Genomic DNA, 288,358 nt, shown 5'->3' on the forward strand with positions numbered 1-288,358 from the left:
CTAGAACAATCTGTGCCTGGGGTCAATAAAGATGACAGTGCTGTCTGAAGCTGAAGAAGGACACCTAGCAGGTGGGTGGAGACTGTGTGTACTCAGAAACTACTATTTATGCAAAGGAGAAGTGTGCATCCTGGCCCACGACTTCTTTTTCTGGTCAGAAATGACTACAACATGGTAAACCACTTAGATCTCCCAAGGGTATGCTTCCTGGCACTCAGAGCAAAAAATTCATCTGAGCATTTCACTAGAGGTGGGTCAGGGTAGGCTGGAGCCTTCCTGGAAGGGGCAGGGCTCCTTTATATGGGGAGGTGGAGAGGTGGGATGGGAGCAGGGGGAGACCCAACAATGGATCGGCAGAGGGTGGCCAAATGTCACTGGCAGGAGTATCCTGTCCAGAAGCACCTATCAACCTTAGGAGTTGCCTTGGATGATCCTAAATGCATAGTCCAGAGCCCCATTCCTAGAGATATTTTCTTTACTCTTTTCTTCTCTTTTCTTTTCTTTGTAGGTTTGGAGTGGATTCCAAGAATCTGCATTTTTCATAAGTACTCTGGATGATTCTGGTGCAGAATGTCCAGCATTACTTTTCGGGTAATGTATTAGTGTGGGCTGTCATAAAATACCACAGGCTGGGTGGCTTAAACAACCGAAATTTATTTTCTTGTAGTTCTGGAGACTGGAAAGTCCCATATTAAGTCTGGCAGGGTTGGGCTGCTGTAGAGACCTCTCTTCCAGGCTTGTCAACAGCCACCTTGTCACAATGTCCTTACATGGCCTTTCCACTCTGCCCACAATCTCTGATGTCTTGTGCTCTTTACTTATAAGGACACAGTCCTATCAGGTGAGGGCCCCATCCTGATGATCTCATTTAACTTTAATTATCTTCTTAATTACCTTCTATCTCTAAACACAGTCACATGGGGAGTCAGAGTTTCAACCTATGAATTGGGGGGTGGGGTGGGGCACAATTCAGTCCATAGCAGATGCCACTCCATAGAATAACGGGGCCTGACTGTCTGGTAGAAGATGGTGGAGAACACTCAGTGACAGGGGCCAAGACTCTGGCGAAGGATCTTGTGCAAGCAGGAGGCTGATGCCAAGGCTACCTGTCTCAGATCATGGGAGAATCATGCTCACATGCTCAGGGACAAGTAATGCTACATTACTTTAGTTTTCTAAAATTAAATGCCCTGTGTCTATGAGCCCCCATCCATCCAGGAAATGAGAACCCCATCTTAGTCATCCCTGGGGCTCTTCCTCTCTACATCCTCCCAGGACTGAGTGAAGTCCTCCAGGCTTCCTTACAAGGTCCGAAACACCTGGGGAAGGTGCTCTGGCCTTGGTGACACATCTGTCACAGCGGCCATGCTTATCATCTAAACCTGCATGGTCTCTCAGAGGTGCTAGGTGGCTGCTTGGTGCCCTGCCTGATGGGACATCTTCTGCCAGGGCTGAGGCACCCAGGGCCTGGAATGCAGCTTCCCTGTGGTATCCTGAGGCTATTTTGCTCTGGTTCTGCCATCTTTCCTGGACGCCACCACTACTCCTAGCTCAAAATTTCTCCCTAGCCAAAGTGAATTAAAGTGCACAAAGTGTTGAGGTTTCTGGCATGCAAGAAAATCCTCTTCCTAGTTCCAGGCAGTGCCTACTTCATCCCTAGACCCAGGCAGTGGATGCACCGCCCCATGCCTTCCTGCTGTGGGAGAGGCCCAGTAGGCCTGTGATGGAACAAAGCTGACCCTCCTTTTGGGATTGGGCTTGGGGAAGAACAGGGGAAAGCTGATGATTTGGTGCCCTACAGTGTTTAATGGCCTATCCCTAGCAGATTCCTTGGAGAGTTCAGGCCCCTGGAATCTGGAGCACAATATGCAGAATCACCCAGGCCTAGAGGGCAGGGAATACCAGGGGGCATATCTCCTGTCTGAAAAGTAATGTGGCCAAAAGAGATCCACAAGAATGAGCAGACCATAGAACATCAGTGTTGAGAGAGAACTGAGAGCTCACCTCATCAGTCTCCTTGTTTTGCAAATGAGGAACAGAGACCCAAAGACCTGCCTAAGGTTACACAGATGGCTAGTTCCAGGGAGGGAGCAGATCCCTGAGACCCCCTTCACTCTGGCCCTGCTCTTCTCCTTCTCATCTGGTGTGGGCCTGATTCCTCTGCTACAACTAAGTCTTATAATTTACCTAGTTTTGCTGACCATAACATTGCCAGGTGCTTTATCAGAAAACCTGCAGTACTTCTAGAAGCCCTAGGGACACGTGCACTCATGTCCACGCAGGCACACATGTAACATGCACACTCATATATACATACACTCCCCTGCTCCAAGGTAATCCCTGTTAGCACAAGAACACTTGTTTTTCCAGAACATGAGCCGAACACCCAGCTCAGAACTCTGGCGTGCTGCTAGGGGAGAGAGCTTTCACATTGGCTCCCCACACTAATGAAGAGTGTGGATGCTGCAGCCAGCTTTCACCAAGCTCGGAATGGGAATGGATGTCCATAGAGGGACCACCACCAGACCACAGAGTCAGGGAGAAGATCCAGAGACTCCCTTTGAGGAGTCCTAAACCCACTCTGCTTGGCAGAGAGTCCATGAACCATCAGGAAAGTGGGGAGGCCCTTATTGCATTTGAGATCTGGCGGCCCTGCATCCTGATCTGGGCATGCTGCCACTGAGGCAGAGTGGGGAGGGGACCTGGGTGCAGCTCCAGATTCCTTAATCAGCACTGACCCTCTGCAGCGAGCTGTTCTGGCCACGAAGGATGGTGAGAGCCAGGGAGGACAGCACTAATGCTAACAATGGCACCAGCTGACCCTTACCGGTGCTTATGATGGGCCAAGGGCCTCACACGGATCATCTCATTTCAGTCCCAGAATGAGTGTGGACAAGGTAGGGGAGCAGCAGGTGACGAGAGGGGACTTGATGAGTGCCTTTGGGAAGGCTGGGGTTGCCAGGGCTCACTGCTGGAGCAACGTGGAGCACAAGGGAGAGGGAGGAGCTAGGATGACTGCCAAGCTCTTCTGATAAAATATGCTAAGTGAGTTCTAGGTCTTCCCCTGAACTTAGCCCTGAACTCTTCAGCCACTAGCTGGGAGCGACCCAGGTAGTGAAAGCAAGAGTGTCTGTGTCCTGCTGGCCACAGCTCCAAGGCAAGGGTGGGAAGGGAGCAAGCGAAGGAGGCTGCTCTCGGGACCCCTGCCCTGTCTAATTTCTGGACCCTGGAACCATGTTCTCCCTCCTCCTGGGATCCACTGGCTTCTTCCTGACCTGCTGCTCCCAGGCGAGGCAGCCAGGGGGAGGCGGGAGACAGGAGGATGCAGCTCTCAGAGAAGAGGGGAAGAAAGGCTCACTTAGTCCAGTTGTTTCTCTGGAGTGCAGCTCGGGTTAGTCAGACAGACCTCGGAGAGTCAGAGGCAGCTGCTGCTTTCACTGCCTTGCAGAGCACGTGACTCCCTTAGTGGGTAAGTGTCCGTTTGCGTAAGTACTTAGGCAGCTCCCCTCCTCATGCTCCCCCAGGCTCAGCACCAGGGGGCCTACTCCGGTTCTGCATGGTCAGCCCTCAGGGAAGCAGCGGGTGGGGCTGGCAGGCAGACCCTTCAGCCAGAGGAGTAGAGAAGGAGATCCGAGTGGGGCCAGACTCAGTGGAGGGAGGACGGACAGAGACCGTCACCTTAGGTGACAGGCAGCATGCCCAACCTCCTCACCTACAAGTCTCATGGAGCTCTGACAGTAGCCCTGAGAGCCTAGAGGCTTTATCTTTACCATTTTAATGCCACTCACTCAACCTGAGTGAGTTGGCGCAAATTTTTCCAAGTCACAAAGAGAGAGTCCAGGTGGGATGCTGAGGTGGCCAGTTCCTTGAAGATCTCTGCACTGTTGGGGGCAGCTGAGAAGCCCATTTGGACTCACCCTTCAGAGTCCCTGGGAACCCTTGGCTACAGAATTCTGGAAGTCTGGGAGGCCTGGGGGACTGGGCGCCAGGATACAGGCTCCCCCACAAGGTCACTTCTTTGGCAGCATCCGAATGATTTCCTAACAGTCAAAGGCATGCAACAATTCTCTTCAAGGAATGAGATTGGGAATTCCTTGAGGGAAATAGGACTACCCTTTTGTCACCCTTGTAGCCCCATTCTGACTCTTCAAAATCTAGCAAATATACATGCAATAAATATTGAGTATGTAGCAATAATAATACAAATTGAGCCATATCTCATCTAAGGATCACGATTATCTCATTAAGTAGGTATTGTCATTATCAGCTCCATTTTTTTAGATGATTAGAGCCTCAGAGAGATTGTGGAGTGGATCCGAGGTCACCCCAGCTATTTGGTGCATGGATGTGAGACCCAAGCGGCCTCCATTGTCTGCCATGTTTTGGGCCCAGAGAAAACAGAGTCCTTGCAATGAGGATGGTGTAGGGTTGGGGGCAGACTGCACTCACAGACCCAGTGGCACCCTCTCCAGATCACTCCACCTAAATTTATCCATTTCTGGTCATTTTATTTTTTTAAGTTTTTGTTCTAATTCCAGTTAGTTAACATACAGTGTTATATTAGTTTCAGGAGTATAATATAGTGATTTGACAATTCTATATAGCACCCGGTGCTCATCACAAGTGCACTCCCTAGTCCCCATCACCTATTTCCCCCACCCCTCATGTTCCCCCCACCTCTGGTAAGTTTGTTCTCTATAATTAAGAGTCTATTTCTTGATTTGTCTCTCTCTATTTTTTTCCTTTGCTTGTTTGTTTTGTTTCTTAAATTCCACATATGAGTGAGATCATATGGTATTTGTCTTTCTCTGACTGGCATTTTGCTCAGCATTATACTCTCTAGCTCCATCCATGTCATCGCAAATGGCAAGATTTCATTCTTTTTTATAGCTGAGTAATACTCCATTGTATATATATACCACATCTTTATCCATTCATCTATCAATGGACACTTGAGCTGCTTCCATATCTTGGTTATTGTACATAATGCTGCTCTAAACAGAGGGATATGTGTATCCCTTTGAATTAGTGTTCTTGTATTCTTTGGGTAACTACTTAGTAGTGTCACTGCTGGATCATAAGGTAGTTCTATTTTTAACTTTTTGAGAAACCTCCCTATTGTTTTCCACAATGGTTGCACCAGTTTGCTTTCCCACCAACAGTACAAGAGGGTTCCTTTTTCTCCACATCCCTGCCAACACTTGTTATTTCTTGTGTTGTTGACTTTAGCTATTCTGACAGGTGTGAGGTGATATCTCATTGTAGTTTTGATTTTCATTTCCCTGATGATGAGTAATGTTGAGCATCTTTTCATGTATCTGTTGACCATCTGGATGTATTCTTTGGAGAAATGTCTATTCATGTCTTCTGACCATTTTTTAATTGCAATACTTCTTTTTTGGGTATTGAGTTTTGGAAGCTCTTTGTATATTTTAGATATCAACCCTTTGTCAGATATGTCATTTGCAAATATCTTCTCCCATTCTGTAGGTTGCCTTTTAGTTTTGTTGATTGTTTCCTTCACTGTGCAGAAGTTTTTATTTTGATGTAGTCCCAATAGTTTATTTTTCCTTTTGTTTCCCTTGCCTCAGGATCTGGTCATTTTAAATCCAATTTAAACTCCATTATTTTGTTCTGGGAATGGAATACATAGGAAATGTTGTATTACCCTTCAAGGTTGATGACAGAACCATTGTATCAGTTAGAAAATCCCCACAATTGCTTGAAACAGAGATTCACTAAAGAGCAGCTTGAAGAATATGTGGATCTTTTTCTCTAACGTAAGGTAATGTGCAGAAGTAGGTGATTCTGAGCCAGTACAGCAGATGCATGAGTCCATTGGGTCTCACACTTTTTGCATCTTTCTGCTCTGCCATCCTAGGGTGTAACTTCCATTCTTTAGCATGCCTCAAGGTCACAAGATGGCTATTAAGCCATACCAGCACATCTGTATTCCAGGCAGGAAGAAGGAGGAGGTGGGAAAGGACAAAAAAGCACATATCAACTGAATTAGCCCCCTTTTTAAAGGAGCTTTTCTAAAAGCCTCATCCAGTGATGGTCACTTATACCTCAGTGGCAAATCCACTCTTAGATTAAGGGTGGGTTGGAACTGTATTTGTTTTAAGCTGGGCACTTTGGTGCCACTAATAAAATCTGATTTCTTTTACTGAGAAAAGAGGAGAGTGGATATTGGATGAGCCCCTTACACCGTCTGTTATAACTTTAATTTGTCTTGGCCTGACTCAGGTCACGATGGTCAAGGACAGCCCCGAGAAGCATTTTTATAGAGACTAAGCTTTAAGTGACTTGAGCATCAGAAACTTTGAGACGAAGCTGGCCAGCTCTAAATTCTTTCTAGCAGCATCCTCAATAGCACAGCCTGTCTCTGAGTTGGCCTCAGGTAGGAAAGCACTTATGTATGGAGAAAAAATACATTTGGGGGGTGCCTGGGTGGCTCAGTTGGTTAAGCGTCTGCCTTCAGCTTGGGTCGTGATCCTGGAGTCCCAGGATTGAGCCCCGCATTGGGCTTCCTGCTCAGCAGAGTCTGCTTCTCCCTCTGCTCCTCCTCCCAGCTCATGTTCTCTCTCTCTCTCTCTCAAATAAATAAATAAATAAAAATCCTAAAAAAAATACGTTTGGTTTGACTATGCCCTGTGGCTGCTATGAGCCTCGGGGGAGCTAATGCACGTAACAGCACCTCATACAGTGCTGCACTAGACACATATAGGTGTCTAGGACTGCACTACTAAATGGGGTCTAAGAACCAACAGCATTGGCACCACGTGGGAGCTTGCCAGAATTGAACATTCTCAGCCCCACTCTAGCCCTAATGAGCCAGAATCTTCATTTTAACAAGGTCCCGGGTGATCCAGGTGCATATTTAAGCTTAAGAAGCACTGCTCTGAAGAGTTGAGGGCTTGTCTCCTGAGGGAGGCCAGGTGACAGGAGACAAGTCAGCTCACCCAGGATACTTCCTCAAGCCTGATTAAGTATCTTGGGAGAGTCATTCTCTCCATCTGGGCTCAGTCTTCCTGCTTGTTATAGCAGCGGTATGCATCAGACCCTTGCTCCGTGAAGTGTGGTCTTGGACCAACAGCATCACCATCACTGCTAGGAATACAGAATCTCTGGCCCCACCGCAGGGCGATGGAATAAGTCGTCTGCATTTTGGCACCCTCCCTAGATACTGCATCTGTCCATTCAAGTTTGAGAAACCCTGCACTAGGTGCTCTATGGGCCTTGAAGTGAGAGAAATCAAAGTAATGTAGGCAAGTGTCTCCAGGGGCCTGGACTGATGTGGATGATGAGAGACCACTGATTCCTGCTGCTGCACAGGTTGGGCTGAGTGCAGATAAACTCCCTCTGAAAGCTCAGTGACTGGCAGACCACAGGGTCAGGGAGTGTAGGGAGCCCCACCGCTGGTACTGCAGATAGATGCCTGGACTAGGTCTGGAGCAGGACCAGCTGGGGCTTCCTCATCTGGCACTTCTCCTCTGGAGCTGGATGGGTACATGGAGATTGAGGCAGGAGCTGCAGGTAGGGCTCTGGGGATGGCTCTGAACCATGCCTCCCTCTTCCCCTTGTCTCTCTCCAGGGTAGGTGGGCACAGCTGAGGTGCGGGGGTGGGCAGTGTGCACATCATTGGGTCGATGACACTGGCTTTCAGCAGCAGAAGGAAGCGGAGCCTACCTTGCCCGTCTGCTTGCCACTCTACACTTGGTTACTAAAAAGAATCCTTTAAGGCTGTTTGCTGTTTGGGACTAAATAAAGCTGTGCTCCCACTCCAGCTGGGCTTATAATGGAGTCTAATTTTATAAAGAAGCCGATTAATGGCTTTGTAAATATAAAAGAAAGGATCCCTGCTTTTTTTCTTGACCAGAAGGCCCCAGAAGTTAGTCCTGTAAAAATGTCAAATCTTGCTTTAAAGAATGGCAGGACTTCTCTGAGGAGAATAACAGGAAATGACTCACAGAGGGCACCCCGAGGCAGCTCCGCTCTACAAAGGGCCCCCCTGCGCAGTAATGTGAGGCAGCTGCAGGAGGAAGGTGCCCCGCCCGCCCACGTGTGTGTGTGTGTGTGCGTGTGTGTGTGTTTGCGCACACCCTTGCCCATGCTGTCTTCTCGAAGCTGGGTCTGTTTGTGGGGCCTGGGAACTGCCGGCATGCTGGTCCACAGAGACAGCAGCGTGTGAGGCTGAGAGCCCACACAAGCAGCATTTGTTGCCTCAAGAAAACTCACCTAGAAATAATAATAAACTAACCACACCAAACTGCCAGCCCACACTCTTCCCTGTGGTCAACTCTCTTTGGATCTCACCTTGATGCTATTTGATGAGCAGGTGGAGACAGGGAGATGGCTCTCCTGGTTTCTTGTGGACTAACTCGGGCTTGAATCTTCTAGTCTGTCATCCACCCCTCCCCCACCATCCTTTCTCCCCCTTGTCCCATTCCTGCCTCAGTCCCTAGGCTTGCCTTGTCCAAGGTCCTTACTGAGGGCAGCGGCTCTACCCCAGACTTCCAGATCTCAGGTGATGGATGGAGAGGAAGATATTCAGATGGAACACACTGGTAGAACCACAGCATTGTTAAGATATTGAATTTTTTCCATGCCAGTTGTTAAGTGGCTACTGCCTTGAGCCTCTGTATTAGTCAGAAAGCAGAATCCACCTCAGATGGTTCAGGAAACCTGAATGGAGTGACCGTTTACAGAGGTATGGATATGCAGTTGTACTAGTTATCTGCTGCTGTGTAACAAATTACCCCAACATTTCACAGCTTAAGCCAATGAACATTTATGATCTCACAGAGTTTCTGAAGGATGAGAACCTGGGAGTGGCTTAGGTGGGTGGTTCTGGCTCAGGGTGTCTCATGAGGTGGCAGCCAAACTGTTTGCAAGGCCTGCAGTCAACTCAACACTTGCCTGGGGCTGCAGGGTCCACGGCTGGGCTCACTCAGGGGATTGTCTGTTGGCAAGTCACAGTTCCTTGCCGGCTATTAGTTAGACCATGTGGGCCTCTCCCTAGGGTTGCTCATGACCTGGTGGCCTGCCTCTCCCAGAATGAGTGACCAAGAGAGTGCAAGCAAGAGGGTACCCAAGACAGAAGGCTGCAGTCTTTCCTAGCCTATTCCCAACAGAGGCATATCATCACTTCTGCTTATTCCATTGCCCATACAACACAAATCTGGCATGGTGTGTGGGGGAGGGGCACTCAAGGCAATGAGTACCAGAAGGGAGAGATCACTGGGACCATCCTGGAGGCTGGCCCCCGTAGGCGTTAAGGATGTTGAAGCACTCAGAGCCCAGCAATGGTAGGAAGCTTTTCCACCCCCAGACCCAAAGGGGTAAAGTGGAGCTAGACCTGTGGAAGAGGAGCACAGAGCAGGACAGAACCACTGCTGGAAACACAGGAGCAAGCAGGGAGCAGGGGATATAGCCTGACTTCTTCTTCCTTCCCTTCCGTCTCCTCCTGGTGCCTCCGATGAAGTGAACCCAACTGAAAATCAGGCGGCAAGTGAGTCCAACTGATGCAGCCTGAAAGGATCAAAGAAGGATGGCAGAGAATGGTCTAAGGTGAGCATGTGAATAAATGGATTCTAACCAGCACCCCCAAATGTTCTCTGGCACCCCAGCTACCCTGGCTTCTTCCCTGTGACCCCCAACCCCAATTATATCCTGTGATCCAACAGTTCAAGGGCTACACTGGCCATACCTCTAATCCCCACACTCACTGCCTGCACACTGACCACTCTCAAGGACCCTCCAGTACTTAGTGACCTCCATTCTGTCTGGTCAGTGCCCAAGACTTACCAGTGTAAATATTTTGAATACCACCTCTGATCAGAACAGACAGCAAGGGAAATAATTGGAACCAAAGCAGAGAATGATAGCCCAAGGAGAGTTCAATGAGGGAGTTCCATCTAGAAAAGGGGGAGCCTCACTGTCTCACATTTCTGAAGCAGCCTGAACCCAGAGCAGCATCGGGCTCTTGGGTCCCTGGGGAAGGGCTTCCCTGGCTCAAAAGAGCTGCCTTTTAGCACATGGAATGAATCTCTCAGGGTCACCAGGGCATTTTACCCATTGTTTGTCGTGCAGTGTGGGGCCCCAGTGGTGTGATGGGAGAGCAGACAAACCCCATGTTTCCAGACAGAGCCTCCTCCACACTGTGTCCGAGCTGTTCCCTGCATAGTGATGGCATATGTAGAGTTTAAGGCTAGGAATCTTCTAAGGCGTCTCGGAGTGAAGTTAGGCTGAGAAGTTTTCTGAGGTGGAGCCCAGAGCTGCTTTGGAAGGGAACAAGAAGAGGAGGGCATTCCAGTGCAGGGAATTAAGGGCAAGAGGATGTGGGGGGCAGGAACCACCAGGATTACACAAAGGCCAGCTAAGGGATGGCAGGACACGAATAGAAAGTAATGAGTGGGTAGATTAGAGGTAAATTCCTCATCACGGCCTGCACAGGAAGACCCAGGCCCTGGGGCCTGCCTGAGACATGGAGCCCATGCCTGAAGCCAGCTGTGGCACATCTGGGGCCAGCTGATGAGATGCCTGGAATGGCACAGGAAGTTGAATGCCATACAGGAAAGGTGGCCAGGTCACTGTAACCTGGACTGTGCTTTGCATAAATCTCTGCGTGTTAATTGTAATGTATTTACCCTCAAAAAGAACAGAAATCCATCTAGAATTTCTCCCCCTTTCCCAGCACTTCTATTTTGTGGCATTTCTGCCTCTGGCCATTCCCTTCCAGATCTCTAACCTGATGTGTCTTCCTGTTCTTGCTCTGCTCACCCCGCGAGGGCAGACTGTGAGAATGACCCGGTGAGCACGCAGCCTTTCCTTTTTACTCACGTCAAAGTTAGGCCCACAGAGGGGAGGCGCCTTGCTCAAAGTCGCATAGCAAGTTGGTGGCAAAGCAGAGGTCAGGACCCTGCTGCACTGTGAACAAGGGCAGGGAGGTTTTCTCAGCATCATGTAGAGGGAGCGGGAAAGCAGTTACAGGCCCCAGTGGCTCTGAGAAAAGGCTGCTGTGGGGCTCGTCAGAGCATTCTTAAGTGTAATTGACTTTTAGGCATTAAATTTTTACCGGAATGAGCTCACAAGGTCTTCAGGGAGAAGGAAAGTGCCTGGCATTTCCTGCCTCTTGGGGCAGCGTCTGGGGTGCAGAAAAGCTCATCCTCGGGGCTGCAGTATGGAGCCCTCCCCTGGGAGGGAGAAGAGGGGTGAGGCCCCTGAAGAGAATGCAGAGCAGGATACAGAGTTCAGCGGCCAACTGGTTCTCATTAACTCTAGGGGAGGAAGGGAGGATGGGAGCTAAGTACCCACCCAACAGCCCTTGAGCAGTCATGCCTATGCAGTGAGTGCCTACAGCAGGGGGAGGGGAGAAGAGACAGGTAACTCAGTTCCTGCTCATAGAGAGCATCCCTCCCTCCCCTGACCATGCTCACCCACCATTTCATCCCTAAACCTGTCCCACCATCAATCATGGACCTCGGGTTGGATCACTACCAATCTCAGGGCAACGGCTTTCTTATCTACACACAGTAATGACCAGTTAGTTGGTCAAGACGATGTGTGGACATCTTTTGAGCTTTGTCATTCCTTAATGAGGGAGTTACTCCAGCTCTTATCCCAAGAGCTTCTTTCCAAATACTGAGGCAGCCGCTCCTTTCCCCCAGGCAGGGTGTCACTTTTGATGCACAGGCCATCCCTGGAACAACAGGATTTCCATTTAGATCTGAAAAACTCAAGAGCTGCGCTTTTTTTTTTTTTTTTTAAAGCAGACTTATTGATGTATAATTGACATACCATGAATTGCACATTTTTAAAGTGTACAATTTGATAGATTTTGATATGTATTATTCGCTTATAAAACCATCACCACAATCAAGATAGTGAACATATCTATTATCCCCAAAAGTTTCCTCATGCCCCTTTATCCACCCTTTTACCAACCCTTCCTTCCCCTAGTCCCAGGTCACCACTGATTTGCTTTCTGTCACCACAGTTCAGTTTACATTTCTTAGAGTTTTAAATAATGGAAACATACAGTGCATATCTGCTTCCATCCAGTTTATTTCACCTAGAATAATTCTTTTGAGCATCATTCATGTCATCACTTGTACCTAGTAGTATAGCCTTGGATGGAGATACCTCAATTTACTTATCCATTCACCTCTTAATGGATATTTGACTTGTTTGCAGTTTGGGGCTATTAAAAATAAAGCCACTATTAATATTTCTAAATAAGTCTTTGTGTAGACATATGCCTTAATTCCTATTAGGTAAATTTCCAAGACTGGAATGCCTGGTTGTGTAATAGGTTTATGTTTAACTTCATAAGAAATAATCAAGCTATTTTCCAAAGTGTGTGTCCTGATTTCCACTCCTACCAGTAATATATGACAGTTCCAGTTACTCCACATCCTCGCCAAAGCTTGGTGCAGACTTTCCCCCCTTCTTTTCTCTTTTCTAATAAATGTGAGGTGGTATCTCACTGAGATTTTAATTTGCATTTGGCTGTTGACTAATGATGTTGAGCATCTCTTCATGTGCTTTCTTATCAGTTCTTCAAAATTGTTTAGCAATTTTTTTTATTAGATTGTTTTTCTTATTATTATTGAGTTGCAAGGATCCTTTGTATATTCTAGATATAAGTCCTTTGTCTGGTATATGTTTTTCAAATACTTTCTCCCAGTCTGTGACTTGCCTTTTCATTTTCTTAACAGTGTCTTTTAAGAACAAATGTGTTTAAGTCTGAAGTCCAGGAATAATATATCCAGCAAAACTGTTTTTCAGAAATGAAAGAGAGATAAAGGCATAAACAAAAGCTAGAGGAGTTCATCCCTAGACCTGCCATAAGAAATGCTAAATGGGGGCACCTGGGTGGCTCAGTTGGTTAAGTGACTGCCTTCGGCTCAGGTCATGATCCTGGAGTCCCAGGATCGAGTCCTGCATCGGGCTCCCTGCTCGGCAGGGAGTCTGCTTCTCCCTCTGACCCTCCTCCCTCTCATGCTCTCTGTCTCTCATTCTCTCTCTCTCAAATAAATAAAATAAAATCTTAAAAAAAAAAGAAATGCTAAATGGAGTTCTCAGGTTGAAATGGAGGGATGCTAAGGGCCAACAGGAAAACATATGAAAGTATAAAATTCACTGGTAAAGGTAAACATATAGTCAAACTCAGAATAGTCTAACACTATAATGGCGGTGCATAAATCACTTTTATCTCTAATATAAAGGTTAAAAGTCTGCAGTGGCTTTCTGCCCAAGGGTCCTATCCCCATGCTTTAATAAGATCACCTTTTTTTTTTGCACCAAAAAAATATTAAAAAAGTTAAAAATCAGTAGTGTTAAAGGTAATGTAGTGAGGTGTCTGGAAGGCTCAGTCATTAAGCGTCTGCCTTCAGCTCAGGTCATGATCCCAGGGTCCTGGGATCTAGCCCCACATTGGGCTTACTGCTCAGTGGGAAGCCTGCTTCTCCCTCTGCCACTCCCCCTGCTTGTGTTCCTTTTCTCGCTGTCTCTCTCTGTCAAATAAATAAATGAAATCTTTAAAAAATAAATAAATTTTAAAAAGTAATGTAGCTACACTACTGGGTATTTACCCCAAAGATAACAAATGTAGTGATCTGAAGGGGCACCTGCACCCCAATGTTTATAGCCACAATATCCACAATAACCAAATGATGGAAAGAGCCCAGATGTCCACTGACAGATGAGTGGATAAAGAAGATGTGGTATATATATACAATGAAATATTACTTAGCCATCAAAAAAAAAAAAAAGAAATCTTGCCATTTGCAACGATGGGAATGGAACTAGACGGTATTATGCTAAGTGAAATGAGTCAATAAGGGAAAGACAATTATCATATGATCTCACTGATATGTGGAATTTAAGAAACAGAACAGGGAATCTTAGGGGAAGAGAGGAAAAAATCAAACAAGATGAAACCTGGGAGAGAGGGATGCCTGGGTGGCTCAGTCAGTTAAGCGTCTGCCTTTGGCTCAGGTCATGATCCCAGGGTCCTGGGATCAAGTCCCACATCGGGCTCCTTGCTCAGCGGGGAGCCTGCTTCTCCCTCTGCCTGCCGCTCCCCCAGCTTGTGCTCTCTCTCTTTCTCTGACAAATAAATAAATTTTAAAAAAGAGAAGAAGAAAAAGAAACCAGAGAGGGAGACAAACCATAAGAGACTCATAATCATAGGAAACAAACTGAGGGTTGCTGGAAGGGAGAGGAGTGGAGGAATGGGGTAACTGGGTAATGGGCTTTGAGGAGGGTATGTGTTCTAATGAGCACTGGGTATTATATAAGACTGACGAATCACAGACCTGTACCTCTGAAACCAATAATACATTATATGTTAATTAATTGAATTAAAATTTTAAAAATGTTAAAACAAAAACAAATAATACCTTGGACGTGTACTCAGATACAGTGAGTCAGAGATTAGTGTGGTATTTTGTCATTTATTTAATAATCATGTTTACTCAATTCACTTTATTGTGATGAACAACTTAATAAACATCCTTCAAGTTATAAAAAATGTAGCTACAATAATTTGTTAATGGATGCACCATAAAAAAAGACGTAAAGTATGGCATCAGTATCATGAAATGTAGAGAGAGGGGAAGTAAAGGTATAGAGTTTTTGTATGTGATTGAATGTAAGTTTTTTTTTTTTTAAAAGATTTTATTTATTTATTTGAGACAGAGAGGATAAGAGACAGAGAGCATGAGAGGGAGGAGGGTCAGAGGGAGAAGCAGACTCCCCACCGAGCAGGGAGCCCGATGCGGGACTCGATCCCGGGACTCCAGGATCATGACCTGAGCCGAAGGCAGTCGCCTAACCAACTGAGCCACCCAGGCGCCCAAGAATGTAAGTTTTTAAAATTAGTTTTAAATAGACTGTTACGCTATAGGATGTTTTATGTAAGCCTTATGGTAATAACCACACACACACACACACACACACACGCACACACACAATACCTCCAGTAGATACACAAAAGATAGAAAGAAAGGGGCGCCTGGGTGGCTCAGTTGGTTAAGCGACTGCCCTCGGCTCAGGTCATGATCCTGGAGTCCCTGGATCGAGTCCCGCATCGGGCTCCCTGCTCGGCAGGGAGTCTGCTTCTCCCTCTGACCCTCACCCTCTCATGCTCTCTCTCTCTCTCATTCTCTCTCTCAAATAAAATAAATAAAATCTTTAAAAAAAAAAAGATAGAAAGAAAGGAATTAAAGTATACCACTATGAAAAATAAATAATAAAGGAAGAAAACAAGAGAGGAGGAAAGGAACTACAAAGAGGCAGAAAACAATTAACAAAATGGTAATAGTAAGTCCTTACTTAGCAATAATTACTTTAAGTGCAAATGGATTAAATTCTCCAATCCAAAGATGTAAGAACTGACACCATAAAAATTTTAGAAGAAAACATAAGGGAAAAGCTCTTTGACATTGGTCTTGACAATGATTTTTTGGATATGACACCAAAAGCACAACAAAGCAAAAATAAACAGGTGGGACCACATCAAACTAAAAAGCTTCTGTACAGCAAAGGAAACTCCATCAACAAAAGGAAAAAGCAACCTACGGAATGGAAGAAAATATTTGCAAAGCATATATCAGATACAGGGTTAATATCTAAAATATATAAGGGACTCAAACAACTCAATAGCAAAAAACCAAACAACCCAATTAAAAAAATGCACAAAGGACCTGAGTAGGCATTTTTCCAAAGAAGATATACAAATAGCCGACAGGTACATTAAAAGGTACTCAATATCACTAATAATCAGGGAACTGAAAATCAAAACAATAAATATCACCTCACACCTGTTAGAATGGCTATTGTCAAAAAGATAAAATATAACAAGTGTCAATTAAGGTGTGGCATAAGGGGAACCCTTGTATACTGTTGGTGGGAATGTAAATTGGTATAGCTGTTGTGGAAAATAGTATGGAAGTTCCTCAAAAAATTCAAAATAAAACTAACCATACAATCCAGCAAACCCATTACTGGATATTTATCCAAAGGAAATGAAATTACTATCTCGAAGAGGTATCTGCCTTTCAATTATCATTGCAGCCTTATTCATAACCACCAAGATGTGAAAACAACCTGTGTCCATCAACAGATAAACAGGTTTTTAAAATGTGATTGGAATATCATTTGGAATGCTAATGGAATACCATTTAGCCATGAAGAAGAAGGAAATCTTGCCATTTGTGACAACACAGAAGAAACCGGAGGGCATTACGCTAACTGAAATAAGCCAGACACAGAAAGACAAATACTGCATGACCTCACTTATATATGAAATCTAAAATATGTCAAACTCATAGAACCAGAATGTAGAAAGATGGTTACCAGGAGCTGGGGTGTGGGGGGTAGTGAGGGAAACAGATATACTGGTTAAAGTGTACAAGATGGTATATAAAGGTATAAGATGAATACGTTCTGGGAATTGAATGTACAGCAAGGTGACTATAGTTAATAATACTATATTGTATACTAGGAATTTGCTAAGAGAGTAGATCTTATGTTTTCTCAGCATGCCAAAAAAAAAAAAAAAAAAGAAAGGAAACGGAGGTGATGGATGTGTGAATTAGCTTGATTGTGGCTATCATTTCACAGTGTATACATATATCAAACCATCATGTTGTACACCTTAAATATATATAATTTTTATACCTCAGTAAAGCTGGGGGGAGAATAGAGTATGCGCCATCAGTGTGACTTGTATCCAGAAGTGATTTTTAAATATAGAAAGAGCTTAGAGGAGGTAAAGGCACTTGAAGTTGCAACGGCTGAACAGACACAGTGGTTTTCATTGGACTGTACGCTCCTTCCAGGTGGCTTGGGTGGGGGACTGACGGAGATTAAGACAGACGAAATCCGCATGGCCACCATACCTCTTGTACCACCCCACTATTACATTAGCACACTTGAAGCCTGCATCAATAGCTGTACATATATTGTCCAAAAAGCGGGAGAGATTTTGCTCCTGCCCCCTGCTAGAGGGGACCAGTGTTGTGCTCTCTTTCCACCAGCTGCTAGAGGAGTTTGCCTGGAGGAGGGAGAGAATGATAAAAGGATGGAAACTAGGTCAAAATATTAGGGAACTGAGTACATTGACAGAACTGAGGATGCAGAATTTGCAGAGGGGGCACAGCATCTGCATCTCCCCATGTAGTGGATGCTTCCAGAATGGAAGAACTTCAAAAACATGCATCATCTCCAGAGGAGAGGAGATGAATGGTGAGAGGTTCACAGAACGTTACCAGGGAAACTCTGTGTCCTCCTTCAATTGCAGTCACACTACCCCTTGGTGTCTGGCCAGTGTGGTGCAGTGGTTGATAGCTTGAGCTCTGTAGCCAGACTGCTTGGGTTTGAACTAGCCTCTTACTTCCTCCACATGCCTCAGTATTCTCTTCAGAACAACGAAGATTAAAAATAGTCTATGTCTAATAAAGCTGTCGTGCAGATTAAGCGGCGTAATCCTGCTAAAGTGGCAGCCGAGTCCAGAGTAAGTGCTCAATAAATGTTAGCCCCTGTTTTCTCACCACCTCTATGATCACTCCTTGCGCAGCGATGGACAGGATTGCCCAGCGAATGACCCTGGAGCTTCTCTCTGGGTTGCCAGGCAACAAGCTATCTGGGACCAGTGGCTCCCCCTCCTCGAGCAGGAGGAGCTGTACAGGATTTCAACTTTCCCAAGGGCACTGAGCACTAGTAGCTGACATTCCAAGACAGCTCCCCAGGACAGCTGGCTCCTGAGCCTGGATTGTTTATAAGGCAAGCTCTCATGCTTGCTCCATAAAAAGGTGGAAGAATAGGCACTTCCTCACACAGGGAGTGGGATCCTTCCCTGGAACACAACTATGCTATGTCCTGGCTCCTTGCTTGCTTCTTGGTGGAAGGGATGAAAAGGTGGGACCAGGTCACTCATCTTGTTGGCTGGGTATTTCTCATAAAGCCTGCTCCATGCCCAAACTGCATGTCATGGTGTTTACCTTCACCTACCTTCCCACACCCGTCCCTGAACTGTCTCTCCTCCTCGTCTTTGCTCTCTGAAAGTATGCCCCCAGGACGAGTCCTCTGCCTCGTCCTAGATCTGGGTATGCTCCACTGCCCCATGATTTCATCTGCTCCTGCGGTTTCAAATGTCATCCCTGTGCTGAGGACTCCTGTTCATATCGTATCCTCAAGTTCCCGGCTGGATACTGTCACTTGCACTGGGCAGAGGACTCCTGTTCATATCGTATCCTCAGGTTCCTGGCTGGATACTGTCACTTGCACTGGGCATCTTAAACCTTCAAAATACTCCAAACTGAATTAATTTTAAAATTTTCCTCTGCCATAGCCATGAAACCAAACAAACCCTTGCCCTTCTATACTCATTAACTTGGTAACTTGTACTGCTATCTATCTTGTCACCCTGACAAAAATCCTAAGGTTTCCCCTAGACCCTTCTGCCGTGGCCAGTTAGTTGGCACAAATGTTGGTCACACTCTATTGCCCCGCCTCTCTCCTCACTCAGTGCCTCTTCCCCTCCAGGACCAGTATTCTGCTCTCTTTCCACCTCATTCCACCCTGCATGCTCTGTCTGATTAATTTTTCTCCCTCTTTCAAACACTTTCAATGCCTCCCTATTACCTAAATATGTTATAACTCCTCACTCTGGCATTTAAGGCTCTCCACAAAACAGCCCATTTCTAAGATTCTGTTGGGGCTGCTCCACTAACTATATTCTTAAGTCCCAATCGGTCAGTTGGATAGCTGGTACTTCCTTACAGTTTCTACACTTTCTCCTTTTTTTTTTTTTTAAAGATTTTATTTATTTATTTGAGAGAGAGAGAATGAGAGACAGAGAGCACAAGAGGGAAGAGGGCAGAGGGACAAGCAGACCCCCTGCTCAGCAGGGAGCCCGATGCGGGACTCAATCCTGGGACTCCAGGATCATGACCTGAGCCGAAGGCAGTCGCTTAACCAACTGAGCCACCCAGGCGCCCTACACTTTCTCCTTATATTCCTTACACTCTGCTGTCCCTTCCACTTCAAACACCCTCCCGAACAAACCTCTCCCCGACCCCCGTCACAATCCTGTACATCTATCAATCTCATCTCAGGTGCCCCACTCTATTTCATGAAGCCTTCCCGGGAGCCCGCCTGCAGTGACACGCTCAGAGCAGAAGGGTGTCCTTGGTTTACTGCACCTGTTCTGTTGCATTGTATTATCATCACATGAATGCTTGTCTAATACTCTTCCCAATCAGCATATATGCTCTTGAGGTTAAGGGCCATTGGTTGTGAGCAGTTTACACAGGATGGTACTGTACTGACCCTCAGGAACATGTTTGTTGATTGAATTAAACAGGGGCTGATTTGCCTGAATATAAGACTCAGAAGACAAGACAGCTAGCTTCTTGTGCCTGTAGGGCCGTTTGCCCTGGACATTCAGCATGGCCCCAGGAGGACGGAGCTCAGACTATCATCTCTGTCTTGGGGGGTATCCTGGATCCTCGAAGAGTGAGAGCTTTCTCAGGGGGGGAGAGCTTTCTAGCACCCATCCATGATTTAGATAATTCACCACTTCCTGCCTTGACTTTCCTCCCTTAGCCCTCTGGCTCTTTGAGGGCCAGGCTCACACACAGATGCTGTGCAGTGCTCAGAAAAGAGCATGTTGGGCATTTGCTGCCATCTAGTGAAGGAAGTGTGGCTCAGTTTCTTGCTAAAGCTAAGCAGATCTTGTGCTCTCCCTGAGAGCTGGCTTCAGGAACCCAGCCTTGGCAAAAGGGGACCATCTGGGGATGGACAGGTATGTATGGGAAAGGCGAAGTTTCTGCACAGAACAGATCACACCCAGGCCCTTAAACTGTAATCTGGGATGGGCAAGACCACATCCTTCCAGAGCCTCCTCTACCTCCAGCCAGAAGGTGTTCCTGCTGGAATGATGGTCAGCCACCTTGTTCAGAAAACTTGGTAGGCATCAGTAAAACACCCAGTGTTCATAATCAGAGGCATCTTTTAGGGAAGTCATCAGTCATCCATGGTGCCTCAGGTGGAACTGGCCATGACTTTGGAACTGGTGATTTCTATGAGGCCCTTGCAGCCCTGCAGCCTTGCAGCCAACCCCTGTGGCCCTGTCTCAAAGGTTTCCTGGCTCTGGCACCACCCACTGCCCTTCCCCAGCATGGCACAAAGGCTCAGGCACCACCAGGTGAGTGACCGCACACTCATCGGGTTACTGTGAGGTACAACTGAGATTATTCATGACAAATGCTCAGCCAGTGCCTGATGCACAGCAACCACAAGTAAAAATTAGGTATTGATAATGATTAGATAATGATAGTATTGCTATTTTGCCAATGCTCCAGAGCGTAAGGCTGCCTACAAAACTCATAAAATTCAAGTCCTGGATGTGAATACACACTGAAAATAATCACTGGCTCAGTGCACCAGAGCACCCAGTGCTGGGCAGGGAGGAGCCGGTCAGAGGCTCAGAGGCTCAGACCTCAGACGTTGGGCTGCTGATGGCATGCCAGCCCCTCTAGCCTATCTGCGGGACTGCTTTGCACAGGGTTTTACTCCACAATTCAATTATCACAATGTAGGTTCTCTACTCCCAGGGCAGCTTCTTGCCAGGCCTGATGTCTTGTTTGGTCTCTGGGCATCTCCAGTTTTTAGGGAAGTCCTGGGCCTTTTGATAGGCCTGGGTTGTTCTCTGGACTGCATTTCATGCAGACATTCAGCCAGAACTGAATACAGGGGTCATCAAGCTAAGATCACTGGCGAACCAGTGCCTTCTCTGGCCCTCCAACACCAAGGTCCAGGTGTGGCTAAGAAGGTGCTCTCTCAGTCCAAGGTGGTCACCACAGATTTTTTAAATGAGGCTTTCTTATTGGTTCCAGCCAGTGCTGTGCTGGAGCCAACTAGGGCCAGCTCATAAGAACTGATTGGGCATCTCTTCCTAACTTCACATTCAGGAATATCATGGTGGTAGACTGAAGTCAGTCCTGATGGGTGTATTCACCACAGAAATCAATACATGTTACAAATCGTGGCACTTTTTTTTCCTGAAGAGCTAATTGTTACACACTTATCAGCATATGATGGGCTCCCATCTTAATTCCAAACAAAGCACCACTTTTGAATGGCTACTTACGTAGCCACCAAAGAAGATTTTTTTGAATGAAATGTACCATCTGAATGAAATACATCTAAATGAATATACCATCTGAATGAAAATACAAACTGAGAGTCTCATTTATTTATTTTTTTTCCCAAATGTATATAACGGAGATTGGAGCTGGTGAAAGATAGGGTGGTAAATGACAAGTCAAGATCACACCTTTTGTTCAAAATAAACCCAAAATACTAATGTTGGTAAAAATATCTGTAATAAGCTATTTATTTATTGGCAGGTTTTGAATTTTTACTCTGCATACAAGAGAGTTATATGTGATGAGCCACATACTTGCATTGGGGAAAACACTGAACAAAGGTATTGAGCAATGTACTTAGAAACAATATGGGGAAAAACACTATCTAAATTTTTAACATGTTTTTGTTTCTTATTCTTTTTTTTTTTTTTACGTGATTTGAACTGTGTTTCAATCCCGACATTGGTGTGTCCTTTATAGTCCTTCTAGTGTCTTTTTCCTTGCTAAAACAGTACCAGTGATTCATAGACAGCCTTATCTTCTATCCCTGTAAGACCTGTTTGAAATAAACATTGAAATATCACTTCTTTTAGGTAGAAAAAAATGGGATGGCTAGTTCAGGGAGTCAACTGCTTGTTCACACACTGAGCTGTGGACCCCTGGAGCTCAGATGCCAGAGGCCAGGTTGTGAGGCTGTGAGGTAGGAGTGGAAGTAAGGGCTCAGTCGTAGTGGACTTTGCCCTCGGCCACCCCAGAGCTGGACAGGTCTCCATTGCAGAGTGTGTGGAGTGGTGAACGGGGCCTGTCTTCCAAGGCACATGTGGACATCTTCAGCCTGTATTTTCGAAAAGCCTTTTGAATAACAGCAGCACATCTTTCCTCTTCCTTCCTCTTGGTGGTGGTGACTATGGGTTCATATAACTTCTTGGAAGGGTTGGCTTCCATGAACTTCTCCTCCATCATCATTTTCATGCTGTCCAGGCCACCGGAGTCACCGAGTACCCTAGTGGTGAATGCGAAGAGAATATCCAGGCAGTGGAGACGATCTCCACTCACCATGGGCAAGTCCATCACGAGAAATTGAAATTTATTGGGCTTTGCCACACGCAAAGGCTCAGGAAGGGCATCAGCAAAGTCAGAAAGGGCAGAATATTTGATGAACTGTGTTGCTTCTGGGTCAAACTTTTCCCAGACTTCATAGAATATCTCAAAGTCATCTTCACCCAAAGGGTCCTCACTTTCTTCAGTGGCTGTGTTAAAATTCTCTAAAATCACAGCAATGTACATGTTGACAACAATGAGAAAGGAGATGATGATGTAACTGACGAAGTAGGTGATGGCTATGGCAGGGAGGTGACGGCTGTCTAAGTTGGGGTTGCATGAATCCTTTGATTGCAGCATGGGCTTGAGGAGGGCATCCCAGCCTGCTGAGGTGGTGATCTGGAAGAGACAGAGTATGCTGCCGACAAAAGTTTTGAAGTTGAATATGTCATCAATTCCATGCTCCTCTTTCACTTTGCAAAAACAGCTCATACCAAAAATGGCATAAATAAACATAACCAGAAAAAGTAGAAGACCGATGTTGAATAGAGAGGGAAGAGACATCATCAGAGCGAAAAGGAGAGTCCTAATTCCTCGTGCTGCCCGAACAAGTCTCAGGATCCGACCAATCCGAGCCAAGCGGACAACCCTGAAGAGTGTTGGAGGGAAGGGAATGTGCTGCTGGTTCTCCAAGGCAGAAACCATTGTACCTTAGGAGAAGGAGATAAGGAAATTAATTTCCAACAGGCACCCTGCTTTCAGATCCAGCCTCTCTCTCCTGCCTTGGAATCTTAGTGGGACCAACTTTAATCAGTACTGTGTAATTTGTGCACTGCACAAATTAAGAACTTTCTTTATCAATATTGGGAAAATATCTATCTGTGTCTTAACTTGGAGAATAATTTCCAAGCACTGTCTGACTTTAGATGGGACTTTAGATGAAATAGGATGTCTATAATATTGAAGACACCCAAGGAAAAGAAAGAGAATGCAGCTTATGAAAGCCTATATTGTGACTTATCTCAAACACTTGAAGTGCATTATCTATATTGGGTTTTGAAAGTCACTCATGAGATAACAAATATAATAGTTTTCCATATTTATTTTCCATATATCCATATTTATTGGATATATAGAATGGAAAGCAGATAAACTATGGATGGAGTCCTTCAGATTAGCATAAGGAGAAACTTCTGATACTGATTGATGGTTGACTTAAGCCTGAGCTTTCAGTGGAAATTGTGGAACTTCTAACCCCAAAGCTCCTTAAAAAGGCAGGGTTTTATTTGCATAGGGGAATTTGAACACAGCCTCCTACAGGTGAGGACAGGACAGGGCTGGAGGGAGATGGTGGTGTTGGGATGCTCAACTCTGGGTGGAACTTGCCATGGAGCTCTCATATTTGTCAATATGCTCATCCCAAGGAAGGACTCCCGAGATCCACTCAAAAAGCTTAAGGGATTAAGTTGGAGATACTTTCCTTATTGTTATAGATGCCTCCAAAAATAGCATCTCGAGCAAAGTTTTCTGCAAACAGCTGATTATTTGGCCTAAAATGTCATCCTGTTCTCTCATTGCCTATTCTGTAAGCAACTGATACAAGATTTGAAATAATTCACATTTTGGTCCAAATATTATAGAATGGCTGGAACATGCTTGCCTTGTGTAGACATGGCCTTGCTCTTGCTCTGGGTGGGGGGGTCCTCAAAGGCATTAGGGGTGATGGGCAGCCAAAATTGTCTGCTATCCCCTAATGACTAAAGAGAACTAGTTCATAATATATTTCACCAACTGCCCAATTGCGCCAACGAAGTTGAATTCATATGTTAATTGGACAGCCAAATCTAGTGAGATGTAGATTTATTAAGTTCCAACTTAACAACAACTGGAGGAGGTCCACCCTTTAAGGCTACCTCCTTCACAAATATTTCTTTGACTAATAGGAGCCCACAGTAATCTGTCCTTTATTTGAGCTCAGTTCTTTTGCGTACCATGGGATTTGGTGTACAGTTTCCTCTTTTTCTGACTCTCTAAGGTAAGTAAGTCTTAATACTTAAACCGCATTGTTAACTCCTAGAGAAGGATTCACTTTGACTCATACTCATTTTGTATTTCTCTAAAAGCTTAGGAAAGACCTTGGGAAAGTGTAGAGGCTTAGTGTTGGGTGGCAGATCTACTGGCAAAGGTGTATAAAATGCTGCCCACGTTGGTGAGTAGGATTTGGCTCAATGTGTGGATTTTCTCATCCACTGGAGCAAAATGCTATCCAGTGCTCTGCTGTATAACTGCAATTGCCTAGCAGTTGTTCAAAAGACAGAAGTAAGAGATATTTCCACAACCTGCATGCTGGCTAGCACTGCCTGGAAGGAGTTCAGTAAGTAGTGGAAAAATGAGCTGCTCTCTGCATATTGGAGGAAGGGGTTCTTCAAGTTCTCAGAGGGCTGTGCCAGAGTCATTCTACCATCATTTTCCTGACCTTATTGCTGCTGTCAATTTCACCAGGACTTGGAATTGGAATTGACCGATAAAGATTAGCAGTCTATTTCACTGGAGGTGTGTGGAAGGATCTATTTCTAAACTTTATCTACATAAACTTCATGGCTTAGAAACCAGAACAGACTATGAACTGTACCATTTTCTTGTTCTTGGAAACATCTGCATTGCTGCTGTAGTGACAGGAACCAAAATATTTTGATCTCACATATCTGTTTAACACATTCTTTCTGAAATAGTACAAAATCTTCCACTTGTGAAATCAGTTTTCATTGTCTTCATTGTTTTTTGAACTATGGGAATGGCCCCTGGGTGGTTGCACACAATTGTAAAAAGTCAAATTATCGGTTTAGTTAAAAGCAAACTGCAAAAACCCAGAGTGTAAACTCTTATGGTTTAGCCATGAAGAATTTAATTTCAAAGTTGATGTGTGTGTGTGTTATAAAAAAGGTATATGGCAACAACCCTTTTTTTCTCTATTCTTCTTCCACAAATCTTATAGTTAATCCTGCCTATGTTAAGAAAAATATACTGATTATAGAGCAAGACTGGTTGGTGAATGGGGTCCAAGCAGTTGAGACAAGCATAGTTCATGCTGTGGTTTAAGTTAACATGGGATACAGAATAGAGAGAAAGCATTGCTTGCCCTCATGACACACTCTTGGAAACCCAGTCTAGGCTGGGCCATGGAGGTCCTATATAGGAGGTGAGAGAAGACCTAGCAATGTCACAGGGGCGCAATAATTGTGATCTGATATCCACATGGATTTCTGAACTAAAGAAAACCATGGGAACTAAGTACCAAATCCTTAAGACTAAAAGATGCTCATGAGAGTTTATAGTTGCCCATGAAAGGTAGACCTTTGACTCAGTTACCTGGATATACCAGGTATCCCCACAAACACTTTAAGGTCATCTTAGTTTTGTCTATCTCCATTGAATAAATGGATCCACACAATTGTTTAACTCTATTTCAGTAGTGTAAACAGTCAAGGGGATGAAAATTGCTCTGTATCTCCTAGCAACTTCCCAGTAGAGAATGGCATCAATACACCTGTTTATTTTTTCAGAAACCACATTAAGCCTAATTTGTTGCTTTGTGGATAGTTTGGACATACTTCCAAATGGTAAGATTTACTTCTAGCTCTCAGATTAAAGCCCCTTGGGTTTCTGATATTACTTACTAACGATAGAAAGAACCACAATCACACAGTCAAATAAATTCCAGCCAATGGTGAAGTAGTATTGCCTCAAAGCAAAGATTTTGGTGAGACACTCAATTGTAAAGATGACCACAAAGGCCAGGTTGAGACGCTCAAGGATGAGTTTCGTGGCTTCAGACTGGTCATCTGATTCAGCCATCATGCTAACCATGTTGAGGAAAATGAGGATGATGATGATGATGTCAAAGACCTGGCTTGTGACTAGGTCAAACACGAGACCTTGGCATTTATTCTGAGACGGAAAAGAAAAAAGGAATCTTAGATCATTTTCCATTGTAAGAATGAAATCACATACACAAAAAAGGCACATACAACAGAATTTGTCCTCTCTTACAATTGAAGCAGTTTCTTAAAAAATGCACACCCGTTTTAAATAACAAGAAATTCTTGCATTTACATTTTCATTTAAATTTAATTATGTAACTGTTTTTGAAGTTGTAAGCTTATAGCTTTAATTCCATTTTAAAACGAAAAAAATGTTTGGTAATGACATAACTTTAATGTGATGGATGATGTTTTGCTGAAATAAAACAGCTCCTGTTGGATTTAATAATAAAAAGATGAACTTCAGTTTCTATATTTCATCTGTTTCTTTATATGGGCTTCAATAATATTAATGCAGAGAATACCTACTCACATAATTATGTTGGACGAAATGGAATTAACATCTCCAAGCCTCCACTTGTTAATTCAGAATGATCAGACCTAAGTATACTTAACCAAAACTCTGTATTCAAGCAGTTCTTGAACGCCAATTTTCTAAATATGGTTCACTTGAAAATAAGCCTAGATAAATGGGATTGTGATGTAATGATTACTAAAAACAGAAATAGAAAAATTGATTATTTCATTTTATTATTGATGGTGAACTTACATATTGGTTGGTACATAGATGGTCATACTACTCACAAAGTAAGTATATGTTAATTACTCTGGTTCAGGTTCTAGCTCAAGTTTGCATGCCTAATCCACCACGTACAGTGAAATGACTCAATTGTCTCACTATATTTTCTGTAATCTAACAGCTGTGAAGCACTACTTCTCTTTACTTAGTGGAAAACTATTCTTAAACACAAACTCAGACATGAATATTGTATGGTATTCTTGACTATACATGGGTTGTTTTACAATATATGTATACATTAAGGTATTTTATATCATATTATCATCTAATTGAAATATACATACACTAGTCTATTTAGAAAACTCATAAACTCCTGAGAATCATTTTTAGAACCCTAGGTATCTCTTACGGAAATCAGACAAAAGATGATGTTGGTTTGTGGTGGTAATAGTGGAGAGAGATATAAGCATTTAGGTTTAAGAGCTAATATGGAAGTAGATGCAGAAGGAGTAAGAGTTTGAATGGAGGTGACTATGGGGAAATGATAGGTTGAGGCTATCGTTCTGGTTGGTGGAGCCATTCAAGAGAACAGAGAATGAGGCACTTTGGAGGGAAATGATAAGATCTGTCCTGAGAACACTGAATTCGAGGGGCCAGTGGGGAATCTGAGGACCTTGGGCAGGTAAAGGTATGGGTTTGGAGCTCAGGTGCAGAGCTGGAATGCAGATGTGGAGTTCAATGGCACCAATACTGACATTAATTAAAACCATGAGAGTGGACGATATTGGTCAGGGAGAGCAAGGACCATGAGAAGAAAGAGGATAGGGACAGCACTGGAGGGATACTACATTTAAGTTGGTGTCTTTGAAATTTTGTCCCAGAATCATTAAAACTTTTATCAAGGAGTCTGGAGAAGAAACTTGAAAGTCAATTGCATTTGCTGTGTGAGAACACTTCTAGGAAGTCAGAAAGGACCTGGAAAAAGATACTTTTAAGAGTGCTCTCCAGGGAATCACAGTGATTGGCAAGAACAACAGTGAGGGAGAGTAAGCCTAGGCCTAATAGTTTAACTCCAGTATTTAGAGAAACAGAGATCAAGAATACAAGTTACCTAAACTGGTAGATATCAAAAAGCATTCGATATCACTTTAGAATGTACAGTGAATCCTTCACCTCAGTATCATCTGTGTGGATGGTTCAGAAAGAATCAGAAATGATTCCAGATCCCTTCCTCTACTGTTAAAAATAAAATGCATCACTGCTCAGGTTAAAACAGCTAGACTCCCCCGCAACCCCATGCAATTGCTATTTATTTGTTCCAAAGGTCAAAAATAGTATTTAGATTTTAGAGATTAAAAAAAGTCTGTGGGGAGATAAAGTTAAGGGTTAACAGCTGATTTGAAAATCTTAACTCAAACTAGGGACATCTGGAATATGTATTTATCTCATGCAACAGTGCTCTCTGGAATATAGCTGTTAAGGTAAATGTGATACATAACTGGGGAGATGATACCTGCTTGTTGGAGTTACTCCTTGTGAAGCCCTGACTGGTAAGCTGTAGCTACACAGGGAGGGCTATGGCATGACACCTATTTCCAAATGAACCATGTGATGAACATGCCAGAAGACAAAGTTAAAGCATGGAGGTAGAAGCTTGCCTTGGATAAAGTAGTCCTTGCCCACCTGAAACTCATCCCTTGCAGCTTAACATGCCCAGGGCAGGGGAGAGGCCTCGAAGCTGCAGCTGTGTCATTGCAACTTCTGTTTGGCTATGTGCTGCCTTTTGATTCATATTCTTTATGAAATAAATGGCTAAATATGTGGGAACCTATTGTGTCTCATGACTCTTTTAGTTAATTTCAAATCTAGGACCAACTGGTATTGAGTCAGTGGTTGCACAGCATGCACATGTAAATAAAAATTCTCTTTGTCTTTTTTGTTGGCTCAAGTTCAAATAAGAACCTCTCCAGATACAATTGTCTTATTAACCTCTCAGTAAAAAATTCTTCATTGTATAAATTCTAAACACTTTGCCCTAACATTCCCAGATATTTTTAGTGCAACACAAATATTTAATCCTAGTGGGATAGACTCTGTGTGTACCCTAAAACATACTCTTTCATTCAAATAATAATTACTGAGAATACACTTTAAGCCAGGCTCTTTTCTGAGTCATGGGAATAGCAGTAAACTAAACATACCTTTGATAATTTGGGGTCTCGTGTTCAAATGAAAATCTCTAAATCCTATACATGCTTCGGATATCAAGCCCTTCTCCCATACTACTTTCCTGAACTTTCCCATTGACCCTCCCTGCCTTGAAAACCTTCAAACTTACTTGTCAGACCTACCAACTATGCCTAGCATATTACTTTATAATCTGATGCGTTCAGGTTCCAGCTCCTCAGTTAGACAGCTCTGGAGTACCTGATAAAGCAAGATTCATCAAGAGCAAAGGTCAGCAAACTATATCCTGTAGGCCAGATCTGGCCCACTACTGGTTTTTGTATAGCCTATGATTTTACATTTTTTAATGTTGGGGAAAGAACTGAAAAGGAAAATAAAATTTTGACATGTGAAAATTATAGAAATCCAAGTTTTAGTGTCTATAAATCAAGTTGCACTAGAGCACAGCTATGCACATTGTTCTATACTATCTATGGCTGCTTTTGTGTTATATGGCAGAGCTGAATAGTGGTGGCAGAGACCATGTGGCCTGCAAAGCCTACAATATTTACTATCTGTCCCTTTTTTTGTCAAGTCCTGATATAGAAATTTTATGATAAATATTGATGAAGTGGAAGCCAGTTTGCATGACCTAGACTTCACACCAGAAAAGGCTGGAAAAAGATATTATAAATGCATTTTAAATTGGTCAATATTTAGTCAAAACTATAATGAGATATCACCTCACACCTGTCAGAATGGCTAAAATTAACAACATAAGAAACAATGGGTGTAGGTGAGGATGTGGGGAAAAAGGACCACTCATGTACTGTTGGTGGGAATACAAACTGGTGGAAAACAGTATGGGGTTTCCTCAAAAACCCAAAAATAGAACTACCTAAGATCCAGCCATCACACTACTGGGTATTTACCCAAATAATACAAAAATACTAATTCAGAGGGATACATTCCCCCCGATACTTATAGCAGCATTATCTACAATAGCCAAATTATGGAAACAGCCCAAGTGTCCATCAACTGATGAATGGGTAAAGAAGATGTGGTATATATACAAAGGAATATTATTCAGCCATAAAAAGTATGCTATCTTGCCATTTGCAATGACCTGGATGGAGCTAGAGAGAATAATGCTAAGTGAAATAAGTCAGAGAAAGGCAAATGGCATATGATTTCACTCATATGTGGAATTTAAGAAACAAAACAAATGAACAACGGGGCAAAAAAGAGAGAGGCAAACCAAGAGACAGACTCTTAACTATAGAGAAGTGATGGTTACCAGAGGGGACGTGGTTGGGGAGGATTAAGGAGTGCACCTGTCATGATGAGCCCTGGGTTACGTATGGAAGTGCTGAATCACTACATTGTACACCTGGAACTAATATAACACTGTATGTTAACTATACTGGACTTTAAATTTTAAAAAAAGATTTAGTTAAAACTATTAAGTTTACATCATTGCAATGAGTATATACTAAGCACCTATTTTGTGCTCACTAAAAAGCAAATGAAAGTTGTTGCTCAAGTTCTTATTATTGAATTTGAATGTCTAATTTTCCTAAAGACTTGAACCAGACACCAGTGTATCTGGGTCTTTGTTGAGTTCTTAGATAATGTCTGTAAACTTAAAAAATAAAGAACAGCACTGCAGACATCTGAGCTCAAGACCACTTAATGGATCTATGTATTTAGAATGAATCAGTTGCTCTCACCAGAGGTCTTGGAATGGGCTTTTGAGGTTTTTTGGATCCTAATTTTTTCATTGCATTATAGTATTTCTTCTGTTCTTCTGTCATAAAAATGTCTTCATCACCTAAGTATTTGGAGAAGATGAGAGCTAATTATCATTAACAGGTTTTTTTGGAAACAAGTTCTGAATTTTCAGAAATAGTTTCAAAGTTATATTACATTCTATCAACAATTCCTAAAATTCCACTGGGAAGCAAAAGAGGCTGGACTCTATAGGAGGGCTGAAACAAGATTTAAATTAAGGAAAGGAAAAAATGCTACTTTTATAAGCTATATCTTACTTTTTAGAATATGAACAAAGATTACATACTCTTTGCAAACATCCACATCTTTAAAAAATTGAGTATATTTTAGGTTGCATAAATCAAATCACAATGCAAGAAAAGTAGATATTAGTAACAAAAATTTAAACAAAAATCTCACCAAATGGCAATTAAAATTCTCTTAAATAAATGAATGAATGCATATATTGCTATTAATAAAAATTTCCAGACCCATTCTCAGAGAAAAAAGAACTAGAGAGCTTTAAATGTTTTCACTTTTGAGCAAGAACAAATAGAAATATGAACAAGAATTTTCATTTCTGGAAACTTTAGGAGGAAGTAAAATATCTAGAAATGCTGGGTAAATTATGACAGAATTCTTTTAAAATGTATAGCTAAACTTGCACAAAAGTAAGGAAAATCTCTGGGGTCTGAAAATCAACAATGATCAAAGAGTAGCAAATTAGCCTGAAGCCACTGCTGGCCTAAGAGCATTTGCTAATCTCTGTAAAAACTAGAATCTTGGGCCTTAATAACTACAAGGGAGTCATGGGGAAAAGGTTTATGCCAAGGTCCCTGCATGAATCCAAGATTCCTTAAGTGCTGCCGATGAAAGGGTGAAAAAAAAAACAGAATCTGTCAATAGGCAGTGGAATACAAGTAGGAAACTGTCTTAGTCTGGACTATGGGTAAAAACCCAGTCTTCCCTGAGAATCTGGGAATCTGGGCCTGCCTTGATGATGGTGTGGGATTTAAATTTTCACCACTACCAGTATGGACCAAAAATATACATCCCTAGGATCATCTTTTCAACAACGGTCCTAGGGAAACTGGATATCCACATGCAAAAGAATAAAGTTAAATTCTTACTTAACACCATACATAAAAATAGCTCAAAATACATCAAAGACATAAATGTAAGATCTAAAACAACAAAACTCTTTGAAGAAAACATAGGGCAAAAGCTTCATAAGACTAGATCTGGCAATGATTTCTTGCATAGGATACCAAAGGCACAGATAACAAAAGAAAAAATAGACAAATTGGACTTCATAAAAAATTTTAAATTATGTGCATCAAAAGATACTATCAATGGAGTAAAAATGCAACCCACAGAATGGGGAAAAATATTTATATATCATATATCTGATAAGGGATTAATCAGAATATATGGAAAACTCCTAAAATTTAACAACAACAACAACAAAAACAGCCAATGTCAGAGAAATTATTATCTGTGTTCTCTTCTAGAATGTTCATGGTTTCAGGTTTCACATTTAGGTCTTTAATCCATTTTGAGTTTATTTTTGTATATGGTGTTAGAAAGTGATTCAGTTTCATTCTTTTACATGTAGTTGTCCAGTTTCCCAGCACCATTTATTGAAGAGAATGCTCTTTACCCATTTTACATTCTTGCCTCCTTTGTCATAGATTAATTCACTATGTAAGTATGAGTTTATTTCTGTCCTCTCTATTCTGTTCCATTGATCTATGTGTCTATTTTTGTGCCAGTACCATACTGTTTTGATTATTACGGCCTTGTAGTATATCTTAAAATCTGGAACTGTGATACCTCCAGCTTTGTTCTTCTTTTCTCAAGATTGCTTTGATTATTCAGGGTCTTTTGTGGTTCCATACAAATTTTAGTGTTATTTGTTCTAGCTCTGTGAAAAATGCTGCTGGTATTTTGATAGGGATTGCATTGAATCTGTAGATTGCTTTGGGTAGTATGGACATTTAAACAATATCAATTCTTCTAATCCACGAGCATGGAATATCTTTCCATTTGTTTGTGTCATCTTCAATTTCTTTCATCAGTGTTTTAGTTTTCAGAGTATAGGTCTTTCACCTCTTTGGTTAAATTTATTCCTAGGTATTTTATTCTTTTAAGTACAATTCTAAATGGAATTGTTTTCTTAGTTTCTCTTTCTGCTACTTCATTATTAGTGTATAGAAATGCTACCAATTTCTGGGTATTAATTTTGTGTCTTGCAGCTTTACTTAACTCATTTATTACTTCTAGTAGTTTTTTGGTGGAGTCTTTAGGATTTTGTATGTATAGTATCATGTCATCTGCAAATAGTGATGGTGTAACTTCTTTAGCAATATGGATGACTCATTTATTTTTCTCGTCTGATTGTTGTGGCTAGGACCTCCAGTACTATGTTGAATAAAAGTGCCAAGAGTGGACATCCTTGTCTTGTTCCTGATCTTAGAGGAAAGGCTCTCAGTTTTTTCCCACTGAGTATGATGTCAGCCATGGGTTTTTCATATATGGCCTTTATTATGTTGAGGTATGTTCCCCCTACACCCACTTTGTTAAGAGTTTTATCATGAATGACTGTTGAATTTTGTCAACATTTTTCTAGAGATGTCTCCCGAGGCAAAGGAAACAAAAGCAAAAACAAGTTATCAGGACTACATCAAAATAAAAAGCTTTTTCACAGTGAATGAAATGATCAACAAAACAAAAAGGCAACTTACTAAATGGGAGAAGATATTTGTAAATGATATATCCAATAAGGGGTAAATATCCAAAATATATAACTTATACAACTCAACAATCCAATTAAAAAATGGGCAGAGGTCCTAATATGTCTTTTTCCAAAGAAGACATATAAATGGCCAATCGATACATGAAAAAGTGCTCAACATCACTAATCATCAGGGAAATACAAATGAAAACTACAATAAGATGTCACCTCACACCTGCCAGAATGGCTAAAATCAAAAACACAGAAAACAACAAGTGTTGCCAAGAATGTGGAGAAAAAGAACCCCTCACGCACTACTGGTGGGAATGCAAAATGATTTAGTCACTGTGGAAAACAGTATGGAGGTTCCTCAAAAAATTAAAAATAGAAATATCATACAATCCAGTAATTCTACTACTGGGTATTTACCCAAAGAAAATGAAAACACTAATTTGAAAAGATATATGCACCCCTATATTTATTGTTAGCCTTATTTATTATAGCCAATACATGAAAGAAACCTAAGTGTCCACTGATGGCTGAATGGATAAGGAAGATGTGGTACACATGTGTGTGTGCACATGCATGTGAACTCCTGTACACACACACACACACAGGAATATTATGCAACCATAAAAAAGGATGAGTTCATGCCATTTGAGACATGGATGGACCTAAAGGGTATTATGCTAAGTGAAATAAGTCAGACTGAGAAAGACAAATACCATATGATTTCACTCATATGTGGAATCTAAAAAACAAATAAATAAACAGACAAAAAGCAGAACCAGGCCTACAAATACAGAGAACAACAGATGGTTGTCAGAGGGGACGGAGATGGGGGATGGGTAAAATGGTTGAGCAGAGTTGGAAGTACAGTCTTCCAGTTATGGAATGAATAAATCATGGGAACAAAAGGCACAATATAAGGATACAGTCAGTGATATTGTTAATAGTGTTGTATGGTGACAGATGATAGCAACACTTGTGATGATCATGGCATAACATATAAACTTGTCAAATAACTATGTGGTACACCTTAAAGTAATATAATATCATGTGTCAATTACACTCAAAATAAATAAATAAATAAAACAATCCAATTCAAAAACTGGCAAAGGACTTGAATAGACATCTCTCTAAAGAAGATATACAAATAGCCAATAAGCATATGAAAAAACACTCAATATCACTAGTCATTACGGAAATGCAAACAAAAACCAAAATGAGGTACCACCTCACACCCATTAGGATGGCTACTATCACAAAAAGAGAAGACAAGCATTGGTGAGCATGAAGAGAAATCAGAATTACACTGTTGGTGGGAATGTAAAATGGTAGCTTCTGTGGAAAACAATACAGTGGTTCCTCAAAAAATTAAAAAATAGAATTACCATATGATCCAGCAATTCCACTTCTGGATGTATACCCAAAAGAATTGAAAGCAGGGTTCCAAAGAGATATTTGAACACTCATATTCATAGCAGCTTTATTCACAATAGCTAAAATGTGGAAGCAACCCAAGTGTCCATCAACAGATGAATGTATGAGCAAAATGTGGTATATACATACAATGGAATATTATTCAGCCTTAAAAAGGAAGGGAATTCAGAAATATGCTACAACATGGATGAACCTTGAAAACATTATGCTAAGTGAAATAATCACAAAAAGACAAATACTGTATGATTCCATTTATATGAGATACTTAGAAGAGTCAAATTCATAGCAACAGTAGAATGGTGGCTGCCAAGGGCTAGGGGGAAGGAGAATGGGGAGTTACTGTCTAATTAGGTATAGAGTTTCAGTTTTACAAGATGAAAAGAGTTATGGGGATGGATAGTGGTGATGGTTATACAACATTATGAATGTATTTAATACCACTGAAATGTACACGAAAAATGGTTAAGGTGGTAAATTTCATGTTATATATATTGTACCACAGTAAAAAAATTTTGTGAAAAAAAAAAATGCAGCCCTAGAAGTTAACCAGGTTGTTCCAGGATGCCTGGCAGATACAAGTGTCTTCAGTAATTACATTCATCACAGCAATGTGTATTAATACTATTATTCTGAGACTGTCCTATGTGTGTTTTAGGGGATAAAACAAAAATGAGTAATTATGGAAAATTTTAATTCTATTATTTCCTGTGCCCATGAGAATCAATTTTTTCAGTGTGGAAAAGAGGAGATACAGATTATTATTAGAGAAGAAGTTAAGTGAAAACCTTGTAGTTCTGAACTTGAATGAACAGTATTCATATTTCCACATACATTCCCTTGAAGTCCTAAATTTGAAGCAGCTCTGTCCACTGAAAAAGCATTGAAGCAATGACAATGTGCATTTCGGGTTGTGATCTCAGAATACCACCTCCCCCCCCACCAAAAAAACAGAACTCCTTAGAGAAATGGTTGATTCTTGATCTGGCACAAAAGTATGATTTAGTCCTGGAATATCTTGTCATTCTAGAGAGCAAGGAATCTGTCAGATGGGAGGACCTGATTTTAATCCTGACCTCAAAAGAGTATCAATTGATCAGATAATTAGTTAATGAATAAATATTTTAAGAAAATAAAGAATCAAGGAAATTTGAATGTTGACTGGATATTTGACAGATTTAGAGAATTCATGTTAAACTTCTTAGGTGTGGTAATGGAATTGTGGTTATCTTTTTTTTTTTCAATTAAAAAAAATTTTTTTTTTTAGATTTTTATTTATTTTTTGACAGAGAGAGAGACAGCGAGAGAGGGAACACAAGCAGGGGGAGTGGGAGAGGGAGAAGCAGGCTTCCCTGCTGAGCAAGGAGCCCGATGCAGGGCTCGATCCCAGGACCCTGGGATCATGACCTGAGCCGAAGGCAGACACTAAACGGCTGAGCCACCCAGGCGCCCAAGGAATTGTGGTTATCTTTAAAAAGAGATATGTTTTGAAATATATGTGGGTGAAACAGTGTGATGTCACCTGCCCTATTAAAAAATCTGGTGACAGGATTGGATAAGGGCATAGATGCCATAAATATGTTCTTAAGTCAATAAACGTGTTGGGTGATGGGTCTTGTAGGTTCATTTTAGTATACTCTTGTGCATGGTGGAAATTTTCTGTAATAAAAAGTAAAGCAAAACAAAACAAAATACTATGGCCTGATCAAAACAGTGATTTCAAATGTAAGCTTCCATCTAAAATCACAAGGCCTAACATCCAAATTGCAGGGATTGATTGCAATCAAGCTGCATATTACAAAGGTGACTCTACACAGCACACTTCCAAATAACAGCAGCAATGTAGTTACAGAAAGACAATGAGTGACTCTCCCAGCAGACACTAAGAAGGCTGATCAGTATCAGGATACATCTTGGATAGATTGCAAGAGTTCAAAAAAAATTAAAAAGAGCCATAAAAACAACTAGGAAAACCAAAGGTGAATTTTTAGTTATCCTATTTTAGGATTTGGGGATTCAGTTCCTACATGCAAGAGAAGAAGCCAAAAAGGACAAGATTGGGAATCTGACTCCATAAAAACACTAAATGTCTATAAATAAAAATTGTCATTATAGAAATATAAGAAGTCACAAATTAGACTTACTACTTAAAAACATAAGAAAAAGATAACAATCTCAACTTTAAAAAAGAGACAAAGGGAGAAATACTTACAGCCATCAATCTGTGAAAAAGTGTATAATCTCACAAATGACCAAATAAATGAATATAAAACAATGAGATAACACTTTTACCAACAAGCTGGAAAAGATAATAAAAATTATAAAAATAAGAATGGTGAGAACAGAGCAAATAGGCATATTTACATCTTGCAAAAGAAGAGTACCTAGCACAGCAGTTCTGAAAGGTTATTTGACAATATATCTTTAATGCCTTAAATTCTAGAAACTTATCTTGAAGAAATAATTGCTGATACACAGAGAATTTCAGGAATGTTCATGATTGTTTTAAAAGAGCAAGAAATTTGGAAATGATCTAAATGTCCAAAAAATAAGGGAATAATTAAGATAAATTATTATTTATCCATAATAATGGGATGCAATTTAGCTCTGAAAAATTCTTATAACAAAGATGATTTCATCACATGGGCTCATAACCCATGGGGAGGAGGGGAAGCTACAAAATTAAAAGTATCATGTAATCTCAACCATGTACAAGGAATACATACATATTCAGTGAGAAAGTAACTGGAAGAGATTATGTCAAAATGATAAAGCTTAATCTAAAATTGTTATCATTTGATGGTCACCTTATGAGTGGTTTAAATTTTTTTTAATCTTTATTTTCCACATTTACTACAGATCCCCTGTGAATTAAAGAATCAGAAAAAAATAAACATCTGTTTATTATAATGCATGAAGAAAAAAATCTCACTAAAAAAACCTGCTGCTTCCCCAAACATCTTTCCAAGTTCAATAAATCTGCTTAGACTTACGTGCTGGAAGCCAGGACACAAGTTTGCTGGAAGAGAAGAGTTTTTCTTTTTATCCTGGATAACAAGGTACACTTGAAAGGTTACTAAAATATTACTATAGTGTCATAAATACTAATCCTGGTACTTGTTTTTCTGTTGGGGTTTAACAATGCCCTCCATTTAAGAAGGTAGAATGGAAAGTAAAAACAATGATTTAATAAAACCCAGCTGTTCTCAGTCTCTTTTCAGCCATATCTTCAAGAATCTTCTCCAGGTGTCTTTGTTCCCATACAGATGATAAACGTTACTTTGCACAGCAATCTAGATTAGAACTGTGTTCCATCCAAGCCCTTTGGAAAAGAGAGGTGAAAATACCAAATCAGGACAACCCCCATACTTATCTTTTTCTGCTGTTGGTTGAAGTTGTCAATAATAACACCAATAAAAAGATTCAGCGTAAAGAATGAACCAAAGATGATAAAAACCACGAAGAAAAGGTAGTTTTCTGGTTTCTCCTCAAACCCTGGCTGTAGATCTTTCTGTTAGGGATTTTTTAAACAAGAAAAGAAAACAATTACTGGAGAAAATTATAAGCCATCTTAACTGGCTTATCTAGAAGACCAAAGTGTTTCTCAGCAGTAACATTAACTACTCGGGTTCCTGAACAGCCATGGCCCCTGCAAGGAAACCCTCTTTTAGTTTCCCCTAGAGGAGCCTGACTAGTACCATGCAATGGGAGGGCATGTGACAAGAGGGTTAGACTTTTTCTTCCAAGCAATGGAGAATCATGAAAGGATTGTAAGAGAGGGGAGTGGCATGATCACATGTGTCCTTTGAGAGGGTGTCTAGGATGTCTATATGGACACATAACTGGAAGGAGCCAGACTGGAGATAAGGCCACTGGAGAAGGGGCACAGTCCCATCAGGCACGGTGACTAACTACCAACTCTTGATGAATGATAACATCCTTCATATTAGAGCCCACTGTTGTATTTGGTCTGTGTTTGTGTCCTGTCACTCTTGAATTCCTAGGTCCTAGAATACTTTGTGACATGTAGATTCTCAGTACACATTGAATGAATGTTTGGATGGATGGATGGATGAGTGAATGAATAGTCAAGCTATAGAACAGACACAAAAATGGACTACAACCAAGTTCCCCCAACTCAAAGTATGACCAAAAGCATCCAAAATCTCTTTCATACAAGTTCTTTACATTGTCATTGGCTTTATACACTTTGGGCATAGGTGGCAGGACAATTTCTCTTTTCTTTCTCCAGATCACATTCAAAGATATAGGTATGAGTGTTGATAGCTCTGTCACCTGTTGAATGTTTTTATGATATTTGTTATTCAACACCCACCATATAGACTAATGTAATGAAGGTAATATTTGAAAACATTTTTGTCTTTTGTCTTGAAGAGTACATGACCTTAGTCCCAGTTGGCTTGAGATGTCCGTTTGTTTGAACTAGGGGTAGGAATTAGTACAGAAATGATACAATGGAAAGAAAGAATCACTATCAGCATCTGATATTTAAAATAAGATTATAGGGGCACCTGGATGGCTCAGTTGTTAAGCGTCTGCCTTCGGCTCAGGTCATGATCTCAGGGTCCTGGGATCGAGCCCCACATCAGGCTCCCTGCTCCACGGAAAGCCTGCTTCTCCCTCACCCACTCCCCCTGCTTGTGTTCCCTCTCTCACTGTGTCTCCCTCTGTCAAATAAATAAATAAAATCTTAAAAAAAATATAAAAAATAAAATAAGATTATATAGCAGGCTAACAGTCCTGCAAAGAGAGGTTCAGATAAGAAGAGGAAGAGGAAAGGACAAAAGATCACCCCTGTTGTACCTAGGGAATTGTCAGAAAAAGAGAGAGAGAGAGAACATCAGAGCCTTGAGATGTGTGTCCTGACTCACCCTCTTTGGGTTTGGAGAAGGGACTTGGGATTCAGTAAATTGAAGAGAACATGGGGGTACAAAGAGGATATTCTTGCTCAAATTCTGTATTTTTCTAAGAGGAAGCTGCTGCTGGGAAGGCCTTGGATACACTGCACAGGCAGGATGAGTTAAGAGGTTAGAGTAGCATAATTAGACAGAGAGAGTCTCAAATTTTTCGGTTTTCATGAGGCTTGGACATGGAATCGATAGCCATAGGCCTGCCATGATGGGCTTTTGGCAAGAGATGGGAGTAGACTGCTGGGTCAGGGGACCATGTAGAGGACATGGCATAGAGTCAGTGTTTGAGACCAGGAGGAATTAAATGGGGAGAAAGGCCCATGGTTTCACCAATATTTGAGACCAGCAAGATTGTCTGTGACTACACAGACAAGGGCATCATCATGCTAGAAGCCAGTACATACACACCAGCCATAATGTTCCAGGACCAGCATCAGGATGGGCATCCCTCCACACACCTCCACCCATCTATCATTCATTCAGGGAACATGTAAGCCACACACCTCTTCCTGCATAAGATTTCCTCCCCATCTCCCATCTCCACTTCAAGGCACAAGGATGTCTAAGTTAAACCAAAATGAAGGGCATATATTCAAAAGACAAAAAAAAAAAAAAGCACATTAAAATTTTAAAATACTGTCTTTGTTATAAATTGCCTCTACTACTACTACTACATTTCTTGGCATGCATGGGTAGCTCGGTCAGTTAAGCATCTGACTCTTGATCTCAGCTCAAGTCTTGATCTCAGGGTCATGAGTTCAAGCCCCACATTTGGCTCCACAGTGGGCATGGAGCCTACATTAAAAAAAAATAACCCACTTCTCATACCACCTCCACTGCCCTACCAGCTCACATACCTACTATGTGCCAGGCTCTGCAGACTCTCAAACAGAACAACATGTGTGTGATTATAGGAAAAAAATAAACAATGCTGATTCCATTCTTGATTCAATCATTTGCTTACTCCATGGTTTTGGGCAACACTCTTCCTTTCCAATTCTCGATTTTCCCAACTGGGACATAGAAATGGACTAGATGGCTGAGTACTCTTCCAACTTTCAGAATCCATGATTACTTTTTACTTAACTAGAATTTTACAGTTGGCAATCACCAGAAACCCATTTAGTCTCTGAGCCTGGAGCCATGGGAAGGTCTCTCTTATCAGACGCTAGTCCAGCTGTAAGGTTTTCCCACAGTTCAGGGCTATTACCTTTTGAAATTTGGTTTCTGCCTGAATACCCATTTGGAAAAGAAGTAAGAGAGGAAAATCAAGGCATCCTGTGATTCTATTGTTTCTGGCTCCATCTACTCCTTGAAAGGTTTCTCCCTGGTCACTATGGGGAAACAGAACTGGACTTTGGAGCAAGATAGGATGTAATAATCATGGAAGGATGAATAAGAACTTCTTTTGTCCCTATTTCATAGTCATTGTCCCAAGAAAACAAGGCAAAGAACGCTGGCTGGTGGAACTATGATGTGGGAAGTTCTAGACTGTCTATGCAGTCATGATATCCCTGATTTAACCCTAGCACTCTAGAACATGGTAGAACAAAAGCTCACCCCTCTGGAATCGACAGCTGCATACATAATATCCATCCAGCCCTTAAATGTTGCCTGTAACAAAAGCAAATAAACATGAACATAATTATAGGCTTGCTATCAACAGACAAGTGCCATACAATAGCAAGCAAGACCCACTGGGCAGATGTATATAAGATAGACAGGAATGAACGTCCAGGACAAAATGTCCGGTTAAAAGAACAGAAGGGAATTAAAAAATGGGTGTCTTGGGGTTTTTTTTCTTCTTCATTTCTACAAGATAAAAAGTTTTTTTTAAAAGGAAATTTCTGCCTTAAAAGTTTCTAGAGAGGCTGTGTAACAACTACTGGAAAGAGCCTGGCTGAGGCTTTCCTGATGCTACATGTTTGCACTATCTGCCTAAGACCTGGCAACTGTGGTTTGACCAGCGGACTGACTTCCAACAGAGAACTGCTGCTAATGGTGTGGTTTTGCATCTGAGGCTCCAGTCCTCCTTGGCTGGAGCTCTGGAGAGTAAGGCACCATACAAGATAGGGTGAGATGTAAAGGGGCATTGCTGGGAGGTTGAGGCTCAGTAGACAGCAAAGTTGGAGATGCTCAATGGGGAACAATTCCAGAGGGCATTGGCTTCCACATGGGGAATTGGGATTTGATTCTATATCTTAATGGACTCACTGTGTTTTTATTAAACTGAGAAATGATTTATGTTTCTTTTAAGGTTTCTCTCCTCACAGTAAAAAACATACCAACAGCACTTACCACTTGCAGCAGGGCAAGGTAAGCCATTCCCACATTGTCAAAGTTGACTGGAAGGGTGACCCAAGTTAAATTTCCACCTTCACATTCAGTTTTGCTTGCAACAGTGCTGTAATTTATAACTGAGTTTATATCTGTTCTATTAATGCATCTTCCAAAATTTCCAGAGAAGAAGTTTACTCCCAGGATACAAAATATCAACCAGAAAATGAGGCAGACAAGCAAAACATTCAGAATGGCAGGTATGGCACCTATGAGAGCATTGACTACCACCTTAAAAAAAAACAAAACAGAAGAAAAACATAAAAGATGCATGGGATTCACCAAGCTCTGGATCTCAGGATGGGAGGGACTGGACCTCTTGGAGCTCTGTCTTTACTTTCTACTTCCAAACCCCCAACCCTGCATCCTACGACAAGCCCTGCTTTCAGCTCCGTAGATAATGGGTCCTTTCTGTTGTCATTGAGGATCACTTGAGAAATGTCATTTTATGACAGTGTTACAGACTTATGGGACACCTGCCCTAGGATTGAAAGGAAACCAGAGCCCATCTTGGCTACCACAGAATGGATGCTATATCTTAAATTTTTCTCCATCTCTCAAATTCTAAGCAGTGGATTGGATGGGAAGGAGCCCAGGAAAAGCTTGGCAATTTAAGGGAAGCCCAGCCCAAGAAGAGCAGTTGGCTTTTCCACCTCTCCCTGACAGCTTGATCTTCCTCCCATCTGCCTGAAGAATATACCTTCATTCCTTCGAACTGAGACAATGCTCGCAGGGGCCTCAGGGCTCTTAGGGTCCGGAAGGACTTCAAGCTCTTTAAGTCAATGAGACTGGTCACAGAGACCTGGTGGGAAGAGAAGCCACAGGTAGTGTACCTGACTTGGTTTCCAGGGAAGCCAGTGGGGGACTGGCAGCCCTCGTTCTGAGTGGCAGACACATGGTGCCTTCAGTGGATTATCCAGAAACAGAAAGCAGCCAGCCCCTGCAGGAAGTGGGAGGGCAAGTGAAGAGACTATTTTTCTCCTTGTTTGCCAGAACTACAGCCCATACAGGTGAGGACAATGCATTTACATTATTTGTTTAATGAAAGACAAAGAAAAGCTGAGAAATTGCTGTGAGTTAAAGGAAACCAAAGGGACATGACAATGATGTGTCACTTGGGGTCCTGAATTGGATCCTGGATTGGGGTTGGTGAGGGGAGGCCACGGTGGATGGATAGAAAGAATTAACCATAAAAGACCTTGTTGAAACAATTGACAAAATTTGAAAATGGATATGGGTTTTGTTACTGAGTCATGTTAAATTTCCTAACTTTGATAACTGTGCTGTGTGAGACAGTATCCTTTTTCTTAGGAAATACACACTGGAATGTTTAGGGGTAAAGGGCTGTGGTGCCTGCAACCTAATCTCAAGCAATTTAGAATGAAAAATGGAGAGAAAATGACAAAGCAGATGGGGTGAAATGTTAATAATTGGTAAACTTGGGGAAACACTATAAGAGGTTCTTTACACTATTTCTTGCAACTTTTCTATAAGTTTGAAACGATATAATAAAAAGTTACTACAAAATAATAAACTGTTAGCTAATATTTCCCCTCACTCAGATGCCTCCTTTTGGGGGAATTAAATCCAATTCTTTCTCCCAACATAGTTCTTCCCAGTGGGTAAGGACTAAGGACTGGAAAGCTCTGCAAATACACTAAATTGAAACTTAAATTTAATGAGCTTGAGTTGAAGACCACTATTTGCAGATTCTAGTCATTCTTACTGATTATGCAGAGCCTTCAGAGGTTCAACTTGAAAGAAGGTTGCTCAGCAGGACAGGAAGTGAATTATCCTATGACTGACTATGCTGATATCAGAGTTCACTATTATCTAAAATCATTCCCCTGCCAATCTCATTGTAGTAGTAAAATACTAGCAAATTGAGAAAAATTAAGTGAGCTAATATGGCAGAATAACAAAATTTTAAAATGTATAATCAATTTTTTTTTAAATCACCATCAATTCAAAATGCTTTTATTTATAAAGGTTTTCCAGGGGTGCCTGGGTGGCTCAGTAAGTTAAGTGTCTGTCTTTGGCTCAGGTCATGGTCCCAGGGTCCTGGGATCGAGCCCCACATCGGGGCTTTCAGCGGGGAGCCTACTTCTCCCTCTGCCTGCCACTCCCCCTGCTTGTGCTCTTTCTCTCTCTCTCTGTCAAACAAACAAACAAACAAACAAACAAACTATAAAGGTTTCTAAAATAGGCTTTTTGTTTGTTCTCTTGTTTGTAATAGCATTGCCTGTTGGGAGAGTTATTTCAGCAGCTTTTCCACAAATACCTCCTTCTACCTTGTTCCTAGCCAGAGGGAAAAGGATGGCACAGTTTAGCAGTTCTTCTGGCTTTACCAAGTAACTCTTATCACAGGTGGGGAAGAAGGGTCCCTAGAGGGACATTGTACACCTTTCACCTGATAAGGTTATCCCCAGTCTCCTATTCCACCAAATTGGGGCGCATTGATGATACATGCAGACATAAAAATACCCACATTCTTTCCCACTCTACAGTACTTTTAAGGTGGGAAGTCTTCTGCTGGTTTTATCTTTTTTTCTATCTAAATTGCATTTATTACTCTGTACTGTTTTGACATTCACCATTTTGATATACATATTCTTGTGGTTTCTTCCTTTAACTGTTATAAAATATTACAGCATAGAAATATTCATATTTTATGGATCCATTCCCCCTTGGTGAATATCTAGGTTATTTCCAATTCTTTGCTATTATGAACAATAAACTGGACAGATGTGTGCATTTTTCCTGCATACATACACAAGAGTTTTCCATAGATGTATAACTAGAAGTGGTATTTATGGATAATAAATTGGGCTCATTTGTAATTATACTTGATGTGCAAAATTTTCCCTAAAATAACCGTTACCAATTAAGTTGTTAGCAGTGATTAGAGATTCCATTTTCTTATATCTTTCTCAATATTAGAAATTATCCAACTTTAAAATTTTTGTCAGTCTGATGAATAACACAAAGTCTCTCATTTTAATATGCACTTCTATGCTAACTGGTAATAAAGCTAGTGTGTATTTCTTCATATATTCATTAGTAACTTGTGTTCCTTGTGTGAATTGCCTGTTTGCATCCTTCTCCCATTCTTACACTAAGTTGTCTTTTTCTTGTTGATCTGTAGAGAGTTTTTATATACTGTGGATAATAATTTTCTGTTATGCATATGGCAAGAATTGTCTCCAGCTCTAGCCTGTCTTTATAATTACAATTCTATTGAATAAAAAACCAAAAGTTTTACATTTTGATATAGTTGAATTTAGATACATATTTTTTGTGGCTCTGTTTATATTTTTCTACTTCAAAACTATAAAGATCATTTTATATAATGTTGATTAACAAGCAACATAAAAGGATTATTCACGGGGTGCCTGGGTGGTTCAGTTGGTTGAGCATCTGACTCTTGCTTTGGCTCAGGTCATGATCTCAGGGTTGTAAGATCAGGATCCATGACAGGCTCTATGCTGAGAATGGAGTCTGCTTAGGATTCTCTTTCTCCTGTCCCTCCTCCACCCCCCACTCACATACTGTCTCTAAAAATTTTTTTTAATTAAAAAAAAAAGGATTATTTACATACATTCTCTTATTTAATCTGCATAATAATGTTCTGAATTAAGTAGCATTATATATCACTTATGTTATAGACAAAGAAAGCTGAAGCTCAGAGGATTAGCAACTTGTTTCAGGTGGAACTGGGATTCACACCTTGGTCTATATGATACTAATGCTAATAATAGTAATATTGGACCATACTTATCAAGTGCTTTCTCTGGGATTTATAAAAATAAATAATTACAAGATTATTTCTTTTCATGTTGTACTCATTTTTGTTCCCTTCATTTTGTTACCAAGATTATACTTGTCTCATCAGATAAAGTATGCAAACTTCCTCTTTTTTTATTCTTTATAACAATCTGAATAAGGTTGGGGTTAACTGTTTATCTTAGTTCAGGCTGCTATAACAGAATATCAAAGCCTGGGTTGCTTATAAATAACAGAAATTATTTCTCACAGTCTAGAGCCTGGGTAGTCCAAGATCAAGGTGCCAGCAGAATCAGTGTCTGGTGAGAGATCACATCCTGACTCATAGATAGTTTTCTTCTCTCTATGTCTTCACTGACAGAAGGGGCGAGGAAGCCCTGTGGGGTCTCTTTTATACATTGCTAGCCCCATTCATGAGGGCTCTGCCCTCATAACCTAATCACCTCCCAAAGGTACCACCTCCAAATACAAACACATTGGCGGTTAGGTTTCAACATATGAATTTTAGGGGATGCAAACATTCAGTATATAGCACTATTTCTTGAAAGTTTGGTAAAACTTGCCTATAAAACCATCTGGGCCTGGTGCCCTTTTTTGAAAGTGTGGTGTTGAACTACTGTTTTGATATTTTAAATGGTTATTGTTAGATTTATGTTTTCCATTTGTGTCTGGTATAATTTGGGCAATTTGTAGTCTATACTCTCATTTTTATTAAGGTGAAGACTTATTAATAGGGGGAAGTACTTTGCCTAAGGTTACACAGAAAGAGAGCAGACAAGATAACTTTAGGATCAGTTTCCTGAGTTTAAGGTCAGTAGACCACAGGTCTCTAGAATGGAGATACCAATCATCTGTCCACTGTCTTATGGGTTCTTCACTATACTATAAGATAATGGGTTCAAAGTGATTTGCATGCTGATAACTGATAGGGTTTACAGACATGTGGATATTTTTATTCTTTTTTATTATTCCTGTTGGAGCTCCCATGGCACTGATGCCTTTCTAAAATGCCTGAACAACATGCCTATTTGTGTCCACCAACAACATTAACAACATTATGGTTTTCCAGTTGCTATGTTGACCACATGGCTTATGCTTATGCATTTGTCATGTCTACTTCTTTAAATAGCAGGGACAAAGTCTAACTAATTAGCACATGGTAGAAAGAATATAGATATTAAAATCAAGGATTTTGGAGTAAGGCTTACTGGGTTTGAATTTCATCTCCACCACTTCTAGCTGGCCAATTTTTGACATGTTTCTTAACTTATCTATTACTCAGTTTCTCCCTGTGTATATGAGAAAAAATAATAGTATCTACCATATGGAGTGGTTGTGATAACTAAAAGAAAGAATGCTTATGAAGCATATGGCAGAATACCTGGCATAGAGAAAGCACTCAATAAATGTGATGTACTATTATTAGCCTTAGCATCACACAGACCAAGGTGTGAATTCCAGTTTCATCTGAAACAAGTTGCTGACCATCTGAGCTTCAAGTTTCCTTATATGTAATATGGTAGGTAATGTATAACTCTGCTTAACTCAGAACATTGTTGTGCAGATTAAATGAAAGAATGTATGTGAATAATCCTCTTATGTTGCTTGACAATTAAGATGGAGACCAGCTTAGTCTGTTGGCTGCTGACCTTCTTTGAGAAGTCTTGAGAGAAAATAGAAAGTTGGAAGGAGACGGGTGGGATACTCAAAGTTATTCTAGGTATACATCAGACATAAGCAGTGCTTATGGAGAGAAGTGGATGAGTGCCATCATGGAAAGTATTGGGGTAGTGAGAATATGAAGTGCAGTGTGAGGAATGGGACCCAGGACAAGCAGGACTGCTGATGGATAAATGACAACTACTTACAAGTACTGTGAAGAAAAATATTTTGGAGAGGCACCCAAATAAGGCACACAGGAAAAGCAGCTTCCTTATGATATCTTCCCCTCCCCTACCCCAACCCCTGCCTACATGGAACACAGAGATGGTAAACTTACAATCACAATGATGAAATCAAGCCAGCACCAGACACTGGTGAAATACTTCCCAAATCCAAAGGCCACCCATTTTAGACCCATCTCCAGGATAAAAATGTATGTGAAAATATGGTCAGTACAATTAAGTAATGCTTGGATATTGGGTCGTTTCTCAAGGTGAACATCTTCAAATACCTGAAATGATAAAGCATAGCCATAGGCCAGGTTGAGTATTTGCTTAGAACTACTTGCTGACCTTACTTTTTAATTTTTCTTCCTTATTTGAATAAACTAGCATCTCTTTTGGTGACAAGGTTTTGCTCAAAAGGTATTAAGAATGAAATTTCGCAGTAGAATAAATTCCTTGAGTAAGTAAAACTGGAAGAAGGAAAATCCTATTTCTAGACTTCTATTGCCACAATATCTCCCTAGGTTCTCATCAATGATCCCTGAAATATGAAAATATCTTCCTAACAGATCACCACACAATTTCCTGGTCTTCCTGATCCTTCCAATTCATGCTAACAATATCCTGCCAACTTTTCCAGAACCACCCAGCAGCAAATTCCATCTCTTTCATCCTCCTAGTTACCTTAGTGGCTCTATTCAGTGGCTCTCCATTGCTCATAACATCCTAGTTCCAAACACCTTGGTCTACACTCTAGATTTTGCCAACCCTGAGGCTAACAATCTATAACAAACAGCCTTACGACTTACCCCAGTGCTTCCAGTGTATGTGCCCATTTTTTGTGTACCAAGACATGCAAAACTTGGGGAAGCTCTGGGCTAGAGCTTCCAGTGTAAATTACTTTGAATATTAAACATTCGTTGAGTGTGATCATGAAAGTGAGACATCCTAGCTTCTGGAGAGACCCTTTTTCATGCTACATCCAAACATCCCCCTCATCTGAAGTTTGTATGTGATTCTTCGGGGTCTATATAACTCAGGTAGAAGCTGTCCTTTTGGCCTTTACAGAGTTACTGAGAATGAAAAAAAAAAAAAAAAGAAGAAGAAGAAGATAAGGGTCCCTGGTACTGAACCTGTCAAGACATTTAGGCAAACACTGAAGACAAGAAAGAAATAGGTCCTGCTGTTGGGTACTAAGGTAATCCCATAGCCCCATGGTCCTGGGGGAAAAAAGAATGCAAAAGAATAAAACAGTCTGACTTCCAACTCCTAAGTGGGCTTTTGATTGGAGAAGGCTCTCCATCTCCTCCTGTCCCCTGCTGGCTCCTCATCATTATTAAAGTCTCATTTCAGTTGATATTTTCTTTGGAAACTGTCTTTCTTCCTCGAAGGCAATTAGGTGCCTGTTCTGCATGGACCCATGTCATCCATTGCTTCTCTGAGTGTATCACTATGGCCCTGGTCTATAATTGCTTGAACCCCATCTGCTTCCCTAATAGACTCCACGCTCCTGGAAGTCAAGGACTTGTCTTTGTGCCTCTTGAAGAGAGACAAATCTGAATGGTATTGGAAGCTCATATCCTCTCATTTTGGAAGATGAGCAACAACCTGGTTCAGCAGATCTGACTTCGTTCAATTGAAGAATAGGTCAATATCGGCAACTGAACTTTGGAGGCTCCCACATTATAATGAGACCATTTCCTTGTCCAGAAAGCTCTCATTATTACCCAGTTGCTCAGATCAGAGCTTCTCAAACTCTAATGAGTCCCAAAGCACTTAGGTTCTGATTCAGCGGGTCTGGGGTGGGCCCAAGACTACATTTGTAACAAGCTTCCAAGTGATACTGAGACTGCTGATCCATATACCACATACAGTGGCAAGGGACTAGATGTTTCTTATCTCCATTTGTCTACAAATATGTAAAGTGAAATAGGACCTGAGTCCTTCTCACTCTGCATTGTGTGCTCAGTCTTCCTCTGCCCAACCTACACTTGCCTCATCAGAAGGCGGATGAGAACTAGGAGGATGGTATCATGTGTCCCTGACCTGATAACACCATGCTTTCCCACTGACTAGCACAGGGCTTGGTAAACACCAATTATCATTTGTGGAATAAATTAAAGAATCCTATTACTTGAATTAGAGTAAACATCCAGTGAAAATGTAAGCACCAGAGGCTACAGGGAATCCTAGACCAAGGATTAGCAATAAAAATTAATTAAGAGAGTTCTCTGGCATGGTTTAGAGAAATTTACTTTTTTTTTTTTTTGCTTGAGAAATAATTTACACTGCAGTAAGTAGATAAATGGAGATGTGTGCTGATCATAGGCTCTGATGGGCCTCAGTGTGTGCTCCTCTCCTTTCACCTAGAGATCACACAAATGTACAGCACTAACCAGGGAGGCAATGGTGAAGAAGCAAGACATTTCCTTGTCACTTCTAATTGCTGGTGACTTGAGTCTGTGAAATGCTCTGTGATTCTAAATCAATAATGGGGAACCTAAGGGGAACCTAAGACTCCATTCACTTATACAACAAATAGTAAGAGAGTTTAGTTCTATATTATGGCTATTTTAAGGGAAAATACAAGATAGAAGGGGAGGGAGGAAAAAAGAGAGACATGTAGGTGGTAAGAGAGAAGATACTATCACTCAAGTAAGGGAGGCAAGAAGGACCAAAAGGTGAGGAGAGAGAGCAGGAAGGAGTTTACGACTATAAGCTATGGAGGCATGGATTTAGAGTTATTTCCAAACCTCACTGGGACCACTACACTTCAATCTGGAAGGATCTGCTCTGTGAATAAAGCAGTATCTGTTTGTTTCTCCTCTCAAAGGACCATGACTGATGGACAATACCAAGACAACTTATTATATATCCAAATCTGGTCCCTGTAGGCTTCTCCTCCTAATGTTCTACCTTTAGGAAAGCAGCATTATGGTTTTCCAGAAAAGAGAGGTAGGAACATTGCTGTCTAGAGGAAGAAACATGTAGGATACAGTGAAAATGTCTAGAAATTCTCCAAGAATGAGGGACAGGCATGGAGCTCAGGGCCAGACTCCAGTAGCCACTTTAAAGTGCTGATTTATATCATGCTTCCCCATAAGTAAAGTGTTTTTGGCTTGGGACTTCCCAGCTGGAGCAGGACTCCAGAAGTTGTGCAAAATCCTGCCCTCAAGGGGAACCAGCAGCAAAGATCCCACTTCTGCCTGGTCTCCCCATATTCACAGCCCCATGTCAGAATGTAGCCTGGCCACCTGATGCCCAATGTCCCCACAAGACTGTGATAATTTACCAGTGCCCCACTGCTCAGCAGAATCACAAAGATAATAAAGCTCTCAAACAAGCTGTGTTTCACTATTTGGTAGCAAGTTTTTCGCAGGTTCCACCAAATGATCCAGGGGGACTTTCTCTTGTCCATGGCACAGCATGGGAAGCAGTGACCCAGGCCTGCAAGGAATGAGCAGTAGCATTATTCTTAGTGTCTGTAATGAGCTGTATTAATAACCCTAACTCTTCACCCTCCCTTTATGCACCTCCCTTACCTCTGCAATTCTTCCCACTGAAGAGGTGGAGTCATTTTCCAACCCCTGAATCTGGGCTCAGCCATATGACTTGATTTGGCCAATAGAGCAGAGTGGGAATCACACACACCAGTTCTGAGCTTCAGCCTTGAGAGGCCTTGCATGTTTCCCCTTGCTCTCTGGCACCATCTCCATAAAGAAAGGAATATTTGGGCCAGCCCACTGGTTTCAGGAGAAGGATGGACATGTGGTACAGAGCCAAGGGACCCAGGTAAGCCAAGGGGCCCAGTTAAGCCCAGACCAGATTGGCCGACTCCCAGTCATTATCACTCATATGAATAAAGCCAGCCAAAATCAGCAGAAATAACCAGCCTGGATGAGTGGAGTCATGCAGACACATGTTTATTATTGTGTGCCACTGAGGCTTCATGGCTGTTTGTCATGCAGCAATTTCTTTTGGCAACAGTAAACAGTGTCCTAAGGACTGAGGGGAATGAGGTAAAGATGGGCACAGGCTCTGTGAACCACCCAAACCACACAATCTGATCAATTGTCAAGGTACACATAGCTAAGCATTTGACCTCAACACACACCAACCTTCAGCATGAATCACATCACCCTTCTACCTTGTCTCCTCCACCCATCCTCCAAGTTCCATGGAGGTTAATTTCATGGTGATTTTAACATTCCACTCCTTTCCTCATCATCTTCTTAAGCTACTGTGAGGTCTCCTCAGTCTGCCCCTGCCCTCCTCCATCATTCAGAACATCAATAGGTTAATCTCCCTAAAAGGCTTTTTTTCTGTCTTTTATGCCATTCCTCCCTTCTTCTAGAAACCAACCTTTCTTCTCCAACTTCATTGTTGACATCCTGTACACACCTCAAGCACTAGTCCAAATGTAAGTCAGGATAATTAACAGTAATCTATCCCTAGACTGACCTCTGACCCCATGGGCAGTTTGGGGGTTGTCAAATAACCTGCAAAAAGTTTGAAACTCATTCTTGGTGTCCATTCTGAGACCAGACTAGTGTCAAACTTATGAAGAAATTTTTAATTTTAGATTCATTCGTTTAAGTCTCTATTGATCTATCCATCTAAATTTGTTGAGCCCACAATCTGGGCAAGAGTCCATTCTTACACTAGAGATACAATATTGATTAAGTCACTGCCTATGTTTTTAAGGACCTCACAAGAGAGACAGATACAAATAAATTTCCCACAATGAATATAGGAAATAATAAAGGCACATAAGAAGGAACCACTATATCCACTCAAGGAATCAGGAAAGACTGCATTTATTGATTGCCTATTATGTGCCAGATATTCTTCTAGGTGATTTACATTCACTCATTTAGGACCAACAATAATCCTTTGCAGTAGATATTATTATAGCCATTTTATAAAGGAGGCACTAGAGAAGCTAAGCAAATTGATCAAGTCATACAGCTAGTAAATGAAGAGGCCAGAATTGAGCTCAGGCAGTCTAGCTCCAGAGCCAAAGCTCCTAACTACAATATTATCCTTCTTCCAGAGAAAAATCTTGAGGGATGTGTTGAGGATCTGGCAGGGCCCCATTCAACCCTGGACTTATGGTCAGCTTCCCTTGGTCTACCACCTCAACTACATCTTAACAATGGAGGTACTGGGGACTGTAGAAAGTGGTAGACATATTGGCCCAGTGGGAAAAGTTTTCTAGAGGGAAGTTTTCTAGAGTTTCTACCCTGGTTGTTGGGCTGTGTTAGTTGAGCCCACCTAAATCAGGAATTTCCTGCAATCTCCTTTACCTGGATCTGATAATGGCCCCAAGAATCTATGGATGCCCTCTCTTCACTTCTGTCTCCAGTAGAAGTAGAAAGAAGGTATCTATCAAAATCACAGAGCTTCAAAGAATAACAGAATCTCATCCAATATTCTGTGAACTGGATGCAGGAATACTGCCACTTACCTTTGGGAAAACATCTCTCTGGTTCTTTTTTGGGAATCATCTCAGGCACCCACCCAAAGGGATTCTGTGGATCGACGGTGCTACATTCTGAGAGCACACTGGTAGTATCACACTTCTACACAACAGAACAAAGGAAAAGGGGAATCATTTACCAAGAATGACTCTCACAATGGTAGCACCTAATACCTTCGTGTATGACTTTTTAGGAATGAAGCTAGCTAGGCAAAAGATTCTAGGTATAGGTGTATCTAGAAAGTGTCCCTCTTATTGGGTGCTTTTTAAAATGCTATGACTAGCTCTGACTTCAGGAGAGAATTCTCTAACTGCTCTCCCCTGGCTTAAAGAAGGTGAAGTATATAAAGACACAGTATCTCAACCTTTTCCTCCCTACAAATCATATCTCTGATACTACCTAACTCCAAATAGGGAGGCTGGGTGATGTGGTGAAGGCTATTTTACTGAGACTAATTTTTAGCTCTTTCAGTTCCTGGAATAATAGGTCTAGACTAGTGGTTCTCATTGATTTTGCCCTCTAGGAGACATGCTGACAATGTCTAAAGACACTTTTAATTTCACAACTGGGGGATACTATTGACATCCGGTGGGTAGATGCCATGGATGCTGCTAAACATCCTACAACAAACAGAACAGCCCAGCACAAGGAGGAATTATCATGCCCCAAATGTCATAGTGGAGAGTTTAAGAAACCCTGGCCTTTGCTTAAGATCCGATTCTGGCAGTTTGCGCTGCATTAATCCTGATATTTTAATCTCGATAGCCATAATGGCTATGTTGGAAAATGTGTATGGATAAGCTACATGTTCCTTCTGGAACACCCTGGGAAAATTACCTTTTGGGGATCCTTTTCTGACAAACATATGTCATCTTCAGGGAACACATCAATTTCCACACTTTGAGCTCCTGGGCTTATGGACTTCTTGGTCACCTGATGGAGTTCAAAGGCCTGACACCAAAAAGCCCAGAGTAGAATTAATATTCTCCTGGGCATTTCACTTGAGATAAAACAAGTTTGAGTTGTGACATTATTACTTTTTTTCTTTTTACTTTTTAAAACTGCTCCTGGAGAAACTCAACATAAAATAATTCTGGGAAAGCTACTATAGGAAACAGGTAATGAAACTTACTCAAAAGTCATATAATCAAACAATATGGTTTTGGTACAAAATTCACCAAATAATTCAGAGGTGAAACTTACTGTATCCTTTCACTTCAATGGCTAAATAATACATTATTTAATAAGTGGTATAATTAGTTATCCCTGAAAATATAATATAATGCCAGAATATAGTAAAAATAAAATCCATAATGATTTGATATACTGATATAAAAATACATGAGTTAAAATGTTAGAAGAATAATTTGGAAAATAATTTTTTGATTCTTTGGGGTATAGAGGGTTGGCTTAGTGAAATAGAAAAGGGCATAAAGAGAAAAATAAAAATGTATTACTATATAAAAATAAAAAATAAATTTTGTCTGATGACCTGCAGGTATATCCAAGAAAGATGTGCAAAGTCATGCCTTAGCTGAGGGTTTCATCCTAAAATCTATGTGAGTGTTCCTGTGACTCTCACACTATAAGGTCATAATTTAAGAACACTTCTCTCATTTGAACACATGCATTGATATATTACAAACACAGACAAACACACACACACACACGAGAAACAAGTAAATATAGCTGTGGACCAGACACAGAACAAAAATATGAAGTAGTGACAATTTAAAGCATGTAGCAGGTAATGATGACTAAAAATGCCCCATGTGAGGAAGGGAAACAGCTATGTTCAAGGCTTGAAACTATGGACTGGGCTGAAGTTCTTGCACGTAAGAGAGAAAGCCAAAACAAGTTGTGGCCAATGTTTGGAATTATAATTATACACAGCTGCATGGAAGCAGAAGGAAGTACAGCCTCAGAAATAGGATCTGAGTAAAGGTACCCACTGGATCTGAAATACACCTAGTATCACTATTAAACAAGAATCCTAAATTGTCAATGTAAAACTTGGTTCTGTAGTGGCTGCCTTAGGAAGGTCTATTAAAGACATCATAGAATCTAGACTGCAAAGAGAGTAACAGATCTTCTCACTAAAGAGAAATTTAAACTAACACTCCAAAATATAGGAGGAGACAAACAAAATCAGTAGCCCTAAAAATTAACTACTAGGAGGTGAATTTACTTGAGAAAGAAAAATGAAATTAGTATAATAATCTGAAAGTGTCATTAAAATGAATAAGTTTAGGATTTAATGAAAAAGATATATAGAATTTCACTTCCTGGAGGGCAACTTAAAGGAAGCTCCATGGACATGATCTCCAGAGAAATAAGCATAAGTGGTGAAAAATATTTTTAAAAAATCATTTAAAGTCTCTGGAAATTGTCCTAAGGCATATAGCAAATGAAGAAATGTATTCAAAAAAAATCTGGAAGCCCTACTCTAGGCAGCTGTGACCAAGAAGATGGGGCTCCCTTTATCCTCAGCCCCCAATCAAGAGATATGTATCTTATGATATGTACATATGTACATATGTATCAGGAGGTGTAGATCACCAACTTTTCTTGTCCTCTCCAACTCTGAGTTGAAGAGGCTACATTCTTCATGAATATGGCCAAGAAATTGGGTTCTGTTTTTCCATCCAGCCTCTACTCATAGGACAGAGACTCTATTCCAGATTCAGCAGCTTGAGAATACTGGGGTCTTGACCACCCTCACCCCAGCTAGTTTATAAGGAAGAGGTTCCATGCAGAAAGAAGGAAGCTGAGAAGATGAGAGGCTACTGCCCCTTCAAGTACTTGGATCAGTAACTAAGAGATTTTGCCTATGGTAGAAGGCACTCCATAAGAAACAAGAACTCTGAAGCTCTCCCCAAAAGAACTGACTTTATCTGGAACAATGGGGGGGGGCGAGGAGGGGGCTCAAGCCTAAGGGTATTCTTGAAAACAATGGAGACTTTGATGGTAAGCAAATAAGAAAAGACTAGTAGCTCTTCTTCATTAAAAGCAACAAATTAAACCACAGGTCAGCAAGTTCACTACAGAGAACCATGGAAAGAGACAGCTAAGAAGAATCTCCCTGGGGTCAGAAGAAATCTCAAAGACTGGCCTTATAAGTATCCCTCCCTGAAATTAATTAGATCAGACTGGAGGAATTAATGTCCTGTGGTATTGTCAAAGACAATAGAGCAATTAGCCAGCAATTAGTTCAGCCCAAAATCTGGGTGTGATACCAAATAAAGCAGACGGATTAACAGAGAGAGCATGGAAAGATAGTCAAAGAGAGCCCTGCTAAAATAACTGTGATCCTGCAGTGACTGTCTGCAAACCCAAGGGTGTGCCCTCTGAGGAGTGACACCAAAGACTTCACCTTTGTGTGTGTGTGGTGAGAGGAGGTAGGGGAATAGACTTCATTAGAATAGTCTAGCCAAGTCACCAAACAAGCCCCAGAGAGGAGAAAAGGGAATCAGTTCCAGATCTGCTACAATATATTACTTAAAATGCCCAATTTTAAACAATAATGATAAAACATGGGAAAAACCCAGGGAAGTATGACCCACACATAGGAAGAAAGCAGGTAACATAAACTGCCTGTGAGAGGCCTGGATGCCAGAGTTAATAAACAAAGAATGCAAAGCAGTCATTATAAATATGTTAAAGAATTAAAAAATATATTTAATAAATAACGGATGCTATGATAACAATGTATAATCAAATACAGAATATCAGTGTAGAGATAGAAGTTACTTAAAAAACAAATAAAAATTCTAGAGTTGAAATGTGTGATAATTGAAATGAAAAATTCACTAGGTGGAGCAACAATATATCTGAACTGGCAAAAGAAATAATCAGTGAACTTGAAGAGGGATCAGGAAAGATTATGCAATCCAAAGAGCACAGGAAAGAAGGAAGAATGAAAACTTAAAGGAAGCTCAAAGGAATGTAGAACACCATGAAGCATATCAACCAGAAAGAAAAGAGAAAGGAGAGCAGAATAATGGCTGAAAACGTCCCAATTTTGACTGAAAGTATTAATCCACACCTCTAAGAAGCTCATAAAACTCAAAGTAGGATAAACACAAAGGGATCCAAACCTAGATATATCATAGTAAAAATGCTGAAAGCCAAAGACAGAGGAAATATTGAAAGTAACAAGAACAAAGTTGCTCATTGCATACAAGGGGATCCCAAGAAAATTAATAGCTGACTTCTTCTTTTTTTTTTTTTTGTAGGCTCTGTGCCCAATGTGGGACTTGAACTCATGACCCTGAGATTACAAGCCATGTATTCTACCAACTGAGCCAGTCAGGTACCCCAACAACAGAGACTAGAAAGCAGTGGAATGAGATACCATGAGTGCTGAAATTAAAAAACAAATGTGAACCAAGATTTTATTATCCAGCAAAACTATTTTTCAAAAATGAAGGTGAAATAAAATAGCACATAAACAAAAACGGAAAATCCTTTGCTAGCTGACCCACCTTACAAAAAATACTGAAGAAGATCCTTCAGGCTGAAAGTAAGTGATCCTAAATGGTAATAAAAGTCCACACAAAAGAGCAAAGAGCACAGGTAAAGGTAAGTCTGTAATTATAAAAGATGAGAAAAATTCATATTTATTTTCCTTTCTTCTCTAAAGCTGACTTCAAAAGAAGTTGTCTAAAACAGTTTAAAATTAATGTATTACTGGACATGTGACATATAAAAATAAAATATATGTGGTAATAACAGCATCAAAGAGGTGAATGGGAGCAAAGTTGTAGTAAGGAAATGACACCTGAAGATACCTCAAATTCACAGAAACAAATGAAGAAAGCTGGAAATGGTAAATAAGAAGATTAATAAAATAAACTCTATAAATATATACTTGCTTTCTTTTCTAATCTTCATTAGTAAACATATAATTATATGAAGCAATGACAAAAATGTATTGTTGGCTTCTTAACATATATGGATATAATATGTATAATAAATAATAGTACAAAAATGTGGTAGAGGGAATAGAGCTCTACATGAGTAATGTTTCTATATCTCACTAGAATTAAGTTAACTTACCAGACATCAATTCTGATAAGTTAGATGTACGTGGCAGCCCCTAGAGCAATTAATAAGAAAATAACTAAAAAAATATTGTGAAAAATCATTAAAGGAATTAAGATGTTACATTAGAAAATATTCAAATAATGCAAAGTAAGGCAATAAAAGAAGAAAAGAGGAATAAAAATAAAAAGCAAAATACTAGAAATAGATAAACTAGATCAATAATAATATTAAAAGTGAATGGGTTAAACAATCTAACAAAAAGGCAGAAACTGTCAGGCTGGATAAGAAAACAAGATCCAATTATGTACTGTCTATAGGAAACACATTTTAGATTCAAAGATACAAACAGTTTGAAAGTAAAAGAATGGAAGAAGCTATCATACAAGCAGAAACCATAAGAAAGCTGGAGTGACTATATTAATGTCAGAAAAAATAGACTTTGTGTTTTCTTGTTTGTTTTTTTGTTTTTTAGAGAGAAAGAGCACACGAGTGCAGGAATATTAAGGAGGCTCCATGCCCAGGGCAGATCCTGAGACGGGGCTCAATCTCATGACCCAGAGGTCATGACCTGAGCCGAAATCAAGAGTTGGATGCTTAACCAACTGAGCCACCCAGGTGTCCCAGACAAAATAGACTTTGAAACAAAAAAATTTACTAGAAATAAAGAGGGACATTTCACAATGACAAAAACATCACATATCACAAAGATAACATTTATAAACATATATGCACCTAACATAAGAGCCACAAAATATATGAAGCAAAAACTGACAGAATTGAAAGGAGAAATAGACAATTCAACAATAATAGTTGGAGGCTTCAATAATGCATTTTCAAAAATGAATGTAACAACTAAGTAGAAGATACAAATAGAAGGCTTGAACATTACCTATCAATTAAACTAAAAGACACCTACAGAACCCTCAACTCCAAACAGCAGAATACACATACATGGATTGAAACTGTACAAAGTGTGTTGTCTGATCATAATGAAATAAAATTAGAAGTACAAAAAGATATTTGAAGAACTCACAAATAGGTGGAAATTAAACAAAACATTCTTAAATGACCAACAAGTCAAAGAATAAATCACAAAAGAAATTAGAAAAGACTTTAAGATAAATGGAAATAAAAATACAATATGCCAAAATTTGTTGGAGGCATGTAGATAAAGTAGTACTTAGAGGGAAATTTATAGCTATAAATATCTACAATAAAAAAAAGTCTCAAATCAATAACCTAACCTTCCATGTTAAGGCACTAGGAGAGGAAGAGAAAATGAAACTCAGAACAAGCAGAAATAAGGATACAGTAAGTATATGAACACAGATAATATAATAGGATCAACAAAATCAAAAGCTGATTATTTTAAAAGAGCAACAAAATTGACAAAACTTTAACAGGACTGACCAAGAGAAAATGAAAGATCAAATTACTAAAATCAGGAAAGAGGGAACATTGCTATCAATCTTGCAGAAAATCAAAAGAATTCTAAAGAAATACTATGAACAACTGTATGTCAACAAATTAGACAGCTTTAGTAAAATGGACCTATTCCTAGAAATACAAAAACTGCCAAAACAGACTCAAGAAGAAAGAGAAAATCTGAATAGCCCTGTAATCCCTATAACAAGTAAACAGATTGAATTTGTAATTTAAAAACTTCCCACGGAAACTTCCAGTTTCTGGTCTGACATGTAAGAAGCCTGGAGGTCTCCACTCCATCCCAACATGTACAATGCTAAACAAACTGGAAAACCAATAACTCTTCTTAGAGCCATAAGAGAAGTGAGGTCCAGGGCAAACTGCTGCCCCTCCAAATTGGAGAGAAAGACAGGCTGATACAGAGAATTACAACTTAGCAAAGCAGAAACCCAGGAGCAAAAACATCTGTGGGAACCAATTCCAGAGTAAGGAAACCTGAATTATAATTGACAAACTCCTGGAGGCTCAGTGTGGACAAGTCTAAGAGATAAAAGCTTGGGGGGACCCAGTCAACAGGGGCCCCCACACTTTTGTGAGTTTTACCTCTTGGAGCTTTACCAGGTTCTCACCATGAGTATGGGAGGAAAATCCCCACTTGCTTCCAGCAGGGGGAGAATAAAAGGAACCATTTTGAAACATGCACATACATTCTGTTCTTCACAAGGCCTTCTCTCAAGAGAAACTAATTAACCAGAGCCTAACCTGGTGGGGTTTTATCAGGACCTGACTGACCTGTGGGGTGGGAAATACCCAGTTCCAGCCAGCTCTAGATTTCTACCTGGAGGGAGGCAGATCTCCAACTCCAGTTCACACTAGCCATACTGACAAGCACTGTTCACACTCCAGAAGCACAGGCTCACTAAAAACCTGAGACCTACTCATAGGACCACAGGGCTTCTTCATTCCCCTCACACCTTACCAACACATTAATGAAGACCTATTTAGAGCATTTCCATCTACCCAGTACATCATGTCTGACTCTAAAGAAAAAATTAGAAGGCATACTAAAAGGCAAAAAATATAGTTTGAAGAGACAGAGCAAGCGTCAGAACCACATTCAATACGGTAAAGTTGTTGAAAATGTCAGACCAGGAATTTAAAATAACTATGATTAAAATACTCATGGCTCTGGGGCGCCTGGGTGGCTCAGTCGTTAAGCATCTGCCTTCGGCTCAGGTCATGATCCAGGGTCCTGTGATTGAGCCCCGCATCGGGCTCCCTGTTCTGCAGGAAGACTGCTTCTCCCTCTCCCATTCCCCCTGCTTGTATTCCCTCTCTCGCTGTGTCTCTCTCTCTGTGTCAAATAAATAAATAAAATCTTAAAAAAAAAATATTCATGGCTCTAATGGATAAAGTAGACAGCATGCGAGAACACAAAGGCAATGTGAGCAGAGAGATAGAAATTCTAAGAAAGGACAAAAAAATGCTAGAGATCTAACACATTGTAACAGAAATGAAGAATGCCATTGATGGGCTTATTAGTAGACAAGAAAGAATCTCTGCTTGAGGCTATCTCAATAGAAACCTCCAAAACTGAAAACAAAGAGAAAAAAGTATGGATAAAAAGAAACAGAATAGAATACTCAAGACCTGGAATACCAGAAGGAGAAGAGAAAAAAGAACTGAACAAATATTTGAAACAATAATTACTGAGAATTTTCCATATAATATTTTAGGTCAATTATAATTGATAATATTTGGATGGACCCTGAGGACATTGTGGTCAAGTGAAACAAGTCAGAGAAAGACAAATACAGTGTGATACACTTATGTGTGAAATCTGAAAAAGCCAAATTTGCAGGGACAGAGAGTAGAATGGTAGTTAACAGGGGCTGGCGGGTGGGAGGAGTAGGGAGATGTTAGTCAAAAAGTACAAACTTTCAGTAAGAAGAGTAAATTCATAGGATATAATGTACAGCATTGTGATATAGCTAATAATACTGTGTTATATAGTTGAAAGTTGCTAAGAGAGTAAACCTTAAATATTCTTACCACAATGAAGAAATAATTATGTGACATGCTGGAGGTGTTAGCTAATGCTATGGTGGTAATCATATTGTAATATATAAAAATATCAAATCAACGTGTTGTATACCTTAAACTTACACAATGTTATATGTCAATTATATCTCATAAAGCTAGGGATAAAAAAATAGAAATAGAAGAGGAGGAATGCTCCACTCATTTAATGAGGCCCATATTAACCTGATACCAAAACAAGGCAGACACATTATAAGGGAAAAACCTAGGGGTGCGAAATCTTTAATGAAATATTAGCAAGTTGGATCCAAATATATATAAAAGGATAATATACCATGACCAAATAGGGATAATCCAAGGAATGCATAAGTGATTTAACATTCAAAATAAATGATATGATTATCCCAATAAATTTAGGAGATGCATTTCAGAAAAATCAATATATATTCATAATTTAGAAGAAAAATAAAATGTCCTGGGGCGCCTGGGTGGCTCGGTCGTTAAGCGTCTGCCTTCGGCTCAGGTCATGATCCCAGGGTCCTGGGATGGAGTCCCACATGGGGCTCCCTGCTCCATGGGAAGCCTGCTTCTCCCTCTCCCATTCCCCCTGCTTGTGTTCACTCTCTCGCTGTGTCTCTCTCTGTCAAATAATATAATCTTAAAAAAAAATTATTAAAAAAAAAGAAAAAGAAACTTCCTAGCAAACTGGGAATAAAGGGAACTTCCTCAACTAAGTTCTTACTTAATGGGGAAAGGTTTTATGTTTCCTCCTAAGATAAAGAGCAAGGCAAAGATTACACTCTCATGATTCCTATTCAACATTATATGAAAGGTCCTAACCAATGTAAGAAAAAAAAAAAAACCATACAAATTTAAAAAAAAAGCTGTTTTTATTTACAGATGAAATAATTACGTGTGTAGAAAATTCTAAGGAATCTACAAAAAAGCTATTGGAATTAATAAGTCGGTTTACCAACATTGCAGGATACAAAGTTAAAATACAAAAGCCCATTCATTTCTATGTACTAATAATGAACATTTGGAAACTGAAAATTTTAAAATTACATTTACAATAGCACAAAAATATTAACTTCTTAGGGATAAATGTAACCAAATATGTCAACACTTATACACTGAAAACTACAAAACACTGCTAAGAAAAATTAAAGAAGATCTAAATAGGGGGAGAAAAATACGTGTTTATGAATCAGAAGACTCAATGCTGTGAAGATACCAATTATTTACAAAATAGTCAGTGCAACACGAAACAAAATCCTAACAATCTTTTTTATGGAAAGGAACACACTGATTCTAAAATGCATAAAGAAATGTAAAGGGCCTAAAATAGCCAAAACAAGTTTGATAAAGAACAAAATTATACAACATGCTTTCAAAACTTATTATAAAGCTACAGTAATCAAGACAGTGTGGTATTGGTATAAAATAGATATACAGATCAATGAAACAGAATTAAGAATCCAGAAAAAGTCCTGATAGATAGATGATAGATAGATAGATATAGATGATAGGTATAGATAGATAATATAGATAGATATAGATATAGCTAATTTGATTCTGACAAAGATATCAAGTTGATTCAGTGGCATAAGAACAGTCTTTTCAATATATAATACTAGAATCACTTAGCTATATATACAAGGGAAAAAATGACACAACTCATTGAATTAAATTGAAATGGATCATGGACTTGATCCTGAGAGGTAAACCTATAAAATTCTCAAAGAAAACATATGAGAAAACCTTTGCAGTTTTGGATTATACAAAGACTTCTTAGAATGGAAACAAAACACATGAACCATAGGAATAATATTGATAAATTATACTTCACCAAAATTAAAAAGTTCTGTTCGTTAAGATACCATTAAGAAAGTAAAAGATAAGCCACAGTTAGAAAATGTGCAGTGCACATACCAAAGGACATGTATCAAAATATGTAATAAACTCTTACACCTCAATCATAAGAAATCTCTCAATAAAAATGGGCAATGGACCAAGGAAGATACATTAGGCAACATCATTATTTATCAGTGAAATAAAACTTGAAACCACAACAAGGCACCACAACAAACCCATTAGAATGATTAAAATTATTGCTGGGGGAATGCAATATGTTACAACCATTGTAGAAAACGCAGGAGTATACAGACAGAATGAAGTCTGTAGTTGTTAATTTGGGGTGTCTATCACACCACCACTTCCTGACAGCTCTCACCTCCCACCACTCCTCATCCACTGGTCCCTTCAGAGCTGAGTTTGTTCCCACCACTGTCTCCTTTTCTGTGCTGCTCCGTTCACTTTCCTCGCCTTTCAGCTAGTCTAAACTTTATACTTCTTTTAGGGCTCAAACAAAGTCACTGGATTCCCCTGTTGCCCTGGCCCACTCTGATCTCGCTCCCCTCTGAACTCCTCTGCCATCTCCCACCTCCATATGTGCAGGACCATGATTAGAACCAGCACTGGGAGATGCACGTGAGTACTAAAGGGCAGCCTCCACATTTTATACCCTTATTTTCCCTACGTGATACTCAGAACAGGGCAGGCAACCAGTATCTCGTGGTAGCTCTAGCTTCGTATGACCTCCATGTCTATGTATGAACCTTCATACCTGTTTTCCAGCCTCAGGTTGTGTGACACGCTGTGCATTATTTTCACCAGGAGATTCAAAACCATCCTCTTCCTCTGCAAGTGGGGCCAACCAAGTCCGGTCATGCTGCTCCCTCATCTCTGGGACCTTTTTCACCTCTGTGACCAGTGGAATGATGTCTTTGCTTTTGGCAGCAGGGCCTCCTGTCACCTCTTTTTGCCTTGGTAAGTTTTGACTCCTGCACCACTTGTGACAAAAATGCTGAAGAGTATGTATTACAAAGCAAAAAGCCCGGCAGAACCGATCCAAGGCTAACTGGACTTTGGTTTTTTTGGACTCTCCATCCAAGTTTCCATCTCTCTCCTCATTGCTGAAGGAATTGAGCAGCAAGGCAATGAAGAGGTTGAGTACCTGGGGTGGAATGGAGGGGGAACACACAAGGAGAATGAAAAGTTTAGCAGAGGGAAAGATACAGTAGGTTTCCAGAACAAATTTTCCCCAAGACCCAAAACTAAGTCACATGAGATACTATGTCCTTCAGTCTCCTCAGAAAGTTCATTTATAAAATGAATAAAAGGAGATAAGATTGAGGAAGGCAGCAAGATCAGATGAAAGAAAAATTGAAGTGAAAGAGTGCCAAGAGCCAAGACCAGTTTGTCTACATACAAGCAACACATGTTGTAAACTCTGGCCAGGGTAAAGCAGAACTGTGTGACCACTGGCAAAATAAAAAATGTATATTCCTTGAGGATCAGGTGAATAGTGAGCTTGGCTTTGCTGGAATGGGCTATGGGTCTGATGTCTAATACTGCCATGGGGTCCTCCCCTGTTGGCACAGTTTGAGAGATGATGTGCTTTGTGCAGGCTCTTTAGGTGCTGTTGCCCGAACCACAACCAATATTGGAGCTGAACTGGAGGGGTTTGGATAGAATCTGCAGCTCTTCTGTTGAAGCATGGATCACTTTAAATTCAGATCATCTCATCAGCTTCCTACGTGGGTTTTTTTGCTTACATTTACACACCCTCCAATTCATCATCTTCATCTCCTCAAACTCCTTTGTGGCTGTCACCAGCTCAAAAATATACAGCTTCGGGGAGGAGTGTCCTATGAGTGTGAATGGGTCTAGTCACTCTCCCACAGCTTCACCACAAGAATTCCAGCTGTGGACCTCTGCTCAAGCTTTCCTCTGTTTGCCAAGTCCTCCTTGCCTCTTTAGTGCCCTTCTCAAGTACTGTTATCTTCCACGCATCCTTTGTTAACATTTTCTTCCCACTCCCATTGGTTATATTCTGCTCTTCTGAACTTTTGTACCACTTACTATCTATCTAACATTGCTGATCAGGCACATAGGATAAAGCCATTGTGTGCGTGTGGATGGTTCAGTATATTTGCATGATAGCCCCAACTTGATTCTTAAGACCTTGTGCTCAGGTATCCTGTGTGTCTTCTGTCTTTTCATACCCTTACTGGGTACCCAATTAGCTAATAATATCTATGTTTCCAGCTGCAAGTGACAGACTCAAAGCAACTTACACAATAAGAAAATGTAACTTCAGAAGTTTGAAAATAAAACAGAAGGACCAATTATGACATGAAGATTGGTCTGTTCCCCCTTTTTCCTCTACCTTCCTCAGTGCTGGCTTTGTCTTAGGCTAGTTCTTCTCATGCTTGCATAATGTTTGCAGTTCTACCAGGAATCATGGTCATAAAAAGGCCCAGAGAAAATAAAAGGACCATTTTTTTTTTTTAGCTCATCCCTTCTTTTTTCTTTTAAGAACAAGAAACCTTCTCACTAGATGCCCCTTTACAACTTACTGACCAAATTAAGTCACAAACCCCTACCTCAACCATTCGCCAACAAAGAGAATACAATTATCTTAGAATAATCACCTGGTATAAAATAGATATTGGGTCATCAGTTAATATGAGCACTATGTGACAAGGATGTTTTGTTTCATGCTTTTTATAATTTCCTCAAGTCAAATTCAAATGCAGATTTTTAATATCATAAAACATTAAATGTATAATTTTATATTTAGAATAATAATTACCAGTGAAGTATTGCAAAAGAAGCTAATACATTTGTGCAGTCCATATATTTAAAAAAAAATCTAAGACACTCACCACAAGTTTTCCTATCACCATGATCGACAGAAAGACGACAATGCACAGTGCTTGATTTGTTTCTTGCATACATTCCCACATGTTTTCAATCCATTCCCCACAGAGGATGCGGAATACCACCAGAAAGGAATGGTAGAAATCCCCCATGTGCCACCGTCGTAAACATGGGGCTGTAGGGCCACAGGATGTTTTATTGCTCTTTATAGAATTGAATTTAGAGCCAAAGACCTGCATGCCAACCACTGAGAAAATAAAGACCACAATAGCCAGGACCACGGTCAGGTTTCCCAGGGCTCCAACGGAGTGGCCAATTATTTTTATCAGTGTGTTTAAAGTTGGCCAGGATTTGGCTAACTTGAAGACTCTCAGCTGTAAAAACAGACAATAAGCAAAAGTGGAAGAAAAGCCAGTTAAAGACAAATTCCATCTGCTCAGCTATATAGTAAATGACATGCTCCCAAACCACAGCATTTATGATTTTCAAAAATCTTTTCAAAGTCAAATCCATCCTAAACATAGTCATCAACTCCCTGGCCCATGATAATAACTATATCTACCTTTTTGTTTTAAAAATGGAAATATTTTGTTCTAATTTTTGTTAAATGATAAAGACTTTGGAGTCATGATGATGGAATTAAGCATATATGTTTATTGCATAAAGTGAATGTTTTGGAATCCTATATAATATACCAAGGGTCAAAAAACTATGGCCCAAGAGCCAAATCCAGCCCATTGCCTGTTTTTGTATGTCCTGAGGGGTAAGAATGTTTTACATTTTTAAATGGTTGAAAAATAATCAAAAGAAGGGTATTTCATCACACGTGAAAATTGTATGAAGTTCAAATTTTTGCATCCGTAAATAAAGTTCTATTGGAACACAGCCACACCCATTTGTTCTCAAATGTCTATGGCTACTTCCGTGCTACAACAGCAGAGTTAAGTGATTTCAACAGAGACCATACAGCTTGTAAGACTGCAAATATTTACCATCTGACCTTTTATAGAAAAAAATTGCTAATTCCTGCATTATATAATTCAGGTCACAAGTTTGAATCTGAACTTTCTAACAATGATAAGAGGAATATAGTGTTTTATACCCAGGAGAGAAAAAGCAATCAGCTACTCAAAACACACACACATACTTTTTTCAAAAAGAAGTTTTTTCCATGGAATTTTACAGACCCTATGTAAGACAGCACAACTAGTTTCATAGGTTCTTATATTAGCTTCCAGCGTAAACCAATGGTTTCACTCCAAAGTACAATGGTGTTAAGTATCAACTCTTTGGGGGAAATACTGCAGGTCAGTAAGACTTATGGCCCAAGAGAAGGAACAGCATTGTGTCCTCAGAAGGGAGCTTGGGGCACCTCAGGGAGAAATCACGGTTCTGTTATACACAGGCAATGCCACAGGGTTCCTCCCCTCAGGGCATGGCTGCAATAAGCCTAAACAATCATGAAGCAAATGTAATTTTGCTTACCTGAGTGCCAATGAAACTTTAGGAGAGCAACTTAATAATGTCTGACTTTGAGCAGTGTGATTGCCTAACATATCCCAAGTATAAAATGTATGTTTAGGTAACTGAAACAAATGTTTTACTCTGTAGTCTTAGAAATCTTATCCCTGCCAAAAGAAAAAGTAAATCTCTGAAAGGACGCCAAAGGTCATCTTTTATGGCTTCCCAATCCCCCTGTCAGATGTGGTTTCCCTGTAGCTTTCTATCTATACCTCTCATGGAGTTTGTCACACACTCTACTTTGCCTCATTTCTGGCCCTGTCTTGTCTCATCTCTAGATGGCAAACTTCTTGAAGACAGTACTTTCCTCGTCTTTGAGTGCTCCTTCAGGTCAGTTCCTCTCAAGTGCCTCTGCAAAGGTCACCAGAATTCCTCCATGGTCAGTGGGTGGAGGGCAAAGATGACAGGACAGGAATGCGGCACTGGAAGCAGTGAGGAGGAACCTATTGAGACAGCACCTGCCAGCAGTGCCCGGGCCCCTCCTGGACTCTGCAGTTTTCACTGCTTTGGCAAGCCCAGATGTGAGGGTGCCTGGCTCAGAGCTCAGGGGTGAGTGGTGGGGAAGAGATCATGGGAGGGGGCTACACTAAGCAAGGAGAAGAATCCTGACACCAGAAGATACCATGTTGAGTCAGGTTGCCTAAGGGGTCATCTTGGGATGGGGGAGGCAGGGGTTCAGCTGGGAGGAGACCTCCTGGGACTCCCAAGAGTATGCAAAACCTGGGTGGGAGGAGGAGTGCAGTTTTGATTCTCAGATTAAGGTAAGATGAGTTAAAGTTTGATGCAAAATAGCCACTGAACTCAGTCAAGACTCTTGTCAATCCTGGAAGCTAAGGTATTCAGTAAAATAAAACAGTAAGTGCCTTACCACTCTTAAGGGACGGAAAAACAGCAGGCTTTTTTTTTTCCCTGCAACTGTACTGTTCATCACATCTGCAAAACTCAGAAGAGCAACAATGCTGTCAAAAATGTTCCAGCCTCGGCGAAAGTAGTTGTAGGGATCAAGCGCAATAATTTTTAGGCACATTTCTGCCATGAAAATGCCAGCAAAAACCTACAGTGAGACAGGGAAGAATGAGAAAAGGAAGCTACTCCTCCTTGAAGATACACTTCTAAGAATGGTCCAAGGGAATTGCAGAGGTTACAAAGAAATAAAATGCATTTTTATTTACTTTGTTGCTCTCCCCCCTCCCCATCATAGTGCCCATTACAATATTACCAAGCTCACAGACATCAGGGTGGAGAATAAATATTATTTCCCAAGGCACAATTGGCTTCTTGATAGAGGGCAGAGTGATAGAAAGTGTCAAGCAATTCTTCCTCTAAGTTCCCTTTAAAATGCCAATAAACATTCCCAAATGAGGGGAGGGGCAGGATATATAACAGCTCTGAAAACTGACGATAAATATCCTCCATAAAGCAGAATCAGAAGGAGTTCACCTAACCACTCAATCTCAACACCTTGATCAGAAAAAAAACCCAAAACATTTAAAGGGGGCCCAGAGCAAAGAATTGAAAAACACTGCTAGGAACAGGAAAACATCTTTAAGCAACTCAATATATAGGCTTACCCTACATGATGAAAATCTTGGGATAAACCCTAGGTTGGTTATGGTTGAAAGGAGGGTTAGTGAGTTGGAATATAATCCTAAATCCTATAATTCACCCACAGAATGCAGGGTTCATTATTCCAGAACAAAATACCAAAGAATTAAAAGGAAGGGCAAGAGTTAAGAAAGTGCTAAACTATGTGATTTCCATAGTCACAAATAAGTGTTTTTGTTTTTGTCTTTGAAACTTAGATAAACACAGGCTTAAAAACATTGCAGAATGTTGAATAAGTGGTAGCCAAATTCAAAACTAAATCTATCATCTACATCTTTGTAGAAGATAAAACAAAGCATTTCTTCATAGCAAATAGCACATTCTGACACAGACACAACTAAATAGATATGAGAAAACAACAGTGTGAAAATAATAAGGTAATACAAGAAGGTTGTCAGTAATAAGACTCTCCTCTATAGTTCTGGAAAAGAAAAACAGCTCAGAAATGATTTTTAAATCTCCATAATAAAAAAAAATCTCCTTATTAAAAGTAACAGATGATCCATTTTTATAAATAATTTGATGACTTACTATTTATTTTAAAAATCCCTAAAATAAAGTGACACAAATTTAAAAAGGATAGGCAAAGACAAATCCAAGATAGACAAAAAGAAAAGAAATCAAGGTGGCAAAGAAAACCCAAAGCTTGTATTAGGTAGATAGCAATTAAATATTGCTATCTACCTCTGCCCAGAGCCACGACCAGTGCCTAAAAGCACACAGTGTTACCTATTGTAGTTAATTGTGCTGGACTGATCCCTGTCCCCTTTTGAGCTCCTCCTCCGCCTCCTGTCTCCTTCAGGCTTTAGGTGTCTAGCCTTACAGCAAAACCCTACATGTCTTGGAACCATTGGTTTGCCATCCAATTCAACCGCTATTCATGGCTTCTTGGGAGCTCAGTGTACTCCCCTGATTCAAGCAATACCATAGCCTAGAGAGTTCATTTCCAAGTCCAGTCCCACAGAACTGCACAGGCCAGTTGAATCCTGGTCCACCTGTCAGAGGAGGCAGGTTTGGATGTGTTCTTTGGTACCCAAGGCTCCAAAGCCTCCCTCTACCACTGCTATGGGGGTACAGTAGATGAGGTGGCTACCACCTTTGTATTGTGTGTTAATTTATTTTTTAAAGATTTTACTTATTTATTTGAGAGAGAGAGAGAGAATGAGCTGGAGGAGGGGCAGAGTGAGACGGAGAAGCAGACTCCCTGCTGAGCAGGGAGCCCCATGTGGGGCTCTATCCCAGGACTCTGGGATCACTACCTGAGCCGAAGGCAGCCGCTTAACCAACTGAGCCACCCAGGCATCCCAAGGTATTGTGTGTTTAGGGAATGGGGTACATGGAATGGAAGCACAGGCTACAAGGCCAGTTCTGCCTGTTTCTCATCAGTTTTTAGGGGCTGGGGTACAGCTGCTGCCTGTGAACTCAGACACCAACAATGTCCCTGTGCCTCCTTCTGTACCACTTCTGGGGAGAGTGAAGAAGAATGTCACTTAATTATCCAGCTTCTGACTGCAAAATGCAGCTTCACCTCAACACCCAGAACAACTAGTCAGTGGGAAATCTGAGAGGGTGGCTTTTGTCATTTCCCACTGTTGGATCAGCAAATGAAGGGACGGACAGACCACTTTTGCAAACTGGGAAGCCCTGCCTAGGAGCATGACTCTGGGTTCTTTGGGTATTCTCTGGAACTTATCTAATAACTCCATCTACCAGGAGGTGCTGAAAGATAGGTCTGCTGACTCTGCTGAGGCAGGAACCTGCAGGCACAGCTTTCTGTCTTCAAGGGAAACAACACTGTCAACCCATTTCTGGGATACATCATCAGGAGACAGCTGAATACCATGGCCTGGAGCCCAGAAGATACCAGCCTGTTAGAAGGTACCATGTGTGTTAGGTTCATCATGCAGCATGAAATATAATCTGATCCACACACACCTACAGAGCACTTCTTCCCAAGGGCAGTTTGGGGAAAGAAACTTAAATGCAGACTGTCTGTAAGGAGAACCACTCTGGCCTTGCACTGTGGTCCCGCTATATCCCTGTACCTCCTGAGAGGGACATGGAACTGAGGGTAACCTCAACATGATGCATAGAAGCAGCTCTGTGAACCAGTTTCTGATTCAATAAGTATAGTGGATTCTGATCAGTGTAAAATAACTAATTAAAAAATACATGCATATACATTGACTAGAGATCCTCTGCAATGCTAAAAATGATCATCTTTGCTAATAGGACCATAGGAAATGAGTTCTTCTTTGTATCTCCCTTATTTGTACTTTTCCTTATTTTTAAAATTAAAAAAAAGCGTGTATTGCTTCTTAAGTTGGAAAAATAAAATAAAACCTTAAGAATAAATGGTTAGATATTCTGGTAAGATTAACTCATTGGCTAATTAAGGTAGAACATTCAGTGGGTAATTTTTTGTTATTTCTGATATTTGGGAGACTAATTAATCCTTGGAGGGGGGAAATGCCTTCTCCAGGAACAATAAATAGAACAGCTCATGGGAAGTCTGCTCTCCTATCTAAGTTTTCCCAATTTAACTGGGACTAGATCCATCCAATGAGAAACATACTGAAGCAGGCTGAAGTCTGGAGGCCCCACTACCACTCCATAAGCTCTGTACAACTCCTCCTGGGAAAGTATGCCTCCCACAGCTGCCAGGCCCTGACCCATCTTTCCAGGGGGAATAACAGCTAGTAATAGCAGTCACATTATTTTGTGACAAATGATGTCATCCATATCACCAGGGATCATGGGACACATTACCAGGGTCTCTGGATATGGTTAACGTTTTCTTGATCATCCCAAATGGCTGAACTTTTAAGATGTCTGCTGGCTTCCTGCTTCCCACTGGATGACTAAAGAGATGCCTTAGCATACCAGAGAGCCCACACAGGGCCCATGGAAAATTACTGAACTGGGTAAAAACAAAATCCTAACAGTCATCTTCTCCCTCAACTCTACTTAATGGGACCAAAGACCTAGGCTAGGTTAGGCCATTCGCAACATGTTTAGACTTTGAAAGAATTTTAATTCACAGTTTGAAGTATTTTTATATTTTAAAAAGCCTGAAGTTACCAAATTCCCTATATGCAACATAGAATCAAAACTCCGGCGCATGTTGTAATGATCCATGGCCAAGAAGATAGTGTTGATGATGATACAGATGGTGATGGCCAGCTCAGTAAATGGGTCAGTCATCACGGTTCTCAGGGCCTTCTTAATGCACACCCACTGGGGGCTACAGTTCCACACGAGGTATTTGGATGCCAGGTTTCCCCCACATGGCAGGCAAGGCTCCTGTGATTTTTCTTGTTCTGGAGAAGGAGAATGTGAAAGAGCAGTGAGTAGTTAGCTCTGAATCCATCTGACTGCTATTGGCCTGAGTGCATTCCTTCCTCCCACTTCCCTAGGGTCTCCTATGAACAACCTGATCAGCCAAGAAGGGCACTGATGGGTGCAGCTGGAAAGTTTTCCCATATGCAACTTCCATGTGGTATAACCATGTACATCTAGTCTTTATACTTGTATTTAGCATCTGGGAGCTGGGCTGCATGGATAGAGATACAGATATGGAAGCCAATACTGGATGTGAACCCATGAGAGAGAGAAATATAAGCTCAAGTTATGTTCATTCAAGGCAGACCATGGTGACAGCTGTAACAGAGGCACATAGAGCTACCAGGGCTCAAGGGAAGGAGAGGTATTCAGGCAGGGGTATCTACATGCATTGAAAGAAAATGTCCTCTCCAGCTGGTTGAGTTCAGGCTGCTGGACCCCTGATTTCCCTGGCACCATTTCAGGGACTCATGCCAGCCAAATGAGTTGATACAACAGGCTCAAAAGTGTTAAGGATCAATCTGACCCCACCCTTGTAAGGACTTGAGTCCTGCCTTTGAACCCAACCCCTTAGTTGGGTCCTGGTTACCTGTTGTTAATAAGGTCCATCAGATGGTTCCAGCCTATCTACATAGATCTTCCATCGTCCATGCCAGATTCCTAACTCTAACCTCAAATACAACTGTCAACTACTGGAAACTTCTGTGTCTTCTCTTCTTTGGTCACTATCATTGTCACTGCAACCTCATGTGACTGCCTGGCCTGATTGGGAGGTTCTGTCTGTACTCTTGGTCCCAAGTCCCATCACAAGGCTAGCCAGTTCGCACCACTACCCAAGGGCCAACTCAGGGTGGGCCCACTTCTTCCGAGTCACTTAGCTCACATGTTCCAATGAGGCACAGGAAGTGACTCTGCAGGAAATACAGGGGGCTTCAGAGGGCTTCTGGGGGAGGAGAGGAGAATGGAGGGACATAACTGCAGTTTGGCTCTCCCTGGGGCTGGGAGGCAGAGCTTACCCTGCACGGTGATGGTGAGGATGCTGACCGCGCTCAGGGCCCTCTGTCTTTGGAAGGGGTCCCTGTGCTCATCGAAGTAATCCACTGACAGATTCTGGGATAGTCGTTTGGTTTGCTCTAGGATGTGTGGCTGTAAGAGAAGGCAGGCATGACAGACCTTCAAAGCAAAGAGGCTGCCTCTCCTCAAAACTTCACAAGCTACTTTGTTTCAATGCCACATGCCTCAAAGACACTTCATATCTTATATAGGTCCACTCACTCCCATTTCATGGCACACTGAAGGTTCAGTTTTTGTATTTCATATTTAGTAGATAAGTGCAATATAGTTTGACCATTCATATTTCTTATGCATGCACATTTCCAGGGTCCCAGCTACAGAAAATTTTCTTCCTCTGTGATTTATTCATTGTCAACAAAGAGCAAGCAAAATTTTATAAAAATGAATGAGCAACAGTTCAGGGTACAAAAGCAATAAAAAATTGAATTTAGAAACAATGTTTTTGGGTGGCAGAAGTGGGGGATACATTTAGAAGGGTGGATTGGGGCCAGATGGTGAAGTGTCCTGAATGGCTGCCTAAATTGATTTGAAACAGTCAGTAACTTAAAAAGAACAGCCAAAATACATACAACAACTTCTATATACTAAACCTCAAGCACTTCTTCAGGCTGTGCCCAGGAGCTTGACTCTCACTTTACCTCCAATTCTACAGTCTCTGGAGGTGAAAAGACATAAATCTCCAGATACCTAGAAAACTATCCATAATGACTTATTTCCCCAGAGTTCTGACCAACCAGGGCCCCAGAGGGAACTATCCCTTGTGATAAGCTATTTTAGAGGCAATCTATAGTCTTTCCATAGCTAGTTCTCTTTCGGTTTAGGGAAAAGACTTCTTATTAGCTGTCTGTTCTTGGTCTATTGTTTTGTGAAATGAGGAAAAACCCTCAAAATACTAAAAGATACTTGCAGTCTCTTCAATATGCTATCACCTGACATTAAAGAAGGCTCTAAACCGAGAGATCTGTCCCTGTCATTTCATCAGAGAGCTGCTCACAGCAGTGAATGAGGTTTGTCCACCTACTTCTGCAAAGACTCCCAGACCCCCTTTCCCCACCCCACCCTCAGGTGTGCACAGCCCCCTTCTGACCACTTCACCTCTTCCTTCCATCTCAGGAAAGTGGCTCTAGCCATTATTCCATGGTCTGTATCTTCAACATTTTCCTCTCCTCTGAAGTTTCTCTCCACAATTAAAACATGTTTGAACATCCCCCACCTCACTGATTAAAAAAGGGGGGGGGGGCTTTTTTCCTACCGCACATCTCCCCATAGCTTCATTTCTGCATATCCTGTGGCCTACTCAATATCCCTGCTAGGATGCCCCACGGGCATTTCAAACTTGCCACGTTCAAAACTGAACTTTCCTTCTTCCCCACTGCCAAGACATGTTTCTTTCCTGTCTCAGTAAACTACCCTCTATCAAGTTGGCTACCCAAGCCATCAACCGGGCATCTTCCCCACCTTGTACATCTAGTCGACTGCTGAATCTTATCTTCTGGAGATCACTGCACCCTGTTATTCTCTCTTCATCATCCCGCCCTAACCACAGTTTAAGCCCCTGTCGCCTCTTGGATTACTGCCACAGCTTTTTTGTTTTGTTTTGTTTTCATGTAGAAAGCATATTTATTTATTTAATTATGTTCATTTAGCCAATATATAGTACATCTTTAGTTTTTGATGTAGTGTTCAACAATTCATTATTTGCATATAACACTCAGTGCTCATCACATGTGCCCTCCTTAATACCCATTACCCATTTACCCCATCCCCCCACCCCCCTCCCTTCTGTAACCCTCAGTTTGGTTCCTGGAGTCCAGAGTCTCTCATGGTTTGTCTCCCTCTCTGATTTCTTCCCATTCAGTTTTCCTTCTCTTCCGCTATGGTCCTCCATGCTATTCCTTATGTTCCACATATGATGAAACCATATGATAACTGTCTTTCTCTGATTGACTTATTTCACGTAGCATAATCCCCTCCAGTTCCATCCATGTCAATGCAAATTGTAGGTATTTATCCTTTCTGATGGCTGAGTAGTATTCCATTGTATATATGGACCACGTCTTCTTTATCCATTCATCTGTTGAAGGGCATCTCGGCTCCTTCCACAGTTTGGCTATTGTGGACATTGCTGCTATGAACATTGGGGTGCAGGTGCCCCTTCTTTTCACTTCATCTGTGTCTTTGGGGTAAATTCCCAGTAGTGCAATTGTTGGGTAGTAGGGTAGTTCTATTTTTAAAATCTTGAGGAACCTAAATACTGTTTTCCAGGGTGGCTGTACCAGCTTGCATTCCCACCAACAGTGTAAAGAGGGTTCCTCTTTCTCCACATCCTCGCCAACATCTGTCATTTCCTGATTTGTTAATTTTAGCCATTCTGACTGGCGTGAGATGGTATCTCATTGTGGTTTTGATTTGAATTTCCGTGATAGCTAGTGATGTTAAACGTTAGTCATTTGCATGTCTTTTTTGGAGAAATGTCTGTTCATGTCTTCTGCCCATTTCTTGATTGGATGATGATGATGATGATGATGATGATGATGATGATGATGATGATGATTATTTTGGGTATTGAGTTTGAGAAATTTTTTTTCCAGAATATTTCTTTTATTTATTTATTTATTATTTATTTATTTATTTTTAATTTTATTATGTTATGTTAGTCACCATACAATACATCATTGGTTTTTGATGTGGTGATCCACGATCCATTGTTTTCGTATAACACCCAGTGCTCCATGCAGTACGTGCCCTCCTTAATACCCATCAGCAGGCTAACCAATACCCCCTCCCCCCTCCCCTCTAAAACCCTGTTTGTTTCTCAGAGTCCATAGTCTCTCACACCCAAAAAACAAATAATCAAGTCAAAAAGTGGGCAGAAGATATGAAAAGACACTTCTCTGAAGAAGATATACAAATGGCTAACAGACACATGAAAAAATGTTCATCATCATTAGCCATCAGGGAAATCCAAATCAAAACCACATTGAGATACCACCTTACACCAGTTAGAATGGCAAAAATGGACAGGGAAAGAAACTGCCACAGCTTCTTAACTGGCTGCCTCCAATTCTGTCCTACTCCCGTCCCGTCTCTTCAATACATCTAGGATTTCAAAACTGTCAATCTAGTTGTCACTCTTTTGCTTAAAACCTTTCAAAACTGCTTAGCCCTTGCTCTCTGAGTAAAGGGTGAACCCCTGACCTGGCTTCAAGGCCTTTTGTGATGACCCCATCTTACTGCTATAGTCTCTCACCACCCACCCTCCAGCTTCATCACATACACACATGTGCATGTGCACCCACACTCCCAAGTGTTCCACTGGATCATGTTCTCCTGCTCTCCTTTGCCTCCAGGCCTTTGTATGTGCTGTTCCCTCTACCTGTGGTACTCCATTCACTTTTTACCAAAGGATGAAACATTAATTCATCCTCTTGGCACAGACACTGCTTCCAATCCATGGCTCTTTTCCCACTCCCACAAGTCTGGGTTGGTTGTCTGAAGCAGATGCTGCTGTTGGCTGAATCTGTATGTCCCTGGGTCCTACCTGAGGCTTTCCCTGGTGACTTGATCACCCTCTTCCCTAATGCATGCCAAGTCAAAAACCCAGGAAAATGATTATGTCCGGAACCCAGCAGTCTGGAACCAATGAGGGACCAAAGTTGGTGTATAAATACTCTAGTGCCCTCACTCCATGGAGATTAAACTCCAACCACCTTCAGTGGTCACAGGCTTGATAATGAACCTTAATTGGCCACCTGCTCTTCCATGTATCCATTCTTCCCTCTCCTCTTGGTGCTTCCTGGGATCATTTCCTGAATAATCTACTTGTGCTCTAATGTCTCCGTGTTTCCTTTGGAGGGAACACCCACTAAGACACTGCCTCTCCTCTGCTCTCCCATAGCGATCATCATGTCAGTAATCACATTGAACGGTAACTGCCTCCTTGTCAGTGTGTCTTCATCATTAGTTGTCTGTTTCATACATCTCATGTATCCCCAGTAGCTACCCCAGTGCCAAGCAGATAGTAAACATGGTCAACACCTCAAATAGATGCTTGTAAATAAATGGGTCATTGACTAGATACATGGATGTGGGGAAGTAGGCACAAATGGATAAATGGATAAATGAGTAAATGAATGAATGAATCCTTTCAATTAGACCAACAACTTGACCTGTTCCCCTAACAGTACTATAGTATCATTAATTTCTGGGCCAAGACTTGCCTTTTTTGTGGAATCTTCATCAGAATCTGATCCTGGAGGCTGGTCTTTCCCAGAGTCTCTCAAAAAAAAGGACTTTCTTTTCCTTTTACCAAAAAGCTTTCTCTTCTTTGGGGAAAAAGATGATGCTTCAAGGGAATTAAGTGAACTTCTGTCAATTCCCATGGCAACCAGAGCCTTAGAAAGTGAACAAAAGCAATTAATAAACAGATTATACCTCCCCATAAAATGCTGCAAATGACCCAAACTTCGCAAGTGTTCTCTCCTCTCTTCTGGAAGCATCATACCATTTAGATTGTTCATCATGTACTTGGAATACACTAGCTTTGTTATTATTTATCAGAGGCACATATCCTGTTTGTTTACCCACAGAAATTGCAGCCTCAAAGGCAAGGTTAACTCTTTCATATCTCTATCACTAACTCTGAGCACAGAGTCCAGTATGTGCTAGGCACTCAATAAATATTAATGCCTGATGATGCAGGTATTAGGCAGGATGGGCTCCCCACTGACGAATCTCTGTGGAGCATGAGAAAGAACATGTTCCTGAAATATTAGAATGGGAAAATGATACCAAGGAAACAATGAGAATGGGCTATAAATATGACAGGAATTTCAAGAAGGGAGAGGTGATCTCAGCTATTGTCTTTAATGGTAGAACACCATTACTGCTTTCCCAAACCCTGCCAAGCAAAGGCCCTGAACACATACATCTCCAGATTCCCATAAGAAATCCTGGACCAGAGCCTTAGTTTACATATATGTACATTTTATCCTCTAGCCAGCAGTCTGGGGTCTGTCCTAGAAGGCTTGGATTTCAGAAAATCTAGGGTTCCTGGTTCTTAAGAGCTCTGTGCCTGGACTTCATAGTGAGACAGCAGCAGAGCCAGTGTTCACAGGGCTTCAGTTCCCAGAAAAGCACCAGTAGAGAAAGCTCTGAGACCAGGTCTCATGGCCTCTGCAGTACGCCCCCACCCAAGCAGACCCCACTATCTGACACTGCGTGACCTTACCTCCTTCTCCTCCTTCAGCAGCCGCTGGGCTTCCTGGAACATCTTCTCCTTGGCCTCTGTCTCAGCAGCTACATTTCTGTTCTGTTCCTCATAAGCCATGGTGACAACAGCCAGGGTTAAGTTAATCAGGTAGAAAGAGCCCAGGAAGATGACCACCACAAAGAAGAAAACTGAGTAGAGCCCTGAGGCACGCAAGGTCTGCAAAGGACAGAGCACACACTTGCCTCTAAAACCTTTTTCTACAGAGGGGGGACCGTCACCTCAAGCAGACATCATACAGTTGCAATCTGTCCTCCTCCTCGTCTATAACCTCCCATCACCCAGGGACTCTTGATGCCCATCAGTGAGCAGATGCCATCCTTATATTCCCACTTAAGGCATGGTACTTTGTTATGACTTTCTCAAGGGTAGTTGCATTTTAGAATTTAAAAGGCAGGAGAGAAAGGAATGCTTCATGAAAACTGAAGCGCTGGTGGTGGAATCCGGAGAGGGCTAACGTTTCTAGGAAGAGGAGATGGTTTTTTATGTTTCTAACAGAATATCTAAGGTAGAATTTAACAGTACAACTATTGAGGATGATAAACAGATGACAAAGGAGGAGGGTAGATGGTAAGTTATGAATAAATGACAGAAAGATGAGTGATAGAGAGGTAGGAAGGAGTGGAGGGGGGAGGGTGGAAGGAGAGAGGGGGAAGGAGAACGAGAGAGAATAGATAACCTGTTGATAAAGCTTCTCCCAGGAATCTTGGGTCATAAGCCGAAACATGGCAAGAAAAGACCAGCCAAAGTTGTCAAAATTGGTATAATTATAGTCAGGATTCCTTTTGGTGTGTGTGCATTGAAAATTTTCAGAACAGGCACTAGATGGAAACAACGGAACAGAGGAGGAATTACGTTCCCTGCAGGCCAGTTTCCCTCCCACCCCCCACCCATCCCAGCCAAGGCACCAGCTCTTCTGAGGGCCATGGGCTCATAAGGGAAAGTCCTGGGTGCAGACTATTTATAGAGGGGCCATGCCCCACCTGCCAAGCCTTCCAGCCTATCCCTTACTGAGGGCACTCACTGACTCTTTTCAGATGGATTGATTAGTAAGCTCATATCAGCAGGTTTTCATTAAAAATTAAGTGCAGTGATACAGTGAACAATTAGTGGTAATAAAGGGCAAGAGAAACACATATGCACCAGTACACATCTTTTACAATACATATATGAGATTGTTCTTTGACTATTCTCTTGCGCCTTGCTTTTTTCATGGAACAATATAGCTTGGAGGTCTTTCCACACAAGCTATACAAGGAAATATTTCTTTTCATGTCTTATAGTTCTATGATTTATTTAATTGCTCTGCTAGTGGTGAAGATTTAGGGTTTCAGTTGTTAACAGTCTTTTGTTCTCATTACCATTTGGGTCTTATTTTACAAACAGTAGATCTCTTGCACATAGGTCTTTGCCCATATCACCAAAGCACACATCATTAAGTGCATCTATCAGATAATACTAAGGGTAGATACTTTCTTCATTTTTAATAAATATACTATTTTGATCAAAGTAATACATGCATGTGGTTTAAAAATCATGTGGCACCAAGTGGCTTGTAATGAAAACCATTCCATCATTCTTTAATTATCATTTACACACTGCCAAGTCAACAACTTTCAACTTTTTATGTCCATATCTTTAAAGATAACATTTATGCTGATATATACCAATTTTAGTCCTTGGTGATTAAGTTCCTGCTAAGATGAGAGTTAGCTCCTCAATATCCCATCCCACTTATCACTACTTATAACCCTCGTTTCAAAAAATACTGTGGCCTGTGTCAATGGCTCTCTGGGATTGGATATGTTTTTCCTTGGCTCTTGTGTGTTGCTTTTTCCAAGTTTTACTTTCTCATTTTTCTGGAACAAATTTCAAGTGGCTTCTTAAGAAGACTGGGTGATCTTTGCATATGTGAGTATATCTTTATTCTACCTTCACAGCTGATTGATTGTTTGGCCAGAAGTAGAAATCTGATTTGAAAGTAATTTTTCCTTAGAAATATGAAGGCACTGTGCAGTTATTATCCTGTGTGGCTGTTGAGAATTCTGATGCCATTTTGATTTTTGTTCCTTTGTGGGTGACCTTTTTCTCTTTGATTTTAGAATCTTTTCCCTGAAAGTCCACAATAATGCACTTGGCATGGACCTTCTTCACTCATTGTGTTGGGCACCTTGTGGGATGCTGAGGGACTTGCATCCTTAAGCTCAGGAATATTCTCTGTATTGTGGCATTGCTAATTTTCTCCCTTTTGTTTTTTCTGTGCCCTATTTCAGGAATTTCTATTTAGTCAAAAGTTGGAACTTCTGATTTGATATTTATTCTCATATTCTCTGTCTCTGTCTTTTGTTGCTACTTTCTGGACCATTTCCTCTACTTGACCTTTTAATTCTATTACTGATATTTTGTAATCATGTTACCAAAAAAAAAAAAAATCTTTCTTGCTTAGTGACTATTCCTTTTTCATAATGAGCTATTTTTGTTTTTATGCATATAATATCTCTCTTAATTCACTGAGGACCCTATTTAAAGTTTTAAAAGTCCTTTTTTGTTCTCTCTGAACTGTTGCTTTGTCCACAGTTCTTATGGCCTGAATGTTTGGGTCCTCCTGAAATTTTTGAGTTGCAGTCCTAATCTCCAATGTGATGCTGTTAGGAGGTGGGGCCTGTGGGTGGTGATTAGGGTGGGAGGGTGGAGCCCTCATAATGGAATTCGCACCCTCATAAAAGAGACCCCAGAGAGCTTCCTTTCTGCCATGGGAGGACACAACAGAGAAGACTGCCACCTACAGCCAAAAAGAGGGCCCTCATTAGAACCCAACCAAGCTGGTGCCCTGATATTGGATATCCAGCCTCCGGAACTGTGAGAAATAAGTTTCTGTTGTTTATAAGTCACCCAGTCTACAGTATTTTGTATAGCTGCCTGAACTATGACAATGTTCATTTTTCCTGTTTCTTTATCTCGGCCCCCTTTATGCCAAAGACTTTCTTCAGCTATCTGGTGAGCCTGGGCTGTTCAGTCACATTTAATCAGAGGTCCTGACAAGTTGATTGGGAGTTTGCTTGGTGGGCAGAGTAGGACTCAGTGAGTGGTAGGCTTTGCGTTAGGGTGACTCAGAAGGAAGACATCCATTGTGCCTTCTTCCCCACCAGACCTCAGTGAAACCTTGTGAAGTCCCAGCACCCTTATTTTCCAGGAACCTATTGGGGCTGAACCTAACATACTTGATTTATCTTACTTCTTGGTCACCATTCAAGATATTAGCTTGTTTTGTCCAATATCCCCCTGTCTAGATATGCCTTCCTGTCAACATATACAGGTAATTAAGTCTCTCCTCCAGTGGTCCCATCTTGGCAAAAACTTCACCAGTCATTCACCCCAGAAGCAAGAGAAACACCTCTAACAGTTTTCTCCCCTCAACACATCCACCACCCTCCCACACATACACTCGTGCACAGTGTACATGCCAACCCCCTTCTTCAAGTCACTATCTTGTTCTGTCTCCTAAATGTCTTTGGAATTCATCCATCCATTTCTCATCATCTCCACTGCACTGCTTCGTGACTTTCATCTGTATCAACCTAGTCTTCTAAGTGGCTGCCTTATCTGCTCTATGCATCCATTCTCCACATAGCAGCTGTAGTGACTTTTACAAAAAACTAATCTGCTCAGGTCTTGTTTCCTTTGTGATCAATGTAAAAATCCTTGGCACTGATGGGCTACCAGGTCTTGCAGTGTTAGTTCTAGTCTCCTGCCTCTGCTTAATAAGCTGCTGGGCTTCTTACTGCCCCTGAGCTCATGCCATCAGGCCCAAAGCCTCCCCCCTTACTAGTCTATGGACTGAAATTGTTCACTCTATATCCTCACCTACCAGAACCTCCTACTCATGCTTTAGATCCACATTGTGGTCACCAGTCAGTTGGTTCTCAGGGAAGGAGGCAGCAAGTAAAGGCTGAAAACCAGGCCTGGGCCCTGGACAGACAGAGAACTGCCTATGAAGGTGACCTTAGACCTGCCATCTCCTTGGAAACTACTGTGTTATGATCAATGGGGAAGGTCATGTACTAGGAGTTGGTCTTCTATAAAACTCCTGAGCTTTGAGACTACACCTAGACTAGAGAGCTATGATTGGTACACAAGCTTAGAGAGATGAGGACACGATAAGGACCAGTTAGAAGCCAAGGCTACTGTGTCTATGTGTCCAAGTGGCCGACCCCACCTTGGATTTTGCCTACAGTAACTGTACTTACCCTGTGTGGGGTAAAGGAAGCATTGTATGTGACAGCTGTTGGTCCCCTCATTAAATGAAAGCACTGTGGATGCAGTGTGTTCTGTTGCAGATCATTTTAGAGAACTCAGTAAACCTTTTATTAGAATAAAGTCTATGATGTCTTGTGAGTTTGACTGAATCTGAACCTATGACGACCCAGGTGGCATTAGAGGACACTTCCCTCATTTTACAGACAGGGTTATACCCTCTGTTCAATTTCTCTCAGTACCTACATGTCTCTCTTAAAACACTCATCACACTTTCAAGGAGTCAAACACACTTTCTCTCCTTCCTGTGAGATGCCAGATTCAAGAGGAAAGTGATCTCTAGCTCATATTTGCATTCGTTGGGGCTACCACAGAATTTGGTATGCTATTAGCCTTTGATACATATTTGTTATTGAGGAACAAATTTAGCCTATTTTATCAGAGTGACTAGCATATTATCTTAATTTGAAATACACTAATTAAATCATCCTGAATTGAATTTCTCACCACAGAGAGCACTGATACTCTGGAAGAAAGAAGGGTATCCCTAAAGGGCCAGAGAGCTATGAGCCTCTAGGGTGAATGTGTATGAACACACATACAACTGTATATGAAATTAGAGGCAGTGGTGATCAACACATGAGCAAACAGAGGAAGATGTTCAGATAGTCTTGCATCAGGTCCATGCCACTGGACAGAAAATAAGGACTCCACGGGGCTCTCAGTCATAATGTTCTTCCTACCCTTTGAAAGTCTTGAATACCCATTTCACAAAGTCAAAATATCACATTTTCAGTAGGTTTCTTCAGCTATAAATTCAACATGACTTGGAGAAAGCTACTCTAAACACTTGGAAATAATTATTATAATATTAATTATAATTAAGTGTATAATTTTACTATTAATTTTTAAATTAATGAATTAATTTTATTATTAATAATTATAATAATGAATTATTAATAACTTAATAATGCATGTCTAAACTTGCCTAGACACATGAAATAATCAGTACTGTTTGCCACATTATCCCAAAAGGTCCACCGGTACTGTGCTTGGGAGAAAAATGGAGATATGAACCTCTTACCTGTTACCCATCCAGATGCCACACATTCTGAATTCAGAGGAATTTTTCTTTTCAAAGCAATTGTCTGAGAAGGAAAGAATCATAAATTCAGATTAAAAAAACAAACCTGAAAGGAAAGACAATAGGAAATATGCCAGATTTGCTTGAAATGAAGGGTTTGGAATCCTCTGAAATGATCAAAGTGGATGGCCAGAGAGGAACCAGAGCCTAACCCCTCAGGAAGGAGTAAGAGAAAAGGAGGGAAAGGAAGAAGGAAGAAGGAGGAGGAGGAGCAAGCAGCGACACCACCATGCCCCTGAGGCCCCTCAGTGCATAGAACTGCAGCAGAGGCCATGCCCTGGGGGAAGTTGGACACAGACTCAGCCCAAGACAGTAATGGAGAGGGCTTAGCCACATGAGATCCCGGACACATGAAATTGCTGTAGGGTTGACTTCAGTGTGGAGAGGATGCAACAGGAAAAGAAGTGATATCATTGGAGAAAATACCCAAGGAGGAGGGCTGGGAAGTTGCTGGACAAATGCAGGCATTCTGAAGACTTCTGCAAAACATGACAAAGAATCAGGCAGATCCATAGGGGAAGAGATAGGAGCTGACACCACTTGTGTGGATGTGGCTGCAGGCTTTGCCTTCTCCATGGAAACCCAAAGAACGAGGCAGTGCTCTAAGAATGCATCTGTCTGCATGAGAACTCTGGATGGATGAAGTCATCCTTACTCCTAAGAGACTCTGTAATGCAGATCTATAGATAGTATGAGTGATGACAATAAAAGTTAACCATGCACAGACCAAGATGTGAAAGGTGGAATATTTACCATCAGGGTTATCGATATTCCTACAGTCATTATGGAGACATCTCTGGTTCAGACTTCCCATGAAGAGCTGCTGACCTACCAGGGCGAAGATGCTGAGGCAAAAGAGAGTCAGGATCATCACGTCAACAAGCTTCTTCACAGAGCGCAGCAAGGCCCCAACAATGACCTTCAGACCTGGGGAGGAGAAGGACTGGTGTGGGGAGAAGCCCCCACTTGCACACACAGCAGACAAGGGCAAGCGTCAGGAAGGGAACAGCCAAGGCCTCAAATATCACCCGGCTGCAGGCTGGAATCAGAAACTGGCCTGGCCTAGGATTCTGATGCCATGGGTTCTGGTTCTAACTCTGCCTGAGAAGTTGTATGGCATTGAGTAGTCCAGCAGTCTAGAGCTCAGCCTCTTCATCCTGCCCTGTGTGCCACAGGGCTGCTCTGAAGAATTAGTGAGAAGACTTTGAGTAGAAACATCCCATACAGACAACTTGGTTACAGTTGTACAGACACCTCACAGCTGAGGATTTCATGCAGCACCAAGGCCAAAATGAGGCCAGCCTAGAGGAGACAGACCTGTATTTAACATTCAGTAGTCATCACCTACTACAAGGTATGCAAGGTGCCATGAGACAGTGCTAAATTGGGGGGCAGGGAGCTAGAAGGAGGAGCTTTGTCTGGACCCAGATAATGAGAATATTCTAGGGAAAAAAACCTCAGATTACTACTTATAATAGGTTTTTTTAAAAAATTCAAGAAATATTTACTAAGCTCCTACTGTGTCCATTGCACACTGCTAGGCTGCCAAGATACAAAATAAGAAAGACATAACCTGGGCGCCTGGGTGGCTCAGTTGGTTAAGCGACTGCCTTCGGCTCAGGTCATGATCCTGGAGTCCCAGGATCGAGTCCCGCATCGGGCTCCTTGCTCAGCAAGGAGTCTGCTTCTCCCTCTGACCCTCTCCCCCTCATGCTCTCTCTCTCTCTCATTCTCTCTCAAAAAAAAAAAAAAAGACATAACCTTGTGGTACAATGGTAAATGTTTAAAATCAGCTTTCTGGGGGTGCCGGGGTGGTGCAGTCAGTTAAGCCTCTGACTCTTAATTTCTGCTCAGGTCATGATCTGAGGGTCATGAGATCAAGCCACATGTCGGGCTCTATACTCAGCACGGAGTCTGCTTGGGATTCTCTCTCTCTCTCCCTCTGCTCCTCCCCACCCCTGCTCTTTCTCTCTCTCTAAAATAAATAAGTCTTAAAAAAATAAATCAGCTTTTTGTGTGGGGGAGGAGTGTGTGTGCAGAGAAAGTCCTATCTATAGCATTTACAGACTTCTTTGCTGAATTATGTAGTGTAGATCCCTTTTCTCCCTCCAGAGAGCCCTCTCACCCTGCTGGTTTCAAGCTAAAATACATGACATCCCTGGATGCAGAGCTGGAAAAGGACATGCACAATCTGCTGCTGAGGAGCCAGAACAAGTCAGCTCCAGTACACCACTGAGTCAGGGGCTCTGCTCTCAGCACAGCTGGAGAGATAAACAACCAGACATGTCTTACAATGTGTGAGATGGCACAAAGTGGCAACGTTTCAACTAATTGGTGTAAACCATGACTGGTAGACTTGAGAACAGAAAGCAACACCTAATGGGAGGCCATGCAGCAAATGACCCTTCCACAGTGTGATGCCACATAAGGAGGAGGCTTCAGGACAAGCTGGGACATTCACTGTATCCCCAGCTGCAGCCAAACAAGCAGATGCTTCAACCTCATCTACACCGGACTCTTATCTATAACAGCATGCTTGAGTCTTCTCCAAAGCAAGAGCATCTGGATGAAAGATGGCTCTGATTCCTGAATAATTTTTACAAAGTCCCTTAAATGATCCTACCTCACATCCTTACTTCCAAAAAGTATCCAAGGATCTCATGAGTTTCATGGGTCAAAATGGAGACTATGTTCACCCGCTTAGAGATGAAGAAGGAAACACAAGAGCTGCTAAGTGACTGCCTGATATATATATTACCCATTGGAAACACAAGGCAAAAAGGCCCTAAATTTACCTGGAAAACCAAGGTCCACCTTGCAAAAGAGGAAGGAAAGGAGGAAAGGGACAAATTCTACATAAAGTGTCCTTGGCTGCCAGTTTATCACTATGTAGTTTTTTTTCTGAGGTTTCAAAAAATAACCCACTTCCTCTGTTTGAAAGGATCCAAATTATAAGATACCTAGGAATAAATCTAACCAAAGAGACAAAGGATCTGTACTCAGAAAACTATAAAATACTCATGAAAGAAATTGAGGAAGACACAAAGAAATGGAAAAACGTTCCATGCTCATGGATTGGAAGAACAAATATTGTGAAGATGTCAATGCTACCTAGAGCAATCTACACATGCAATGCAATCCCCATCAAAATACCGTCCACTTTTTTCAAAGAAATGGAACAAATAATCCTAAAATTTGTATGGAACCAGAAAAGACCCCGCATAGCCAGAGGAATGTTGAAAAAGAAAAGCAAAGCCAGCGGCATCACAATTCCGGACTTCCAGCTCTATTACAAAGCTGTCATCATCAAGACAGCATGGTACTGGCACAAAAACAGACACATAGATCAATGGAACAGAATAGAGAGCCCAGAAATGGACCCTCAACTCTATGGTCAACTCATCTTCGACAAAGCAGGAAAGAATGTCCAATGGAACAAAGACAGTCTCTTCAACAAATGGTGTTGGGAAAATTGGATAGCCACATGCAGAAGAATGAAACTGGACCATTTCCTTACACCACACACAAAAATAGACTCCAAGTGGTTGAAAGACCTCAATGTGAGACTGGAGTCCATCAAAATCCTAAAGGAGAACACAGGCAGCAACCTCTTTGACCTCAGCCGCAGCAACTTCTTCCTAGAAACATCGCCAAAGGCAAGGGAAGCAAGGGCAAAAATGAACTATTGGGACTTCATCAAGATAAAAAGCTTTTGCAAAGCAAAGGAAACAGTCAACAAAACCAAAAGACAACCGACAGAATGGGAGAAGATATTTGCAAATGACATATCAGATAAAGGGCTAGTATCCAAAATCTATAAAGAACTCATCAAACTCAACACCCAAAGAACAAAGAATCCAATCAAGAAATGGGCAGAAGACATGAACAGACATTTTTCCAAAGAAGACATCCAAATGGCCAACAGACACATGAAAAAGTGCTCAATATCGCTCAGCATCAGGGAAATCCAAATCAAAACCTCAATGAGATACCACCTCACACCAGTGAGAATGGCTAAAATTAACAAGTCAGGAAACAACAGATGTTGGTGGGGATGTGGAGAAAGGGGAACCCTCCTACACTGTTGGTGGGAATGCAAGCTGGTGCAGCCACTCTGGAAAACTGTATGGAGGTTCCTCAAAAAGTTGAAAATAGAGCTACCATATGATCCAGCAATTGCACTACTGGGTATTTACCCCAAAGATACAAAAGTAGGGATCCGAAGGGGTACGTGCACCCCGATGTTTATAGCAGCAATGTCCACAATAGCCAAACTGTGGAAAGAGCCAAGATGTCCATCGACAGATGAATGGATAAAGAAGAAGTGGTATATATATACAATGGAATATTATGCAGCCATCAAAAGGAATGAGATCTTGCCATTTGCAACGACGTGGATGGAACTGGAGGGTATTATGTTGAGTGAAATAAGTCAAACAGAGAAAGACATGTATCATATGATCTCACTGATATGAGGAATTCTTAATCGCAGGAAACAAACTGAGTGTTGTTGGAGTGGGGGGTGGGGTGGGAGGGATGGGGTGACTGAGTGATAGACACTAGGGAGGGTATGTGCTCGGTAAGCGCTGTGAATTGTGCAAGACTGTTGAATCTCAGATCTGTACCTCTGAAACAAATAATGCAATATATGTTAAGAAAAAAAAAAAGAAGAAGAAGAGGTAGCGGGAGGGGAAGAATGAAGCGGGGAAATCGGAGGGGTGGACGAACCATGAGAGACGATGAACTCTGAAAAACAAACTGAGGGTTCTGGAGGGGAAGGGGGTGGGAGGATGGGTTAGCCTGGTGGTGGGTATTGAGGAGGGCACATTCTGCATGGAGCACTGGGTGTTATGCACAAACAATGAATCATGGAACACTTCATCTAGAACTAATGATGTAATGTATGGGGATTAACATAAGAATAAAAAAGTAAATATAAAAAAAAAAAAGAAAGGATCCAAATTGCTTAGAGTTTTGGTAGTGGAGCTAAGCATTGATAGAAGAGATTAGAAGGGAAGGGAAGAAGAAGGGGAGAGTGAAGGACTCCAGAGAGGGAATATCTTTTAGTAAAGATTTTTTAATGTAAAGGAAAAAGGAAGGAGAGGAGAAGGGTATGCCATAATAACCTCATTTTTTATAAACTCTGGTTCATATTCACAACCCATCCTTAGCTTCATCCTGATTCATAGAACACCTTCCTTACATAGCTTCCAGGATCCATCTTTCCCTCTTACTTTCTGGTGGCTCCTGCTCATCCCCTTTGCTGGTTTCTCCCCTTCTCCCTTCACCTTTAAGGTAGTGCCCTGGGACTCAGTCCTTGGCCCTCTTCTATTTTTCATCTAGGCTCAGTCTCTTGGTGATCTTATCAGATTTCATGGCTCCAAGTATCATCTATAGGCTCATGATTTCCAAAATGATATCTCCAGCCCAAGCTGCTGCCTGGACCTCCAGACTTGTATACCTCATTACCTACTTGATACTTCCATTTGATGTCTCACAGCTATCTCAAACAGAGCACATCCAAAGCTAACTCCTCATCTGACCCCTAGACCTGCTCCTCTCACAGCCTTCCCTGTGTCAGTCTACGATGACTCCACCCTTCCAGTCACTCAGGCCAAAAACCTTGACTTATCCTTGACTCTTTTCTTTTGCTCACATCACACATACAATCAGCCTATCAGGAAATCCTATTGTTTCTACCTTCAAATTCATAGAGTCGGACAACTGTCTACCAATTCTTCTACCACCATCTGATCTGAGAGCACAACCATCTCTTTTCTTGGATTATGACAGTGGCCTCTTGTGTCATTTTGGGTTCTCTGAGAAGCAGATCCACTGGAACCAGAAGTGCAAGAGATCTGTTGGATGACCTGCCTGTGAAGAAGAAGGGGAAGCGAGTACAGCTGGCTGGGAGAGCATCAGACTATGACACAGGGCTGACACCTGGGAAAGGAGAGTGGTAAGGAAGGAGGACCGGACAAGAAGAGCCTCAGACTGTAGTGCCACTGTGAGAGAGTCTCAACCAGGTTCCTGAGGAGCCCCTGAGCTAAAGTCCTTTAGGACTTTATCCTTTAGGAATGGGCCTGCACTAGTCCCCCTGACATGCAGGGAAAGTGTGATCTTGGCATGAACATGAATGCAGTTGTGAATCCAAAGATGCGGCAGCTGGGATCATCAGTCAGCTATGCTCCCTGCAGCAGGAGATCTGAGTGGCACATTTCCATGATGATCACCATGCCTCCTATCTGATCTTTCTGCTTCCACCTTTGCTCCCCCACATTCTATTCTCCATGCAACAGCCAGAGTAGTCCATTTAAAACCTGTCAGATTAGATGAATGGATAAAGAAGATGTGGTGTATGTATAAAAACGTGTGTATATATATATTTATACACACACACACACACAGTGGAATATTACTCAGCCATAAAAAAGAATGAGATATTGCCATTTGCGACAACATGGATAGACCTAGAGGGTATTATGCTTAAGTGAAATAAGTCAGACAGAGAAAGACAAATACTGCATAATTTCGCTTACATGTGGAATCTCAAAAACAAAACAAATGAACAAACAAAACAAAATGGAAACTCATAAATACAGAGAACAAACCGGTGGTTGCCAGGGGGATGGGAGGAGGGACATGAACAAAAGAGTGAAGGGGAGTTGGAGGCACAGGCTTCCAGTTTTGGAATTAATAAGTCATGGGGATGAAAGGTACAGCATAGGGAACATAGTCAATGGTATTGTAATAGCATCATATGGTGACAGATGGGAGCTACAGTTGTGGTGAGCACAGCATAATTTATAGAATTGTGGAATCACTATGTTGTACACCTGAAACTAATGTAACATTGTGTGTCACCTCTACTTCCATAAAAACAAATCAAAACAAAACCCCTGCCAGATCATGTGACTCCTCTGCTCAAAGCCCTCACATGGCCCCCATTTTCTCAGAGCAAAGCCCTAGTCCTCCTAGTGGTTATGTGCCTCCCCTTCACTTATGCGGTCCCACTTCTACCACGCAGCCCCTCACTCTGTCTACTCAGCCCCACCTATATCCTTTCTATTCCTCAGCCTGCACTACTGGCTGTCACCTGTGCGCAGAACACTCTCTCCCATATATCTGCTTATGAAACTCCCTCACTGCCTTCAAATCCTCTCCTGTCTCCCATCCCCCAATGACACCTATTCTGAGTACTCTATTGAAAACTGCATCCTGCATCCCTGAACCCCTGTGACTTCCAATAGCCCTCATGTTGTTTACTTTTCCTTTTTATTTTTCCATGGCACATATCACCTTCTAAACAGGATAGATAATTACCTCTTAATTACTGTTATTGCTTAGTGTCTGTCTCCCCACCCTGACCCAGAATGTGAACTCCATGAGGGCAGAGACCTCTGTCTGTTCACTCACTGTTATGATATACCCCAAGCAGCTAGCATGGTGTCTAGACATATGCTCAAATACACATTTATTGAATGATCAAACAAATGAGTAAAGCAGAATTTGTTTGGTTTTGGTTTACATGACATCTTGAGAAATTTTTTTTTAAAGATTTTATTTATTTATTTGACAGAGAGAGACACAGAGAGAGAGTGAACGCAAGCAGGGGGAGTGCGAGAGGGAGAAGCAGGCTCCCGGCAGAGCAGAGAGCCCAATGCGGGGCTCGATCCCAGGACCCTGGGATCATGACCTGAGCCGAAGGCAGACGCTTAACGACTGAGCCACCCAGGCGCCCCATCTTGAGAAATTTTATATATAGAAGAACATTCCTCCTGCTAAGAGGCAATGTTGAAAATCAGAGTGACTTACCTGAAACCACTGAAATTGCTTTCAAAGCTCTGAACACTCGGAAGGTACGCAGGGATGACAGACTGAAGATGCTTTCCCTGGCTTCTGGTATGTATGTTGCAAACCTATAAGACAAAGCATAGGAAAAGTCTGGGCCTACTCAGTCCTATAGCCACACTGTATATCTCCACAAAGGCCACAAATAAACATGGGCCCTGTGTCTATCATGGTGAAATCTGGGGCCTCACCTTCTCAGCCTCACCTTCATCTTGGGGTCTGGTAATATTCTCTATTGCTGTGGACTACAGATTGCACAGGAGGCTGTGCTCATTTTTATATATATATATTTTTTAAAGATTTTATTTATTTGACAGAGAGAAACACAGCAAGAGAGGGAACACAAGCAGGGGTAATGGGAGAGGAAGAAGCAGGCTTCCCACTGAGCAGGGAGCCCAACACGGGGCTCGATCCCAGGACCCTGGGACCATGACCTGAGCCGAAGGCAGATGCTTAACGACTGAGAAACCCAGGCGCCCCCTCATTTTTATATTTGGACATAGATGAGGATTCCTTGAAATAGTATGCAGTTGTGGCTACATCCATTGATAACAGAAATCAATTGAAACACTTATTGACTACCCAGTTCCAGGCCCAGTGCACTTCCCTAAGGTCTCACTATGTGGCCAAGCCCGGAAGAAACCCAGGCAGTCTGACTCCAGAGCCCTCAACACGGCACTACACCACTTTTCAATAGCTAGGAGCACCCAATCATTGAATTTCAAGTATAAAACCCTGCTATTAATAGCATCTACTTCAAAGGGCTTTCGTGAATATTAAATAGGAAAACATATGCAAAGTGCTTAAAACAATGACTGGCACAAAGTAAGTAATGTGAGGTTTATTATTATTGTGCTGGCAGTGGACCATTACTCTTCTTGTTCTTTATTTTGCTGACTCTGTTTCATCCAACTAAGGCCAAACTGATGTCCTTTCCTTCAAGAAGAACTTCAGCTCTCACCTCATGTCATATACAATATACATAATAATTAACTCGAAATGGACCATGGACTTAACCTTAAGAGCCAAATCTATAAAATTCCTAGGAGAAAATGAAAAAAAAAAAAAAAAAACCTCCTTGAGAGCTTGCAGTAGCCAAAGATTTTTAAGACTGTGGTTCCTCCTACACATTCTGACAGCCCAATATATGCCCAATTCCTGTCCTAACACTCACCCTACCAGATTGTGATGGTTGTTAATTTTCTCTCTTCCCATCTGGACTGTGAGTTTCAAGAGGGTGAGAACCATGTCTGTTTGTTTTGTTTTGTTTTCATTATCACAACCCCTGTATCTTGCACAGAACTTGGCCCATAATAGGCCAGTGTTTGGGAAGTGAATGGCTGAAAGAATGAGAGCATGAATGTGGCCTAGAAATGAATTCATGCTGGAGGTCTCTGGCCAATCAGCTGCATGGTGCTGTTCAGGGCCAACCAACACTGTACTCAGAGCTCTAGGCATTATTAGGACACAGTTACTCACGTAGCCCCACACAAAGCCCTGGTGGAAGCCAAGGAGCTTCTTTCCCACCCTGAGTTTCCTCAATAAACATCTTTGACATTCTTACGCTGTTACAATGACAACGGAGTCCAGCCAGTTCCATGGATCTCGAAGAAAAGAAAACTCATCCAGAATAAAACCTCTTGCCAATATTTTTATCAAAGCTTCAAAAATATAAATCCCAGTGAAGACATACCTATAAAGCAAATCATTCAGAACAAGAAGGAACATGATAAGTGATGTGAAAAGCAGGGAGCCCATCTGTCTTATCTGGCCTTTATGCAGTTTTATTCCATTTAACATTCTGATTTTCAGCAAACCAAAGTTCAGAGTGGTAGGTTCCTTAAGCAAGTTCTAGTAGTTAGAATTTCTGAGAAACAGGCCCAAAGATAAAATTGTAAAGCTGCTCTTCAATGCCTAGCTCTACAACCATATTCTTGAGAGTTGTTTTAGCCAACATGGGACCTTAGGACTGGGGGCTATCAGCGCTATTTTGTCACCACTATTCTAGAATTGTCACTTTGATGTACAGAAGTGGATGATGGCAAAGGAACAAAGAGAATAAATGACAAGGCTAAAAACTGGATCTTTCCATATCCCATGTTCATGGATAGGAAGACATAATACTAGTAAGATGTTTGTACTATTCAAAGTCATCTACAGATTCAGTGCAATCCCTATTAAAATCCCAGTGATATTCTTTGCAGAAATAAAAACATCTATCCTGAAATTCATATGGAATTTCAAGGGACCCTGAATAGCTAAAACAATCTTGAAAAAGAAAAAGTTGGAGGTCTCATACTTTCTTATACCAAAACTTACCATAAAGCTAAAGTAATCAAAACAGTGTGGAGCTGGTATAAAGAAAGACATATAGACCACTGGACTAGAACAGAAAGCCCAGAAATAAGTCCTAACATATATGGCTAAATGATTTTCAAAAAAGATGCCAAGACTATTCAGTGGAAAAAGGACAGTCTTTTCAACAAATGGTAGTGGGAAAGCTCAATATCCACATGCAAAAAAATAAAGTTGGACCCCTACCTTTACCATGTACAAAAATTAACTCAAAATGGATTAAATAGCTAAGTGCAAGAGCAGAAACTATACAACTTCTAGAAGAAAATATTTGCAAATCATGTAAATACCCAGAATATACAACTTAACAGCAACAACAAAAATTACACTGTATACAAAAATAAACTTAAAATGGATTAAAGACTTAAATGTAAGAACCAAAACCATAAAATTCCTAGATGAAAACTTAGGCAGTAAGCTCTTTGACATTGGTCTTAGCAGTATTTGTTTGGATCTGTCTCCCCAGACAAGGACAACAAAAGCAAAAATAAACAAATGGAACTACATCAAAGTGAAAAGCTTTTGCACAGCAAAGGAAACCATCAACAAAATGAAAAGGCAACCTACTAAACGGAGAAAATATTTGCAAATGCTATATCCCATAGCCCCCTATGGGATAATACCCAAAATATATAAAAAACTCATACAACTCAATATCAAGCAAACAATCTTATTAAAAATGAGCAGAAGACCCAAATAGATGGTTTTCCAGAGAAGACATACAGATGGCCAACAGGCATATGAAAAGACACTTAAGGTCACTAATAATGAAGAAAATGCAAATCAAGACCACAGTGAGATATCACCTCACATTTATCACAATGAATATTATCAAAAAGACAAGAAGCAAATGTTGGCAAGGATGCAAAGAAAAGGGAACCCTTGTGCACTGTTAATGGGAATGTAAATTGCTTCAGCCACAATGGAAAACAGTATAGAGGTTCCTTTAAAAATTAAAATAGAAGTACCATATGATCCAGCAATTCCACTTCTGGAAACGTTTTCCAAAGAAAACGAAAGCATTAATTTGAAAAGACACACATACTGCTATGTTAATGCAGCATTATTTACAATAGCCAACATATGGAAGCAATCTAAGTGTCCATCAATAGATAAATGGATAAGAAGATGTGGTATATATGCACAATGGAATATTACTCCACCATAAAAAAGAATGAAATCTTGCCATTCATGACAACAAAGATAGACCAGAGGGTATTATGCTAAGTAAAATTAGTCAGACAGAGAAAGACAAATACTGTATGATTTCACTTATATGTGGAATCTAAAAGGCAAAACAAACAAAACAAAACAGACGCCTAGAAACAGAGAACAAACTGATGGTTGCCAGAGGGGAGGGGGATGGGAGATGGGGGATGGATGAAATAGGTGAAGGGGATTAAGAGGTGCAATCCTTCAGTTATAAAATAAATAAGACATGGGGATGTAATGTACAGCATAGGGAATACAGTCAATAATATTGTAAGAATTTGGGGGCGCCTGGGTGGCTCAGCTGGTTAAGTGACTGCCTTCGGCTCAGGTCATGATCCTGGAGTCCCAGGATTGAGTCCCACATCTGGCTCCCTGCTCAGCGGGGGGTCTGCTTCTCCCTCTGACCCTCTTCCCTCTCGTGCTCTCTGTCTCTCATTCTCTCTCTCTCAAATAAATAAATAAAATCTTTAAAAAAATATATTGTAAGAATTTTGTATGGTAACTAGACTTACTCAGCCTTAAAAAGGAAGGAAATCCTGACACATGCTACAACATAGATGAACCTTGAAGTCATTCTGCTAAGGGATGTCACAAAAAGACAAATACTGTATGATTCCACTTAAATGAGGCACCTAGAGCAATCAAATACATAGCAACCCAACGTAGAATGGTGGTTGCCAGGGATTGGAGGGGCATTAGTGTCCAATGGGCACAGAGTTTCAGTTTTGCAAAATGGAAAGAGTTCTGGAGATGGATGGTGGTTAATTGGTTGCACAACTCTGTGAATATACTTAATATCACTTAAAAATGGTTAAGATGGTAAATTTTTTGTAACCTGTATTTTACCACAATTAAAAAGAAAAACCTATTTCCATTCTCTTCCTTGAGTCTTTCATCATGATCTATCCTCTAATTTATTTCCCTTCTGCCCCTTCCTCCTTCAAAAACAAACAAAATAAGCAAATAAACAACAACAACAAAACCCCACAATATTCCATCTCTCTTGTTATAATCCCAAGCTGTCAAAAATGCTGGTTCTGTACACACAAACACACACACACACACACACACAGGTTCCCCTTTAGGGACAGAAACAATCAGTTCAAACAATCTTAACAATTTGTCATTTCACAGTAAAAGAAGTGGACCTTTTCTGATGGAATATCCAGCCACTGTCAGCCCACAAGCCTAAAGAACTAAGGTCTTGGGAACTTGAAAAATCCAAAGTAACCAAATCCAAGGGAGAAATGGTTATGAGTGGCTCTCTGCTTCAGTCTTTTTGTTAAAGCTGATCACCTTTTAGGTGACAAATGAACACAGCAGATTAATTAATTCATGTCGGCCCTGAAACTCAGGTATAATTTACAAAGTTAAGGGTATTTTGGAAAAAGGCTGTAATTGCAGATTTGTGGGATTTTGCAAGTCTCCATCTAGATCTCAGACAATTAAGGCAACAGCCTCTGGCTGCCATTTCTGCCTGACCACCCGGCCTCCCACCTCCTACCCCCCTCATTCTCTCTTTTCCAGCAGAAGCCTGGCCAATAGAGGGACAGGCAGTCCAACATGACATATGATATGGAGTAGAGCCATGCCCACCACCGGGAACAGGGCTTGGGAGCTTCATGATGGGGAAACCCCAACCCACCAGGCAAATAAGGCCCTCTGGAGTGTGTCACTGTCAGTTCAAGCATGGTTAGGGTATCCAGTCAGGGCCATGGGTGGTGTCCAGGTAGGTTAACAGAACACCATGACCTGATCCTAGGGCACTTTGGCATTCATTCTCTGAAAACTATCAGCTTAGAATCAATTTCCCATTTAAAAGTTTTCTAACCAAAGGACACTGACAAAACTAAAGAAACTCTCCCCCCATGGGCCTAACAACTCTGCTACATGCCTTCTTTTATAAAACCATTTTCAACAGCCTTCTCCCACCCCCACTTTCATGAATCCATTGCCAGTCCAAATGCCACCACAGGACAGCAGCATCTTCCCTACAGCCTAGACATGGGTCCTTCCATATCTCTGCCTTATGGGTCTTTTAGTAATGAAAATGGCCTTTGAGCAGATTAGCATCCAATTGGGCTACTGCTTTCCATTAATAGAAAAAGAAAACTCATTGCATCTTACCAGAAGTGCTGGCCAGGCAGACCACTGCTATGGGAGCAATCCCCATTCCTGGATCTGCCTCCTCCATAGATCTCACTTGGTTGACTACAAAGGCTTCCAGAGACACTGCAGTAAACAATGAGCAGCAGCCCCTGTACTATCAGTTAGCTCCTTACGTGGAATAGCCAACTCTCTAGAGGGGAGACCATTTTCCCCAGTGATATTGCCAGGATGGTTTCTATTCCTGGGGGTGTCCATGCCCCTTGTTCCAAGGCACAGCCCTGAACTCACTGGCCTTAACTAGATCCCAAGTCCCACTTAGCAACAGAGAAGAAGCAATCACCTAAAAGTAATGCAAAGAAGGAAAGCTAAAAATAAAACAAAACAAAACAAAAAACACAGCAGGGAATTAAAATGAAGTACTACACATACCTGATTAACAAAAAAGAAGGCAGGAATGAAAGAACAGCAGAAGAGCAAAGGAACAAAAAACAGATGAGATCAACAGAAAATGGATAGAAAAACAGCAGACCTGAATTCAAGCATATTCATAATTATATTAAATGCAAATGAAATAAATATTCCATCAAAAGGCAGAGATTGAAAAATAGACCACATAATAAACAAGAACCAACTATGTGCTCTTTATAAAAGATACACTATTAATACAAAAGATACACTATTACTACAAAAACACTAACATACAAAAATACAATACACTATTAATACAAAAAAGTGTTGAGAGTAAAAGGATGGAAAAAGATATGCCACACAAACAATGAGCCTAAGAAAGCTGGAGTAGCTATGGTAATCTCAGACAAAACAAATACTAAAAGGAATGATACTAGAGATAAAGAAAGACATTTCATAATGATAAAAGAATGCATACATCAGGAAGATATAATAACCATAAATCTGTACATGCCTAATAATAGTGCTGCAAAAATACACGAAGCAAAACTTGCCAAAAAGAAAGGGGTAATAGACAAATTCACAATCATAGATGGAGACTTCAAGCCTCTCAGTAATTCATAGAAGTACTAACAGAAATGATAAAAGGATAAAATCTAAATGACAGTATCAACCATCTTAACCTAACTGACCATTTTCAGAATATCATACCAAACAACTGCAGAACCCACATTCTTTCAAGTGCATGTGAAACATTTCCCAGGGTAGAACCATAAAATAAGTTTCTCCTAATTTCAAAAGATTGAAATCTTACAGAGTATATTCTCTACAACTAAATTAAATTGGAAATCATTAACAATAAGACAACTAGAAAAATATAAAATATTTGGAAATAAAAAACAACACTTCTGAATAACACATGGGACAAAGAAGAAATCACAAGAAGAAGTAGGGAATATGTTTAACCAAAAGGGAATAAAAACACAATGTATCAATATCTGTGAGATGAAGCTTTAGCAGTGCATGGATGGAAATTTGTACAAGGAAAGAAGAAAGATCTCAAACCAATTAAGTTTCTACCTTAAGAAGCTAGAAATAGAAGAGCAAATTAAACTCAAAGTAAATTGAAGGATGATATTAATAAAGACTTTGAAACCTTCATATATTGCTGGCAGAAATATGAAACAGTACAGCCGCTTTGGAAAAGTTTGGCAGTTTCTTACAAAGTTACTCATATACTTATCATATAACACACAGCAATTCCACTCCTAGGTATTTATCCAAGGGAAATGCAAACATATATCCACAAAAAGACTTTTATACAGAAATGTTCATAGCAAGTTTGTTCATAATAACCAAAACCTAGAAACAACCCATATGTCCATCAACAGGTGAATGGGTAAACAAATTGTGGTATACTCATACAAAGGAATACAACTCCACAACAAAGAGAGGAAAAGCTAGTGATATAGACAAGAGCATGGATGCATCTCAAAACATGCTAAGTGGAAGAAACCAGACATGAAAGTATGGTATATACACCATATGAGTCCATTATATGAAATTCTAGAAAAGGCAAGACTAGCCTAGGGTGACAGAAAGCAGATCAAGCCTTGCGTTGGGAGTTGGGGTGAGGGGATTTACATGCCAAGAGGCATGAGGAAACTTCTAGGGTGTCTGGAATGTTCTGTAATGTTGATTGTGGTGGTTTCTATCACATAGTTAAATATGTGATCAAAATAAGAGATCTCTTATTATTCTGTCAATTTATTATTCAATATATTCCTGAAAGACTAAAGCAGTAAATACGTTAAATTAGAAAAACTAAGACAATATATAAGAGAATATTTATTAAAATACAGAACTTTCTAAGTTGAAAAATTAACTTGTATGTCTGAATAGCCAACTAAAAATTACAAAAAGTTAATATTTTAATTATACAAAGAACTCACTCAAATTTACCAGGATAAAAGCAAAAATGATACATGGGCAAAAATGGGAATACACAAGTCACAAACTAAAACAAAAAAGTCCAACCCATCCAGAAATTAAGGAAATGTAAATATTTTCAACTCTATAAATTAATAACTTTTCCAAACATTTTGGAAAATATTTTGTCAACATATATTTTTCAAGCATTAAATGTACCTTCTAATCCAGCAAACCCATTTCTAAGACTATCCTAAGGAAATAGTAATTTTTGAAAAGTAGTTATATGCAAAAATGTTGCTTGTTGTAATATTTATAGTAGTAAAATACTAGAATGGTTAAGTAAATTATTGTTTATTCACCTGATAAAATATTATATAACCATAAAAGTAGATTCCTATAAAGACTATGTAAACACAAAGAAAACCACTTAAAAGCTAAACATAAAATTTGTATGTGTGCTGTTTATTATTTTAAAATTTTAAAAACAATTATAAAAAATATGCCAGCATTTGTGTTGGGGAATTGGGATTATGGGTGAGTTTGTCTTTCTCTATATATCTGAATTCTGATGTAATTATAAGTCTTTTAGGTGTATTTGTTTAAAACCTTAGGACAGACGTGTGCAGGACACACACTTACTCAGCATTGTCGGTATCTATATTGCTGTTTTCCTTCCCGTAGGCAGTGGCCATGAACACGCAGTTGATGATGACAGTGCAGATGATGAACATGCTGAACACTGTGACCGCTGTCCGTTAAGGCAGGTACACTACAGGGTGGCACATATCATCAGTCATAGTAAAGGCTGTGGGCATACCTCCAGGTCTCCTTTTCTGCAGGTGCACCTGTCTGCTTACCGTGAGTGTTGGCGAAGAACAACTCATAGCTGTCCCCTCCTCTGAAGAACTGTCCTCAGCTGAATGGCAGCCTCCTCACCTGGAGGGCTACAACGCCCTTCCTCATGTCTGACTGCCTGAGACTTAGAAAAAGCTGGCCCCTTGCTTCCAGGGGGGCAGCTCTGTGACATAATTAGTGCTCCAGAGCTCCCAGTGGGCTCAAGCTGATGTGGGATCAGCTGAGACCCCGTTCTTACTAGCCTCCTCTTTCTGCTCCATCCTGCTTCCCTCTTTCCTTCTCCAGAGAGCACTCCTCAACTAAATCACTTAAATAAGAATCCCCATCTCAGGCTCTACTTCTAGGGAATACAACCTGAATGGTTATTCCTTCCCATGCCCCCAGTACTTCATTATGTCTACCAGTCTATATGTCTTTCTCACCTGTCCCAGTCTAAAACTGCCTGGTGTCACCACTCCCTGCTGCACACATCAGGAATGCTGCCTGTCTTTACTCTTTAAGACTGAGTTTGGAAACTCAAAGTCTTAAGAGTTTGGGGAGTCATTTAAATGGGTGAAATGGGCAGATGCTGGGTCACAGAGAGGGGTGGAGATGTGGTGAAGCAGAGCTGAAAGAGACAGTGGTTCCTTACTACACCGATTTTTGCCAGGTAGGAATGCAGGCCTAGACTTTATAGAGGTTCCATCTTCAAAAGATGTTGGAAATCTGGACTTTTAACATTACAGGGTGTTTCCATAAAGTTTTAAACACTGTTAGGTCCAACACAACACATTTAGCGGCTAAATAAAGAGCACAGGTTGACAGTTTGCAACTTTGTTTGGGTCTCAACTTAGATGATCCTTTCTCCAGGAAGTCATCCTGGATGCCTCCAAAGCACAACTACCACTCCCAAACTGCCCATCTCACTAACGAAATCGCCTGCCTTTTGGGCCTGTCTCCTTCTGGGGCCACAGGATCCTAGAGCGGGGGCTAAGTCTTGTTCACACACAGCATCAGCACAGCCCCCGCCATGCAGCAGTCGGCACTCAGCCAGTATTTGATCCAAGAATGAGCTACTTCCACTCAACCAGCATGTGAACAATCTGGGGCTCTTGCACTTTTCACATGACCTGGACTTAGTAAAAGATGCAATGAAAAGATATGAATGGACCGAGATTTTGATGGCTAAACTTCGGATTGGATTGAAAGGCCCAAAAATGAACAAGGCACGCTTGGCACTGAAGCGGTAGATTGTTCTCTTTTTGTTCAACACCATAAATGTCTGCAAAAACAAACAAACACAACAAGAATTACATGTAGTGACAAAACAATATTTCTCATGAGTTCATTTAGAGAAAATTCAGTGGAACCACAGATTGAGGTGTGGCTTGTTTTATTATGATCATGCCAGTTTCTAATTGGAGTGCTGTCATTCTGAAGTCTGATACTTTCTGACCAGCCTACACTGTGACTCTGGACACCAACAGATCTACCATGTGGCCTAGGTCTCAGAGTCCCAAGATAAGTACTGGGCTGTGGACTGTTTACCCAGTGTAATACTCTGGAGGCTCCAGAAATGGAGCATATAGACCCTGCAGATAAACAAGGGTGGAGACTAGTAACCGGGGCAAGCAAAACCCTTCATATTGTACTCCATGGTATGTATCTATGGCGATAAGAACTAGAAGGGAACTTGGAGAGATGGAAGTAGTACTGAACATTCACATTCAGCAGATTATTTTAAATTATTTTGGTTACAAATGAAAACTTCGTAACAAATCTTAGAAAAGTCAGGGACCTAGAGAGTCCATATTGTTGTACCTGAGCAGTTCTACATGAGATAGTCTATCAATCAATTCTAACCTTGAGGATCATCAACAAAAAAGTCATCAAACTATCAATCAATTCTAACCTTGAGGATCATCAACAAAAAAGTCATCAAATTTCCCAAACTTGTTCTCCCATTCCCACAGACATTCAGGCAAATCTGCCTGTGGTTCCCAGCTGGTGGGAGAGGCCCTACAGAAGGCATCTGGAAATGCATGTGGGTGTTTTTGATTGTCTGTCACAATTACTGGAGGCTCTACTGGCCTTTATTGAGTAGTTCTAGGGATGCCAAACCCGGGACAGATCTGCTAAATGGTATCCTGCCCCATCCAAAATGCCCACCCTGCTCCACTGAAGAATACCATACCTGCACCCATTTCTTCCTAGTAGGTCTTCCTGGGCTTTGGGAAGGAAGCGGCCCCTGGACAACAACCCATCACTCACAGGCTTCTAACATCAACTCCCAGACCTCCTTTTTTCCATTTAGCTGTAATCTGGCTGTCCCCTTATATGTCCCTAAGGTTTTAGTTACAAAAGCCTTCACAGAATGAGGGTCATTCCTGTTTCCCCATGTCTCTGCTCCTTTAAGATTTGCAAAAGTACTACTTGACATATAATACAGTATGTTCTTATACAGAAAAGACAGGCCTTATCACCCAGGCCCAATATAGCAGGGTGGATGCCGCCTTGGCTGAGGTACCAGAACTTCAGTCACTGCCAACCATCAACCATCCTTCATTGAGTTGCTGGAACTTACTTGTCTGCTGGCCATCTGGCTGCAGGAAAAAATGGAGTAGGATATTTTCTGTTGCCTCTATAACAAAAGGAAATGGGCCACAGAGTTCTTTGAAAGCTATGAGCTCAGGAGCCCAAGACCCACTTTAGGGATTCTGGGCCTTTCCTTTGGATAGAAAGACAATTTTAGGGCAGAAAGCAAATCTCTCCTTGAGGTGGATCACCCAGATTAATAGGTGGCATGATATGGCTCTGCCTCTGTGCCCCTTGATATTTTATTAATGCTATCTCTGACTTCTTTAAATATTTCAACTAATGGTGTATTTAACTATACTCACCAGGGTTTTAATTATTAAAATGATAGGTACCAGCTCCTTCTATCTGTTTGCTGAATCCACCCCTTTCTCTGTAGCTCTTCAAAATGGAAATTTCTAAAGATAGGAAGTAGCCTTAGACTACAGAAGGAGCCCGTGGGTTTGAGTCACAACTCCATTCCTTACTGGTTGTTTGGCCTGGCCCAATCCACTTCCCCATCTAGTCATTGGATTCCTCATCTGTGGGGTGGAGTGGTAACTACCACATATATCTCACATGACTACTGAGAGTACCAGCCACATGGGGTCATGAGTGTGCAGAACTCTAAAAGAGTATCATGTCTTCTGATTTAAAGGGAGAGCCCAAGCTAAGAAGAGATGATTCTAGAACAGAACCTATCCTCCCAGGACTGTCTGCAGCACACCAAGCTGCTGCCTGCTCCAGCCTTGAGGCAGAAGACCTCCAGCAGTTAACTCACAGTTAACAACTCTGCCTCCAAGAAGGCCCTGGAATTCTGGGGCATAAGAAGGAGAAATACTGGACTGTTTTTGTTCCCTCATCTCTCACCCCTTTCTTGTTTTTCCCACTCACACTCCACTTTCCTTTATACACATAGTTCCCATTTGGCCTGGTAATCCTAGGTCTGTCCTAATACAAGAACATACCAGGCAACATTTCTCTGGAGAGATCAATTTCTTATGGTTGCCAGCAGAAAATGGTCTCAGTAGCTCATATTTCTGCCCAAATTTCCTTCCTTCTGAACTCAGTCTGGTGAGGTAAGTTTTCCATTCTCTGCTGGATCACATAGTGAAATGATGATGGTAAGGTCTTCTGAGATTTCCTGAAAGGGAAGTACTGTCCTCACTGCCCCAGGCTTTCAAAAAGCCATCAGAAGAGCCCAGAGCTCACATTTCCTCACTCAAGAGCCCCTTTAAGGAACTTTCACTAGAATTTCCCTACAAGAACTATATTCAAGTAGGTTAAACAGTGGTAGCAAAGGAGAAGGACAGACATCCCTGCAAACTCCAAGATCAGTGTTTGGAGAGTCTTATAATAGCCATTATAACTGCATGGTTAGAACACCCCAGACCTCATTCAACTACCTTATGATTTTTGTAGAATGGGTCCAAGTCTTCCAGGGGCCTTGCTATCAGCTCATGGGGAATGTCACCATAGAGTTTAGGCAACTTCCTGGAGACCTTTAGGTCAAGCTGAGGTCGAGGCTGGGGTTCTGCTGCTGTCTGGTCTTTGCACTTCTTTTTCTCCTTTTGGATGGCAATCCTCTTCTCAATTGTAGCCAGAGTGTCAGAAGTGAAGGGACGGAAATTCCGCTCATCTGGAAAGATCACTGGGTAGCACCTGTCATCCATTTTCATCCTCGAGACAGAGATAAGCAGCAGATCCTTAGAGAGCTCTGAAAGGTAGAAATCACACAGTCTGCCCTGGAATTCCACTTTCCAAGGATGAGGTCATGGGGGACTATAAGAATTAAGTGAAGTGAGGGGGCTTGGAAGCTCATTGGCTGTGGAGCAGGTCAGAAAAGGTGACCACCATTGTAAATACAGCAGGAATTTGGGGCACAGGGAAAACCAAAGGAGGCCATCATTCTTGGAGGACCTGGGTGTAAATGGTAAGTTAAGTTCAGGAAAAATGGGCAGAAGAAGCCCAGTCTCTAAAACTGAGACCCAAGCATTGAGCAAGACAGTAAGACTGAACCCACCGAACTACTGAAGTGGGGCCTGCAGATGGTGGCCCAGTGGCTGTAGTGTGAACAGGAGCAGAAAGAATAGGGAATTACTTGGGACATAGCTATGGGTTGCAAAATCAAAACTGTAAGTGCATGCGTCTTCTCACTGTTTGGTCAGCAAAGTTCTTACAATGTGATGGAATGGAAACAAAAAGGCTATACACACAGGCACAAACATTTACACTAATACCTATGATTCTATGCCAACTTTCTTACTTCTGAGACCCTGATCTGGCAGAAATGAGACCCCAAGGAAGCAGAAAGGATTTGCCAAAGCTAACAGGGTCATTCTGCCATGGGCTAATAGCTGTACTGGCCCCTATCCCTGACAGCCCTTTCTACAAGGACTTCCTCTACAACCTCAAGTTTAAAAGTAGGCTCTGAGAAAATGCAGTAGTGCTCAGGGTAAATGCCTTTACTCCCCATGCCAAGCATCCTCTTCCTTTCTTATATACCTGAATGCCAATCTAATATTGATTCCCAAGGCACTCCAGAGAATTACAATGGGTAATCCAACATAGCATTGGTTTGTTCATTCAGCAACACATGTGCTCAGTGTCTGTTCTAGGAACACTGCTAGGCACTAATGGAGAAGAAACAACAGCCCCTCCTCCTGGTCCTACAAGTTATGCTGCCCTGGTGTCGTAGGGGTGAAGACAGATAAAAGACAGGAAATTACAACAGAGTAAGACAGATGCTAATATAGAGAGAAGTAGAGGGTGCTATGTTTGTGCATGGGATAGGTGTCTAACCAGTCTTGGGGAATCAGGGATGATCTGCCAAAGCTTTAATGTCCCAGTTGAGACCTGAAGGGGATGTAAGACATAGACAAGAAAAAGGGAGGACATTAGAATGTGGTAGGAGAAACAAACAGCATGTACAGGGACCCATGGGTGAAAAAGAACATGGTGTCTGTCAACAGGTTCTGTCTGCCACGGATGGAGATTCTGTGGGATGGATGGCCAGATAAGGCTCCAGTCAACACTGAGAGAGCATGTGGGGCCCTATAATCCTTAGTAAATATCATGGATCTCACCCTGCGGGTGATGGGGAGTTGCTAAAGAGTGGGTTGTTGCTGTTGTTGTTGTTGTTGTTGTTGTTACAGAGGAGTAACACTATCAGGTTTTTAAAAAATATCCCTCTTCCTGATGAGAATGGATAGGACTTGGGACGAGGGGCTGAAAGAGGTGAGGAGCTGGAACTACAGAGATTGTTGCAACAATCATAACCACTAAGGATGACCTAATGGAGTGGGTAGATCTGATAGTCACTTAAGAAATAGCCCTGACCAGTGCTTTATGGGGAGGGAGAGATTTGAGGGACAGGAAGGAGCTGAAGTTCCTGGCTTGGGCAGCTGGGTCAACACAGTGCCGCTCACTCAGACAGTGAGCACTAGAGAAGGAAGAAGTTTTGGGGGAATAAACTGAATTTAAAACAGATGGAATTGAAGCTGTTTGTGGAACCTGCAAGTGAAGAGAACCAAGAGGCATTTGAATACAGAGCAATCATAGCTTACATGTTAGCCTCTGAAAAAAGCATATTAAAAAAAACAACAACATAAACTTCTCTTGAAAATCCCTCAGGAAGGCACCATACTGATGAGGCACCCCAACTCAGTGGTCAACAAGGTCAATACAGCCAATTCTTCTTCTGGTGCTAGAACCGGTTACCCTTTCTTCAGTTAATCCACAAATTGGTCAGACTGTGTTTAAGGGCCATGATAAAGGCAACATATGTGTCTTTAACATACTAAGGGTAATGTGATGCCCATAGTGTGAGTCATATGTCAACTGAAATGACATAGGGAATCTAGATTCTGTTCCATTCATTCAGGGTCAAGCTCTTTATGAATGTGCTGGGTGATGGAATTGGCCACACTACTTAAATTACTCTCTCTCTCTTCCCACCCCTCCACTCCTCCTCCCTTCCATTCCACTCCCCTCTCTCTCATAAACATATATGATTGAATTGGTATTAATGAAGTGGAAATATAATGAGACTCTACTGTATTTGGTTCTAGAGCTCATGAAAGACATTTGAGACAGGGATGGAGTCCTCTGCAGTCAACAGTATATGAATGTTAGGTGATCCTAGAAAATAGATGAGCCGAGAAAGACCCTGGATGGCAAAAACCAGACCTTATGCTAAGTTATAGCAAGGAATCCGGTACAGGGCTGCTATCATAATAAGGAGACTATTAAAGAAGAAACTGGACACTCTGCCCCTGTTGTTCTGACCCTGGGGATATTTTGCTCAGTCTCTAGTAGAAAAGAGGCTTGATGAAATAAGTAACACAAAATAAAATTGAGAACCCCAGAAACTGTGCACATTAAAATTTGTTATAAATGCTGAAATAACTAAAGAACCACGTGTTAAAGTTGACATTGAAAACTACAAAAATTGACCCGGGAATAAGAGGACTTTATAAAAATATCAACTCAACTAAATCTGACAAAATAAAATCACATGCAGTAAAATTTTCTTAATAACTGAAAAAATTGATGAAAGAATCAAATATTTTTAATAAAAGCAGACTCAGGATAACTGGACTATAGAAATACAGGCTGTGCATGCAAAATTAATTAAATTAATAAAAATCAATATGGTATAATTGGTAAAAATTTGGAATGATTCAAATCATCATTGTGAAATTTATACCTCAAATATTTAATTCTGAAAAATTTTTCTGCACAGAAAATGGATTGCATTGCATGGAAAATTGGTTGAAGAATTAAATTGGCTAACGTACAATTCTTTCCCAACCTTCACTAATAATCAAGTATGATGGCAAATTTTTCAGACACTGAATGACTTTTTACAACAAAATTATTTGAGTATATGCTCCCAAACAATGAAAAGAGAAGCCAAAAAATGGTGGATGCTTGAAATCCAAAACATAGTGTACCTACCCAAGAGTGCAATAAAAAAATTCCAGGTAACTGCACTACAATCAGCTTAAAAAAGCAATTGATCCAACTAGAATTAGAAGTCAGAGAGCCCTAAGAAAAACCCTTCGAGAGTAGAGTAAATTCTCTGTAACAAAGAATATGATTAAGCAACTGGTTTCTTAATAAGTAAAAAAGAAAGGCAATTAGAAGTTCCATCAAAACAATAGCTCCTCGAAAAGTCAGGTTTTACGTATGAAGCCAACTAAATGGCTCGAGCAGCTGATAGAGGAGGAAAAAAAGAAAGTCCACTTGACCTTGACACTTAGGACATTCTTTTTCATGCAACAGAAGGTCAGTGACATCAGAGTCCATTCCCTTCTCTATGGGTCCAAATATGGTACTTGGTTTTAGAGACTAGAAGCTACAAAATCATTGTATCATAAAAGTTACATACCAGTTTTTAATTTTAACAATCATCCTATAGATAAAGCAGAATTAATTACAATTACAGAATAGAATTCAAATTATATAAATGTTATAAAATGTTATTGCAAGCTAGAGTTGGAAAGCAAAGACTAAGGGAGACTCCGAGCTACCAATTTCCTCATCTTAAACACCTAGAGAATCGGGGCGCCTGGGTGGCTCAGTCGTTGGGCATCTGCCTTCGGCTCAGGTCATGATCCCAGGGTCCTGGGATGGAGCCCCGCATTGGGCTCCCTGCTCGGCGGGAAGCCTGCTTCTCCCTCTCCTGCTCCCCCTGCTTGTGTTCCCTCTCTCGCTGTGTCTCTCTCTGTCAAATAAATAAATAAAATCTTTAAAAAAACAAAACAAAACAAAAAACACCTAGAGAATCAAGACATTCTATGGAAGGTTGATGGATCAAGCAATCCAGTATAAGTCTAACCCTTAAAATTATGCAGGTACTCAAGGGCAAGACAAAATGAAAAATATACTAAGTAGCAGAAACTGGAGGAACCACGGGGACAGCAGAAGGATTACTGTCAGTACACTAAATTCCTCATCTTGCACAGAGGCAATTCGATAACTGCTACTTAACCTTGATGAATCAAACAAATAGAAGAATAAGAGAATCAATTAGAGTTAGCCAGACAATGACCGGAACACTGAAACACTGAAAGCGTTAGAAGTGGAACTGAGGACACAGGCGAAGGTGGGGACATTTTATTTTTTGTGTGATACCCTTCCCAGCATTTCTTCCTTCTGAGTTGTTTGAATTATGTGCATTTAAGTGTTACTTTTATAGATTTGCAAAAGGACTGTAAAAATCCTCCCAGGGCTCCAAACATCCTCAGATTTAACACAGAGAGTCAAAATATCGGGTACAATGATGGGCTCTAAATCTCCTTGAGTCATAAAGGAAGGAGGCATAATCTCAATTTGCCGTCCAAACCAGGAGGCCAGCGACATGTGAACTATGATTTCACACAGGAAACCACAGAGACTGGGAGGCCCATGCAGAGGCCCTGCCAGGCCTCCCTGAGGTGATGCACTAGACTTGCAGGGGAGGTGGGGAGTTGCCCATCAGAGAGGGCTCTGCTCCTCCTCCTCTGAGGACTGGCCCTCAGCAGGCTCACAGGCCCACTCCTGCTGAATAGACAGAAGATAAGCACTCATCCAGGAAAGAGGGCTGAGGCTTCACATCCTTAAGCAGAGACCATAAATTCCTCGAGAATTCACTTGCAGTTAAGATTAGGTAGCTCCAGGCTCTACTTCCAATCTACAAGCCTTATAGAGGCATTAGATCTGAACTCCAGTCGCTCACTCATTCATGCACTGGGCGCTGGAAATGCAAAATGATTTAAAACACCATCCCAGCCCTCGAGGTTCTTACAAAGATGTGGGGAATTAGGTGAGTCAAGATGGAGGATGAAACCACACAGTGAGTGTGGCTGCACTAGGGGGGATCTTTAGGTGCTGTGGGAGCCCAGAGGACACAGTGGTAATGAAGAATCAGGAATCATTGAGCTGGTAGGACAACAGGAGGTGTGCGCATGTGTGAAAACACTGAGGGCAGCAAAGGGCTTTTGTTTCTTATTTATGACTCTACCAGCTGTTATAAAAGTTGCATAACTTCACTGTGCCACACATCGGCAGTTTGCCCACCAGACCTCTCCCCTTCCTTCTCCTCTTCCTTCTCCTCCCTGCTCAGTGCCTATGCGGCTAATTCACATGGACCCTCAGTTGGATCCCCTGAACTCTGACTTCTAGTTGGGTTTGGCCGATGCAAGGTACCAGCAAGAGACCCAGGGAATGGTGGAAAGTGAGGTCAGGGTTTTCCTCCCCACCTCTCTGCCCAATGGCTGCCATGCCCCACAGCTCCTGCCAGCTGGCCCATCCACAGGGCTCTCTCTGGTTCTGTAGAACCGCCTTCTCCTGGCCCCTTCAGATGTGAGTGTAATGGCACCCCATTCTCACCACTCCTGAAAACTGCCTCCTCACGGGTTCCTGTTACTGAACTCTGCCTGCTTTTAAAAAATATCCCTTTAATAAAATACCTTCAAAATGCCCAGTTTGAATGTACCATCTGTTTCCTGCCAGGGCTCTGGCTGATGGAATCATCCAGTAAATAAAATTTAGAAAACAAGAAAAGGAAATGATCACCCACAAACCAAAGTCATCTAGCACATGCAAGTTTTAACATTTTGGTATATTTCTTTTCAGCAGTCTTTATGTCCATATGTTTACATAGCTGGCATTGTTATGCATATGCAATTTTACCTCATAATATCACATTAATTTTCAATTAATTTTCAATTAATGTGATATTACAAACATTTTTACAATGCTAGTTATCATTTAATGGCTTCTACCCTGTTTCAGGTAAAATTCTAAGTGTGTTAATATTACATTATCTCATTTAATCCTCAGAACAATCTCATGAGATAAATATTATCCTTGGGGGCTTTCTGAAAGGAAATACTCATCTGGAATGAAAGTGAATTATTAGTGGCCTTCTCTTAAAAGGCAGGGGTTTTAACTTTATATCTTCTTAGACTAGTGTCTCTCTCCAATTTTCTCTGTCAGTAAGAAGCCAAACTGGAGGGCGCCTGGGTGGCTCAGTTGGTTAAGCGACTGCCTTCGGCTCAGGTCATGATCCTGGAGTCCCGGGATCGAGTCCCGCATCGGGCTCCCTGCTCGGCAGGGAGTCTGCTTCTCCCTCTCCCACTCCCCGTTTGTGTTCCCTCTCTCACTGTGTCTTTCTCTGTCAAATAAATAAATAAAATCTTAAAAAAAAAAAAAAAAGAAGAAGCCAAACTGGACAACCTGATCCTCACACTTTACCCTAACCAGTAAGGGAAGTCACTGGGAAAGTCACCAGAGGTTTGTAACTGCATGACCAAAACATTTCGATGTGGATCTGTTCCATACAACCTGAAACACCACACTGAGGTTAATAAGAGCTATAAACTATGGGCTAAGCACTGGGTCAAATGCTTTAAATGGATTATCTCTCATAATCTCTCTTAACTTCCCAGGAAATCTACAAGGTGGATATTGTTTTATCATCCACATTCTACAGAAGAAAACATAAGGGCTCAAAGAAATTGAGATACTTGCCTATGGTCACATAAGGAAGTGCTAGAGAATCTCAATCCCAAGTAATCACCACCATGTAATACACCTACCTGCCTAAGCTAAGACATCTCACGGAGGTGAGAGAAGGGAGTCAGGATGAGAAAACCACACAGCTCCCAGCTGGGCTGGGCGGCATCTATGACACCCTCACTGTGTGATGTACTTCCCAGAACATCAGCCTCACTGCCACCTCTTCATTCACCTGTCACTCCCACAGGCATTCCACTGCCCCCACCATGACACCCTCCCATCCACCCAACCCAGACAGCCCAACGGTACCATATGCTGTTAGATGCCCCTTTGTCCACTTTGGGTGGTGGTCTAAACAACAAGATCTTAATTTTGGTGACACAGAAGCCATGTCCATTAATGCCGGTTACAAAAAAATAATACCCATATGAAAATCAGAAAACAAATGAACATTAACAGATTTTGACACAATCGATCTCAATCCAAAATTCAATCCCAGGTTGATTAGCTCTTCAGAAAAAAAGAATTTTTTTTTTAAGTGTACATTAATTTCTGATTAAGTTTAATTGGCCACAGTGAACTCAGAAACTATTTGGAGGATTTGCATGATAGTCTCAGGATATAAGACTTGAACATATCTTTTCTAGAAAAACCCAATTCCTGACATGAAGTCCAGTGTTATGAGCACCTGTCAGGCCAGGTAGCCATCTCCTGTCCCCATGGCCCCAGGCCTTCTCAGAGCACTTGAAAGGAGGAGAACTACCCCCATGGACCCCATCACCTGAGCCATGCATCTTGTGACTGGTTCCTGACTCTGATTTGAGCAGGAATGATACAAAAGGCCTGTACCCCATCCTGATGGAAAAAAACAGAGCAAGTTCCATAATGACAGGTCTAGCCTTGAAAGCACAGAAGAATAGGGCTGCCCCCAGCCCAGAGGACTTACCTGCTTTGGTAAGCTGGCTCCGACAGCAGTCCCAGTGGCACCTCTCAAAGCTCTCCACAGAGCAAGTCTCTCAGAGTCTGAGCTCCTGCTCCTGGCAGTTGCAGGCCTTCTGGGAGGGGCGGCTCGGAAGCTGGGTGGAGAGCGTGAGGAAGGCAAATGGGAACACAGCCAAAGTGATTTTAAAGAATCGTGTAGGAAACCCTGTAACCAGAGAAGTGACTGAGATGGTACTTACATTTATATTTTGGAAGCATCTGCCTTTAATCAGTGCTTAATCTAACTCTGTAGAAAGCATCATTAATAAAGAAACAGGTTGGTTTTTTTTTTCTTTGGCCTCATCCAAGTGGGTGAGAGAACAGCGAAGAGTCTATCTGAAAAGCCATGCTGGGCTTCTGCAAGCAGCTTAGCCTGTAGGCCACCTAACCCAGGCGCACTGAGGTTTCACCCCCCAGGACATACTAAGGCCCACAATGTGAAATTGTTCATAAGGCACCCAGTCAGCTGCTCTTCCTTTCTTTTTTCTTGTGCCATCAACACTGGGGGTTCCCACCTATGAAAACACATGCTTGCTTATGTGATTGTCATAAAGGACACCAAGAAAATCCTTTGGCCGCCAAAGCAACTCCATAAAGGATCTGTCCTCAAGCCCTGAACTCCCCCAAGTTAGTTTTTGTTTTGTTAATTCTCGAGAACAATTTAGATCTCTTTGGAAAGTGTCACACCATAAGCTATTTTCAACCATTGTCACCTTCCAGAGGCTAGCTGACAGCCAACAGGGATAAACAATGCAAGATGGGTGTTTACATGGGGGCAGGAGGTAGGAAGTAGGTTTAAAGGAATGTTGGAGTAGAATTACAGGCAGATTTGGATCCTGCCAGAAGTGGCACTGAACACTAGTCAAAAGAACTGGGCATAAATCCCAGCTCTACCACTAAAGCTGCATGGTATTGGATGAAGCACGCACTTTCTCTGAGCCTTAATTTTCTTTGCATAAAATGGGATAATTCTTTCAAACCTCCTTAGTCTTAAGAAGCAAATGTGATGATAGCTATAAAAACATTCTGCAAATACTGGATATAAGTATCTTCATTTTTAAGAGGGAAAAGGCCTGGTTGCTTTTCTCCCCCAACTGACTCAACACCTAGATCCCACGCAGAGAAACTGAAATCACAGGCATGGGATTAGTACCAGGCTTGGCACAATGAATATGCCCTGACTTTTTAAAGCAGTGATCAGAAATTCTAAACCCCTGTCTGATTTCAGAGTGATTCTCAGAATAACGGAAGACCAAAGAATAGGAGAAGTACTTAGAGTTAATAAATAAGCATTTTTTATATGGATAAAAATGTGTATGTCTGAAGAGGTAAAAGAGGCCTCTACATCCATAACCTTAAAAGGTCCTGGCCTTTTTACGACTTCTTTTTTTTTTTCCTAAAGATTTTATTTATTTATTTGAGAGAGAGAATGAGACAGAGAGAGAGAGCATGAGATGGGGGAGGATCAGAGGGAGAAGCAGACTCCCTGCCGAGCAGGGAGCCCGATGTGGGACTCAATCCCGGGACTCCAGGATCATGACCTGAGCCGAAGGCAGTTGCTTAACTAACTGAGCCACCCAGGCGCCCGGTCCTGGCCTTTTTAAATATAAACTCTTTGCAAATATTATTTTCCTCAGCTCTATTAAGTTATTTTCTGACTTCCCACTCCGAAGGTTCAGAGAACATCCTAGCTTCATCTTCAAGGTAAATGCAAATGATTCCAAATGTAAGGACTTGTAAAGAGTAACACACCAACACAGGCCACCCGAGCAGTATGGGGTTTGCATTCAGGACTTTCCCCAGACTCACCTCTCCTGTGGAGAACTTGCGGAAGGCAAATGTGCATTTGAAAGCTGGAGCAGAATCCCTCATAATAAGAGGATGTTAACATCAGCACAGGGTCAGGATGGCCCACATTTGCATTCCTGAAGCCATTCAGCATTGTCACCTCTCTTGGGTGCTAGCAGGCAGCAAGACCCTGGTGGTCTCAGTCTTGCCATCTGATAAGCTGACCAGCTTCGACATCAGTGGCCAAGTCAGAATCATCAGCTTTAGCAGCAGCCACACATCCGTTTATTTAGCAAAGATGACATTGAACCTCCACTATTCAGAACATCTGAAAATACCAAAACAAGACCTGAGTCCTTAAGGAGCATGCAGTCTGCTGCATGAGAAAGATGTACAAAGAACTATAAGCAAGAAAGAGGGCATCAAGGAGCTGCAAGCAAGATGCAAACAGAGGTCTCCACAGAAGGGATCAGGGAGCAACTCATTTTGGGAAGGCTTCCAAGAGGAGGTAGGATTTGAGCTGAGGCTGAGATAATGAATGAGAACTCAATACGCAGAGCAAGTAGGGATGGACTTTCCAGAAAAAGCCTGAGCAAGGACACACAGGCCTGGAAGGACAGGACATGTGTAGAGAATCTCAAGTGGTTCTATGAGGATGGACAGGTGACAAAGAGAGGAACACAAAAGAAGAGGAGGTTTTGCATGGCCTTGCATACCACTTGAACACAACTATGCAGTTTGAATTTGAACTTGTATTGAGTCACAGGCATGGTACTGGCATAATCTTAAGCTTCTGATAATATATAACCACCAACTCTTCTGTTTCCCTGAAGTGCACTACCACTGGTGTCTCACTGACATGCAAGTAAACAATGTTCATGGATAATGCCAAGGGTAGTGACATACACCATAGCAGGTGTGGCAGCCAAAGTGAATGGAACATTTGTGGGAAAATCTGGAGGGAGCAAACCAAGGGGAACTAACTGGCTGTGACTGATTTAACTGAAGTCAGAGATGGCCTGAGGAAATGTAGCAGTGGTACCAAAAGCAGCTGCTCTACTCAGAAACCTCCTAAAAGCTGGTTCCTGTATATTCTGCCCTCCCCTGATGCCACAGGGTCAGCCAAAGGCTTGCACATACATGTAGAGACTGAGCAAAGGTTTCAACGTCCAGCTCCTGAGGCCTCTTGCAACACAGGAGTGAAGACTGCTCCATCCTCTAACTTCCACAGTTCTTTCCTGGCACCTGCATTTAGCATTTAGTTCACTGTGATTCCACTTTCTGATATGTATGCTGATATGATGTGTATTTCTGATATGTAATATTGAGGAGTCTTTTGGTTGCAAGTAACAAAATCCTAACCCTAGTATACAGTATAAGCAGAAAAGAGACTTTATTGGCAAGGATCACAGGTGTCACACGGAATCCAAGGGAAGAAATGCTATGGACCCTCATGGAATAGAACCCAAAACTGAAGACCTGAAGGAAACTCAGGAAGCTCTGTCTCTCTTCATCTCCTGTTTCTATTGCTATTTCCCAGCCTCTATGCTCCCTTTTTCTACTGTACACTACCTTTTTGTGGTCCTAGTGGACCTGACAGAAAATGGCCATTCTCAACCTCTGTGTTTAAATGCAAAGCTCTTTCATTCTGTGATACAAAAATCCTTGGGGAAGGACCTGAATCATCACACTTGGCTCCAGGGCCTGACTCTGAACCAATCAACAGAGTTCAGGGAGTTGGAGGTCAGGCAGCTCTCACTGCCAACCTGAGGATGGATCCAGGAGGAGCAGCTCCTAAAGAACCCCCAAATGGGGACAGCACCAACATCACAATGTCTTAAGGATTAAATGAGGCAACATGTATGAACTTCTCTTTGTACACTCTTAAATATTATACAAAATACAACTTTATGGTTCTTTGGGAACCAAAAGACCTGGACTTGAATCCTACCTTGTTGTGCCACCTAAAAGCCATGTGATCTCTTTTTAAAATTTCTCTAAATCTTGGTTTCTTCATCCAGAAATGGCACTGATAACATCTACTGTCCACAGCATTCATGAGACTTAAATGATCAGGGGATTCTACCACTTTGTGAACTGTAAAGTACAAGCTAAAATAAATGTAAGTGGTTGTGGTAAGAGTCAGTGTTCACACATGTGGTCCCCCACTAACTACAGTGTCCTTACCACCCCACCACCACAGATAGAAATACACACACTCCAAAGTTTTTATACCCACCACAGTCCCTACCACACTTAAGCTCCAGCAAGTAGTAGCTACAGTGGATTGCTAACTTATTTGCGTAGGAGAGGGGAATAGGTGGAGGAAGGGAGGAAGGGAGGGAGGAAGGGAGAGAACAAGGCAGGCAGACAGGCATGCCGCCAGGCTGAGGCTGGGATAGGTGGCCAAGTCTATATGCAAGCCCAGTAAAGGGACTGGCTGGAAGTCAAAAAGGATATAATTAACTTAAGAATCACAATAAACTTGTAGCCACACTTAATAGGTTTCAAGTATTTTCTCAATTTACCCTGGCTTCATTCTTCTCGGTTTGCCCTTGTTGAGGAGGAAGGGAAAGGAAAAAGGCAAGGAAAAATCTTAAAGAGACAGCACTCCCAAGCCTGTAAACAAGAGGAACTGGTGTAGGCTTTAAACAAACACTCAGTGGCTTGCCTGACGTCAGACCTCTGTGCAGCCACTCCTCAGAGAACACAGAGAGGAAGGGAGTTGAGCTGTAGTACCAGGAAGAAATATATCTGACCTATGAAACTGCCTTGCCTGACCTCCCTCCCCACCACCCATCCCAGCCCCCTCCTTAACCCTTCTCTCCAGGAGCCCTTAATACCCTAGAGGCTGAAAGTAGTCTCAGGGCTGCAGCTGAGTATCCCTTGAAGAATTCAGGCAGGTTTGCCTCATGATGCCCTAGTTGTTTTGTCATTTCAGCTTTTTCTATGCTTTTTCCTGACTGAGCAGAAAATGGATGTTGGTATTTCTGGAGCAAATTTAAAGCCATCTGGAAATGAATTCACAATGTGTACAGAAGAGAAACAAGGTCTTCTGAGGTTCAAGTTCAGAAACAGAATGACTGGGTGTCACAGGAGGAGTTGGAAGACCCTCCTCCTCTGTTGCATCTCAGGTTAAGTGCTTCACACCAAAACCTAAACTTGATGATACTCAGTGTTCTTTGTTTATTTATTTATTTATTTTAAAGATTTTATTTATTTATTTGACAGAGAAAGACAGCGAGAGAGGGAACACAAGCAGGAGGAGTGGGAGAGGGAGAAGCAGGCTTCCCACCGAGCAGGGAGCCCGATGTGGGGCTCAATCCCAGAACCCTGGGATCATGACCTGAGCCGAAGGCAGACACTTAACGACTGAGCCACCCAGACTCCCCACTCAGTTCTCTTTAAAATCTTGAGCACAGTAGCTCCTCTGGCTACCTCTGTAAAAGGAGGCCTGACCAAAACCTCGGAAGTACTTGAGCCTGTGGCCATCAGTGGCTATCTAAAGAATGTATCCTTTTATCTGTAGCACAGATGTTAGCTGTCTGCCCCTCTGCTGTCTCCTGGACCCACTCCTGCTGTCCCTTGCTTCTGGCCCTGAGGGAATCTCTCTTGGCCTTCCCCAGCCCCATTGGGCCCTCAATTCTTTTTATTCACTTCAATTTCCTACCATCTTTCCTCTCAAGAATGAGGCAAATTTATTTCCATGCCTTGAGCATAACAGTTTGAAAGATGTTCCCTATTTTTTTTTAAATGCATGCCCTGGGTCTCATCTGCCATCTCAGGCAATTTATCTGAGTATTACTTTCAAATAAATAATATGTTCTCTGCAAAAGAAATTTTAGTAAAGAAGTATGTCTCCACCTGATTGGATTGCCATAATTTGGAATTAAAGGTAATACTATCTTATTTTGTTTGCTGTCAATTTTACATTTAATTTTAGAAATTAAAATGGATACCAGAAATTTTAATTAATTTTTTGAGGCCTTATTTTTAAGACAGTTTAGTCTTAAAAGACACCATGAAGTGAGTATGTATGTACAGGTTTCTAGATGCCTGGAGAGTCAGACCATTGGGGTCCCTCTGCAGCTTCCCCGCTCTGCTCCTCTACACTCTCTGGAATTATCTATGCCTTGACCAATCAAACCTATCAGCATCTCTGCCCCTTAAGGCCAGTGAGACCACTCATCCACAGCACCCAGCATGAATTTTCTTCTTAGAAGGTGGGTCAGGTTAGGCGGCAGTAGGCACACCCTGACCATGGGACCTTCGATGTACTCCCAGAGCCTTGGGACCTTGCTCAAGAGAAAGGGCCTGTGTGGGTCTCCTTCAGCCCCTCTGAAGGCCCAGGCTTCCCTACCTCCACATCCTTGGGTACATCTTCCACCATCAGGGAGCCAACAGACCTCAACATGAGGACAGAGCTGCTACCAGGGTCCCTGTGGGGGGCTGAGGGTCTCATAGCTCAGTTACTCAAAGTTATAGCCCCTGTTGCCCCAATTCTATTATTACCACCCCAGGCCCAAATCCAGAACACAAGCATCTGATGAGAGTCCCTGAGAGCCCAGGTATACATTCACACTCACTCATACATACATACACAGAGCAAGAACCCAGCAGAACAGAGATGTGAAAGTAAATATGACCCAGAAAACCTAGTTTCATTGGGGCCACTACCTGATTTCTGTAAGGCTGGGCTCCCCACACCCCAAACACCATGGGGCTAAGAAAGGGAGGCTCACAGACCTGGTGATCCCAAAGAGGAGACAAACCAGCAAGCAGGCAGACAAATGGCCACCCTGAGTGGCACTGGCCTGGCTAAGGCTCGCTTCCCTGACCTTACTTACCTACTCTCATGTCATTGGAGGCTCATGCCCAAATCCACACCTGTGCTCCTGTAGGCCCCTGCACAGATTGCCCTCTCCTCAGAATCCACACCGATATTCAGAACTCAGCTGAAGCCCTCTCCTCTAGGGAGCTTTTCTCATAGCAAGGTCTTACTTTGGTGACATCGACTGTCCCCCACTTCCTCCTTTGACCATTTCATGTTGGATGAGCCTCATCACCCCAGTTACATTGAAGGTTGGTCCAGGGCAAATATTGTGTCCTCTTCCCTTGCATCAAGCAGCACCCAGCTTGGAGTTCATGCTCATAAATTAACATTCAAGCTCCCTATTAAATGGAATGAAGGAAGCTAGATGAGAGATGTCTCAGCTGCTTCCAGAAAGACACTTGTGCTTCAGAGCTTGAGGAAAGCAGGAGGAGGGCGGGAGAGAGGGAGGGAAAGGCTCACTAAAAGCATATGGAATACACAGAAGAGCTGAGCACCAGAACAAAGACTCATTTAAAAGGGCAAAGGAAACACTAGATGGCTGTTAATGGTGAACTGAATATGATAAATTATTGCTTAAATCACTTGGTTTCACTCCTTGTTGTTATGCACAGTTAATTGGAGGGAACAAAACACTGAGCCTGGCTGAACCGGATGGGAGGTGGCAGCAGTCACAGGCTTGCAGCTTCTCCAGGACCACAAAGCCATCATACAGGGATGACAAGCATGGGGCCAACTCACTCCCTAGCCCCCTGCAGTGGCCCAGTCTCATTATCCACACTCTGGTCACCTGTGGGCTGTAGCTGTTTGCAGCCAAGTGTCCTAAAGGAGGGAGAGTCAGAGGAGTGGTCTGAGAGGCAGGAGGTCACCTTATGATCCCTTAGGCTCTGAACCCAAACTTGCCACCACAGGGTCCCACTCAGATGTCTCTCACCCTAAAGAAAGCCAGGTAGCCTCAACAACAGATTTAATCTCCATTCAAAAACTTGGATTTTGACAGGTTTTTTTCTTATGTTTCTACTCTATTCACTATATATATATCTTAAGTTCCTACTAAATTATAAAGCACTTAGTGGGGGAGAGGGTTAAGGAGACCCAGAAATGAGTAAGACACAGCTTCTGCCTTTACTCAGTTGAGAGAATGGACATTGAACTCGCTGTGGGCTTCATAGAAAAAAAATAATAATCTTTATAACACTTAATTTAAGACAAAGAATCTGTTAGAGTCTGGGATTTTATTAATAATCCTGTGGCCAAAGGGAGAAGAAGCAGGCAAAGCGAGCCTGATAAAAACATCAGCAAAGAAAGAAATTTAGAAACATATAGAACTGTTAAAGACTAGAATTTCACAAGTAAAGTTTACATGACAATTAATTAACAAGGCTTGAGAGTTACAGTTACATGATATGGAAGACAACATTCAAATGTTGAAGTTTACATGTCTACAAGATAATTTAACAAATACTATCAAGAGACATCTTTATGGTTACAGAAATAGAAAAAGAGATATAACACAAGTATAAGTTTGAAGACCGTGTCCCTTTTCCTAAACACGAATTTAAATTTATATTTAATCTTATGTTTTAAGACTATTCTCAACCTTCAGTTTTATCACAAGAAAATGTTTTTAATTGCTATACTCCTTTCATTAAGTTTTTGTGTAAATAAATGTTATCTCAGGAGAAAAAGCTTTTTCACAAGACTGTTAATTAGAGGCTCACAAGCTCTTCTTAGAGTCAGGAGTCAGTACAGGGAAAAAAGTGATTTTATATATATATAAACACACACACACATACATCTCAGAATTAAAATGCTAACAGAGAATGGAATATGGTTTTTTTGTTAGAAAATGTGAGCTTAAAGAAGACCCTGCAGCAACATTTCCATCAGTATGGAGAGTTAGATACCTTGACATTTTTTTGCAGTTGAAACAACTAATATACTGGATAAAATTGTAAAAGATGAAGAATTAGGAGCACCTGGGTGCCTCAGTCAGTTAAGCAACAAACTCTTGAGTTCAGCTTGAGTCATGATCTCAGGGTTGTGAGATTGAGCCCTGTGTCAGGCTCCACACTGAGCATGGAGCCTGCTTAAGATTCTCTTTCTGCCTCTCCCCCTCTCTTTCTCTCTTAACAAAGATAAAATAAAAATAAAAGATGGAAAATTAAAACATTTAAAAAGCTCTGAGAACTCTACAGATAAAGACAAAACAGAAACCCTTGAATGGAAAAGTGTTGGAACCAGCTTTTACCTAAAGGATCTCTGCCAAGACCTTAGAGACCTTATGTTTCCAATAGATGGCTGCACAGGGTATGGGACAGGCCAGAAAGCCTAGGGCCCATCTAAAGTGGGATATCTAAGAGTAGTACACTGTGTAAGGTGGGAGCATCAAAGGGCTTATGCCCATAATGCGAGGTGAACAAGAAATATAATCTGCCTCTAGAAGGAGACTGGCAGAAGTAAACACAAATCCTTTCTGGAGAAATTCCACTGTGATCCAGGACCTCAAGCAATTCCCACAATAATGTTTTAATAAAATTTAGCAGTCCACAATCAAAATCACAAAACACACAAGGAAATAAGTCACCATGAGTGAGAACCAATCAAAGCAATAGACAACACAAAGATTTTAGTTTCTAGAATTATCTTACAGAAAATTTAGGAACTAATAAAAAAGCTTAAAAATATGAGGGAACAAGAGACTGTAAATAATGATCTTTGCAAGTTTTAAAATGAATCAAAAAGAATATCTAGAAAGTAAAATATTTAGTAACTGCAATTAGAAATGCAATACACAAATAAAACAGCAGATTAGACATATATGAAGAGAAAATTTTAAAACTGGAAGATATATATAAGGAAATTAGAGTAAAGTGCAGCACAGGATGCAAAATTAGTAAGACAGGTTAGGAGGAACTGAAGATAAAGTCTAATGGAAGTTCAAATTGAAGTTTCATAAGGAAGTAATAGAATGAAGAAAAGAACATTCAAAGTATATAATAATAGTGGAGAAATTCCCAGGATTGTTAGAAAAGATCAATCTTCAAGTCCAAGAATCTCAATAAATCCAAAGAAGGGAAAAAATTTTTTAATAAAAAAATTCAGGCTTCCGGTTGGTGAACACATGGAGATTTGGGGAGAATGGCGGCCTGGAGAGGGCAGGGAAGCTGTGTGCCATTTCTCCAGACCTTGCCCTGCCTAACTCTTCCATTTGGCTTTTCCTGAGTTACATCCTCTTATAATCAACCACTGACCTGGCTGACATATTCCACAGAGTCCTTAAGGCAGTTGGCTTCACAGTTTTCCATCTGGCAGAGTCTTGGTGAGCTACAGATCTCTTCGGAGACTAAGAAGAAGCAGACATTTCATTATACAACAGGTATTGGTTCTAGAAAGACCACCTTTGGGTTATTGAAAGATTGCAGAGGAGTAGGGGACCCTATTCCAACTGGTCCCCGGAATTGAGCTGGGTATCTACCAGACCACTCTGAGCACCCACGAAACCAGCCTGAGATGTAAGAAGATCTGGATCTCTACAAGCAGAATATCGCAGGCGGTTGGTTTTGAGGTACGAAGCGGGGAGCCCTGATTCCGTGGGCAGATATCAGAGGATAAACAACAGCGGGAGGGTGCCTGGCCATGGGGATCCTACACCACCAGTGAGCGACAACCTCACATGCTGGGTAGGGGGCAGACTCGCAGACTGGTAGCAGTGGGGAAAGGACTTTAGGGCAGCCCCTGCGGCGGAAACCTGGAGCTGCGGGGTCGCGCGGGCGAACTGGGAGCAGCTGGCAGTTTTAGAAGCACAAAGGGCAGAGACGAGCCCTGAACTGGAGGCAGGACTGGGAGCACTGCGGAGGGGTGCACAACCCAGGACGCTGCTATTTATAGCAGCACGGACAGAAACGGAGATGGTGTGGCCTGGAGTGCTCACTGAAGAACAGACTGCGGTCTCTCTGCTCTGAGGCAGAGGGTTAGAAACAGTCTCTTCTGCTCTGACTCGCGGAAGAGACGCGGAAAGCCACCAGGGAAAGCTGCCAAAGAACAAAAGCCCCAAAGACTGATCCCCCCTGAGCCCATCCCCCACCACAGGGGGGGCAGGGCAACTCCGCCCAAACAGGGTTGCCTGAGTAACAGCGTGGCAGGCCCCTCTTGCAGAAGACAGGCTGGGAAAACAAGAGGCCAGCAACCCCTAATGTCCCAGGAAAACAGGTGCATCTTACTTGGGTTCTGGTCAATAATTTGGACTCTATACATTCTCTCAAACACTCATCAACAGAATGACTAGGAGGAGGAGCCCCCAAAATAGAAAAGACTCAGAGATTATGACTTATGCTGCAGATTTACAAATAGATGCAGATATAACCAAGATGTCGGAGATGAAATTCAGGCTAGCAATTGTGAAGACAATGGCTAGAATGGAGAAATCAATTAATGACAACATAGAGTCTCTAAGGGCAGAAATGAAAGCTGAATTGGCAGAACTTAAAAATGCTATCAATGAAATCCAATCCAATCTAGATAATCTAACAGTTAGGGTAAGTGAGGCAGAAGAATGAATAAGCGACCTGGAAGACAATATAATAGATAAAAAGGGAAAAGAGGAGGTCAGGGAAAAACAACTCAGAATCCATGAAAATAGAATCAGAGAAATAAGTGACACCATGAAGTGTTCCAATGTCAGAATAATTGGAATCCCGGAGGGAGTGGAGAGAGAGAGAGGACTAGAAGATGTATTTGAGCAAATCGTAGCTGAGAACTTCCCTAATCTGGGGAATGAAACAAACATTCGTGTCCTAGAGGCAGAGAGGACCCCTCCCAAGATCAAGGAAAATAGGCCAACACTCCAGCATGTAACAGTAAAACTTGCAAATCTTAGAACCAAGGAAACCATCTTAAGGGCAGTTAGGAGGAAGAGATTCCTTACGTACAGAGGAAGGAACATCAGAATAATGTCAGACCTATCCACAGAGACCTGGCAAGTCAGAAAGGCCTGGCAAGACATATTCAGGGTACTAAATGAGAAGAACATGCAGCCAAGAATACTTTATCCGGCAAGGCTTTCATTTAGAATGGATGGAGAGATGTAGAGCTTCCACAACCGGCAGAAACTGAAAGAATATGTGACCACTAAGCCAGCCCTGCAAGAAATATTAAGGGGGGTTCTATAAAAGGAGAAAGACCCCAAGAGTGATATACAACAGAAATTTACAGGGACAATCTATAAAAACAACGTCTTCACAGGCAACATGATGACAATTAATTCATATCTTTCAATAATTACTCTCAATGTGAATGGCTTAAATGCTCCCCTAAAACAGCACAGGGTTACAGATTGGATAAAAAGACAGGACCCATCCATATGCTGCCTACAAGAGACTCATTTGGAACCTAAAGATACATCCAGACTGAAAGTGAAGGGATGGAGATCCATCTTCCATGCCAGCGGACCTCAAAAGAAAGCTGGGGTAGCAATTCTTATATCAGACAAATTAGATTTTAAACTCAAGTCTGTAATTAGAGACAAAGAAGGACACTATATCATTCTTAAAGGGTCTATCCAACAAGAAGATCTAACAATTGTAAATATCTATGCCCCCAACATGGGACCAGCCATCTACATAAGCCAACTGTTAACCAAAATAAAGAGTCATATTAATAACAATACGTTAATTGTAGGAGACCTCAATACTCCACTCTCAGCAATGGACAGATCATCTAAGCAGAGAATCAACAAGGAAACAAGAGCTTTCAATGATACGTTGGACCAGATGGACCTCATAGATATTTACAGAACATTCCACCCTAAAACAACAGAATACTCATTCTTCTCAAGCGCGCATGGAACTTTCTCCAGAATAGACCACATACTGGGTCACAAATCAGGTCTCAACCGATACCAAAAGACTGAGATTATTCCCTGCATATTCTCAGACCACAATGCTTTAAAACTAGAACTCAATCACAAGAAAAATTTTGGCAGAAATTCAAACACTTGGCTAAAGACCACTCTGCTCAAGAATGTTTGGGTCAACCAGGAAATCAAAGAAGAACTTAAACAATTCATGGAAATCAATGAGAACAAGAACACATCGGTCCAAAACCTATGGGATACTGCAAAGGCGGTCCTAAGGGGGGAATACATAGCCATCCAAGCCTCACTCAAAAAAATAGAAAAATCCCAAATTCACCAACTAACTCTACACCTTAAAGAACTAGAGAAAAAGCAACAAACGATGCCTAAGCCACGCATTAGAAGAGAAATAATTAAAATTAGAGCAGGAATCAATGAATTAGAAACCAGAAACACAGTAGATCAGATCAACGAAACTAGAAGTTGGTTCTTTGAAAGAATTAATAAGATCGATAAACCACTGGCCAGACTTATCCAAAAGAAAAGAGAAAGGACCCAAATTAATAAAATTATGAATGAAAGGGGAGAGATCACGACTAACACCAAGGAAATAGAAACAATTATTAGAAATTATTATCAACAACTATATGCCAATAAACTGAGCAATCTGGATGAAATGGAGGCCTTCCTCGAAACCTATAAGCTGCCAAGACTGAAACAGGAAGAAATTGACAACCTGAATAGGCCAATAACCAGTAACAAGACTGAAGCAGTGATCAAAAACCTCCTGAAAAACAAGAGTCCAGGGCCTGATGGATTCCCTGGGGAATTCTACCAAACGTTCAAAGAAGAAATAATACCTATTTTCCTGAAGCTGTTTCAAAAAAATAGAAACAGAAGGAAAACTTCCAAACTCATTCTATGAGGCCAGCATTACCTTAATCCCCAAACCAGGCAAAGACCCCATCAAAAAGGAGAATTTCAGACCGATATCCCTGACGAATATGGATTCCAAAATCCTCAACAAAATCCTAGCTAATAGGATCCAACAATACATTAAAAGGATCATCCACCACGACCAAGTGGGATTTATCCCCGGGATGCAAGGGTGGTTCAACATTCGCAAATCAGTGTGATAGAACACATTAATAAGAGGAGGGAGAAGAACCATATGGTCCTCTCAATTGATGCAGAAAAAGCATTCGACAAAATACAACATCCTTTCCTGATTAAAACTCTTCAGAGTATAGGGATAGAGGGAACATTCCTCAAGCTCATAAAATCCATCTATGAAAAACCCACAGCGAATATCATCCTCAATGGGGAAAAGCTGAGAGCCTTTCCCTTAAGATCAGGAACACGTCAAAGATACCCACTCTCGCCACTGTTGTTCAACATAGTACTAGAAGTCCTAGCAACAGCAATCAGACAACAAAAAGAAATAAAAGGTATTCAAATTGGCAAAGAAGAAGTCAAACTCTCTCTTTTCGCAGACAACATGATACTTTATGTGGAAAACTCAAAAGACTGCACCCCCAAATTACTAGAACTCATACAGCAATTCAGTAATGTGGCAGGATACAAAAGCAATGCACAGAAATCAGCTGCTTTCTTATACACTAACAACGCAACTGTAGAAAGAGAAATTTGAGAAATGATTCCATTTACAATAGCACCAAAAACCTTGGAAGATACCTCGGAATAAACCTAACCAAAGAGGTAAAGGATCTATACTCTAGGAACTACAAAACACTCATGAAAGAAATTGAAGAAGACACAAAAAGATGGAAAAATATTCCATGCTCATGGATCAGAAGAATAAACATGGTTAAAATGTCTATGCTACCCAGAGCAATCTATACCTTCAATGCCATCCTGATCAAAAGTCCAATGACATTTTTCAAAGTGCTGGAACAAACAATCCTAAAATTTGTATGGAATCAGAAAAGACCCTGAATCGCCAAGGAGATGTTGAAAAAGAAAAACAAAGCTGGGGGCATCACGTTGCCTGATTTCAAGCAATATTACAAAGCTGTGATCACCAAGACAGCATGGTACTGGCACAAAAACAGACATACAGACCAATGGAACAGAATAGAGAACCCAGATATGGACCCTCAACTCTGTGGTCAAATAATCTTTGACAAGCAGGAAAAAACATGCAATGGAAAAAAGTCTCTTCAATAAATGGTGCTGGGAAAATTGAACAGCCACATGCAGAAGAATGAAACTCGACCATTCTCTAACACCATTCACAAAGATAAACTCAAAGTGGATGAAATACCTCAATGTGAGACAGGAATCCATCAAAATCCTAGAGGAGAACATAAGCAGTAACCTCTTTGACATCGCCCACAGCAACTTCTTACAAGATACATTTCCAAAAGCTAGTGAAACAAAAGCAAAAATGAACTTTTGCGACTTCATCAAGATAAAAAGCTTCTGCACAGCAAAGGAAACAGTCAACAAAACAAAGAGGCAACCCAGAGAATGGGAGAAGATATTTGCAAATGACACTACAGATAAAGGGCTGCTATCCAAGATCTATAAAGAATTTCTCAAACTCAACACCCAAAAAACAAATAATCAAGTCATAAAGTGGGCAGAAGATACGAAAAGACACTCCTCTGAAAAAGACATACAAATGGCTAACAGACACATGAAAAAGTGTTCATCATCATTAGCCATCAGGGAAATTCAAATCAAAACCACACTGAGATACCAACTTACACCAGTTAGAATGGCAAAAATGGACAGGGAAAGAAACAACAAATGTTGGAGACGTTGTGGAGAAAGGGGAACCCTCTTACACTGTTGGTGGGAATGCAAGTTGGTATAGCCACTTTGGAAAACAGTGTGGAGGTTCCTCAAAAATTTAAAAATAGAGCTATCCTATGACCCAGCAATTGCACTCCTGGGTATTTATCCCAAAGACACAAATGTAGTGAAAAGAAGGGCCATATGGACCCCAATGTTCATAGCAACAATGTCCGCAATAGCCGAACTGTGGAAAGAGCCAAGATGCCCTTCAACAGATGAATGGATAAAGAAGATGTGGTCCATATATACAATGGAATATTACTCAGCCATCAGAAAGGATGAATACCCAACTTTTGCAACAACATGGATGGGACTGGAGGAGATTATGCTAAGTGAAATAAGTCAAGCAGAGAAAGTCAATTATCATATGGTTTCACTTATTTGTGCAACATAAGGAATAGCATGGAGGACATTAGGAGAAGGAAGGGAAAAATGAGCGGGGGGGAATTGGAGGGAGAGATGAACCATGAGAGACTATGGACTCGGAGAAACAAACAGGGTTTTAGAGGGGAGGGGGTGGGGGGATTGGTTAGCCCAGTGATGGGTATTAAGGAGGTCACGTACTGCATGGAGCACTGGGTGTTATATGAAAACAATGGATCATGGATCACCACATCAAAAACCAATGATGTATTGTATGGTGACCAAAATAACAAAATTAAAAAAAAAAAATTCAGAACATCAAAAGTGACTAGATTCTAAAAGCTTCTATGGAGAAAAGACAAATCATGTACTAATGGATGGTAATTAAACTGATGGCTGACACCTCAAGAGCAATAAAAAAATCCAGAAAGGAACAGAATAAAATGTCCAATGGAATAAGAGAGGGAGAAAAGGTAAACCTAAAATTCCATGTTAACAAATATATCTTTCAAGAACAACAGTGAAATATAGACATTTTGGACATAAACTAAGAAAAGTTTATCAACAAAAGATCCTCACTAAAAATATACCTCAAGCTGAAGAAAAATTTTCCCAGATGGAAAGTCTGAGACACATGAAAGGATGCTGAGTAAAAATATGTTAATATGGGGCCCAGCCGTCTTGTGAGAAGACTCAAGCGTGTGCTCTTGGCTCAGCACTGCCTGCTGCAATCTGTGGAGGAATGTGCCACTGAGCCACCATCATGCCTGGGCACTTACAGAAAGGCTTTGGCTGTATGGTCACCAACTGATTCAACTGGTTACTTGATGATGAATCAGACCCCTTTGAGGTATTGAAGCAGCAAAGAACAAGAAAAAAGAAGCCAGCAGGGATGGTACTGGGGGCCCTGGGGCCTGAACCCACAGCCCAGACCAACTCCAATGCAGCAGGCAAACAGCTGCCTAAAGAGTCCCAGAAAGACCACAAGAACCCACTGCCCCCCCAGTGTTGGCGTGGTTGGCAAGAAAGAGGAGACACAATTGTCCATGGCGTTTAAGAAAGAAGGCATAAAAGGTGTTAGAAGAAGTCTTGATCAACAGCTGCACCATGAAGGGAGAATAATTAACAGGAAACCAGAAAGGTAACCACCTCATGAATGACGATTTGAAAAGCCACTTGAAGAAAAGGATGAAGGAGGAGACTTTTCAATTGATGGACAGTTTATTGACTGGCATATCCGAGGCTGTGGTGGTCTTGGAAGAGGTTGAGGAGGCCGGGGACATGGAATTCATACCATTCACACCTAAAGACTGAATTTCATCTGTTTTGAAAATGAATTTCTCTCGCTACACAGAAGTAACAATATGGTAGTCAGTTTTGTGTTTAGAAATGTATTGGTAGCAGGGATATTTTCATAATTTTCAGAGATTATGCATTCTTCATGAATACTTTTGTATTGCTGATTGCAAATATGCATATCCAAACTTGAAATACATGCATGAACAGTGTATCCCAGTTTAAAGCTTCCGTTTCACTTGTTATTTAATTAAGGATTTAGATGTTCTTCCAATTACAAACTGGTTTTAAATATTGGACATAATATCAGTTTTAATACCTCCTTTGCATTTTCATACATGGTCAGTTGGGGGCTCATGTAAACTTTGTCAAATTTTATGCTATGTGGAATACTAACACTACTTTAATACTACTTTAGTATTTTAACTTAGTTTTAATATTTTCATTTCTGGGGAAAATCTTTTTCACTTCTCATGATAGCTGTTATCTATGCTAAATCTTTATATACAGAAATATTAGTACTTGAACAAATTCAAAGCACATTGGTTTATTAACCCTTGCTCCTTCATGGTTCATTAAGTTCAAAATTATAATTGATTCACAATTTTAACTACATTTACTTTTAAAATGTGTGACTTTCCCATTTTAAAAACCAAACTAGACACTTTGTTGGTGAAAGTTTAAGCTACTTATTATCGATACACATCCTATCAAGTGAAGTAGTTTTATGGGTGTTGGGTTTTTTCCCCTCCAAAGGGTGGATGGAACAAGATGATTTGGCTACTGCATAATATTTAAATTGCAATGTAAAATAAGCGGCCACTCAGCATGATCTGTGTGTGTGGAAGGTCCCAAATCAAAATTGTTCTTCCGTGATCAACAACCCTTTAGCCCTTCCTTTTTCTAAAGAAGCCAAAGGGCACTGGTTTGTATGATAGGATGGGGGAGTATGTTAATTTTTGGAATTTGGAAAGCAGGCAGTCTTACTTTATAAGGCTGCACCATCCATGAAATATAAACCAAAAATCTTACTGTTTCCGAATTTCCTATTTTACTATTAATTTTGGTTTTAAGTTGATAGATGCCTGTTCCACAGAAAGCGGTAAGTAAGTATCTTTTACCTCTTCCTCCATTAGAAAATTAGGCTAATGGATTCCTTGAATGGGAGCATCACCACTTACGAAAACATACATGGAGAGAATTATCAACAAATAGATTTTCTAGGATCTTTTTTTTTTTTGCCTTATGCCACACTTATTGGTAAACAAGAAAGGAATCTCATGTACAGTTTTAAAGCTCTTTTGTCACTCAGTATTTTCTACCTGTGTACGGTAATATCCAGTTTTTAAAATACTGAAGATCTTAAATCATAAAATGTCTGCTATTTAACTGATTCATTCTCCCATATACTTCTAAAAGAGAAATTGTATAGTATAAGACTTATTCATTTGGATTAGATTAATTAATCTAGTTACCTGCTAGTTTGACATCTTAGGAAGGAAGTAATTGGTTTTTAATGATGGATAAACTTTTGTGCTGGTGTTTTGGAACTTATGATGCTGAGCATGTTCCACACTGGTGTAAATGTCTACTATAATTTTATACTTACAAACATAAAAAAATATGTTTATGTGTGGGTAAAGCTAAACAAATACTGTAATAATAATAGTAAACATGCAAAAAAATAACAATAAAAATGCTTAATTTGAGGGGTGAAAGGTAGGTTAGAAATAAAATACTGGATATCAGGGAGAGGGATTTAAGCATTCTTAGATCCTTGGATTGTAATTAAGTAGGATTAAAATGTTGATTAACATTAAACTAGTGTAGGCATGTTAAAATAACTTGCTAAGAAATAGACACAGAGTGCATAACTTGCAAACAAGTTGAGAAGAAAATTTTAGTAAGAAAAAGAAAAAAAGGCAAGGATGGAGATTATTGGACATTATGCTAAGTGAAATAAGTCAATCACAAAAAGATTCCACAAACATAAGGTACCTAGAGTAGTGAATTCATAGAGACAGAAAGAAGAATGGCAGTTGCCAGAGGCTGGAGGCAGGGGAAAGTAGGGGGTTGTTGTTTAATGGATATAGAGTTTCAGTTTCACAAGATGAAAAGAGTTCTGGAGATTGGTCTCATGACAATGTGAATGTACTTAACACTTGAACTGTATACTTAAGTAGTTGATGGTAAAATTTTATGCTATGTGTATTTTACCACAATTTTTTTGAAAAAGAAAAAAAAGAATAGAGACTGTTTTAACAAATTAGAAAAGAGTACATTATAAAAAGAAAAAAATAAGGTAGTAGAAATATATCTTAGTATATCAGTAATCACTATAAAGGTTAATAGAACTCTCCAGTTTCAAACAATGTTGTCATATTCGATTTAAAATTAAAAATCCAGTTGTAGGCTTGTTATGAGACATAATTAAAACATAAGGAAACAAATACTGAAAGTCAAAGAACGAAAATACACATACTGTCACAAACCAAGTTTCCATATTTATGAGAATTGTTTCTCAGTTTTTTACACAATCAAAGCATCCACTCACACATCATATAAGACATTTTTGCATGCAGGGGACCTTACTGAAGGCCTGGGAGATGGTGGCAGGGCCTGTACATTACAGAAATACAAACCTCTTCAAATCAAAGATTGTACACTCCTGATCTGAACAGTTCTTTGGTCACCCCTCAAAGCCCCAGGCCTCATGTGACCTCGCTGGCTTAATCCTTCTCCCTCCACCCCATTCCTCTTTTTGACAACCAGGGTCTCCAATTCTCCCTGCTCTTCATTCCAAGCAACTCCACTTTCTCCAGTCCCTCTGTCCAAACCTAGAGGAGCCTTCCTCCTCAAAAGGAATGATTTATGATTACATGTAGAATTAGAAGTATCTGGGGAAATAATTTAATATCCAATACTGCTCAGAGTGTGGATCCTTTGAGAGCAGTCATTCCTAAACAGGGTTGAGAAGCAAACCCTCTGAAAATTTCCCTTCAGACCCTCTTAATCAGATGTCCTATGGTGGATTTGGATCCACGTGCATCTGCTAAAAAAAAAAAAGAAAAAGAAAATGACGTGAATAAAATTATTATTGCTGAGTACATAGTGATTACTCAAAACAAACAAAAAGAGTGGGTTTCTGCTTCACCATGAATTTCTCCAGGCTAGTCCAGCTCTCATAGTTTGTCTGAAATGTTGCCACGGTTTCTTCCCTGGCCAGCCTGCCTCCAGTCCTCCTCCCCTCCATCTGCCCTACACATGCCAGTTCTGAGACCAGAGCTGCTCAGATGGCTTGGAGGACTCCCCGGTAGCTATTGAATAAGAGCTACACAACCTTGAACATGTCATGTAACCTCTCTGTGCCTCAGTTTCTTCATCTGTAAGTTATAGAAAACAATAACTCACATGAGGCATGAGGTTGATATAAGAACGAAGAGTTAGCATTTGTGAAGCATTTCAAATACTGCCTGACACATCATAAGCACTCAACAAATGTCAGTCGTTACCACTGTTCATGTTATTTTTTTGTTCTGTCTTGTTTTGGTCACAACTGTCCACACTGCAGATAAAGCCGCACACTATGGCCCTCCCCTCACCTGCCTTTCTAGACTCATTTCCCACTGTGACTCCACTCCCCCCCAAATATGCCTACGAGTTCCCATTTCTGTACTTTGTTCACTGTAATTTCCACTTGGATGCACAGTTTTTCTCTCTACATATTGGTTAATAGCAGATGAGTCATTTTTTAAAGGCATAACTCAAGTGTTACTCCAGTTCCCTAACTCAAGTTCTCTCCAGACTTCCTCTTCCTGCTACTATCCTATATCAAATCTGTATCATTTCCAGCCAGGAACATTTGAATAGTCAAACCATCTTCAGCTTCTTCCCACCAATATCACCATCCTTGACGCTTCCAAAAAAATTCCCTCCTCCTTAGAAGAACATTCTCTGATTACCTATGATGTGCTAAGCACTGCCAGAACCTTTTACAATATTTCATTACTCATTGCAAGCACCCACATAACACAGGTATTACCATCCCTATTTTATAGACAAGAAAACTGATACTCATTGCCAAGGTCACTGAGCTAGTGGTGGAGGACCAGGATTTCAAATCAGGTCTGTTTCCTCTAGCACCGATACTCATTCCACAAGAATTGTCTCTGAGCCATGTTTGCAATTGTTGCCAGTTCTGTTTACCACCTGTATAACCATTAACTTACTATTTTTACTTAAATCAATTTTTAATCTTAAATATATTCTTCCAAAAAATCTGAATGTTACTACTGTCCATTAAAAACTAATAACACTGGGGCACCTGGGTGGCTCAGTCGTTAAGCATCTGCCTTCGGCTCAGGTCATGATCCTGGGATCGAGCCCTGCATCGGGCTCCCTACTTGGCGGGAGGCCTGCTTCTCCCTCTCCCACTCTCCCTGCTTGTGTTCCCTCTCTCGCTATATCTCTGTCAAATAAATACATAAAATCTTTAAAAAAACAAAAAACTAATAACATTTGCCATAAATAGAAAGTAATCCTGAATAATAATACCATGAAGGTAACATTAGGTCTGACCTGTGCCTCCAGCCTTGGGTCCCTTCATTCTTCCCCTGCCCTTTCCACTCTGGCCACAACAGTTTGCTTTCTGTCCTTATTGCTTACCATGCCTCCTGAAGCCACAGGGTATTTGCACATGCTGTTCTCCTGCTCAGAACACTCTTCCCTACCCTCATAGCTTATTTAAACTCATTCTAGACTTTCAAATACCAGGGTAAGATATTTCCTTGGGAAAACCTTCACAGACCTCCTGAGTAGACCAAACCCCCCAATCTGGAGTCTCAGAGCACTGCAGGTCTCTCCTCAGCATTTCTCCCAGCCACACTTTTCCATTTGTTTACAGGATCCAATAAAATCTGTCTTTCTCCCTGGATTATGTAATTCCACCAGGGCTATGAACACTGTTGGTTCTGCTCACCACTGAATTTCTAGAATCAAGCATTGTTAATGGTATTTTCTGAATGAATGAATGAATGAATGAATGGTTCCTAGATTCCTAGATTTTTGAAATATCAAGTAGTAAAGTCTTGCAATTCCTTGTAGGTGTAAGTCTTCTCTTCCTTACTCAGCTCCTGTGTTTCAATTTGATAATGAGGCATGGGAGATACTGCAAGCTCTCTCCAATGAGGCTACAACTGCTTTCTGGGATCACGGAGGCAGAGCATGACCTGTTGCCCACAGGTTTTGAGAGTCAGAGCTTTCTGAACCTTCTGAATCCTCCAGATACTGCCATTACCATGTTCATTCTCTGCAGACCTGCTCCATGTCATTCAGATGAGCCTATGACAGGCAGGGAATTCAATATGTGAAATAAACACACAACTAATAAAGTTTAAAATGGACTTCCCTGAACCTTTAAATGTCACCCTTCCTAAAACTCTTCTCTGCCAAGTCTGCATGGTGCTTCTCCAAAACCTCTTCTGACTTGGTTTTCCCATCTCCACTGCCAATCTCTAAAGCATGCCCCCATCCTCTGGCATCTGGACCATTATAACACATCCCTCCAGCCCCTGTCTTCTTTAACCGATTCTCTAGACCGTCTAAAATTCATGTATGAGCAGGCTGCCTCTCAGCTGAAAAAACCTAAATCTCCAGTTCCCTCCAAAATCTCAAAACTTCCCTGGCAAACAGTTAAAGTCCTCTTCAGCATGGCCCCAACCTTGCATTCAGCCTCTTTGCTCCACAAGGGAGAACGCTGTTCTGTGGTCACCCTGAGACTGAGCCCAGGCCTGTAGCCTGCCTACAGTGCACACCACGTGCACTGCAGTGTCCCGCACTGGGGACCAGGCAGAAGGGGGCTGTGTGTGAGTCAGTGCCACACCTGAGGAGATGCTAAGAGAAACAGGCAGCACAGGCTGCTCAGGGAATATAAGTGCTGGGGGCAGGCGTCCTTTTCAGCTTGACTCTGGATGTGAATGAAAGGATCTCTTTCTGCTTTCTTTGAGGAAAAAAAATGACCAATTTACTTTGAAAGAATAGAACCATTTACTTCATATGGAGAAACCATGGAGCACTGCACTCAGAAGACTGAAGAAGAAGGGGCTCACTTCCAGAGGCAAAGTGGTTTTTAAAACATCTTTCCAGGGGCGCCTGGGTGGCTCAGTCATTAAGCGTCTGCCTTCGGCTCAGGTCACGATCCCGGGATCCTGGGATTGAGCCCCGCATCGGGTTCCCTGCTCGGTGGGGAGCCTGCTTCTCCCTCTCCCACTCCCCCTGCTTGTGTTCCCTCTCTCCCTGTGGCTCTCTCTGTCAAATAAAGAAATAAAATCTTAAAACAAAACAAAACAAAAACCATCTTCCCAGGAAGGGAAATTAATGGGCGAGCAGTGCAACAAAAGACCCAGAACCACTGCAGGCAAGTATGGCATGGTGATCTTAGTCCTTAGTGGGAGTTAGGGGTCACAGCTACCACACGTTCTCACTGCAGGAGCACAGACAGGTCACTACCCTCTCCAAGTCTGTACCATACAGATTGTAAACTGAATGCCATTGGAAAGGCAGGAGGACAAGGAGCAATGTGTGAGAGGGTGCTATAACTGTAACCAGGCTTCTGAGCCCAGGAGAGATTTGGGGGCCTTTTCAGAGTTTCTAGTAGGTGGTGGTGTCTAGCAGGGAGGATCTCACAGTTGGGCCAGCTCACACCCAGAATTTGGTCCTGAGCTTTGATTTATCTGAAACATTTCATTTATTTAATAAAACAGTTGTGACTGCTATCCTGGGCAGCCTCTTCCCAGCATCAGGATTCCAGGGAAGCCAAATTAGTAACCAGAAGTTTATTCACTGGGGGTGGAAGTGAGGCAAAGGGGACCAGACAGTTGTAGACACATTTTTTGTTTTGCTTTATACCCAAAACTTACACAGAGCCTAAAAATTTTGATGCAGTAGAGAACGGGTGTGCCTAAAACCCAGGGTGAGATACACCAGAATGCCAGACACAGTACCTCACTCCCTGGGCTGCAGCTGAATAAACCTTGATGTTGGTTTTCTCTGGTCTTCCTTTGTCTACTCCTCTGTAGACTTCCACCCTTCTGCCTGCATCTTTCATTACCATGTCACTGTTTCCAAGGTGACAGTTTATTTGATGTGTCTCCTTATCTTCCTCAATAGGAAAAACCCTAATCTCAAATCAACCATGTGTTTACAAGCCTTCTCTAGAGTTGGGCTTCCCATCTATTAGGGAAATTCTTATTACCCAGAGGTGTCACTTCCTCACCTGATGGACAAATGCAAAGGGTGCAACTGTCTCCCCTTGCACCTTAATTACATTTCCAAGAAGTAGTTCATAAACTCAGACCTGGAAAATGGCTTCGAGTCAGTTCTAGTATGAATCAGAGCTCTGTCAGCTGAGAACTGAAAACCAAGGTGGCCAGTGCTTCCCAGGCCCAGACATATGCGGGTGTCTTTAGGGATCAGTCTTGAGTCTCTCTTTCTGCATTCTCATCCACGGTCTTGGGAAAGGGCAGCAGGCCATCGACTTATGGCAGATTTTTGAAGTCAAGTGCCAGAGTGGCCATCCTAAGGCAAAGAATGAGGTTAGCAACAGGGCAATCAACAGGAAAATTCCAGTTCAAAAAACCTGAGGGACAGGGAATGACCTCACTTGGCCTCAGACTTTCCAATGAGTGGGATGAATCTGACACAGAGTGCCAAGTGAGACAGCATTGACTCAGAACTATGGGAATGAATATAAGACAAAAGTAGGGACTAGGGTCAACACCAGGCCCTATTTAGAGCTGGGAGGGAGGGACAAAAAGCTGAGTACTCCAGAAGAAATGGTAGCCCTGCTGCCTGCTCTGTTGGGACCACACCTGGACCAGCTCAGGATGCAGAATTCCTGGAACTTTTAATGAGTGTAAAGGGTATTTTCTAAAGGGCAAGAGGAAATGAGCTTTACTCCCAACAAAATGCACAAATCATCCTGGCCTGCTAAGCTTCGCTTTTCTTAATGGTTTAATGGGCCCTGGGTAAACAGTAGGTGAGCCCCTGATTTAAATGGAAAAGTCTAAGTTTATTGAATACAACCTCACAGAGCTAATAAAGTAGGGTGGGGAGCTACTTTAAAGCCTCTACTCCTATATGAACCTAAAGGGACATAAAAGAACGCTATGGACTGTTCTACTGGAATAAGCTTAAAGAACAGTTTCATCTATTAAGGGAAGGAGATTTCTGTGAAAGTAGGGAATCAACAGAAATACTGTATGAAAGGTACAACAGCAAAGCATTACCTGATTACCTGAAATGTGTCATTGCTGCATAATAAAGACGTTTGATGGCTCAGGAAAGGGGTGGGGGTAGGAGAGGGAAGCCAAGAAGGAGGACCCTGGCCCAGGGTCAGGAGCCTGGGTTGTCATGTAACACCTACCACTAACTGTAATTTTGGGGGAGCCCCTTCTGGGCCTTGGTTTCCACATCTGTAAAGTTGCTGCAATAATAATAGCAATCGACACTTATTGAATGCTTCTTCCAAATGCTAGATACATGCTCCAAGCACCTCATGCAGTTTATTTCATTTAATTGTCACAGTGATCTGATGAGGTAGAAGAAGAACATTTCCGACTTCTCTGAAAAAAATCAGGAAGTCCGACAATGTTGGGCACCAGTCCAACATGGCAGAAAGAGTCAGAGCTGAGTAGAAGCCATGCTGTTTTAGATGAGACCATTAGCCACACTGTCACCATCACACTCCTATCATACTGTTTATTTTGTTTACGGTACCTGAATGGTTCTTGCAGCAAGTGGGCTTGTGGCCCCTGGATTCAATGGTCTTAATGATCCCTCCTCTACCCCTGAGAGTTGATGTTCTTTGTTCCATGTCAGCCTGCCCAGAGTGGTCAGGCCATTCCTCAACAGTCAGGCCTCAGATAGCAGGTGCTGGAAATTGTCCCGCCTTCAAGGACTCTTAGAAAGCAGGAGTGCTGGGGACTGAGAGCGGGTGTTACCGTGCCCTGTGAAATGGAGTTCCAATGGTCGCTGGGCTCTCTGCAGCTTGCCTTCCCCTGAGCCAGGAGCTTGATCTCATTTGAATGGGGAGAGGAAGTAGCGGAAGAATGAACAAGGACATTCTGAAACCCCCAAGGACTGTGCTAGGATGAACAAGGACCTTCCTATCCTAAGGCAAGTTACTCAACCTCTCTGTGCCTTGGTTTCCTCGCCTGTATGTTAATAATAGTCCCTACCTCATAGGGAGGCTATAAGAAGCAGAGAAAGAACCTCTATGGGTTGCTAAAAACTCTGAAGTTTCTGGTCCCAGTCCTTTGGCCATCATGAGATACCTGTCTGTGGGTTCATAAAAGAATGATCTATCTCTAATAAAAAATAATAATAAATAATAAATAATAAACCCTTTCTGCTTAAGCTAGCTTGTATTGGGTTCTACCCACCAGGAAGTTAGAAACAGAAACTACTTAGAGATGAACTGACACATTACAAATCCTTCAGGTCTGTGTGCTTTTTCCATTGCTCTCTTCCTAAATGGTCTCTGGTACAGATAATGAACAGTTTACTCATTTTTTCCCAGAAGAATGGGGCAAAATGAAGTCCTGCTCATCACATTTCTTTTTTTTTTTTTTTTAAGATTTTATTCATTTATTTGAGACAGAGAGAATGAGAGACAGAGCGCATGAGAGGGAGGAGGGTCAGAAGGAGAAGCAGACTCCCTGCCGAGCAGGGAGCCCCGATGCAGGACTCGATCCCGGGACTCCAGGATCATGACTGGAGCCGAAGGCAGTCGCTTAACCAACTGAGCCACCCAGGCACCCGCTCATCACATTTCTAATTCTTTTTAGTCCAATTGCTTTGGGAAGGTTTCTACAGCAGTCATCCTTCCCCAAGCTCTCTTTCTTTCTTCTCTGCTTCCCCTCCTCAACTACCGAGCCATAGGAGGAATCCTGGAGCAGTCTTGCTTTATGACCATTGGGTTCTTTTCACTAGCAGCTGTCCCAAACCACATTTCTCCAGTTGGGTTTACTCATTCTTCAACTGAGGCCCTTGTATTGGGGCAGGTACTCTATTCAGAAACTGCCTGTTTAGAACGGCCCCATACCTGCTTCTTCCTGGCTCTTCAACACTGCCTTTAATCAAATGTGCACCCCCTGGATTCTCATAATTGCTATTTTAGTTTAAATAGGAAAGAGCTGGGGCACCTGGATGGCTCAGTTGGTTAAGCATCCAACTCTTGACTTTGGCTCAGGTCATGATGTTAGGATTGTGAGATCGAGCTCCATATTGGGCATGGAGGTTGCTTAAGATTCCCTTTCTCCCTCTCCCTCTGCCCCTTCCACCCCCCCTAAAAAATAAAATAAAATAAAATAAAATAAAATAAATAAAATAAAATAAAATAAAATAAAATAATAAAATTAAAATAAAATAAAATAAAATAAAATAAAATAAAATAAAATAAAATAAAATAAAATAAAATAAAACATAGGAAAGAACTGGTTTTATTGCTTTCAACCCAAGAACCCTAGCTTCAATATGGTACCTCACTGGTGAGGGCAAGAGAGTAGATGGTGAAAGGGAGTTGGTTATATTGAATTGTCAAGAAAGGCCTTTCTAAGGAGGTGAAATTTCTGCTGAGCCTTCAATAAAGTATGCAAACAAGGCGGGCAAAGGATTGGGTAGAAGCATTCTAGGAAGGCAACAGTAAATGCAAAGACCTTGAGGGGGGAGCATCATCAAGGAGCAGCAAGGAGGCCATTGCAACTAGAGCCAAGTAAGTGAGCAAGAGAGTGGAAGGAGATGAGAACAGAGAGCTAGGCAGAACTTGGATCGTGAAGCATCCCTAGGCTGCAGTGAGGGGTTTGGGTTTTATGATGTGGCAAGAGCCAATGAAGAGCTTGAAAAGAGTGACATACTCTGATTTAAAAAAAAAAAATCTTTCTGGCTGGCTGTCTTGAGGACTTCCTGTGGAAGACAAATATAGAAAGTGTAGTAAGACCAGTAAGGACACTATTTCAGGTGTCCAGGAAGATGTGACCGTGGCTTGGCTGCAAGTCAGAGTAGTGGAGATGGAGAAGAGTGAACAGATTTGCGATATGGTTTTAAGGAAAAGTTGCCTTAAAAAACTTGTTAATGGGGGCACCTAGGTGGCTCAGTTGGTTAAGCATCCAACCCTTGATTTTGTTTCAGGTCATGATTCAGGGTCATGAGATCAAGCCCCGCTTTGGGCCTCATGCTGAACATGGCCCCTGCTTAAGATTTTCTCTCTCCCTCTCCCTCTGCTCCTCCCCCTCCCCCCTCTGCACGTGTGCTCTTTCTCTTTCTCTCTTAAAAAAAAAATAAAAACACTTGTTGATGTAGGGTATGAGGGGAAGAGAAGAATCAAGGTTTACTCTTAGATTTTGGACTGAACCAACTCTATAGTTGCCATTTGCTGGGTTGGTAAAAACCATGGGAGAGACTTGTCATTGTATTAGTCATCTCCTACTACATAACAAATGACCACAAGATTTAGTGGCTTAAAATAACATTAAACTGTCATTATCTCACTGTTTCTGTGGGTCAAGAATTCAGAGGTGGGGCGCCTGGGTGGCTCAGTCATTAAGCGTCTGCCTTCGGCTCAGGTCATGATCCCAGGGTCCTGGGATCGAGTCCCACATCAGGCTCCCTGCTTGGCAGGAAGCCTGCTTCTCCCTCTCCCACTCCCCCTGCTTGTGTTCCTGCTCTCGCTATCTCTCTCTCTGTCAAATAAATTAATAAAATCTAAAAAAAAAAAAATTCAGGAGTGGCCAGCTGGGTGCTTCTGACTCATGTTCTCTCATGAGGCTATAGTCAAGCTGTTGGCTGGGGCCACATTACCTGAAGTCTTGGTTGGGGCTGATATGCTTTACAGGTGGTTCACTCACTGGCCAGCACACTGTGCTGACCATTGGTAGGAAACTTCCATTACTTACTACCTGGACCCTTCCACAATCTACTTGAGTGTCCTTACAACAGGGCAGCTGCCTTACTCCAGGCAAGTGATGTTAAGATCTCTTATGACCTAGCCTCAGCAGTCACACTCTGTTATTCCCACAATATCCTGTTGGTTACAGGCCAGCCCTATTCAGTGTGAGAGGGGCATGATCCCAGGAAGCAAGAATCACTAGGGGCTGTCTTGATGACTGGTTCCTACACTGTCCACACAGATGCCAGAACCAGTGTAGACAGAGCCAGTCAGGGTATCAGAGAGGCCCCGCTGGAAGAAGGGACCTGAAGAATGGGCAGGGCTAGAGCAGAACGGTTAGATTCTAGAGATATAAATGAGTCAAAGGGAGTGATTCCAGATGTGTGGAATGGACTTCAGTGGAGCCAGATGTTCCCCCATTGAAGGGGAAGCTGGGCTGGAGAGACACAAAGCCCTATTTGCCAAAAAACCTCATGGATTCCTGTTTGGGTTTCAGAATATATGGAGGAGCCCATAAGAGTTAATGAATTGTGATATGGGGAGGTAACCATATCTGTTGAAGGAAGAGGAAACCTGGAGCTGAAGATGTAAAAGATATCAACTGAGGCAACTGGTCAGTGTTAAGAAGCAAGCATCCTCCCCACACACTCACCCCTCTCTTGTTTTATAGGAATCACTGTGACCTCATAGGGCTAGCTAAAGGCACAGGCATGCCTGACCCATATTCCTAGTTTATGCCTTCTGCCACAGGTGACAGGATCTCTCCCAGTGCCTGAAATTTCTCATTGACTCCCCAAGGAATGTGGGTTGAGTACTGAGGAAGGTATTAATCTCCCAAGACACTCTGAGACCCAAGAGTTGGCTCCTAAGAGCAGGCTGCACAGGAAGGAGAAAGCTATCCACCCCTGTGAGCTGAAGGGCTGTAACTTGAGTCCCAAAGTAGTCAACCTGTGAAAACTATCAAACTCACTCTGGGCACTGACACTTCTATGAATGCTAACTGATCAGATTTATTGAATATTACTTTAAAAATGCAAAGAACAGGCTCTGTAAAGACCCAGGTCTGCTTGTGAGAGCAGGTGCTCTCTTGTCCCAGGCCTGTCCTTATGGAAGAGTTCTCTTAACAAGGGACCGTGCTTATGTATGCCCATCTAGCTTCACCAGCAACAGGACATTTCTCCATCTGTCCCCATCTTCAGCCTCCATCCACAGAAGCACATACCTCAACTTTGCTATCCCATGAGGTATTTGGGCACAAATTCTGCAGCTGAGTCTCAGGACTAAGCCTGAAGGCAACAGCCAAACTGCCCTGCCTGCAGGATCGGGTACATAATTTGCAGTGCCCAGTGCAAATGGAACTGTGAGACTCCTTGTTAATAAATTATTAAGAATTTCAAAATGGTGACAGCAGAGCATTAAACCAAGTCCAAGTCCTTTCTAAGTGCAAGGCTCTGTGTGGCGGTACAAGGTTGCACACACACCAAACCAGCCCTGCCTACCTGTTACTTCCCCTGAGTCCACAGCTTTGATGCCTGCCATTGACATTCATCCCAACAGTCTTCATATGTGCCCCCTCCAGCCCTGGGCTGAGCCACACAGGACCCTGAAGGAGAAATACTCTTTCCTCTATTTATTATCCATCCCTTACTCTCTGAGCCACAGCAATTTCATCTTCTCACCTTCCTGGCCAGGTACATATCCTGTGATTTCCATCATCAAAGTTTCTGGACTATCCCATCCCTCCTTCTTACAATGTTCTTCCTGTCTTGGGCAGCAGTGGCAGCCCTGCAGCCCACAGCTGTCCTCTTGGATCACCTTCCACTTTCTTCCTGTCTCAGGTGGTCACACACATGCCTCTCACCTCTGTCCAGGTCCACTCCATTTCCCCATTGCTCTCAACACCCTCTCCCCATTTCTCCATTGTTACCAAGCCTCTGCCCAACGAAAGAGTTCTGCCTACAGTTTGGGAATACTCCACTCCTTTCCAATAATACTGTTTAGAGGTTTTTTTAGGATGGCTACATTTTAAAGATATTTTATAAGTGATAAAAGATATCTAAAAGTGTATTTATTTTATAATAAATGATTTTTTAAATGAGAAAACAGAAACAGATGGGTTAGGGTAACTTGTCCAAGGTCACACAGCTGGTTAGTGGCAAAGCCAAGGCAGGATTTCAGCACCTGCTGACTCCAACTACAATTTCTAACTAATTAGGAATTAGTGGGGTCATAACAAAAAAATAAAGTAATAAGAACATAAAGAAACAAGACAATATGGTGCTTTTTAAAAAAATGGCTGCATGTTCTTTGGCACTATTAAGAGGTGGGGGGTCTGTGTCCCTTCCTTTGAGTCTGGGCAGGCTTCTGACTGCTTTGATCAATAGAATGGGGTAGACATGATGCTAGATCAAAAAAGGTCTGCCTGGTTCTCCTGGGATGCTCACTCTAGGGAAAGCCAGCCCCTATATAAAAGCACCGAATATCTTGAGACTACCATGCTACAGGGGCCATATGTAGTGTGGTGCTTTAATCAACAGCCCCAGCTGAGCTCCCAGATGACAGCCAGCATCAACTTCCAGCCATGTGATGAGCAATGCTAAACATCCAGCCAGTTGGACCCTTAGAAGATTTTAGCCCCAGCTGTCAATGACCCCCACAGGTAAGTCTTCCCAGCTGGTGCCACAGACATCATGAAACAGACACACCTCACACCACATCCTCATTGTTGCCTTGCCCGAATTCCTGAGCCACACAACCTGTGAATATAATAAAATGGTTTTTGGAAGACCATCAGTCTTGAGGTGACTTGTTATGCAGCAGTAACTGGAAGAGACATGGGCAAGCCATGCATCTGCCCACTAATGTTTAAGTCATAAATTTCACATGACTTCCTCTAACAGCTTTCCAGAATTCCCTTAACAGTCAACAAAAAGGTGCCTCTTGTGGAAAATGTGCTTAGAGAGAGCAGGGCTTCCCCCCTCCTCATTCACACTCCTCACTCCAGCCAGGTCTGCTTTCTAGAAAGAAGCAGACAGACTAGGGTTTCAAGTCCAGTGCCGTATTAACCTCTCTGAACCTCAGTTCCTCCTCTATAAAATGAGAGATGGGGCATGATTCTCACTTGGTAGATCTGGCGGGGTGGCCAGGAAAGCAAGGGCATAAACTGGTTCTGAGAACTTTTCAGTACACTCTAGGGATAATCATAGAGGCCACCTACCATCTGTTTCCTGCCCTGCCCACTCCACAGCCCCCTCACCTTGATGCCTGGGAGATACAGCCTGACTCAGTGGAAACAACATTCCCAGCCCAAGCCATTAGCTCAAGAGCCTCACATAGCTGCCATCCTTCCCCTCTAGTTTGCACCTTTCCAATAAAAGCATAGCCTCTTCTGATTACAGGAGAAATCTCTACTCTAATTGACTTCCAGGCATTAAAGTTTTACTGAGATGATCTCAGAAGCTCCCTGGGGACAGGAGAAATGCTGAGCAGTGCCGCCCTTAGGGCCCTGTGCTAGGGAAGAGTTTCTAAAACTGTTTGCTCTAAATTTTGGCAGGGCACCTTCTGGAGAATATAAAGAGCAGCTCAAAACAAGAAAAGCACTCAATTTCCCTCTCACCCTAAGCCCTGGAGAAGAGGGGCAGCTGGGTCCCAGGCTCCTTGTGGCAGCTCACTGATCTCTGAGACAGGGGGCAGAGTAGGACACAGACGTGGAGGCCCTGGCACCTGCATTCCTGCCCTAACTCTGTTCATGAAGTGCCTCAACAGAGACACAAAGAAGTAAGAGGTGTGGTGCCTGTCTCAACAGGTCAGCAGTACATGTGCTCACTGACAGACTGTGAGACAGTATGAGGCAATATACCTGGGTGCCCAATTAGGTGGCATGATTAGCACTAAAAGAGGTAAACTGAAGAGGGGCAGAGGAGCAGGGATTAGGGATAATTGAGGAAGGTTTCTTAGTGGAAAGGAAATAAGTGATAGGCTTTTGAGAACAATAATAATAGTAAACACTTATATACCACTTGCTTTGTGCCAAATCCTGCCCCAAGCCCTTTATACACTTTAACATATTTATTCCTCATAACAACCCTTTGAGATAGATTCTGCTTTTAACGCCCTTTTACAGATAAGAAAATCATAGCATGAAAAAGTTGAGTAGCAGTTAGAGTCAGAGCTAGCAAGTGGTAGAGCAGATGTGGAGCCAGAAAGTCTGACTCGGGGTCTGTGTTCTTTACCATCACACTGTGCTGCTTTTCAAGGTACCAATGCAAGCAGGTGAGGGGACAAGGAAAGGAGGAGACTCTACAGGTGCATAGGCGCAGAGGTGGGACTGTGCCCTTCATTCAATGGCCATTGGCACCTTTCCTCTGACTCTTGGGGGGGAAATGAATGATGTATATGGCTTTATATGCTTAGCAAATTTCTGGAATGATACATACAAAAACATAAAATCGGTTATTACCTCTTAGAAATGGAAGTTTAAAAATGAAAAAAAAAAAGAAATGGAAATGGAAGGGAGTGGAGTGAAGGGAAAGGAGCTCTTACTTTTTATTTTATACTCTTCAAATGTGAGAAAATTTTGCCTTGAATCACTTTTACAATTCAATATTGTTTGGTAAAAAATGAGCAAAGGAAAGACTCTCCTGCCCCTGTCCCCACCATTCCCTTAAGGGATGCAGCTGTTAGGAGGGCGAAGCAGACCAACTCAGTGCTTGGACCACAGGAGTATGCAGGGAAGATGAGCCTCTGCATCCTGGCCTCTGCCCAGAGTGAGCTGGGGACTCACCATCCTGCCAATCAGAAAGCCCATCCTTCAGTCCCAGGATCCCAGACTCACCCCCACCCTCTCTTCTCTTAGAGCCCCCCACCTTTCCACTCACCATCACGTGTTTGCAGAGATCACAAAGAGAGCTCCAGACCCATGTTTGGCAATTTTTTAAATTAGCTGAGAACTTACAGAAATTGAGAGGGACGCCTGGGTGGCTCAGTCATTAAGTGGCTGCCTTCGGCTCAGGTCATGGTCCCAGGGTCCTGGGATGGAGCCCCGCATCGGGGTCCTGCATCCCTCTCCCTCTGCCTGCTGCTCCCCCTGCTCGTATTCTCAAGCTCTCTTGTGCTCTCTCTCTCTCTGCAAAATAAATAAACAAATAAAAAATCTTAAAAAATTTGAGAAATTCCGTATAAACATCTGGATTTCTTACTTCTTTTGACCAAACCAGAAGACTTGGCAATTATCGGCCTGCATTCTTACGCGGTCACTTGAAGCCAAGCTGAGGCTCTTGGCCCTTTCAATAGGACACATGTTCTGCTTGCCTCTGTCTTTAACACTCCCTATATTTTCATACTAAGGCCAAATGCCATTGATACTGCATCTGTGCACTTGTTTTTCTTACAAATGGCCTGCTTCCTCAGATACATCACCTGCCGGGTCCTGGTAAATAGCTGAATATTCAGTTTGTGGTTTAGATTGCAAATAGTTTCCAGTTGTTTCATAAATCTGTTCTCCCCAAGATCCTGGAGTGCAGGAGCAAAGTTCAACACATCCTTTGCATTCCGCACATCCTCTATCGGTGAAGCTTTTCACTGAAGGCCTGATGAATTGATCCATCAAGGTTAATTACAGAGTACAGATCTCGATTTCAATCTATCCAGGACTGGCTAGGGCTAAATCATCCATGCAGCTCAATGCTCAATCCTCCTCAAGAACGCTACGTGCTTTTATGCCTCAAAACATTAATAGACAATTTTGCTCTCCCCTAGGCCCATAGTTTTATTAAATATAGCTGCTGACTTCTGTTATCTGTCTCTACAGACAACCTGCATCCCTTTGGCTGATCTATCTTTTTCCCATAGACAGTCAACTTCCCATTACCTCTCTCTCCTGCTCATGCATACTATATGACTCATGTTTCAACAAAAAGAGGAATCCCCTTACCTTCTACTTGACTCGTTTTAAATAGTAAAAATGCCCTTACAGTTATTATGTTTTGCTAATATTCTTTCACACCTTTGATCTCACTTAACTCTTACAGCAACCCCATCAGAGTTGCATAGCTTAAATAAGTGAATAGCTTAAGTGAATAGTTTATTCACTTAGTTCACTTAATTCATGCTAATTCACTTAAATAAGTGAATAGCTTAAATAGTGAATAAAATTCACTATTTTAGAGATTAGGAAACCAATGTACAAATAGGTTAAGTGACTTGCCAAGCATCACACTGCCCAGATGGGACCTGACTCTAATCCACTGCTTTTTCTTGATTTTCAAGGACAGGTAGAGTTGGCTGATTCTCAGGAGAAGTGGTTAAAAATGCTGCACTTGGTCCACTCAGCCCCAGAGAATGAGTTGCAATGAGAAGAGCAAAGGAAAATTTGATTCTCCCAACACACTTCTCTGTCACAGGTCAGCTGTGACTGGTTGTTTGGGGTGACTGTGACTCCCAAGTGTTTGGGGATCCACCTGGACTTCTCTGGGGTACCCATGAGAGAAGGAACCTTTCTAAAGGGCCTCCAGAGGGGCAACAGATCCCAGACCTGGGGCACTCCTGGGAGTCTCACTCATTGAAGAATCTAAGATCAAGTTTACACGAATCAGCAAAAAGAGATCCCTGCCAAAAATGAATCTCTAGTGCTACTTAGAGGCACTAAACCAAAACCATGTCTTGCCTTTTCTCAGCCAGGTCACCCCATATTTGGGTGTCTCAAAATTATACTGACTGTCTTAGTCATCTCAGGCTGCTATAACAAATACCATAACTGGATGGCTTAAGCAAATATTTCTCACAGTTCTGGAGGCTAGGAAGCCCAAGATCAAGGTGCTGACAGATTCAGAGTCTGGTGAGAGCCCATTTCCTGGTTTACAGATGGCCACCTTATTGTTGTGCCCTCACATGATGAAGAGAAATAGTGGAGCATGAGCTCTGGTCTCTTCTTATAAGGGCACTAATCCCATCATGAGTGCCCCCTCCTCATGATTTCACCTAAACCTAATTACCTCCCGAAGTCCCCACCTCCTAATACCATCATATTGGGGGTTAGGGCTTCAGTATACTAACATTCAGTCCATAAAACTGACCTTAGCTCCTTTTCCTCCCTCTAAAATTATTAGTTTCCAACCAAATACATTCATACTAAATAAGAGAGGGATTAAGTTTACTACAAGAAACAAATTATGCATTGATCATAAAACCAGGCCAATAGAAGCTTCTAGTCACTGAATGAGATTTCATAAAATTATAGGGAGACACTGTAAATCCAGAAGGAATAGAGGTCTGAAAAAATCTAAACATTCAAAGAAAGAAAAACCCAAGTTAAATACCTCTCAGAACGCTGGTAGTTAAACTAATAAGATTTAACAGGTAAAGGTTGGGATGAAATATATTTGAAAAGTCAAAATGTCTCTCAGGACCACAGCAGCAAGAACAGAAGTCCACTGCAACCTCATTGATAACATATGTAGTAGAGAGTAGGTAAAGGGGCTGGTCCACAGAGAAAATACAGTCAAAGAGCAGAGTACAGTGGTGCCCACATAGTATTATCCACAATGGGGAGTGCCTAGCAGATGGGATATTTCAATTGGCTTGAGAAGTCTGTCCTTTTCAAGGATGGGTACATCTTGCTGTCAAGCTCCATGACATCAGTCATCAGTTATCCAATTAGCCCCTTTTGCAGAAATCCCAGGCTTCATAGTTAGGTGGCTTCCATGAAACATTTCCCTAAAGGAGGACCCTAGGCCATAAAGACCTAGTTCTCTAAGCAGTTTTGTTGTTCACTGTAAATAAATAAATCAACATCAGCCTGGTGTGAGCTTTGAACTTGAGACCTTACCTTTGAGAAAACAGAAGCATTTAGAAGAGAATTCCCCAGAATCCTACAATTATATCTGCTCACCTATTAGTATCTGCATCCATATTCATTGCCTTCCCTCCTGTAGCAAATTGCAAAAATGGCCACAAATGCTTCCGTTTCCTGAATCCATATCACTGCAATGTAATTATGCAGCTTCTTTTATCAGGAAGTAGAATCTATCTCTCTAACTTTTGAATCTGGGCTTGGCCATATGGCTTGCTTTAGCCAGAAGGGCATTAGTCAATGTGATGCAAATAGAGGCTTGAGAAATATTTGCACATTGGGGTTTGCCTTCCCTTGCTGAGCTTGGAAATCTGAGACTACCATGTGAAAAATTCAAGTAAGCCTCCCAGCAGAGTGGTGGCCATGTGGAAAACAACTGAGGCACTCCAGTTGATAGCCGACTGCCAGATATATGAGTGGCACATGAGTGCCAAACAATGATCTAGATCACCCAACTTCTAGCCAACCTACCAGTTGACCCACAGCAAGCCCAGGAAAGATCAGTCAAGCTAGCCCAGACAAAAAGAACCACTCCACTGATCTGCTAATCCACCAAGCGGTTTTAAGTGGTTTGTTATGCCACAAAAGCTAACCAATACACTCCCTGTTACTTTGGATGGATTCTCTGTGACCTTTCTAAAGCCAGCCCCTCTACTTGCGCATCTGTCTCATCCCCTCTTGTAAATCTAGAGACGTAGTTTCATCATTTCTCCCTTCTCTTTTCTGCATCAAAAATGTTTCCCACTTTAAGGAATCATTCCTACCAGCTTACAAACATGCTATTTCCCCCACACTAAAAAATAAATCAAAACCTTCTCTTGACCCCACTTCCCCTACCAGTTTCTGCTCCAATCCTCTAGTTCCTTTTGCTCTAAGCCACCTCAAAACGGTTGTCTATTCTTGCTGTCTCTGGTTCTTTTCCTCTTGTCCTCTCTGAATCCCATTCTAATCAGGCTTTTGCCTCTAACCCTATAACAAAACTTCTCATGTCAAGGTCACCACTGAAACCCAAGTTGCTAAACCCGATGATTAGTTTCAGCCATTTAGTGACATATGACACAGTTGGCCATTCTCTCCTTTTATATATACTTTCTTCCCTTGGTTTCCAGGTCACCATACTCCCCTGGTTCTCCTCTGGCAGCTCCTTCTCAGTCTTCAGTTTGGGGCCCTCCTATTCTTCCCAACACCTTTACATGTTAGTGCCTGGGAAATCCATCCTGGGCCCCTTTTCTTCTTTACTACCCCTGGTGACCTCACCTATCAATGTGACTTTAACTATCATCTATCTATTAATAATAATAGATAGATGTTTATATCTCAAGTTTATATCTCCAGGCTATTCCACTCTCCTAATCTCTAAACTTTTATTTTCAACTCCCTATTTAATATCGCCACTGGGATGGCTAGGAGACATGTCAAACTTCACATATCCAAAGCTAAACTGCTAAGATTTTCTCATGCTCAAACCAGTCTTCCCTGTCAGCTGATGGAAACTCAATCCTTCCAGTAACTAAGAAACTTAGAATCATCCTTTGCTTCTCTCGCATCACATATCCAGTGTACCAGGATAAATGTTGGGTCTACCTTCAAAGCCAGCCAGATCTGAATACTTTCTTTGCCTCTATGTCAGTTTAAGTGACCATCAGTTCCTGGTCGGTTATTGCAGGGGTCTCCTAACTGACCTCCGCACTTTCACTCTTGTCACACAATTTAAAAAAGAGATACACTGGAGCACCTGTGTGGCTCAGTTGGTTAAGCGTCTGCCTTCAGCTCAGGTCATGATCCCAGGGTCCTGGGATCAAGCCCTAGATAGGGTTCCCTGCTCAGTGGGGTCTGCTTCTCCCTCTCCCTCTGCTGCTCCCACTGCTTATGCTCTCTCTCTGTCAAATAAATAAATAAAATCTTTTAAAAAATAAATAAAAATTTTAAAAGATATACTTAATATCTATAAATTAGGGATGGGGGAAGGATTTTCATAAAATCCCCTTCTGAAAAAGGAGGGATTCTTTGCTTTAACAACCTCCTACTATAACAGGGGGATTCTCTGTTTTTTTAAATATGGACTTCCCCCCTCCCATAGAATTGACTCACTTGATAAATATTTTACTTACATGTATCACCTTTTAAGAAATGTAGCTACAGCATTAAAGGAAGGAAGAACAGCCAGTTATATCAGCAGCTGAATTTCTCACAAAGCCCAGAGAGCAGCTTCTATGAGCCAGATCAACATCCTCATGATTCAGGTCTGGAGCAAGCTGATGCAGTTATCATAGGGAAACCTCACTCCTCTTGGGGAAAGGAGCTGGGCCAGTGATCTGGAACCAGATCTGCAATTTCCACTAATCAACACAGGGCACATCTAAAATGTTCTTATGCCTAGTGGGCCCTAGGCTCTTGCAGGTTAAATTAAGGCGTTCCCTAGGGGGGAAAAAAGGTTTTTGAGGATAATTGGTCCTGGCAAAAGGTGACTTTAAGCAAACCCACTTAAATGGGAAGCAACATTTTATAGCAAATGATAGGGGTGAGGGGGAGTGTACATTAGAGGTTTATCTCAAAAGGAATTAAAAATTATGATAGTAAATTTATTTTATATTTAGCCACATTTTGATTATAACTGCAACTATGGACTAATTTTTGGAACAGAAAAATGAATTAAGACCTGTTTGGGGCATACTTTTTTCTGAAAAAAGAAATTGTTAAGATAGCAAACTATGGCATCCATCACTTCTCATTGGATCTTCACAGTGAAGTTTTAAAGAAAGTAAATTTTGCAAAATAGTCAAGGGCTTTATCACTTTTCTACCACTTTACTCCTAATTTTTGAATTTCTATTCATCCCCTTCTGAAGCCTCCATTATGCCATCATCATTGTTGATTTTCTCTTTTTCAGTTGTGACCAGATAAACTCTGCCAGACCCTCATTTCTTGGAGGCTTCAGTAATAATAATTACTGAATCAGTCGTCTACCAAAACTTCCATTATCTTAGTGAAATTCTACATCTTTTGCAAGACTGGCAATTTCACTTTGCAATTGTTTGACATAATAATCACAGTGAAAACATCTGCCATTAATGTTGGGTGGGAGTAGATGTCAGTGTTAAGCCAGAGGGAGATGCGAAGGGGGACTGGCTTTATAGGGATTTGTTTGTTAGTGAACATTTCATGTTGGGAGGACCTTTGCTTCCCAACGTATAATTATGGGTACTCCAATAATAAACACTCTGATAATGCAGTTTCCTTTGCACTCAAAACCAGGAATTAGCACTGCAGTTTCTGGGTGAAAGGACTCCACTGGGAGAAATGTGAGGAGTCCACCATGGGTAAAGGTGATCAGTTAGAACCTAAGAGATCCTGGCAGAGAGGCTGACTAAGGTCCCTCCAGGGTCTGGCTTCCGACTCGGTATGTTTAAGCCTTTAGGCTGTGGTCAACACCTGTAGCTAAAATCCCCGGGGGCGGGGCACACAAATATCTGCTTTGTGAACACTGCCACCTACTGAAAATAGCTTCATTTCCGATTTTACTGTTGTAGACAATATAAAGGACTCTAGGGGTCAATGCATTGAAGTCTATGCCTTACATAGATTAGTTTAGGTCTGGCAAGGCTTAAAACCCCATCCTCCTAATGGGAGTCTGTTGAGAGATTCTGGGTTTGTGTCTGGTTTGGTCTGGACTGGGTTGAGTTTGGCTATAACGAGTCTTCAAGGCTTGCATAGTAATAGGGAAATTCATTCTTGGAATATGGCTCATTCTTTCATATCTGGCTTTGCACATGTTCTTTGTACCACTGGCCCACTCAGCAAACTGTTCTTCAAGATCAAGTTCAAATGTCCCCTCTGCAAAGACTTTCTCAAGTCTTCCAAAGTTGTTCTCCCTTTCCTCTGTTCCTCTCCCTTTCCTCTGCTTCAAACAAGTTTTACTCAGTTCTGTTACAACACTTACCACATGCAACCTAATTAAATAATCCATCTCCTCCTCTAGACTCAAGTTTTTGAGTATAGCTGTCATGACTTAATTTTATTAGCATGCATTCCACTACCTAGAACATTGAAGACACTCACTTAACATTTATTAAATGAATGAATAAATACTGTGATCATGCCAAACAGTCCAAGGTTACATCAGCCTCCTGAATTCAGTATTTTTAAATGAGGTAAAATTCATATAACATAAAATTCAATATTTAAGTCATTTTAAAGAGTATAATCAATGGTTTTTAGTATATTCACAATGTTGCACACTAGGTATAGCCATCCTAGTGGGTATGAAGTGGTAACATACTATAATTTTGATTCGCATTTCTTTAATGACTAATGATGTTAAACATCTTTTAATGTGCTTGTTGGCTATTTGTATGTTAGGGCTCAGGATATATCACCCCAAATTTTGTCATTTGGCATATTGATTATTTTGAATTAAACTTGAGAAACAGCCAGTGCAAGACAGACACTCTGCCTTTGTCCCTGTGAAAGCAGGAGATAAATCTCCCATATGATAGGTACCCTCCCTGTGCCAGGAGGGTAGGAAGTATCCTTATCGCTAGAGACTGGGAATTTAGGGTCAAAAAGGATGTATAAACAAACCTTGTTTCTTCTTTACGATTTTACTACCCTTAGTCCAAACCCCTTTACTAGTCAATTCTTCAGAAATTTATAATTTCTTTGCCTAAAAGGTATCAAACCTTCCTATTTTGGTCACTTCTTTGAGTCTCATATCTTTGTGGGGCTCCTGCACATACATACATACATACATAATTAAATTTGTTTTCTCCTGTTAATCTTTTTATTATAGGGGGATCTCTAGAACCTAGAAGGGTACAGGGAAAACTATTCTTACTCCCCTACATGTATATTTTCTTAGAAGAAATGTCTATCGGGTTATTTGTCTCTTTGTTTTTCAGATGTAAGAATTCTATGTTCTGGATGAGGTCCTTATCAGATCCTATGATTTGCAAATATTTTCCCCATTCTGTGAGTTGCCTTTTCTCTTTCTTGATAGTATCCTTTGATGCACAAAAGTTTTAATTTTGATGAAGTCTAATTTATCTAATTTTTCCCTTTGTTCCTTGTGTTTTTGGTGTCATATTTAAGAAATCATTACCTTGGGTGCCTGGGTGGCTCAGTTGGTTAAGAGGACGGCCTTCGGCTCAGGTCATGATCCTGAAGTCCCAGGATCGAGTCCCACATCGGGCTCCCTGCTCAGCAGGGAGTCTGCTTCTCCCTCTGACCCTCCCCTCTCTCATGTTCTCTCTCTCTCAAATAAATAAATAAATCTTAAAAAAAAAAAAAAAGAAACCATTACCTTACCCAAGATCATGAAGGTTTATACCTATATTAGCTCCTAAGAGTTTTACTTTCAGTCCTTACATTTAGGTCTTCGATTAATTTTGAGTTAATTTTTGTATATGGTGTGAGGTAAGGGGTCCAACTTCATTCTGTGGCTATCCAGTTGTCCCAGCACCATTTGTTGAAAAGGTGCTTTCCTTCCCCCAATGAATGGTTTTTGCATCCTTGTAAAAATCGGTTGACCAGAGATATGTGGGTTTATCTGTGAACTTTCAATTCTATTCCATTCATCTACATGGTTATGCCAGTACCACGATGTTTTGATTACTGTAGTTTATAGTAAGTTTTGAAATCTCACCAATGATTCTTAACCAATAAGGTATTAGGAAGTCTAAATGAGATACAAAGACTATGAAAGCATGAACTTGTATGTTTATTTTGTCCATAATATGCCCCGTGACCAGTGCTATAATAAAATCTCTTTACTCACAGATGTTTTGTATGAATGGAATATGTTTACAAAGTAAAAAAGAGAGCTGAGTTTCACCATTTGGGATGAGTCATATAAACAAAAGCACAGAGGCAAAAGAGATCATGAAAACTTGGAAGCAAATGAGAGGTCCTTTAGTCAGTGAATGGATGAAAAAAACTACAGTACATCAACAATGGAATATTATTTAGTACTAAAAAGAAATGAGCTATCAAGACATGAAAAGAGACAGAGGAATCTTAAATGCATACTACTAAATGAAAGAAGACAATCTGAAAAGGCTAGATATGGTATGATTCCAATAATATGATGTTCTGAAAAAGGCAAAACTATGAGGACAGTAAAAAGACCAGTGGTTGCCAGGGGTTAGGGGTGAAGGAGGGAACGAGTAGGTCCAGCACAGAGTACTTTTAGTACTCTGTGACTGGTTGAAACTATTTGATATGACACTATAGTGGTGGATACATGACATTATATTTTTGTCAAAACCCATAGAATGTATAACCTCAAGAGTGAACCCTAATGTTAACTATGGACTTTGGGTGATAATGATGTGTCAATATAGGTTCATTGACTATAAAAAATGTACCACTCTGGTTTGGTATGTTGATAGTGGGGGAGGGTATACATGTGTGGCAGCAGAAAGTTTTTAGGAAATCTTTGTACCTTCCACTTAATTTTGCTATGAACATAAAATTGATCTAAAAAATAAAGTATATTTAAACCTTTAAAAAGATTTGGGGGTTTCTAGGTGGACTAACAATGTCTGCAACAGGCACCATCTTGAAATTAGGAAGACTGAGTGCTAAGATGCCCAGTGCTCTTCCTTCACAGTGTTCCATAACACTGGTGGCCAAACCTGTATATACTGTTGTGAGATTGCAATTTTTAATAATAAATATATACATTTGGTCTTTGTCCCATTCCTGGAACAGAGTTCCTAAAATATCTTAAAGGATAAAGAGTGATGGGAACATCTTTTGCTATAATATTTGGTCTTTTGTCCTTGGTTCCTAAAAGAGTTCAAGAGTGATAAAGGTTTTATCATTCATAACAAGCCCCTTTCAACCACACCTGAGTTTACGTTAATGATGTAATTTTTTTAAAGTCCCTAGATAGACTCAGGATGGGGAGCTGATTGCCAGGAGCACCAACCATGTGATTAGAGGATTGGTACTAATAGTCCCACCCCCTGACCTCCAGATAGAGGACAGGGACTAGATTAAGTTAATCACTAATGGCCAATGATTCAATCAGTTGAACCTACATAATGAAGCCTCCATAAAAACCCAAAAGGACAGGGTTCAGAGAGCTTCCAGGGTGTCACCAACCTGGAGGTCCTGGGAAGGTACTGTACCTGGAGAGAGCATGGAAACTCCACACCTCTTCCCCCATACCTTGCCCTGTGCATCTCTTCTATCTGATTGTATCCTTTTAATAAATGGAAGATAGCAGTAAACTTTTCTTAAGTTCTGTGAAGTGCTCTAGCAAATTAATCAAACATGAGGAAAGGCTCATAGGAACCTTCAATTCATAGCTTGTCGGAAGCACAGTTAACAGCCTGGACTTGTGATTGACGTCCAAAATAGGGCAAGTCTTGTGGGACTAAACCCTCAACCTATGAGACGTTATGCTATCTCCAGGTAGGTAGCATCAGAATTGAATTAAATCATAGGATACCCAGTCAGGTCCACCAGAGTGTTGGAGAATTGCTTGATGTGGGAAAAATCCACACATTTTAGTGACCAAAATTGACAATAGTATAGGAAAAAGAGGAGTATCTTAGTTTGTTCAAGCTTCCATAACAAAATACCAGTCTAGGTGGTTTTTAAACAACATAAATTTATTCCTTACAGTTGTGGAAGTGGAGATCAGAGTACCAGCATGGTTAGACCCTGGTGAAAGCCCTCTTCCAGGTCACAGACTTTTCATTGTATTCTCACATGGCAGAAGGGACAGCAGAGCTCTACTGGGCCTCTTTTTTAAGGGCATTAATCTCATTTATGACAGCTCTGCCCTTGTGACCTAATCACCTCCCAAAGACCCTACTTCCTAACACCATCACATTGGGCAATAAGAATTCAACATTTGAATTTGGGGGGACACAGACATTCAGACTATAGTAAGGAATATTTTTCTTTTACAACCTTCTAAGCAGGAGATTGAAAGGGCCTTCTCTGGGGAATCTGACTCACACAGGAAAAAAGACCTAGTGATACTGACATTAAAGTTTCCTTTATGTGACCAGCCAGTCAATCCTACGGTGAAGCCCACATTTGATATGTCCAATCAGGGGATTTCTGCTCTACCACTACATAACCAACCAAGAATGCCAGGCATCTAGGGAGAACTTTTAACATGAAAGATGGAGACTAGCAAACTTACAGATAAAAGCAAACTAGAAGAAACAGATTCTCAAAGGAGAAGAAAACAGAAAAAAAAGATGTCATTAATATCCTCAGAATACTAGGAGGGGCGCCTGGGTGGCTCAGTTGGTTGGGCGACTGCCTTCGGCTCAGGTCATGATCCTGGAGTCCCTGGATCGAGTCCCGCATCGGGCTCCCTGCTCAGCAAGGAACCTGCTTCTCCCTCTGACCCTCCCCACTCTCATGTGCTCTCTCTCATTCTCTCTCTCTCAGATAAATAAATAAAATCTTTAAAAAAAAATATCCTCAGAATACTAGGAAAAGATGTTACAGGCAATGGAACAAGATAAAGACACTATTTTATTTTTTTTCAAGTTTTTAAAAAAATTCCAGTTAGTTAACGTACAGTGTAATATTAGTTTCAGGTATATATGGCGATTCAACACTTCCATACATCACCCAGTGCTCATCATGACAAGCACACTCCTTAATTCTTATCACCTATTTGAACCATTCCCCACCCACCACCCTGCTGGTATCCAACAATTGTTCTCTATAGTTAAGAGTCTGTTCCTGGGGGGAGCACCTGGGTGGTACAGTCAGTTAAGTGTCTGCCTTCAGCTCAGGTCATGATCCCAGGGTCCTGGGACTGAGCCCCATGTCAGGCTCCCAGCTCAGTAGGGAGTCTGCTTGTCCCTCTCCCTCTGCCCCTTTCCCCCCACTCATATGTCCACAATCTCTCTCTCTCAAATAAATAAATAAAAACTTTTTTTAAAAAAATAGGCTGTTCCTTGATCTTCCTCCCTCTTTTTCCCCCTATGTTCATTTGTTTTGTTTCTTAAATTCCATATATGAGTGAAATCATACGGTATTTCTCTTTCTCTGACCGACTTATTTCATTTCGTGTAATACTCTCTAGCTCCGTCCATATCGTCTCAAATAGCAAGATTTCATTCTTTTTTATGGCTGAGTAACATTCCTGTGTGTGTGTGTGTGTGTGTACCACATCTTCTTTATCCATTCATCAGTCAATGGACATTTGGGCCCTTTCCATAATTTAGTTCTTGTAGACAATGCTGTTATAAACACTGGGGTGCATGAATCCCTTTGAATTAGTATTTTGTATAAAGACACTATTTTATTTTATTTTATTTTATTTTTTTAAAGATTTTATTTATTTATTTGAGAGAGAGAGAATGAGAGAGAGCACATGAGAGGGGGGAGGGTCGGAGGGAGAAGCAGACTCCCCGCAGAGCAGGGAGCCCAATGCGGGACTCGATCCAGGGACTCCAGGATCATGACCTGAGCCGAAGGCAGTCGCCCAACCAACTGAGCCACCCAGGTGCCCAAGACACTATTTTAAAAAGGAACATTCAGAGGACTGAAATGCTATTACAAGAAATTATGAAAAATTCAGTAGAAGGGGCACCTGGGTGGCTCATTCAGTTGGACATCTGCCTTTGGCTCAGGTCACGATCCCAGGGTCCTGGGATGAAGCCCCACTTCAGGCTCCCTATTCAGCAGAGAGCCTGCTTCTCCCTCTCCCTCTTCTGCTCCCCCTGCTTGTGCTATCTCTCTTTTTCTCTCTGTCAGATAAATAGATAAAATCTTTTAAAAAGTAAGTAAATAAATAAAATTCAATAGAATTGGAAAATAAAATTGAGAAAATCTCACAGAAGTAGAGCAAAAATAAATCAGACATAGAGAAAAAGGGACCAGGAATTACAGGACAAGTCCAGAAGCCCCAACATTTGAATAATAGTTCCAGAAAGAGAAAAGAGAAAATATTTAAATGAGAATATCATCAAAGCAGAAATTCAAGGAAATTTCACAGGATGGAAAGTAAAAGGAAAACTGTTTTTCCCAACTTAAAACACTTCTGACACCAAATGTGTAGGTTTTTTCCCCACCAGGCAATTCTGACACTAACTACTTAGAGTTAGTGCGGACCCCATGAGGAAGGACTCAATGCCACAAGACTTCCCCCCACTTCCCACCAATCACAAGTCATAGGTCTTCAGGTTACCCACCCTCCTGTCTGATTTGGTTACAAATTGGAGGTTCCTACAACTCTCTCCTCAGGTTTAATAGTTTGCAATAATGGCTCACAGAACTCAGGAAAACTGAATTTCTCAATATCACTGATGTATTATAAAGCATACAAATAAACAGCCAGATGAAGAGGTACATAGGGCAAAGTTGGAAGGGTCCCAAGCACAGGAGCTTCTGTTCCCATGGAGTTTGGGGGGCACCACCCTCTCAGCTTCACCAAACAAGGAGCTCTCCAAACCCCTTCATGTAGGGTTTTTATGGAGGTTCCATTATGTAGACATGATTAATTAAATAACTGGCCAAAGGTGATTAACTCAATTCCCAGTCCTTCGTCCCTCCCCCCACTCCTGACACCCGAGAAGTCAGGGGGTGAAGCTAAAAGTTCCAACCGTCTAATCACATGGTTGCTTCCTCTGGCAACCAGCCCCCAACATTCAAGAGTCACTTCATTTGCCTCTTTTTCATGGCCCTCAGAGGCGGTAGGCTGCTTCAAGATGAAGCTAAACATCTCTTTCCCAGCTACTAGCTGCCAGAAACTCATTGAAGTGGATGATGAACACAAACTTCGCACCTTTTATGAGAAGCGTACGGCCACAGAAGTTGCTGCTTATGCTCTGGGTGAAGAATGGAAGGGTTATGTGGTCCAAATCAGTGATGGCAATGAAAAACAAAGCTTCCCCATGAAGCAGGGTGTCTTGACTCATGGCCGTGTCCGCCTGCTGCTGAGTAAGGGGCATTCCTGTTATAGACCAAGGAGGACTGGAGAGAGAAAGCACAAATCTGTTCCAGGTTGCATTGTGGATGCCAATCTCCGTGTTCTCAACTTGGTCATTGTAAAAAAACGGGAGAAGGATATTCCTGGACTCACTGATACTGCTGTGCCTCATCGCCTGGGGCCCAAAAGAGCCAGGAGAATCTGCAAACTTTTCAATCTCTCTAAAGAAGATGATGTCTGCCAGTATGTTGTGAGAAAGCCCCTAACAAAGAAGGTAAGAAACCTAGAACCAAAGCACCTAAGATTCAGCGTCTTGTTACTCCACGTGTCCTCCAGCACAAACAGCGGCGTATTGCTTTGAAGAAGCAGCACACTAAGAAAAATAAGGAAGAGCTGCAGAATACACTAAACTTTTGGCCAAGAGAATGAAAGAGGCCAAAGAAAAACGCCAGGAACAGATTGCCAAGAGACGGAGGCTGTCCTCTCTGAGAGCTTCTACCTCTAAGTCTGAGTCCAGTTAAAAATGAGATTTTCCTGGGTGCCTGGGTGGCTCAGTTGGTTAAGCGACTGCTTTCGGCTCAGGTCATGATCCTGGAGTCCCGGGATCGAGTCCCGCATCGGGCTCCCTGCTCAGCAGGGGGTCTGCTTCTCCCTCTGCCCTCTTCCCTCTCGTGCTCTCTGTCTCTCATTCTCTCTCTCTCAAAAAAAAAAAATGAGATTTTCCTAAGAGTGACAAATAAATAAGATTGGACATCAAATCCCCTTTATTTCCATGCCAGCACAATAGGCTCACACCAAGATATATCACTGTGAAATTTCAGAACACTGGGAACAAAGAGAAAATACTAAAAGTTCCCTGAGGGTAAAATACCAGGATCAGGAATCACAATGGCTTTTGATTTATCAATAGCAATATAGGAAGCTAAAAGACTATGGAGAGTAATGCATTCAAAATAATGATGGAAAGATAATTTCCAAGTTATTATAAATTCAGCCAAATTCTCAAAGGAATATGAAGGTAGAATATTTTTGGATATGCAAGGTCTAGGAAAATGTGTTTCCCATGCATCATTTCAAAGAAAGCTCCTGCAGGATATACTCCACCAAAACAAGAAAGAGGAAGCCTTTTATAAAACAAGGCCTGGTTTCCTTTGGAGAGAAGTTAAGGTAGATCCCAGGATAACAGCTGAGCACTGGATGTAGAGGGAAACCAGGCCATATTGGAGCAGTCAGAAGGATCCAGAAACAATTTCATTTTAAAAGATTAAATTGTTGGAACACTTGTTGCATCTGAATATATTTAGACCAGTAATTCTCAAAGTGAGGTCCAGTGACCCTAGGGGTCCTCAAGACCCTGTCCAGAAATTTGCAAGGTCAAATTATTTTCACATGAGTATACAGTGGAGTTTTCCGGAGGCTACTTAACATACAACATACATACAACAGATTGAATGCAGAAGTAGAAATAAGAAGCCATCTGTCTACTAATAAACCCAACATTAAAGAGACTTGAAAATATGTAAAATACCACTCTTTTTATTAAGTTTATTTTGTTTTGAAAAATAGTTTCATAAAAAATGTTACTTATATTTATATGAAATAGATTAATGCTTTTGAATGTATATATATTTTTTCAGTTTTGATTTCTAATATGGTACACGTCAGTGGATATGACCTACATAAACGAGAACTGTTTGGGATCCTCCATAATATTATGAGTGAAAGGGGGTCCTGAGACCAAAAAGTTTGAGAACTGCTGATTTACACAGCTAGTGGAGTGTTTGAATTACATTAGTGTTAAGTAGACCTAAGCAAACAAACAACCATAAATTCCAGAGAAAAGAGAAAATCAAACAGAAAAGGAAGGTATCCATAGCATACTGCATGGCTCAGCTGAGAAAAGCATTTACATGTAAACGGATACTGTCTAATCAAAAGTATGACATAACTATATTAGGGGCTGGGGGCAGGACCAGGGGGCTAAAAGGAAGGTAGGCAAAAGAGAGCTAACTCTGTATCTCCCACAGTAGAAAGTCAATAGATAATAACATAGTAAACTGGGGATTTTAAATTGTGATTTGAGAGGTGGAAGATGGTAATATGCTGATTTTCAACTGAAGAAGGGGACATAAGAGAATCAAAAGAGTGGGAATGCTGAGGCGGGATAGGTGTGATCTGAAGACTAAACCACTGTTTGAGAACCACTAATATTTATAGGAAGCAGTGAAGGTAGAGTCAAGAGAATGGTTTGTGGTTCTGCTCTGCCACTTACTCACCTAACCAAGTCACTTGGTCTCAATTTCCTGTTAAATTAGAGGGCTGCCCTTAACAGTTACTAAGATTACAATTAAGTCTAAAAATTATTGTATGTTCTACCAATAATATTCTGAACAGCAAAGGCAGGTCAGTCAGATTGATCTAGACAAGGAAACTCCTTTTTTCTTTTTTTTTTAAAGATTTTATTTATTTGACAGAGAGAGAGATAGCAAGAGCAGGAACACAAGCAAGGAGAGTAGGAGAGGGAGAAGCAGGCTTCCCACGGAGCAGGGAGCCCGATGCGGGGCTCGATGCCAGGACTCTGGGATCATGACCTGAGCCAAAGGCAGATGCTTAACGACTGAGCCACCCAGGCGCCCTGACAAGGAAACTCTTTTATCTTTAAGATAGAAATAAAAACATTTTAAAGAAGAAAATAATATTTGATTTGGGCTTTGAGATTTACAAATTAAATAATCCAGAATTCTATTCATTGAATAAAATTAGTGGTCTGGATACAGTTCCATTACATGCAAAACACCCATGGTGTTTTTATCTAGGCTCCTTGTCAACAGCTTCTCTGCTTCGTAAATTCTATTTAAGATGATGTTTTCTCTTCCTGATCTCTAGGTGCCTAGAAAAAAGGAATTATGCCTAAGTAATAAGTGATGATACTCATCTCTTACTCTTTCTTATGTTCATTTCTATGGTTTCTACTGCAATTATGTTTCTTTACAGAGGATGGCTAAAAATGTACCTGCAGCAAGAGCTTGTAAATGCAAGGTAAATGCTTGATTAGCTGCAATTAGGGGCTCAAATCAAAATACCAGGTGACAGTTTGCACTCTTCATCAGAGTATTAACAGAGGTGAGAGGGGGCATACTTTTTTTTCTTTTTTTAAAAATAACCAAATGAAGAAAAGTCACCAATAATGCTCACTTAAAGAAAACCACCTTTAATAGATTATATCATTAATAGTGTCTTCCAGGGGGCACCTGGGTGGCCCAGTTGGTCAAGTGTCTGACTCTTGATTTCAGCTCAGGTCATGATCTCAGGGTTGTGAGATCAAGCCTGTGTCGGGCTCCACACTCAGCACAGAATCTGCTTGGGATTGTCTCTCTCCTTCTCCCTCGGCCCCTTCCCCTGCTCACATGTGTGTGAGTGTGTGTGTGCTCTTTCTCTCTAAATAAGTAAATAAATAAATAAATAAAATCTTTTTTCAAAATATAGTGTTTTCCAATCCTCTTTCTTGGCAGATCTAGTAAACACAGTGGTCCAGAGACAGATTTCAAAGGCACATTTGAAAAGTGCACACACACTGTCACATACAGGAAAGTTTGTACATGCCATAGCTGGTCTATGGAGGAGACATGGCCCCTGCCAGAGATGATGCCCAGAACAGAGAGAAAGAAGAAGAAATTCCCTGGCTTCCTCCTTTCTTTTCCTTTCTGGTTCCCAGTAGTGCCAAACCCAGCCAGAAGCCAGTGAACATGAGGTTCTGGAAAGTGCAGTGGGCAAGCCCCCATCAATCAGAGAAGGGACAGGGTGAGGCATAAACAAGAGCCACATCAGCACAGTCCACCCCTTTTGCTACTCAGCATTCATTCCCATCTTCCCACCCATACTTAACTCTCTAAAACAACTTCATGCTTCTACCTAACAAAACTGCAGTGTAAGCGCCTGGCATTAAGCTTTTGATTGCTGAGGCATCCATTTCAAAAAACATACATCTTGAATAAACATTTTGCCAGTTGTATGGCACAGCTACTAGCAAAACAACCAGATAAGGAATCAAGCCACCACTATCCATGAAGTTTCCTCTTTCAGAAAGCCCTGGGTAACCTAGACAACTGATCACTCGAATGAACCCACTTCTCCCTTCCCATGTCCTAATTCCCACTCTTAAGCTTTAGATTAGCCAATGAGGAATGAACCAGTGAAACCCCAGATACCCCACCCTTGGACCCTAATAAAGGCAGAACCCTAGGTCCTTTCTCTCTCTCCCTTTACCCCCCTCTCCCTTTACCCTTGACCTCACTATATGGCCCTCCAGCATGCTGTGTATCCTCCAGGACTTGTGAGTAATAAATCTTGTTCCTCAAATTTCTCTGATAATTTCTTGCTAAAATACATCCAAAATCATAATAAAAATCACAGGGGTTAATCCAGCCACCACACTGGCCCTGGTGAGGAAATGTCTGTGGGGTCTTGCTAAGAGTAATACAGGTCTGGACAAGTGCCTCAGGCATTCCTAGCCAACAGCATCACTATGAATAGGCTGAGACCAACACAATAAAATGGCAGGCAGAAGATGTATCCTACAAATGAAGATGCTCTCACCCTCTCCCCAACAAGGGGAAACACAATTCCATTTACCATGTTGTCCATATCAAGTCTAGGATCTCCAAGGGATATGCAGCACCAACGGGTCTGAGTGTGACTCCTCATAACCTGGTTGCCATGTAATTAAATTATAAAGTTAAGTGCTGCCAAAACTCTTTATGCAAAATGAGAGGGAAAGGAAGGAGGTGTTGAAATCACTCATTAAAATATACATAATATAGCAGCCTTAGTTCTCAACTTCGTAACTGATCACAAGGCCATAACTGATATTTATCATATCCTTCTCCCTCTACCTATTCCATGTTACTCTTGACTTCATTCAGAATCTTGGCTGCTTGGAATTCTTTACCTAGTGAGGGGACACCGACTTTCATTCCTAATGGGCTTTAGTCCTTAATCATCCTGCCTTTTGGGGTTGCTATTATCCCTTTCCCCCATACTGACTTTTCCTATTGAACATGCAAGTATTAAGAAGCATCCCAATGAGGGGAGCCTGGGTGGCTCAGTTGGCTAAGTTTCCAACCCTTAACTCAGCTTAGGTCTCAGTCTCATGGTTGTGGGTTCAAGCCCTGTGTTGGGCTCCATACTGGGCATGGAGCTTACTTAAAAAAAAAAAAAGTAGAAGAAGAAGAAGAAGCATCCCAATGAATCACAATTCCAGACATAGTCTTATGTGTCTCCACTGTGTAGATACCTTCACATCAATGGAACCATTGTTGTGTATCCTAGTGGAAACATTCTACTCTTGGGAATTAAGACTTCTAGATGAGAAGAGCTAAGTTTACAGAAATGAGAAGCCAAACTCTTGCAAGTGTTATTACTTGTGAGAAGCTCCTCTCAACCAGTGTGCTCTTGCCATGAAAGAAAATGCAACATGTATTAACAGTTGGTTCAAATCATAACCCATAAAACAACACTCCAATTTGGTAAGGTGCTGTCTCCCAGCTGGTACCATAATTGAGTCTTCAGCAGACCATTCCCACATTTTGTAAGACCAGCTGCTTCTGGATTTGGGGACACATGATAAGACTAGTTGAATCTCTTGCTGCTTATACTTATGGTAAAATGTGTTCCTTGATTGGAAGCAATGTTGTATGGAATACCTTGAGGGTGAATAGGAATGCCATAAATCCACGGACAAGGGTGCTGGCAGAAGCTAATGGACAGAGAGAAATAATCCATATTCAGAAAACAATCAGTGAGGACAAATTGGTTCCTACTTAATGATGGGAGGGCTCCAATGTAACCGACCTACCACCAGGTGGGGCTGGCTGGTCCCTCAAGGGAATGATGCCATATGAGGGGCTCAGCACTGCTGTTGGCATATTGTGTGCTCAACAGTAGCAACAGCCAGATTAATCTTAGTGCGAAAATGTCCATGTTGTTAAGCTGTGGTATGGCCTGCATTTCTGATGTCATGGCCACTTTATTCATGAACCCCTGAGTGAGCAACAGGGCGGTTGAAAAAAGAGAACTCACTTATATCGACAGGATAGTTATCTCATCCACTTCATTGTTGTAAGGCTCCCCTAATATGGAGACCTTTTGGTCAGTATTTACATTGGTTACAAATATCTTTATACTCTTTGCCTCTCCTAAATCAGGTTCCCCAGAATAGAGCCTGAGACAGAGGTTCATATGTATGTGATTTATTTTTCAAGCACTCTCAGGAGAATGTGATAAGGCAATGAGGGAAGCAGAGTAGGGACGGGAAAAGAAGTAAGCAAGAATGGGGTTTCAAGTGAAGTCCAGCTTCATTCTGATCCCACAGGGAGGTCTGGAGGATAAACTGTACCACAGAATGTGTCCCACCTTGCGCCAAGTGCTTCTGCATCCCCACCTCGGTCAGTCATTGACTATGCACTGCCAAGACAGAGAAGCAGCATAACTCCCAGGCACCTCTGGTTAAGATAACAGTTGGGGGTGCCCGGGTGGCTCAGTCGTTAAGCGATTGCCTTTGTCTCAGGTCATGATCCCGAGGTCCTGGCATTGAGCCCTGCATTGGGCTCCCTGCTCAGTGGGAAGCCTGCTTCTCCCTCTCCCACTTCTCCTGCTTGTGTTCCCTCTCTTGCTGTCTCTGTCAAATAAATAAATAAATCTTAAAAAAAAAAAAAGATAACCTCAGTTGTTCAAGGATAATCCTCCTGAGAAAACTGCAAGTATGAGGCATTGCCTGTGCAAACACTCAGCTCAGAGATATGCATACAAATTAAGCATTAAAAGGATCCCATTTCAGGGTGCCTGGCGAGCTCAGTTGATAGAGCATGTGACTCTTGATCTCAGGGGTGTGACTTTGAACCCCACACTGGGCATGGAGCCTACTTAAAAAAAAAAAAAGGATCCCATATCTAGTAGTCTTTATTCCCTTGTATAGATCCAGATTTCTATCTGGCATCATTTTCCTCCTGCCTGAAGGACATCCTTTAATATATCCTATTGTGTGTGATGTCATAAGGATTAATTCTTTCAGCCTTTGTTAAGTCTAACATCTTTCACCTTATTTCACCTTCATTTTTGAAAGATATACTTATTGGGTATAGAATTCTAGTTTGACAGGGGTTTTTTTTCTTTTAGTACTTTAAAGATATTGCTCAATTATCTTCTCACTTGCATTGTTTACAACAAGAAATCTGAAGTCATCCTTACTCTTGTTCCTCCATTCATAGCATGCCTTTTTTCTCAGGCTATTTTTAAGATTCTCTCTTTATCACTGGTTTTAATGAATTTGATTATGATGGGCCTCTAGGTTGTTTTCTTCACACTTCTTATGCTTGAGTATTTGTGAAGTTTCATATACATATATATGTGTATATATGTATGTATTTATTTATTTATTTATAGTTTCCATCAAGTTTGGGAAATTTTCTTTTTTTTCCTTTTTTTTTTTTAGATTTCATTTATTTATTTGACACAGAGAGAGAGAACACAAGCAGGGGGAGTGGCAGAGGGAGAGAGAGAAGCAGGCCCCCCACTGAGCAGGGAACCCGACATGGGGCTCCATCCCAGGACCCAGGGATTATGACCTGAGCCGAAGGCAGATGCTTAACCCACTAAGTCACCCAGGCACCCATCTCAGGTTGTTTCCTTATATGCATTCACTGACCTGTATTCTGCGGAATACTTGAGAGTGCTCTACAGGTCTCTGGGTTTCTCTCCGTGGGTAGTTCTCTCAGCCCATCCTGAGAACTCCAGCTTTCTTATTCTCCTCCAGACTCTCAGCTCCTCCTCAACTAATGGAGTCTGCTGGGCTCTGCCTGGGTTCCCCTTCCTGCACCAAGGCCTGGAAACTCTCTCAAGGTGGGGCTCACCTTGTTTCTTGTCAGAGATCACTAGTCCTTTGTTTCCTGATATTGAGTGTCTTGACAATCCCTGTTTTACATGTTTTGCTTTTTGGTTGTCCAGCGGGGAGGGTACATCCAATTCCTGTTACTCTATCTTGAGCTGAATTGGAAGTCCTCTCTATTGTTATTTTTATTAGCTCCTTACATATCCAACATTGATTTATTCTTTTCCTAACCTTTTGCATAGAATGTTTAATTCATATAATGTCACTCTTACTTATAATGATATTCTTTTTCCCCCATCACAGCTTTAACCAGAACTCATAAATTTGGCCATACAGGGTTTTTCTTATTGGTGCTTTCATTTTCTCTATACAGAAATTTTTTAAATCCCCAAATGATGGGAGTATTTATTGTTGGATCATTATACCATTGTTTTTTCTAACATTAACTAGCATTTCTAATATTATTCTAACATAACTAACATTTCTAATAATTTCTAACATTAACTAACTTGTAGTTTTCCCACATTATGATTAAAGGCTGTGAGGAAGCATACCCCATAGTGGTTAGCAGCTGCGTTCTTGAGTCAGAAAGCTAAGATTTAAATCCCTGCTCTGTCTTTCCTGGCTATATGACCTTGGGCAGAGTATTTAAACTAAGGCTCAATTTTTTCATTTGTAAAATTGAGATAATAATCATACCTATTTCAGGTGTTTGTCCTGAGAGTTAAATTAAGGTAATACATGTAAATCCTTTAGCACATAGTAAGTATTCAACAAATCTTAGTTAAAATTTCTATTTGGGAAACTTACAGGGAATTTCTGTGGTCAACTTTTGCTGTTCAACTGGCACTTGCAAGAAATGAAAAAGGGTATTCTCTTTAGGTATAAAGTTCAATACAGTAGCACATGCTCTTGATCCCAGCTCCATATCGCCTTGGGTTCCCTCTGAGTTTGCCTGCAGCTGCAAAGGACAATGTGCTGACAGTCCCCTCAAAAACATAAACATCTCTTCTCTGCTTGAAGGTGGCCAGCAACGTTTGGGACTTAAAACCCTTGGAGACAATTCTCAACCAGTGAAGGAAAGGGGAAAATAGGTAAATACCCCAGCTTTGCTGTCCCTATAGAGGTCATATCTAAGATACATTCTACATGTTCCTCAAAGAATCTCCCAGAGGAACTGGGCTTTGGTTACCCACAGGTGAAACCTGCCCATTATGCATTGTAGACGGGGCTTTCCTCCTTCCTGGCTCACTGTCCCTGCTCTTTTTCCTGTGCTTCCTGAGATTACCTCCTAAATAAACTATCTGCACAAGACCTCACCTCAAAATCTGTTTTCTGGAGGAATACAGACTAACACAGATATATATGTATTAGATTATCCTAGTAATTGTACAGTTTACATCCACTAAGCAGTGGTTCTCAAATCTCATTTCATATTATAATCAACTGGAGATAAGTACATCAAAATTTCTAGGCATTGTCAAATAAAAAACAAATCCAGATTTAGTAAGAAGAGACTATTGGAAAAGATTAATGCAAAGCAGGTGAGAGGGACTGCTGCTGCAAAGAGAAGCTCTGACCATAAGATCTCGAAGGTTAGACAAGAAGAGTTTTTCTTTTATAGAGAAGAATAAACAAGACTAGAAGTGGGGGGGGGGCCTAGGTGTGGGGAAGTGGGATGAAAGAGTGACCTAATGGAAGAGTAGATCAGAGAATGTTTCCCCTGAGCAGGAATTCTCTGCCTTTAGTGCCCGCGGTTCTTGGTCACGCCACTTCGAAGAATGAAGAGGTAGACCAGAAGAGTGGTGGGCAGCAGAGCAAAGTTTACTGAGCAATAGTACAAACCTCCCGGAGGGGGAGTGGGGCCCAAATGGGTTGCCCCTGGAGTTTCTAAGTTTAGGGGTTTTTATGAGCTCTTTTGTGGAACTATCTTAAGCAATCAAGGTGTACTGAGTCAGGCTAATGAGGGCTTTGGTCACATATCTACCTATTAGGTTAATGTCATCATGCTGATGGGGTTTTTTTGCTGACATCTGGGGGCTTATGTCTTAACTGTCCCTTGCCCGTGATAGTGACAAACGCTTTGTGGATTATTGCCTTATTTTAGGATGTTTTGCAGAAGTCATTTCTGCAAAGGCTGCAAAGCAGAATGCTAGTGCGCTCCTACCTAAGCTGCAAAACAGGATGTTAGTGCTGTTTTATTTTAGCTGTCCTGACTCCATATTTTCTTGTTGGGGACCCTGGCCCTGACTACCTAACTGTCCAACTAACTCCTAACAAGGAGAGATTGTTAAGGAGGAGTTATGTGTTGGTTCAGGCTGGGGGTGGGTCAAAGCTCAGGGACTTGGGAGAAGGAAAGAATCTTAACCAAAGTTTGGTTAACAAGAATTTTTTTCTGATTGGTCAGTGGGAACAAGCAGTTCAGCTTATCATTTATGAGGCCACGGGTGGGAACTTAGAGGGTCTGTGCTTAGTCTTGCCATAGGTAAACATGTCTCGCCATGTGAGTCTTACCTAAGTCATATGGGAAAGGATGGTTCTTTGCAGTAATTCTTTTCCAGAACACAAAAGAGGTTCTGTGTGTGTGTATGTGTGTTTCTAAACTGTCACTGTTTTCCAGGAGCATAGGGCTCAGGTAAAATTCAACACTGTCAGGATGAAGCTTGGACAACAATAGTTTCTAGAAGACGCCTCCCCCCCCCGCCCCCCACCAAGATAATGTATAGATTACAATAAAAGACTTGAGAGACACACCAACTAATTAAAATGTGTAAACCTTATTCAGGTCCTAATTCAAACAAAACTTGTTTTTTTTAATGACATTTATAAAACAATGAGAGATTTTAAAACTGAATCTTTGATGAAGTTAAAGAATTGCTGTTTATTTTTCAGGTGTGACAATGATATTGTGCTTACGAATTTTTAATTTTAAAAAAGTGATGATGGTATTGTGGTTATGTTTTTAAAAGATTCCTTATATTTTAGAGCTACTTACTGGACAAAATGTTTATATATATATATATATTTTTTAAAGATTTTATTTATTTATTTGACAGAGAGAGACACAGCGAGAGAGGGAACACAAACAGGGGGAGTGGGAGAGGGAGAAGCAGGCTCCCCGCAGAGCAGGGAGCCCGATGTGGGACTCGATCCCAGGACCCTGGGATCATGACCTGAGCTGAAGGCAGTCGCTTAACCAACTGAGCCACCCAGGCGCCCCAAAATGTTTATATATTAAAGGATATGGTTTCTGGGATTGCTTCAATATAGTATGGAAAGGGGGAAAAGGGGTAGAGACTTAGCTGGCCATGACTTGGTAAAATTGTCAATGCTGGGGTGGCAGGTCCCCTGGGTTCATTAGGCCAGTCTGTTTACTTTTGCATAGGTTTGAAATAAAAAAGCTTTTCTAAAGAAACCCCCTAATTGTTCTTAATATGCAATCCATGTTGAAAACTGCTTTCCATAGCTTTATTTTTTGTCTGCTCAATGAACAAAACCTGAAAGAGGTTTGTGAAGGACTCCCCTCCCTTGAGTATTACATTTCTATCCATTTCTCCTTGTATTTCCTGTGATGCTTGATTTATAGATGCCATTGCTTTATTATTTGTTTATGAAAGATTGCCTTGGAAAAATAACACATGCTCTTGGCAAAAGCAAAGAAAAAAAAATCAAGCAATATATAAAGGAGTACAGTGAAAAAAGATTTTTTTCACCTCAAATTCCTAACTTTCAATCCCTTTCCTGAGTGCCAGCCACAATTACCAATTTCTTCTGTCTCCGTTGAGGAATATATATATATATATTTAATATATATAATATATACACATGTGCATATATATATATACATATGCATATACCTGAATGTCTTTTTCTGAATATAATTGGGACCCCAATTTTACACTCTGTTTTACACTTTGTTAGACTCCTTGCATTTATCATTTAAATCACTTAAATCTTGTACAGCAAATAGCTACAGTGGAAACTGTGCTGTTTCTGAGAGCTATTTTACAACTCTGTAAATTACAGATAACAATGCAAAGTAGGGCGCCTGGGTGGCTCAGTTGTTAAGCACCTGCCTTTGGCTCAGGTCATGATCCCAGGGTCCTGGGATCTAGTCCCACATCGGGCTCCCTGCTCAGCGGGAAGCCTGCTTCTCCCTCTCCCACTCCCCCTGCTTGTGTTCCTGCTCTCACTGTGTCTCTCTCTGTCAAATAAATAAATAATAAAATCTTTAAAAAAAAAAATGCGAAGTAATTCCTGTCTATCAACATGCAAATCAATTCCAGCAAGTGCAGGGACAAGCTCCCCCACCCGTGGAAAAACCAGTTTTGCCCCCATTTTGCTCATTCATTTCAACATTCCTTTACTCCACAGGAATTTGTCCTTCTTTGACTTCTCCTTTGATCCAGTAATGAGATCTGCCTAGTTCCTTCATTATGAGCAAATAAAATCTGCAGCACGTGTTCATTTTATATCTGCATGAGAGTCATGATTTTTATTTTTTTGAGAATTATCCTTTAACAGTGTTTAGCCAATTGGTTGAACGTACAACTCATGGGATGTGAGGAAAATCCAACTTTATTTTTATCTCTCATTGCCCTGTGTGAGTAACTGTCTGGATGTATCAGTAACTCATTTAATCTGTTCCAGTCATTTGCTTCAATAAGGCTTTGATAAATATGCTTTTATTTGTGTTTTTAAGTCAAATGTAATTACACTTGTAGGATGACTTTCTAGAAGGGCTAAATCACTCTCCGAAGAAATTATACAATTTATCCTCCCACTAAGAGTGTATAAAATGATGGTTTTTCATATTCTCTGAACACAACACATTATCAAACCTTTAGATCTTTTCCAGTCTGTTAGGTGAAAAATGGAATCTTACTTAAATATTTCTTTCATTATGAATTAGATTGGCATATTTTCATACAATGTAAGCCATCAATTTTCTTTCTCTGTAAGCTGCCTATTTGTCCTTTGCCCATTTTTTTCTATTGTTTTGGTATTGTTCATATTAACTTGTAAGCTCTCTTTGGATATTAAGGAAATTGGCCCTCTGTCATGGGTGTTGCAAACATCTTTTCCCACAGTGGGGCCAGGGCCACGGTGAAGAGATGGGGCCAGGCAAGTAGTATAACTCAGTGGGTTCAGAATGTACCTGCATCTAGAAAGGCTGTGTCTCTCACACCTCCTGCCCCCCAGATGTGACTGAGTCTTCACCTTCTCATTCACAGTCCCTCAGCAATGAAGATCTAATTGAAGTGCAAGAAAAAGGGTGCATTGAAAAGTCACCATGGAAACTGCCCCTCCCACAGCATTTACCATTCAAAGGCTTCTACAGGCATTCATGTACAACAAATTAGCAAAGAAAGATTTCCAGACTCACCACCCTAATTTTGAATGCAGTCTGAAGGTGCTTAGAGGCATGAAGAATGCCTGTGGTTTCCATAGGGAGATTACTAGGAAAAGAATAGTCTCCAGTGCCAGCTTCTGTGGAGGATAATTTGTTAAGACATTAGACTGCATTTTGTTTTTGCTGCAATTTTCCATCCTCCCCTACCTTCTGCTGATGGTTGCCAGTTCACAGTGCTTAGTGGGCCTTAAGCCTAAAGACTACCTCCGGTCTTTCCTTTAGTGAAAGTCTGGACTCACTGAAGAGGTTAAACTTGGTGGGAAAGGGTGTGCAGAGGAAAAATCCATTCTCTTTGGAGGGTAGAGAAGTCAATGAAATCAGGAGAAGAGGTTCTGCCAGGGGTGACGACCTACGGCCACTGTTAAAAGCATCCAGGATGGTGACTGCAGGGGAGCAAAATCTGCCATCCCAAAATGTGTCTTTGGCATGTGGATTATTTTAGGCTGATTACTTTTTAAGAAACAAAAGGCTCAGGAAGAAGCTTTGCCCTTCCCCCTGACTGCCTATAAGAATTTACATAAAGGACCTGCTCCAGGAAGGGAGTAATCACCATAGATAACTACAGCATAATATGAATTAGGGGTGGTAGGGCAAAAGGTAGCAAAGTCTGTTTGTGTAAATTCTATGTCCGTTGTTTCTGGATGGTCCAGCAAACATTTATCTTTTTCATCTTCCTATGATTTATCTTCCTTCCTCATGAAGTCCCAGACCACTACCCCCTTCTCCTTAGCTCTAGATAAGCCTCAATTGCCTGACTGACTGTGGGTCTCATATTCTTATGAGTCCACCTATGTATGTAACAAATTTAATTTTTTCCTGTTAATCTGCCGCATGTCAATTGAATTCAGCCAGCCAAAAGAATCTTGAAGGGTAAAGGAAAATTTTTCCTCTGAACAGTGACAGAAACTGATCAATGATGGCTAATGATTTTAGGGAGGCAGGGATTGAGGCACTGGGATTTCCAACTGTAACAAAAAAATCCCAGTCCCAGTGCAGGAAAAGACCAGAGGCCTGGTCACTTTCAAATGACACTGGGCATCTCAGCCCTAACCACTCTGGCCTGGGACTACTGATGCCTCTGGGTATCTATGGGTGACTCCCAAAATCTATGGGTGACTTATCATGGATCAGGGTGGCTAGGGGAGTCTAAGCAATGACTGAGGTAGACTTTACCATCATTTTGGCTGGCTGAGGGCTCAAAATTATACTTAATATAATTTTAATAATCTCATATGATATATTTATATATATCACATATAAGAGTAAGATTCATACCCAAAGTACTTTTTAGGACTAGCATTTTGGGAAGTTTCAGCCAGTCAGCTAATGTACAAAAGTCCCACCACAAAAAAAGTACATTTGTGATGTAGTTTTAATTTTGTTCTTCCACTTAGTAGGGCTTGTAAATGCATAACTTTTGCTATATTTTCTTTTATTTTCATAATCAATTATGGCTGTTTATGGGAACAAATAGATTTCCTAAAAATGTACTTTGATTATGACATTTTAGCAGTAGGAAATCCATTTTAAGGTTTGATTTTGTCACCTTACAGCCAGTGAGGGCCAAAATCAGGGATGATCTGGATGATTCTCTACTGCCCTCCAGTGGGAAGCTGGATGGAAGTGGAATGTATATGGGAAGCTGGATGGAGACTGGTGTATATTTCTAACATTGGCATGTACAAAATATAGACAGAAAGAAATAAAAAGAACCAAAGGCTGTTTTTCCCCCAGTGTGTTCAGAAATAAGTGAACTGTTGAATGATGAGTCATTTAGTACCACGCCTTCTAAGGCCACATTTAAACCCGAGGAGTTACTGACAAGACATAAAATAGCACACAATTTTTGATGTAAACATCTTAAGCATTCTGAGTCTCTATATTTACTTATATAAAATTGATTTACTTATCCATACTTATGTAGTTATGATGTGGTACTCTATTATATATCAAACATTCTTCTTAGTAGAGAATCATTAAAGAGTTATAAGAAAATGCATGCAGCTCAATTTTTCCATGTTTCTGATTGGTATCATGGCAGATTTACATTAACAAGTTTATTTAGCACATCTGCGTGAGGCTTAAAATTTGACACTTTTTAAATTGTTTTTAAGGATTTTACTTATTTATTTGAGAGAGAGCATGAGCGAGAGCGCACAAGCAGGGGGAGTGGCAGAGGGAGAGGGAGAAGCAGACTCCCCGCTGAGCACAGAGCCTGATGCAGGACTCTATCCCAGGATCAGGGATCATGCATGACCTGAGCTGAAGACACACACGCTCAACCAACTGAGCCACCCAGGCACCCCAATTTGATACTTTTTAAAATTCATTTTTCAAATATCCAAATTAATGCATTAGGTACTAGCAAATGGTAGTAGTTGCAAACCAAGTCTCCATAGGGTTTCATGTTTGTAAACAAATTTTCAAAACTTACTAATTCCTCTTAAACAACTAAGACAAAACATGACAACATTTATGTCTCCCCCTGGTGATGGCAAATCTGGGGTATGGTACAAAAATATACCTGGTTACCTTCACTTTGTTCAATAAATGGATTGATCATTGAGCCGGAAAACATGCATTTAAGCATGAGGATAAACTGTAAAAAGGCCTTATCATTTCACAGATCTTTTTCCAGGCCATTGAGAACAAGAGAGGAGGCAAGACCAAAAGGTATGAAATTTCAAGTTGGTTTGAAAACTTTGAAAGGTGATAGAGCCTACATTACATAAAACTTCTGAGATAATCTACCCTAGGAAAATATAGCACCTCAGCAATGTTCCCTGAGCAAGGTGTTGATTAAAAATGATACCTAAAATATACTGAACAGTTCCTACATACGAGCTACTGTGCTAAGATTATCTCATTTACCTTCATAAGAACCACATGAGATAGGTACCCTTGTTATTCCATTGTACAAATAAACTGAATATGAGTAACTGGAAGGATCAACCTCCAGAGAAAGACTAAATAAGAACATATCTGGTTTATTTGGAAGTAGAACTCTTCTAGAACTCTAATTTGCTTTTTATATTTACTGCATTTTTATTTAACATGTGTGTGGATTTTTTTTCAGGATTCTAAAGGCAGAGGTCTCAAAATCTGAGAACAATATAATAGGTGTCAAGCCTTCTTACGTTTTGAATAAAGATGCCAATCTGCCCATGCAGGGAGTGCTAAGAGATTGATGAAGGAATTCTGCCAGGATAAGCCTCCTGGCAGTTACACCAGAGAAGACAAAGAATGAAAGAGCAATTGCAGAGGCTGAGGATGAGAATATCTTTGCAGAGCTATGAAGATGCTGTGACATCTCCCCTCCTTATGGAGGAGAGAGGGTTGTATCAGTTATCTATTACTGTGTAACAAATCATCCCAAAAGGAAGGTACCTAAAACAATAAACACTTACTATCTCACACAGTTTCTGTAGATCAGGAATTTGGGAACAGTTTAATTGAATGTGCTGGCTCAGAGTTTCTCATTAAGTTGCAGTTCAAGATGTCATTTCATTGAGCAAGCTGAGGTCACATGCCTATACTCTCGCTGTAAGAAGGCTAGAAAAAGTGAGTTACTGTCTTTCTCATTTTCTGTAAGCAGTGCTCATCACCACCAAGACACATGGTGGGTAATTCCCCAAACACAGGAAGAGAACTCAAATGGTGGACAACAGAAAATAAAACCACAAAAATGTCTAATTCAGGGGCGCCTGTGTGGCTCAGGCATTAAGCATCTGCCTTCGGCTCAGGTCATGATCCCAGGGTCCTGGGATCGAGCCCTGTATCGGGCTCCCTGCTCAGCAGGAAGCCTGCTTCTCCCTCTCCCGCTCCCCCTGCTTGTGTTCCCTCTCTCACTGTCTCTCTTTCTGTCAAATAAATAAATAAAATCTTTTTTAAAAAAAGTTTTTTTTAAAAGATTTTATTTATTTATTTGACAGAGACACAGCGAGAGAGGGAACACAAGCAGGGGGAGCGTGAGAGGGAGAAGCAGGCTTCCCACAGAGCAGGGAGCCCGACGTGGTGCTCGATCCCAGGACCCTGGGATCATGACCTGAGCTGAAGGCAGACGCTTAACGACTGAGCCACCCAGGTGCCCCTAAATAAAATCTTTAAAAAAAAAAAGTCTAACTCAAAGTCATCCCTTTGGCTGCCCAACACTGATACAACCACTGCTTTCAATGCTTATACTTCAAAAAAAGTTGCCACTTAAAATGTTGCAAATAGCCTTCATACAAAGATGCACTCACTCTATCACCCTCCAAGAAAGTCAGCCAATGTTTCATCAGTTACCACATCCATCTATCCATTTCTAAGTCCAGAACCTCTAGTAGATATCCAGTCCTTTGCAATTTATAGGCTAACTAATGAAGTTCACCAAGAGTAGCACACCCCACATACAATAGTGAAGTAGAGGGCAAAGAAAGAAAACAAAAATTAAAACACATAAAAGTGCACATGATACTCTTCAAGAAAGGAGATACAAGTAAAGATGCCAGCTCTCATTTCTTCCCCTGATCATTAGGACTGCACCACTCTTAGTGACTTCCTTTCTCCACCAGCCAATCTGTGTTCCCTTTACCTTCAGCCAGTACCTTCATTGCTAAGGGATCTGTGTATTTGATAGAACTATCTGTTTAAAGGTATAATCGCAAACCTATTTCTGCTTGATGATCAGGGTGAATCACTCCAGCCAATACCATAACCTTGCTCTTCTCCTTTTCCTTCTCTTGCCTATCCAGTGACTCAAGACACACAAAATGGTTAGATGGTAGTCTCATCCCCAAATCAATGGAACCATTGCTCAGCTTTTGTTGGGAGAATTCCTTTCTTTGGTAACAGACCTCTAAACAATCAAAACCCAGAATCTCAAAGACTGGCAGTTAAAAAAATTTAATAGCCCTTTGTTCCTAAATCCATTATTTTTGGATATGGAAGCCTGATGGTTTAAAAACATATCCAGAAATTCTCTGACCCTTCTCCCATTAAGAAAAGGAGTCTCTGGTTGCTGGAGGGGATGGGGGTGGAGGCATGGGGTAACTGGGTGATGGACACTGGGGAGGGCATGTGTTGTAATGAGCACAGGGTATTATATAAGACTGATGAATTGCAGTCCTGTACCCCTGAAACAAATAATACATTATATGCTAATTAATTGAATTTAAATAAGTTTTTTTAAAAAGAAAGAAAAGGAGTCTCCTTTGATATAACCAGCCTTAGTGACTAAGTCCTAATGAACTGAATGTAGTTTTGAAGTGACACTGAAGGACTTCCATTGTTGGTTTAAAAAGGCATTACAGTTTCCACCCAGATTTCTCTCTCTGGGGATGTTTTGCCCTTGGCACCCAGCTACTATGCTGTGAGGAACCAAATAGCACTGTGAAAAGGCCACGGGTAGGTGTTCTGGCCACAGACTCAGCATCAGTCCCCAGACATGTGAAAGAGCGAAACTTCAGATGATTTTAGCCCCCAACTTTTTGGCTGCCCCAGCTGGCATCAAGTGGAATGTGGAACATAGATAAACTGTCCTCACTGAGTCTTGCACAAGTTATGGATTTGTAAGCAAAGTAAATGTTGTAGTTGTTTTAAACCATTAAGTTTTGGAGGTGGTTATACAACAATAGACAGCAAGGACATGAAGGAAAAGTACTAAATATTGGACACTAGTTCAAGCATATGCTGCAAAAACGGTTATCTCCCAGAAGGCACCATAACTAAGTCTTCAATAAGACATGTGCTTCTTGGTGATAGACAATACAATTAGACCAATGAATTCTATGGGCAATAGCCCATTGCATTATTTCTTTCATTACAGAGTGAGTTTCATGGTCAGAAGCTATATGGTGTCAGACACAGTGATTGTGTATAAAACACTCAATAAATCCCCAGAAGGTGGCACTGACACAAGCACAGCAAGCAGAGAAGCAAATCGAAATCTACAGTAAGCAATTTCAGAGAGAAAAACAACTATTCTCTCGCAGTGACTGGGTAGGGCCAAAGGAACTGACTTGCCTCTGAGTGGCTGGCTGGTCCTCCTGGAGCAGGGGGTATCTCATTAACTCAGAACTGGTCACTGCTGCTGGCAACCTGAACACTCAACAGTGGTTTGGTGATCCTAGGCATAGCTCCAATCCTGCTATCATTTCCATTTCATTCATGAGTCCACTGAGCAAGCAGTGAGCCTGGAAAAGGAGGCTGAGTTTCCTCCACAGAGCAGTTCATTTCATCCTTATGATTCATAAGATTCATTGTGCTAGGTCCATCAGCATAACCCCTCCCAAATATTCCTTGTCACCAGTTCTCCAATCTTGCTCTTTCCAATGTTCTTGACCACTTGGTCAAACAATTAGCTTTGCACCATGAATTATTACCCAAGGCCAACACTCCTTTCAGGCAAAGTGAAATTCTGGACATCCTGCTGGACATTCTGCACATTAAAAGGACTTCATGACTTCAATGCTCTTTGGATCCAAAGTGGAACGCCAACAATCTCACAACGCATTTCTCGCAGGTACCACCATATTGTGCAGAGCAACAAACCTGAACAATGCCTGGCACATCATGGGTACTCAACAGACATTTGTTGAATCATTCTTTAAAAATGCAGATCATAGGGGCGCCTGGGTGGCTCAGTCGTTAAGCATCTGCCTTCGGCTCAGGTCATGATCCCGGGGTCCTGGGATCGAGCCCCACATCGGGCTCCCTGCTCCGTGGGAAGCCTGCTTCTCCCTCTCCCACTCCCCCTACTTGTGTTCCCTCTCTCACTGTGTCTCTCTCTGTCAAATAAATAAATAAAATCTTTTTAAAAAATAAAAAATAAAAAAAAATAAAAATGCAGATCATAACTAACTAGAATTTAAATAAACATTTGGAAGAAAAAAAATGCAAATCATTTCCCTCCCTCCCCTGTTTAAACCCCTTCAACAGCTTCCTATTGCTCTAGAAGATCCTGTTGGGTGTAGTCTCTGCCTTTTCCTTCCCCTTGTTCTCTGAACTCTAAACATTCGTCCTCAATTCTTGGAATGTTCCATGCTCCCTCCTGCCACAAGACCTTTGCTCAGACTGTACCCTCTCCTTGACAAATTAACTCCATTCTCAGATCTTGACTCAAGGATTCCTTCCTGTCTTTTTTTTTCTTTCCTGTCTCATAACTATTTTTCTTCACTATACTTAACTCCATATTTATTTATGTGTTTAATTAATTCCTGCCTTACCATGGGACTCTAAGTACTATGATTATGTGCACTCACCACTGGATCCCCAGCACCTAATATATTGCCTGGCATTTAACTAAATAGTATTTTGCTGAATGAACACACGAATAAATGAATGAATGTGTCTATAATAAAATGAGGTATATGTAATTTATCTCCAAGTTGTCACTGCCAGTTTTGCTTAAGAAGCTTTCTGCTATCAGTTCCTACTCCTCGAATTCACATTTCTTTATTAATTTAAAAAGGCATTTGTCTAGATAAGAACTTTCCTAGGCATCGTTCTATACTAGCACTATGCAACAGAAATATGTGAGCTACATATGTAACTTCAAATATACTATCAGTCACATTATAAAAACTAAAAAGAAATAATCTTACTATGTTATTTAACCAGTATTTCTGAGACATCATTTCAATGTGAGATTGATAAAAAATATTGATGAAATATTTTACATTCTTTTCTTTATCCCGTCTTTGAAATTTGAGTATTTCAGTTTCATCATACCTCAGTTTGAACTAGCCATATTTCAAGTGCTCAGGAACCACACGTGCCTAGTGGATGCTGTATGGGACAGTGCAGTTCTATAGAAATCCCTTTCACAAGGAGTCTGACCATCCTCAGCACCTAAAATCAGTGCCAGGAAAGCATTCTTAAGTCAAACTTTCATCCAGAAGATCTAACTGTCCCAGTATAAGAGATGATTTAAACCAGATACAAGAGTGAGCCCCAACTCCTTCAGGATTCATTAACTTAGAAAGTTGTCTCTAGGAACAATTTAATGTTCATCTTCCTATAACATACTTTATCTCTTATTTAAATAGAAACTTTGCTCCTCCTTAAGGTATGGGCCACCTTCTTTGCCAGCCATTCTATTTCTCCTCCTTCAAAGCCAATTTATAATTCTCCATTTTTAGGTACTTCATGGCAAATCTGTCCGTTCCCTTGGCTGCCTAGGAAAGTTGGCGGGGCGGGGGGGGGGTCTGTCCAAGCCTCCCATGTCCAGTATACATTCTTTCAGTCTTCGTTATGCCTGCTTAGACCTCTGGAGGAGGCACCCCGGAGACCAGCGCAAGTCATGGTTTAAGGCCCAGAGCTGGAGTCGGACTGCTCCTTCAGTCCAGAAAGCGGCCCTCTCTCTGCCAGCACTATACGCACGCAACGATTTTTAGGTGCTTCAACCTCACCCGAGAGCCACTGCCCACAGCGACAAACAGCATTAGGTGAGCACAAGACAAGCCCGACCTCGACTTCACCACCTGCCCTTGGATAAAGGGGAAGAGGCGGGATATCCGCCCGGTCGGGAACACTTCCGGAAGTGACGTAGCAGTGTCAACATGCAAGATGGCGGCCCATCACCGGCAGAACACGGCAGGGCGGAGGAAAGTGCAGGTATGGGAGTCCCGCTCCTCGACCTCCTGGACGTGGCCTGCGGCCCCGGGCCCACCTGCAGCAAGCAGATGCCTCGGGCCACGGTCGTCCAGGGTAGCGGCTTGGGGAGAGCGGGACAGGGCGCGGCCGGCGGTGAGGGGTGGGGCCGCGGCGCTAACGACTTGAGGAAGGGGCGGGGGGCGGCTGGCTGGGCCGGCCTGGGCCCAGTCCCGGGACCTTAGAGTGCGGGGTTTGGAGCTAGGGCTTGCCGCACTCCAGCTCTTTCGTAGGCTGGGGCTTGCGGGATCTGGATGGGCTCGTTTCCCGCCCACCTGCCTCCCCCTTCCCTTGCTTTTCACCAAAACGCTCTGCCCTATCCGTGTCTGAGCCGAGGCCTGCGGGCACTTCCCCGGCGGCGGCGGAATGGGCCTGTGCGGGGGCGTGGCGGGGCGCAGATGGCTCTGCGGGGTTTCTGCGGAGGATTCGGCACAGGGGAGCCCTCTGCCTTTTATTTATTTTTTTTTCTTTTTGCGGAAGCTTTGTCCCTTGTGAGGTGGAAACGACGTGGAAGTGTGCTGGTGTTAGTGGGGAAATTATCATTTTTATTAATTTTCTTCATCTTCATTGTGCATCCTTGATTCTTTCCTGTTTCTAATGATTTATTATCCAAGGGTAAAGAGTTATCTAACCCTTTCGTGTTTCTTTATGCCTTCATGAATCCACTTTTATTTTGGGTACGATTAAGGGTTATCGCTACCTAGTATTTTCAGCTGTGCAAGGAGTAAAAGCCCTATTACAAGTGTTTACCTGCAAGTAAGTTGTATATAGAGTGACGGTTTATGTGCCTGTTCATTAAACGTTTACCGAGCACTTAGTTTAGTCCCAAAGATGTGCAAAGAATTGAGACAGTATGGGAATAAGTAATACCCAGGATCTCTTTATGAAACACATTATATGTAGTTCTACAGATTGAAATCGATTGTTTAATAGGTAAACAGGACAAAGTGATCCTTCAGTAAGGTAACCCCAGCAGTGGCTGTAGGCCATTGTCTTCTGGGCAGTTTACTTATTTGTTTTATTGATCTCATTGATCACTGAGCATTCACTAGATGTCTCTGAATTGAGTGAAATTAATAAGAATCTAAAATAGCTTACCCTGTTAGGTGATTTTTAAATGCATCAGTAACAGGATTTAAGTAACCCCAGCATCCAAGCCAGGTGGGTGAGAATATGTGCTGTGGACTAAAATGTAACTCAAAATTGTCTTAATTGTCTTCTAGACACTAGAGTGGTACACTTCTTAGGGTAGTTAAGGAGAGTTAATCAGGCATCTGTTACTTGCATTTAAATTTAAAGGCCATATAAAAGTACAAGATGAGGAAATGTAAATTCACCACAGTGTGTATGGAAAAATTGAGTGTTTTAATAAGCTGAATGTGAGCCATCACATGTTGAATGAGGGAGATAATTCCATTCTTTGCTGGTCATAGTACAAAACTACAGTTTGGGGTTCAGCACTTAGTACCTTGTTCTTGATAGGTCTAGCAATCAGATTGGTGAAGTAACCTGAAACTGTTTCCTATGAAGAGCATCAAAAGAACCAATATTAGCCTGCTGAAGATAGTTGCTTTCAGAATTTGTCCCCAAGGTATAGAACCAATGTGAGAAGCTACAGAGATTGATTGTATCTCAGTGTGAGGGAGAACTTTTGTTTATGGAAGTGTTTTTCAAACTAGTACATGTTCGTTCCCAAAAAAACCCCACAGACAATACAAAGGTATAAATGGTAATTGTCCTCTACTCTTCGAAGAATGCTACTGTGGACGGTGTGATATATAACCCTAGACCAGTTTTTTGTATTTTGTTTTACTCTGAGCACTGTTGGCATGTTGGGCTGCATGATTTTTTATTCTTTATGGGGGGGTCGGGAGGGGGTTCTATGCATTATAAGTTGTTCTGCATCATCCTGGCTTCTGCCTACTAGATGTTAGCATCTATCCAGTGTTGACAACCAAAAATAACTAGATACTTTCAAATGTTTGTGGGAGGGTAAAATTGCCCCTGGTTGAAAACCAATGTTCTATACCTCTTTGTGCATGTGTACCCAACTTACGTGATTTTTTTAAACTCTAAACAAAGTCATAGTATTTATTGTTCAGTGTCTTGCTGTTTGTCAAAATTTTAAATACACATTCCCATTGACCCAGCAATTCCTCGTCTAAAAAATTGTTTTACAAAAGTGCAGATGAGGGGCACCTGGGTGGCTCAGTTGGTTAAGCGTCTGCCTTAGGCTCAGGTCATGATCCCAGGGTCCCTGGGATTGAGCCCTGCATCAGGGCTCCTTGCTCAGTGGGGAGTCTGCTTCTCTTTCTCCCTCTGCCCCTCCCCCAGCTCATGTCTCTCTTGCTCTCACTTAGATTAGGTTAATTTAAAAAAGTTTAAAAAGTGCATATGCATATATCTCTCTCATTGTACAAGAGTGTTTATTTTAGGAATGCTGTCATTGTAAAAAAAAATCTCAATGTCCAACAGTAGTCACTTAGCAGATAAATACACTTACCTAGTGGATTAATTTGCAGTTGTTAAAAAGATAAGTTTGATCTGTATTATTAAAAAGGAATGGTGTCCAGAAGTCAAAAAAACAAGTCAACATAGCATAGTCCCATTTCCACAAAGGAAATAATGTGTTTTAAACATCTGGAAGGCTATTAACAGTGATAGTCTCTATGTATTAGATTATGTGATTATGGGTAAGGCAGGAAATGGGATATCTTTTATTTTAAAATATATATTAATTTTTATATTTTTGAGCTTTTTACAACATTCTTTGTTTTTATAAATAAAATCTTTCCATTTTGGAGAAAGTGTATATGGCTACCTAAATATATTTTGCCTCTTGGCTGTCTTGTACCAAGAGGCAGTAGCCCTGAGCTTCATTATTAGGCCAAAAAGAACCCTTGAGATTTATAATATTGATAAATAACCAGTGGAGAGGGATCCAAGCATACTGCTTATTAATTATAGACATAATGAAGAATGAGCACATGTCCTACCATCTTCATTCAACTTCTCAGCAGCCTGGAGGTGAGTATGAGGGGGAGGGGTGAATTTGTGATTGGCAGAAACATGATCAGACAATCAAATGTATGAGTTCAGATAGATGATGCAGATTTTTTCCTGGTAATCAAAATATCAAAACAAGTCTCTTCACTTCCTGGTGGTCCCTTACTGTTATTATTTTCCAACAACCACAGTCTATTGGTTGACTCACTCTCTTTCTCTCTCTCTCTCTCTCCTACTTCCTCCCTCTCCTTCTCTTGCTCTCTCCATCTTTCCTTCAACTTGCTTCAGAATTCTTGGAATAAGGTTGTCACTGCTATTCCTGGTTTAGAAGCAACAACCATGCCCTAGTATCCATTGATGTTTCAAGTATATACATACTTGGCCTTCCATAACAGGATTCTTTTCCTTGGAAATGACCCCAAATCCAGCTTAACCAGGCTTACGTAATAAAAGACATGTATTGGCTCAGGTAAATGAAAAGTCAAGAGGTGGTGCTGGTTTCATGCAAATCTTGAACCAGCAGGCTCACTGTGACTCTCTAACCTAAGAAGTGCTGTAAAGTCAGCTTTACCATTGGGCTGCTGATGAGTTATCTTCTATTCCCAAACTCTCAGCTCTAGGCCTTCCCTCTTGGTCGCTGTCCCATCCCAGTCCTCATGTCTGTTCAACACAGTATTCAAGGCTACAGTCTCTTAAGTAGCTCCTGTACATTTTCTTCTAGGATTTGCTTGCCTTGAGGAGCAGAAATGGGTAATGGAAAGGCAACCAACAAAGGTCTCTTTTATCAGTACTTACCTTTTTTCTCTGCCGAATATTTAGTTATTCCAGACCTATTCAGAACTCAGTATGGGTCCTTATTTCTGATTCTGAGTCCAAGTTCTGGGTTGGTTGTTTAATCTTTGAGACTTTTTTTTTTTTAAAGGAAGTAGAATGATGCCAAATCCTGACTTCTCAAGGAAAGACCCTTACAAATTAGCTGTATGTTCAAGATGAGTTACTTTTTATGTAGGATGGGTAGTAAAACAAATTATACCAATATGTCATCCATTGGAACAGAGGTCAGTAAACTTTTTCTCTAAGGGGTCAGATGGTATGTATTTTAGGCTTTGCAGGCCATTTTACTATGTCATAACTACTCAACTCTGCTATTACAACGTGAAAGCAGCCATAGACAATACCTAAATGAATAGATGTGGCTGTGTTCCAATAAAACTTTGTTTACAGAAACAGGCTTTGGCCTGGATTAGGACTATGGGTGGTTTTTTACTAACCCCTGGAGGAGTTTTACTAATGCGCCCTGACCAGGAGAAGTCAAGCTAGAATTTGTCGTATTTTTATCTGCAAGACTGCTTTTTAGAATAGTTTTTAAAATCAGCACTCTTGAAATTAGGTACAAGTAGAAAGTAATGGTCCACAGGATTGAACAGGGAAAACAGATGTGAGAATTACTGCTATCTGGCCAGTATTTTCTTGGCCAAATTTAGCCTGATTTAGCCTGATAGCTGGAAGTAGCCTTACACTAAAGAGCTGTGTGATTCCACTTATAGAATGTTATAGAACAGACAGAACTAATCTGTGGTGAAAAAAGTCAGATCTAGATTGCCTAGGAATGGGGTGTAGAGGTTGGGAAGCAGAGGAGGGAACTTTCTAGGGTGGTAATAATGTTCTTTATGTCTTGGTAGGGATTTATATTAAACAGATCCATACATCTGTTAGAAGTATCTGTGTACACATAAGATTTCTACATTTCATTGTATGTAAATTTTACCTTAAAAGAGGAGCCATTTAAAAAAAAAAGAAAAGGGAGCCACAAATAAATAATGAACTCTAAATGATGATATACATGTTGAAGTGCTTAGGGGGAAGTGGTATTGATGACATGCAACTTATTTTGAAAGGCATTGAAAATAACAGGTCAAGTGGTTGGATGTGTATGAGATAAAGCAAATCTAAACTTAATTGTAGAATAGTGGGTATGTGGATATTTGCTGTGTAACTCTTTCAACTTTTGTATGTGTTTGAAATTTTTGTAATATAATATTGGGGGAAAATAAGCTTTAAAAGGTTAAAAAATGGTTAGTGATAAGCAGCAGGAGGAGGGGGAAATTTTAGTTGTGGTGGCCAGAGAAGGCCTTGCTGAGAAGCTGACTTTTGAGTAAGGATCTGAAGGAAATGAGATTGCCGTCTGGAAGAGCATTCCAGTGAGAATATCAGATGCAAAAGTCCTGTTTGGGAATGCACCTGGCTTATTTGTGGAATGCTAATGATGCCTTTGTGGCTGGTGTGGAGTGAGCGAGGGAAGAGGAGCAGGAGATGAAATCAGAGAGATAACTGCAGGCCAGATCTTTTAGAGAACTACAGGTCGTAAAAAGGGCTTTGGCTTTTGCTCTTGAGTGAGATGGAAAGCAGTTGGTGAATTTGGAGCGGAGGAATATACACAATATATATGGGTTTTAATGGGACCAGCCTGGCTGCTGTATTTGGAACAAACTGAAGGTGAGCAAGGGCAGAGCAGGGGGACCAGTAGCTATTTAAGAAATCCAGGTGATAGTGCTCCATGCAGGGTAGTGAGATTTTGGAAGACTAGATGAAACAAATTGAAGTAATGATGGCATCAAGGTTTTTGGCCTGAGTGACTGGAAGAATGGAGTTGCCATTAACACCCATCAGTGAGGGAGACCACAGGAAAAGCTAGTTTGGAGAGGACTGTTGGGAGCTTGGTTTGGGCAATGCCACAATTAAGATACCTGTTAGACAACCAAGTGGAGGTGAGTCAGTGCACATTGGGGGGGGGGGGCTGGGGAAATAGCCCAGAGTGCCTCCTTTGTGAGCCTGAAATGCTTTATTTGTTTTTTTAAGATTTTATTTATTTGATGGAGAGAGAGAGAGAGAGCACACAAGCAGGGGGACCGGTAGGCTCCCTGCTGAGCAGGGGGCCTGATGAGGGCTAGATCCCAGGCTCAGTCCCAGAACTCTGGGATCATGACCTGAGCGGAAGGCAGGTGCTTAACCAGCTGAGCCACCCAGGCACCCCGAGCCTGAAATGCTTTGAAGTATCCCTTCTTTTCTTAAAAAGATGGTGAATTTTGTACTTAATTCTATGATATATCCGTATTTGTTTTCATATAAAAAATTGTTACTGTGATAAGCAGAATTCCCCCCCCCCCCCCCGGCAAATGCCTATGCCGTAATCCCTGGAACTTGTGAATATGTTATATTGCATGATAAAAAGGACTTTGCAGATGTAATTAAGGTTACAAACCTTAAAGGGGGGATTATCCTGCATTATCCCAGTAGGCCCAATTTAATCATGTGAGCCCTTAAAAGCAGAGAATGTGGGGCACCTGGGTGGCTCAGTCCTTAAGCGTCTGCTTTCAGCTCAGGTCATGATCCCAGGGTCCTGGGATCAAGCCTGGCATTGGGCTCCCTGCTCAGCAGGGAGCTTGCTTCTCCCTCTCCCACTCCCGCTGCTTGTGTTCCTTCTCTCACTGTGTCTCTCTGTCAAATAAATAAAAGTCTTAAAAAAAACAAAACAAAACACACAGAGAATGTTCTTCCAGTGGACACAGAAGTCAGATTGGAGGCACTAGAGAGAGGGACCCTTTTTTGTAGGAGAGGGCACATAGAAAGTATGAGAAGGACTACAGGCAGCCTGTAGGAGCAAGGATGGAACCTTGGCTGATAGCCGGCAAGGAAACAGGACCTTCAGGCCTACAACTTGAATGAGCTTGGAGGCCAACTCTCCTAGAGCCTCCCGGGAAGGAACACAGAGCCATCAGTCAACTCTTATCTATATTGGTCTTGTCTATATTGAGAACAGAGGACCCATCCAAGCTCTGTGTGGACTTCTGACCTTCAGAATTGTGAAATAATAAATGGGAGTTGTTTGAAGCCATTAAATTTGTGGTAATTTATTATGTCAGCTATAGAAAACTAATCTGATTATCATGAAATTAAAATAATCAAGGATAGTTTCTCTCCTGATTGCCTCTACTGTGGCCTCTGGCACGTTACCAATAACTCTAGGGGTATTTAAGCTTGAGATGCGAGACAGATCACATGAAGTTTAGTGGATCGTCCCCATTGTCTGATTTCTTTATTTTGGGTCCCAGACAGTTGCTGGGGAAATTAATCAAACAGTGCTTACTAAGCCAGCTACAAATACTTAAGAGTGTAACCTAACTGGGTACTTGCTGCTGGGGCACTGCCATATTCTTCTCCTTGTTTGTCCCTTTACATGTTTCTTCCAAAATGCATAGCTCCTACCAAAGGTCTGGCTTCCCGTCCCTTGCAGAGTTCTCAAAGTACCCTCTGCTCTTCCCCCTGCCCACTTTTTTTAAGCAAATTAAAATGGTCAGATATGAATCTTAGTCTCTGCTTTTGCCTGTATTCTTGACTGTTTAATGAGGTTTTTCCAGGACTTTGCTCACTCATTCATTGCTACTATCTCCAGCACCTTCTGCTCTTCTTTTTCTTTTACTTCCATCTCTTCTGCCTACAAAGCTTACCTAAATCTTGGGGGGCTGGTGGCAGCAAACTTCATTTAACTTACTGTGACTTCTCTTATATTCTTTCTCCACTAGAATGAAAGCTCCTGGGTTGCCTGGGTGGCTCTTTTGGTTAAGGGTCTGCCTTCAGCTGAGATCATGATCTCAGGGTCTTAGGATTGAGCCACGTGTCAGGCTCCCTGCTCAGTTGGGAGTCTGCTTCTCCCTCTACTCTTCCCCCCTGCTCATGTGCTCACGCACTCTCTCTCAAATAAATAAATAAATATCTTTAAAAAATAAATAAAAGAATGAAAGCTCCAGGAGGACTATTGTGCCCACTCACAAAATCCTCAGTGTTTAGAATTGAGCCTGGCCACTGGTGGATGCTTCATCAATATTTGTTGAAAGACCTGCATCCTGTTTTTCTTTTATCTACGGCCATTTTTATTTTATTTTATTTTATTTATTTATTTGAGAGAGAGAGAGAGTGAGTGAGAGAGAGGGCACACGAGCAGGGGCAGAGGAAGAGGGAGAAGCAGACTCCCCTGCCAAGCAGGGAGCCAGACTCGGGGCTTGATCCCAAGACCCTGGGTTTATGACCTGAGTGAAAGGCAGACGCTTAACCGACTGAGCCACCCAGGTGCCCCAATTTTTTTTCTTTAACAATAGGTTTTTAGGGGTGCCTGGGTGGCTCAGTAGGTTAGGTGTCTGGCTCTTGGTTTTAGCTCAGGTCATAATCTCAGGTCATATGAGATCAAGCCCCTCATTGGACTCATGTTGGGCATGGAGCCTACTTGGAATTCTCTCTCTTCCTTTGCCTCTGCTCCTCCCCTCCCCCTTGCTCTGTCTCTCTCAAACAATAAGTTCTTAATGTGATATGTCTTGGAATATATCAGCGTATACAGTTCATTTTCTTTTCTTATATTTTGTAAGATTTTATTTATTTGAAAGAGCACGCACGAGAGAGAGGACAAGCAGGGGGTGCGGCAGAGGGAGAGGGAGAAGCAGGCCCCTGTCCGAGCAGGGAGCCGACACGGTGGTCAATCCCAGGACCCTGGGATCATGACCTGAGCCTAAGGCAGACGCTCAGCCAACTGAGCCGCCCAGGTGCCCCTCATCTTCATTCTTTAATGACCACTTAGAATGGATAATTTATCTAGTCATTTCCTTTTTGAAGATACTATTGCTGTTTTGTCCATCATACTAAAATTTACTAAAAAAAATTAATAGCAGTTAAAAAATAGTAAAGGAGGTCTTAGAAAAGTAAACAAAGGAACAAAGATCCATAATATAGAAAGCATAAAAGATGAAGGATCAGTTTGAAAGTTCCAACATCTGACTGATGGGGGTTTAAGAAGGAGCAGGGGAAACATTATTAATGACTTGATAGAAGAAAGTTTTTCAGAGCTGAAGTGCCGCAAGCTTCTAGGTTGAAAGGGCTTTCTCAGTGCATAGCAAAATTAATTGATAAGGACCCAAAACTAAGTAAATAAAGCAGCAAGAAAATAGAGAAGATCCTACACACTTAGGAGTGAGGGGAGTGGGCAGGCGGCGGTACAAGAAAAAATGAAAATGAGATCATTTTAGAATGGAATGAAACAGAATGGCATTGAATTCAGTGGCAACACTGGGTGCTGGATTGGAAGTTGGAGCAGTGCCTTCAGAAGCAGAGGGGTTTTTCTACATGGACTTCTTCACCCAGCCAAATCCAGTGTAGAGGTAAAGACCTTTTTAGGCTTGTGAGGGCTAAAATCACCTCCTGTGCACCTTTTCCTGTGTTAGTTTCTTGAGGTCCTGGGAATGTGCTTCAGCAAAACTGGGGAGTGAACACAGAAAGGAGGAGACGTTGGAATTCAGGAAGCAGTGGCTCAAACCCAGCCCAGAAGAGCAGTAAAGGGAAGCATCAAAGGTGACAGCTGTGCCAGCAGACAGAGAGGGCAGGTGGCCTGGGCCAGAGTGAGAAGATGGGTGTTTCTGAGAGAAGACTTTTGGGCAAAGTGGGGTGGTCCCGGCTCTTGCTAGAATATCTCATGTGGTGCTACAATGAAGGGGAGTTGAAGTTAAAGTAGAGGAAAGCATTGAAGAAGGAAAGAAAGGGAGAATGCCAGGGAAAACAAAAAGCTCTCTAAGAAAGGAAATGTATTCATGATATAGTTCTTGGCTAGTCAGTAGACAGCAATTACAAAGTCAAACAGTGTAGCTAGTACTGGTGATTTACTCACCCCAAAATCGAAAATCGTGGTATATCTGTATCAGAAGAGTAGAGGGAGGAGTTACTGAGAGTAGTCCAGAGCTAGATCCCAGTCTACCATAGCCTGAGTAAATAGATCGTGTCTAAAATGGAAGGTTGTAGGATAAGCACAGTATTTTTGAGAAACGGAGTAACTCTTCAGAAACAACTGAGAGTTGAAATTTGTTACCCCTAGGAATTAAGACTGGGTATGGGGAGTCTTACCCAGACAACAGGGAGATGGTTTTTCATTAGGGTCTTTCTTTTTTCTTTTTTATTTTTTTTTAAGATTTTATTTATTTGACAGAGAGATACACAGCGAGAGAGGGAACACAAGCAGGGGGAGTGGGAGAGGGAGAAGCAGGCTTCCCGCTAAGCAGGGAGCCTGATGCAGAGCTTGATCCCAGGACCCTGGGATCATGACCTGAGCTGAAGGCAGACGCTTAACAACTGAGCCAACAGACGCCCCTCATTAGAGTCTGTTCAGTATTACGGTATTTGATCTTCTGAATACAGTCAAGAATTAGTTGGACAGAAATTAAATTATAAATTCAAAAAACTAATACATGTCTTATTGTAAAACATTCATACCATATAAAAAAGGCACAAGTGAGTGACAATCACCATAATTCCATCACTCAGGAATAACTACTGATAGTTTTATGTATGTATATCCTTCCAAACTTACGTAGTTGTTTTAAAATACACATTTAAAATTCTGCAACATTTTTATAATATTTATTATTCACTACTGTATTGGACATATTCCACTTCAAAAAAACACATGGCTTTCTTCCCATGTTGGTCAGTCTAGATCTATATCAACATTTTTTTTTAAAGATTTTATTTATTTATTTGACAGAGACACAGCGAGAGAGGGAACACAAGCAGGGGGAGTGGGAGAGGGAGAAGCAGGCTTCCCACTGAGCAGGGAGCCCGATGTGGGGCTCGATCCCAGGACCGTGGGATCATGACCTGAGCCGAAGGCAGGCGCTTAACGACTTGAGCCACCCAGGCGCCCCTACATCAACATTTTTTTTTTTTTTAAGATTTTATTTATTTATTCATGAGAGACAGAGAGAAACAGAGGGAGAAGCAGGCTCCCAAGGAGCGGGAAGCCCGATGCGGGACTCGATCCCAGGACCCTGGGATCATGACCTGAGCCGAAGGCAGACGCCCAACCATCTGAGCCACCCAGGCGCCCTACATCAACATTTTTAATGATTAAGTAGCATTCTCTTTTATAAGGTGTGTGCCAAGATTTACCCAACTAGGATACTTCTAATTCTTTGCCATTTTTAATCACACATCTGTAGTAGATACCCTTGAAGAGGTAGGCCTGGATTTGTTTTGCTAAGAATTATTTTCCACCTGGAATTAGGACCTGACAATCATGTTGTTATTCTCTGACCCTTTCCCACTGGACCAATCACATAATCTGCCAGAAATTTGAACATTAAGATTCCTATTTGCAACATAGTCTCCACTATGAAATGTACTGAGAGAAGCAGATAAGGGGTCTTGGAGCCCCAGAGAAAAAGAGATTGAGAGAGATTGAAATTGGCATCGAAACCATCTTGGTTGCGATGGTTTTCCAGTGTCTGATTCATGCAATAATATTTATTGTGTGTCTTTTATGTGCCAGACACACTAATGAGGCACAGTGATAGAAGGAACAAGGCTGACAAGTTCCTTACCCTCTTGAAGCTTTTATTCTGAAGGAGAAGATACAACAAAAAGAAATACAGAGGGCGGTAAGAACTGTGCAAGAAATTAATAGGGTAAGTGATGGAGGAAGGAGATCAGGGGATGCCCTTCAGAAGAAGTGACTTTTCTGCTAAGACCTGAAGGGCCAGGATGAGCCAGACAAGATAAAAGCCAGGGGGAGGGTATTCCTGTGGAGATCGTTGAGGAGGGGGATGTTTTTGGCACAGGGAACAGTAAATACTGAAGCCCTGGTGTGGGTGGAAAAGAGCTTGGTGTGTTTGAGGAACAGAACAGAGTTTGGGGTGACTCTCATGAAAGAAGCTAGAGGGAGTTTGAGGTGAGTGTGAAGATGCAGGATAGATCCAAAGCATGTGAGGAATTCGGACTTTTAAATGCAGTGAAAAACCTTTGGAAGACTTCAGCAGAGAAGTGCCATGATTTTATTTTAAAAATGTCTCTTATGAATCATGACCATATTTCCTGCCCTTGGACTCTGATAGATATCCTTGTATTTTTTTTTTTTTAAATTCCCTCCCTCTCTCTTTAATTTAAGCTGATTTGAGTAAGTATTACAGTTAGTTGCACCCAAAAGACTAGGCCAAAAACAACAGTCTTGTCTTTGTGCATATAACCCTGGCCCTTTTCATGTCTTTATTTATGTGTTTGTTGGCATTTTCTTTTCTTTTTAAAAAATTTCCTCTTGGTGATCTTTATTTCTCTGTCAGAGAGTTTGACGACTTCTTACTGTTTTGTATGGACTCTTTGTAGGTTCTCAAGAGTTTTATCTTTCATACTTATTTCATTATTTTCCCAGATTTTAGATGTTTGCCTTTTAACCTTGTTCATCTTATTTTTTGACGATCAGAGTTTTGTTTGGTTTTCCCTGAATAACAGCATTATTGAGATAAAATTTGTGTGAACTCAACCTGTTAAAGTATACGATTCAGGGCTTTTTCGTAAATCCATAATGTTGTACATTGATCACCTAATTCAGAGACTTTTGTCACCCCAGAAATAAACCTCATACCCATTAGCATTCACCCCCATTTCCCTCTCCTCCAAGTCCCTGGCAACCACTAATGTACTTTCTCTTTCTGTAGATTTACCTGTTCTGGACATTTCTTGGAAGTATACTCCTAAAATAGGTGGCCTTTTGTGACTGGTCTCTTTAACTTAGCAGAATGTTTTTAAGATTCTGTCAGTGTTGGAGCCTGTCTCAGTACTTCACTGCTTTTTATGGCTGACTGAGATTCCATTGCACAGAGAGACCACATTTTGTCTATCTGTTCATCAGTTGGTGGGCAGTTGAGTTGTTTCCACTTTTTGGCGGCTGTGAATAATGCTGCTGTGAGCAGTTGTGTACATCTGGAAGGTTTTGACTTGTGGTGGTCAGAGCAGCATTGGTCTTTTTCTTTGAAAAGATTACCCTGTTTCTTGTCATACTAGCAGAACCTTCTCTATGTAGAGATTATACATATTTGCCTGTCTTTTAAAAATATTTTTATGATTAAATTGTTAAATTTCAATCTTTAGTTCATATGCAAATTCATTTTGGTTTAAGATTTGGAGAAAGGATATAATTTTTCCCAGTGGAATCACTAGATACTTAGATAACTTATTAAAGAGGTTATCATGCCCTCATTGATTTGAAACACTACGTTTAGATCAAAATTAAAAATTTGTAGTAGGAAAATATGTGTCCAAATTTTGTTTTATTCTACTGATCCTTTTTTTCTATATTCCTGTTGTGGTACTCCATTGTAATTCTCGTAGCTTTACCTTTTAAAACCTTTAAAGAATATCCTTTCATTTTTAAAAAATGGGTATTCCCCTGGAGACATTGTACTGTATGTATTTTGTCAGCTTCTAGAAAGAATTCTGATAGGACTCTGACCAAAGTTGGGTTAAATTCACAGATTTAGGAAAGAATTATTAATTTTGAATCTTCCTGTGCTACAATATGGCATGTCTCCTTTATTCAGATTGTTCTTTTATGTATCTTGTGCTGTTGGTTATGTATCTTCCTTGCAAAATATGTTTCCAGTACTTACTCTTGTTCCTATTGTAAATCATCTTGCCCCCCCGCCCCAGTTTTTTCTTAACTAGTTATTTTGTTAGATTAGAAACATTCTGCTTTGGGGCACCTGGGTGGCTCAGTCGGTTAAGTGTCTGCCTTTGGCTCAGGTCATGATCCCGGGGTCCTGGGCTCCCTGCTCAGCGGGGGGTCGTCTTCTCCCTCTCCCTCTGCCCCTGCTCGCTCTCTCTTGCTCGCTATCTCTGTCTCTCTCTCTCTCCAATGAATAAATAAAATCTTTAAAAAAAAAAAAAGAAAAGAAGGAAAGAAACATTCTGCTTTGGGCTGTCTTTTTCTTACTTATAGTTGCTTTTGGTTGATTTTCTTGGGTTTTCACTTGGAGCAGATAGGTTACCAACAGCAAAATAGAGGAAAACGCTCTGAAGGAAATGGTTAGCGTATTATAGAAACACAAAACTTCATTTTGTGTGGCAGGTCAGATGAGGCCTTTTTGAGGAAGCATCGTTTAAACACATCTAAAGACTGCAGCAGAGTTGGGGGGAAGAGCTTCCACACAGGGGGCCAGTGCGTGCGATGGTCCGGAGGTGCAGTGTGCCCAAATGGCGAGCAGCATGTGCAAAGATGAGTGGCAGGAGAAGTGAGCAGGGCACTGAGGCCAGTCAAAGCGTTCAGATCAAATCATGAGTTTAGGAGAGTAAGCAGCTCAAGAGGTTTTTGAACAGAGGAGAGACACAGTCCAATTTACATTTTTAAAAGATTCCCCAGCTGCTTTGTGGAAAATGGATTCAAGACGGGCAAGAGTGGGGAGGAGTCTGGTTAGGAAGCTGTTGTAGTAAGTTAACTTTATACCTGCTGATCCTGGACTAGGCTGAGCCTGACATCATGAATGTCATTCATCTCCACTTCTCAGTGTTTCAGTGTCTACAGAATAAAATGACATGTTTATTGGGTTGAAAAATAAGTTTTATATTGGAAAACATGGGATTTTGAATTTCAGATTGGCTACTAGTAGGCTATATTTTATTATTGCATGTCTTACAACTTCATAAAAAGCAAATCTGGACGTATTTATCAGGTTTCCTATGTTATTCGAGATGAAGTGGAGAAGTACAACCGAAATGGAGTCAATGCCCTGCAGCTGGATCCAGCACTGAACAGACTTTTCACGGCAGGTCGAGACTCAATCATAAGAATATGGAGTGTCAATCAGCACAAGGTAAGGCAGGGATTGAGTTTTATACTCAGTAAATGTTAGTCTGTCTAATATGGCACTTTTCACAGTTTCAGATTTAATCTCTGAGCAATGTGTTATTTGGTGCACTGCAACCAGAATTCTGTAAGCCTCTGAGAAAAACACCCCTAGGGGAGTATTCAAAACTGCTTTAGCTAAGGTAGGGACTCCATAAACTTAGGTGTGTGATAAGAGATCTCTGCTACAAAGAAGCAAAGAGATTGGTCTGGTGGGAGGATTACTTTCAACAATTTATATTTTCCTGTTCTTGGCAACCCTTTTCAGTGCTTTAAAAAAAAAAAAAAAGTTGAATACGCTTTTTTACATTTATAATTAATCTGGAGGAAACATTTGATTTCTTTCTTTAAAAGTGATTAGGGTACCCAAAAAATCCATAAGGCCTTATCAGATACTATAAGGTTGATATAAAAATAGACAACATGGTCGACTTCTTCAGAAGATTTAAAGTCTGTTTTCTTAAACAGGGAAAGGACTTAAATCTATGTAAAAATAAATCCCCAGTCAAATGGAAAGGAACTCTTTTTGTATTTTGTTTGAATGCCTGTATTGTGAATGACATAGGAAGGAAGATTCAGGGAAGGAGAAAGAGCATTTATTGAGCTCCTAGCCATGTACCAGATACACTCTTAGTCCTTTCCTATCCAGTGTGGTTTTAATTCTCACAACAACCCTTCAAGGCAGCTGATAATGATTCATTTCCATAGATGGGAAGACGGGCTCAGAGAAACCCATGGTTAAATAGCTGGTAAGTGACAGAGAATTAGCTCCCAGTCTAACTTCAGAACCTGGTGCTTGACCTTGTAGTTTTAAAAGTCTCTGTCTCTAGCAAGTTGTGCAAGTCTGATGTTCAGTCTAAAAAAGAGCCACTATTCTGCACAGTTGCTGGATAATGTTTCTTCAAATGGACTTTGGTCCAGTGGGCTTTAAATTTTTTAACCAATGGAAATAGTGGTGGGCCCAGTATCAAAAAAAATGGAAACTAAGAATACTATGGCTTTGAAATACTTCTTGGAACTCACATTTGAATTGGAATGTCACCTTCTAGGAATTAACAGTATTTCAAATAAATTAAGGAAAACACAGAACTTAAGCCTGAAAGAATCTAGAAAGCTACCTATCCTTCCCTTAGACATCTTTATTCCGGTCTTCATTTCATGACAAGACTAAGTAGCATCATTTCTCAAATAAACTTGTAGAGAGAGCTGTTCTCTTCAGCCTTGAAGAGTCTTGAACTTGCCTGTGTTGGGTGTAGGATATAACTAAATGCTCTTTAAAAGGCCTCTCCTGGTAATTAAGCCAAGAGAGAAGAATGGAAGAATCTCAAGTTACTGAATCAATACAGTGGCAGGGCTAGTACTCCTTTAACTTTGGGCTTCCAGTTCTTCTCTGAAGGACTGTAGATATCATGAGGAAAACATTTAGTTCAGAAGGTAAAAACCTTAGTAGGGGGGTTAAGAGCAAAAATGTTCATCTCCTTCTGCAGTCAGGCTGGGCTCCTCACTACTCTCGTTCAGCCACATCTTCATTTCTGGGTCTGCTGTCTGCTGTGAGCCTTTACCACCCCTGATCCAAATCCCTCAAGCCTGTAGATCTGCTCACATCCTGTCCTTCCTAGGAAACCCCCGCCTGCAGCACTCTGTGTCATATGCAGTGCCTCGCCCAGATCTTGTTGTCTTTGCTAACTTAAGACAAAAATTAAGCATTTGTCCTAGAAACCTAGGCTTTCATCAGTAATAAAACTCCTAAAACAAAACTTCTGTTTACATCTGTTATATGGAAGCACCAACTGTTTGATGAAATTCTACTCTGGGGGTGCCTGGGTGGCTCAGTCGGTTAAGCATCGGACTCTTGATTTGGGCTCAGGTCATTATCTCAGGGTTGTGAGATCAAGCCCCGCATTGGGCTCCGCTATGTGCGTGGAGTTTGCTTAAGACTCTCTCTCTGCCCCTTCCCACTCGCTCAGTATGCATTCATACACATGGGCGCGTGCGCATTCTCTCTCTCTTAAATAAATTCATTCATTCTACTCTGAATTCAGTTGTCAGTTTTAAGACCTGAGAGCAGTGTGTCACATTAATTGAAGAATGAAGACATATCTATAATTTATAATATATTTCATTCTCTAATGTAAACTGATGACCTTACAATTTTTCTTTTAATTTTAGCAAGATCCATATATAGCATCTATGGAACACCATACCGATTGGGTAAACGACATTGTACTTTGTTGTAATGGGAAAACTTGTAAGTACTTCTTTGGATTATTGGGCTTCTGGAAGTTTTTTATTCAATTTGATATGCTTTTCATTTTTTATGTACTTTTTTTTAATTGAAGTTTCGTATACAAACAAAAGCACACACACCTTGAGAACACAGCTTAGTAAGTTTTATAAGGTGAACACCCATGTCTACATACAGATTACAAGAAGCCCCCTTGGACTGTCCTTTCAGTAACTCCCTTATGCCCCAAGATAACTGCTTTCCTGTCTTCTAAACACTGTAGATTAGTTTTGCCTGCATTCGAACTATATATAAATAGACTCATAACAATATGTATTCTTTTAGCTTTATTAATGTCTTTTTTCGTTCTTATTATGGTAAGATCCATTTCTTGGTTTTGCAGTCTGTGTTAGAGAAATTTTTCTCCATCAGATTAGTTGCTCCTTCAACTGGAACATTAAAAAAAGTTTGCTCTGCCTATTTAAAAAAATATTTGAGGGGCGCCTGGGTGGCTCAGTCGGTTAAGTGTCTGCCTTCGGCTCAGGTCATGATCCCAGGGTCCTGGGATCAAGCCCCGAGTCAGGCTCCCGGCCCAGCAGGGAGTCTGCTTCTCCCTCTGCACCTCCCCCTGCTCGTGCTCTCTCTCTCTCAAATAAATAAAAATAAAATCTAAATAAATAAATACATATTTGAGACAAAATACAATAGGTTCTAGGAAAAGCTTTTAGATTGTGTGTAAGTGTGTGTGTGTGTGTGTGAACATTAACAGATACTTGACTTAAGAATACTATAAATATTCAAGAATATATGTGTGTCTATGAACATTAGTTTGAAAGTGTGTTGCATTGTTATAAGTCTTTAAAATGGTGAAGTCTTACTACTCGAGTTTGTTTATTCTTTGCATCTTCTAGTAATATCTGCTTCTTCTGACACGACAGTGAAAGTGTGGAATGCACATAAGGGATTTTGCATGTCAACACTAAGGACACATAAGGTAAAACAACAAACGTAATTTTTGGTGTCTCTAGTATAATATTGAGATCTCGCTACTTTATGTGGCTCATTTTCTTACTGATCTAGTAGATCATTGTATGTGTGTTCTGTTACAGGATTATGTAAAGGCCTTAGCATATGCCAAGGATAAAGAACTGGTAGCTTCGGCTGGGTTGGACAGACAAATATTCCTTTGGGATGTGAATACTTTAACAGCATTGACTGCCTCAAATAACACTGTCACAAGTAAGGTGTTTGAAAAAAACTTCTTTAAAAGTAATTCAAGTTGATATAAATAAAGAATGGTTTATGAAACATCTTTGATAGGTTTGCATCGAGGCAGTGCTTCATATTTTGAGAGTGCTTCTACCTACACTGTTCTAGCTCCCAAGAGTATGATTGAACAACAAGGAGCTAGTTCGTCACTGCAGTCTAAAAATGGTAACTTCTTCAGGTGTAACCTGGTTATTTTTGTCCGTGTGCATGTCTTAGCTCCCTAGCTAAAGTGTAAGTTCCTTCAGGGCAGGGGAGTGTGTCTTATCACCACTTTGTACCTCCCACAGCATTGCCTGGCCCTGACAAAGCAGGCAGTTTCTGACTCTTAAAAGTGTTACTATGTCTTATGAGCCCTTGAGTTGATGGCCAAGATGGAGAATACCCAAAGGAAAGACAGAAAAGTCCTCCAATACTGATTTTGTGGCACCCTTTCAGAGCCGCCCTAAACAATCCAGCCAGTTTCGAAAGAGTTCAGAGAGGTTGGGTGCCCCTGGAGGCAATTCAGACATTCACAGTAGGTTAATAGCGCAGGTGCCTCACCAACTAAGACATCTCAGATTACCAGGTTAGACCCAAACAAATCTAGATTTGAGACTCGGCCTCACAGTTGGCTCACCCTACTAGAGTCCTCTAGGCTAGAAAGTCTGTGTTCAGAATCTGAACTATCTAGATCCCTACATATAGGTCCAATTTGTCATAACTGTGGAATACTCACATTGACATAGCCAAAACAGTCGTAATATAATCTAGGATGTGCCAGGAAGGGCACATTAGGAGACTGATGTTTATAATTTCTTGACTATTCTGCCCTTTCCCCAGGAAATATGCAAAGCTCTAAACACTACCCTCCTCTGTTCTCTTTGATTTTTCACCAGTGCATTATTGTAGTGATTCAGCAACTGGTCCCTGCTGAGGGCTGTCATGACACACATTGGGTCTCTCTAGATGTAGGGTCTGCCTCAAAGAGACACTAACAGGAGGGAACAAAGCAAAAGAAGTCAGGATTGTTCCAAGGTCAGAGACCAGGCTTATGGTTACAGATTCTGCAACAGATACATCTTGCTTAGAATTGTTTAAAGAGGTTACCACACAGGTTGATTTATGATTATAGAAACACTAATTGCTAACATTTATTGAGTACTTACTACAATCGTTTTCTAAATATACGAATATATTAACTGCTTCACTCATAACTTCTTAGTATGTTTGTTTATATTTTTTATTGAAAATTAGGATCATACTGTATAGACAGTTTTGTATGCAACTTTTTTCACCTCAGTGAAACTGAGTTCTGAATCAAAGAGCATGAACATGATTCTTGCTACACATTGCCTAATGTCCTTCCAAGAGCTGTGCCAACAAATTGTACTTATCCCACAAGTAATGTATAAGAGTACCGTTGAACTGTCTTTTGAGAATTATTACCTCATTGAAAATCTGAATTGGTGGGTGAAAATAATATTTTTTGCTTTGATTTGTGTTTCCTTGAAAATAGTGAGTTTGGACATATTTTTCATATTTATTGGCACAAGTATATCTTTGAAAATACATTACTTATGTGGATAGTTTTTAAATGGCAGTGCAATTCAATTTAGCAAATATTTATTGAGCACTTGTGTATGCTCAAATCTAGAAAAGATGTAAATTTTGGTAACGGTCTTGTTTAGAATGACCTCCATCATCACTAGACTTCTTTTCCTTGGAGCACTCACAAAGATAAGATTTTCTAAACCGAATAACTGAACTTACAATTTTTGCTGACTAGCTGCTGAACAGCTGATGATTTTGTTAACGTTTAGCTTCCTTTATCTCTAATAGCTTCTTCTTTAAGTGGGAACAAAGATTCCATTTATAGCCTGGCAATGAATCAACTGGGAACAATCATTGTATCAGGGTCCACTGAGAAGGTAAGGGGGAGCTTAACGGGTATATCTTAACACTGGAAAACAAAGACACCAAAATAATTTGATCTGTGTAATTACTAAATATACAGACCATGGTTTTGCTTGGTGGATGCTGAGGGAAAGGTTTTATTTGAACAAACGAGAATATAACTATATAATTACTGCCGCGTGTGGTGATGGGGGTGGGGTGGATGGGTGTAGGAGGCCTATTTGTGTTTTGACATTAGAAGGGCTTCCTCCTACTTGAAAAGATTGGGGGCCTCAGACAGTGTCCACTGGCAGAACAATATTTCCTTCTCAGAATGTAATGGTTGTCATTTAACTTCTAAATCATTTATTATTGAAATTTGTTCATATATATATATATATATACACTTAGTTTGTGTAATATTTTGTTAAAATACACAGGTTTTAAGGGTATGGGATCCAAGAACATGTGCAAAACTAATGAAGCTGAAAGGACACACAGACAATGTCAAAGCACTGCTGTTGAACAGAGATGGTACACAGGTATGCACTTGCGTGTGCACGTTTACCTAATAACCTTGTCCAAAATTTCATGCACCAGAAACTTCCCCGCTTTGTTGCCTAGGTTGATTTCAACCCAAAGCCACACATATTATAAACCGTGGTCTGCTTTTAAATCCTTAAAATACTCAATTGTATGTAATTTTGAAATTACTCTGTTTGCATCACTTCTAAATAAAGGCCAAACAAAAAGTTCCCTCAGAATAATTCGAATGCCAACAAGTATATGCAGTTATGATGTGTATAGGATAACAATAATTTAAAATGTCACTTTGTGTAAAGCAGAAGGAAGTTTTGTCATTGAATGCTTTGTGCTAGTGAATTAAGGGGAAATTTCCTGACAGTGGGTTTGACTTTGGGCAAATCCTGTCATTTGACTGTATAGATACAGTTTATAAATTTAGTTATCTGACATAATACTTAAGAGTCAGCATTTCAAAGAAAAACATTTTGGTAATGTTTGAACATGTACTGGTTGGGTACATAATTCGATTTGTTCTGTAGCAGTGGGAAAATGATGTTTCATCAATATAGATAATAAAAACAAAAACTGAGCACCATTTTCAGTTAAGACCCACCTCTACCTTGTACCCCTACCTCCCCCAGCCATGTTTTCTCATGGGCCAAGGAGAAGCCCAGAGCTAACTGGAATTGATTGCGAGCGGGTTAGGAAAGGGAGAGTAGGGAGGTGGTGCGATGAGAGGCGCCATCACTTCTGTGGAAATTACGTTATAGAAACTGCCTCACACGTGAATTAGAGAAACCTTTGTCTCCAGGGGTGAGAGGAAGGTTTGGAAAACTAGCCAAAACCAGGAACTCATCTTCAGAACCAGGCAAAGAGAGGCTTGAAGATGCCCATGGAGGTCTTTGGAGATGTGGAAGGATCTCAGTGTTAATGTACTCTGTGGCCTTGAGAGAACTTCACGTTACTAGTCCTTAGTTGACTCATCTGCAAAGCAGGGACCATAATATTTAGTTTGTATAGTTGGTAAGAAGATTAGAAGTAGTAAGTATATTCTTGTCTGTAGGCCATGGCATTCTCCAGTGCCCTTGAGTTCCTTTACAGCTCCATTTTCCTGGGAGTCTGAGAAGCCCAGTTTGGTCAGCTCCTCACTGTTTTGCAGGGTAGCTGCTGGGCTGCACTTGAGATGGCTGCACCGGCCTTGTTCTGTGGGCTTCGTTCAGGATTTGACTGCATCCTCTGGTCTTCATGGGACTGCCCTGAAATAGGGGGCTGTGGACAAGATGGTTTTCAGAAGGAGGCTGTGGGCTTGGCAGACTTTCTAAAGCTCCTCCTGCTACTATACTCCTTGCCTTGTTTCCTCTCTATGTAGTCATGAACGCGCTTTTACCTAAGACAATTTAAGTAGCACGTATGGTTACAGATGTACTTCATGTAAAGTCAGCTGCACCTACTCTAAGCAGACCGCTTGAAAGGCTGCCCTTGGGCGGTAGAGCGCATAATTAGGCAGATACCATCCTCCTCGAGTTCCTCCTCCATCCATTTTCCTTCTTGGCAGCTAGAGGCGAAATGTAAACTTAACCCCCAACTACACTTATATTAGGGAATTGATCAACAAAACAGCAACAGTAACTACTTGTTTGGGCCAAAGGAGGAAAAAAGAAACCTTTAGGTACTGATTCTCAAACTCTTGTAATATACGAGAGAAATAGTTAACAGTTACTGGACCAGAGCATGTACTGCATCCCGCAGAGTTGCCCTGCAAGCTTCTAATGTAGGATCTCTGGTGGCATCATGAGTCAGAGACTTGTGATAAGATATGTGTAACAGGCCAGCGAATCCCATAGACAGCCCCTTCCTTTGTTGTGTTGTTGTTACTTAGCAAATCATACTATTTGAGGTCTGTCGCCACAGCAGTTGTTTTGATTGGTGCCACCATTACTGGGCTGAGCCACCTGACATTTCATCCCTTGTACTTGCTCAGGCAATTGCTTGAGGAACTGGGACAATTTGCCATCTTGGTTTGAGTGAGCGACATCCTCGTGTGTCCCTCACAGGGTTTTCCTATAATTGAAGTCCTGCCGAACCTAGCTAAAAGTCAAGGGGTCTTTAAGCATCAGGCCACTCCTTGCACTGACTTACCTTGCCCACTTGGCTGCTGTCTATTGCAGTTACAATTGCATATGAGTGACCATCCCAGAAACACTTATGTTGGTCAACAGCGGCCTGGCCTCAATACACTGGCCCCCCTCGTTTCTATTTGGCAAAAGCGCAGCCACCTGATCAGGGCTGTAGAGTCTGTGCCTCTAAGTCTAATGTAGTAGAACCATTCAGGTCCTTCTGTCCTAGTCCCAAGAATTACCTCCTAGTGACAGGGTCTTCACGTTTATCCAGTGGAAGGGTGGAGGTAGTGGGAAATGTCTGATGATTACTCTAGCTCCTGCAGGGTAGCAGGCACTAGAATTCCTATTAAATAGGCACATCCTTCAACCATACTACCAAACGCTGCAAAGAAGTTCGCCAGCATTGTACTTTAAAAGTAATTGTTGTCTACTTGGGGGCCTGCCTTTTAGCGGCCATCGAGTACATTTACCATCAGAGATTATTTTATGTTCAATATCAGAGTTGATACAGCTCTGTTCTCTCATCTTTCAGCTGTACGCTTTGGGTTTGGGACTTATCTCTTCCCTTGCTGCAAGTTGCCTAGGCTGTGAGAACTTCAACCTATCACCTTAGCTTTCCTTATCCTGAAGTTGTCAGATCTTACTCCCTGTAGATACATGGCCTAGGATCTGAGGGATCAAAGCTACACTAACAGCTTTGCCACCTCAGAGTAGCAGCTCTTCCTGGACAGGGGAGCCCTTCCTTGCTCTCTCCATCAGATTGTATGGGTCCTCTCACAGGCATGTTGGAGGTCTGCTTGTAACTTCCTCTGGACAGTTTCGTTGTTGGTTAGGCTCTTGGTTGCCTTGTAAACCAGTTAGAATAGGGGATTAAAACACTGATGCTCCTGGCAACTTATGGGGGAGTGTCCTAGTGGGTGTGCATTTAACTAAACACATCCAGAGTTCGAAAGGCCCCTTCCAGTCACAGGCACGCCAATAAATCTTAATATTCCTTAAGGTCTCATCTATTCAGACACTTTCTAAATCTCCAAGCCCACAACTATCTTCTCTTCTTTGAAGCTCTTTGCCTACTTAATTTCTTACGCCAGCACTAGCAGCTGCTGCTTCTTGAGGCCATTTTTTCCCCAAAGAAGTAAGTTTTTATTCTCTTCTGCAAGTCACCACAGTAACTGGTAGTGAACCCCGGGCATGCTGAATGTGAATGTAGTGTGCCCAATTCAGCCTCTTTCTGTCGGAGTCACAGTGTGCTCAGCCCTAGTTTGTGTGCCAGCAACTTCTATGTAGTTGATGCTCCTGAGCCTTTACAAAGCATCAGAATTGCTAATGTTAACTTTGAATGCTGGAAGTCCACATTTTATATTAATAGATGTTGAACTTGAGGCTCAGATGGGAAGTCTGTAAGGTCACAAAGACTGAGTGGTAAGCCCGGGACTAGATTTTGCTTCTGACTCCTGTTGGTAGAATGCCAGAGACCTGGCAGGCCATTAGGAGCGCATTGCAGTGAGGGAGAGGTGAGACAGAGGTGTGACCTAGGGCTCCAAAAGACCTGCTGGCCTAGTGCAAATCTCGTCAACCGTAGTGTACAGAATGACCTGGAGAGCCTATCAAAACACAGACTGATAGACCCTACCAGAGTTTCTGCCTCATTAGGTTTGGAATTGGACCAGGAATCTGCATTTTTAACAAGTTCCCAAGGGATGCCGACTCTGCATGTGGCCAGGTAGGAGAGGAGAAAGGCAGTTTTGCTCAGAAGTTTCCCCTGCTTGAGCATGTACTGTTGCCTTCGGTCATTTTCAGCCTGTGGTGCATGTTTATCAGAGGTCTTTATTGGAGGCAGAAATACAGGATGTCAGAGGTGGGTGTTTGACAGTGTAGAGGCAGGAGAGGCACCGAGTGCAGAGCACAGCAAAGCAGGAACTTTCCCAGCCAGAACTTTTTCTAACTTTAACTTTCTCTGTTTTCAGTGCCTTTCCGGCAGTTCTGATGGGACAATTCGCCTTTGGTCCCTTGGCCAGCAGAGATGTATAGCAACGTACCGAGTCCATGATGAAGGTGTTTGGGCTCTGCAAGTCAATGACGCCTTCACACATGTGTATTCTGGAGGAAGGGACAGAAAGATTTATTGTACAGACCTGAGAAACCCTGACATTCGGGTACTAATTTGTGAAGAAAAAGCACCAGTTCTCAAGGTGTGTCCTAAATTTAGTTTTGTGGTTAAGATTGTTCCATGTGCTAGCCAAATCCGGCAAAATCTGTATTAAAACAGGAATCAGCTATGGGATTGTAAAAACATATTTTAATTTTCATTAGTCACTTGTAGAAGAAATTGTGACTTTTTGGGTACCTCAGTGACACGTAGCTGTCCCACTGGCGAATCCTAGTGCAATTTCCCCACGTTGCTCCTGAGCTCAGTTGGCTTTCCTAACCTCTCCTTAGTGGAGGAATGTGACGAGTTCAGGTATCTGTAAGCAGACAACACCAAAGCACAAATGTGTCCAATGCCTCAAGAAGGAGGTTGTGGAAGAGTTGCTCCAGAAGAAGAGAGAACAAGCCAGTTCATACTCCAAACCATGACTGCCTCAGAGTAGTCCTGATTGCTAATCAGCATCTGCTGTGTGGGTGAAAGGGTACTTGAGAAGCCATCCATACTGACACCTGCTGAAAGTGAAGCCTGGACTGCTAAATGGCCGTATCATCATATGACAAGATGTTCGGCCTCCCTGATGATCTCAGAATTACACATTGAGACCATAGTGAAGAGCTTTCCAGATTTAAAATGGAGGCATAAAGACAGCACTACTTCATTTTCACAAAAATCATCCAAAAACAACTAGAAAAGCAAGAAACAGAACTGCAAATACCCACGAATCTAAGTGACATCTGAAACCCAGGCCACAGTATAAGAGGAAGGGCTGAAAAAGGGAATAGAAGTCAAAGGAGACACTTGAGGGGATTCCTGTGGCCTAGGAGCGCACACATCCTGGCCGAGTATGGCTCTTTAAAATAGGTGGCGCCCCCCAGAGGACAAAACCAATAATCCTAGGGGAGCAAGGGGGTTGAGGCTGGAATTAGAGCCTGTGTTCAGGGGGCAGAAGCACTGTGTGTGAGTCCTGCAGCTGCCAGGATCTCTTGACTGTGGAGGAACAAGCTCAAAGAATTTAGTGACAGCATAACTGCGTGTTGAAAGAAACGTAACTTTGAACTGAAGAGGATTCCTACTTGCTAGGAGTCCAGCCTATCCCATGACTTCCAACCTTCAGTTTCCTGGCACAGGAAGAATAGTGGATGACTGACCATAGAGTGATTTCATGTGCGTGCCATCTATATACATGGCTGTAGGGACATATTTCTATATGTAAACTGTTTTTAAAAATACAGAAGGCACACGGTAAACTGTTTGCCGGTGTACTATTCTTAGATGAGGGAGGTGAATTACGTGGGTACTTTTCACTTTTGCTATGTTAGAATGTTTTTTTACTACAAACATTTTCAGAGAGAAAAAGACACCTAATTTCCTTGTTATTAAAAAAGAAAAAACAAAAGAGTAACAAAAACAAAATTATGCTAAGTCACCCTTTTGACTATACCCATTTGGATCCCTTAACTATTTAATTTAAAATCACGCTGAAACTTTCAGCCGCTGTTTTTGGGGAGAAGTCACTCCTATTACACTCGTAAAAGGCCGTTCTCCTTTAGCAAAGACACTCCCTCATTTTGTGCAACCCTAGCTTTTAACGCATGCCACAGTACAGTCAGCATACAAACATCAAATGAAGGAGTTGATATTTAATAATATGTAGCTAGTCCTGGCAGCTCAGGAGAGTCAGCATTCCACAGAGCAGTGTTTTTGTGCTTTGTTTTCAGATGGAGCTTGATAGATCAGCTGATCCCCCTCCCGCAATCTGGGTTGCCTCGACTAAGTCTACAGTAAATAAATGGGTAAGCGAACCGCCATATCCCTGGCAAAGGTTTGTAAACATGTGGTTTGTTATCACAGACCTGCCAGATACCAGTAGCAAATGCTCGGGATGAACCTGACACTCAGCATGCTTTCGAACAGTGGCAAAAATCTGAAAGCCTCTGTGAGTGATCCTAAAGATTGTACTAAAATTACGATAATAGTCAAGATGAAGCATCTGACTTCTTTGTCAGGAGCCAAGATAGACATTTGATGTGCTTAGAATAGGCACTGTTCCCTGATAAACCAATAAATGTTAGTACAGCGTCTGAGCTCACAAAACTGCATTTGAAAACAGGCAGCCCTGGTCCAAGTTTCCCCAGATATCCAAAAGTTTGCTTTGCGCCATTATTTATTACCCATTTTCTCTAACCAAAAGAAATCAGAAGGGAATTTTTGCTTTTATAAAATGGTGATTGTTTTTTTGTCTTTACACCATCTCAGCTTATAAAAGGCTTCATATGAACGCTTTACTTTTGGATAGCAGGGAATACCTGTACCAACTTGCAGGGACACTTGTTAGGTTTCTGTTTTTCCAAGTGTAAGAGAAAATAGAAAAATTGTGCTTTCAAATTCATTTCTTTTTTCCTCATAGCATGAAGAACAGGGATAGAAATAGAGGATAAGAAGAGAAAAGTCATTAAAAGTGCTTTAATTCTTAAATGTTAATTAAAGAAGATTTACGTTTTCTTGCTTACCAGACTATATGTGGATAACAAAAGAGAGAGTGTTTCCATTTATTTCTGTTTATACCTCAGTCAAGTGGGCTTTCTCGGTACTTGTAAAAAATGTTAGCTATCTTGTCTAAATTTCATCGTGCCAATGTGAGATCAACATAGCTTTACCTGGAAGAGTGCCTACTTTTCCCTCCAAAAAGACAGTATTAATATTCCCTTCTTAATCCTTGTTTTGTTTCTTGAAATCATGGTAGATTATTGAAGTTTATGATTAAATTTTCTTTGGTTGATGTTATTGTTTTGGTTTTTCTCATTTGTTCTTTGTTTTTCTTGCCACTTTAAACAGATTGGCAAAACTTAGAAAGCATAAAATGATTAAAAAATGAATTTTGTTCCTTTAGACCTTGAAGGGAATTCATAATTTTAGAGCCTCCGGAGATTATGACAATGACTGTACAAACCCTATAACACCCCTTTGTACGCAGCCTGACCAGGTTATTAAAGGTGAGTAAGGAAGGTGGAAGGTATTATACCTTTTACCGAGGTTAATTATCGTTACTAAGAGACTGACAAAAATAAAGGAAGTGACCTTCCTTTAAATGTAATTCTGATGGCAACAGAAGACACAGTGTGTTGGTTTATTTTTAATAGAAGAAAAATATTTTTAAAATGCTATTTAGTGACTTTTGAAAGGGGAGTTTCTTGAGGTAATCTTTTTTTCCCAGCATCAGAATAGTCATAGTCTGGGTCGAGCCAAGAACCACTTTGTAAAATATGTAGGGTTGAATGTTGTCTTTTGGCACAAGGCAGAACAAGTCCGATCTGGTCCCTGACTTCTCTGTGCTCCAGCGGGAAGTGGCAGCTCTGACTTGAAGGCTCAGGTGAGGAGTAGAATGCTGAGCGGTGCATTCAGCTGCAGTTCCGTGTCCATGCTGGTGTCTTTAGAACCGCATGTCCATGCAGGAGGCAGAAGTTAGAGATGGGACTGATCCAGAGATTTCCTGTCATCATTTGAGCTTTTCCCAGTGGGTAAAACGGTTTGCCCTTAACAGTTTTCCACTGGTAGCCCCTCGGAGGAGGGGGTTTTTTCATCTATAATCTGTTTTTAAAATTGGACAGTTTGTCTTAGGTTGGCCTTAAACTGCCTTAGATATATTTATACGTGTATATATTACTATATGTGTATCTTTTGATTCACCTTCTCCTTTCTCGTGGATAGTATGATTTCTGTTGTTACATGCCAATGAGTAATTACTGCTATATGGTGAATTTAAACAGGGAATTGTTTTGCTAATTGGGTTCTTTTCCTTTAGGGGGTGCGAGTATTATTCAGTGCCACATTCTTAATGATAAGAGACATATATTAACCAAAGATACCAATAATAATGTGGCATATTGGGATGTATTGAAGGTAAGTAACTTTTTGTATTAAATATAAGTTATTGAATCATGTATCCCCTTTATTTTTTATTATAAAATATATATATGAAATAACCAAGGTAATAAGTTATGTACATTAAGATTAGATTGCAATAATACTTTTTTTGGGTGGGGTGGATACTTTTTTTTTTTTTAAGATTTTATTTATTTATTTGACAGAGAGACACAGCGAGAGAGGGAACACAAGTGGGGGAGAGGGAGAAGCAGGCTTCCCGCGGAGCAGGGAGCCCGACGCGGGGCTCGATCCCAGGACCCTGGGATCATGACCTGAGCCTAAGGCAGACGCCCAACGACTCAGCCACCCAGGCACCCCGGGGTGGATACTTTTTTATACAAGTATTTAGATAAGGCCATAGTTTATCTTTTTAAGCACCTAAAACTTGAGTGGAACCATTCCGCTTTGTTATATGCTGCCTTACCTTAAAATAAATATATCACAGTTCCTCATCCTTGACATTATTGACATTTGGGGCTGAATAAGTCTTTGTTGAGGGAAGTGGAGTAGAGTGGGATCTGTCCTGTGTATGATAGGATGTTTAGCAGCATCCCCAGCCCCTACCCACCAGGTACCAGTAACCACCTTCCCTTCTACCCCCAACTTCAGTTGTGATAGCCAGAACTCTCTCCGGACATTGCTAAATGTTTAGGGGGAGGAAGAAGCAGCAGCATACAAAATCACCCCAGGTTGAGAATCCCTGCAGTGCACAAAATAAGTTTATCCGTTTCTTAGGATTTATAGACATCACTATGAGCATCAGTTACAACTCTGTCATGTTAAGATGACCCTGTGGGATAGTTAGATGTTTTAAACCATTCAACCACATTCTAAATAGCAGTAAACAATTTATAGGCAGGGTGCCTGGGTGGCTCAGTTGGTTAAACATCTGCTTTGGGCTCAGGTCATGATCCCAGGGTTCTCATCGGGCTCCCTGCTCAGCAGGGATCCTGCTTCTCCCTCTCCTCCCTGTTCATTCTCTCTTTCTCTCAAATAAATAAATAAAATCTTTTTTTTTTTTTAAGATTTTATTTATTTATTTGAGACAGAAAGAATGAGAGACAGAGAGCATGAGAGGGAGGAGGGTCAGAGGGAGAAGCAGACTCCCTGCCGAGCAGGGAGCCCGATGCGGGACTCGATCCCGGGACTCCAGGATCATGACCTGAGCCGAAGGCAGCCGCTTAACCGACTGAGCCACCCAGGCGCCCTAAATAAAATCTTTTAAAAAAAAATTTATAGGCAGATTGAAAAGTTTGCTTTTCTTGGTGTTGTTGGTATATTTGTTCAACATCTATTTCCTGGATTGAATGAATATTGTGTGCAGAGAACTGTGTTGAGAGTCATAGATGACAGAAAGTCTGTACCATGATCACTTCTGGTAGGGACAAGGGTAGGGAAATGGGAAGGCCTTACAGACAAAAAACAGACAAATTACAGGGTAGTTTATGGACAAGGGCAATTACTTACAACTAGAGAAATCAGGTGAGCTTCGAGCTTCCTCATGGTGGAGAAATCATTTGAAGAGGGTCTTAAAGAATTCCAGCAGATGACTAATGGTAGGGCGTTTTAGGAAGAGGGAGTGAATGACAAAGACACAGGAGGGAAGGTAGTGCTCATTCAGTGACTCTGAGTTTTGTGTAATTGGAGACTAGAGGGAATGTTGGGGGGGATAGGGGTGTAAGGGTAGAAGGTGCCATTCAAGTCATTTCCCAGAGAGTCTTGAATACAGGCCCCACAGTTGGCCTTCTTTGCTATTCCCTAAAGAATCTTAATCTTAGATTGTATTGGAGCAGGAAGAATCCCATGCCTGGAGCGACAGTGGTCTGTGCAATGGGGAAGAAGCTGGAAGGCCGTGTCTTCAGCATAATGACTTGGGGATCTCAAGGAAGAGACAGATGTTGGATACATTATAAGGAAGAATTGAAAAGCTCTAGGGTTTTGGTTAGGCTCCTGGTTAGAAGAAATGTCTAGATCTAAAGAATAAGATAAACAGCTTTCTTTCTGAGAAGAAAGGACTGTCTTAATAGAAACCTTAGCCTGACTGACACTTTCACATAATGAAGCAGTTGCCTGGTGAGCATGGTTACAGAGCAAGAGGCTTTAGTAGTTGAGTGGAAAATGAAATTGCAGCAAACTCCAAAAGTCCAATTGGGTTTTCTTACGTTAGAGATACACTTCTCAGGGGACTAAAGACTCATGTTTGTTTCAGAGAGGGGTGCTGTGGAGACTGGGAGCATCCAGAGCAGCCCTGAGGACCTGGTCAGCAGGAACTTGGCTACTCTGCCACTGACGTGGCCCTAGTTCTGCCCATGGCTGGGCTTCTCCTCATGCTGACCAGCACCTGACGCTCTCCAGAACATAACAATCTAGTTGGGCCAAGCTACTCTTTCAGGGTGGGCTGACTGATTTTCTCCCGGTGGATCTGATGTTCTCTCTTGGGCAGATTAGCCAAAGCCTTGGTAGAGTCCTGCTGCCTGAATGGGAGGTAGCTCTACTTAGATGGGGCAGTAACCTGGCATGTTCCATAATTGGCATTTTTGTGTCTCTAGCAGCTTTCAGTACCTAGATACTAGACCCTGAAGTGTCAAGATCAAGTGATTGGGAGTAATGGACATGACATTAAACAGAAGTAGGGAGTCCAGAGTATTTAGGAACATGGGCTCAGAGTGAGATAGAGTTGCATGCTAATCTTGGTTCTGCTAGCTACTAGCCAATGATCTCTGGAACATGCTGAACCTCTCTAAACCTGTCTTTATTCCTAAAGTGTGAGTGGCACCTCTTTCTTGGTGAGGTTAAGGAGATGTTGGAGAAGTATTTATCGTAGTGGCTGGCACATAATGGTTAAGAAGCTGTTACACTAATGTAGGTGAGAGATCAGATATTTATCTGGACTAGGATGGAAAAAAAAAAACCCAGAATGATAATGAAGTATTGAGGCCTATTGATAAGAGAGCTGGAATAAAAGTAAAAACAAAAGAAAGTAGCAGAGTGAGTCCCAGGTTCCTGGGTCAGATAGTTTGGTAAGTGGAAGTGATGGCGGGGGGGTGATGTAAGGGAAAATGGATTGATGGGGGAAGGTAACATGCTGAGCAAGACAATGAGTTTGAGTTTATGTGAATGTCTAGGTAGATGGGACCTCACGTGCCAGTAAATGAGCTGGGCCGGAGAGACCGGCTTAGCAGTCAGTGGCTGGTGGATTATAACTGAAGCAATGGGAACATCAGAGTTTCCAAGGGTTACATCTGTACTGAAGAGAGAAGAAACCAGTCATCACCCTTCCAGGAACTGTTAGAAAAGAGGAAATCACAGAAGTGTATAATAAAAAGGGGTCGGAAAACCAAGAGCCAATGGCGGCTCAAGAACTAAATAAGCATTTCCCGAAAAGGCTTGTGGTTAGCAGCACTGGCCTATGGAGAGTTTGCGTCCAATTTGGAATGTGATGTGCCTGGGACTTAACCAATAGGGAGGATGGTGTGGAGGGGAACAGTCTTGAGAGAGTCCTAAGAGTAAAAGCCAGATAGAGTGGGTTGAGTAGTGATTGGGAGGTAGTGGAGCAATCTTTGGTGAAGTTTGACTTTGGGGAGGTGGGCAGGAAGAGGCAGTAGTGAGAGAGGATATAGGGATGGGAAGGTGAAGCAAAGATTTTGTTTTGGTGTTCAGGTATTTTTGAGATGAGAGTAATTGGAGTGTGTTCACTGCTCATGGGGAGAAGCCAGGAGAGCATGAGAGGGTAGATGACGGTACCAGGTCCCCAAGAAGTGAGGGGGTCCGGAGCACAGCACAAAGGGCACTTTTTTCCTCGCACTGGGAAGAACAGTAGCACAGAGCTAAGGGCATTTTGTCAAGGCTTCTCAAATTTTGAGGAGTGGAGGTCAGTCCTGTGCTGAGGGGCAGTGAGGGAGGTGGCAAGGCCCAACGTGAGGGTAAGTATTTGACTGGGGTGTGGTGGAGAACTGACTTTGGAAACAGAAGAAACCCCAGGTAGCAGCAATGGTGAGGTTGGAGACCGCCGTACACTTACGGCGGGAATATTGGCAAGGATTTGAGAGGCCGGCATGGCCCTTGTGGGTGTCGATGTCGTCCAGGATGTTTTTAGACTCTATTTTATTTAGACAGGTGTGAAAATGTGTAACATTTTGAACACCTAAGTCAGAATCGGTTTACCACTTAATATTGATAATTACCATGCTTTCTTTTTTGCTGTATAGGCATGTAAAGTTGAAGACCTGGGCAAAGTGGATTTTGAAGATGAAATTAAGAAAAGATTTAAGATGGTATATGTGCCAAATTGGTTCTCAGTAGACTTAAAAACAGGGGTAAGTTAGCAACTGGTATTTGTACCGTTTGGGATAGTTGAAAGTTTCTGATACAGCTCAAAATTAAGTATTATTAGTTACAGAGTCCTATGTTTTTAAGTGTGAAGACAGTAAATTTTTCATGTTAATACTTGCAAAATGCAGTTTAGAATGCCTTTTGGTATCCCAGTAAATTAAATTGTAGTTGCAGTGAATCACATGAAACACATTTTGGTTCTGAATCTGTGGCTTAGCTCTTCAGTCAAATAGTACAAATAGGGCCTTAGAGACTCATTTGGAGAATATATTGAAATGGAATGCCACTAACAGTTTTTTCTTTTGACAGATGTTGACTATTACTTTGGATGAGAGTGATTGTTTTGCTGCTTGGGTTTCTGCAAAAGATGCTGGCTTCAGCAGCCCTGATGGGTCAGATCCAAAACGTGAGTTTAAGTGTCCTTCCTTCCCTTCCTCCTTTCAAAAGCGAAGGTGGATCTGTGCTGAGTTGGGGGTTTTTTTGTTGTTGTTTTGATTTGTTTTTTGCTATCTGCTCTTTTATTTTTTTAACAGTATTTGAGGTTTTTATTTATTAGAGGTTTTTAAAATCATTTCTCAAGAAATCCATATATTCTCTCATGGAAATGGAAAATACTATTCCATTTTAAATATTTTGGGGGTCTTGATTTTTTTCACAGTCTGTGGTTTAGCTTTAACACTTGAACACTCAACACACTCTCTACCCTTAAACCTTTCTGGAAATCTGTTAGGGTAGGAAAAGTGAAGCTGGGAAACAGTTCTGTTGTTTTCCTTTTTTTTTTTTAATTGAGATATAATTGACATAACTTTATATTAGTTTCATCTTCACATGTACAACCTGATTCAGTATTTGTATATACTGCAAAATGATCACAAGTTCAGTTAATATTCATCATCACAGTACATAATTACACATTTTTCCCCTTGTGATGAGATCTTTTAAGATCTACTCTCTTAGCAACTTTCAAATATGCAGTACAGTATTATTAACTATAGTCATGCTGTACACTACATCCCCATGACTTAATTTATGTTATAACTGGAAGTTTGTACTTTTTGACTCCCATCATTTCCCTACCCCCTGCTTCTGGCAACCACCAATCTGTTCTCTGTATCTGTGAATTTTGATTTTTGGTTTTTATCTTGTTTTGTTTTTTGAGATTCTACGTATAAGTGAGATCATATGGTATTTGTCTTTCTCTGCCTAACTTACTCCATGTAGCCTTCACAGTCCACCTAAGTTATCGCAAATGGCAGGATTTTGTTCTTTTTTATGGTTGAATAACATTCCATTGTACAAACATACCATGTTTTTTCTTTATCCATTCATCCATTGATGAACATTGGTTGTTTCTATTATCTTGGCTGTTGTAAATATGGCTGCAGTGAACATGGGGGTCCATATATCTTTTCAAGTTAGTATTTCATTTTCTTTGGCTAAATACCCAGAAGTGGAATTGCTAGATAATATGGCAGTTCTATTTTTAATTTTTTGAGGAACCTCCATACTGTTTTCCACAGTGGTTGCACCAATTTACATTCCCACCAACAGTGCATGAGGGTTCCCTTTTCTCCACATTTTCATGAACACTTGTTATTTTTTATCTTCTTGGTAATAGCCATTCTAACATGTGTGAGATGATAGTTTGTGTATTTGATTCGCATTTCCCTGATAATTAGTGACGGTAAGCATTTTTTCATGTACTTTTTGGCCATCTATATGTCTTCTTTGGAAAAATGTCAATTCAGATCTTCTACCGATGTTTTTTTTTTATGATTTTATTTTATTTTATTTTTTTTTAAGATTTTATTTATTTATTTGACAGAGAGAAACATAGCGAGAGAGGGAACACAAGCAGGGGGAGTGGGAGAGGGAGAAACAGGCTTCCCGCTGAGCAGGGAGCCTGATGCGGGGCTCAATCCCAGGACCCTGGGATCATGACCTGAGCCGAAGGCAGACGCTTAACGACTGAGCCACCCAGGTGCCCCTAAGATTTTATTTTTAAATAATGTCTACACTAAACATGGGGCTCAAACTCAAAATTCCAAAATCAGGAGTCACACGCTCCACTGGCTGAGCCAGCCAGGCTCCCCTTTCTGCCCATTTTTTTAATTGGATTGCTTGTTCTTTTGCTGTTGAGTTGTATGAAGTCCTTCTATATTTGGGATATTAACGCCTTATCAGATACATGATTTGCATATATTTTCTCCCACTCCCTAGGCTGCCTTTTCATTTTGTTGATGTTACCTTGTGCAGAAGCTTTTTAGTTTGATGTAGTCCTACTAACTTTTCTGTTACTTTTGTTATTTTTGCTTTTGGTGTCAGATCCAAATAATCATCACCAAGCTCAAGGAGCTTACTGCCTATGTTTTCTTCTAGGAGTTTTATGGTTTCAGGTCTGACATTCAAGTCTTTGATCTATTTTGAGTTAATTTTTGTGTATTGTGAGAAGAGACTCAAAGAAGTCTATTGTATTTTGTTGATTATATCTTTGGTTGGTATTCTCCTAAGAATGTAGCATGTAGGCATACCTGATGTATATAAATATAGTTTTAGTGGCTCTATATGGAAATAGTTCCTTAAAGAATGTAATTCCTGTTTTTGTTTGTTCATTTTTAAAGAATGGCTATCTATATCTGAACAACCAGATAGAATATCTGTTTGCTCCATATTATTATTTCTTTAAACATTCGAAGATAAATTTTAATAGATGTGGCAAAATCTTTCAAGTCTTGCTTTTGAACATCATTGGCATTGGGTTAAGAATTTAATATCAGGGGGCGTGTGGGTGGCTCAGATGGTTAAGCATCTGCCTTCGGTTCAGGTCATGATCTCAGGGTCCTGGGATCGAGTCCCGCATGGGGCTCCCTGCTCAGCAGGGAGCCTGCTTCTCCCTCTCCTTCTACTACTCCCCCTGCTTGTGTTCTCGCGCCCTGTCAAATAAATAAAATCTTAAAAAAAAAAAAAAAAAAGAATTGGGCACCTGGGTGGCTCAGTCAGTTAAGCGACTGATTTCAGCTCAGGTCATGATCCTGGAGTCCCGGGATCGAGTCCTGCATCGGGCTCCCTGCTCAGCAGGGGGTCTGCTTCTCCCTCTGCCCTCTTCCCTCTCGTGCTCTCTGTCTCTCATTCTCTCTCTCTCAAATAAATAAATAAAATCTTAAAAAAAAAAAAAAAGAGTATCAGAATATGTGGAAACAATTTTTATTCCTTTCCCTCTGTTTTTAGGCTAAAGCTAATAAATCTTTTCCATTTCTTTTCATTTTATTTAACTCCTTTGCAGTGAACTTAGGAGGACTTTTACTCCAGGCACTCCTAGAATATTGGCCTAGAACCCATGTGAATCCAATGGATGAAGAAGAAAACGAAGTAAACCATGGTTCGTGTTTTTATATCAGGATAATTGATTTAAAATTACTTAGAAGTTTAAGATACTTGGAGTGTTTGTTATTCCAGGAATGTTTAAGAAACATTTAAGAAGCATTTGCTAAGTCATGACATAATAAACAACTTGTGATGTGCCCAGTTTATCACCCTCCCTTCCACAGATCAAAGAATATCCAGTCTTAACTAAGATTCCAGGAGCACTTTCAATCAGTGAAGCTGCTCAAGAGGGATTAAAAAAACCTCTACATATTTAAATGACCTTTGTCCTTAAAAGCAAGCAACTTAGCAACCTTCTTCCAAAGATACTTCTCAAGAGTAGCTGTGGCCCTGCTGGACTTACCTCCAGAGCCAGCTAATGAGCTACATCGAAAGCCATTTCTGTCCTTATGTCATCATAGTTCATGTCAGCCTGAAACACAGACATTACCAAGTCTGGTGATTCTACCTGATCTTGGCTCTAAACATTTCAGAAAATCAAATTCCAACTCAGAAGTGTCAGGATAAATGAACAAGTATTTGTAAGAATTAATGTCACTGAGGACATTGTAAAGCTGTGCGTGCCACAGGCAGTGGCCGTAACTTTCTCTGAGCAGCAGAGAACATGTTTTGAATTTATAAGTCTGGTTCAGTTTGATTGAAGAAAGGAGAAAAAAAGAAATTTCACAGCTCATATGTTACCCGCAGCTGGTTGAAGAGTCCTTGGGTCCCACCTACCACGGCCTTACTCTGCTGAATATTCTCTGAATTCTCTGAAGATTCTGCTGAAGATGGTCCACTTGTGGTGGTCAACAATGATGAGGATCTCCTGCCAGAGACTTCGGTCTGGCTGACTCATTGGAAATGATTTTTGGAGTTTAAATCTCTTGTGCAAGGATGGCATGCTTCTCTGCAAGCCATTCTTCTGATGTCCCTGTCAGAGAGGACACTGACCCCATCCGTGGTGGCTTTTCTTTTATGTCACCTGGCCCACTCCCCTCCCCATCAGAATTGTGCAGTGGCTTCTGAGCCAGAGAAATTCAATGGAAAGGTCTTTCCACAGAGGCTTGAAAAAGCTAAGTTTTAGTGTGGGCTCTGCCGTTTATCAGCTGTGTCACTGTGGGCATGTCGTTTCCAGTTCTTGGCTCATCCCTCTCCATCTGCACATGACAGGCAGGATGCCCTTAGAGGCCCAAGTGGACGATAAAGGTCAAAAACTAGTAGTACGGTCAGCACAGCTGGCATCCGGGCTTTGGCTGTGGGAGTAAGGAAACCCCAGATCATCCTTAAAATCAAACTGCCATAGTAAAGGCAGAGCAGGACCCACCCATCTCCCCTTCCAGCCCGATGGCTGCTTGTTCCACCTGTGCGCTCACCTGCTGTACCAGCACCATGACCAGGGGACTCTTGAGAGTCGTGTACATTCTACTCAGCAGCTCAGGTGTTCGGAGGCCTGTAGTGAGTTGTAGGCGGGGTCGATAGAGATAAATGGGCATGGACTACATACTGTAGGGACTGACGTTCTGGTAGGGCAGAGAACTCCTCAGAGCAGAGAGAACATGATGAGGTCAGAGGGAAGCATTGGTTGTTGCTACAAGAGAGGATCCAAAAGTACTGTAGGGTCAGAGGGTGAGGTTGCTTCCAGATTCACTAGGGATGCCTTTATGAACAAGGTGGTACTAGAGTGGGGCTCAACCGTACTTGGTCAGAAGATTACAGAGAAAGCAGAGTGAAATGAAATCTAGAGAGAATAATAAAAAAGAGATTTTGACTTCACTGAGGATTTTATTTTTCACCAATACCGCTGCCATTAGTTGTGGCTGCCATTAAGCATCAATTTTTGTTTCTGGCCCAAGGAATTTTTCTGAGCTTGGTGTTCTACACACATGCACACGCATGCGTGTTGCGATTTTTAAACAGACTGTCCTAGACTTTCCTGTGGCTGAAGTGGAGTTCTCTTTTTGTTTCAAATCTCAAATGTTAATCTCTTCTATTAAAATTCTCTGAAATTATACAGTCATTTCCCATAAGGTACATCACAAGTTGCTTTACTTCTTATTCTTCATAGAAACTTAACTTTGATTTGTTTTTTACCTTTATCTGACCGGCTGATTTATCAGACTAGCTTTAAAAACTTTGCAATGTTTGAAGCCTGTAGAAACAGAATGTTTAGAATCTGTGTTTTTAGCACTAGTTCTGGATACTGACACCATGTCCATCTTTTCCTAGTAAATGGGGAGCAGGAGAACCGAGTACAGAAGGGAAATGGATATTTTCAAGTGCCCCCCCACACCCCCGTGATCTTTGGTGAAGCTGGAGGACGCACGCTGTTCAGGTAGGGGCATGGAGGGCTGTAGACTCTGCCTAGGAAATCATCCCATTCGCTAAGAAATACTCAAATGTGGTAACTTGTTCTAGGGATGTGAGGGATTTGGAAGCTGTTCCATTTCCATGAGATGGTTAAGTGTCTGATGCTGTTAGACCACATTCTAATTGAGAGCTGAGCCTCTTGTGTTGAAATGAGGTCAATACTTTGCTTTAAGGCAGCTTCTCTGGTGGTTTCTACAGGAAGCTGTCACTTTCTCTACTTACCTGACGAGACTGCCGGGGTCAGGGAATTACCAGAAGTCCCTGCTCCTAGAACAGCATCAGAGTAGGTAACTTCCCTCAGGCTGGCCACACAAGATGGGCTGGGCTGCTCCTGAGAATCGTGCTCAGCGGTGCCCAACCTGAGGTGCGAGGCCGTCCTTCATGAGGCCCTGCCAGGAAGCTGGACTAGCTTCACCTCAGGTTGCCAGCCAGGCCCTGGTGGAATCACAGGGGAGAGCCCAGTAGAGTCTTCTGTGGGGCCAGAAGTAAGGAAAATGCTTGTCTTGCCCTTAAGCTCAGAATTCTCTTCCTTTATGGTAAACTCCTGAGAGTGTGTTGACCAAAACTGTCCTGATCCCTGTGATGTGTGGAGGCCTGTGCCGTGCACTGCAGCCCGGGCAGGGGACGTGTCTTGAGTGCTTTGCCTGCACCCAGCATTCCTGTCGTCACCCGAGGACTCCGAGAAGCAGCTCTAGTGTATGCGGGGGCCTGAGTGTTAGCACCTGCTGCCCCTCTTAGCCAAGTGAGCCGTTCTGCCTGGCTGCACTTTATTTCCGCAGCTGTCAAGTGGGGGTCGTCCCAAATGAGCTCTAGGGTCCCTCCCTCTAATGTTTGTCATTTGTGCTGCTTGTGTCACTGACGACCTGACGGGTTATGTTTAGGCTGCTCTGCCGAGACTCCGGGGGTGAGACCGAGTCGATGCTTCTTAATGAGACGGTGCCACAATGGGTGATTGACATCACTGTGGATGTAAGTGTCCTGCACTCCTGCTTTGCCCTTTTGTTCTGTCCAAATCACGAAGGAAATTAAGAGCAGCTTTAGACTGTACAGTCTTACGTTAGTAAAAACCAGGCTGCCAAAGGGAACCCTCCTCTGCTTCCCTGCAGTCCCAAAGTTGTGGAAGAAGTACTGGTAAATAGTTAAGTGTCTGTTTATATCTTTGTTGGATTTAGTTATAAACGTAATGTGTGCTTATTAAAGAAAATAATAAATGAATCAAGTGAAACTCCCATCTCTTTCCCAGTCATTCCTCTCTTCCACTCACTCCTGTCCTTCTCGCTGGAGGGGATAACTAGTCCTAGATCAGGCCACAACCTTCAGGACTTGTTTCTGTGCATACACAAGCAGATATTGCTGAGCTGTGTGTGCATGCATCTATTGTACACACACACATGCACAGTTCATTATTTTGCACAAAATCTGTTATACATACTGTTCTGCAACTTGGTTTGGTTTGGTTTTTCACTTAAAAATATATCTTGGACATCCTTCCTTGTCTATGTATGGGTCATTCCTCTTTAATGACTATATAGTATGTCTTTGTATAAATGTACCGTAAATTATTTAACTGGTTCCCTATTGATGGACATTAAGGTTGTTTCCAGTGTTTTCTATTACAAGCAATGCTTCAGTGAGCATCCTTGTACATGTGTCTTTGTGTACTTTTTAGGATAAATTCCTAGAAGTGGAATTGCTGGATCAAAGGGTATGCACATTTTCAATTTTGATAGATTCTGCCAAATTGCCCCCCACAAAAGCTATAGCAGCTCTCGCCGACACTGTATGTGTGCCCGTTTTTCCACACTCACCGACACTGGGTACTTTCAGCCTTTGCTAAAAGATGGCAAATATCTCATTGTCTTAATGCGGGCTGTTGTTTTTCACATGTAGTGAGGTTAAGCATATTTTCATATTGGCCATTTGTATTTCTTCTGTGAGTTGCCTTTTACTCATTTTTCTATTGGGTAATTTGTGTTTCTTACTGATTTGTAGGATTTCGTCATATTGAATATTAACTCTTTGACTATTATCTGTGTCTCTCAATCGAAGTTTTACTTTGTTCATGGCTGGTGTCTTTTGCCAAGCAAAAAGTTTGAATTTTTATGTAATCAGATTGGTCTTTTATGGCTCTGAGTTTCATGTCTTGCTTCAGTATTTCCTGCTCCAAAGTAGCAAAAATGTATTCTCCTCTCCTAGGTCTGTGGTCATTGTATATGTCTAGATCTGTAATCTATTAGAATTTATTCTGTTTGGTGTGAAGTAGGATGCTGACTTTCTCCAGATGGTTAGCCATGTGCCAAAACAATTTTTTGGATTAATCTATCCTTTTCCTACTAATTTGAAATGGTATCTTTATCACATACTAAATTTGTGTATACACATGGGTCTGTTTCTAGACTCTCTTATGTGCTGTTGACCTGTTTTATATATTCCTAAAGCCATATGAAAAGAGATTTAACCTCTAAAACTTTCAGAAAATGTGTTTTTTGTCCCAGATATACCTCCAAGAACTTAAAGCCAGTGTGACACCTGATGGATATTCTATGCTCTTCTCTAAATCTGAGCTCCCCATAAACCACTACTTCCTTTGAGTGTGAAAGTCACCTGGGATGCATTGCTGACTTTAGGCCTGTGGCTTATTCCTGAGAGGAGACATCCAGACAGGATATGACATGGAGGCTTGGAGGGGATTAAAACCCAGAGAAAAGATGACCAGTTAATTTTATCCTTCATCTAAGTATGTGTTTACTTCCTGGTAGACATCTTGGTGGTTGGCTGAAGTTTCCACTCTTGCTTAAAACCTCAGACCTGAGCTCAGAGGGAAAGAAAGTGGGAGGACCTGAGTGGCCTTTTCAGTTGGATGATAGGCCTTACCAGCCTAGAGTGTACGGTTTTGCTAAAAAGTGAATGTTGTGGGTTTCTCTCAAGACACCGAACTTTGTATTTGGGCCCTTAGGTATCAGCCCCAATGTTTTAATGTGGAATTGAGATTTTTATTTCTAGGGCTTTAAGAGTTAAAATTTGTTTCCCTTTAATACCTTGAATTGTTATTTGAGAAGAGGCATCCTGCAGCTTCATATTGCCACTGACGTATCATTTGTCTCACATATCTCTTACTTCAAAACTAAACATGATACTTTTCTGATAAATTTTCACTAAGGCCGACCTCGATGATTTGATAGCTTACTATACATTTCATAGAAAGTCAGTTTTAATTGTAAAATAACTTAACTTGCAAATCATGTTTTTCTGTTGACGTCATTTTCATTCATCAGCTAATCAAAATGATCATACCTTTCTACTTTTAATATTTCAGAAAAATATGCCCAAATTCAACAAAATTCCTTTCTACCTCCAACCTCATGCATCTTCGGGAGCAAAAACCTTAAAAAAGTAAGTAAGGGCAGTGTCACGTGATATCTAGATCTAATTAATTGCCAGAGCTTTCTTCTTCTTTATGATTGCTTTTATAGTAAAGGAGATCTATTGAAAGCTTATACAATTTACCATTTACCAAGTACCTCCTGTGGTAGGCCACAGATGTTCAAAAAAGTAAGACTTGGTTTTTGTCTCTTGCCACAGCATAGTTTAGGACACAATCTGTGTATAAAAACTGCTCTTATGGATGCTTAGGGAATGATGAGAGTAGGTGAAAGAAATGAATTGTGGGCTGGAGCTTTCCAGAAAGGCTTCTTGAAAGACATGGAATTTGAGCTGGACATGTAAGGAATGGATAGAATTTCAAAAGAGAGGTATTCCAGGTCCAGGAAATGGTTTGATTGAGGATGTGGAAGTGGGAGCATGCACAAGATCCTGAAAATTAACAAGGGCCAGTGTAGCTACAGCAGAGGATGGAGGGGTGGCCAGAAGTGGGAAAGGAAAGCTGAGGTCTCATGGATATATATCCGAGCAAGTAAAATCAACAAGACTTGAAAGCTTTTTGTTATGGAAATTTCCAAACATATACAAAAAAGAGATCAGGAGCATGAACTCCCCATTATCCTATCAGATAGCTCCAGGGTTATCGACACATGGCTGAACATTTTGCTTCATCTCTATCTCTACCTCGCCTCCCTCCCACCCACCTACACACACACCCCAGATTATTTTAAGCAAGTCCTAGATTCAGCTAAATTTAATGACTGAAGTTCAAGATGGCTTTCAGAGTTTGAGCCTGAGCTACTTGGGTAGGCCATTTTTAACTGACGTTAGTGATACAAGGTAAGTAGGTTTGGGAGTGAGGAAGTTGATGAATCTGGTTTGGGACAGGTAGAGTTTGAGGTGCCTGTGGGATGTCCATCTGGAGATACCCAGCCAGCTGTTGGGCTTGTGGCCTGGAGTTCAGGCAGGAGGTCTTGGCTGTAGGGCCGAGAGCCGTAGGAGAGATGAGCACCGGAGGAATTGGAGCCTGGTAAACACTGGGGGCTGCCTTCCCTGCCAGGAGCATTTAGTTTGCCCATGCTCTAGGATCGTCTTTAAGGGAATAAAACCCAGAAGGCTGTTCTTGATGTATGTGTAGGTTTTAAGAACATGTATTTAATCTCACTTTACACTTAATCTGTGTCTTAGGGGAACACGATGGGAATGTGTTGGCAATTCTAAAACTAGATTAAGGCAGTAACTAAAAACACTTCTTGGTTTATGTTTCTGTGCTGTTTTATCTTTATCCATTGTGAACACCAAAGAATATTTAAGAGACAGTATCCAGTGATTTCGTGATGGCACAATCTGCCCTTGCTTTTTACAGGGATAGACTCTCTGCTAGTGACATGCTCCAAGTCCGGAAAGTAATGGAACATGTTTATGAGAAAATCATCAACTTGGATAATGAGTCGCAAACCACTAGCTCTTCTAATAATGAAAAACCAGGAGAACAGGAAAAAGAAGAGGATATTGCTGTGTTGGCAGAGGAGAAAATTGAACTTTTGTGCCAGGACCAGGTAAGTGCACTTGAGGACCACGGCCCCGTTTTTTCTGGTGCCGATGCTCAGAAACTTACATGTGGTGTGATTATGGTTCCCATGTCTCTTACCTTTGGAAGTGCTGGCTCTCTCCCACCTGTTGGTGAGGCCCTTTCTGGAGGGTCCTGCAGCCCATCCTAAAGTTTCTATTTATCCCAGTGAGGTTCTCGGGAAAAGGATATGAGATTGAAATGCACACACAAATGGTGAATGTGCTGGTGGCTTGCTTTTTTTTTTCTCCTGACAAGAAAAAGACATATGATCGCCTTGATCGGCAGAGCAGTATCTGCCGTGTTGGTGTAGGATGTGAAGTGGAAGTGGGTGGAGCATTGGGGGAACTGTTTTAGATAAAGATGCACTTGAGGCATTTCCTCAGAGAAACGGCTGAAGCTGGGATCTCTGGCCTAGCCGCACCAGCCGCGTTCATGTCTGCATGCGTGGGGGCTTTGTCAGCAGGAGCAGGCCACCAGGTATGGGCGAGAGGACGAGCTAGATCCCCTGATGAGCGTCCCTAAGCTCGCAGTAAAGGTCTCGGATATTACAAAGTAGAGGCTTTGACATTTTTTATTATTTATTTTTTGCTGTTCAGGTTTTAGATCCAAACATGGACCTCCGAACAGTGAAGCACTTCATATGGAAGAGTGGTGGTGACCTCACCCTCCATTACCGTCAGAAGTCCACGTGAGGGGTGGGTGAGCACTCCTGGGTATTCATTTACTGACCTTCCTCTATGGCCCCGAGAGTAGTCCTAGGAAGCCCACCGAGCCCCAACGGGAGCAAGACTTCTAATGGCTGATTTGGTATGGACCGAGATTCTCTTTCAGTTGAAATGACTAATAGCGATGTAAAATAGAAACCAGTCTCCATGTGTAGATTAAGCTGTCCCCAGGGAGGCAGAGAATGCGAGAACAGCCCGCAAGCACACTGTGTCTTGTGAGATGTAGAGAACGGACGGCAGGCCAGCAGACTTGGCTTCCTCCTTTCGTTTCAAAGGACCTTATCTTTGTCTGTTAGCACTTGTTAGAGACACATAGGTAGAGCCACGTCTGTCACTGTGTTTCAACCTCAAACCCACATGCTCTGGAGCTTTTCTAAGAGAGTACATTCCATTCACGCAGCACATATGAAGGCTTTTTCCAAGTCGGTCATTAAAAACAAGCAAGTTGTTCTCACATTTAAGAGTTATTTTTAATAGGAATTTGCTGTTGTACAATTCCAGAGCCAGCCCATTTCATAATAAATTATCCTTGTTGGGCTTGTTTTAATATTGCATCTCAGATGCATTCTTTTAGGAAGACCTGTAGAAATTCTGGGTGCTGGAACGTAGCACTTGGACCGCCAGACTGGAGTACGCCCAGCAGCGCCCAGGGCTGCCGCACCCTCACGGTGCCCCCAGCCGTGCGGCAGCCACGGGCAGGTGCAGCGCCTTCCCTGCCCTGCCGTGTCCAGCTTTGTCGAGGGGCCAAGCCACGTGATGCCACAGGTTTGCGCTCTGAGCATTGCGACACCATCGCAACTGAAGACCACGAGGAGATACTCGCTTCATTTAAATGCTACCTAAAATGTACGGTGTCAGAGAAAAAAGGATATCCTAGTGAGTTAACTTGATATTCACATCCTGGAAGTATACATATTTGTTTTCTCCAGAGTTTTATATGCAGGGTTTTGTTGTGGTACCTGTATCCAGAGCTCTTTTCGTTGTTCTTTCTAACAATCTGAAGCTTTCATAGAATCATTTGATTCTTGTACAGAATATAACTTATTGGGGATAAACACTTCAACTTTTGGCAGGAAAAAAAATACTTTGGATTCTCCCCAAGGTCATTTGTATTCAGAATAGAACAATGGTCCACCGCTGTAAAACTACGTTAAGACAAGCCTCCTGTAGGAAGCCAAAAGCACAAGTGCCTTCAGAGGGCAGTTTTTTCCAGTCCAGTTGCCTCCCCAGCTCGCGTGCGGTCCGTCCCCACAACAGCAGGGACTGGGAAGGAGCGGGGAAGGTTTTTTCTTTTCTACATCTTCACAGGTTCAGCTGGAGGCAGCTGATGGGCCTGGGTCCAGACCTTTCTATTTGAGATATTCTTACCTGCACAACTGTAGAGACAGGGTTCCCTCACTGCTGGTCAGCCTCCTTTGGAAAGTGGACAGGTCACTGCCTCCAGCACTTGGAAGAAGTGAGCAAAGATGTACCACATTTCCAGTGAGTCTTTCCCCCTTACACAGAGAGCAACCGGCTTCTTTTTTTAAAAAATCCTTTCTATCTGTTGGATACAACGGTGCGCTTTTGGTGCACATTTTTTAGCAATAGTTGTGAATTAATGGCAAAAACAAACAAAAAAAATCCTACAACTCACTTACCAGCCCTCTGCTGTGTTTGCCGGAGGGGCCCTTGGGCTAAAGGAATGGGTTTCGCTGGGCCATTTTGCCCTGTGTGCCGAGCCTTGAGGGGCGGCTGCACTCCCTTCCTGTCATAGATCTGACCCTCAGCATGCTTTTTTTTTTCCCTTTCAGTCAGACCAGTAAGTTTCCAGAAAATTTGACAGTCTGCAATGCCAAAAGGGTAAAAATCTGTATTTCACAGTTGTATAGAATAAAGGCTTTAGTTAAAATATTTCAAAGCGTAGTACACCTTTATTTCTTTCACTTGTCATTTTCCTTCATAGCAGATTACAGAGAAACTTCTGGTTCCATGTTTACCCTGGCAATTGTTAGCATCAGTACCCATTTTATCCCCCTGGTTAGGGCGGGGAGTGTGTCAAAGGGAGGGAAGAGCCAGAATCCTGGGGTGAGGGTGACTTTGGGCCATATTACCAGGCTGCAGTTCAGGGAAGGTGGCCTCAGAACAGTCCTGTGGTGATTCTCTTCTACTTCCTGGATCCCTACAGGCGGACACTGGGCTCCCAGACAATCCCAGAACCCAGCTCCAGCCCTGGCTTCGGACACAATGCCTCCCTGTTCAGCAGGCTTATCAGCTGCTATGGTAGGCTTGAGGAGGCCTTGCTTCAGATTGCAGTCACAGTGCTAGAAATTTGAAGTGTTTGCTCATTGGGGGCCCTCCCTGCATATACTTGGTCTGCGCCCTCCAGAGCAGACAGTCCTTGTCCTATGGGCCTAACAGAACTCTGAATGCTGTTAAGTGCACACGTTACAGATCAAGCGGCAAAGGTCGGACTTTAAACTGGGTAGCAGCTAGAAGACAAGGCCAGAGAGGCTGCTTTCGTGGCAACCAGCAAGAAGTGGGCAGGTGAGGGACTTCAGGGGATGGGGAGCTGGTTACTGTGTGGAGCCCTCCTCTTCCTGCAGGAACCAGGTAGAGCAGAAGACCTGGCCTAGTCCTAGCCTCTCCAGGTACCTGGGGTGGAGGAAACAGCCTCCTTCCATACTCTGGAAAAGAACGGAATGGCCCTTGCCCACTCTTGTCCAGGCCCCTCGTTCCCCCTTAGGGTGGGAGCTTTGTGTAAAGAGATCCAGTCAGGAATGGCTTTGAGAGTCTGCTCAGGATGGTGAGCTTAAATTTGCCATTTGTATTCACTACTGGGGCTGCCTGGATGCCTTGTATCTATTTAGAAGAGATGGTTGTAGAAGTTGGGAAGCTGACAGGAGTCACTACTAGGGATATTGGGTCTGTGGAGTGTAGACCCTGGGGAAGAAGGAACATCGTGGTCCAAGGACAAGTGAGTCTCTGCTGACGGGCCCGGAATTTCCAACCCTCCTCTCCCAGGAGAGAGGGGCGAGGTCACTGCTTCTCTCCTCTGGCTGGGACTGGCAGACGTCAGCCTGCCGGAGCCAACTGTGCAGGGCAGCATAGAGACTGAGGGCACAGGACAGAGGAGACGGTAATTGGGGTCCCCAAGGGCTAGCTGAGCTGCGCAAGAATCAAGGCACGCCCTGCCAAGTGTTAGGCGAACACTCCAGACCTGTCCCTTCCTCCTTCACTCCATCTGCACACACGACCCTGTGTGGACCCTGCTGCCTCCTGGGCAGCCACAGTGACCAAAGCAGGAGCGAGCACTGGACCCAAGGGTACGTGGCCAACAGATGCCCTTGGCCCACGGCCTCATCTTCCTACCCACTGAGGCTCTTTGCCCCACCCAAGCAGCACAGTCCTTTCCTCTCCTACCCCAGCTCCTGCAAAACTTAATCTGGGTGCTGCTCCCAGCCTCCCACCACCCCAAAAGGATTTGTCTGAGTGCACAATTCCCCAAAGCCAGGACCATAAGGCACAATTAATGCTGGGAGGTCATCTCTTGGACACCAGTAGGGTCTATGTGGACACACAAGCGCCCCCCCCCTCCGCCCCCCACAGCCACAGAAGTCCCTGCACATCCTGGGAGCCATCGCCTAGGAAGCTGCACGCTGGGCCGGGATCAGGCAAGGGGCTGGGCTACGGAGCGTGGCCTAAGCTGCTTCCCCACATCTAGGCCTCACGAAATGCCATCAGGGGCCTCGACACAGCCAAGGGCGTTATTCAGGGGTGGAGAGCTGGGCCTGGCTGGCTGCCTCCTCAGCCTCTGCCTCGAAATCTGGGTTCTCTGTGCTTGCCGGCTCCTCAGCCTGCGCTTCGAGCAGCTCAGCAGACAGCCCGTCTTCCGGTGAGGCTGCAGAGGTGAGGCTGTCGGGAAGGGTTAGCTGAGGCAGGTGGTCTGGCTGGGCCTGGGTGCCTGGGCTGTCCGGGAAGGAGACCTCAAACTCTGATCCGGACCATGTGGCCTCACCTGAAACATACAGGGAGGGGCTGAGGAGGCCTGCAGAACCCCGGGCCGGCGTGGCCTGGAGCAGCCACCACTGACACCACCCCCCCAACTCCAGGCATTGATGGGGAAAGGAGCTTTTGGCTGTGTTTCACCCAAAGCCAGCCTCCCACCCAGCCGAGCAACTCAGGGCCGCCTTGCCAACAACGCAGGGTCCCTCCGGAAAGCTTCCGCAGGTGTGGGCCACTCACCGCCACGCTCGTGAGAACCGCAGCTGGAGACGTCCTCGGGCCCGGAGGCTGAGAGAGCTGTGCAGGTCAGCTCTGTGGCCGAGGGCAGGCTGGGCCAGACACCGGCGCTGCTGCTCTCCAAGGAGGAGAGACCCGACACGGCCAGGAAGCCTAGGGGAAGGGTGCGAGTCTTCGCCAGCACAAAACCCGGACTCCCGGAAGGCCCCTACCCTGGGCTCACTCAGCCCCGTTCCTGGGGCGCCTGGCCCGGCCTGAAACTGTAATCTCAGCCCATGGGGGTGCCCCCACCCAACCCCAAAGTGGTCCCCACTGCCTGCTGCTGAGGAACGAGAACAGCACAGTGGCGGAGGGCCCGCACCCTGCTCTGTCCCCACTCTGCTGCGTGACCTTGGGCAGGCTGCTTCCCTTCTGTGGACTGCAGTGCCCCCCCCCCCCCCCCGCCTCCATCAGCATGTCGGACCGGCTCATCTGCGACCATCTGGGCATATGTGAGCTAGGAGGCATCAGCAGGTCTGAGGAAGCTTTGGCGCTGCCACGGAAGCCTCGCCCTCAACCTGGGGCCCACGTCAGCACCTTAGCCTCCTCTCCAGAGCCCGCTCACTACCTGGGTCCATGACGCGCTGCACCGGAGGGGGAGGCTGAAGAGGAGTCTCCATAGGACGTGGGAATCCCCCAAGGTCTGGAGCACCATGGCTGGGACTCCCAGGCTCAGAAAGCTGTCCCTCCATGAAGGAGCCAGGTGCCTGCAGCAGAGCCTACGGGGGCCAGGGAAGAAGGAGGGAACAGGGCAGGGGCAGTCGGGACAGAGTAGTCCAACCCCGGCCCACACTGGCCATGGAAGTACCACTCTGCGTGACGGAGCAAACAGCCATGGGGACCTGCCCTTCCCCTAGAGGGGATCTAAAGTCGGGCACAAGAGGCCTCTGGATGCCCAGCCTCTGGCCCAGCATTACCACAGACTCACTGAGGCACAGCACAAGGCTTTGCGCACCTGAGCCTCCGTTTCCCGCTCATGAAAGGAAAATGACAACTAGTGCTTTGCCGTTACCCTCACCTCCAGACCCAAGTGGCGGGAGAACCAAAGTGAGTTTCACTGTCCCAGGATGGGACCACCTGCTTCCGCTGGGTCCCAGAAGCAAGAAAAGCCTCCCAACGGCTCCACAAATAGGCCCCTGGTGACAGCAGCCTTGAGTCCTCTTTTCCCAGGTGCCAGGCCCCTTTGCCCGTATGAAGCTCCCCCTTCCCCTCACTGGCAGATGCTCCCCTCATACCTCCATGTAGTCATCCTGCCTAGAGCCTATTTCTGGGCTGGGAGGGGCAGGAGAGTCCTGGGGGGTGGGTCCAGGTGGCGGGACATCAGGAGGCAGGACATCAGGAGGCAGGGCATCAGGTGGTGGGGCACCAGGTGCCGGGGCATCAGGTGGCTTCTTGTGGTGGCTGGGAGGCTGGGTTGGGATCCGGTGCAGATACCCGTAGCCAATACCACAGCCCAGACTGCCAAAGTCCAGAAACATTCGATCCAGGGGATTGTCCCATAGCCCTTCCTAGACCTGCCAACCCCACCGACTCCTGGCCGTGAGGGGCAGAAAGGGTGCCTCCTGGACCAGTGGTCATCCTCAGGATCCCTGGACCCAGAGCCCTGCCTCCGCCCCCCCACCGTGGGATTCTGGGCATCCATGTCCAGTGGCCAGGTCCAGCCAGGGCTCTACTGGGCCCCCACCCCGCCGCCCTCCGACTGAGGAAGTACCTGCCCTCTCCACCCCAGGCTGCGTTGGGAGTTACAGTCACCTCCCGGCAGGAGTCGGACTCGGAGTTGTAAACCATCAGCTTCAAGGGCTTCCCCTCGTGGGACTCGATGAGTGTAAAGAAGTCCTCGGACTACGACAAAGCCAGCGCCTGAGCCCCGCTCCCAGCACTGGGATTGGAGGCCTCGACAAAACGAGGCCCTTCTCATGGACAGCACCCATCTCCACACCCTATCCGGGGAGCCTGGGAAGGGCAAACCAAAGGTTGCTCACCTCCTGGAGGATCTGGTCTGAGCCAACCACATAGTCTGTGTAGGGGCACAGGCCAGCAAGGGAGGCAGGTGAAGAAGGTTCCACGTCCTGGGGAAAGAATCACCAACTACCCGTCTTGCTCCTTGAGTTGGGTATTGCAGGGGCGGTGCTTGGAGGGGGCTGCCTCTCTAGGTCCTGAGCGGGACACTTGTCCTTGGGCTCCAGGTCAGGACCTCAAGCCCAGACTCTCCTACTCCACTCCCTCATTTCCCGACCTCCCGCAGGTGCACAGCCTGCCCGGCAGAGGGCAGCACCACGGCACCGCTCACAGCCCTGAGCTCCGGAATCTGATCTGGGTTCAATCCTGACTCCACCAACCTCTAGCCTGTAACTGTGGACAAATACTTAACCCCCTAGCGTCAGTTTCCCCACAATTAAGAGGAGGATATGCAGTACTTCCTCACAGGGTTGCTGAGAAGATTAAAAATAGAATATAGGTAAAGAATGAAAACCACAGGTTGGCCCCACAATAAGTGCCCAATTGCTGTGCTGTTACTGGTGCAGGCAAATGGCTGAAGACCCCTGTGTTAGGGGCTGGAGGCAGGGGCAGGGAGCAGAACTGGGTACAAGGATCATTTCCTCCCTTGGGAAACTCTACCACTCCCAATCTCCCAGTCACCCCAAGAAATGCAAAGGCATTTGCCTCATCACCCCCCCCCCCCATTGCACTCATGGACAAACCGAGGAAGGCTGAAAGGTTGAGAAGTCTCCCACGAGAAGTCAGTGAGCAACAGAGGAGGCTAGAAATCACATCAGTCCATTTCCACCCTCCTTCCACTAAGCCCTGGGACCAAGCATTCAACATTGGGGGCACCATCAAAGAATGTACATGTCGTGTGTGTGTGTGTGTGTGTGTGTGTGAGAGAGAGAGAGAGAGAGAGAGAACAGACACTAACAGCAACATCTGTGACAACTCAATCACTGAGATTCAGGAAGACCCAGCCCCCAAGCACCCGCCCAGGCCCAAAGGGGCTCTCAGGGGACCTGCCAGAAACGCCTGGATCCTGGTATACCTTAGAGCCTACCAGAAAAGACACGATCTATAAAGACCAGCAGCAGCAGCCTTCTGGCAGCACAAGAACTCCTCTCTCCGGTAGATGGTAGCCCACCCCTCAAAATAACAAACCAAGGCTTAGAGGGTGAGAAGGTGCCCCAAGTCGCCTGGCTAACAAGCAAGGTGCACAGCTCGGGGGATGATGAGCGGCCCTCTGGGACCCCTCTCCCAGGAGCACTGGTTGTTAGCCTCGCCCACCTGCCCCCACAGCCCACCCTTACCCCCCGGGCCGCCAGCCACCCCCACACGCCCAGCCTGCGCCCACTCACCAGCACGTGCCACACGTGCTCGCTGGCCCTGCGGAAGCTGCAGAAGCGCACGCTGGCCCCCAGCAGGCCCTGGCCGCCCCACATGTTGCTGGGCACCACCTCCACCTCGCGCACCTTCATGGTCTTCATGTTGAACACCTCCAGCTTCACGGGCTTCTCCACGTTGGCCTTCAGCAGGGCCTTTAGCGTGTCATTCTCCTTGTTCTGTGGGGGCAGCGGGGCTGACGCCAAGGGCCCCACCCCCAACCCGGGTTGGGGCCCCTCAGACAAGTTTGGGTCTGACATGGGGAAGGGCCCAGGTGACCAGTTGCCCCAGCAGGGTCTTGTGTGGGCGTGGGCCAGGGCAGGGTCTGGGCCTGCGACCACCGCAACCCCCACCACCCCTAAGCACCACAAAATCCGCCTCCCTCAGCCCCCCGGAAAATACAATCCAGAGCACCGCAGGGCTGCCCCTCTCTGACTCTCTGAGCAGCCCCTTGGCCACCTTGACACCTCTCATGCCCCGAGAGGCAGGCCCCTTAGACCTCGTGTCCAGCTCCAAGAGCCCCCTCACCGCCCATCCACCCCAGAAAGCTCAGGAGCTGGGCACTGGGCAGGGCCCCCATCAAGCTGAGTACAGGCCTAGAATAAGGAGAGATGGGCTGGGCCTCCCTCCGCAAGAAAAGGGAGGCAGGAGCAGGGTGGGGCCTGCTGTGGGACAGGACACACACACACACACACACACACACAGGAGACACACACAGGACACACACACGGCAGGTAGCACCGGGACACACAGACACACACACAGACACACACACGGCAAGTAGCACTGGGAGCCAGGACACACACACACACAGGACACACAAACTCACAGACACACACACACACAGGAGACATACACAGACACACACACACACAGGAGACACACACACATGGCAGGTAGCACCGGGACACACACAGGACACACACACACACGCACAGACACAGGAGAGACACACACACACACACACACACGGCAGGTAGCACCGGGAGCCTCACCAGCCTCGAGTGCCCGATGGTGATGATGAAGTCAAAGTAGGGCTCCAGGCCCGCCTGCTGGGCTGGGGAGTTCTCCTGCACCTGTCCCACAGCAGAGGCCGCAGTCACGGCACCAGCCTCGTGACTCCCCGAGAAACCCCCCCGCCCCCAATGTCAGAGACCGTCCATCACCACTTCCGCTGTCCCAGCAAGGACCCGGGCACTGCACGACTGTTCCAGGCAGGCCCCACGTGGGCACTGTCAGGGTAACTCCATCCTTTCTTGCTACCTTCCTGGGCAAGACCGTCCTCTTTAGGAAACGGCTCTTGTCTGATCGTGACCCACACATCCTGCTTCCAGGGATGCCTCACAGGAGAGCCCAGGGCAGCTCCGGGGGCTTCTAGTAGACCCCACAGACACAGGGTGGCAGAGGCCTGTGGGGAAGCTGGGGCCACCGGGAAGCCAGCAGGTTTACCAGAAAGGTTTCGATGTGGACAGGAAGGGAGGGCCCCAGGATAGGTGGGACCAGGGCTGTGCTCAGAAAGACAGAGAGGGTGGGCAGCCTGTGGCCAGATGCCAGAGGGCCCCAGATACCCTGTGGTGACAGATCAAGCTCAGTTGGGCAGGCGTGGGAGCTGCTGAGGAGTGTGGCTGAGGGAAGCAGACGCAAGGGACAGGGATGAGCCTGAGCTGGGAGCCCTGTGAGAGGGAGCCCCACGAGCAGGGCCGAATCCCCGCCTCACAGCCTAGTCTCCACTACTGTGTGGGGACGGCTCCTAGCCCAAGGGGCCTCCAACCCTGTACTCCGGAACTCACTGCTGTCTCCAAACACACAGCAACCAGGCCTCCCAGCTGGGGTAGAAATCCATCTCAAAGGCCCCATTTACAGAGCCTTGCTCAAACAATGCAGCCTTTATCCCCAGGGCCGGACCCTGCGGTGGGCCCCACACCCTCAGGCCTTTGGCTGTGAGCACTTGATGTCCTGCTGGTCAGCCATCAACCCAGAGGACACAGGGCTCACGTGTCTTCAGGTTCTGGATGCCCCCACCATGGGAAGGCCCTGTGGCTTCCGCCACCCACCAGCCCCTATAGTCTTGGATTCCCCAAGCTGAAGGAGAGCTCGCCCTGAGCCTTGGGATCCAGGCTAATTCGCCCCCGGAACTAGGACGCCCTTCTAGCTAGGTCACCACCCACCGAGCCCCTGCTTGCCACCCCCAGAAGCTGCCATGGCTTCCAACGACAGTGAGCCCAGAAGCCGACTCCAGTCCCAGTTGGCCTGCGACAGGGGAGCTCTGAGCCCTGACCCTCTCTCTTCATGGGCAAGCTGGGACAAGGTGTCTTTTGAAAGCCACTGGACAGTTACTCATGCCATTCTGCCTCCCTCTGCTCCCGAGGCCAGAGCCACCCAGCTGCCGGCCCGCTGCCCTCCTCAGTTATTCCTTGGCAGCTGCCCTCCATCATTACTGAGGTCCAGAGGCTCAGGCCTCCAATCCCACGGCCCTCTCCCCACCCACCGCCGTGACCTTGTCCCCTGGCTGTACTCCACTGCCCTGGCCCCGGGCCTTGCCATCGCCCACTAGGGCTCTAGCGCAGAAATAATCTAGGCGGCTGCCACCGCACCCCCGCTCCCGCCACGAGCGCTGCCCCCTGTCCGGCTCTCCTTTGGGGGCTCCCATCACCCCCACCCCACAGCCCCTCGATGCTTGCTGCTTTCACAACACTTTCCACCTGATTTCCCCATCAGGGGATCTAATGTAATTAAAGGGATAGCAGCTGACACTTGCTGAGGATTGGCTCGGTCCCAGGGGACTGCGCCACCTGCCCTACCTTGCATTTAACCCTTTTACTAGCACCGACTTCCGCAGGAGGAAAAGTACTCCATTATTCAGAAATCGGAGCCCAGGAAGTCCAACCCAGAGCCTGCACAGACAGGTAACAACCATTTCCTGGGGGGACCCTCCACGCCTCTAATCTCACTGAGGGCAGGGACTTTCCCAACATGCCTGGCGCACAGCGAGAATGCCAGCATTTCCAGAAGGCGGCACGCGTGTTCTTCAGTTTTTAAAAAATGTAACTGGGTAATGTCACACTTCCGCAGAAAACGTCCCGATGGCTCCACGGGGCAGAAGAAAATCCTAGATCTTTGGGGCACGACAGGCCCCCGCAGAACCTGGCCTCATCCTGTACCGCTTGTCCTCCTCACACGGGCCACCCCACCTATGCACGCCAGCCTCATCTCCTGCTCTTCCTCAATCCAACCGGAGCAACCCACTTCAGGGCCTCCCTCAGCCTAGAACGCTCTTCCCCTAAGTATCTGTACTGTCCACTCCTTCCTTCCCAGGTGTCTTGATGTGAGGCCTTTCCTGACCCCTCTATCCAAAACAGCACCCACTCATCCTCTGTACACACATGCTCTACTTTCTTCTCCTCCCCAGCACTGATCACCGCCTACCATGTATTTGTATTTCTATCTCGTCTGTCTCCCTTCTCTCCGCGCCAGCAACCAAGGGTAGGCCCCATAAGAAGAGGGACGATGTCCGTTCTGTCCGCTGCTTTATCTCTGGCACCCAGAACTCGGCCTGCCAGAGCACGTGCTCGAAAATACCTGTTTTTGTGGATGGAAGACCTCCAATCCCTTCACCTCTCCACTCAGCCCTTCTCCCACATTCCCCCCCCCCCCCACTGCCCCACCTCTCCCTCTTGCCAAGTCCTCAGTTTCTTTGCTTTCCATCAACCTGCTGGAAGATTCCCCTGATGGGATGCATTCCACTGTCCACCTTTTCTGTCAGGTGCCTGCCTCACCGTGATGCCAACCAGAGAAAGCCCATCACCGAACACGGGTTCTGTCAACTCTGGGCCCTGAAGCCAACCTGGCTCTCCTTTTAGGAACCCCCGCCTCTAGCCTTCCCCTCAGCAGCCAGGCACCAAGCTGACCAGCTTGCCGCCCTACACCCAGGTCTGCAATCCATCCACGGTGCCCATGTTAGAACACGAGGTCCTTCCTCGCTGCCCTGTGGGTTCGGAGACCCTCCTGCCCCTCTCCCTCCTTCTCCACAGTACACAAAGCCACCCAACTCTCCATCTGGCTGCGGGCCCTCTCCTCACCTTCAGACTCTAGGAACTCCGCTCTGTCTCCCCTTTGCCCAGAACCGGTTGTCCAGACCTCCTGGTCCCTCCCCTGCTGCCAACGCTCGCCCCCCGTGCCTTCTGCGGCATTCTCCTGGCTCTCCTGCTGAGGCTCTCCCTGGCTGGCTGGCACTGCTCCTCGAGCCCCGGACCCGAGTCCTGTCCGACGCCAAGACGGCGGGAGCGCGCCGGCAGGCTCCTTGGCAGTCGGCGTCCACTTGGCCACCCCGACTCCATGGACCCGAGGGCGGGGAGCTAGGGTCTCGGCCTTGCTGGCTCTCCCCAGGCCCAGCAAGGAGGCGATCACAAATACGACCTAAGCGCACACGTGCGTCCCGACTGGACCTGGAGTAATCTTCACCCGGGAGAAGTGCCATTCCGGGCGGCCCGACCGGACCAGGAAACGCTCCCGCTTCCTGCATGGCTGGCACTCGGGGCTGGCGCCGGGCCGCCCGGGGGCCGGAGAGCCGCGGCGCCGCCTCCCGCAGGCGGCTCCCACCCGGAAGGAGGCACACCCCCCACCGGGAAGGAGGCACACCCCGGCCTCTCGGGGGGCCGAGACCCCGCCGCTAACACCCCCGAGCCGGCGGTCAGACGTCCCCTCGCGTCCGGGCGGGCGCCCCGCCAAGGTCACCGGCGCCGCGGGGGCGACTCACCCCGTGCAGGTGGAAGCCCTCGGCGCCGCCCGCGGGCTGCTCAGCGCTGGCGCCCAGACCCATGGCGGCGGCCCGGCGGCGGCGCCCGTGTCCCGTACGGCCGTGCCCACCCGGCCGCCCAACCGGGCGCCACCAGCGCGCACTCGCCCTCTCGGCGCTCGATTGCCGGCGCCTTGTCACGTGGGCGCCTGCCTCTCCCACCCCTGACTCTGACGCTCTTAGCAACCGGCCCTCACCTCCGTTTCCAAGGACGCGCGCCTCCAACTTCCGGCCGCGAGAGGCGTGCCCAGGACCCTGGCTCGGGAATCCAGCTCCGCGCGGCCCCGCCAGACCCGGACTCGGAGCCGCGGGCGCCTGGAGATGAGCAGCGATGACTCCTCCCTTATGGTGTGTGGTCGGAGTGCGGCCAAGCCGCTCCCTCCGGGACTCTCCGCCCCTGGCCCCGAGACCCCCGCGTCCCGCTGCTCTCCTGTGACCTCTCCGACCGCTCCTGCTGTCCCCTTTACCCGCCTTTCGCTGTCCCCGGCCGGCCGCTCATGAAGAGCCTGGCCCCCTCTGGCCTCACTGTTCCCGGCGAGCGCATCTTTCTCCTCTGGTGTTCTCCATGGGCCCTGAGCTCCAAATCAGCATCCCCACCCAGTCTTGTCCTCGAGCTGCCCCCAACCGGCGTATCCAAAACCTATCTCTACCATCTTGCCAACATCTCCCCCTCCCCTGCCTCTGCCTCTTCTGCGTCCCCCACCTCAGTAGACGGCACCACTGTTTGATCCTACAGCCTTCACTCTTCCCCATTCTCACCTCGGGTCCTGTCTATCAGCAGGAAATGTTCGCTCCTACAAGTGACCTGACAGAACCCGCTGCTTTGTATCTCCTAGCCCACGATCACCACCATCTCTCCCCAGGCACCTGAAACACTACCCCGCACACACACACCCCCCAAAGAGTTCTCTGCTTCAGCTCTCTCTTCACCAGCAGTCCCCACACCACCACCACCGCTCACACACACACATCGGAACACATCCCTCCTCCTGCTTGAAACCATTCCATCTGTTTCCTATTACCCTGAGGGTGATGTCTGGGCTCTTTCATATGGCCCACAAGACTGCTTACAACCCAACCACATCTCCTTCCCAACCCCAGCACCCACGAACCTTAAGGGAAGTGAGACTTCACTTTGAAATCTCAGCCCTTGTTACTGCATGACTTTTGTCAAGGCATCGTCTCTATAGGCTTCAGATTTTTTAACTGTGAAGGATATGGAGAGAATAATGCATAAGATAATGGGTGTAAATCCCTTGATACGGTTCCCAACAAGTGTTTAACCCACAGTAACTTACAACTCTAACTGGTGGTGTACCCATTCTTATTATTGGCCCTCTCTCTTTCCCCTTAGTCCCGTACTAAGACAAAGCCTAAGCTGAATCCTCCATCACATCTGACCCAGAATCTGTGGACAATTCCCAAACAAGTCCAAGCTCCTCCTTCCTGGGGAACTGCAATGGAGCTACTCCTGGGGCTGGTGAAGAACAAAATGAGGCCCAAATGTTCTCTTTCCCGCCTTCCTTTTGCAGAATGGAGGAGGCACAGGGAATAGGGGAGAAAGTGGGAGGGAACAGAGAGAAGGGACTGGGGCTCTTGCCACTGTGTCTTTCTCTCCACAGGCTGGGATCATTTACTATAGCCAAGAACAGTACTTCCGCCATGTGCAGCAGGCCGCGGCCTTGGGCCTGGAAAAATTCAGCAATGACCCTGTCCTACAGTTCTTTAAAACCTACGGGATCCTCAGGGAAGGTAAGGACTTGCCAGTGTTGGCCTCCTGACCTCAGACACTAGCCCAGCCCTGACACTCTGGCTCTACCTGGAATGCCTCCTTGTACCCCAGCCATGTGCCCAAGGGAAGAGTCTCACACTCAGTAGCTAGGTTCCCAGGTTAATCCGCATGGCTCTGTAAGACATATCTAGTTGACTTTTGAGACATCAGAGAGCTCAGCACCCTTGCTCTGCTCCTCAGTGTCCCTATCTGGAAAATGAGTGGGTGGGGGACATGACTGCATGCTTACTGGATGCATCCTAGGCTTGGAAACTGGGAGCTTGTAGTGAAGGAAAGGGAGGAAGGGGGAGGTATGGGTAAAGGCAGGTATGGTGCCGGAGCAGGGGAGGAGCGAGCCTCCCTCAGGTACTGACTCACTGACAGTCAGAAGGTAGTCGTGGGCCAGGGGCTGGCTGAGCCGCCCGTGGCCAACCTCAGTGGACATGGAGGGATAAGTGTAATCTGTGGCTCTTGAGCAGCTAAGCTGAGAATGCCCTGAGGTCCTTCTTCAGAACTGACCCCCCAAATCCCCAAATCCCGGCCTCACAGGTGTCCCTGAGAGTACTCACAGGTACATCTGAGCTCCAAGCCCTCCAGCCCCTGGCAGCCTGGACCATGGTGTCAGCAGCCCCTTCAGGGAACTTGGGCCACTGGGGATGTTTGGACCTATTAGCCTAATGATTCTGGGTGAAGCCAGGTGGTGCCAAGCCTTGAGTCAGCTCTGACAAGGGCTCCCATGCGTCTGCCACAGAGCCTTCTGCCCTCTGGGGACATAACCACGTGGGCTCTTCTTTGCAGAGCACATCCAGGATGCCATCAGCAACCTGGAGAGCATCCGGAATCATCCAGATGTGTCCTTGTGCTCCACCATGGCCCTCATTTATGCTCACAAGTGCTCTGAAACCATCGGTGAGTACAGCAATGCCCAGCAAGGCCTGGCCCCACTGGTGGAAGACAGCCCCACTCCAGAGCGGCGCCCCCCCCAGGGGCTGCCACGGGAGGCGATACACCAGTGACAGCACATGCCGTTGGCCTGTGAGGAGTGGCTTCCCTTCTCTCCCCTTGGGGGCCTCAAAGAAGATCCCGTGCCCAGGTCCTGCTGAGTGGGAGCCACGGACAAAGAGCATGAGAGTGGGAGGGGGCCTCCCTCCAGATCCCAGGAGTTGGGAAGACACCCCGCTTTCCTTTGCCCAGACCCTGCTGAGACAAATCAAGTTGATGTAATTACTCCACCCCTAACGTCCATCTCTCTAGAGTCAGGGAAAGATTCCAAGACACTACAAACAACTCTTTCCCCTCTCGGGATGGACTGTGGGCCTGAGGTAGGGGATTCCGTTTGGTCTGCCTACTCGGCAAACTGCTGGGCCCAGGGGAGAAAAGATAAACCTGGGACAGCAAACCCAAATCCCGGCGTGGGCGGCTCCTGTGGCCTGCAGGCCCCGGGCTGGCGTGTGGTCTGCTGCGCGCTGAAGGACCTCAGAGTGGCCTCTGAGAGGCAGCTCCCGGGGCCCTCAGTGCCTCCCGCAGGACCAGGCAGCCCTCCTCCCTCTGACTCGCCCTCTTCCTCCTCTCGGATTCACAGACCGAGAAGCCATTCAGGAGCTCGAGAGCAGCCTGAAGGAAATCCGCAAGACAGCCAGCGCAACGGCGCTCTACTATGGCGGCCTCTTCCTCTGGCTCATGGGCCGCCATGACAAGGCCAAGGAGTACATCGACCGCACCCTGAAGATCTCCAGCAGCTCCAGAGAGGTACCTGCCTCGGGCATCGAGGGGACAGAGCTGCAGAAAGCAGCACCTGAACACATCCGAGTGGGGTGGCCTTTACTCCTGCGGAGCACCCTGGGACTGGGAGAGGGCCGCACCCGGGCACCCACAAGACCTCAGGTCTCATGGGAGCCCCCACCCACGTTGTCTCAGGGTTTAGCCGAGTACACGCTGGGATGTGTCCAGAGTCTAATCTGCAGACAGATTAGCCATTTTGTGGCCTGGACTGTATATTTTTTTAAATGTTTTTTAAACCTTTTTTTTTTTTAAGATTTTATTTATTTATTTGACAGAGAGAGAGAGGCACACAGCGAGAGAGGGAACACAAGCAGGGGGAGTGGGAGAGGGAGAAGCAGGCTTCCTGCCGAGCACGGGGCTCGATTCCAGGGCCCCAGGATCATGACCTGAGCCGAAGGCAGACATCTAACGACTGAGCCATCCAGGCGCCCCTGTACTGCATATTTTTTAAATCTTGAATTAGTTGCCGACATTTAGAAATCAAAAGATTTTTACCTAAAAGCCCAGATTTCCTGGTTCTTTTGGAAAACTATATGAGTTGGCTATGCTGGGCCTACCTTCCCTCCTTGTAGTGGTCTGCTGGATATCAGTGGTAGCCCATACAGTAGATTCTGCTGGATATCAGTGGTAGCCCATACAGTAGTTTTCTTTTGGAAAACTAGATGAGTTGGCTATGCTGGGCCTACCTTCCCTCCTTGTAGTGGTCTGCTGGATATCAGTGGTAGCCCATACAGTAGATTCTCACATGTGGTGGATCGGGACTAGTGGTAGAGTTTGAAGCCTCAATCTAGGCTCAGTCTAGTCTCCACCTTAGCAGGGGATGATCTCACCCCTCAAGGGGGTGAAAATTGGTTTCCCGAGGAGGGGGTGAGAAAAATCTTACTGTTTATGTACAAAACATAGATTTACACACTGCATAAACAGATAGTGTATCTGTGATATTAAAATGTCTTGGAAGGAGAGGAAATGATTAGGGAAAATGTCTGAAAAGGCTCCTTAGGAGGGGAGCGATGGGAAAGAGTTGAGAAACACTGGTCTAGGGCATGCGGGATGCTTCAGGGCAATGGTCATCCAAGTGCCCTGTGATCTCACCTCCCAGGCCTGGCCACCCATCTGCCAGCAGAGGCTGGGTGAAGACTGGAGCAGAGCCTGCAAGCCCTGGAGCTAGAATGGCTCCTGCTCACCCCCCAAGAAGGCATTCCCGCCTCCCATGCAGTCCAGGCCCTGTGCTGGGCTAAGGCGTGGAGAGAGCAGGAGAGGCTATGCCCAGTGGCCCATGGTGGCCTCCTGATCCCAGTGTAAACAGGAAGTAACAAGACAGGTGGGAGTATGTCAGTAGGGGCAGCAGAGCCGTGGGGGTCCCGGGGAGGACCCACCTTCAGCCTGGAAGGTCTTGGAAGGCCTCCGACAGGAGGGTCCCCCTAGGCTGAGTTTGAGAGACTTGAGGGAGTTAATTGGGGGAAGGGGTTTGGTTGGGAGTGCTGTGTGGGCACAGAAGCAAGCAGAGCCAAGTCCTGGCAGTGGGAGGGAGCAGGGCTGCCCTGGGGTCTGCAAGTAGGTGCGCCTGGTGGGGCCTCGGGGTGCAGAGTGACAGGGGTGGGACACAAGGTGGGCGGGCAGCCTGGGCCAAGGCTCTGCAAGACCAAGGACTTCATCTTCTGTCTTGTTCTGATCCCAGAGCTATGTGCTCCGAGGCTGGGTGGACCTCACCTCAGACAAGCCCTATACCGTGAAGAAATCCATCAAGTACCTGGAACAAGGAATGCAGGACAGCAAAGATGTGCTGGGGCTGATGGGAAAGGTGGGCAGTGGGGGGAGGGGAAGGATCCCTGCCTGGGCCATTGGAGCCAGGGACCCTCTGTCTCTGGGCCCTCACCTGGCCGATGAGGGGCGGGGACCTGGAGAGGGTCAGGGTCACACAGCAGCCCAGGCTTGGCTCTCACGATCCTGCCTGCTCAGTGTGAGTCCCTGTCTCGTTCTGCATGGGGTCTTCTCAGGGTCTGTCCTTTTTTCTCCACATCTTTCTGTCACGCTTTCTCTTCTCACCTGTTAAGTTCAGTTGGCCATAAGAGAAAGGAGATACATGGTTTGTGTTGTCTGATCTCAATTTAAATTAAGTTCCTTTTTTCTTATGTGACCCCCACTGGATCAATGTATGAAGGAAAAGCTAGCCCTCTTATTCTCTTCTCTTAGTATATATCTTATTAGAAAATGAGTATGTACTCATTAAAAAAACAGAAGGCTATAAAAGTCAAAAGACGAATTAAAATGATGTCCTTCATGCTCCCCCTCCAAACAACTCATGTGGACGTTTTAGGGCCTTAGTGTTTTCCAGTCTTTTTTCTACGCATGCAGTTCAGGGTGTGCCTTAGAAGGCACTGAGCACCCTCCACAGGGAGGGAAATAGGGTTGTTGTTATTTAATTTAATTGTAATCATAAGACATCTTATCATTCGGTTTCCTTTTCTTCCTGTAAGATTTTGTCATAAGCCAATGTCATTTTGAACAGCTCCATCAAACCAATCCCCTGTTGTATGGACCTCATATAATTTGCCAACCCAATCCCCTATTGTTTGGACATGGAGATTGTTTCCAGTTTACACTTAGAAATGAGTGCTGCAGTGAGCACGTGTATGCATAAATCTTTATCTAGAACAATCCTCTTGTTTTTAGTAAGTCTCTTGAGGGCGGTTATCGAAGGTCTAACATAAGCTATCCTTTTCAGAGTCCAGTTTCAAGTCCTTGGGGAGCATTGCTCTCTGCCCCTCAAACACCTGGGTCATAGCTCATTCAGGAGAACCTGGTGGCGCCCATTGGCCTGCGGAGGCCAGAACCCCAGCCCAGTGGGCCTTGACAGAGAAAAAGTGCCGCAGCCCCCCCATCAAGGGTGTTGCCTGCAAGCCCGAACTGACCCTGGGCCCCAGTGAGCAGTTTTCAGTGATAAGCTTCAAGGAAGTGAATGGCAAATGAGTGGGCCATTTGTGGAACTGGAAAGTGCCCAGCACCTTCAGGTCTCCCCCTAGGGTGGCCCGTATGTGGCCTTGCCGTATCCCACACCTGCTAGGGCTCCCCTATCTCCCCAGAGCCCTTGCCTTGCCTGTCCAGGAAGCCAAGCCTGCTTTGGACTTTGATCTGTGACTCTGAGGGATGACTCCTGCCCCCGGGGCTTGGAGGGATTCCCTGGCACAGCTGAGGGGCCCTGCAGCGCCCCTGTGTCAGCCTCTGCTCCTGTTCTGGTAGAGACCCTGACACCACCCCCCCCCGCCCCCCGCCTGACCTCCCTTCCTGGGCACTGATGGAGGCTCTTCTCTTGGGCTTCCAACAGGCAACCTACTTCATGTTGCAGCAGAACTACACGGGGGCGCTGGAGGTGGTGAACCACATCACCATCACCTCAGGGAGCTTCCTGCCTGCCCTGGTCCTAAAGATGCAGCTATTCTTGGCTCAGCAGGACTGGGAGCAGACGGTCGAAATAGGCCACAGGTGAGGGGCGGGGGTCAGCCGACACCACCGCACCAGCATGCTGCTGCTGTCCTTTTTTTTTTTTTTTGGCAAAGCCAAGGGTCCTCATGTGTTCGCATCTTACAAGCTGGGGCATGGGAGACATCATGTATTTGATGGAACAAGACATAAAAGTAAATATTGTCAACAGAGGAGGTATGAATAGTGATGCGATCATATGGCGGGGGGACAGGGAGGCCTCTGATGGACAAAGAAATGGGCGTATCTAGAGGTATAAGCACATTATTTAGGAGACAGGTGGAGGGAGTGACCCAAAGAGCCCAAAGCAACCAAGGTTACAGGGCGACAAGCAGTTTCCTCTAAAGAAGTGGGGGGTGGGTAGGGAAGCATAAAGGGACTGTTGCATTATTTAATTGTTTTAAACTATGGGTATGATACACTGTAATAAAAACTTCAGGGGGCAAGGTCGTTGGTGACCGGGAGAAGACTTTTAGCTGAGGCTGGGCACATCAGCTAGACAGTAAGAGCTGGGGAGCTCCTGGGGTTTGTGGAAGCCAGACACCAAGTTGAGGTGACTTTGGAGTATTGTCATTGTCAATAGAAATAAAGACCACTTGGAGGGGGAGGGATGTTTGATGCCAGGTTTTCTGAGGATGGACTTTTCTAGATAACTGAAGCTTATCTCTTTAAACTCTGACGCTGGAACTGTTTTTATTAAGTAATTCTAAAATGCATGCTACTCATTTTCTTCCTAAAAAGAGTTAACTATTTTTTTTCTGAGTGACCACAAGTCATCACTATGAATCATTACTAAATTGTGCTAGTCTATAGCACAGCTCAAAACCAAAACAAAACACAAGCAGACCTCTTTCTTCCCTGTGGAGGGATGGTCATTCCTCTGACCATCATCCCTGGAATCTGTGTCCCAGAGAGAGGCTCCCGGTAGCAAATGAACGCAATTCGGGCCTGCTCAACCCACAGGGGCCCCCTCGTGCAGCGCCTGTGTGGGCCTCGGCTTCTCTGTCCCACAGTTGACACCTGGCCAGTGTCCTCATCAGGAGCTGGGTCAAGACCTTGCTTTGGAGGCTTGGCCTTCAGCCAGCGGGATCCTGGGAGCACCTGGCTGAAGGCCACAACCATGGTATGCGCAGTCTCCCTCGCCCAAGGCCCTGCTACCCTACCCGAGGGGAATAGTGTTTAGGGCCAGTGGGCTGAGTCCCACACCCAACGCCTGCCCTTGTGGGGGTGTTCCCCAGCTAGTGGTGTTCCCAGAACTCCCCCATTGTTTTGTATTTTTAAAAAAATTTTTAAATGTTTTTTTAAAGTTTGTTTATTTTATTTATTTACTTATTTAAGCAATCTCTATGCCCAGCGTGGGGCTTGAACTCACAACCCAGAGATCAGGAGTCACGTGCTCTATGGACTGAGCCAGCCAGGCACCCCGCCCCCATTGTTTTTAATATCTCTGCCCCCTCTAGGTGTGTTTCTCTTTCCATCCCTAATATTATTTATTTTTCCATTCCCTCTTATTTTTCTTTGTCAACATTAATTTGTTTCTTTTATTAGTCTTTATTAAAGACCCAGCTTTGAGTTTTGGTGTCTATCACATCTCTGTTTTCTGTTTCATTAATGTCTGCTCTTTATGGTTTCCTGCCAACTCCTTCCTATGGGGCTGTTCTGCTCTGGTTTTCTAACTCTTGAGTCGGATGCCTGGCTCATCCATTCTCAACTTTCTTTTAGAGTATAAGCATTTAAGTCTGTGCATGTTCCTCAAGGTACCATTTTAGCAGTATCTACAATTTGGATGTGATATTTTCAGTATCATTTGGTTCTAAGAATTTTCTAATATCCATTCTGATTCTTCTTTAGTCCATAAGTTATTTTAAAGTTTGTTTTTTTTTTTTTAATTTCCAAATGTATTTGGTGCCCAATACTTTCAGAATCACCATAAAGTGTTAGAACCGTTTGAATGTTGACTGCCTTGTCGATGCTGGTGGAATTTTGGGTGTTAATTAGAGTAACCCTCTATGAAGCACAAGGCCATCCCTGACCAGGCTGAAAAATAGGAAGTTTCCTTTAAAGAAACAGAATATTGAAAACCCCATAGTATGTATGACCAGAAACTGTGTCTTCACAATGACACATGATGGAAAACAAGCTTCCCTTTCTATCATACAGCCGCAGATGACCCCCCAAGCATCTCTCCACCACCCTGGGACCGTGGGACCATGGACAGTACCATGATCATGTCTATGATAGTTGGAATATGAATAGGCTTCTGTCACAAATCACCCCAGACACATGACTTAAATGACATTCCTCTCTCAGGTAAAAGTCTGGGTGGTTGTCCAGGACTGGAACAGCAGCTTAACTCTGTAGGGTCCAAGGCTCCTTCTGTCTTGCTGCTCTACCATTCCTAGGATGTGGCTCACATGGTCCATGTTTCAAGCCAGCAGGAAGGAGGAAAGAGAAGAAAGAGAAGGTGGGCTGTAAGAATACAGCTAGATGTCACCTGGGGCACTTGCACTCATCCTGTTGGCCAGAACTTAGTCACAGGGCCACACCTAAGCTGCAGGGGAAGGCTGGGAGATGTAGTCTTTGTTCTGGGTAGCCATGAGTCCAGCCAAATAAAGGAGTTCCATAATTAAAAGGAGAAAGGGAGACTGGATATTTCCAGACAATCAGGAGTGGCTGCCGCACCATTCTAGCCTGGCCTATGAATACTCTCAATTCATGTGACTCCTCTTCCTATTTCAGAATCCTAGAAAAAGATGAATATAATATCGATGCCTGCCAAATCCTAGCTGTGCATGAGCTTGCAAGAGAAGGCAACATGACCACAGTAAGTTCTTTCAAGACTCAGGAGTTGGGCCTTGAAACAAGCACAGCCTGGGCAGAAGCACTCTTAGCACCCCCATCCCCAGGGCCTCGGAGGGTGCTCCCTGGATCTCAGCTCCCTCCCTTCTCCCTCACCTTGTACTCCCTATAAGGAGGTCAGGAGGTCTGCTCTGGTTTGCTCTTTGGGCGGGCAGTGAGGTTGATTCTGGTTCTGCCCCGTGTTACCTGTGTGAGGCTGGGCAGGTTCACCTGGAGAAGCCTCAAGCCCCTCATTTGTAAACTGGAGATACCTCCAATCACTTTGTGAGGTTGGTAGAAGGACTACGTGGGATGACATGTGGGAGAACTTGGAACAGTGCCTGATTTCGGGAAATGCCATTTTTTAAGGAGTAGCTGAAACCGCTCAGGTATTGGCCAGGTAGAACCTAGCCCCAGACTTGCTCCTAAGCCCTGTAGTTTTCCAGAGAAACCCAAAACAGTCTTCAAACACAGCCAGACACATCTGGAATTCTTCATGAAAACCTTAGTGCCCGGACAGGTTTTAATTTTCAAGAAGAGTGTGTTTCCAGCCACAACATTGCCTTTTGAATAAAAGCATTGCCTCTGTAAAGAGTGACAAATCAGGAGTCTGTTAGCGTTTCATGATGGGAAGAGGAAGTTTCTGGTTCCTTCTGCACAGCTCTGAGACTATGGGTTTTGTGGGGTGGGGTGAGATGGAGGGTACAGTCCATATTTGGGAGGAACCCTCAACAAGGGCCCCAGCGCCCTCTCTGGATAGGAACAGGAGGAGAATGTGCCTGTCCTCAGCTCCGGGCATCCCCAGAGCCCTGGGCAGTCCTTCCCAGGGCCTGGCCTGAGGGTTAATCCCAGCGGCAGAGTTAGCATTAATGCCCCTCCTTCACCAACCCCCACCTCAACCCCTGGGATTTGCCCCTGTCCCCAGGCCTGGCTGCTCAGTGTTAACATTGCTCACATCTACTGAGCAGAGTAGTCCTGCCCCATCCAGGGTTTCCTGTGGCTCTTGAGTCAGCCCACGGCCTGGTGGGCTGCTGTGTAGGCACTGTGACAACTGTCTCTGGCAGGGGCGGGGGTGGAGGGGGCCTGAAAGGGCAACTTCTCTTCACAAATCCATGAACAAAGGGGCAGTGCCAGCTCTTGGCTGAGCAATGCTCCCGAAAGCTCCACCTACAGGCCCACCCCAGTCCAGCTGAATCCGAATCTCTGGGGCTGGCTCCTGGGCGTGGGTATTTTAAGATCTCCCAGGGAATGCTGGGGTTGAAACCTCTGCCCAACTCCCATTTTATATATTACCTTTGACCTTGTCTGTTTTGTCCCCCACAGGCTGCCAGTCATGTTAGAAATCTGATTAAGGCACTGGAGACAAGAGAGCCTCAAAATCCAAGCCTCCATCTTAAAAAAATTCTTGTGATTAGCAGGCTGGTAAGAAGGTCCTTTCCAGGTTTCTGAATCATGCTTCTTGCTGTGTTCCTAAGGGGAGCACTATGGCCCCCTGGAAGCTGCCTGGATACCCTGTCCTCCCCTCTCTGGCTCAAACTTGGCCTCTCGGGCTGGTGGCCCATACCCAGCGGCCCCTACCTGCCTCTGGCTGATAACTGTATCATGTAGGCTCTGTATCTGGGCCCAAACGCTGCTCAGACACACTGCAAAGATCAGCACGATTGAGGCTGGAAGTGCTTTTAGAGTAGGAGGTCCCTCATTTGGGGGAAGAGGGCAGTATTATGGCTGTTACACAGCAGAGCCGTGCCCGGCCGTGGCTTGGGGTGCAGGGGCGCCCGACTGCCATATTCTCTCTGTGGAAGTGACCTGGAAAGGCGGGCCTGCCTGTACCTCTCTGAGCAGACCAGGTGCAAACGGACCAGGTTGCCAAACAATCTGTCTCTATCAGACCCTTCAGCCCCAAAGCAACATTTACCAGAAGGAATTGCTGCAAAAACCGGGGTAGCTCCAGGGCCTTGGGAACCAGCCCATGGGGTCAAATGCCATGGGGACACCATCTCTCCCGCAGAGACACAGATCTGTGTCTGATGCTCTCTGCTCATTCTGCACATCTGGCAGGGAACATGGCTGCTCACAGTCTTCGGAGCCACTTCCCGTCAACGGGACACAAAAGAGCCTCTCTGACCCAGCCTCAGTTTTTGAAAAACTTCTTGGTGACTTGGACCAATTATTGTGGCCAGACAGGAGATGGGCCCTTTGGAGGGCCCTGTGCCTGGAGGCAGGTTCCACAGATGTGGCCAGGGTGAGGTTCTTTGGAAGCTGGGCAACTGCACAGACCCATCTGTGGGTCGCAGGCAGCCCTTAGGCTCTCCTGAGCAGCCCCAGCAGGCCTGCCGAAGCGTCCCCCGATTCTGACGTGGCCTTGTTCTGACAGGCTGGACTGACTGGTTTCCCTGTTCCCATGTGTCCGTTCCTTGCAGTGTGGGAGGCACCAGGCGATTCTACGGCTAGTGTGCAGCTTCATCGAGCGCACATTCATGGCCACACCCTCCTATGCCCATGTGGCCACAGAGCTGGGCTATCTCTTCATCCTGCAGGACCAAGTGAGGGAGGCATCTCTGTGGTACTCGGAGGCCATGAAATTGGACGAGAGCAGTGTGGCTGCCTTGACAGGTCTATGCAGGTTGGGCAGGGTGGGGGGGCGGGGTGAGGGGCGTGGGAAGGCAGGTAGCAGGGTAGCCTCCGTGGATCCAGAAGACAGGTGCTGAGAAGCATTCTCCCTAGAGGGTGTGTGAGTTTGGGCATACATTGTATGATCGGGCGCCTTTCCACGACATAGAAACGGAAACCCATACTCCAACAGAGGCAGAGATGGGGCAGCTAAAGACATGAGTAGACCGATTTTTCCCCCAGAGAGCTCCAGGAAAAACAGAAATTAAAAAAACAAAAACAAAAAAGCAAGCTCAGGGTCACTGGAGGCTGGGAGCAAAACAGGCCGTGGGGCAGTGGGTGAGAATGCAATCAAGGAGGCAATTAAGGGGGGTGGGGCAGGAGAGAGCGGAACAGAGCCCCTGATGCTTCCCACCACCACCAGAGACGTGAAGGACAAAAAGACTTGCTGCTCCCCACACAGGCCACATCCCCTGACATTCCCCCACCTGGCTCAGTCCTCCCCCACTTCTTCATTCAGGGGAGACCCCCAGCCAGTCAGCCAGAAAGGCAGTCCACCGGCCTGAATGGCCATCCCACATGCCAGCACAGGCGAGCCCTGTCAGGTGTGTGCTGGAGTCACCCTCTCATCTGACCTGTCTCGGAAAAATCAGCGACCTTAACAGTTTGGGAATTGTGCCTCAGCTGCTAATACTCATCAGTCTAGTCCATTTGTAAATCTGCTAACAGTCTGAAAGAGGCTGAGCCCTCTGAGGAGTGAAGTTAAAGCCGGATACAGACAAGACTTCCCCTCCCCTACTAATACACCTCCGGTGTTTGCAGAGGCTATAACATCAGTCAATAAGTAAAGAACAGGCTACTGTGAGAAAGGTTATAGGGAACAAAAAAGTTACTGAAAATTAAAAATACGATTGCAAAGTACAAAATTCCATTGATGGGCCAAATGGTGGGATGGATAGGAGTGAAAGCCAAGGTGGTGATTAGGAAGACAATCAGGAATAAATACACCAAAATGACCAGGAAATATCTATAAAGGAGGAATAGTAAGAATAGACGGATTTGTCTGCCCAAATCCAAAACACATTAGGAGACAACAATAGTTAAGTCAGCTTGAGGCCAACGCTGGAATAATGAGGCAGATAAATGGCACAGAAACAGATCTTACGAATAAGGTGACATTTCAAACCAATATGGTGGTAGGTTTCAATAACTCATGGCTGGACGTCTGGCTATCCAATATGAAAAAAGTAAAGGGAAGTTCCCATATCACACCATACTCAAAAATAAACTCCAGTTTATCGGCTCAGTTGGTAGAGCACGTGACTCTGGATCTTGAGGTTGTGAGTTTGAGCCCCACATTGGGGGAAGGAGGGTAAAGATTAGTTAAAAAATAAACTGCAGATGAATTAAATATTTAAACATAAAAATTCAATAGGACTTGGCTTCCCTGGGGGAAACTCAGAGGATGGAAGGGAAAATATCTTACCGATTTGACTATGTAAGAATTTAAAACTAATGGATGGCAAAAGACACTGAAAAATACTTAAGAGGTAAATGGCAAACTAATGGAAAATGTTTGCTACAAAGGATTAATCATCTTAATATATAAAAAGAAAACAACCCTAAAAGAAAAACAGGCGAAAGCTATGTATGGGAGATTCATAGTAGAAAAGAAAAAGGCCATTCAATATACGGAAAAAAAAAAATGTTCCTTTTCCCTGGCAATAAAAAAAAAAAAGTAAATTCAAATGAGTTACTATTCACTTTTTAGACTGGCAAAGAGTAAAGCATGTCTGCAAGGTTGTGGGGAAAGGCCACTTTCAAGTTCTTGGCTGTAATATTAATTGAAATGTCTTTGGAGGACAAGTCAGCCTTATCTGTCAACATTTTAGATATACATGCCCTTTGACCCATCAGCTCAACTTCAGGAATTAGAACACGGAAATACGTTTACTGTGGCCATGCAACATTAATCATCAAAAGCAAACTAAATGTTAGATGAGGTGTCCTTCAATGGGGCCACAAATACAATGTCGCATCCACAGTGGCATATTATGTTGTCATTAAAGAGAACGAGGTGGGTGTGTATAAACTAAAGCATCTCATGAAGATGCATACACATTGCTAGAAAGATGGTTGACTATACCGCAAATTGTTAAGGGCGGTTACCTCTGGAGAGAGACCTGCTTCAAGCTGGAGCGTGAGCTAGGGACGTTTTTCCATATTGCCTCATGCTTTGAATTCCTTACCCCGAGCATGGATCACCCTTCCTTCCGCTGTCTCATCTGTGCTCCTTGGCCTGCTGGCCTGCTGGCTCCGTGTCAGAGCCGGCTGCTCATGCTCGCTCTATCCCGGGCCCAGGGATCATCTGGTGCCAGATCCTGGACGGCCACCTGGAGGAGGCTGAGCACCAGCTAGAATTCCTGAACGAGGTGCAGCAGTCCCTCGGAAAGTCTGAGGTCAGAGCTCTCTGGGGATATGGGTTGCTCCAGGATTCCGTACCTCCCCCCCAACCCAGTTTCCAGTATCCAGCAGCCCATGCGGCCTGGACTCCTGCTTCACCCCCACCTACCCACTGCCCGGCTGGCATTGGTGCCAAAGACCTGGACCTGCCTCCCACAGGTGCTGGTTTTTCTCCAGGCCCTTCTGGCATCCCGGAAGCACACGGGGGAGCAGGAAGCCACTGCACTCCTGAAGGAGGCTGCAGAGCTACACTTCTCCAGCATGCAGGGCCTCCCCCTGGGCTCTGAGTACTTCGAAAAACTGGACCCCCTCTTCCTGGTCTGCATCGCCAAGGAGTACTTGTTCTTCTGCCCCAAGCAGGTTAGCAGAAGTCCTATCCTCATGGCGGGGGTCTGGAGCAGAGGTCTGGACAGAGGCAGGGACCTCACCTGGCTGGCCACCAGGCAGCTCTGTGCCCCTGCAGTTAGGGAACCCCTTCTCCTTCAAACTTGCATGTGTAGCATGTGAATCACCTGAAAGTTGTTCCAGGGCAGATTCTGATTTGGGGGGGGGCGGAGCTGGGGGGAGAGAGCCAGCCTCTGGAACAAGCTCCCAGATGATGCTCCCTCGAGCTGCTGGTCCACAGACCACACGTGGAGGAGCAGGGCACTAGCCGTGCCCCTGCCTTTATCCTAGAATAACCAGGTTCCTTTTTTCCAGAAGTCTTCTAAGAAGTCTGTTAGCCTTTACTTGTTTGCCTGTTTCCCTGGCCAGCCAAGATTCCGTGTGGGCAAGGATCCTGTCCCCCAGTGCCATGTAATGAGTCGTCCCACAAATATTTATCAAGTGCACTAACCATGTGCCAGACACCAGGTTAGGTACTGGGGACACAATAGCGAAAACCAAGTCCCCGCTCTCCGGAGCTTATGCTCTAGTCCTCGATGGCAAAGAGTGGATAATAAACATGTGGAATGAAGTAAAATTCCTGCACTGAAACAGGGTTTTCTGAGAGCTTTGGGAGTCTGTCTGGCATGGGGCAAACCGTACAGCCAGGCCCCGTGTTCCTCCAGCCCCGGTCACCAGGCCAGATGGTGTCTCCACTCCTTAAACAAGTCGCCATGATCCTGAATCCTGTAGTCAAAGCAGCGCCAGCTCTGATCGACCCTCTGTATGTGATGGCTCAGGTCAAGTACCTCTCAGGTGAGCCCAAGGGTCCCCCCACATCTGCTCATCTGTTCAGACATTGCCCCAGGTGAGCGCCCACAGGCCCCCGGCCTGGGGTGTTACACACACCCTCACCCAGGCTTGCCCGAATCTCTGGCCTCCACTCCCCTGAAACCCGCCTGACTTCCGTGGCCAGCAGGGGTCTCTCCCACCCGGCCTGCTGCTTGTTGCTTCCGTGCTCTGCGCCAGGTAATAGTCCCTGAACTTCCATTATTACACCAGGGCCGCGCCAACACTGGGCTCCGTGAGTCCTCAAAATAGACAGAAATTCCCTCAGGAGGTTTGCATTCTAGTAAGGGGAAATAGACAATAAACATAACAACTAAGTGCACCTGGTTGTTAGGACACAGTAATGCCATGGAGAAAAGTAAAGCAGGGGAGGGGAGGGGGTGGCAGGGTTGCAGTTTTTTCAAGGTAGTCCGGAAGGCCTCATGGGGAGGTGAGACCCTGTAGTATTAGGCTTTCAGAGCCTCAGAGTGGCCAGAGCGATACCCTTCCAGCTCTTTCCATCTCAAGGCCCAGGCCCTGGAGAGAGGGGGTGGGGGAGGGGAGAAGCCTCCACGGGAGCCTTATTGTCCTCTCTGAGTACTCTCCTGCACCCTGCTGTCTTGCACCCTGCGTCTGCCTGGAAGATAGGCTCATCTCTGGTGTGCTGGGGGCTTCCGAAGGATCCCAAATGCCAAGGCATGTGTCTGGCCTCTGGCACTGCCTTGTGGGTCACACTGTGCAGAGGGCTCCGCCCTCTTCATCCTCCAGCCCCCCAGTGTATGTGGGTTCCAGGCTTACCCACAGTTTCAGGGGCTCCTGGGTACGAGGCAAAGGCAGGAGCATGCCCCCAGGGGTGCTGCAGCTGCCAACAAGCAGGTTTCAGGCCAAAGCCAGGTCTCCAGCTGCTTAGGTTGCCATAGTGACATCTTCACAGTTCTGTAGCACACAAGGAAGGAGCAGGGAGTTGGGACCCACAAGCAGGTGCTCCCCACCCGCTAGGTTATGGACCCTGAGCAGGAACTGTTGAGAGACCTGGATGCAGAGGGAGGAGGACCTTCCTACCAGCTCAGTGCACCCCACCCTTGGGCGGCCACTGCTGCCCGCTGAGGGCCAGCCTGGCTGCAGGGAAACCCTGTAGCCCCCTAGTGCCTGGGCATTCAGAGCTCAGCCTTAAGAGCCAGTGGCCCTGGATTTCAATGCTGACTTGGTCCCTTGCAAGCTGAGTGACTTATCGTCACGGGGTTCCAGTCCTACAGCTAAAAGACACAGATAATACTGCCAATCTCGCAGGGCCGGGCAAATATTAAACCACCCTTTCTAAAGGTGCTTTGCATGTGTTGGGCATAGAGCAGGTGCTTCATAAGTTGGGGCTATTATAGTTGCCATTATTGTTAGGATTCACTCTGCTCTGAGGTGTGGGAATCAAGACTTAAGTGTTCCCCGGAGCTTCCAGACAGAGCAGTGACGTGACTTAGCCGTCTCCCTGAGGGTTACAGAGAGAAAGGAGGGGTCACACCCTGGTTCGAGTTTCCTGGCTTTTGTCTGGGTCAAGGCACAAACTGTAGTTCTGGTTTTAAGAAGAGAACTCTGAGTGAAACAGAACAGAACCAGGTCAAATGGCAACTTGGGTATTTCCGGGCAACGGGACATAGAAATTTCATTCTGCCTTTACGTACTGGGCCCTGGGAGTCCCCGGGGACCCCTGGATGTAGAGGCCTGTTTCTCATTCCTAGGAGAGTTAGAGAATGCCCAGAGCACTCTGCAGCGCTGCCTGGAGCTGGACCCCACCTCCGTGGATGCCCACCTCCTCATGTCCCACATCTACCTGGCACAGGGCAATTTTGCCATGTGTTCTCACTGCTTAGAGCTGGGCGTCAGCCACAACTTCCAGGTGGGGGTCCTCTATGCCCAGCCGCCCACTCAGCACCCAACGGCCCACCCAGCTGCAGCCCCTATTTGCCCCGGGGGGGAGGGTAGCCCCAGGAGCTCCCTGCAGCCTTCAGACCCTTCTGCTGGCCAAAGGCAGGGGCAGGCTCAGTGGGCTTCTGGCACTTTCTCCAGGCTGGGTGCTGTGAGTAGCCGCAGCAGCATGCCAGAGCCCCGTGCCCCACTGTGCTCCTCTAGGTCCGAGACCACCCCCTCTACCACTACATCAAGGCCAGGGCCCTCAACAAGTCTGGGGACTATCCAGAAGCCATAAGGACACTGAAAATGATCATAAAATTACCAACTCGGAAGATGGAAGAAGGCAAGAAGTTCCGTGGGCCCTCTGTACAGCCCAGCGAGCGGGTGTCCATCCTACTGGAACTGGCAGATGCCCTCCGGATGAATGGGGAGCTGGTAAGAGATGGCATGCTCTCTTCCCTTGGGACTGGGGCATTTGGAGGTCCAGGGTAATCAACCCAGGCTCTTTGATTCTGGCTGATGTTTATTTGTGCTACTATTTGAGCCTTTATTCATTTGGAAGCACATCTTCCCCCTGCCTAAAGGCTTCAGAGGCTCCCACTGCCCTCAAGATAAAGTCCAAACCCTACTGGGTCCTGCATGATCTATCCCCTGCCTACCTCACTGTCCCCACGAGGATCCCACGCAGGCAGAGCACAGAGGCCCATGAGGGCAGCCGCAGGTGGTCAGGCAGACTGGGCGATGTAGAGCTCCAGTGGATGTCATCATCCCACCACAATCTTTATGAACTGTGTCCCCTTGGAGTTTCGTGGTATACAATTTGCTCAACTGTATGAGGCAGCGCTGGGGCCTTGGAGGGGCTGGGTAGGCAAAGGCAGCGAGCACCTGAGCATCCCATGCTGGTGTAAAGGAGCAGCGGAGAGCACAGAGGCGGGGAGGGGGAGAGCTGGCTCCCCATGCTCCCTTGGCCCCGCTGTCCTCCCTCACCCACCCGCTCACCTGGAAGCAGTTTGTCAGCAGAGCTTCAAGACCATTTCTGTGATCCACCGGTATGGGGGCATCTGGCCTCCTGGGAAAATCCTGCCATCAAGAAGGAACAGCCCGTGAGGGCCTTTCTCCTTAAAAGTTAAAAATTGCCTTCTGGGCAAAGATGGCGATGCAGAAGCCTGTTGGTTGTACTTTCCTCCTTTAAATCTGCCAAAAGGAACACAAGACTTAAAAGTGGGGAAGGAATCTCCATCTATAACAAAATCAGGGATGGGCCACATCCCAGAAGAGTTGATTAAACCGGTCATTTATTCGGCTAGTGATTGAGGGCCACCTATATGCCAGGCGCCATGTGAGGGCTGGGGATAGAGGAGAGCAGCCCGCAAGGTCCCTGTCCTTTCAGAACTTACCGTCCGTGGGGGAGAGAGAAAGCAGGGTGCCGTCAGTGGGACCTGAGGTTCCAGCATTTGCTTGAAACTTTCTGGAGATGTGGTCAAACCAGGAAAAGCAGGGGCATTCCGCTTTTGGAAAGGGAGGACCACTGGACAAGAACTCTCTGCTAAAATGCGTCCTTGCTTCTCTCTGTCCGGACTCCTTTCTAGGAGACGTGGGCCAGAGGAAAGGAAGGAGGGAAATGACCGGAAAATCAGTTCCGCAGCTGGCTTTGCTAGGATGACAGATCTGCAAACTGAGGCCTTCCCTGTGAGCCAGGGGTTCCATCCTGACCCCCCAGCTTCTCACAAAGTCTACCCCAAAAGGGAGGACCCACAGAAAGCTCAGAGGAAATGTGCTTTCTAGGGTGGCTGTGCTAGGCCCTCTCCCTCCCCAGCCCCGTTCCTGAGAAAAGGGAATGAAAATCTCATTTGAGAATGAGCAGTGATCAGATGGGATCCAAAATGGTGGTTATAGGGAAGGAAGGAGGCGAGGGAGAGAGGAAAGAAGGAAGGGAGGAGGGAAGAAGGGAGGAAAGGTAGGAAGGAGGGAAGGAAGGATGGGAGGGAATGAAGGAAGGCAGGAAAGAGAGAAAAGGACAGAGGGAGGAAAGAGGAGAGAGGAAACAAAATCACAAGCCAAAGACAAGTGAGGGTTACACTTTGGGAGAAAGAGTATTATACAAAATAAAAGAAATATTTATTTATTTATTTAGTTGTCTTTTTTTTTTTAAGATTTTATTTATTTATTTGACAGAGAGAGATAGCGAGAGCAGGAACACAAGCAGGGGGAGTGGGAGAGGGAGAAGCAGGCTTCCCGCGGAGCAGGGAGCCCGATGTGGGGCTCGGTCCCAGGACCCTGGGATCATGACCTGAGCCAAAGGCAGACGCTAAACGGCTGAGCCACCCAGGCGCCCCTAGAAGAAATATTTTAAAAAAACAAAAACTTTTCTGCACTCAGTGAAAATAAAAAGAACATGAACTCTTGTAAAAACCAGCTCAAAGCAGAGCACCAGAGGTCCACAGAGGGGTTCAGCTAGCAGAATTAGACAGTAAGCACAGGAAGCAGTGATCCGTTAGTCCCACTAGAAAAAACAGAAAGTGGCTGAACCCTTGCTGAGGCTCTCTGATGGAGGAAAGGGTTGAGAAAAATCACTGAAGTGATTTGAGAGGATGATGGATAAGAGAGAGACAGCAGATAGCCAGCAAACGCAAAATCAACGTTCCTGCAGAAGCGAGAAGAAACGGAACCCGGGACACGTCAGAGATGGACCAGAATGATTCCTTTAGGGGAGACACAATACAGTGACCCGGAAAGGCACTCTGTGCTGGAGAAATAGCAGTACAATATTAAGACCAAGAAATATCCTAATAGTAATGTCCTAATGAATTTACAAGAATCAAGGATTCACAATGTCATTGAAGGTTCTGACAAGCATCTGGGTAGGGAGCATATTACCCGCTGTGAGAAAAAAAAAAAAATCAACTTGGCCTCAGACTTTTACTCAACAATACTAAATTCAGGAAGACAACAGAACAATATTTATAAAATGTTGAGGGGGGAGGGTGTCCCCCCAGGATAGCTTTCATGTATGAAAGCAATAAAGGATACTCTAAAAATTCAAATAACTCCAGAATTATGGTGTTAATTAAACCTTTCTGAAAAATCTACTTGTCTATGTAATCCAGACAACTAAAAACACAAAAGAAAATGAAGGGTTTTTTTTTTAAATACTTAATTTTTTTAAGATTTTATTTATTTATTTGACAGAGAGAGAGACAGCGAAAGAGGGAACACAAGCGGGGGAGTGGAAGAGGGAGAAGCAGGCTCCCCACCGAGCAGGGAGCCCAATACGGGGCTAGATCCCAGGACCCTGAGATCATGACCTCAGCCAAAGGCAGACGCTTAACAACTGAGCCACCCAGGCGCCCTGAAAATGAAGTTTTTTATAAGTGGGAAAAAAATTTGAGCTGTAAAAGGACACATAGAACTAATCTAAATAAATCTAAATATAATTACATTGAAATACGGTCATTTCAACTCAAAGCCAGCGTAATTGCTAAGTTCTTGAAATAAAAGTTATTGAAGTCAAAATAACAATAGTATCCCATAAAAAATTCAGAGAGGAGGATGGGAAGGGGAGGTGGGGTTACTGTAAGCATGCTAGTTTTTTCCATCTTTATAGAGTGTGAAACAAAAAGTTTACAGAAAATGTGTCTTGATAGAAAGATGACTTTTTTTTTTTTAAAGATTTTATTTATCTATTTGACAGAGATAGACACAGCGAGAGAGGGAACACAAGCAGGGGGAGTGGGAGAGGGAGAAGCAGGCTTCCCACTGAGCAGGGAGCCCGATGTGGGGCTCGATCCCAGGACCCTGGGATCATGACCTGAGCTGAAGGCAGATGCTTAACGACTGAGCCACCCCAGGCGCCCCAGAAAGATGACTCTTGGTAGAATTTAAAAGAGACGATTTCCACCACTTTTATCAAGAGTTAGGAAGAAAAGAAAGCAGACCACACGTAAAGGCAGGAATGAAGTCAAACACAGCAGCATATAAAAATGAAAACAAAGCAAGTTGACAGAAAACCTGAGAATGTATCTGTGATAATAAAATTGTAAATGAAATAAATGTAGCTATTAAATAAAAGAGGCATTAGAGTGGTTTAAACAAACAGAGGGAACCCTTACTGTCTGTACTTCAAAAACCAAAGGACCCACCCAAAATGGTAGTAAAAACATGGTACAAACATACAAAGCAAACAAAAAGAAAGCAGAGGTTGAGGAAGAAATGTCTGGTAAGGCTGAATCCAAGTCAAAAAGGACCAAAATGGGGAAAGAGAGTCACTTTGTTAAAATAATCAAGGGGACAAATATAATGAAGAAATAATTCAAATAGACTTTTTGTACCAAATACCATAACATTAAAATACTTTTGGGGCACCTTGGTGGCTCAATGAGTTAAGCGTCTGCCTTCAGCTCAGGTCATGATCTCAGGTCCTGGGATCGAGCCCCAGGGGTGAGGGGGGTCTCCCTGCTCAGCGAGGAGTCTGCTTCTCCCTCTGTCCCTCTCCCTGTTCCTGCATGAGCATGTGCGTGTGTGCGCGCACTCTCTCTCTCAATAAATAAGTAAAATCTTTAAATAAACAAATTAATAAGAATAAAAATAAAACATACCTTTGACCAAAAGCAGGGAAGTACAAGGAGATGTGTCCATAGGTCTCTAACAGGAAGGAATCGCCAGCAGACGTCGAGGTGCTAAGGAACAGGCTGGTTCTTACAGTTGAAGGTTTCTGTGCCCCCAGCTAGCCGGGCACCTTCCCCCTGCCATCCCCCAGGAACAGTGGTTGTGGACATTGAAGGGCTGTCTCTCCCTTCTGCCACTGGAGCCTCTCTGCAGGTGGATGGGAGCCATCCTATCCTTGGCTTCCGTGTAGCAGAACTGCTCCCAGCTGTCTCTCTGTTTCCTTTCTCTTCCGGGGTTAGAAGTGGGAAGAGGGATCACTTTAAGTCTCCTCCAAGAGGTTTCAAGTGTTGTCAGGCCACCTGTGGTGGGCAACAGCTCAAGGAGGGTCTGTTGGCTTCCCATGTCCCAGCATGAGGCCACCAAGGTCATGCAGGATGCCATCAACGAGTTCAGTGGCACACCAGAGGAGATCCGCATCACCATCGCCAATGCGGACTTGGCCCTGAGCAAGGGGAACGTGGACATGGCGCTGAGCCTGCTGAGGAACATCACGCCCAAGCAGCCCTGCTACACGGAAGCCAAGGAAAAGATGGGCAACATCTACCTGCAGACCCGCAAAGACACCCGCCTCTACATCGGCTGCTACAGGTAAGCCCCAGGCGGCGGCACCCTTCCGGCCTCGGCTCCAGCGGTGTTTTAGGGGGTGTTTCCTCCAGATTATGTTTCTTCCACCTGGGTCTCCAGTCCGCGTCCTCCAAGTGTGTTAGATGCAAGTACAGAATTTCCTGTGGGGCAGAATTTGAGTGTGCTCAGTCAGGACGGCTCATTGCTGAGTCCTGAAGATCCGGAACTGAATCTGTCCTGCTTGGCTGCCCTGTGTGGCCCCACATTCTGGTGGGAACCATGGGAATGTGCTTCTGCCCTGGCCCCTGACTCTGCCTGTCCCTGAAGAAATGTCCAGTGACTTGATGTGGCCGATGAGAGGGGCAAGAACGGGGAGAGCTGGGGTTAGAAGCCCTGTCTATATACTTTGACACGGGGGCCTCCAAAGTACCTTCCCAGCCCCTCCCTCAAACAAAACTCTGCCTCCTCAATCCAGGTGGGAGGCGGTGCTGGGGGTGGGGTGGGGTGGGGGAGGTGAAGCCAAGAGCAGTGGGAAACCAATAAACAGTGGAGTGGTCACATGGAGTTTTAGAAAGTGCAGGATGCCTGCTTATGCAGAGGGATCTGGGGGGTGGGGGGGTGTTTAAGAGTGGAGGCCAGAGGGGTGGATGGAAGCTCTGGCATGATCCAGAAAACAGACAAGGAGAGCCTAGACTAAGGTGGCTAACCCAGGCCCTCATGCACAGTGGGCTTTCAAGGAGTACTGAGTGATGAATGGATAAATGGATGAATGAATTAGTTAGTGGGAAAGAAGAGGAGGAGGTGGATTCAGAAACATGAAAGATGTACAGGTCTGAGCTAAGTTTTTGGTTGCTTTTGCAGGGAGCTCTGCGAACACCTGCCTGGTCCCCACACCAGCCTGCTACTGGGTGATGCTTTCATGAACATTCAGGAGGTGAGTGAAAGCCTCATGGCCTTGCCAAGTGGTCCCCCGATCTCACTCTTCTCTCCAGTGGGAGAGAAGAGAGACAGAGAGAGAGAGACCTCTGGACACTTTCCCACCAGCCCGAAAAGGCCCTGGAGGTTTATGAGGAGGCCTATAGAAAGAACCCACACGATGCATCCCTGGTCAGGAGGATCGGGCAAGCCTATGTGAAGACCCACCAGTACACCAAGGTCAGGCTAGGTTGGGGTGGGGAGGTGGGGGCAGCCCAGCAGAGAAGAGGGAGGAGGATGCATGAGTAGGAGGGTCTGGATGGGAGGGGAGTGGCTGCATTTCCACCCTAGCTCCCTGCTGAATGGGGTACCAAGGGGAGAATTCAGAAGCCAGCCACCCACCCCCACCCAGCACACACTCCTGCTCAGCTTGAGCCCTCTGCAGCTGGGAGGGCCTTTCCATCTCAGGCTTCTGTGTTCTGGAGGGACACACAGGTGTGGTGGCCACTGAGGGAACGCAGTGTGAGGCATTCAAGGTAGAACCAAACCCAATGCCAGTATTTCCTGTTTGCCCTAAGGCAATTAATTATTATGAGGCCGCACAGAAGATCAGTGGACAGGACTTTCTGTGCTGTGATCTGGCTGAGCTGCTCCTGAAGTTAAAGAAATTCAACAAGGCAGAGAAAGTTCTGAAACAAGCACTGGAACATGACTTCGGTGAGGCCATGTCCTAAAGTCTCTCCCCCAGCATACTGCGGCCCCCTCTGCCCCCTCTCCCGACTCTTCTCCTGCAGAGTGATGCAGGGGTCCTGAGCCCAGTCCCCTCCCTCCCCCATCCCTGGCTTCCCAGGGGCCAGAGAACACTGATTTGGGTTTCCATTTTGCAGTCAAAGACATCTCGACCATGATGAACGATGTCAAGTGCTTGCTTTTGCTGGCAAAGGTTTATAAGAGTCATAAAAAGGAAGATGTGGTGGGAACTTTGAATGAGGTAATTGACAACAGACAACAGACTCAAGCTCTTTATCTGCCGTTTCCTGATGGGAGCTATAAAAGGAAGGATAGGACTGCAGGTCTGGAAGGCTCCAGGCCTGGCCCTCAAAAGAGGACCTAGGTTACACCTCAGACCTCTGCCTTCCATTTATTCCCACACCTGTGCTCTTCGTTGATGGTGCCCCAAAGTGCCCAAAGGCCGGCTGGGCCGGGCTGGGGAAGGCAGGGAGGAAGAAGGTGCCCTTGTCCTCAAGGATGCTGGTGGTGATAATACTGGACAATGCTGGTTGCACAGCAGTAGGCTTTTTGCTTTCTTATTAATTCTCACAGCGGCCCGTTGAGATAAGCACTGTGACATTCCTGTTCCACAGATGAGGCTCCGAGAGATTAAGAAATGTACCCAACGTCACACTGCTAGCCAATGCTGGAGCTGAGATTGGAACCAGGTCTGACCTGATCCAACCGAAGCTCTTTCCCCACCGGGCTGCCCCAAGGGGACACTTCCCAGCCATTCCCGCCATACCTTCCTCGCTCTTTCTAGCAAGGGCGTCGCCAGCCACTTGTTCCTGGGGGGCGTTCTGCGGGGGTAGAAGCAGAGCCCACTCTCTCACTGCTGGAGGTGATTTAGTCCCTTGCTTCCCATTGGATTCCCACTCCTGTTTGGCCCTTAGAAAGCCCAAAGCTTAACCCTGGCGTCTTCGTTCCTCTCGTTCCGATGCTCCCCGGTTACTCGCTTGACCCTTTTATGTCGTGGATATTTGCAGACGCTGCCTCAAATTCCCGGCAGGGCAATACTCAGTGCATATGGGTCTATCAAACCCCAGCCTGCTCTGAGCACCTACTGTGTGCTTGTTCTCGTGCCAGTTAGACACGGGAAGTAGCAGGGTGTCATGGAAACAGGTAAACAAGTACAGTCCAGTAGAGTGTTTTGTTTGGGTGCCTTTGCTTCTCCTCCTGCCCCAGAGGCAGAGTCAGCTGAGTAGTCAGCCAGTGGCCTTGCCTGTCCAGAGTGACCCAGATTTGCTCAAGGGCACTTGAGATGCCCTTTCTGAGAATCTGCTGACACGGAAACAAGAGCGTGGGGACTTGTGAATTGGCCTGAGATCTAGCACATCAGGCTCTAAGTCTCTGATCCTGAGTTTACTGGTCTCCCCAGGCCATGGACCTCCAGTCTCGGATACTGAAGCGCGTTCCACTGGAGCAACCAGAAATGACCGCCCCCCAGAAGCAACTGGCAGCCTCCATCTGTGTCCAGTTTGGGGAGCACTACTTGGCAGAGAAGGAGTTTGCCAAGGCCGTGCGGTCTTATAAGGATGCCCTCTTCTACTCACCTGTCGACAATAAGGTGGGGTCCTCAAAGCCAGAACCAGCCCCTTCTCTTGGGCCATGATGTCTTGCCGACACCCCTGCTGAGGGGTAGAGGCCAGGTCCTTTCCTGGGCTGCCCTGAGGAGCTGCAGGTGTAAGGGCCCGGGGCCGCTGGTGTGGGGAGCCTGCTTTAGCTGACCCCGGGGCCCTCAGCCATCACAGCCGTTGGACCGAGGCTGGGAAGCCTCCCTTTGGACAGCCATTGTGGGAGGTAGAGCGGGAAAGGTGCTGCCGGAAGTCATGTTAGTATGGCATTTCCAGGTCCCCCTTGGAGGTGGGGACACAGTGAGAGCTGTAGCTGCCAGGGGCCTTCAGGCACAAAGCCAGACTAAGCTTCCAAGGAGGTTTAGGGTCATGCGGGAGGTATGGCCCACATGAGGCGATGGTGGCTGGAGTCCACACTAGGAGAACGGAGGAAGAGCTTAGTGCCACTCTGCCGGGCCATTCATTCATTCATTCATTCATTCATTTAACACGCGCTCATTTGGGGCACCTGGGTGGCTCAGTCGGTTAAGCGTCTGCCTTCGGCTCAGGTCGTGATCCCAGAATCCTGGGATCGAGCCCCACAGGCTCTCTGCTCAGTGGGAAGCCTGCCTCTCCCTCGCCCTCTGCCTGCCTCTCTGCCTCCTTGTGCTGTCTCCTTCTGTCAAATAAATAAATAATTAAAATCTTTAAAAACAAACAAAAAAACAAAGCATGCACTCATTTAAGAGAGATCTCATATGCACCAGGCTCAGTGCTAGGCCCGGGAGACAATGGGCCAAGACCTGTCCCTGCCCATAGACTGCCTCGGGAAGGGGGACAGATGAGCACACTTGCAGTTCCAATGCCACACAAAACGTGCCTGCATGTGGGTCCGCACACTGTGGGAACTCAGAAGACGGGCACCTGGCCCGGAGTCTGGGGCACAGAAGGCGGCCCAGAGGTGGTTTGGTCAGAGCCGGAGCTGAGGGATAAGTACGAGTTACCCAGGCCCCAAGTGTCAGAGGTTAGTTAGTAAAACACATGGTATGATTGGAGTACTGGTGAGGGAAAAGGGGAGGGCCAGAGACCTATTGTGAAGGCAGAACTAAGAGAAATGGGTGATGAGAGCTGGAGACATCAGTCTCCGCGTTTTCCCATGATGCTCACTGGTCGATTCTGTCTGGTCTTGTCGCAGGTGGTGCTGGAGCTGGCGCGGCTCTACCTCCTGCAGGGGCAGTTGGACTTGTGCGAGCAGCACTGTGCCATCCTCCTGCAGTCGGAGCAGAACCATGAGACCGCCTCAGTGGTATGCGGCCGCCGGACCTTCTGCCTACCCTCCCCAGGCTCCCTGTGACCGCCCGAGGGCTGCTGCCTAGCCCCAGAACTCAGACACCTGGCCACCCTGGCCCCAGGGGCGGCCAGGCAGAGGGGACGGAGCACAGGGGCCGGCTGCCCTTCACGCGGTAGGGGGTGGGCTGGCAGCCGGGGGCAACGTCATGGGGGAGGCAGGGAGGCTGATTCCCCCCCGTGGCTGGGGGTGGGGGGTGGTGAACCACACCCATAGTTGGTGAAAGCAAGGGTGGGACAGGTTCCTGGGTTTACAGAAGTGTGTGGGAAAAGGCCTCTCCTGTCTTGACTTCTCTCCTCCCTAACACCCAGCCAGCCACCAGGGCTACCCCACAGAAGAGGGGAGCCCTCATTCCACCTCCACTGCCTATGGCCGGCAGTTCTCAGACACGAGCCGAGGGGCTGGTTCTGCTGCCTGTCAAAGGGTCCCACTGGTGTCCACCCCTGGGCTTATCTTCCCACTTCCGTCCTCGCCCCAGCTCTCCCCCCGCCCCAGGCAGGCCCTTCCTTCTGGGCTCCTCCTGTGGCCGCTTCTCCCTGTGCCCCGAGAGGCTCCCCTGGAAGTCCTTTCCCACCTGCCCTGCTTATCCCCACCCCAGGCCAGCCTCCCCACCCCCGTCCCCAGGCCCCTGCGAACTGCTGCCAGGAATTCTGGAGCACCATATGTTTTCTGATAGATGATGGCTGACCTGATGTTTAGAAAACAGAAATACGAAGCCGCTGTCGATCTCTACCGCCAAGTCCTGGAGAAAGCGCCAGGTAACTGCCTGCATCAGTTCCCACCCCGCAAGGGCTGCTCTCCCGGAGAAGGGTGGGCCCCCTCCCCTCCTTCCTGACTGGGCAGAGGAAGCCCCTTCCTCTCTGATTGTTCCCAGAGAGGCAGGAAACTGATAAAGCCCCGATGGAACATGCTGGCCCTTCCTGAGTCCAAGGGGCCAGTTCCTGGTCTCAGGCAGGGCAGTGCTTGGCATAGGACCCAGGAGAGCCTGTCTGTCCCCGCATCACAGCCATTGGACTGGATGTGGCCCCCTTCTGAGGTCACAGCACCTGGAGGTGGCTAGAAATTCTCCCTGATTAGGTAGCTACATTTCCCCTCACTGCAATATCAAAGCACCCCTCTTGCCGGGGCAGGGACCATACCTGAAGCTCAGACTTGAGCCCCCACAGGCCCACAACCAGCTCTGCCTAGAGGCCCAGCAGAGTGCTGCTGTTAGGAGTGCGAATCCTGGAGCCAGATGGCCTATGTCTAACTCAAGCTCTTCCACTCACCAGCTGTGTAACCGTTGGCAGAGAACTTCTTTGTGTCTCAGTTTCCATCATCTGTGAAATGGGAAAAATAGGTACCTCGTTGTGTGGTTAATATATAGGTAAAGCACTTCCTGCCACATACTGTACAAGTGTTAGCTATTATTACTGCTTTTCAGTATGATTATTATTATTCTCTCAACTTTGGAGACCAGTGGAGACATTAAAGCTGCTGGGATGTCCCTGCTCAGCCCAAATGGGCAGTGTCTGCTGGTCCCCTCACTTCTCCATGCCTGCCCACCGCACCCAACAGGACTTAGCTAGTGGTTATCACAGCCTGAATATTTCTGCTCTCTTATTTTAGACAATTTTGTGGTATTGAATAAACTAATTGATCTGCTATGGAGAAGTGGCAGACTTGAAGATGCCCCTGCCTTCTTTGAATTGACCAAGAGGATGTCCAGCCGCGTTCCTTTGGAGCCAGGGTTCAACTACTGCAGAGGCATCTACAGCTGGTGAGTTGGGGCGAGGGGGGGGGGGTAGGGAAGGGGGCTGTCAGGGCAGTTGTAGGCAGGGGCTTCTTCCTAGCAGACACGCTGGGCTTCTGCAGAAATCCAGCCTGCAGATCAGGGAGAGCAGCGATCCAGACCCGCTGTGTGCAGACTCAGGGAGTGGCTCCTGCGTGTCCCTGCCCTCCCTGGCCCTCAGTTTCCCTCTCTGGTTCTTGGATTTCTCTTCTCCGCTACAGGCACATAGGGCAACCCAACGAAGCACTGAAGTTCCTAAACAAAGCGCGCAAGGACAGCACTTGGGGCCAGAGTGCCACCTACTACATGGTGCAGATCTGTCTGAACCCAGACAACGAGATCGTGGGCGGAGAGGTTTTTGAGAACCTGGTGGCTGAGAGCAAGTAGGGGCCCGGCTGACCTGGGGGCGGGGGCGCAGGGGCAGGACCCTGGGAAAGGCGGGGAGAGCCACGCGCGGCGAGGTCCAGGCCGAGTGAGGGCCCCGCGGTTCCCGGGTTCCCGTGTCCAACGGCCGCAGCTCCACCGACAGGAAGGACTCAGAGCAGCACGGCGTGCGCACCGCGGAGAAGCTGCTGCGTGAGTTCTACCCGCGCTCGGCCTGGGGCCAGACCCAGCTGCGGCTCCTGCAGAACCTCTGCCTGCTGGCCACCCGGGAGAAGGCCAACGTGGAGGCGGCGCTGGGCACCTTCATCGAGATGGCGCAGGTTGAGGTGGGCCGGCGCGCGGGGCGGGCGGCGGGGGGCGAGGCTGGGGGCCCAGCGCGCCGACGCCCGCTCCCACCCCCCCACCCCCGCCCCGTGTGCAGAAGGACAGCGTACCCGCCCTGCTGGCCACGGCACAGGCCTACGCGCTGCTGAAGCAGGTCCCCAAGGCGCGCACGCAGCTGAAGCGTCTGGCCAAGGCCCCGTGGGCGCTGGGCGAGGCGCAGGATCTGGAGAAGAGCTGGCTCCTCCTGGCTGACCTTTACTGCCAGGGCGGCAAGTTCGACCTGGCCACCGAGCTGCTGCGGCGCTGCATGCAATACAACAAGGCAGGGGGCGCGCTGCCGTCGGGGAAGCGGGGACGCCAGGTGGAGGCGGGGCGCAAGGGGCGCGTGGACGTCGGGGGCAGAGGAGGTGCGGGTTGGAACCCGCTGAGAAGAGGCCGGACAAAAGGGGGGCATATGCACGCTAGAGCAAGATGGGAACGGGGGCCCGGGGGCAGGTGGGGGTAGGGGGACGGGGCAAGGCAAGAGGAGGCTCACCGGGTCGGGCAGCCAAGAGAGATGGGAAGGGTTCAGGGGGTCGAGGGGCGTGGGGGTCAGAGCAGGAGGGCTGTGGGGAAAGGGGTCATGCACGCGTCGGGGTAGCCTAGAGGGGGAGAAAAGTTGACCCCTTGCAAAGGTGGGAGATGCTGCTGGAGTCCCTGAGAGGTTCAAGTTAATGCGGCTCACCACCCTCCTTTGACCCCCCCCTCCCCCGCGGGTTGTACCCTGTGCTGGGACCGGGTGTGGCTTTCCCTACAGTCCTGCTGCAAGGCCTATGAGTACATGGGCTTCATCATGGAGAAGGAGCAGTCCTACAAAGACGCAGCCACCAACTACGAGCTGGCCTGGAAGTACAGTCATCGTGCCAGCCCTGCCATTGGTAAGGCCAGCAGCCGCGGTGCATGTGGGCGAGGAGGGACATGGGCAGGCGGCCCACTACCCTGGCTCTTGGGTAGTTAGGGTGCCACTGTCTGTGTTCCCTGTGCCCCTGGACAGGCTTCAAACTCGCTTTCAACTATTTGAAGGACAAGAGATTTGTGGAGGCCATTGAAGTCTGCCACCATGTAAGCCCCTGGGAGACATTGAGGGTGGGGGTAGGGGGCTGGGTGAAGTGACTTGGTCCTGGGGCAGGGACAGACACCCCTGGCCTGACGCTGCACCCCCTTTCTCCCTCTGCCCCAGGTCCTCAGAGAGCATCCTAACTACCCCCAAATCAGAGAAGAAATTTTGGAAAAGGCCCAAGGGTCTCTGAGGCCCTAGGTGTGGTCAGTGGGAGCCAAGGCGGGTGGAAGCCATCAAGCTACAGATGTTTCACAGAGGGGTTGGGAAGTGGGGCAGGGGAGAAGAGATTCAGAAAATGACATATTCTTACCCATTGCTATATTGTGTGTGGTTTATTTGAATCATGCCTCATCGGGTCTAAGGGGCATCCCAAAGCTTTGTGTTTTTAAGGCACAAGAGGCAATTTTGCTCTGAGGAAGAGAGGGATCCTCCAGCCTAGCTTATGCTGGGCTCCTTGGGCACCTTCTTCCATTTTTATTCCAGACTCTGTGAGGGAGCAGAGGGGAACAAAGAGGTGGTTTAAAAAACAAGTTCCCTACCGCTATTGTCATATTATTCTGTCAATTTATAAATGCCTCCCCTCTCCTCTCTGGTCTCCAGACCCCCAGAGCTCAAGAAGCAACTGCTCCTCCCTGCCCTGCCGGCCACACCATCCTGCCCGGCTGGGGCACAGACAGGAGGACCAGCTCAGAGGGTCCCAGAGCTGAGGCTCTGTGTGAGGGAGGCCATCATCCTGCAGCTTGTGAGGGCCCTTGGCTCACTCTGTCCATAAATTCTGTCTCCCCAAGTCCTCTGCTGGTCTCTGCTGCTCCTCACTGGTTTGGGACAAACCTGATTACCCATGCCTGGTACAGGGAAATACAGCCCAAGAAAAAATAGTTCCCACTTCACATTTTCTAAAAGACACTGACAAACAAATTTATCCTCCAGAAACCCTTTTCACCCCTCGGGGGACACAAGCAGTGACCCCTATTTAGATGAATTATGTTACTTGTAACGGGCAAGAGGGTGACAGAGGTCACTTTTGCTCCAGCTCCCAACACCTCTCGTTTTTCATGATGGCAGTAATGGGCCAGTCTGGCTTAGAGGAACAAACTCTGAACTGGGAGTCAGGAGTGTGACCTTCCCAAGACCATCCGCTCTTTGGACCTCAGTGTCCCCCTCTGTGGCAGGACATTAGACTAGATGTGCGTGTTCCCAAACCATGACACAAATCCCTGCCAGTGATATACAGCAAACATTTTACAATTTAATAACTATGTGTTTAAATATCATTGTTACATAACAGAGAAAAATAACTAGTATGATGAACTCATGAATTCCTGAGTGCTGTTAACTCAGAATGGTTCTACCTTCTAAGCGTATCAATGTAATTGATGTAAAGCAAAATACTTAGTATGAGTAGAATGCAGCTATGGCAAAATTTTCAAGAGAAGTCGTCCAGTGATGAAAGTTTGGGAACTGAACAGGGAGGGGTTGCTTTTAGAACACACAGAATTGTCCTTGGTGGTGGCTGAGCCTTGTTTTTATAACATCCTGCTGATCACATGCGTGGCCTCTTGATCTGAGTCAATGACCTGGAATGCTTTCCCCAGGTTACTACCATCCTTCCTATGGGAAACCAGTCCCCTTTCCTAGCATCTGCTTTACAATCTGGTTTCTTGGGGTGGGTCGTTGAGAGACAGGTTTGTCTGTATGGAGAATGATGCTGTAAAGGATTGTACATTAATCACACTTTTATTGCTGTAAAACCTAAATTGTCTTCATTTATCTTAAAAAAAAAAAAAAAAAAAAAAAAGCCCAGGAAGCGTTCCTGTTGCCCTAGACAGGGAGTGGGCAGGTTCAGTCCAGCCATGGGCTGTGTCCATGGTTTAGGAGCCTGTGGGGGCTTCCAGCCAGGGAGCTGGAGCGGCCAGGAGCTGCCATCCAGACCCCCAGGCTAATCAGAGCAGGGCCTCAGAGCCCTTGGAGAGACCCAGATTTTGAATCACGCATGCTGAAGCAATCTCTACAAGAGGGTTCCCGGGGACCCTCGGGGGGAGGACAAACAACGGAATGTACCAGGATACTCCACCCTGACAAGCCTAAGGCCTGGCTGTCCCTGGCTAAGTTGGTTACAGGGACAGGCTGCCCACCATAGGCCAGGCTCCAAGCTATGGATCCTCTCCCAGCCATTGACCATATGGCCACGTGGCCATGTCCAGAGATAAGAGACAGATACCCAAAGAGTGACAGAACTTGCAAACAAGAGAGGATAGAACATAGAAATAGAGGCAGAAATATAAAAACAAAATGGAAGTCACAAACAAGGCTTGCATGTCCCCGGCACTCTCCTAAGTGCTGTATATATGCGAACTGAGCAAGCTTATGAGGTGAGCGGTGTTATTGTTTGCACAGTATTGAGGACACCAAGACCCAGTGGTGGTAGAGGGGACAGGACCTGCATAAGTCACCTTCTTAGGTAGTAGAAGAGCTGGGATTTGAATCTGGCACTCTGGGTCTGTGCTCGCACCCAATAAGCCACAGAGATGAAATAAGGAGAGCCCAGCACAGACCAAAAGGCAGAGAATTAGAGCCAGGTCTGGTCTCCTTGCTTGGTCCTCCCTTCCAGCCCTTTGTATAAATCATTATTCCTAAGGGGGAGGTTGACCTTGCTCCGCAGGCCCTAGTCTGAGAGTCCCCAGGGCAGGGTGTGGCCTGCTCCTCTGGCCTGCAGCCGGGCTGCTGGGGACAGGTCAGACGGGTCTGGCTGGTGCGGATGGTTGAGGTCCTGCAGCTTCCCCGTGCTCAAGTCCCCAGGGGCCTCAGCAGGGGCCTCAGCAGCTCAGCCCCACACGAGGCCTCTACCGGCCACATCTCACTGCCTGCCCCTAACTGGGGGGAGCGGGGGAGGCAGGCAGTGCGACAAGTGGGAAACAGCCCGGGTGGATAGCCAGGTCTCAGAAGACTGCCCTGCGGCTGCGCACCACCACCCCAGGAGCCCACTGGAGAGAGATGGGTTCCTGGAAAGGGAAAACTGCTCTACCTGCCAGGCAACCTCCCAGCTGGCTTCTTGGCTCCAAGGTGACAGGCCTGCATGGAAGGGGGCCCACTGCGTTGTGGCCCCCACTCCTACCCCAACATAGCCTCAGTGTCCACACTGCCCTGCGGGACCCATCTCCCCCTCCCTCCTACCTCCTGAGGGTATACCCCCCCATCTCCCAGTCCCACAAACGCAGACCACACTGTTAAAAATAGAGCCTCTTTATTGGTACCTGTAAGCTCAGGTACAAGGTGTTCCCACAAGCACGCAGGCTGGCAAGGCCTCCTGGGCAAGAAGGCAGGCCCAGAGCCTGGGCTTCTTGGCACAGACATAGAGAAAAATGAATAAATTATAGTTCTAACACTCAAGGACGATACAGAAATTAGGATGCACAACTCAGCATCAGCAAACGTAGGGCAGAAAAACCACAGGGGCCACCCCTCACTGCAGCCAACTGGCCTCAGGGCATGGGCAGGTGGCCCAGGCTGGGGCATGCAGTGCCCAGAAAGCCCCGAGACAGTAGTCAGGGGAGTGCTGGGGGCCCCGAGGCTAGCCCCTTGCCCTCTCTGGGCCCTCTCTCCTGCTTCCCTTCTACATTAGTGGGCCCAGAATAAAGGCTGTGGCCTTTGGGGAGGAAGATGATGAGGCAGAGGACAGGAAGCAGAAGGGGCTGTGTGGGGCAGAAGCAGGTTTTGGTCACAGTTGGTCAGCCCAGCCCCCCTACCTAGACGCTGTCCTCGGCCACCTGCCCGGAGCCAGGCAGCTGCCACAGTAGGACCGTAGGGCCCCAATCCACACCTGGTTTGTACCAAAGCCCAGGTAGGGCAGGACTGAAGGACTACAAGGCAGAAGGGACTCACAGGGGTCTGTGCCCCACCCCAACCCCAGCACTGCCCACCAGCCAGAGGGGAGAAGCCTACGCCTCCTAGTCTCCGAATAAATTATGGAAATAAATTATAGTCTTCACAGTCCAGAAAACACAGCCACCCATGGGTCGGGGCTCAGGGCGGCAGGAGAAACCATTAGAAGTGGCTGATTTCAGCCCCGTCTGGTTTGGGCTGAGGAACATCATACGAGACCGAAAAGGGGTCTGCAAAGCTCCAGGGGAGCCCTGTTTCCTCCCGTTCCGGGCACACACCATGGAACTGGAAGGAGAGACTGTGTGAGCTTTGGGGGATGGAGTGGGGGTCCGGGTGGCCAAAAGGGAAAGCCCCCTCCCCGCCCTCTCTTCAGCACAGAAAGTTACAAAAATAAATAAATCAATCCAGAGTGTTGCACAAAAATCAGGAGTGCCCGCATGGATGAGCCAGCCAACGGGAAACCCTTAACATACAGACCTCAGGGAGCCCCCAAATTACAACAAAGCAGCAACAGGGCTCTTGGGGCCGCGAAAAGGTACCCTGGTTGTCACACCGGCCCTGGCTCCACCAGGGGCACCGGGGCAGTGTCCTCAAACAACTGGCTGTCTATGAAGGGGGCCAGGGCCTCAGCAGCGGGGTCCGGCAGGCCCACGACGGGCTCCAGGAAGCAAGCGCCAGCGTCCCCGGGGGGAGAAAAGGCAGGCCAGGGGAAGGAGGGGGCCTCGAGGTTGTCCAGGCCGTCAGACACCGTCCGGGAGGTGTAGTGAGGCCCGAGGCTGTAGTCTGGCAGGGCCTGGAGCAGCTCGAAGGAGTCGCAGGAAGACAAGCTGAGGTCCACGGAGTTGCTCTGGCCAGCGTCCGAGCTGGGCGGCACCGAGGTGCCAGGGAGGCTGCCTTCTCCCAGCCCTTCAAGGCCACTGTTGAGGAAGAAGCTGGCATCCAGGTTGGCGTTTTCGTCCAGGATGCCTGACGTGAGGCTAGAGCTGGAATGGCCGTGGGTCCAGCTGGCCAGGCCACCAGGGTCACCAGTTCCAAAGATGTCAGCTGGGTGGAAGCAGCTGAGGTTGTCGAGGTTCCCCACCCCCCGGTCCTCCTCCTCCTCCTCCTCCTCACCGCCCAGGTCCGAGTCACTGAGACTCAGGACCCGGGCCAGGCTGTCATCATCCATGTCGGGCTGGAAGCCAGGGCCAGGCAGGGCTGGGTGGGCGGTGCTGCCCGGGGCCTCGCTCGTGCCCGATGCTGTGGAGGAGTCGGTCATGTCGCTGCTACAGCTGTTGTCTCCCAGCTCACTGCTCCCGGGGGGCTTGGCCAGCGGGAAAGCGGGGGCCAGGACCTGCTCACCAGGGCTGGCTGGGCCGCCCTGGCCTGGGGCCTCCAGCTCCCCCAGGCTCTCAGCCCCCTGCTCCAGCTGCAGGCGGGTGAGCGTGTGGAGGAAATGGGTCTGCACGCGGGCCTGATTAAATTCCACGCGGCCCTTGGGGTTCTCGCAGCCCTCCCTGCAGCAGCCGCAGGGGAACGCGGTGTGGTCCATCTGCAGAGAGAGCAGAGCATGAGCGAGGATCCCGTGGGGCCCAGAGAAGCGCCCGAGCTCAGGCTCCCCTTCCCAGCCCATACCTGGCACTTGATGCCAGCCAGACTGCAGCTGCAGGTCTCGGGGTCACAGACCCGATCACAGTGACAGCCACAGTCCTCCCGGGACTGGCGCAGAGCCTGCAGATCCCGCTTCTCCTCACGATCGATCCTCCGCACGCCGGCAGCCCGCAGCAGAGCCCGCCGTCGCCGGGCCGGGTAGGGCTGTAGGAAGGTCATCTCCTCCAACTGGCCACCAGCCACGGCCACAGCCAAGTCCTCTTCCACGGAGGCGTCATCAATGGTGTCCACTGTGAGTGGTACCCCGGTTTCTGCAAGCTGTACCCACGGGAGGGAGGAGGGATGGGAGAGACAGTCAGGGGTCTTGGCCCCCGCAGCCATCAGTCCCTGGACAAATGTTCCCCACAGGCTTCCTCTGGGCTGGGCACCATGGATACCACACTGAACCGGAAGGCCAAGAACACTGCCCTTGGGGCATTTGCAAAGAGATTTCCTGTTCCTGTCATTCCCCAGTTCGTGGACAAGCCCCCCGCCTCCCTCTGCAGCCAGCCTGACACCCCGACCCCCAATGTCACATCAACTCCCCATCCCCCGCCCCCCCCGCCCCCGTGGCGAGGTCAGATAGCTTCAGGCACCATGCCCCCAGCCCCTACAGCAAACACAGGCCCTTCCACACCCCACTCTGTCTGCAGATAATCCGGGCAACAGGCCCTGATGGAGCAATACTGGCCCCAGGGGCCTCTTTCCCCAAATACAGAATGAGCAAACTCGCCCCCACCCTGGAGGCCCCTCCCCTCAAGGCCTGGACTTCCGAAGCCCACCAAGGGCCCGGCTGATGGAGAGAGGTCTCCCTACCTTCCACCGTAGCGCCTCCAGCTTCTCCTCCTTCAAGCGTAGGCGCAGCTTCTCACGCCGTGCCCGGGCTTGCTCCTGCGTGAACTCAGCCAGGGAGAAGCGGCGGCAGGCGCTGTGGCGAGGGGCCATACCCAGAGTGCAGCCACCACGGCTGGGCACGCTGGTGAAGCCCTGGCACCGCGGAAAGTAGAAGACGGTGATGCCATCGAAGGCGACGCGGCCCGACCGCTTCCGGGGAGCCCGCTTCAGGATGGACAGGGCTGGAAGGCACGGAGGGAAGGGGCAGGGCATTAGTTCTCTGTGAGGGACAGGATGGCAGACCTCCAGGAAGACGATGCTGAATGGCTTCTCCTCTCCTCTCGTCCCGCTCTGACCTCCCACCCAAGAGAAAAAGAAACAGATCTGAGTTTGGGAGCCAGCCTGGCTGGGATTAGAGATGGTAAAACTGAATGCCACTCCTAGGTCAACATGGGCACTTACCAGTCCAAATGAGAGCATTTGTGAGCTTAAACATCTTTCCCCTCTTTATTAGCCACTTATAGGGTCCTTATGCAATTTTCTATAGTTTTTATTGATTTGTAGGAGCTCTTTATATATGATATTAAAGACACTGATCATCTGTCTAACATATCTGTGCAAATATTTTAGTCTTATTTTTGTTCAAGGCATTTTACAAAATAACTTCTAAGGCCATGTAATTAAAAATATGTTGTTTATAGCTTTTCTTGCATTTTGCAACAGGCTTAGAAAGGCTGTTATTTGCCTTCCTAAGTTATAGACTGTATATTCATTAGTAACCTATGTATTTGGTATATTCTATACAAATATTGGTATACTATTGCTTTTAACTGAACCATAAGTAGTTACCTTAAAACAGTTGAATATTGGCAACTGCATGTATTTCAACTTAATATATTATTTTGCCTGTCCCAATCCAATACACAGAATTCTTGTTCTCTCTGCAACCTGAACTGGGTAGCACTTATTGAACAATGTTAACTAGTGGTGACAGACAGCATCCTCATCTTGTTCCTTAGTGGGACGGCTTCCAATATTTCCTCATTAATTGGAATGCCAGCTTTTGGGTCGAGACACATATTTTTAATCACTTAAGGCAGAATTCACTTATTGCTATTTTACCAAGGGTCTTATCTAGAAGGAACATGACATTTTATCAAATGTTTTTCAGCATCCACAGTGGCTCTCATATTTTCCCTCCTTTGATATCGCCATTGGGTAAACTCTAAGACTGCATTTTATAAATATCAAACCATTCTTCTATTGCCAGAATAAACCCACAGTTTAGTCAACATACTGTTCGGTTCTGTGTGCTAAAAATCATTCTCTTTTTCTATGTATAATACACAGATATACATATTGGTACATAAACAGAGACACCATATCCGGGTTATTAAGATGTCACAGCAGGGATAATTAGGAAAAATATGTCTAAAAAGGCTCCTTGGGGTTGGGGGCAGCAATAATGGAAAACACAGCCGAGGAATACTGCTTTAGGGCTATCTTTGTCATTTTGAAATCAGAATGACGCCAGCTTGAAAAATAACTGGGGACGAAACCTTTCCACTATGTTCAGACAAAGCCAAATGGCATTTTGACAGGAGAGGGACCGGCCTGACAGGCCCCGCGGTGCAGAGTGTGGGGCGTGGGACTCCAGTGGTTCAGTTGGTAGGACAGGGTGTGCAAGCTGGAGAAATGAAACTGGAACATAAGGGAGGAGTTGGAGCCAGAGGGCCCCAGGGCCACTCTGAGGAGCTCCGTCTTGACCTGCAGGACTTCTAAGCAGGAAGTCCTGAGGTCGAAGGTGAATCTAGCTGGGCCCAAGTGCCTCGGGACAGTGGACATTCCCGAGTGACCACTGTATTACAGGAAGTGGCCAAGGTGGGGAGCCAAAGCTGTGGGGACATGACCTCCAGAGGCTAGAATAGCTTTGTCAGGGGCCTCCCAATTTCATCTTCAGGAAGGAAGAAGGGGTGTGGTGGTTCCCAGGGGAGGGGGACTCACGGGTGAAACTCCGGGGGCCACAGAAGTCCCGATCAGGCAAGGGCAACTGATCCCAGGGGCCCTCCTCATCGGAGTCCCAGGCCAGGGAGACTGAAGAGCTTGGAGAGCAGGAGCGAGAAGGACGGCCCGAGGAGGACAAAGAGGAGGAGGATGAGCAGAGCGAGGAGGAGTCCTCATCCAGCTGGTCAAACTTCCTCTTCAGTGGCCCAGTCATGGTGGGGCAGGCGGTACTCTGGGGTCTGCGCACAGACAGCCTGGAATGGAAAGGAGAAAGCTCTCAGTGGCAGGCCTGAGGGCAGGTGCGGCTGCTCAGCCACGACCAACTCTCCCCTTACCCTCCAAGATGTCCCAGGCCCCCCACCTTGGCTCTGCATGCGGGGGGGAGGGGGTAGGCGGGGGGGAAGCACGGCTCCAGGAGGCTTCTTTCCACAAGCAGAGCACTGAGGTCCAAACCCTGATCCTGGCACTTGCAGACTCCCACCACCTCTGCCCAAAAGCCTTCCCAGGAAGCCACCAGGAACCTTCCTCACTACCTCCTACAACCCACCTACACACACGCATACACCAGACCAACAGATGGACCAGCAGACCTCAGCCGGGCCTTGCTCATTCCCCCGACAGGAATCCCGGGGGCTGACTCACTGGCTGGGTGATTCACCCGGCTCGCATCTGTGTGCCTTTGTGTGTGTGAGGCCGTCTGCCACAGGCTGCACAGCCCTGTACGGTGACTCTGCTTCCTGGTCCTCCTCCTCCTCCACCACCAACCCCAGCACACCCACAGACACACCACCCTGCGCGCGCATACACACACACTCTCTCTCTCTCCCCTTCTCTCCCTCTGTCTCTGGGGCCAGGTTGACCAGGGCACTCTGGGAAACAGGCTGGCTTCTACACTGGCCCCAATTCCCAGACACAGGACTTTCCGGAGCCCCTCCCTCCTCTCCTGTGACAGAGCCACTCAGACTTTCCCGCAGAAACCCCCGCCCCACAGAAGTCCCCTGCCTCCAGGCCCAGCTGTGCTTCATGTGTCTCTAACAACTCCTGTTTGATCTTAAAAATGCATCTACATCTTGCCTCTACTCCAATATCTAACCCTGTTTGTCTGAATTAACTTCCTATGGAAATTATTTTTTTCCTCTTAAACACACACACACACACACAAACACAACTCTTGGTGAAACTGACCGGTGGAGAAGATGTCCCACTCTCTCCTGTTAGTAGCTTGGTGACTTGGGGGCGCCTCAGGACACACAGCTTACCGTGTTCTCCCCTTTGAGGGTCTCAGCCCTCGGACGGGGTGCAACTGGAGCCTTCCGCAGCCTGGCTGGCCTCGGCTAAGGGGAGTGGAGTTGGGGGCTCCCACCCCTAAATGCCTCCGCTATCCCTGGGAATCCCCAAAGGACTCAGTCCTAAGGGCTGAGCTACCTTGTCTCTCTGTGTCCTACAGGGCTCAGGCCTGGGCCCCAGAAGGTCACCAGGAAGAAGGGGAAACGGTGCAGAGGCCCTAGTGCTGGGGAGCCCCTCCCCCACTGTCATCACAGGAAATGAGAACAGGAAAAACCAACCAGAAGGCTGGCGATCTCCTCTACTCAGGTATCCTTTCTAAACACTCCTGACCCCCTTTGCCAAGCCTAGCCCAAAGTCTCTGGATCCTAGAGGGTGCGGCGGTCAGTGGACTTACTGGATAAAATTCGGCCTAAGCACAACCTCTCCCCACAGGCAAGAGAGAAGCAAGAGAAACTCCCCTCCTTGCTAGCCCTTCACACTGGGCCAGGGGAAGAGAACGCACAGGTGCTTCCGGGGACTTCTCAGTGGGTAGTTTCTCAGGCTTGGCACCCGCAGCCCCCCTTCCCCCCGCAAACCACAAACAAAAACAACCCAGCTCCCAGCTGACCTGCACGCTCTCCTAGGAGATGGGGGGACTCATGACCCAGAGCCAGGCACACACACGTATGCGCACGTGCAGACCACAGAGACTCACACAAACACACTCCGGCAAAGCACACCCCCATACCCTGCCCCTACCAGCCCCCCCAGGAGACCCCATCCTATCCCAAACTGCAGATGCTGTCCACAGGGTGCTCAATGCAATCACACACCCAAGCCCAAGGCCCACCCCCGCCAAAACCAAATGCCCACTTTGTCTCTCTGCCTGGCCGTCCCTTAGAAACATAAAATTCCACAGGCCCCAAATCGAACCCCCTGTCTCTGTTCCCCACCCCCCGTGCCATCTGTTCCTCTTCCTGTGTCCCCTATCTTAGTAACGGCACTGCCACCCACCCAGTTACTCAAGCCAGAAACCTGCAGCCATCCTCAACTCCTTCCTCCCTCTCCCTCCAGCCACATCCAGGCACCCAGTCCTGCAAGTACACGCTAGCCCACTTAATGCACACAAGGCCGGGCAGAGGTACAGTGGGGCTGGGGAGGCCATCAGCACAGTGGTAAGAACCTTGGCCCCCAAACCAGACTGCCCGCATTGGAACCCTGGCTTGGCTATTACGCGGCTGCGTGACCCTGGCCAAGGTCCTCAAGCCCTCGGTATCTCCAATTCTTTGTCTTAAAACCTCACAGGGTTGGGACGTTTATAGGCATCAATACATGTCAAGTTCTTAGGACAGTGATACGTGCTGAGTGAACATGTCATTCTACACTGTGAGAAAAAGGAGCTCCTGGATACAACATGTGAATCTCAGGGATGTCATGTGGAATGAAAGAAGCCAGACACAAGAATACATGTGAATGAAGTTCAAGGAAAAGCAACCCCAATCAGTGATGATACAAGTCAGAATGGGAGGGAAGGGTGTTTGATATGCACTGGGGACAATCATGGGGGAAGCTTCTGGGCAGGTGGGTTCCTTAAAATGTCCTGTGTTGATCTGGCTGGTGGTGGTTCCATGAATGTCTAAAACTAAAAATTCTCCTAGCTGTACACACACAATTCATATGTTTTATGCATTTCAGGTATGGCTCCTTCAACTTTATTACTTTATGTCTCTGTTCCCCCTGCTACTGTCCATGTTCCCTGTCTCTGCTCCTGCCCTCCCCCTGCAGCCACAGTGATCTTCCTGAAGATCTCTGCCTGCCACCCCCATGCTTAGGAAAGCTGGCCCTTAGGATCAAGCCTAGAATTCCACGAGAGGCTGAAGCCGGCCTGGCTGCTGCCTCCCCCCACCCCCTCCTTCACTATATTCCAGCTGAACTTGCAGTTCCCCGAATTGCCATGACCTGCCCGCCTCCTGGCCTTTGCACAAGCTGGAACCCAGCCTACTCTCCTTTAGTAGTCATTTCCAAGAGGGCCTCCCTGAAACCCCCACTCCTCACTCCTGACTACATGCCTCTCTGGGCTCCCAAGGGCCCTGGGATTCCCCTATCCCCGCCCTTCTCTCGAAGTCTTGCCTCGGCCTCACTGCCGCTCCCCCCAACACCAGGCTGAGGGCCTCTCCGCCTGGCCATCCCTGTACCCATGCCTAGAACAGTCTGGCACACAGAAGGCACCTAAAGACCAGCAGAGGTGGGCCTCTGGGGGGTGACTGCTCAGGGCGACCTCCTGATCCTGTCACAGTTAGTGGGGGGGGGGGGGCATTTCCACCCCCAGCCTGCCTGCCTTCGAGCCACAGGAGGGGGTGGCTCTGAGGGTAGGAAGCTCAGGCCGCAGTCAGGTGCCAACATAGGCATCTCAGGAGGCTCCCTGTTCCCCAGAAGTAAACAAATAGATATCAAGCAAGCAGATTTAAGCCAGACACCCTGGCTCTGCCTCGGGCATGTCTACAGAATGGGAATTTAAAGTGTAGGCATTATAAGCTTCAAGGCTGCAGACAGGAAAACGGGGACACACAGAAGCTGCAGGTTCTAGTGATGAACCCCCAGCAGGATCTGCGGACCTAGAGTGTGGTGAGAACCGATCTCTTCCCTGACACTCCTCTGGGGTGGAGGGGGAAGGAGCAGTCCTTGGATCTTGTGCTTTCCTGTCCCACCTGGGAATCCAGAGGCTGAGAGAGGCAGAGGCAGGAGATGAGAAAAAGACTCAGCCAGAGACAAGGACAGGCCAAGTCAGAAAAAGGAACGAAAGATAGTGAAAGAGTCCAAGAAAAGTGTCAGACAGTGAGTCAGAGGAGGGGGGAGGGGCCCTCAGCAGCTACCCAGGAATCAAGATCCCAACCATGGCTCTGTTCCCAGGGTGAACACAGCCCCCTCCTAGGGTCCTGGAGGAAGGAAAAGCAATTCCCAGGAGCTGGCTCAGACAGAAATGCCACACCCCCGAGGAGCCCCAGACACAGGCCCTGAATCAAAGACAGCCAGGCTTCTTCTGGGATCTGCCTGGGCCCTGAGAATCAGGCCACCCCCCTGTCACCACACACAGGAGTTGGACAGCTCAGGATGAAGGGGTGAGACTCCCCACTCTACTACTCACAACTGTCTACACACTCAGGCCACAGTGTGAATCCCAGGAAGGCCACCTCACCCCCGGCACCAGGCAAACAAAGGCTCTTTGGGGGCCAGGGAGATATCTCAGGGCCTCTGGGAAGTCACATCAATTCCTCTGTTCAGCTCAGCAATCCCAATGCCCCAGCTCCCCACCAGAGCTGATACTGGGGAGAGGGCACCTTCAGCTGTCTCCATCCTCCTCCTCCGGGAATCTGAAGAATGTGTCCTTTAACCTCAGATCCCCAGGCCTTGGTCAGGCCAGCTCCCCCCAACACATGACCCCAGACTCTCAGGAACTACTTCCTGGGACAAGGAAAAGACACCTCTGAGTACCTCTGGCCCCCACTGGGATTGGCTAGAAAAACAACCTGGGCAGCACAGAGAGGGGAGACAGGAAGCCTTAGCACACCCATCCCCCCATCCCTCTGAAAGTGCTCCCCCAGGAGGGCACAGTTCCTCAGCCTTGGCCTCCAGGGTGACCAAATGTTGGCTGGCTACAGGTCAACTGCTCCTGCCGAAGGGAAACTGCACCTGACAGCAACTGCTTCCTCCACCTAAGCAAGGCCTCCTTCATTCTCATTCATTCATTCATTCATTCACTCATTCATTCAACAAATATTGAGCTCCTATGGCATGCCAAGTACTGTGTTAGGCACTTGGGCAGACAGGGAGCAAGACCCACACTAGGGCTGCACTCTTGCAGCTTTTGAATTTAGGGGCAAGGAGTATGTAGTTACAAAACCATCGTGAGTGCTGGGATGGCAAGCCGGAGGGGTGGGACAGGAGGGGGAAAGCTGAGGGTAAAAACAATCTCTAGGAGGAAGGGAGGTAGAAAGTTCCAGAGGGGGCACAGCATGAGAGAGAGCCAGAATGATGAGGGGGAGGGGTGTCCTGGGACAGGTTTCGAGAGCCAGGGCTGACAGGCAGGCTTTAGCCTGAGGGCACTGGAAGCCACAGTAGGGTTTAAGTAGGGAGTGACAATACCAGATTTGCATTTTAAAAAGATGGCTCAGTCCCTGACCGGAGGGGGGGTGTGACTAGTTGGCCCCGTGCCAGGGATAGATGAGCGATGACAGGACAGGGAGGGCAAAGGAGAAAGGGGAATAGACTCGGGGACCTCTGGATGTGGAGCTGGAAGAGGGCAGTGATGTCAAGGATTTGGAGGCTGGCGGTGGAGGCCTGCTCCAGAGGACTGGGAGACATCTGAGTGGAGGTGTGGGGTGGGCAGTGGAGCCGGGAGGCCTCCTCCAGTGTCAGGAGTGTAGGCTATGCGTGTGACTGTGCCGGAGAGCCGGAGTGACTAAGTGTGTGACGGCTGCTGTGGGGACATCCAAGGGTGCGTGCCTGTGGAAGGGCCCCCGGGGAGGGGAAACTGAGGACCGGGAGGAAGTACATGCTGGAGAGGGGAGAAGTGCGTGGGAGAGAGGCTACGTGTGCCCGCGGGTGTCCGGTGGGGCTGCGCTCGTGACTCACAGCGGTGGCCTCTGCGTGTGACGGTGACTGACAAACAGGTGAGCGTACGACACAATCCCTCCTCCCCCCCCCCCTCCTGCCGGGGTCCGTGACTCACGGAGCCTCACTCCTCCTCGCTCTTCTCTCCACTCCCTCCCTGACCCCCGCCGGCCGGGGGCGCCAGGCACGCGCCGCAGCCCCGGCGCCCGCCCCCGGGGGAGGGGGAGAGCCCGAGGAGGAAGGCGACAAATGTCACCTGCTCCGGCCACGCGAGGAACTTCTGAAAAGTTCTCAGGCAACTGGGTCAAAAGGAAACTCTCCCGTGGACGCGCGCACCCCGTCACCCCGCCACTCGCGCCAACCTCCGCTCGGCCGCCACCCGCAGCGGGCTCGGGGCGCCGCGACTTCTCGGGGTACAAGCGGCGGCGCGGGGGAGGGGAGCGGAAAACCTGCCACTCTCGCCTCTCCGCCTCCCCTCCCCGGAGGCCGGCCGGGCGCGCAGTCTGGGGCCGAGCCGGGCGGTCCGCGCCCCGGCTCCCGCTCAGGGGGCTGGGGGCAAGTGGCAGGGACCGGAGGGGCGCAGCCCCCCGCGCGGGACGCCCCTCCCCAAGGTCCCGGCCCGCAGCCCCTCGGCGCTCACCTGCGATCCGGGAGCTCGCCCAGGACACCGACGCGACTCGCGTCCCGGCCGGGGACGCCCCCCGCGCCGCGACCCCGTGTGCGCTCAGCCGGGCAGCCGTCGGCCCAGCCGCCCCTCTAGCTCTGCGCGTCCGGCAGCGGCGGCGGCGGCGGGAGACTGGCTGCGCCCGGCCCCGCCCGCCGCTCCGCCCTCCTCGTCAGTGGAAAACTCCGGGGCTCGCAGCGCTGACGCACGCCCGGCCTCCCGCCAGGCCGCCCGGCAGCCCCGCCCCGGAGGCGCCGCCTCCCCCCGCCCCGGGCCCGGCGTAGCGGCCGCGGGGCCTCCCTGCGGACTCTGACCCCGCGCGGGCGCCGCGACCGCCCTGCGCCCCGGGTCGCCCTCGCCCGTCCCCCTCCCGCAGTTTCTTGAAGTCGCCGACGCTCCAGCCGGCAGAGCAGGGTCCCAAAGAACCCCACCTCGCCACACGGCCCCCGTTCGCGGATGGGTAGACTGAGGCCCGGAGCAGCGCGAAGTGTCCGGAAGGCCACCCGGCGACGGTGGCAGAGCCGAGGCCTCCTCCAGGCTTTCACCCCCACCCTGCCCGAGGCAGTTGCCATCATCCAATCTAAACGTCCTTCCTCTGCGCCCTCCTTACCACCCACCCCCAGATCGGCCTGAAAAGTAAACTGTGACTGGAGAGGAACCTGGGCAGGGAGGACGGCGGGGGGGGGGGGGGGGGGCGGGAGAGAAGCGAGGGTGGGGGAGGAGGGAGGTCATCTGTAGGTCTGACCTTCACCTCTGCCCACGGGCCAGAGAACCTGCAGAAGTCCTGAGCTGGGGGTTCCTGGAAACAGCTTCCCCCCACATACCCCCTCCCCATCCCTCCTTTAAAAAAAAAGAAAGATTTCTTCCGAGCCAGACCCTGGCCACTTAAAATGGCCCACTGCCTTCTCTGCTTCCGCCAAGGCCTTTCCTGACTAGGGGCCAACTCTCCCTGTATTACTGCATAGGGGAAAGTGTGTGCATGCCACGGCAGGGAGCCCTGGCCAGGAGACCATCCTCTGCCCTTCTTCCCAACCTCAGATCACACCTTACCCAGCACGCATGTCCCTTGAGCGTTTCTACCTTCACACCTTTGCTACACAGCGTTCCTCTCGCTTGGAATGCCTGTCTGCCTTCTCGCTGCTTACCAGAATCTCATCGCCTTTAAGGTCTCAGCTTGCACTGCCTCCTCCAGGGAGCCTTCGTGGGAGCTTGACCCTCCCCCTCCCAGTCCTGCTCCCGCTGCATTCTGGGTTTTTCTCTGACTGTCCTAGATGAATGCTGTCACTGACTAGCCCAACCCTCAGGATTCCTTTCTACCTTCCTCCAGGTGGGGGTTGGGGGTGACCTCTCCAGCATAGATGGCTCTGGGGTAGAGATGATGGTGAGGGCCCTCTTGAGCCACAGGTGCTTATGTAGAGCAGGCCAGAAGGGGTCTGCCTGCCCTTTACCTTTCCAGGGAAGAAAAAATAGGAGGAAAGCAGGTTGGAGGAACCTAGAGCTCTTGTCCTTCCTGTATGTATTGAGTGTGTGTGCCTGGGGGACCTGGAGGGGCAGGTGTCTGGACAGCTGGAGCCAAGCTTCCAGTGACTTCCCAGGGTGCTCAAGATGAAGTCTCAACTCTGTGGGGCCTACAAAGCCCAAATAATCTGGCCCTTGCCCACCGTTGCAGCCTTACCTCTCTCTCTCCATGCTCCCATCCCCCACTCCCCTGCTCCTCCATTTCAGTGTCTGGAATAGGCACACATGCCTTTTTATTTATATACTATACATGTAATATTGGTACAGCCGCATGTAGTTTTAATTTACATGTGAGGTATTCTGTTCTACAACTCACGAAGTTTCTTCCCGCCTTCTCTCTGCACTCCCACCCACACCTCTTGATAACGACTCTGGTCCTGTTTGCCAATGATTGGTTTTTGGTCTGTGTCCTCATCCTGATTCAGACTTCCCAAGATGTTCATCTCCAGCCTGCACCTACCTTGCACTCAGTTGTGTGGT

The 288,358-nt window shown here is 44.3% G+C and overlaps 5 protein-coding genes and 1 pseudogene across 9 annotated transcripts; 3 read left to right on the forward strand and 3 right to left on the reverse strand.

The window, feature by feature from the left end:
* Nucleotides 1-21,399: 21,399 nt before the first annotated feature.
* SCN11A (sodium voltage-gated channel alpha subunit 11) lies at nt 21,400-113,663 on the reverse strand. The gene is made up of 27 exons (XM_034992278.1): nt 113,458-113,663; nt 105,413-105,723; nt 102,596-102,714; nt 101,238-101,339; nt 94,147-94,275; nt 92,547-92,650; nt 85,485-85,658; nt 84,672-84,735; nt 80,013-80,154; nt 79,295-79,492; nt 78,285-78,458; nt 74,007-74,136; nt 72,730-72,968; nt 68,912-69,097; nt 66,528-66,896; nt 64,424-64,813; nt 54,124-54,237; nt 53,274-53,388; nt 51,099-51,253; nt 47,920-48,093; nt 42,838-42,939; nt 42,099-42,368; nt 41,361-41,414; nt 38,239-38,380; nt 30,656-30,756; nt 25,877-26,147; nt 21,400-22,909 (listed from the first exon to the last, which is right to left on the reverse strand). The coding sequence occupies exons 2-27, from the start codon at nt 105,683-105,685 to the stop codon at nt 21,879-21,881; spliced, it is 5,322 nt and encodes a 1,773-aa protein (XP_034848169.1). The 5' UTR covers nt 105,686-105,723; nt 113,458-113,663; the 3' UTR covers nt 21,400-21,878.
* Nucleotides 113,664-160,922: 47,259 nt separating this feature from the next.
* On the forward strand, nt 160,923-161,672 carry LOC117999666 (annotated as a pseudogene).
* A 21,290-nt stretch (nt 161,673-182,962) lies between these two features.
* Nucleotides 182,963-230,456, forward strand: WDR48 (WD repeat domain 48). 3 transcript variants are annotated; one of them, XM_034992298.1, is made up of 20 exons: nt 182,963-183,036; nt 197,613-197,753; nt 199,955-200,033; nt 200,921-201,003; nt 201,119-201,248; nt 203,097-203,185; nt 203,591-203,692; nt 207,763-207,987; nt 209,663-209,737; nt 210,835-210,937; nt 211,747-211,844; nt 216,077-216,184; nt 216,510-216,606; nt 219,484-219,579; nt 221,793-221,898; nt 222,815-222,902; nt 225,250-225,326; nt 226,681-226,873; nt 227,484-227,582; nt 228,187-230,456. In XM_034992298.1, exons 1-19 carry the CDS (start codon nt 182,989-182,991, stop codon nt 227,577-227,579), a joined length of 2,034 nt encoding a protein of 677 aa, XP_034848189.1. In that variant the 5' UTR covers nt 182,963-182,988; the 3' UTR covers nt 227,580-227,582; nt 228,187-230,456. The 3 variants fall into 3 exon arrangements, with proteins under 3 accessions (XP_034848189.1, XP_034848179.1, XP_034848197.1); XM_034992288.1 differs by having other exon boundaries at nt 227,484-229,131; XM_034992306.1 differs by lacking the exon at nt 199,955-200,033 and having other exon boundaries at nt 182,982-183,036; nt 227,484-229,131.
* On the reverse strand, nt 228,064-240,159 carry GORASP1 (golgi reassembly stacking protein 1). Of its 2 annotated transcripts, XR_004676932.1 has the most exons (10): nt 239,998-240,159; nt 236,237-236,317; nt 235,217-235,420; nt 233,855-233,941; nt 233,584-233,714; nt 233,108-233,330; nt 232,441-232,591; nt 231,837-231,986; nt 229,253-231,609; nt 228,064-228,451 (listed from the first exon to the last, which is right to left on the reverse strand). XR_004676932.1 is itself a non-coding variant. In XM_034992318.1 (9 exons), exons 1-9 carry the CDS (start codon nt 240,058-240,060, stop codon nt 231,359-231,361), a joined length of 1,341 nt encoding a protein of 446 aa, XP_034848209.1. In that variant the 5' UTR covers nt 240,061-240,159; the 3' UTR covers nt 228,064-231,358. The 2 variants fall into 2 exon arrangements, 1 of the variants encoding a protein (XP_034848209.1); XM_034992318.1 differs by having other exon boundaries at nt 228,064-231,609.
* Nucleotides 240,160-240,303: 144 nt separating this feature from the next.
* Nucleotides 240,304-271,686, forward strand: TTC21A (tetratricopeptide repeat domain 21A). The gene is made up of 29 exons (XM_034992335.1): nt 240,304-240,384; nt 241,659-241,788; nt 242,606-242,716; nt 243,390-243,556; nt 245,268-245,390; nt 246,915-247,072; nt 249,809-249,893; nt 251,231-251,329; nt 252,328-252,520; nt 254,879-254,976; nt 255,140-255,340; nt 256,030-256,159; nt 257,905-258,062; nt 258,296-258,511; nt 263,091-263,329; nt 264,167-264,239; nt 264,350-264,460; nt 264,799-264,937; nt 265,108-265,211; nt 266,370-266,558; nt 267,740-267,850; nt 268,569-268,650; nt 269,501-269,651; nt 269,885-270,046; nt 270,193-270,373; nt 270,469-270,693; nt 271,168-271,288; nt 271,405-271,472; nt 271,591-271,686. Exons 1-29 carry the CDS (start codon nt 240,358-240,360, stop codon nt 271,666-271,668), a joined length of 3,930 nt encoding a protein of 1,309 aa, XP_034848226.1. The 5' UTR covers nt 240,304-240,357; the 3' UTR covers nt 271,669-271,686.
* Nucleotides 271,687-274,697: 3,011 nt separating this feature from the next.
* On the reverse strand, nt 274,698-286,473 carry CSRNP1 (cysteine and serine rich nuclear protein 1). Of its 2 annotated transcripts, none has more exons than XM_034992358.1 (5): nt 286,337-286,473; nt 279,820-280,073; nt 277,798-278,057; nt 276,967-277,260; nt 274,698-276,883 (listed from the first exon to the last, which is right to left on the reverse strand). In XM_034992358.1, exons 2-5 carry the CDS (start codon nt 280,031-280,033, stop codon nt 275,900-275,902), a joined length of 1,752 nt encoding a protein of 583 aa, XP_034848249.1. In that variant the 5' UTR covers nt 280,034-280,073; nt 286,337-286,473; the 3' UTR covers nt 274,698-275,899. The 2 variants fall into 2 exon arrangements, with proteins under 2 accessions (XP_034848249.1, XP_034848241.1); XM_034992350.1 differs by having other exon boundaries at nt 277,798-278,171.
* Nucleotides 286,474-288,358: the final 1,885 nt, after the last annotated feature.

This window comes from Mirounga leonina, unplaced genomic scaffold, assembly GCF_011800145.1.
Source record: "Mirounga leonina isolate KUSES-001 unplaced genomic scaffold, KU_Mleo_1.0 Mir_115, whole genome shotgun sequence".
In the NCBI taxonomy this organism is placed as follows: Eukaryota; Metazoa; Chordata; class Mammalia; order Carnivora; family Phocidae; genus Mirounga; species Mirounga leonina.

Excerpts from the sequence above, each read along its gene's own strand:
- SCN11A (XM_034992278.1), bottom strand. The coding sequence starts at position 105,685 with ATGAAAATGGATGACAGGTGCTACCCAGTGATCTTTCCAGATGAGCGG. Across the intron at positions 74,137-78,284 it reads ATGAAGATTCCACAAAAAAG|CCACACATCCTAGAGCAAAC; the intron begins GCAAGTCTTGGC and ends CTTCTCTTACAG. Across the intron at positions 64,814-66,527 it reads TGGTGATAGGAAAACTTGTG|GTACTCAACCTCTTCATTGC; the intron begins GTGAGTGTCTTA and ends ATTCCACCCCAG.
- WDR48 (XM_034992298.1), top strand. The coding sequence starts at position 182,989 with ATGGCGGCCCATCACCGGCAGAACACGGCAGGGCGGAGGAAAGTGCAG. Across the intron at positions 207,988-209,662 it reads AAAAAGCACCAGTTCTCAAG|ATGGAGCTTGATAGATCAGC; the intron begins GTGTGTCCTAAA and ends CTTTGTTTTCAG. Across the intron at positions 209,738-210,834 it reads AGTCTACAGTAAATAAATGG|ACCTTGAAGGGAATTCATAA; the intron begins GTAAGCGAACCG and ends TTGTTCCTTTAG.
- GORASP1 (XM_034992318.1), bottom strand. The coding sequence starts at position 240,060 with ATGGGTCTGGGCGCCAGCGCTGAGCAGCCCGCGGGCGGCGCCGAGGGC. Across the intron at positions 233,715-233,854 it reads CAGACCAGATCCTCCAGGAG|TCCGAGGACTTCTTTACACT; the intron begins GTGAGCAACCTT and ends GCTTTGTCGTAG. Across the intron at positions 231,610-231,836 it reads CGGTTCTCACGAGCGTGGCG|GTGAGGCCACATGGTCCGGA; the intron begins GTGAGTGGCCCA and ends TGTATGTTTCAG.
- TTC21A (XM_034992335.1), top strand. The coding sequence starts at position 240,358 with ATGAGCAGCGATGACTCCTCCCTTATG. Across the intron at positions 243,557-245,267 it reads TCTCCAGCAGCTCCAGAGAG|AGCTATGTGCTCCGAGGCTG; the intron begins GTACCTGCCTCG and ends TTCTGATCCCAG. Across the intron at positions 256,160-257,904 it reads TCAGGTCAAGTACCTCTCAG|GAGAGTTAGAGAATGCCCAG; the intron begins GTGAGCCCAAGG and ends TCTCATTCCTAG.
- CSRNP1 (XM_034992350.1), bottom strand. The coding sequence starts at position 280,033 with ATGACTGGGCCACTGAAGAGGAAGTTTGACCAGCTGGATGAGGACTCC. Across the intron at positions 277,261-277,797 it reads TGGAGGCGCTACGGTGGAAG|CTTGCAGAAACCGGGGTACC; the intron begins GTAGGGAGACCT and ends CCGTGGGTACAG. Across the intron at positions 276,884-276,966 it reads TGGCTGGCATCAAGTGCCAG|ATGGACCACACCGCGTTCCC; the intron begins GTATGGGCTGGG and ends CTCTCTCTGCAG.